Below are 210000 nucleotides of genomic sequence, written 5' to 3' on the forward strand. Positions count from 1 at the left end.
CTCACTGCAAAGCTACTGGTGTTTTTATACCATTATTTTAATCTCCCAGTGTGCATGAGGCCCAAAAGCTGTAACATGGAAGGGAAGCCATCAGAAAATCCAATCACCTATTTCATAACCGGTCTAGATTTTGGCTGAAGCTGCCCTTGAAAAGGCCCACGTCGGCTAGCCCAGCATGAACACTAACAAAAACAATCACCACATATGAATGAACCTCATGTAGTGCTGTAACCAGTTACCTCCCTGACAATACAGCAACTGTCACACCTCAACCCCCCCCCCCCCCCCCCCCCGAGGGCACTGGTGCTTTCCTATGTATGGTGCTTTCCTATGTATTCGTTTGCTACTTCAGACAGGCTGAGCCAAGCAGCCTACATTGTTCAGGAGGTTTACTGAGTTCCACTTGAAAATATTACTTTTCGAAACGTTCAAAAAACTGTTCTCTAAAGGCCGATGGTGTCAAATTGATGATCATTTTCCACCAGTGACAAGAAAATTCGAAGCAGCAGGATGGAAAATTTCTCTCAAACAGTGAATGTGGTTTACATTCCAGAAATTCCATTCATTCCAAAAAACTTAAAAAAGCAAAACAAAATTTTGATGTACTTTAGGATAACACTGGCCAAGTCTGTTTGAATAATTCAATCTACGAAAAACCTATCAGTGTGTGTCCAGCGTTAAGCTCAAAAGCACAAAGGCCTTGATGCATACCTGGACTCTACAATGAACTGGTCCGAGATCAACATTTTTGCTCTTAGATTTAAAAAGTACGCACCACAAAATACCCTAAAATTAAAAAATCCAAAGCGCCAAAAGAATCTAACTATTGGTATGAAGAAGTGATACCATATAAATTAACAGCTGCAGTGAATAAGACCTTGCAAGTGAAAATTCTACTAATAATAAAAATAAATAAAATATACCGCGCTAAGTGCCACAAATGTTTAATATCACATATGAAATCTGATGCGACTTTGAAAAAAAGATTGCTAAAAAGTCCCATGCAGATAATTTATGTTGAGTGCCACAAAGATTAAATGGATATCACATTTGAAACCTGGTGGGGGGAATCGCTAGAAAGTCCCATACAGATGATTTGTTGCAAACATCAGTAAACTTGAAGCAATGAAGTTCCAAATCCCAATTAACGTGCTCATGCTCTACAAAGTGGATGTGTGCTCACAGGACAGTGCCCCTACATAGGTGTGAACTCACCCATCCAAATGGACCAACTATTTCACCATTTCTAGTTTGGTCAAACACGCATGTGGGCAGTCCCTGTGGATTTTCTGTGGACTGATGTGGTTCAGGATCAATACTTCCTCATATGACTGGATATGATAAAGAGGGCCTCATTCCTCTATATACTAGTGTTTGGGGTAGATGTTCCTCATGCAAATCACAGAAAAAGCCTAATTGCGTAGCAACGTTTTTAAAACATTTATTCCATATAAAAAGCATAGTAATTAAACTCACATGTAAAGGTGCCTGTAAACCTGGCACCCGGTGTTAACAACAGGCAAGTTCCCAGGAAATCTGCCCAAATGCAGTGGTATGCTGCCGCGGTATACTGGTCGATTTCCGAGACCGGAAGTGTGTCACGATCACACGATGCTGCGGACCAACCTCTACGCACGTTTCAGCCAAACAGCCCGTCTTCAGGAAGTTGTTCACAGAGTATATAGAGGAATGAGGCCCTCTTTATCATATCCAGTCATATGAGGAAGTATCGATCCCGAACCACATCAGTCCACAGAATATCCACGGGGACTGCCCCACATGCGTGTTTGACCAAACTAGAAATAGTTGGTTCACTTGGAGGGGTGAGTTCACATCCATGTGGGGGCACTGTCCTGTGAGCACATATCAAGCACGGATCCATATCCACTTTGTAGAGCACGAGCACTTTAATTTGGAACTTTTTATTGCTTCAAGTTTACAACAAATCTTCTGTATAGGACTTTCTAGCGAGAAAAAAAAAAAAAAAAAAAACAACCCACGCACCAGGTTTCAAATGTGATATCGAAATTATCTTTGTGGCACTCAGCGTAAATTATCTGCATGGGACTTTAGCGATTTTTCAAAGTCGCATCAGTATTCATATGTGATATTTAACATTTGTGGCACTTAGCGCGGTATATTTATACCACAAAATACCCGACAATGCCAGCCTGGTAGTCCATATTCACCCCTAGGTTCCTGAGAAACTCCAATCCAGATAGATGCTAAACAGGTGTCTCAACTTCTCCATCTTAAAAGCATCTCACCCCTCAATGGGTCAATATTTTCACTCACATGGTGTAGTAGAGAGGGACAAGGTGGAGCTCAAAGTCAGGCATCGAGGTCATTAGGCTGTATATGCCAGGATAAGGGGCACTGCTCAGACTAACGACTCTATACTACCAGGTTCCTCCGAGTGGTTGATCTCCAAAACCTATGCGAGGTGCAACTTAACCACTTCAGGCCCGGACCATTTGGCTGACAATAATAAATATCCCAAAAAAAAAAAAAAAAAAGAAGTATATAAAAACTTTTTTTCCCCCTCAGTTTAGGCCGATACGTATTCAACACATTTTTGGTAAAATAAATAAATAAATAAATAAATATCGCAATAAGCGTTTGATCAAAAGTTATAGCGTCTACAAAATAGGGGATAGTTTTATGGAATTTTTATTAATAATTTTTTACTAGTAATGGCAGCGATCTTTATCGTGACTGCAACATTATGGAGGACAGATCGGACACTTTTGGTGCCGATTTGGGACCATTCACATTTATACAGCGATTAGTGTGATTAAAAATGCATTGATTACTGTGTAAATGTGACTGGCAGCGAAGGGGTTAACCACTAGGGTGAGCTGTAGGGGTTAAGCGTGTCCTAGGGAGTGATTCTAACTGTGGAGGGTGGGGGATGGGCTATGTGTGACACGACACTGATCACTTCTCCTGATTACAGAGAGCTGTGATCAGTGTCCTGTCACTAGTCAGAACAGGGAAATGCTTGTTTACATCGTCATTACCCTGTTCTTCCTCTCCGTGAGACAATCGCGGGTAACCCCGTGGACACAGAGTCCGCGGGACACGCGATCACACTCACGGAGCTAGTGACGGGCGCGCTCAAGCCACTTTTTAAAGGGCAACGTACATGTACGTTAATATGCCTGTATGTGCCCTTCTGCCGACTTATATCGGCGTGAGCTGGTCGGCAAGCAGTTAAACAACATTCAGGGTGTGCAAAATGTAAGGCCAAGGACACACAGAAAAAGTGCTCATGTGTGATCCCATATTCATTATTATACACAACCTCAAAAATATACAAAAAGAACACAACCATTTTTAAGAGAACAAAATGTTAAACACATATACAATTCACACAAGGTTACTGTAGGAGACATATGGCACAAGCAAGTGGAAATGACATATTCTTAGCCAACTAAGGCCCCCACTGCTATGCACGTTAATGTAAACATATGAACGCTGGAAGGGAAACGGCAATAGGTGCAGCTTCTACAGAGTCATCTGCAGTCTGTAGGAAATGCTCATTTGGCAGAAGAACATATCTGAGGGCAGCATGCATACTCCCTACTGATTAACCCCATTATAGGAAGAAGCATGAAAACACACCACTGACAAGCTCTGTAACCAACAGAAGGGACCAACGATAAGCCAGCATTAACTAGTCCAGCAAGGTACTACAGGGAACGTAGAAATCACTTTTTTTTCCTTTTTTTTTTTTTTTTTTAGTAGAAGGAACATCTGCTTGCATATAGCTAAAGTATTTTGATGTCTGCTTCACAGATAAACACGTTTCAGCTGCAATTAAAGTCAAAGTGTCGGCTATAACCGACAACCAAACCAACTGTGTTTATGGCGAGCATACAGTACGTACATCAATCGCCCAGGATCCACCAAGTGCAAGAGTGCCAACCTAAGGGCTGGTCAATGTGACCAAACTAACCCCTGCATTTAAAAAATTGACCAACTAACAACCCCACAAATTCTGAGCACTATCCTTTCAGGACCAATGAGCTTTAGGTCAGATGCAACTGGGCCTTTAGCCAGTCATTCCAGTCCGAGGGTTTTTGTGCACCCAGGAGTCACAGGTGCAGTGTCCAGCCCCCGGTTCCTGCAGCTTGTCAGTCTATAACAGGCTGCGATGTGCCTTATCTGGATGCTGTACCAAGTGGTACTAAAGTTAGGGCTCTATATCTTCAGGGGTGCATGATGAGAACACAGAATACCTGCAATACGGGCATGTGTTCCTAGATCCAATACAGCCCTAAACATGAGTAACACTTGGCACAGTGTCCAGCTGCAGCATATTTCATTCTATATTGCATGGGCATGCTGGGATTGGACACACAGGCGCTAAATGCCCAGGATGTATGCAACCTTGGGGAGGTGCATACCAGGGAAGCCAGGTTTACAGCTCTGCCAGAATATGCTCTGCAATCCATAAGCAGAGTTCATAAAAAATAAAACCACCAAAACAAAAAACAGAAAGAGGTTAAGTGCAGGAGATCCAATAAGAATTCCTCCTGAAACTGAGGCAAAAAAAAAATCTCATGACCCACAAAGTCTGAAATAAAACAAGTGGATCAAAAGGAATCTAGGACAAAAGTGAAGTGGTCTTCAGTAACAACCAGGTTCTGTGTAGCTCAAAAGAGGAGTCACTGGTGGCTATGAAGAGCACACAACCTACAATTTTCCTTGTCCCAGTTCTGATAAAATCAGCAAGAAATACAATGTATTTCTCCCCCTTCCTGCCCAAGCCAATTTTCAGCTTTCAGCGCTGTTTAAATGACTATTGTGTGGTCATGCTACACTGTACCGAAACAGAATTTTTATCATTGTGTTCTCACAAATAGAGCTTTCTTTTGGTGGTATTTGATCACCTCTGCATTTTTTATTTGTTGCTAAACAAATAAAAAAAAAGACCTTTATCAAAATTTTAGTTTCTTTTATAAAATTTTATAAAATAAGTACGTTTTCTCCTTCACTGATGGGCACTAATAAGGCAGCACCGATGAGGTGGCACTGACTATGGGCACTGGTAGGCGGCACTGAAATGTAGCATTGATACGTGGCACTGAAAGGCTGCACTGATGGGTACTTATGAGTGGCACTGATAGACGGCATTGTTAGGGATCACTGATGGCACTGGCAGGCATTGGGGATGGGCACTGATTGGCAGCTGTCTGGTGATCTAGGGTGGCATACCAGGTGGTCCAGTGTGGTGGCCTCCCTGGTGATCTGGCGGCATTCTGGTGGTCCTGGGCGGGCATCCGAGGGGGGGGGGCTGCGCTGATGAACAGCACAACCCCCACCCCCCCATCAGGAGAGCAGCTGATCAGCTCTCCTCTACTCGCGTCACCACCGATCGCCGTGATGCACACACCCACAGGTGCACGAGAGCGGTCGTTCTGGAGGGCCGTCATTTTACGGCCAGGAAGTGGTTAAAAAGGTGAACTTATTCTTTAATGGCACTTCTTGTGCATCTGCTAAAGAGCAGCGTGGTTTTCGTGAGGCTTGGGAATGCTTTCAGTTTTGCAAGAGTTCCCAAACAACGCAACTGTGCACCTCGGCTTAAAAGGAGAAGTCCAGCCTAAGCTTGTTTAGTTGGGCTTCTCCCCACCCATTTTCAGCAGAGATCAGACTGAAATCCGCTCTCTGCTGACATCACAGAAGTCAGTCCAGGCACCTGGCGGATCCAGACTCCCATTGTCGTGATGGCAGTCTCAGCGAGCCACTGAGACGGCCGCTCCCTACCCCTACACAGCTCAGTGCTCCACTGAGCGTGGAGGAGCAGAGCAGAGTGATGCTGATTGACAGTCAGCAGCTCTCTGCTCGGGAAGCTGTGAGAACCGAGCCACTGGCGGTATTCGATCCCTCGGTTCTCAGTGTAGGAGGCGCCAGGGGACCGATGCCGCATCCACCCAAGTATGGAGGAAAAAACCCAAAGCCATACTTTTAATTTTTAAGAGCACCTCCACTTTTGATAGCAAAGCAAAACACCCATGCCGCCCCCCCTTAACAAAATTTTATTGAAGTGGTTTTTACGGTATAAACATTGTCAAGTGTAGAGAAGCTCACATTGTGAGTTACTAATTAGTGAGTACAGCATAGCAAAATAATAAGTTATCATGATGCTCATCCTTGTTGTTATGTGCACAGAATTGCATGGCACTGCAGCACCATGTGGAGTGTTTAAAGGTTCAGGGACTTCCCCTGTGGGTACAGCAGTCTATTTAAATGTGCTGCAGTACCTGAGATGTGCGCACACACAGAACGCACCGGTGGGAACCTAGGCTCAGTCAGGCTGGAACTCCTTAAACTTCAATGAAAAGGAAAGTCAATGAGATTCTCTCGTTGGTTTTACAGGTAAATAAAATCTGAGCGCGGTCTAAGTACAAAAAGCGCTTTAAATCACAACCTCCCCTCTAAAATGTTCCCGAATTAATCAGAGTATCAAAAACTGAAGTAGAAGCCTAATGATCACCCATAGCAACCAATCAGAACTCCAGTACAGATCCTAAATAAATAATAACTCACCACTTCAATGCGCCGAAAATTAAAGTAAAAGCCTAATGGTCACCTACAGCAACCAATCAGAACCCCTGTACAGATCCTGAATAATAATAATAAACTACTAATTATTAATACTAATCTCTGCCCTGCATTCCTCAGTCTGATTAGTGGACCTGCAGACAAGCTGACGCACAGGTGAAGAAGCTGTTGCCAGGGGCAACCAGTCAGCAGTGATGGGTTGCTAGGGGCAACATCAGACCTTGTTTCCACAATGGGTCCCAATGGGAGTCAGCCGTCTCCTGCAGAGGAGGAGGAGAAGCTCCAGCTGTCAGTCCGGCCCGGCTCGCTGGTACTTGTAGTCCATCACGAGGAGAGCCCCCACCTCCCCATGTGGGCCAGCACTGAGCACGGCCGAGCCCCGTCTATACAGCTCCAGTGTCCCCCGCATACCCACCTGGACACGGCCATGACGGGCCTCTTCCCCTCAGGGGCCACACACCGGGCTGGGACGTGGGCGAGGAGGGCCAGGAAGGAGCCGGGGCCTAGATTCCGGGCCGAGATCCGCCTCTCACTTCACCTCACTCCGAACCTCCAGCGCTCGGCCCGCCGCCTAAGGCGCACTCATCGCCCCCCGGCCGCCCTCGCTCCTCTCCTGTTCTCTCAGGCGCCGCGGTTCACTCCTCAGGGCCACAGCGGAAGCAGGAGCGGATTATAGGCGATAATTCACCGTGGCCGCGGAGGAGCCAGATGCCTGGCTTTATATGAGGAGCCATCTTGTATTTATTCCTTCCACCATGCTACCCGCCGTCTGATTGGCTACATGGGCGGACGGCGGCCAATCAGCGGCGCCCTCACACAGAGGCCCTGGCTCCGGATTGACAGGGATTCCACGATCGGGCTGGCATAGGGAGGGGGCGTGTCCGGGCGGAGGGGAGGGGGAGGAGAGAGGAAGGAGACAGAGTGATGATGACATATGTAGAGTGAGGAGAGAATGAGGGGAGTGTGAGGAGGAACAATATATAGGAGGAAGACACACAGAGATACATTATATAATACCATACGAATATATATATATATATATACACACACACATACATTCAATACTTTCTTCACCTTGGAGTAAGACCATACAATAGTTTCTCAGGGTCAGGCCCAGAAAAATAAAACAGTATAAAGTTACATTTGTACAAATAAAACTTTACGTGTACAGACCGGTCACAGTTCACCCTCTTGAGAAATGTGTCGCCATGTCTGTGCCCACCCATGCCTCCCACTAGTCCCTCCTTCAGGAGACTATTCTCTTGTTAGACAAGTGCCTCTTTACCTACATTGCCATAACTGGCGTTTTCTTTCTGCACAGGTCAACACGAGGACACACAGCAAACAATTGTTTTCTATGTGTTCTATTGACACTGGAATGCAGCCCTGAGATGCAATAAAATGCAGCATGTCACCACGCCGCTGTATAAAGATGAGCTCAGGCGTGTTCGCAAACAGCACGTGCCGAGCCCGCCAGGAAGTCGGCACTGGGAAGCTGTGAGACATTTCCCAATCTCTGTATGCGCGCATCGGGACAATGTCTCACTGCGTGTGATTAGCGCTCCAGGCGGGCTCTGCACGTGCTGTTTGCGAACATGCCTGAGCTCATCCTTACCGCTGTATGGTGACATCAAGGAAGTGTCACTTTTGTGCACTTCAAATAAAGTTCCTACAAAAAAAGAGGAAAATAAAAGGGAGCTGTATGAGGTAAAATGCACATCACACCACCCCCTTAGTGCCAGCTCACTGCACCTGCAATTTTGCACTGTAGTTTAGTGTGTGGGCAGCATGAACCAGCCCTTAAAGTGTAACGAAAGGCCAATTGTTTTTGTTTAGGCTACTTACTCATTGAAAGCGCCAGCCGTTTGCGCTAATAAGGGTTAAAAACTCGCCTTTTTGCAGCGCTTTGAAAGCGCTGTCCATTCATTCCAAAGATGCTCCTTGCAGGACTTTTCGGAACGTCCCACAAGCACGGCCGATGCTACCACTAGGCAAACTAGGCAGCTGCCTAAGGCGCACTGCTGCCTAGGGAGCCTGGCCACTGGTGTTTCTACTCTCTTCTCTCTGCAGAAAGCAACTAAGTCTCAGCATCAGCAGCCAGCCACTGCTCCATTCGCACATAGTGTCAGAGGCGTAGCAGTGGAGAACTGTGTCTGTGTCACAAATGAATGGAAGCAAGCAAACATTCACTAATGGGCACTGGTAGGCTGCATTTGATGGGCGCTTCATTAAAAAGGTGGGTATACATGGGCATGGCCAAGGGGCAGCAAAATTAGGTTTTGCCTAGCCCTAGGGTGTCAAAAATCCTTGCACCAGCCATGTCCACAAGCGCACCCCCCACACTGGAATGAATGGGAGGCAGTTTTCAGGCTCTTTGCAAAGTCTATTTTCAGTGCTAAAACGCCTGAAAACCACCCCAGTAGGGGGTCTTCTTTTTTTGGATAGAGTGGAGATGGAGTAGAACACTAGTCAGTTTTTATTGCTGACTATGGGCTCCATTCACAAAGCCATATTGTTCCCGAGGCTAGGTTCACACTTATGCGACTTGGATGTATCTTTACATAGTTAGGTTGAAAAAAAAAAAAACACAAGTCCATCTAGTTCAACCCAAACAAAAAAAAAATACAATCCTTCACCCACAGTTGATCCAGAGGAAGGTGAAAAACCCCAGCAAAGCATGATCCAATTTGCTACAGCAGGGGAAAAAATTCCTTCCTGATGCCCCGAGAGGCAATCAGATTTTTCCTGGATCAACGTTACCTGTAAATGTTATTATCCAGTTATATTATGTACATTTAAGAATGAATCCAGACCTTTTTTAAAGCAATCTACTGAGCTTGCCAGAACCACCTCTGGAAGGAGTCTATTCCACATTTTCACAGCTCTTACTGTGAAGAAACCTTTCTGTATTTGGAGATGAAATCTTTTTTCCTCTAGATGTAGAGGGCTCCCTTGTCCTCTGTAATGACCTTAAAGTGAATAACTCAACAGTAAGTTCACTATATAGATCCATTATGTATGTATACATGGTGATCATATCCCCCCTTAATATCCTCTTATCAAAAGGGAATAAATTCAGTTCCTCTAATCTTTCCTCATAGCTGAGCTCCTTCCATGCCTCTTATCAGTTTGGTTGCCCTTCTCTGCACCAGTTCCCGATATCCTTTTTAAGAACTTGTGCCCAAAACTGACCTGCATATTCCAGATGAGGTCTTACTAATGATTTGTACAGGGGCAAAATGATATCTCTCTCTCTGGAGTCCATACCTCTCTTAACCACTTCAGCACCGGAAGAATTGGCTGCTCAATGACCAGGCCATTTTTTGCAATACGCACTGCGTCCCTTTAACTGACAACTGCACGATCGTGCGAGGCTGTACCCAAACAAAATTGACGTCCTTTTTTTCCCCACAAATAGAGCTTTCTTTTGGTGGTATTTGATCATCTCTGCGGTTTTTTTTTTAGGGTTTTTTTTTCACTATAAACAAAAAAAGTGACAATTTTGGAAAAAAAAAAAAAAAACAATATTTTGTACTTTTTGCTGTAATAAATAGCTTTTTTTTAAATAAAATGGGGCTAATTTTTTCCTCAGCTTAGGCCAATATGTATTCTTCTACATATTTTTGGTAATAAAAAAAAAAAATATCGCAAAAAGCGTATATTGATTGGTTTGCACAAAAGTTATAGCATCTACAAAATAGGGGATAGATTTATGGCATTTTTATTATTATTTTTTTTTTACTAGTAATGGCAGCGATCTGCGATTTTTATCGGGACTGCGACATTATGGCGGACATATCGGACACTTTTGACACATTTTTGTGACCATTGGCATATATACAGCGATCAATGCTATAAAAATGCCCTGATTACTGTGTAAATGTCACTGGCAGGGAAGGGGTTAACACTAGGGGACGATCAGAACACACACGTGTTCCCTATATGTGTATTCTAATTGTGGGGGATGGGACTGACTATAGGAGATGAGAGAGCACTCTCACACACTCTCTCTCTCATACACATGTCCCTGTTCTGCCTCTCGTGCCCACGATCGCTCGTGGCCAGCAGTCATCACGACCCCTGATCACAAGCAGCGGGCGCGTGCCTGCTATCCCACTTAAAAGGGACCAACGTACAGCTACGACGGTTCGCGGGATCATGCCGACCTGCCGCAGTATAATAATGACAGCGGCTGGTCAGCAAGTGGTTAATGTTAATAAATACACCGGCTAGTGCCAGGCATTAAATTGCTGCATGTTTTCACTACTAAAAAAAATAGCAAAATCACATAACTCATGCGGCATTTTGGTACCGTTTTTCTTTCGGGAGTGCAAAAAAACTTTGTGAAAAATGCTGAGCAGTATTTTAACACATTTTTTAGGCTGGGTTCACACTATGTGTGGCACGGCAGGGGCCCTGGTGCGTCCCCGTTCACCATTTTAGGTCAGAATTTTTGCCTGAATTCGGACATGAAACGGAGCCAAAGACGCACAGGACCCTTTTGCTGTACGCTCTGCAGCCACCCCAGAGCTGTGTGAACCGGCTCTATTGAGAGCGGTCACACCCTCCTGTCATGTGAATTGGATATAGAGAAAGCCACCCACGGATCCTAAAAAAATTGAGCTCTGTCATTTCAAGGCCATTGTTTTTAATAGTTAGGGACTCAAGGACCGGAATGGTAACACTGGATTGGGGCAGGGCCAATGTGGTGCCCATAATTAAAAAGGAATCAATGTCTTTACCAAGTAACTATAGACCTGTTAGTTTAACCACTTAAGGAGCAGCCGCAGCAGTTATACTGCGACAGGTTGGCTCTCCTGCGCGAATCGCATTACATGTACGTCGGCTCGCGCAGGCCCAGTTGCCACAGGCGCGTGCCTGTGGGTCGGGGGGACTTTACAGAGGCAGAATGGGGATCTGGCGTTGTAAACAAGGTGGATCTCAATTCTGACAGATGACATGAAAGAGATCTACTGTTCCCAGTGATTGGGAACAGTGATCTCTGTCAGGTCCCAGTAAGCCCATCCCCCCTACAGTTAGAACACACCTAGGGAACACAGTTAATCCCTTCCCTGCCAGTGTTATTTTTACATCGATCAGTGCATTTTTATAGGACTGACCAATGTAATAATGTCATTGGTACCCAAAAAGTGTAATCTGATGTCAGACTTGTCCGCCGCAATGTCGCAGTCCCGCTAAAAATCGCAAATTGCCGCCATTACCAGTAAAAACAATAAAAAAATAAAAACAATAAAAAAATAATGTAAAAGCCCCTAAAGCTATCTCATAGTTTGTACATATATAGTAGGTAAGGCTGAAAAACATACAATAGTTCAACCTATGTCTATAATGCTTTCTCATATCCCTGTATGTTGTGTCCTTTAAGATGTACATCCAAAAGTCTTTTAAAGATATCCATACTCCACGCAGCCACCACCAATTGTAGGAGAGAGTTCCATATCCTTATTGCCCTAACGGTAAAGAACCCCCTACGCAGTTTAAGGTTAAACCGCTTCTTCTCCAGTCTCATTTGTGGCCCCGTGTCCTTTTACACTCCCTATAACTGAATAGTTTCCTATGCTGGGATCCCCATTGAGATATTTGTAGATCCGCTATCATAGCTCCTCTGAAGCGTCTTTTCTCCAGCGAGGATAAATTTAGTGTCTGCAGCCGTTCCTCGTAATTGAGGACCTCCAGTCCCCTTATTAGTTTTGTTGCCCTTCCTTGGACTCTTTCCAGCTCATCCCTTCTGAGGACTGGTGACCAAAACTGGACTGAAAACTCCAGATGAGACCTAACCAGAGTTTTATAAAGAGGCAGAATTATGGTTTTGTCCCTGGAGTATATCCCTTTTTTATGCATGCTAATATTCTGCCAGCTTTGGCAGCTGCAGCTTGGCACTGCATGCTGCTGCACAACCTCTCATCTACTAGTACCCCTAGATCCTCCTCCATCCTTGACTCCCCCAGCTGTACACCACCTACCCCGTTTCCCCGAAAATAAGACCTAGCGTGATTGTCGGTGATGGCTGCAATATAAGCCCTACCCCCCAAATAAGCCCTAGTTAAAGTCTTTGTAGGTCTTATTTTCAGAGTAGGGCTTATTTTAGGGGAAACAGGGTAGAGCTTATTTGGGGGGTAGGGCTTATATTGCAGCCATCACAGACAATCACGCTAGGTCTTATTTTCGGGGAAACAGGGTAGTGAATATTTTACATTTATGTTTTTTGACCCCAAGTGCATTGCTTTACATTTCTCAATTCTTTACATTAAACCTCATTTGCCATTTGTCTGTCCACTCCTCGTTTATTACTCTGCTTAATTTTGTGTCATTCGCAAAAACTGAGACTGAACTATTCATCCCATCCTCTGTCATTTATGAATATGTTGAATAGAATTGGTCCCAAGACAGAACCTTGGGGTACCCCACTCACCACTCCAGACCAGTCTGAGTACATGTTATTTACCACTACCTTTTGGACCTGTCCCTGTAATCAGTTTTCTACCCAAGCACAAACCATATGGTCTAAGCCTGCGGACCTCAGCTTGTAAATTAAGTGTTTATGGGGGACTGTATCAAATGGTTTTGCAAAGTCCAGATATACCACATCCACAGCCCTCCCCATATCTAGATGGCTGCTCAATTCCTCGTAGGATGTTAGCAGATTGGTCTGGCAGGAACGTTCCCTCACAAACCCATGCTGATTACTACTAATGATTATCTTCTCCTCCTTGTAGACGTGATAACTTTTGCGCAAACCAATCAATATACGCCTATTGCGATTTTTTTTTTTTTTTTTTTGCCAAAAAATATGTAGAAGAATATATATTGGCCTAAACTGATAAATCATTTTTTTTTTATTTCTTTTTTTGGGATATGTATTATAGCAAAAAGTTATACATTTTTTTTTTTTTTTTCAAAATTGTCACTCTTTGTTTATAGCGCAAAAAATAAAAACCGCAGAGGTACTCAAATACCACCAAAAGAAAGCTCTATTTGTGGGAAAAAAAGGTGTCAATTTTGTTTGGGTACATCGCCTCACGACTGCGAAACTGTCAGTTAAAGCAACGCAGTGCCGTATCACAAGAAATGGCCTGGTCATTAAGGGGGGACATTTTTCCTGTCCTTAAGTGGTTAATAAACAGGCGTTAGGAGCAGGCGGCTGCCCGTGTCCTTAACAACCACTCAACATGGTTCTTAGGGAGCAGGCGGCCGCCACATCCTTAACCTCTTACGGACCGCCCGCCGTCATTATACAGGCGGCAATTTAAAGAGTAATATCGTTGTTATGGCAGCAGCTAGATGCCTTAACCCCGGTATCCTCTTCTTCAGCAGGCGGTCCGCTTTCAGATAAAAGTGGTCTCCTCAGCGGATTCGCCACAAGATCACTTTTAATGGTGGCGGGAGAGTGGCCCCTCCCACTGCACTCTGGTACTTAAAGCTCCTCCCGCCGCGCCCTACGACGCTTACCGGAGCCGCCGGAGGCAATCGGATCCTGTCCCCTCTGTGGTATGGAGCTGAGTGAGGGGAAGACCATTGCAGGGTGGAAGCAACGTCAAAACCTCACTTCCGCCTATAGCTCTTAAAAAGGGACATTTTTTATTTTTTCAAACATTTTTTTTTTTATTGCATTTTAGTGTAAATATAAGATCTGACCCCAGATCTCAAATTTAAGAGGTCCTGTCATGTTTTTTTTTTTCTATTACAAGGGATGTTTACATAGGAATAAAAGTGTTTTTTTTTTTTTTTTTTTAAAGAACAGTGTAAAAATAGAAAATAAAAGGTAAAAAAATAAAAAAAACATTTTTTAACGCATCCTATCCCGCCGAGCTCGCGCGCAGAAGGGAAAGCATACTTGAGTAGCGTCCGCATATGAAAACAGTGCTCAAACCACACATGTGAGGTATCACCACGATCATTAGAGCAAGAGCAATAATTCTAGCCTTAGACCTCCTCTGTAGCTCAAAACATGCAATCTGTAGAATGTTTTAAAGGTCGCCTATGGAGATTAAGGGTAAAAGTTTGTCGCCATTACACGAGCGGGTGCAATTTTGAAGTGTGACATGTTGGGTATCATCTTTCACAGTATAAAAAAAAATTGGGCTAACTTTACTGATGTCTTATTTTCTAATTCAAAAAAGTGTATTTTTTCTTCCAAAAAAAGTGCGCTTGTAAGACCGCTGCGCAAATACGGTGTGACAAAACGACCGCCATTTTATTCTCTAGGGTGTTAGAAAAAAAAAAAATTATATATATATATATATATATACACATATACATATACACACACACACACACACACACATACACATACACACACAGTATCTCACAAAAGTGAATACACCCCTCACATTTTTGTAAAAATGTTATATCTTTTCATGTGACAACACTGAAGAAATTACACTTTGCTACAATGTAAAGTAGTGAGTATACAGCTTGTATAAAAGTGTACATTTGCTGTCCCCTCAAAATAACTCAACACACAGCCATTAATGTCTAAACCGCTGGCAACATAAGCGAGTACACCCCTTAGCCCCCCCCCCCGCCCAATTAGCCATTTTCCCTCCCCGTTGTCATGTGACTTGTTAGTGTTACAAGGTCTCATGTGTGAATGGGGAGCAGGTGTGTTAAATTTGGCGTTATCGCTCTCACTCTCTCATATTGGTCACTGGAAGTTCAACATGGCAAAGAACTCTCTAAGGATCTAAACAAAAAGAATTGTTGCTCTATATAAAGTTGGCCTAGGCTATAAGAAGATTGCCAAGACCCTGAAACAACTTCAGCGCAGTGGCCAAGACCATACAGCGATTTAACAGGACAGGCACCACTCAAAACAGGGCTCGCCATGGTCAACCGAAGAAGTTAAGTGTACATGCTCAGCCTCATATTCAGAGGTTGTCTTTGGGAAATAGAGGTATGAGTGCTGCCAGCATTGCTGCAGAGGTTGAAGGGACGGGGGGTCAGCCTGTCAGTGCTCAGACCATACGCCGCACACTGCATCAAATTGGTCTGCATGGCTGTCATCCCAGAAGGAAGCCTCTTCTAAAGATGATACACAAGAAAGCCCGCAAACAGTTTGCTGAAGACAAGCAGACTAAGGACATGGATTACTGGAAACATGTCCTGTGGTCTGATGAGACCAAAATAAACTTATTTGGTTCAGATGGTGTCAAGCGTGTGTGGCGGTAAGCAGGTGAGGAGTACAAAGACAAGTGTGCCTTACCTACAGTCAAGCATGGTGGTGGGGAGTGTCTCTGGGGCTGCATGAGTGCTGCCGGAACTGAGGAACTACAGTTCATTGAGGGACTAATGAATGTCAACATGTACTGTGACATACTGAAGCAGAGCATGATCCCCTCCCTTCAGAGACTGGGCCGTAGTGCAGTAGTCCAACATAACGACCCCAAACACAACTCCAAGATGACCACTGCCTTGCTAAAGAAGCTGAGGGTAATGGTGATGGACTGGCCAAGCATGTCTCCAGATCTAAACCCTATTGAGCATCTGTGGGGCATCCTCAAATGGAAGGTGGAGGAGCACAAGGTCTCCAACATCCACCAGCTCTGTGATGTCGTCATGGAGGAGTGTAAGAGGACACCAGTGGCAACCTGTGAAGCTCTGATGAACTCCATGCCCAAGAGGGTTATGGTAGTGCTGGAAAATAATGGTGGCCACACAATATATTGACACTTTGGGCCCAATCTGGACATTTTTGTTGCCAGTGGTTTCAACATTAATGGCTGTGTGTTGAGTTATTTTGAGGGGACAGCAAATTTACACTGTTATAGAAGCTGTACACTCACTACTTTACATTGTAGCAAAGTGTCATTTCTTCAGTGTTGTCACATGAAAGGATATAATAAAATATAAATTAAGGGTGGTTTTAACCCTTTTTCGGCCGCTAGCGGGGGTTATAAGCCCCCCTCTAGCGGCTGAATAGCTCCACTAAAATGACGGTAAAGTGCTGCTAAAAATAGCGGCACTCTCCCCCCAACTCCCCAGTGTGAAAGCAGCCTTAGCTTTTTGTTTTCCCACAAGAGGATGAAGCTAATGAAAAGGGAATCTCCCCAGAAACGTGTCCCTCCTATTCAGCATCTCCGAGGTATGACATCACCCTGGTGGGTGTGTTTGCCTTTGACAGCGGCTGGTCTCTCCTCTGCACGGAGATAGCGTCTTCCTGTGAGCGAAAACATGAACTCTGCACCCATTTCCCAAAAAAAGATGAACACAAAATATGTACACACAGAACAAATGTGATATCAGCTAAAAAATTAAATAAGTGCTAACAAATATAAATAAATGGGAACCAACCAGACCAAAAGTACAAAATAGATTATATGCACTGTCAACTATATTATATAATATATTATTATATCATTGTTAATAATAGTTAAGATTTGATCATAATTTACAATTGTAAGTTATCAAATACATGTCTGTTTCCACTATGTAATCTCTTAATTTGATCGAAATAGAGCAAACTCATGAAAAAGTGTATCCCAGCTTTGCTGATCAATGTAAAATGATTTATAATGTTCTGCCCTGGCTGAATAAGTCAGTTTGATCAAATCTAGTCCAAATCAATCAAAATGGAATTTTTTGAATATTCGATTGTTTGTGGATTTCATTGCTTTGATCAAATCGCACTTTAAAACACATTCAATTTGCTTATCCAATCAATGTGCGATTTAATCAACATTTTTGAATCTGCAAACAATTGCATAATCATAACTTTCCTTTGATCCAGTTAGATCTGATTTGATCAAACTGAGTCAACTAGCCAAAGTAGTATATTACGGATTGCTTTGCATCAGCAGCATCTGAGATGCTTTGTTCATGAATACAATCATATTTCAATCGGTCAGATTATATGGTGAAAACAGATTCAATTGACGATTTACAATCTTAAAACTACAAACACATCTTAACTATTGATTAAAATACACTTATCCATGTGTGGTTTATCGATTGAATGGGTTGGTGACTATAGATCAACAAACCCTATTAGAAGAAATCGTCTGGAAAAGAAAATCGGTAATTTCTCGAAGCATGAATGGCCACTATTATGCTTCATTTACAGAGCACTGCACCTCGAACCCACCCACTTATGACACCAGCGAATTAATATTCGCTATTGTCTTCCGCCTTATCCTCCCTACCAAACAGGACAGGAGGCAGATTGGGGTGGGCTGGGAGGAGAAGCCAAGGCGGGGTGAGTGGGGGGGGGCGACAGTCACCGTGGAGGGGCGAGTGCGGGGGGACCGTTATCATGGAGGGGTTGAGTGCGGGGGGACCGTTACCATGGAGGGGTTGAGTGCGGGGGGGACCGTTACCATGGAGGGGTTGAGTGCGGGGGTACAGTCATCATGGAAGGGCTGAGTGTGGGTGGACCTGGGGGGGGGGTTTGTTTGATGCCCCCCCCCAAAAAAAGTTTAGTACCAGCCACCAGTGATTGAACATAAAACCAAGAATTTATTATATTGCAGCTTACCAATCATTCGAAGTGGTGGCTGCATCAGTTCTCTTTTCTTTGGCTTTTTCCCCTCTGTTTTCACCTGGTGATCTGGTCAGTAACGCACCTCTTGTATTAGTGAGACACAGCTCTGGAGGAAAGATAAGAGGAGGAACGGTAGACAGCAGCATTGTGAGTGTGTGTGTGTGTGTGTGTGTGTGGGGGGGGTGTTAAATGTATTAGTAGATTTAGTTACACTAACAAAGCCAAGCTCCAGATCACCCTTTATAATCAGTTACAGCATACATTTCCTTTTGAGATAAAGGTCTTACAAATAAAAGCTGTACGCACACAAAAATAAAAGCTGGTCACTGTAAGCACCCCTGCCAGTGTTAAGTGATTTGTCTCATCCATGTAAACTGATACATTCTGCTGGAGAGTTTGTTGTGAAAAATAGCAGACTTGCTGGATTACCAGATGAAAATAGAAGAAAGCCAAAAAAAGGAGACTAATGCAGCGACCACATCCAAGAATAAGCCCGGGTTCACACCTATGCGAATTAGAGGTGCGTTTCCGCACCTCTAATTCGCATAGCAGGAGAATGTGACTGGCTCCCTATGGAGCCAGTTCACATATCTCCGGGGCGGCTGCGGTGCGCACTGCACAAAAACGCTGTGCGTCTTTGGCTGCGTTTTAGGGCCGAATTCAGGCATAGAATCGGCCCTGATTCGTCCCTGAAACGGTGAACAGGGACGCACAGCGCTCCTGTGCGATCCGCAGCCCGTTGTGGTGTGAACCCGGGCTGAAGGTTTGCTTTTGGGTTTAAGTCTAGGTTCACATCTGTGCGGCTGCGCTTGATGCATTTTTCAGGCATGTTTTGCAGTGCATTTTGCGTTTTTAAACCCACATTTTTGCATGCAGTTTAAGCATTTTTTTTAAATTTATTTTTAAAACACACTGTATATAGCTGGTTGCTAAGGAGAGGGCCGGGAAGCCATCATCAGGCATCCCCGCTGAAAGACGAATGAAAAAAAAAAAAATAATAATTTGCAAAAAAACAGCATGGGGTGACCCGCCAAGTCCATACCAGGCCCTTTGTGTCTAGTATGGATTCGAAAGGGACCCCCCCCCCATGCCAAAATAACAAAAAAAAAATGGCAAGGGCCCCTCCCCCTCCCAAAATCCAAAGCACCCTCCCCATGTTGAGGGCATACGGCCTGGTATGGTTCAAGAGGGGGTCCCCACTCACTCATCCCTTCCCTTTCCTGACCTACCGGGCGGCATGCTCGGATAAGGGTCTGGTATGGATTTTTGGAGGGGACCCCATTCCATTTAAAAAAAAAATTGGCATGTGTTGGTCCCCTCCGAATCCATACTAGACCCGAAGGGCCTGGTAAGGACCTGGGGGGGAAACCCCACGCCATTTTTCTGGCAAATTTTTTTGCCAGGAATTTTTTCTTCTCTTTCGTTAATTGACGGACACAGCACTTCCATTCTTGACCTTAGGGTTATTATTAGTTTTGATCTGCATCTGCAATTAACTGCTGGGCGACAGGCTGGATATCATAGATCCTGGTAGTCTCCCCAGCCTGGCCACCGAGCACACGCAGACCTGAGCTCCTTGCTTGGTCGGCTGCGATGAGCCCCATCCTGGATTGGGGCGGCCTAGACACCTCACATGGACACATATGATCAGGCACCTGCCATCTGGGTTGCAGTGTCACCATGGCTGACAGTCACTCCATTTAGGCGGGAGGTGGATCTGTGTGGGGAGTGTGACCCACAATCCCTGCTGGATCGGTAAGTACATGCTCCACCGGCCTGGTCCAGGCATGGTTTGGAGCAAACGCTTACTCCTTGGGGTGGTCGGTTCTGGGGAATCTCCTCTCCCTCCCCCCTGCCCCCCTGTTGCACTGCCTGGCAGCTGTCGCAGTCGGTTGCTGGGTTCCGCTTGTCGGACGTTTTGGCCCCTACCTGACTTTAGTGGGGTCCCCTCCGGGTGGTCTCTGTGCTCTCCAGGTGCAGGGTGTGTGGCTGGCGTCTAACTCCGCGTGTAGCAGTTGCCATTTGTTTTTATTTTCCTATAGCCGCGGCGGCCATTTTGGCTTTGGGCTCTGTCTGTGGAAGTGCGTTCGGTGGCCATTTTCTTGTAGCCTCATGGGGAGACTTCTGCTGGTTCTCTAGTGCTGGACATTACACCTGGAGTCTGGCACGAGAGCGGATCTCCTCGTGGCTTATCCCATCTGCTGGAGGTCAGACAGCCCACAGCACCACTCCTCTGAGGTTTGGGTCGGGGTGGCGAGTCCTTCTGGGGTTCCCCCAGTCTGTGGCAGCTGAGGGGGTGGTTCCCCTTCTCTCTGTCCCTTGTGGGTGTTCGGTCCCTGGTGGTGTCCGGTTGAGTGTGGGCCTTCCATGGCATCTGAAGCAGGTGCCCCTCCCCCATACACCCCCGTGATGGCAGCTGGTCCCACTGGGTCTGCTGTTCCCCTGTACGCTTTGTCAGCGGTCCAGGAATCCTTCATCTCCCGGGTTGAAGTGGCGTGTGGGTGCGAGGCGGGTAAAAAACGTCCCCTACCCCCTCCGTCTTCTGGGGAGGACTCTGATCCGGAGTCGGGCTCCGCCGCGGTGGGTGGCCCCTGGCCGGAGGGCTCAGATGATGCGGCCCCTGATCCTTTGGACTGCGAGGAGGATTCCTCCGCGTCTGTCGCTGCGCATGAAAAAGCTCTATTTTGCGCACTCATCACAGCGCTGCGCAATACCTTGAAAATTGAGGATCCGGCAGGGGCGTCTGAAGAGGTGTCGGTCCCCTTTGGGTCTCATAAGCTGGTCCGCATTGCTAAGGCGTTTCCTTACCTGTCTTATTTAGATTTTATTTACAAGGATTGGTAACACCCACAGTGGTCCATTTCAGTCCCAAGGCGTTTTTCGGTGCATTAGCCCTTTGAGAAGAGTCTGCTGAAGACATAGTCTTCCCCTCCTGTTGTTGATCCTCCAGTATCTAGGTTCAACAAGGCGACCATGATTCCGGTGGAGGAGTCCCCTTCTTTCAAAGGCCCTGCCGACAGAAAGGCAGAGGCGGTCGCTCGGTCTATGTTTACAATGGCAGGTTCGGCCCTTTGTCCAGTGTTAGCCCCAGCTCTGGTGTCGCAGACACTTACTGAGTGGGCGAAGCTATTAGACCGCGAGTTGGGTAATGAGCAAGTTTCTCTGATCTGTGTGGAACTGGCAGACCAGTTACTGCAAGAGCTCAGGTATGTTTGTGATGCTGCCTTGGACATGGCCCCATTACTTTCTAAAATCTCCATGTCAGCCGTAGTTCTTCGCCGGTTGCTTTGGCTTAAGTGCTGGTTGGCATACCAAACATCAAAGAAGGCTCTGGCAGTGAGAGTACCTTTCTACCGCAGTCCAAAAAGGGCAAGGAGCCCCGTCGCAGGCAGGGCCCCTCTTTTTCCGCTCACAAGTGTCTTTTTCATCTGCCTGGTTCTGCAGGCAAGGGTTCCCAGCCCTCCAAGGCTCCCGTGGGTGGGCCAAAGCATCCTAGGCATCGCAAACCCAACAAGCCTGCGGACAAGCCCTCTTCTGCATGAAGGTTTACCCCCGCCTGACTTGCGGGTGGGGGGGTCGCCTTCGGTGGTTTGCAGACCGGTGGACTTCCCTTCTTTCTGACCAGTGGGTCCGCAAACAAATTTTGTTTGGCTACAAAATAGTTTCTTTCCTATCCACCAGACGGATTTTTTCCCTTCAATCTTCATCTTCACCCGTCTCGTCAGCAGGCTTTGTTTGGGGCGGTGCAGGATTTGCTTCTTTGGGGGGGTGATAGTTTGTGCACCAGCTTTGGAAAGGTTTTGGGGTTTCTACTCCAATCTGTTCATAGTTCCAAATAGGAAGGGGTTCGTCCAATCCTGTATCTCAAGGCCCTCAATTGTTTTGTGAAGTTACGGAGGTTCAGGATGGAGTCCGTTCATTCTGTGGTGGCCACGCTGCACCAGGGAGTTTTCCTGGCCTCCCTGGACATCAAGGGCACGTACTTGCATGTCCCCATCTGTGTCAGGCGCCGGTGTTTCCTGTGCTTTGTGGTCGGGGACGCACACTATCAGTTTGTGGCACTTCCCTTTGGCCTAGCCTCGGCTCCCCGGGACTTCACCAAGGTTGAACCTCCAGAAGTCCGTGTTGCTCCCGGCCCAACGCCTGGAATACTTGGGGTTGATTCTTGACTCTCCGCGGGCGAGTGTTTTTCTTCCGATGATCAAACTTCAGACCCTTCACTCCACGGTACGGTTGCTGCTGTCCCGCAAGTGGTCATCTCTACGTTTTTGCATGTGGGTTCTGGGCCTCATAGTATCCACCTTCGAGGCGGTCCCGTATGCCCAGTTTCAGACTCGAGTCTTGCAGAGGGAGATCTTATCCAAATGGGATAAGATCTTATCCAAACAGGATACTTACCTAGGTGGATGCAGCATCGGTTCGATGCTGCATCTGCCCCCCGGCGCCTCTCCACTGAAAACCGAGCAATTGAACATTGCCGATCACTCAGTTTTCAGATCTCCGTGAGCAGAGAGCTGTAGACTGTCAGTCACATCTCTCTGGTCATCTCCCTCCTCGCTCATTGGAGCGTTGAGCTGTGGAGGGGGCAGAGCAGACCATCTCAGTGGCTCCCTGCAGCACTGAGAACAGAGGATTTCAACAATGAGAGCTGGCAATGTAAGTTTTGTCCCGTGCCGATTTTTTTTTTTTTTTTTACTTTAGCTTAAGACCCCTTTTACATTGAGGCATTTTTCAGGTGCTTTTGGGCTAAAAATAGCACCTGTAAAGCACCTGAAAAACGCCTCCCCTGTAGTCCCAGTGCTTTCACACTGGGGCGCTGCGCTGGCAGGACGTCAAATAAAATCCTGCAAGTAGCCTCTTTAAAGCGGTGGAGGAGCGGTGTATATATTAACCCTTCATTGGGCCACTAACGGGGGGTTAAAATAGCTGAATAGCGATGGTAAAGCACTGCTAAAACTAGCGGTGTTTTACTGTCAACGCCCGCCCCAGTGTGAAAGCAGCCTTAAAGTGGTTCTAAAGGCAGAAGGTCGTTTATTTGAATGCATTCTATGCAATTAAGATAAAAAATAACAAAATAAAAAAAAACAAAAAAACTTCTGTGTGCAGCAGAAGCGAATACTTACCTGAGCTCCCTCTTATTGCTGTGATTTTTCACGAAAGCCCCGAAGTCTGGGGACTCTCCCTCCTGATTGGCTGAGACACAGCAGTGGGTGCCATTGGCTCCCACTGCTGTCAAAGTCAGTAAGCCAATGGGGGCAGGGCTGAGCCACAACTTTGTGTCTGAATGGACACACAGAGCAGTGACACGGCTTGGGTGCCCCCATAGCAAGCCGCCTGCTGTGGCGGCACTCTATGACTTAAACTTTGCTTGTGTTCCTCAGCTCAATGTGCTCAGATACAACAGGGAAGAGAAGGAGAACTGAAAATGGGAACAACATTTAGAAATTGGCACAGGCAAATAAATTGTTTTCTGCCTTCAAACGTTATTCTTTGCTTTCCTGTTAATGTTTCCATTTATAGAAACTCTGCTGTCCCAAATGCTTGTTTTTTTTTGTTTGTTTTTTTTTTAAGTTTTTGCTAATGTTTTATTATATTACAAAGTAATTTGGAACACCACAGCAACTCTGCTTTTTGATACATTTATCTTTGTCTTTTTTGTTTATTAATCATTGAGAATTCCAAGTAAAAATTGGAATCTAGTTACATACAACACAGTGTGTAATAAAGAAACGAAACAGTTACTTTTCATGTATTTAATAATCAGGGGATAAAGGCGAATAACAGTAAAACATCTACAGGGGAAGATTTGCAAAAGCAGGTAATGGTGGATTGACAAGGTCTTCATTATTTTAAAAGAATGTTGCATCTCTTAAAATCGAATTCCAGCCCAAGGCTAGGTTCACGCCATACAAGTGGGACAGAGCATGCACGTGTTCCCACATGTAGGACAGCCCATAGATTTGAATGGGCTGCTCTACACGCAAGAAACACACAAAAGAACTCCTTGACCCATTTTAAAAATCAGGCTGAACCAAATCTGTTACAACACCATGCAGTTTGGCACGCCTGGGAACAATTAATGGTACTGCCAAGCATCTGCCAAAGGGAACACGTTGCGTGTGTAGGGAAAGCAAACGATTCTGCATGCGGTGCACACACGCACAAGCTATGAACCTAGCAGAATACTAATTGTGCTTAAAAATGTTCCCTCCCACTTCCTGCTACCTATCCTTTTTAACCTGTGTGAAAGATCTGTTTAATTAGCAATTTATAAATCCGCACCAGTCCGGCCACGTGATCCCACAGCTTCAGCTCCCCTGTGTCAGTGAGCACTGACAACAGCTGGGACATGGGAGCCTGAGCGATGTCACAGCGCCCAGAACTGACAGTTATTGTCGAGCAGCCAGTCTTCTCCCCTCACTGATATAGGCTGCTCACTGATATAGGGGATCACGTGAGCAGACCAGAGCCAGCTTAAAAATAGGTACGTATGCAGATCTTTTTATACAAGGTAGGCAGGATAGGTTGCAGAAGAGGAAAGGGGGTGGCATCAACTTGTACACTTGCAAAAAGTTAGGGATTTTGTAGGATTAGGGTCAGGTGTACGATTAACCATTTATACCAAGCAGGTGCTAATGATCATCATTTTCACATGTAGGTTCAGTCTTTAACTGAAACAGAAACAGCTGTGTAGGAGACTTAAAACCTGGGCGAGGAACAGCCTTACTCTGCTACTAAAGTGAGGTTGTAGAAGGCAGTTTCATGTCACAGGTCATACCCCAAGTCTGAGCACAGCAACAAGACACAAGGTAGTTATACTGCATCAGCAAGGTCTCTCCCAGGTAAAGATATCAAAGCAGACTGGAGTTTCAAAATGTGCTGTTCAAACTCTTTTAAAGAAGCACAAAGAAACTGGCTGTAGAAGCAGTGGTCGGCCAAGGAAACAATGCATCAGATGAAAGACATCGTGCTTACTTCCCTTTGACATCAGAAGGTGTCCAGAACTGCTATCAGCACAAAACCAGTGGGAACCAGGTACACTCCTCTACTGTCCAGAACTGGTCTTCATGGAAGAAAAAGCCATACCTCCGTCGTGGAAACAAGGCTAAGCGACTCAACTATGCACAAAAACAGGAACTGGGGAGCAAAAAAAATAGCAGCAAGTGCGCTGGATAAAGTCATCAAAATTTGAAATATTTGGCTGTAGCTGGAGGCAGTTTATTGGCCAAAAGGCTGGAGAGTGGTACAATGAGTGTCTGCAGGCAACAGTGAAGCATGGTGGAGGTTCCTTGCAAGTTTGGGGCTGCACTTCTGCCAATGGTGTGTGGGAAGGGTAAATAGAATGCGCGTGATCACACGCTTACATCAAAGTCATACAGTTTATTCATGTACAATGGAATACATACATAAATAGGCCCATTTTTAAGTACTTGCCTTTGCATGGGCATTTCCCACATTTAACCTTTTAAGTGCATATTTTGTAACCTAATTTTTACGAAACGTAGTATATATATTTCTTACATGTATGTATTCCATTGTACATGAATAAAAACTGTATGACTTTGATGTAACCATTTGATCACGCGCCTTCCATCCATCCTTCCCACACAGTCTTCTCCAGACCACCCCTGGTCAGTTTAGGCAGCAGGACACGCATGACCATCTTCTCCAGTTTTGTCATTTTAAACAGTACTACCAATTTACACCAACAACGCCTTCACGAGCGCAGGAGTAATTCTTTTTTGTCTATATTTCGCACTGCTGCCAATGGAGTTGGAGATTTGGTCAAGATTAATGGTGTCCTCAATGCTGAGAAATACAGGCAGATACTTATCCATCATGCCATAACATCAGGGAGGCGTGTGACTGACCCCATATTTATTCTGCAGCAGAACAACGACCCCAAACATACAGACAATGCCTTTAAGAACTATCTTCAGCGTAAAGAAGAACAAGGAGTCCTGGAAATGATGGCTTGGCCTCCACAGAGCTCTGATCTCAACATCGCGTCTGAGGCAGCCTACATCCACAGAAGATCTGTGGTTGGTTCTCCAAGATGAGTTCCTGCTGAGTTCCTTCAAAAACTGTGTACAAGTATACCTAGAATTGTTGTTTTTAAGGCAAAGGGTGGTCCCACCAAATATTGATTTGATTTGGATTTCTTTGGTTTGCTGGTTTTGCTTTCCATTTTGTTAATTTATAAAAAAATATACTGTTAAACACTTCTATATTTCAAAGCTTTCCTTAAAGTGGTAGTAAAGTCAGTTTTTTAATTTATACATACAGGTAAGCCTATAATAAAGCTTACCTGTATGTACAGTAAATATTTTCTCCATTTAAGAGGCATTTACCTTAGTAGAAAGCGCTAACATCACCGGCCCATGCGCAGAGAGCTGTGCCGTGGTAGTGATGTCATTGCAGCTTGGCCATTCAAACGGCCAAAGCCTGTGAACCTGGAAGGAAGACCAGGGGAAGATGGAAGCCCTGTCAGTGGTGACAGCACACTGCTGGAGGGCTTAATTTTTAATTAAGTCTTTCATAACATGCTAGTACATTGTGCTCTCAACTTGCAGGTGGAAGATTTTTTTTTACTACAGCTTTCCCTTAGAGCATTTTCTCACATCTGTCTAAAACTTTTGCACAGTAGCATATATAATAATAAAGCTAAAAGTGCAGCACTAAACACGATTTACAAACCAAGTGAAAAATCATATGCGTTAAAAAATTATATATATATATATATATAATAAATAATAATCAGTCACACACTAAGTAACAAGTGAGAAAAACATACTCAACAAGAAGTCCATATGCAGTCCCAATATATTTGCAATGTTTGACGAAAATTAGCTTGCTTGTCACAAAGTGGCGATGTTGCTGTTGGATCACTGGCAGAGAGAAGACCAAGGATATATTCCTCTAGCCTTGGAAAATGATACTGTTGCTGCACAGTGTGGCACGTTTGAAATTCATGCAAACTTTTAAAATTACTGAAACATCCACTTTTAGTAATTTTAGGTACAGATTATAGGTCATTGAGACTATTTTTTAATTAATGTACATTATCTAATTTTCAGTGACCAAAAACAACATGCCCCTTAGCTTTAATCTGGTTTGCCATTTCTTTTCTGTGCATAATCACGCGTTACAAGAGTAGGCATCAACACAATCTTGATTAGTTTGAACTCCCTATGCAAAGACAAAGAACTTTTAATAAAACTTTTCTTGATCATATTTTTGTTTGATACAGATGACTAAATAGAAAGCAAATGGATTATCTCCTGGCAATAACACTGCAGCCCTTAGCAACCCCTTAGCCATGGCAGCTGGTGAATATACAGTCCCATTTATTTTCTCATGCGTGCATGGGAAGTTACCTGGAGAATGTGCATGGAGGCAACGGCGGAGACAGCACATGGTTAATCATTTACTGCAGCATGAAATGAATGCATACTTGGTTCAGCTGTCCATAGATAGCTAGAAAAGTAATTGTTAGTAGATAGTAGATAGTCACTGCTGAAAGGAAGCTTGTAATGATAGAATATATAGATAGTCATTGCTGACTAGTTCTGAAAATGCTTGTCTGGCAGTCGTCAATGGCAACTGAAGATTTCCATTAGGAAAAGCAGGATTGCGATTCTGAGAGAGTGGATGAGGAGGCCACACTTTTGCTACACAGCTGTATTATATAAAGCTACATCTGCAAAACGGAGCATACCCTAAGAAACTCCCAGGACTCTAAAGGTTCGTACACACGATTGGACTTTTTGACAACAAACATGCAAATTAGCTATTTTGGAGCAACATCCGACCGTGTGTACGCTCCATTGGACAAACCTTTTCTGTTTCCATCGGACTTTTGTTGGCTGTGCGAACGCACAAACTTTCCGGCAACAAAAGTCTGATGGAGCAAAGTCCGATCATGTGTACACAAAAACATCGGACTTTTGTACAAACTACAGTACGCAGCCGCAAGAATGTTCTCAGCGCGAACCCATCGCGCTGGTTCTTGGCGACAGGGTACTGTACATCTTGCGCTGGCTGCAATAGGAAAAACACATTTTCCTATTGTGGCGAGCGCGAGAGGGAATTCCCCTCTGGGGGCATACCAAGCCCTTAGATCTGGTATGGATTTTAAGGTGAACCCCTACGCTGAAAAAACGGCATGGGGGCCCCCCCAAAATCCATACCAGACCCTTATCCGAGCACGCAGCCCGGCCGGTCAGAAGGGGTGGGGACGAGCGAACGCCCCCCCCCCCCCTCCTGAACCGTACCAGGTCGCATGTCCTCAACATGGGGGTGGGTGCTTTGCGGAGCGCTCCACACAGTATTTGCTTGCAGGCCACCACTAGCAAAAGAGCGGCAAAAGAGCAGCAAAAAAGAGCAGATGTACCCCTACTCATTCACCTAGGGTGGGGGGCCGGGATCTGGGGACCCCCTTATTAAAAGGGGGCTCCCCGATTCCGATAAGCCCCCCGTCCGCAGACCCCGACAACCAACGGCCAGGGTTGTCGGGACGAGGCCCTTGTCCTCATCAACATGGGGACAAGGTGCTTTGGGGGAGAGGGGGGGCGCAGGGCCCGGGCCCCCCCTCCCCCAAAGCACCCACCCCCCGTGTTGAGGGCATGCGGCCTGGTATGGCCCGGGGGAGGGGGGGGGCGCTCGTCCCCACCCCCTTTCCTGACCGGCCGGGCTGCGTGCTCGGGTAAGGGTCTGGTATGGATTTGGGGAGGACCCCACGCCATTTTTTCGGCGTAGGGGTTCCCCTTAAAATCCATACCAGACCTAGGGGCCTGGTATGCCCTTGGAAGGGAACCCATACCTGTTTTTTATTTAAAATTTGGCGTGGAGTTCCCCCTCAAGATTCATACCAAACACAGTGCCTGGCATTGGCGGAGTCGGATCCCTGCACCCATGTGAACCCAGCTCGCAAGGTGTCAATCTTGCCGATAAAAGCTGCGAGACTGACACAATATCAGACAACAATACAGACGTTGACCAAAGGGTGGTGGTAAAGAGCTGAAAAAACATGTGATTTGGTGAAAGTTGGCTGGAAAAGTCCTGCCGTTTATATGCAATACAAACTTATGGCCAACGCCCTTTGTACAAAAATCCACAGGAAGGTTTGTACAAAAGTCCTATCGTGTGTATGGGGCTTAAGAGGGCTAGTGATGTCTTTTTTTTTTTAAATAAGTTATTCGTTTTGCAAAACAGAGCATGCAAAAAAAATATGAAAACAAAACAAATCAATTGGTGTATCACCTTGTCACCAAGAATACTTAGCATTTAGTACTAAATAAAAAATAGAAAAAAAAAGTAGAAAATTACCTCAAAATGTAACATAGAAAACACGCAGAGCTAGTAATGAAAATACACTTCACTAAAAGGATATTGCCACTCAGGGCCCAAACCAAGGCACTACCAAAAGGACGCAAACTGCGCATTATATCAAAAATAGGTAAAATGTGGAAATCCAAAAGTAAAAAAAAACAAAAAAAAAACCTCAACCCAATGCACGCTGCGGCCCCCCCCCCCCCCAACTCCCAAGCTGTACCGATCAGTGGCGAGTGCTGTGAACCAACTATATCAAAGGGAACCTGGATCAGGGCTCTCTAGATCGCAGGAGTAAGGGCAAAACCCAGAATGAAATGATCTAATATATCAGGCGTGAGCGAAATACTCCTCAATAGCATTTTAATAAAATAATCCTATTCCGGGGCTAAGAGAAGGGTCATTTACTGGGCAATAAAGAAGGGCAATGAAACAAGCCACAGACATAAGGATGTGTGAGATGGCAATCCAATAACTTCTAGACATTGGTGAAGGGGCTGTCAAGCCAGGACTGACAGACCTTGTTGAATTTCTTAAGACACCCTCTACTTAAAGCGGAACTTTATCCATAACAACTTGATACAAAATTATGTTCTTTAGCAAGGAACATATATTCCACATTAATAATTAACCACTTAAGGACCAAGCCTCTTTTTGAGATTTGTTGCTTACAAGTTAAAAACAGTTTTTTTTTGCTAGAAAATTACTTAGAACCCCCAAACCTTATACATTTTTTTTCCTAACACCCTAGAGAATAAAATGGCGGTCCTTGCAATACTTTCTGTCAAACCGTATTTGCACAGCAATCTTACAACCTTACTTTTTTTGGAAAGAATACACTTTTTAATTAAAAAATAAGACCGCAGTAAAGTTAGCCCATTTTTTTTAATATTGTGAAAGATAATGTTACTCCGAGTAAATTGATACCCAACATGTCACGCTTCAAAATTGCGCCCGCTCGTGGAATGGCGTCAAACTTTTACCCTTAAAAATCTCCATAGGCGACGTTTAAAAAATTCTACAGGTTGCATGTTTTGAGTTAGAGGAGGTCTGGGGCTAGAATTATTGCTCTCGCTCTACCGATCACAGCGATACCTCACATGTGTGGTTTGAACACCGTTTTCATATGCGGGCGCTACTCACGTATGCGTTCGCTTCTGCGCGCGAGCTTGGTGGGATGGGGTGCGTTTAAAATTTGTTTTTTTTTCTTATTTATTTTCCCTTTTATTTTTACACTGTTCTTTTTTTAAAAAAATTGTGGTACTTTTATTCCTATTACAAGGAATGTAAACATCCCTTGTAATAAAAAAAGCATGGCAGGACCTCTTAAATATGAGATCTGGGGGTCAAAAAGACCTCAGATCTCATATTTACACTAAAATGCAAAAAAAAATTAAATAAAAAAATGTTGTTATAAAAAAAAAAAAAAAAAAAAAAAAGGCCCTTTAAGAGCTATGGGCTGAAGTGACGTTTTGACGTCGCTTCCGCCCTGCAATGGTATGGAGACGGGTGGGGGCCAAGAAGGATCCAATCGCCTCTGCCGCAACCGACGGCTCCGGTAAGCGTCAGAGGGCACTGGAGTGCGGTGGGAGAGGCGGGAGAATCCGCTGCAGAGACCACTATTATCGGTAACTGGACCGCTGGTTGAAGAAGAGGATCATGGGGTTATGGCAGCTAGCTGCTGACATAACAATATTCCTCTTCAAAGTTAGAACGTATATTGGCGTGAGGCGGTCCAGAAGTGGTTAAAGTCTTTTTTTTTTTTCTTTAAAAATAAAACATGTTTTCCTGACAGACTCCATGGCAGCAACATGTGGGTTAGCCTAGCCTCCTTAAAGTGGAGTTCCACCCACTTTTACAACTCTTCAGCATCCCTCACTAAACTGCTCACTGTAAACAAATTGGATATTTTTACATTTTTGTTCTCAGTACCTACTGTATATCTGCTGTATTCATTTTTCACTTCCTCCTCCCTGGCCGTGGCCCATCGCATCATTTCCTGTTTGCAATGCCTTCTGGGAAGGGGCGGCAACTTCCTCTGGACACTGCCGTTGCTATGGAAACCTGACCTGAAACCTATTACACTGCTTGTGCTGCACTGAGCATGTGCGAGATCTGCAAGGATGAGATCCAGGAAGAAATACAGTCTGGCTTCAGATGCCCACACTTAAGATGGCCACGGCCTGCTGTAAATTTATAAAATAACAAACTACTGCTATAAACTAACAAAACAGACCTTAGTTTACAGACTAACTTTACTAGAATACATTAAGCTTGTGTATTATAGGGGTATTTTTATTTAGAAAGTATAATTTCGGCCGGAACACCACTTTAACTACCCTATAGGACACCTCTCCTATAAATCTTTGCTCTGGGCTACTAGCCGTGTTCCTTTTTTATCCTCCTCCTTAGAACCAAGTCCCCTGCAATCAGGATCGGCCGGGTGACAAGGAATCACGTCCCTCCAATAAGACTTGTCTGTTAAGCAGGGTATGGAGTGTTTGAGCAGAGTAGCGCTGAAGATTGGGTGGCCAAGCAGTCCGCAGGCAAGAGCGCATTGACCCGATTGCCTGGCTATAAGCAGGCAGCTGTTATCTGCCACAAATGTCTGGCGTGTGATGATGTCCCTCAGCCTGGATGATCGTGGGGTGGCAAGCGCATATCTTTAGCCATGGCAGCAGTGTTTGTATTTAAATGTGGTTATTTTTGTTGAATGCCTTTTCTTTTCCCCCCTGGTGCCGGTTTCCCCTGTGAGCATATGCGGCTGGCTCCTTCTGCGTTCCAGCTGCAGCTCACTCTCTCTCTCTCTCTTCTGGGTCTGCGCATAAGGCTTGGTTCACGCATGCGCGCGAGCGTCTCCTGCCTGGCACTGGCGGAGATGACTTACGGTGCCACTTTTAAATCCTGTGGAAGCCTGCAGAGCCTCGGGAATGATCGTGGGCTTATGCGGCGACTTCCCCTGGCATCTGTGTTGGCTTCCCCAGGTAAGTGATGGTTCTGTGGGAATGTAGTGCTCCCTGCTTGGCAGCTGCTCTCTCTCTTTCCCTACAGTACTCTGCCTGGATAACAATGATCCTTCACTGCCTCCTGGTGGCCAGCCCTCTCTCAGCAGGTATGCATTGGGTTTTGCCTGCCCTTTTTTCCTTTTCTTTCTTCCCCACAGCCCTTCCAGGTCTGATCCACAGCATAGCTCCCGCAGAGGTAGTGGGTATTCAAAGTCACACCGCCGGCACTCTTCCTCAAAATCCAGGCACTGCGGGTCTCCCTCTAGGTCCAGACACCACAGTAAAGACCCTCCTCACCCCCCTCATCTCACAGCAGGGGGACAGAGAAATCATGGGTGTGTAGGGATCCTGCCGGCAAGTCTCTCTGCGACCACTGTTTCTCCAAAGCAGCAGATGAAAGGGAGGGTGCAGACCAGCACCTTGAATCTCTAGACAAACGAGTGGTGAGAGAATCCTTACAAGAGAGAGGGAGGCTCGTCAGCCTTGTGACCCCCCCTCCGGAGCCATTATGCTCCCCAACAGGAGAGGGGCAGGTTCACGATACATGGGAATCTTCAAAACCAAGCCGCCTTTGAGTACACTCTGGTTCCCTCTTTGGTGAAAGCGATAAGGGAAGCCCTGAATTGGGAAGAGCCTATAACTTCCCCTCCAAAGCAGAGGAAATCCTTCAAGCAGCTCAATAAGGAGCGCCAATATTTCCCCTTTCTCCCGTTTTTCGCGCTAATGAGGCTGGTCAGATATGTGACCCTTCCCCACGAAAGACACAGTCTCCTTTAAAGATCCCTTGGAAAGGCGGATCATATCTGAAGCAGATTTACCTGATGGCAGGCATGGCCTGCAAGCCGGTCCTAGCCTTAGCCACTGTTTCTAAAGCCTTGGAAACCTGGTCGGATAGCACTGACGAGACCCTCAGAGGTATTTCCAGTGAGGTGGCCAAAAGCTTACCTATCCAGGAAATCAGGCTGGCATCCGCTTTCCTAGGGAAGGCTTCTATTGATGTCATCAGCCTGGTGGCTCGGGTTATGCTGGCAGCGGTTATAGCCTGTCGTGCCTTATGGCTCCGTCCCTGGTTGGCGGATCCAGCTTCAAAGTAGGTTTGGTGCCGAATTCCCTTTGGGGGTACTTCCCTTTTCGGCAACAAACTTGATAGCGCCATAACCCGAGCCACAGGTGGCAAGTCAGGTTTCCTCCCTCAGGATCGGCGCTTACAGAGCCAGAGACGCACCTTTCTGAGAAGACAAACTAATGATCGTGCCAGAGAGGCACGCAGCTACAGGCCTGGTTGAGAATTTTCTAGATCCTGGAAGACTAGGCGGTCTTCATTCAAGAAACCTGCTAAAAGGTGGTTCTTCCGGCAACTAGGAATCCACAAAGTCTTTTTGAGATTGGGACCGCTCTGGTATGCCAGGTGGGAGCTCGTCTTCTCCACTTTTGGCATGTCTGGGCGGCCTCAATTCAGGACTTTTGGACCATCAAAACGGTCTCCTCAGGTCACACCTGGGTCTTCAGCAGCACCCCCAGACTCAGATTCATCCCTATGACTCTTCCACAGTCAGAAGAAAAAAAAAAGTAGATCCTTTTAGCTTACGTGAACTCATGATGTATTCATGTGGCTCTTGACCCTGGGAGTGTCACCTCGAGCCTCAAGTCGACTTCTTTGCATCCCCATCCAACAACAAACTGACCACTCAAGGTTCCGAGACCCTCAGGCCTATGGAATAGATGCCCTCAAGGACCAGTGGAGGTTCTGTAGGCTTATGCCTTCCCTCGGGTGCCTGTAATACTCCAGTTTCTCTGGAGACCCAAAACAGAGAAGGTATAAGTGATAGCAATAATCCCTTTCTGGCCCAACAGGCCACGGTTTCCTCTCTTGATACTCCTCAGCTAATCGAGAATCAGTTCACCTGCCACTCAGACCGGATCTATTGTCTCAGGGCACAACCCTGTCCCTCTCATCTGCACCTCAGGGCCTGGTTCTGGAGAGGGAAAGGCTTGAAGCTCTAGGCTGCTCAGAGGAGGTCAACCCTACCCTCCTGAACTCTAGAAGAAAAAGCACTAATAGGGTCTATGAACAAATGTGGGCCGGGTTCACAGACCACATGACCTTCAGGTCAAACGCTTGTAGTGCTCCGGCAGTCCAGGACATTCTGAGCTTCTTGCAATCAGGTCTAGATCTATCCCTTTCAGTTAGCTCACTTTGAGTACAGGTTTCGGCCATCTCCGCATTTACAGGTGTCTAATGGGCCAATCACTCCCTTGTTCGCCAGTTCTTCAAAGGAGCTATCAGGCTTAGGCCTCAGAGGAAGCCAAGGTTCTCCAAGTGGGACCTCCCTTTTGTCCTGGATTTTCTTTCCCAGCTCGGATCAGATCCCGGCAAGCCACTCTCAGTGAAGGATCTTACACTCAAGACCACCTTCCTGGCGGCGGTTACATCAGCAAAAAGTGTCTGAAATCAGAAATTTGGGTTTGAAGGAGCCTTTTCTAACTTTTTTCCCCAGACAGAGTAGTGCTAATGCCCATGCTGGGGTCAAATCCTAAAGTGACCATGATTTTTCATGAAAATCAAGAAATTGTGCTCCCCATGTTTAGGTCAACAGAAAGTCAAGATGTTCATCCCCTCAATGTGGGACACACTCTGAAACAACACCAGGAGATCGCGGCTCCCTTTCAGCAATCAGATTTTCCTTTCATCCTTCCTCATGGGAAAAACAGAGGAATGTGGGCCTCAGTTAGATCCGTTGCAGCATGGATCGTGCAGACCATTCAACGAGCTTATAGAACAAAGGGCTTGGCTCCTCCAGAGGCAGTGACAGCGCACTCAACCCAGAGTATCTAGACTTCTTGGGCAGCTTCGCGCCATGTCGCTCCTGACGTTATCTGAAGGGCGGCTTCCTGGTCTTCCATCAATACATTTGTGTCTCACTACTGTGTTGAACCAGCTGCCTTATCTGTCAATTTTGGTTTGCAAGTACTGTCAGCTGACAGTGGTAAATAAATTTATTTTCTTTGCTCAGCATTTTCCCACCCGGGTGTGTATGGCGAGTTATTTCCCACACATTGCTGCCATGGAGCCAGGAAAACTGAAAATTTCCTATCAAATACTTACCGTAATTTTCCTTTCCTGATAGACTCCATGGCAGCAGGAGTTCCCTCCTGAATGCCTGGAGTAGGCTAGTTACGAAACACGGCTGGTAACCCAGAGCAAAGATTTATGGGAGAGGTGTCCTATAGGGTAGTTATGGAGGCGGGACTAACACACACCTTGCTACCATGGAGTCTATCAGGAAAGGAAAATTACAGTAAGTATTTGATAGAAAATTTTCCATTATACTTGCCTGATCTGTGACATGGTTTTGCACAGAGCAGCCCAGATCCTCCTCTTCTCTGAACCCTCTTCGGTGCTCCTGGCCCCTCCCGCCTGTCAAGTGACCCCAAAGCAAGCAGTTTGCTGTGGGGGCACGAAAGCCGAGCCACAGCTCCATGTCCATTCAGACAGGGAGCCACAGTTCAGCCCCACCCCCTTTCTCTCTTGATTGGAAAACTGACAGCAGAGGGAGCCAATGGCATCGCTGCTGTGTCTCACCCATTTAGGAGGGAGAGTCCCAGACAGCCGAGGCACTTCTGCACATCACTGGATAGAGATGGGGATTAGGTATGCATTGGGGGGCTGAGGGGGGATGCTACACCCAAAAGGTTTTTTTTGTCTTAATGCTTAGAATGCATTAAGATAAAAAAACCTTCTGCCTTTACAACCACTTTAAGCTACCAAAATAAGCATGTGCTGTAAACTGCCTCCAGCATTGCTCCCAATTCTTCTTGCCCAGAGCAAGAAGTCCATTAAATTGATGGGTATTTTTCAGGCGCTATATTTAGCGCTAAGGCGCCTGAAAAACGACTCTAGTATGAAAGGGGTCTTACTGAAAAGCAGTAAGACCCCTTTCACACTGGAGGCATTTTTCAGGCACTTTAGCGTTAAAAATATCGCTCGAAAAATGCCTCATCTGCAGTCCCAGTGTGAAAGCCATAGTGCTTTCACACTGGGACGCTGCGCTGGCAGGACGTTAAAAAAAGTCCTGCAAGCAGCATCTTTGGGGCGGTGGAGGAGCGGTGTGTACACCGCTCATGCCCATTGAAATGAATGGGCACCGCTGCCAAAGCGCCTGCAAAGAGCTTTGGCAGCGGCGCGATTAACTTTTTCTTTGGCTGCTAGCGGGGGGTTAAAAGGGCTGCTAAAACAACGGTAAAGTGACACTAAAACTAGCGGCACTTTACCGCTAACGTGGCTGCAATGTGAAAGGGCTCTAAATCGTGAAGCTGAACTAAACCCATCGATTTAACGGTTTAAGAAAAACAGTTACATTCCTAGTATGCCGGGGTTGCTAACTGTCAAATTTGCCAGTGTTCTCAACCAAACTGTCAAACTATCCAATGGCTGGTGTCATAACTGATCACATGTGCAGCAAGATGGCAGTTGAAGTTCAAACAGAAGCAGCTTCCTTGGCTGTAAAGGTTTAATTCCGCTTTAAGGTTGTCAGCAGATCAGCCTCTACAAATTCACCGCTGCCTAAAAATGGAGAGCAACTGAGCATGAGCAGGGTGAAATATTGCATTACTGGATTTTAAACAGTATAGACACTTACAGTGCCTTGCAAAAGTATTCACCCCCCTTGGCTTTTTACCTATTTTGTTACATTACAGCCTTTAGTTCAATGTTTTTTTAATCTGAATTATATGTGATGGATCAGAACACAATAGTCTAAGTTGGTGAAGTAAAATTAGAAAAATAGACATAAAACTATTTTTCAGAAATAAAAAAACTCATAATTGGCATATACGTATGTATTCACCCCCTTTGTTATGAAGCCCATAAAAAGCTCTGGTGCAACCAATTACCTTCAGAAGTCACATAATTAGTGAAATGATGTCCACCTGTGTACAATCTAAGTGTCACATGATCTGTCATTACATATACAGACCTTTTTGAAACGCCCCAGAGGATGCAACACTTAAGTAAGAGGCACCACTAACCAAACACTGCCATGAAGACCAAGGAACTCTCCAAACAAGCAAGGGGCAATGCTGTTGAGAAGTACAAGTCAGGGTTAGGTTATAAAAAAAATATCCAAATCTTTGATGATCCCTATGAGCACCATCAAATCTATCATAACCAAATGGAAAGAACATGGCACAACAGCAAACCTACCAAGAGACGGCCGCACACCAAAACTCATGGACCAGACAAGGAGGGCATTAATCAGAGAGGCAGCACAGAGACCTAAGGTAACCCTGGAGGAGCTGCAGAGTTCCACAGCAGAGACTGGAGTATCTGCACATAGGACGATAATAAGCCATACGCTCCATAGAGTTGGGTTTTAAAGCAGAGTGGCAAGAAGAAAGCTATTACTTTCAAAATGCTAAAATAGTTAAATTCAATAGTATAGACCTAGTAAATTCATAGAAATGAAACATATATATAAAAGTCTTTTGACAAACAGAGGGAGAGTCCATGCATATATATAACAAATGACAGGAACAATAGATATGCAGAGAAATCCTCAGCTGTTATGTAATGTGTTATGTGAATAGCTTTTCATCCGTGTGCATTCAAGTGAATCAACCTCCAACGACAGTAGTACAAGCCGTTCACCTCACACTATGGACCTTCTGAGCTAACAGACAGGTCTAATTAAGCATTCACCACCACTGGGGTAACACAAATGACCAATGCTTCTCCTTGTTTCCTGCTAATGATAGGCTCCACTGCTCTCTATATTTTCCAAAATTTATTAAATCTTAAAAGGTCTACTCACAAGAGCAGCACTGAGTATCCAGTGCTAAGATTACAGACTTTTTCACAGCATGTCTCGCAGAGAGACTGAGTGACTGAGTGGAAGGTGGCTGGAGCTGACGTGATTGGATCCTCCTTTCTGCACGTGTATCATCCCAGTGGGTGGGGACTTCCTTCAGAGGTCGGGACTGGGAAACTGGTCAGAGTTGAGGGAAAGATGGATGGCACTAAATACAGGGATATTCTTGAGCAAAACCTGTACCACTCTGTGTGTGATTTGAGACTAGGACCGAGGTTTACCTTCCAGCAGGACAATGACCCCAAACACACTGCTAAAGCAACACTTGAGTGGTTTAAGGGGAAACATGTAAATGTGTTGGAATGGCCTAGTCAAAGCCCAGACCTCAATCCAATAGAAAATCTGTGGTCAGACTTAAAGATTGCTGTTCACAAGTGTAAACCATCAAACTTGAAGGAGCTGGAGCAGTTTTGCAAGGAGGAATGGGCAAAAATCCCAGTGGTAAGATGTGGCAAGCTCATAGAGACTTATCCAAAGTGACTTGGAGCTGGGATAGCCACAAAAGGTGGCTCTAAAAAGTATTGACTTTAGGGGGGTGAATAGTTATGCACATTGACTTTCTGTTATTTTGTCCTATTTGTTGTTTGCTTCACAATTAAAAAAACAAACAAACAAAAAAACCTCTTCAAAAATGTGGGCATGTTCTGTAAATTAAATGATGCCAGACCTCAAACCATCCATGATAATACCAGGTTGTGAGGCAACAGAACACGAAAAATGCCAAGGGGGGTGAATACTTTTGCAAGGCACTGTATTTTTGTTTTACATAGCTGTACCTGCAAAAAGGGCTAACCTGAAGTGATTTAGCAGGACTTAAAGCAGAGCTCCACCCAGAAGGGGAAGCTCAGCTTACCTGCCTCCTCTGCCCCTGTGTTGCCACATTTGCCACTTTTTTTGGGGGAAGTACCTGGTTTTGACAGGCACCCATTCCCACTTCCGGCTCAGTTCGCCGTAGTCAACTGAGCTGGAAGTATTTCCGTCCCCCCTGCTTCCTCAAATTGCCTCATTCACAAAGTGCAGCATGCTTCACACATGCGCAGTAGGAAACCGACTGTGAGGCCCCAAGGCTTCATTGCCGGTTTCCCGGCAATGGTGGCACTAGCACCCGATTGAAAAATCGTCTCGGGCAGGGACACCTCTGGATTCCTGGACAGGTACGTGTCCTAATAAAAAATCAACAGCTACAGTATTTGTAGCTGCTGGAGCCTGGAGCTCCACTTTTAACAGGTAGCCTTATAAAATGGGAGCATTTTATTAACCAATACTTTCCAAAAAGCCAGTGAGGGCAGCTCAGTTTTTTCCAGTGAAGGAGAATAGCCTTAAGGTATAAAACAGGAGGATGCCAACCCCTTCACCCGGCCCAAGAGACAGACCAAAACTTGTTAGGGGGAAAGATATGGCTGTAACCATAGCGATACATTTTGACATGTCTGCCCAAAAACTCTGTACCGCTGGGCAATAACCAGTAGCAATGTCATCCTTACCTACATTTTTTTTCCTTGTATTTTTTTCTGGGGGTGGGTAAGCTACCTTTAAAGCAAATCTTATACCCCATATCCAAGTAATAAGCAGACATTTACATTTTCATGCAAGATATAACCTAGCTTAACTCCTTTACCCATCTCTGTACATCAGGCAAGTTTGTAAATCTAATCCTTTGCCTTTGTTGTAGCATCTTCCATCTTCCTCCAGTAATGAAATCTTCAAAGGTTTTTCCAATTTATATATCCAAGTCAATTGCCAATAAAGCCAACTGCAAACATCTTTAAATATAGCAGAACGTATATCAAAGAAAACATCCTCTGCCTCTTCACAGACCTGCTTCCTGCAGGGAGGAACAATAAGCAGGCATATCCAGAAGTTTACTAGGAATGCTTTCGAACGTGCACTCTTGTTTTCATGTTATAAGTGTTAAAGCTGGAGATCCACTTTAACCATTTATATGCAACAATTAAAATTTGCTTCACCAAAGAAAATATTTAATTTATAGGAGGTGCACAAATGGGAATCTTGGTGCCGAAACTGAAAATGCAGGATTCACTTGGTCAAAAACTAAAAAAATTACAGTTTTTTTTTTTTTTCAAATATATATATTATTTTTATATAGAATTGTATTATATTCTACTTTTTAATTAATATGTATTTAAAAGAATATAAAAATTTTGTCGTCGGCCATTATTGGCTCCTTTAGCACAAGAAAAGTTCAAGAATAATCTATCTCTTTAAAGTCTATGCAAGTCTTCATACTGGTCCGCTGCGCTTCTATTGTGGTTTTAAAAATCCTGCTTGCTGCATTTTTGGACAGTTAAAACAACCGCATCAAAAACGCACCGCCCATTAAAATGCATTGAAAACGCAGCAAGGCGCCATCAATAACGCACCGTGGTTACATTTTTGGTGCGTTTTTTAGTCACATGACCTATGAAAAACAAAACCATAAGCACAGCAAAACCGCCTCAAAATCGCTGCAAAATCACATGCGTTTTCTCTTATTGGCAAAAGTATTTTTTCTAACAAATTAACCCCGGAAGGATTTACCCCCTTAATGACCAGGCCATTTTTTGCGATACAGCACTGTGTCGCTTTAACTGACAATTACGTTGTGTGACACTGTACCCAAACAAAATCAAGTTTTTTTTTTCCCCCACAAATGGAGCTTTCTTTTGGTGGTATTTGATCACCTCTGAGGTGATCAAATTCATCGGTTTAGACCAATATGTATTCTTCTACATATTTTTGGTAAAAAAAAAAAAAAATTGTGCAAAAATAGGATTTTTTTCATCATATTTACCTGTAAAATCCTTTTCTTTGAGTACATCATGGGACACAGAGTCAGGCTAATATTCATTACCTGCTGGGTTTTACTCCATCTCCAGGTAAATGGACACTGGTAGACCAAAGGTCTTTAGACAGGAAGTGATCCCCTATATAACCCCTCCCACACAGGAAGCACTTCAGTTTTGTAGCAAGCACTGAATTCTCAAAAAAGAGGGGAGGGATCTCCGTGTCCCACGATGTACTCAAAGAAAAGGCTTGTACAGGTAAGTATGACGAAAAAATCCTATTTTCTTTTTCATACATCATGGGACACAGAGCCAGGTTAATATTCATTACCTGCTGGGACGTCCCCGAGAAATAACCTTGGAGGGGAGGGAGACACCCTGCCAAACAATAGCCATCAGAACTTATACGGCAGCCCACAGTACACTGCGGCCAAAAGCCGAATCCTCGGCTGCTCGAACATCCACTTGATAAAATTTTGTAAACATATGCACTGAAGACCAGGTGGCAGCCTTACAAATATAAGCCACAGATACCTGATGGCAAAAATCCCAGGAGGTTCCTACACCCCTGGTAGAATGAGCTCTCACCCTAAAGGGAGGAGCTTTATGTTTCAGACCGTAGTTCTGAATGATCAATTGACGGATCCAATTGTCAATGGAAGCCTTGGAAGCTGCCTGCCCTTTCTTGGGTTTTTTTGGTATAAAAAAGGAGTCTGATCTAGACAAATAAACCTTGACTGCCCGGACAACGTCCAAGGAAAGCAATCGTCTCTCTTCCGCTGAGCAAGGCCGAGAGAAAAAAGAAGGCAAAATAACGTCCTGATTCAAATGAAAGGCCAATACCACTTTTGGCAAAAAGGATTGAAGGGGTCCTAACACTACCCTGTCATGGTGAAGGATCAAGTATGGTTCCCTGCATGAAAGGGCCGCCAACTCCTACGCTCTTCTAGCCGAGGTGATGGCCATCAGGAAGGCTAGCTTGCGTGACAGCAAGTCTAATGGAATTTCCTTGATAGATTCAAATGGTTGTTTCTGTAACACAGACAGCACCAAGTTCAAGTCCCAAGGACACATAGGTTACCTAATGCAGGGGAAGTAAGCGAGTTACTCCCTGCATAAAGGTTCGGATCAGTGAATGGGAGGCTAAAGGCCTTTGGAAGAATACTGATCGGGCCGAAATTTGACCTCTGTACAGGTGATTGTAGAAAAGAGAGAATTCTCCCAATCACGTATTTCCGAGGATGCCATTTTCTGGCTTCACACCAAGCAATATAAGTCTACCAGACCTTATGATAAATTTTCCTAGTGACAGGTTTTCTGGCATTCACTAGACTAGACACTACTGGTCCCGAGATGCCACAGTCCTTCAGCACCCTGGCTTCAATAGCCATGTCATCAAATTTAGAGACTGTAAATTGGGTTGGAATATAGGACCTTGAGACAGTAGATTGGCGCAATGTGGAAGCGTCCATGGCCTGTCTGTCTATTGTCAGTCTCACAATCTCCGGGAACCATGGCCTTCTGGGCCAGGCTGGTGCCATCAGAATGACTGGAACCCCCTCTTTCCAAATACTGCGCAACAACTGTGGAAGGAGAGGGATCGGAGGAAAGCATAAACCAGGGAGTACTGGCTCCATGGAACTATTAGAGCAGGGGTCTCACACTGGTGGCCCTCCAGCTGTTGCGAAACTACAAGTCCCATCATGCCTCTGCCTGTGGGAGTCATACTTGTAACTGTCAGCCTTGCAATGTCTCTTGGGACTTGTAGTTTCGCAACAACTAGAGGGCCGCCAGTTTGAGACCCCTGTATTAGAGCATCTGCTCCAATTGCCAGAGGATCCCTTGTTCAGGACACAAATTGCTGTAGCTTGTTGTTGAAACTGGATGCCAATAGGTCGACCTCTGGCCATCCCCAAGGCTGGCAAATTTCCTGGAACACCCCTGGGTGAAGGGACTATTCCCCCGGGCAGATCTGCTGGCGGCTGAGATAATCTGCCTTCCAGTTCTCTACTCCCGGGATATGGACTGGCGATATAAAAATCGGCACATGTCCCTCTGCCCAGGCTAGTATGTGGTTCACCTCCTTCAGAGCTGAGCTGAACGACTCCTGGTACCACCTAGGTGGTTTATATAGGCCACTGCCGAGGCATTGTTGGACTGAACCCTGATAGGGCAGTCCTGAAGCTCCACCGTCCAGTACCGTAGGGCCAGACGTACTGCCCGTAATTCCAGGATGTTGATGGGCAGGATCTGTTCTGTCCCTGACCATTTCCTCTGAGCTGTGAGCCCTTCTAGGGTCACTCCACAGCCTGAGAGACTGGCATCTCTAGTCAGTACTCTCAGAGTTACCGGGAGAAAGGATTTTGCCTTTCGCAGGTTCTAATCCTGCAACCACCAGTTTAGGCTTAAGCGTGCCCAAGGAGATAAGCATATTGGATAATCCAGGGCTTGTCCTCTTCTGTTCCAGGCCAACAAGATGTCTTGTTGTAAAGGCCTGGAATGGAACTGGGCATAGGGCATTGCCTCGAAGGAGGATACCATCCTCCCTAAAAGACTCATACAGAGCCAAATGGAGGGTTGTCTGGTGCCCCTTATCTGACATACCTGATCCTTCAGGGCACAGATCCTTACAGGTGGCAAGAACCATATCTAGGATCAGACCTAAATACTTTAGACTTTGAGCTGGTTTCAAGCCTGACTTTTTGGTATTTATCATCCAGCCTAAGCTTTTCAAATACTGCACTGTGCATATAATGCTCTGTTCTAGAGCCTGTAATGAGTGATCTCTGAGCAGGAGATCATCCAGATACCCGAGCACTAGGATCCCTTGGGCCCTTAAAAGACCCAGTACTGATGCTAGGAACTTTTGAACACCCGGGGAGCTGTAGTAAGCCCGAAGGTTAAAGCCACAAACTGAAAATGACATTCCTCTATGGCAAAACGTAGGGACCTCTGATGAGGCTGAAAGATAGACATGTGTAAATATGCATCTTTTATATCGATGGAGGTTAGAAAGTATCCCCTCTGGAATGAGGCTACTACTGAGCGGACATACTCCATCCGAAAGGACTGTATCAGTAGATACTTTTTCAGGGATCTTAGGTCCAAAATGGGCCTTGTGTCCCTGTTTGGTTTCTGAACCATAAACAGGTTTGAGTAAAAACCCTGTGCCCCTGTCGGATACCGGAACCTCTACAATCAATCCTTGATGCACTAGATGATGTAGTGCCTGAAGCAATAAGTTTCTTTTTGGAGGATCCAAGGGAATGCTGGATCTTAAAAACCTCTGAAGGGGAACCCCCCAACTCCAGCTTATAACTGCAAGATATAATTGAGGTGACCCACCCATCCTGAATTCTTCTCCTCCAAATGTCCGCAAAATGCAGCAGCCTTCCCCCCACTTGATTGAGTGGGGGCGTCCCCTCAAAAGGAGGGCTTGGTGCTGGGTTTAGAAGAATTTTGGACCCAGGGCTTCTTCTGGCCCTGCAGCTTGCCCCTAGCGCCCTGTTGGTGGCGGAACTGCCTCGACACTGAGAAATTTGAGGAAGCAGTCCCTGAGGTTTTAAACAGACGTCTGGTGCTTTACTTCACAGGAAGTAGAGAACTCTTCCCTCCGGAAATCTTTTGGACATATTTGTCCAAATGATCACCAAATAAACGTTCCCCGTGAAAAGGGAAACCTGCCAATAACTTTTTACAAAGAAGCTCGGCTGCCCAGTTCTTAAGCCACAAGAGTCTGCGAATACGTACAGACGAGAGAGCCAAACGAGGAACCTGCTGTACTGAATCCTTTAAGGCGTCAATAGCAAAACACAGTGCTCGAGACATATCTTACTTTCAGGCAGATCATCCTCCTGGTTAGGCCTATCAGGCCGTTTGACCTGATCCTTTACGGACTGGCAGCTACCAATTGCTGTAAAAGCTGGCTGAACAGCTGAACTGGCCAAAGAAAAGGAAGACTTTAATAATGACTCCAATTTCTTGTCAACAGGGTCTTTCAAGCCCCGTGCGTTATCTATCGGACAAGTTAAGTTCTTGCTTAAGGAAGAGATTGCTGCATCTAATGCTGGCATGTTCCACTTCTTAAAACTTTTCATCCACGGTATATAAAAAGGGAAAACCTCTTTGGGAACATCCTGACAGGATTTTTGTTCCTCTTATCAGCATAAACCGCCTGTTCCAACAGGGGGTGTAGGAGGAAAGCCTGTGCAGCCTGAAGAGCCTTCAGGGATCCCAAAGGAGGACCAGAGGGAGTCAGTCACCTCTGCAAGAGGCAACTTAAAGTCAGGATCAAAAGCCTCTGTGACAGAGGCAGACATCAAATGGATATCTTGTCCAGATTGCTCGGAAGCAGACATCTGTCGGGCCCTCCACAGAGTCCTGATTGTTAAGCTCTTTCCCATCCTCAACCTATTCCTGCTCCAGACTACGAGGCTCTGGGGAGGGGGATCTGTCACGCTCCCTGCCACCCTGCGGGATCGAGGCAATCAGGCCAGCAATCCTGTGCTCTAACCCGGCTAGGGTCGAGGACAGTTCATCCTTGGTGATAAAGGGTGAAGCAGCAGCGTTGACTATAGGCACAATACCAGATAGGCGCAGTGGCTCAGATTGCCTGGAAGCCTCTGGTCTTTCAGGGGATACAACTAGGTTTATCAGGAACTACTGACGACATCAGTGTGCCCTTCCCTGTAGTGTTAGTCCCGCTCCTCTTTTTTGAAGACATTTACCAGCCACAGAGAGAGAGAGTACTTGAGTGTAGTATTAAAACACCTCAGAAGGGAGACCCTTTAATAGGGCTCGCCAAGCCCCTATGTAACAATCCTGCTAAGCACCTTTAGCCTGCCAAGCAAAACTTGGTGACTTGGGTAAGGAAAAATGAACCGCTGCAAGTGTCTGTTCAGAGCCTGCTCTTTGTCCCACAGCTGCCTTCTGGATGCACCGCATGCTTGGTCTACACAGCTTAAATAAGCTGGGTGTGCGCTGGAACATTGTGTGTGTGGTCCCAGCGAATGGGCGTGGCTGTATTAGTGTATGATGCAAATCCTCGTGTGCCCAGATAAAGGCTACTGCATATGTGGGGCGAAGCCGCATGTACCATGGCTGCCAAACAGTGAAAAGATATTTAATATGCCAAACAAACTGCTAATTCCAGCGGCGCTTTTGCGAATGCACGTGCGCCCTGGTGAACCAAGGCAAAATGGAGCACCGTCGTGCGCCATCATACAGGTAAAAAAACAGCCAGACACAAGCAAAAAAGATACTTTGCAAACACCCACAGCTAGCCCAAAACTCCCCTGCCTGGTCACTGCACACAGGTGTCCAGCCTCTTGTTAGCTTGATTGATTGTTACAATCACTGGGACACCCCACAATAATAAGTAAAGGGTTTCATGTACCCGTCCAGGTGCAGGGCAGCTTAGAAACTAAGAGCCCAAACTTCACCCATCACGGCGTGTTCCAGTCACTTGAGGACCTTCAAGGACTGGGTACCCTTTTCATATTTAGGGTGCACTCCCTTGGACCTGTACAGCACCCTGCAGGAATGCCTTAGCTCTGTGGTGTCCAGGATTCCACTTTGCAGGGTCCAGCGCCCAGAGGCCGCATTACAGGCAAAACCTTGCAGGATCTTAAGTCTTCTTTGCAAGGCTCGGGTACCATTTATAGAAGTATATAAAGCCTGTGTCAAATGGATCCGATCGGTCAAACCCTTGATTCATTTAAGAACCATTTGTGGGACTAGAGACCTGGAGCTCATAGAGCTCAAACAAACCATGCCATCCACCTTATAGACACTGGTAAAAAAAACTGAAGTGCTTCCTGTGTGGGAGGGGTTATACAGGGGATCACTTCCTGTCTAAAGACTTTTGGTCTACCAGTGTCCATTTATCTGGATATGGAGTATAACCCAGCAGGTAATGAATATTAGCCTGACTGTGTCCCATGATGTATGAAAAAAGTTATAGCGTCTACAAAATAGGGGATATATTTATGGCATTTTTAGTATTCTTTTTTTTTACTAGTAATGGTGGTGATCAGCAATTTTTAGTGGGACTGCGACATCGCGGCGAACAGATCGGACACTTTTTTTGGGAACCAGTGAAATCAATACGGTGATCAGAGCTGAAAATAGTCACTGATCACTGCATAAATGACATTGGCAGGGAAGGGGTTAACACTAGGGGGAAACAAGGGGTTAAGTGTGTCCTAGGGAGTGGACTGACTGGGAGTAGAGAGAGACAGCTGTTCCTGATCACTAGGAACAGACGATCTCTCTACTCCCCTGACAGAATGGGGATCTGTTTGTTTACATTGACAGATCCCCATTCTGGCTCTCTGTGGAACGATCGCGGGTGGCTAGCGGACATCACGGCTGCCAGCGCCCGCTATAGCCATTAAAGGACCTGCCGTACCGGTACGACGATTCGGGCAGCCGAGCCAACCTGCCGCAGTATAACTGCGGCAGCTAGTCGGCAAGCGGTTAAAGACCATGTTGCAAAAATAAAAACACCCAATTAAAGTCTTAGGAGCAAAGCTAAATTTTAGACAACAAAATCCCAATTAACTAGAATTCAACTACAGGCGAGTCTAATTATTCATTAAACAGGTGTCCAACAGACAATTATAAAAGGGTGTTACTTAAGAAAACCCCTTCCCATTTCATGCTGTCAGCATTGACACCACATTGAAGAGAAATGTCACAAAGCCTGAGAAAGAAAATTATTTCTTTACACAAGAAAGGTTAAGTCTACAAGAAGATCAACAAAGCTTTACTTATCTTGGAGAAATCTGTAGCAATAGTGATACAAAAATTTAACAAAGATGGAACTGCAATCATCTCACAGAGACGTCCAGGCCTTCCATGGAAGTTAACGTCTTGACAGGAACGTCTTCTGATGAGAAGGGTTGAAGAAAATCGCCATGCAAATTCATTGCAGTCAGCTAAAGCAGAAAGCCAATTTAGGGCGATTGTTTCCCGTGACACAATACAGCATACACTGCAGAGGAATGGACTTGCATGGGTGTCCTCCACAAAAGCAAGCCTCTCCTCAAGCCCATGCACAAAAAAAGCCCGCCTAGAATTTGCCAGTGCTCATTCTGAAAAAGGACACTACTGGGACACTGTACTCTGGAGTGATGAGACCAGGATAAATGTTTTTGGAAATGATGACTTGTGTATGGCTTCACAAAGATGAGGAGTACAAAAAAAAAAAAAAAATGCATGGTGCCTACAGTGAAATATGGTGGTGGCAGTGTCCTTCAGTGGGGCTGCATGAGTGCTGCATTTCAGTGATGGCATCATTAATTCACAGATGTACTGCTCTACTGTATATTGAAAGAGAAGATGCTACCATCACTCCGTGCCCTTGGTCATCATGCACTTTTCCAACAGGACAATGATCCAAAAACACACATCACAGGCCAATGTTGCATTTCTGATGAAGAACAGGGTAAAAGTGATTCAGTGGCCAAGTATGTCTCCTAATCTTAAACCAAATCGAACACCTATGGGGATTTCAGAAGAGACAACTTGAGCATCACTCTCCATCCAGCATCCAGGCTCTAAAAGGAGGTAGTTCTTGAAGAATGGAAAAAGATAGATGTTGCAATATGTAGCCAACTTGTTCATTCCATGCCTAGAAGACTTGGTGCTGTCCTTACAAATCATGGAGGTCATACAGAATACTAGCTGTAGTAGTTTTTGTTGGGGGGTGTATTCAATTTTGCATCAACTAATTTGAGTAAAACTGAAGATTTTGTAATCTAACCACTTCAGCCCCGGAAGATTTTACCCCCTTCCTGACCAGAGCATTTTTTACGATTCGGCACTGCGTCGCTTTAGCTGCGACGTTGTACCCAAACAAAATCGACATCCTTTTTTTCCCACAACTAGAGCTTTCTTTTCGTGGTATTTGATCACCTCTGCTGTTTTTATTTTTTGCACTACAAACAAAAAAATGCATACATTTTGGAAAAAAGCAATATTTTTAACTTTTTGCTATAATAAATATCCCCAAAAAAATATATACATTTTTTTTTTCTCAGTTTAGGCCGATATATATTCTTCTACATATTTTTGGTAAAAAAAAAACAAACAAAAAAAAAACAAAAACCCGCAATAAGCATATATTGATTGGTTTGCGCACAGGTTATAGCGTCTACAAAATAGGGGATAGATTTATGGCATTTTTATTAGAAATGGCGGCGATCTGCGATTTTTATCGTGACTGTGACACTATGGCGGACACATCAGACACTATTTTGGGACCATTGTCATTTATACAGCGATCAGTGCTATAAAAATGCACTGATTATTGTGTAAATTACACTGGCAGGGAAGGGGTTAAACACTAGGGGCCGGGCGAGCAAGGGGTTAAGTGTGTGTCCTAGGGAGGTGTTGTAACTGGGGAGGAGGGGGTGGGCTAACACTGACATGACAGCGATCACTGCTCCCGATGACAGGGGTCAGTAGATCTCTCATGTCACAAGGCAGAACAGGGAAATGCCTTGTTTACAAATGGCATCTCCCCGTTCTGTCTCTCCTAACCGCAACTGCGGGCCGCCGGCGAACATCGAGCTCCCTGGACCCAAAGGGACGTACAGGTATGCCCATTTGCCTGCCTGTGCCATTCTGCCGACGTACATCTGTGTGCGGCAGTCGGAAAGCAGTTAAAGTGGTTGTAAAGGCAATTTTTTTTTAATCTTAATGCATACTTCTGTGCAGCAGCCCCCCCCCCATACTTGCCTGAGCTCCATCTAGATCCAGCTATGTTGCAGGAGTTTCTCGGCTGCCCGGGACTCCCCTCCTCTTTGGCTGAGACCACACACACAAACACACTATACCATTGCTTTACAGGGTTAATGCATTTAGTTTTCTCTAATAGGTGGTCCAAGGTAAATAGATCATTTTAGGTTGCTGGTGCTGCGGAACGCCACCATGTTCCATGTTATACCCAAACGTGAATTTGATGTGAAGTAGAATCAATCTTTAAAAAAAAATTAAAAAATTAATTGATCCTATGAAAAAAAAAAAAAAAAAACTGAAAAAACAAAACCAAAAATAGAAAAAAAAGGTGCAATTAAAAGACCCCTCAAAATCCACTAAAAACATCAGAGAAACTTTGCGGAAACTACACTGCAGCTCTGTGAGTTTTCCCCACTGTATGCAGAGAGCGCAACAGAAAAGTCACACAACAAACACACTTAAGGGTAAAACACCTTTTAATGATTCTGCTGTAAAAGAATTTACCCCAGTTATCTCAGGATATTAAAACACGGTTCATACATAAAATGTCATAAAAGAATACACAGATATTCAAATTTTAAACTGTAAAACATCAAAGTGCAAACTAATCCCATTGTTGTGAGTGGCCTGCAATTGTAATGCTACAATGAGAAAATCAGAAAATAAAACCTTTCAGCATATAAAGCACTGACCTGTGTCTGATGTCTTGTTTACATGAGCTTGTACAAGCGCAGTAAGAACCACAAGCTTTAACAGAGCATTTGCAGAGATTTCTTCAAGCTTTGTAGAAGCTTTCAGAGAACCCTTCAGCTCCAGTATGGGAATGTTAAACAAAGATCTTAATAGGAGTGCCGACTGTCACTTTAAATAAGAGGTTAGAAGATTTTTAAAGCCTATTTGCTTGTTGTTTAACCAGTTCCCACCAGCCCAGTGCATTTACTGTGGGTGGCATGGGCAGGCTGGATCACGTGCATGTACATCATCCAGCCTGTTCCAGGTTAGGGGGCGCAAATGCATGTGCTGGACACAGATCTGTTCGTAAAAGCAGCACATATTAGGCTTGTTGGGCACAGTTAGCCCCTTGATGTTAACCTCTTCCCAGCCAGTGTCATAATACAGTGTTCAGTATTATAACTGATCACTTTATAAAAGTGTCACTATTAAAGCAGAGGTTCGCTGAAAAAAAAAAAAAAAATTAAAAGCCAGCAGCTACAAATACTGCAGCTGCTGACTTTTAATATATGGACACTTACCTGTCCAGGGACCCCGCGATGTCGGCAGCCGAAGCCGATCCATCCTTCGGCTCTCGGCTGCTGCCGCCGCCATCCTCGGTAAGGGAATAAGGAAGTGAAGCCGTGCGGCTTCACTTCCTGGTTCCCTACTGCGCATGCGTGAGTCGCGCTGCGCGTCCTCTCAGGTCCCTGCTGTGTTCTGTGCCTCACAGAATATAGCGGGGGAGGACGGGGTAGGCGCCAGAAGTGGCATAGGTCACCACAAGCGCCACAGTGATCTATGCCAGGAAGTGGGAGCAAATACCTGTATTAGACAGGTATCTGCTCCCTCCTCCCCCCTGAAAGGTGCCAAATGTGACACCGGAGGGGGGAGGAATCTAAAAAGTGGAAGTTCCATTTTTGGATGGAACTCCACTTTAATGTCATTATCAGTGTACCTCCCATGGAGGGTCTGTTAGCACCAGATTTCTCACCACACTATAATGGCACTGATCACTCCCATTATCAGTATAGTATCAGTTGCATAAATTCCAGTATATATAACTTCATTTGCAGACACTATAACGTCCACACAAACTCAATGTATACTTATTGGGATTTTTTTTTTTTTTTTAAAGACATGTAGCAGAATACATTATGAGATAGATATATAGATAGAGAAAAAAAAAAAAAAAAAATATTATATATATATATATACTTTTTAAATTATTATTTATTTTTTGGGGCTAGGTAGAAGAAAAAAAAAAATCTCTCTAGTCTAAAAAAAAAATAAAAAACCCAGTGGTGATCAAATACCACCAAAAGAAAGCTCTTGTGTGAAAAAAAAAAAAGATAAAAATGTCATTTGGGTACAGTGTTGCATGACCGAGCAATTGCCAGTTAAAGTAGCAAAGTGCTGAATAGCAAATAATGCCCCGGTCATGTAGGGGGTAAAATCTTCCAGGGGTCAAGTGGTTAAAGTGACATTCAGCACACTTGTTAAGATTTCTGTTTAGCATCCCAAAACTGGAGATGAAGGGTGGTTTAAAGGCTTAAAAAAAGCTTCTCAAAGCTTGGTGTTCATGCTGCTCTTATACAGGCTGAAGTCCGTGTGAACAAACTGTCAAAGAGCAGAATGAAGAGGAAAATGTGTTTCCTGATGCCCAAGCCTCAATTTTGGGTTGCATTTCCCACCTGCTTTTCTAGTTCTCTTTAGAAACAAACCTCAGCTGTGACTGAGTACAGTAAATACAGCATTGCTTACCCTGTGAAAAATGCACCTAAACAGAACATGCAGCCTTTGGTGCTTGTTAACCACAGTATGGGCATAACCAAGATAATTTGGTTCTAAAGTCACTTACTAGGAACATGCAACAAGAGCAACACAAACCTTGGTAAAAAAAATAGTCCAACTGCCTGTGTACACATTGCTGTCAGGTATCTTAATACCATTACCCAACTAAAAGCGTCACATGATGCGTGCATTTTATTACTGACCACCATACAGTCTATTGCACTCCTGCATAGGCCCTAGTTTCAGGCACAAATTCAATGAGGCCTAAAGTTTAGTTGCGACTTGCCACTCAATTAAAAGGTACGGTACTTTGTAGCAGAAAGCAATGAGCTCACCTCCTCACTGGCCAATACTGGCACTCTCCCTGGACTGTGGGTTCCTGGCAGAGCTCAGTCAGAGTTGACGGCAATGTTCAACGTTCATCTGGGAACATTTTGGGCAACCAGGAGAGATCTCAGTAAGGAGTATAGGTGCATGCAGGTACACAAAGGGGACTCCTGGCTTCAAAACATTGGCATACCTGACAGATTTGCTATAAGGAAATCAAGCACTAAAATTTCAGAATTTATGCAGAGGACACGAGAAACGGTTGGTAATTAATTGACCGGTTTGGTATTCATTAATGTAATAAAACAACGCAATGCCACAGGTAATTACTAATAGTAAAACTGAGGGAAAAAAACAATTATACAGATGTAGGGGATTGTGCTCTCCAGAAAAGACTATGGGGGTTTTCACAGAAGTTCTCCACCTACATGTAGTACAGGAAGTCCCCGAGTTACGAACACAATAGGGACTGTAGCTTTGTTAGTAAGTCGAGGTTGTTCGTAAGTCGCAACACTGCATTTGTAAGTGTAACTTCCGGTCGGAACACTACATTCGTAAGTGTAATGTCCGCCTGTGCATGGATGTGGGATGTTCCGGGCGCTTGTTATGTAATCTGGGGCTCTTCTGGCCACGCAGTACATGTAGTACTGCAGTATGGGATGAGTCCGGAGGAATCCAGGACCAGCGTGGAGCACAAGTTTGAGGCCGTTCGTAAGTAGGAGTCGTTCGTAACTCGGGAGTTCGTAACTCGGGGACTGCCTGTTTTAGGTTCATTTTTTAGGATTTATTAATACATTTTTGCATGTCTGCGTGCCAATTGTCAGCTTCTTAGTTATGTTCATTTTTTTTTTTTTATACTTGATAAAACAAATCTGCATAGGAAAGGGTTAAAACTAAAAGAACATTCCTGTAGACATGGTGACAATACTGGGGGAATATGTGCCTTCATACAGTACTGGAAAGCATAGGGCTGTAAACCCAGAAATGGTAGCATGTCTGCTGAAGTGAACCATCAGGGTAGATGTCTAAGGTAGATTATCGGTGGTCTTATAACTTGGGAAAATAGAGAGATTGTGTGTGAAAAAGCACTGCAAGATACACTATATGGGCAAAAGTTTGTTGACCCCTCACCATGACCATTCCAAAACTATAGGCATTAATATGGAGTTATCCTCCTCCCTTTGTGGTCATAGCAGCCTCCACTCTTCTTTCCACAAGATTTTGAAGTGGGTCTGGATATGTGCGCCCAATTCAGCCAAAAGAACATTTGTGTTGTCAGGTACTAACGTTGGACAGCATTTCAATTCATCCCAAAGGTGTTCAATAGAGCTGAGGTTAGACCTCTATGCTGGCCATTCACATCTCACTACACCAAACTGGTCAAGCCATGGTTTTTTGGACTTAGATTTGTGCAAGTTAACTTAATATTTCAGAGGGTTGTCCACATACATTTGGTCAAATAGTGTGGATATTTAATGGCCATGAACATTAGTGAAACATTATGTCAGCAACAGCGGATTGTCACTGACATGTCATATGAACCTGTCATTGAACAATCTTGTATGAAGCCAATCTAAAAACCATGCAATGATTTGGATTTGTGGAAGGGAAGGTGATGGCAACCATTTTAGGGATGTTTAGGATAGTGGCGGAATCTAAAGGACTAGTTTGATTCTCCGTTATAATGCTCCAAACCACTCAACACTTTCCATGGCTGCCATCCATAAGGAGTGTTGGAACTCAACATTTTACCTACTTATCTGACTTTATTTTCCAATACTTCCCAATGTTTTCTAATCTGAAAAAGAACAGTCTAGTAAGCATTTTGGGACAAGAACTACATTGATGATGTAGGATATAATTTAATACCTTTAACAATGTTTTTTCTTTATTTGGTGGAACCTACACAAGCCTTTAAGGTTAAAAATATAAAAAAAACAGACCAACCATACTTTAAGGATCACATAGGTAGAGAAATAATGGAACTGACCTTGGGCTGGGAGTTGACTGCTCTTAGCTACCAACATTATTTACTTTTAGAACTTTACTTTTAATAAAAAAATCATTGGTCTTACATATTAAAGAAATGCCAGATTTTGGTCCTTATTTTTGTTCTTAAATTGAGATAAAGTAATGCATTTCAAACTTTGTAAGAAGGAAGCTTCAGTCCATTGCCTCTTGAGCAGGGGTCTCCAAACTATGGCCCTCCAGTTGTTCAGGAACTGCAATTCCCATCATGCCTAGCCATATCTGTGAATGTCAGAGTTGAACAATGCCTCACAGGGCGTGTAGTTCCACAACAGCTGGAGGGCTGTAGTTTGGAGACCCCTGCTCTACAGAATGAGAAGTTCCATTTACTGCATGTTTGTACCTGCTTCCAGTAACAGCACATTAAGCCAACAGATATGTAGCCTGTCATGGGACTTGATACCCTGCCCTGCTGTTTTGTACTCCGTAATAGCCTATCCCATTTAGTTATTACAACTTTACTTTTATTTTCTATATTATTGCAGAAAAAAAAAAAATGTTTTGTTCACACAATTTGCTGGACGGTTTCAATTTTCAATATATGGCCAATTTTGAGCAGCACCATTTAAATTAATTGTTAAACAGTTTGTCCATTGACAGACAATAGAAAATGCACTTTTAAAAGCAATTTGCAGGGCAATTAGCTTTCCTGCATCAGAAATGAAATTTGATCGCCAATGAATCAACAATATAGTGAAATTGACCTTTGCTCAGGGCAAAAATCAACCAGTTAATCTTACTGCTGTCCTCCTCAGCAGCACTTTCCTTTGGACTCCCCCAATACTCCACTCAGCTTCAAGGTTCGAGGAAAAGAAGTCCTAACCCCTAGTTACATCTGGAGCAAGTGCTTACACAGGCCAATCACCAGTGTTGTCACATAGGAGGAGGACAAGAAGTGAATATTATGTTAATGTATACCTGAAATTAATGGGTATTTCTTTTTGCTCCCAAAGATAGACTGGAGTAGCAGGGAAGCAGAAGCAAGTTGCCTGGTCGTCTGACCTCAATAATTTGAGTCACTGGCCCAGAAGCATGAAGAAAAGAAAAAAAAAAAAAAAAAAAAAAAAAAAAACAGAACTGGTCTGCATGCCATTGGGTTAGCATGACAGCCAGAAAACTGGCTAAGAATATGTATTTCAGTTTTTCACTAGTTTTAACACTGACGCTAAATGGACTGGATTTAGTTTCCCTGCTGGAGAAGAAGTCATCCTGATTGCTTCCTCATTACCAGGTCAAACTGTTTCGCTGCACAGTTGTAAAATATAGGCTTTCGATGTGTGAGTGAATACTAGGAATTAATTGTTGCTCTTTCTCAATGATGTAACAATCACTGTGAACTGCATTCTAAATTATATTGGTTATTTTTTAATACATGTTCTAAGTTGCTTTATACCAGCTCTCTAGCTGCTAAAAGAAACTAAGTCCCAGCATACATGTGTAAGGGTGTAACAAAGAAAAAAACTTTTAGGTCCACAGTAGTGAGGGAACCACAGACTGTGGAAGCCTCACATACGGTATATATCAAATGGCTTTGATTAGCCAAATTTCAACACACTGAACAACTGAAGGATATCCACCACATAAAATGACTGTCAGACAAAAAGCAGGCTGCTTCTATATTGAATCTACTTGTACTCCAACACCTTTAATAAAACAAAAAGTTCTGTTTGGTAAAAGATAAAGTCATTGCAACAATACACTGCCTTTGACAACTCACTGACAGTGTGTACAACAAATTCTACTATTACAATTTTAAAGGGATTTTTTCTTTAACACAATTGTCTCAGAACTTAATGAAAACAAACACTTGTTACTGAAATCTGCTTCTTTGTGGGAAGTGGCCACCCATCTCGGGCATACCAAGGGGACGAGCAGGAGGCGCCATATTATGTGGTCCTCTTAACTCCGGGGCTTCCAATGGCTTCTTGGGGGGATATGGCGCAAACCTGTTGGGTGGCCTGAGCGATTCTTCTGAAGGATTCATTTTCCTCCCTTCAAATGGTCTGAAATAAATCAAAAATACTAGTTAGTCATTTAATTAATTAAATTGTACATATTCAAAGAAACCTGTATGGAGAGAAATATTTTTCCCATGTTGACCAGATATTTTAATGTGATGAGTAGCTAGAACAAGTATACTGCATGCGCAGTAGGAAACAGGCTATGAAGCCGCAGGGTTTTACTTCCTGTTTCCCTTAGTGAAGATGCCAGTGCCTGGACCTGGAGCCAATTGACAGATCGGCTTAGGGGTGCCAAACGTTGCTGGCTCCCTGGACAGGCAAGTGTCCTTATATTAAAAGTCAACAGCTACAGTATTTGTAGCTGACTTTTATTTATTTTTTTTCCACAGCCTCTTTAAGCAATCATTAAATCTCATATCATTTTTTCCATGTATTACAAAATAATTTTGAATTCCTTGCTGAAATAATATCGGATAATCCTGCCATTAACATCCTAGCTCAGAGACTTCCTGTTTCAGGTGACAACACTGTCTCCCAATTGCTCTCCAACATTGCTACAGTCACATGTGCTACTATAACAGGCTGTGCCAGCACTCATTCTGTAGGCTTGTTTTACCATTGTCAGTCATAAAATCCTCTCCAAAACAAGCTGCTGGAGTACATGCATGTAAATACAAAGTACTGAGATGTAACAAAGGATTTAAAAAATGTATCTTCTATGAGAGAAAAAAAGGGCAATATCTTTGACAAATTTCGTTTTAGCAAATCCAGTGTCATCCAGTGAGGGTTTATATCTGTTTAAATGGTAATAGCAAGCATCTTGTGGCTGATCTTTAGGTTCCTGCGCCGGTGGCCCGTCAGCTGAACAGTAGTAACTGCATCCAATCATGTGCAGTCACTGTTCAGGTATTCGAATGCCAACTGTCAGAATGCAATAGCTAGCAAGAGAGATTTCTTTATCCAAGCTGGGAGATGGGGGAATCGATCTGATTTCTCTTGTTTGGTCCCATAAGCTCTACAAGAGTAATCTATACATGTGTGGCTAGCTTAAAGGCAGAACTTTTTTATCCAACAGCCTAGAGTTATATTCTTGCTAAAATCAAAGTGCCAATAAAAGTGTTGCTTATAAAGAAGCTAATACTGACTTGTCCTGCTGCCTTTTCAGCTATTCAACCTCCCAACTCCTACATCACAACAGGCCACAATAATGACACGGGGGTCAAAAGGAAGTACAGCGAGGAGCCAAAAATCCATCAACACCCAGAAGGGGTTGGTCTCTAAAGAAACTTCAGACTGCGATTACACTGGTGTACAGAGCACCACTAACATTCTCTGGTCATTAAAAGTGGCTCCAGTCTCTCTGTTGGACAATCAACTTACTGTTTATTATGAAAAATGCAGAGGGGTTATTTAAAAGAAAACATCCTCCATCATAAGATACCTCAGATCTGAGATCAATTGGAGGAAGGAGAGCTAAGAACCACAGTACGGTGTTCTCACTGACCGAGTACCTATGAGTCTGAAGCCAACAGCAGGCGATTACGCTCATTAGTGAACACTTAAACCTAAAGCGGACCTTCAGTCATTTTTTCACCTTTCCATCTATTAAATCTTCTGCCCTTGTCGTTTTAACTTTGGATAGTAAAACATTTTTGTTTGCCAGTAAATGCCTTATACAGCCCACTTCCTCTTTCTTGTCTGGCATTAGCCTAGGCTTATCACATCACTGTGAGAGCTTGCCAGCAAAGGGGGGGGGCAAGAGAGGGGAGGAGGGATGAGTCATAGAAGAGCCAAGGAGAGCTGCATGGCTGGATGACGGCAAAGATAACAGGAGACTGTAGAGATCCATGTGTATTCATCGAGAGAGAACTAATGTGCAGGCAAGCAGTGGTGTAGGTGTGTCTGTATATATGTGTATGTGTCTGTGTAAATTCAGGAAGTGAACAGGCAGCAGTTTCAGCTGCCCACAGTTAAAATGGCTGCAGCCAGACTTAGTGGAGTTAGATTTCTGCAGTATATTTGGGAATTACAGAATCAGAGTGCGTGTGTGTGTGTAAAATATGCAAAGTGGCTGGAGGGAAGCTTCAGAATGGCAAAGATGTTTTTATTACAAAACTATGTGAGCAGACTGTAGTTCCTCTTTAACCACTTGAGTCTAAGCACCTATATAAACCACACTGAGTCCCAGGGCTTTTTTCCCCCAAGTTATGGACATGTGATAAGATTGCCCTATAATTGCAACTTTGTTTTGCAATCATCCTAGTCAGTCTTGTTTTTTGGGGATAGAAAGTACTTTTAGATATTAGATTTTAAGCTCTTTTTTAATGTGGTTAAAAAAAAAAAAAAAAAAAAAGACAAAAACGGTTTTTAATGTTAATGCATTCCCTGCATTAAGGTTAAAAAAAAAAAAAAAATTCACCAGCAGTTTTGCCCCCACCGCCCAAACACTTGCCTGTTCACCTCTCTCGATCCAGCGTTCTCCCCTCCAGCAATCCTGCTCTAACTGCATTCACAGGCTTTAATGAGAGCAGCAGCTATTGGCCCTTGCTGCTGTCAGTGAGGAGGGAGCAATAGGTGGGGTTGAGCTGCAATGTGTGTGTTTATGGATGCACAGTCTGGCTCAGGAGTGCGCCCGCACGTGTGCCCCATAGCACACAGCTTGCTATGGAGGCACACTTAGAGGCGGAGGAGCCAAGAGCACTGGCAGAGGACCCCAAAAGAGGAGGAAAGGGACTGCTCTGTGCAATACCATTGCACAGAGCATATATAACATGATTATTATTTTAAAATTTAAAAAATGCCTTTACAAAATGTCTCAATAAATTCGAAATAAATAATAATAAAAAAAAAAAAAAAAAAAAAAAGGGATTTCCTGTTGATTTTGGCCATGTGACAGATGAGGCAGGGTTTTTTTTTTTTCCCCTGAAACTTTTTAATTTGTTTGGAATCATACAATACCAGAATTTGTTTGCTATCTCCAAGTTATTGGGAAAAGATTTGGTGTGGAAGCAATGGTGTATATACTGGATTTTATTAAAGAAGCTCCTTTTCATACTATGACACGGCTTTAAAGGATAAGTTCACCTTTGGGAACATGTTACATGTTCCATCCGTTTTTAGGCAAGCACATGTAACATTTTCCCTGTGGCAGCAATACGGGAACTAGCGGTCACTTTTTTAAAATCAGCCCACACAACCGCGTTATTCATTCACACCTGTGGTGAATGTACTACAAGTCCCAACATCCTTTGTGGCTGTCGGCTTCTCAATTAACTATCATAGTGCTGTGAAGCGCCGTGGTAGTTCACCAATTTCTTCCTATCCGTGCATCTGCCTGCCTGTACGGGTACACAGATATACTGACAAATCTGAAGGAGACCTGCATGGCACCAGCTGATTGCTGGTGCAATGCTTTACAGGCTCCAAAAGAAAAAAATAAATGCACATTTTTTTTACCTGCAAAAAAAAAAAAAAAAAAAATGTCTTTATTATTTTCTTAAAGGTGAACTTATCCTTTAAAAGTTCTACTTTTGAAAAATAATATGTTGAACCCGAAAATTACACCATTTTGAACAGAAACCAATCTAAAGTATTAGATTGTGAATCTTTTGAACATTTGTATTGTTTTCTTTTTTCCAGCTTCTTAATGTAGTGTTGCTATAAAATACTTTATACTGTTACTCCTATACATGGGCCCAGAAACAAGGGAGTTCATTGTGATTCTTGATGGCTGAAAACAGTAAGGTCAGTTTTTGCCACCGTACTGTATTAATAGTGACTCAAGTGGCAGGACCACAGAAAATACCCCAAAATGATAATATTTGGAAATGTAGACCCATTTTTGGCAAGAGGTATAACTTGGACTTTTATCCCCAATTTTTCCTAGTATGAATAGGCAGCAAAATAAGGGGAAAAAATGAAAATACAAAATTTTCAACAGAAGTGTAATTTCAGTGATGGGTTTTGCAAACACGGTGATGGCGTGCTAAAAACTGTATCCTACAATATGTTCAGCTCTCCTGTGCACAAGGATACTATATACAGTAAGTATATGCCTTAGTCAACTAGTGGAAACATGGCAGGGCCAAAAAGGAAGCACATTAGTGCTGTCAAATGCGGAAAACTACCTTGTTCGTTTTTTGGTACTGTATAGGCTTTTACAATGCTTCAGAATTGGCAAGACCCCATTTCAGCGATGTTTCAGTTTCATGCATTATATCTTTTAGATTCTGTAGTTTACCCTAATGTATTATAGTTCTCATGTAGTACAATTTTCATGATCCTCAATGATAGCCCCTGGCATATCCAATACCCCACAGGGTATATACAGCCTAAGAGGGTAAGTGATACAAGCTTTTTGGAGGGTGTAATTGACAGACCTAATCCGTAGTCTCTTTGCGGTAAGCCATTATCTATATCAGATCCATAGTACAAAACCTAGTAATAAGAGGTCCAGGACGGGAAGCTCTTTATTGCCTAAAGCTCTTTTTGACTGCTATAGCCAGGTGGACAAGGCATAGGAGCACTCAGAACCACATAGGGTGCACCTATGCTGTGGATATTATTGGTGCTAACGATATATGGCAATTTTAGTTCCAAAGACAAAGTGTCCAATTCTAATAATTTTTACCTTTGTATGATGCTGGAATGCTTTGAGGGGTTTCACCGTTTGCTGCATATGTCACATGCTTGATCTAAAGTTGTTGGGTCAGTGATCATGCAGCTGACTGTTATATATGGACTTCTGCAGAAGTTCTGACACTACTGTTTTGCTTTTAATGTACAGTCACTTATAAGATGTTGTGCGTCATCCAAATTTTCCTGGTTTACCACTTTGATGCTAAATAAAAATCTTTTTATACTATACTTAACTCACATTTTAGCCACAGGTATCACCTGCAATAACTGTCTTTTTCTAAACTTCGGCACCTATGCTGAGGCTTTCATTATATGCATGATATTTGGGTTACGATGACAACACTAAGCACAGTGAGCTGGCATAAGGGTGAATAAAACGGAGTATTTTTGCAATTTTTACCCTAATGTGTTATAAATCTTTTTTTCAGGACAGCTTGGGCTTTAATTTGACAGCAAATTTGGATACATATATTTTTATGTGGTTAAAATGATATCACATTAGTCACATCACATTAGAGTAACCTATTTAACGTAGTGGAATAGTAAAGTTCAAGGCAAATATGTGTGCTTTACTTTACCCACTTGCCTACCAGGCCAATTCTGACATCTCTCCTGCATGTAAAAATCATCATTTGCTAGAAAATTTACACAGAACCCCCAAACATTATATATGTTTTTTTAACAGAGACCCTAGAGAATAAAATGGCAGTCGTTGCAACTTTTCATCTCGCACGGTATTTGCGCAGCAATTTTTCAAACGTGTTTTTTGGGGGGAAAAAAGTTTCATACATTAAAAAGACACAAAACAGTAAAGTTAGCCCAATTTTTTTGCACAATGTGAAAGATGATATTACACCAAAAGTAAATTGATACCCAACATGTCCCGCTTCAAAATTGCACATGCTCGTGGAATGGCACCAAACTTTGGTGTTAAAAATCCCCACAGGCGACGCTTTAAAATATCTTTTACAGGTTACATGTTTAGAGTTACAGAGGTCTTGGGATAGAATTTTTTGCTCTCGCTCTACCTTACATGTGTGGTATGAAAGCAGTTTACATGTGGGCACGACTTACATATGCGCGAGCACGTGGGGACAAGGGGGTTTTTTGTTTGTATTGTTAATTTTACTTTTATTTTTCTAGTTTGATGCTTTCTTTTTACATTTTTTTTAAATCACTTTTATTCCTATTACAAGGAATGTAAACATCCCTTGTAACCGGAATAGTGAGTGACAGGTCCTCTTTGCAGTGAGATCTGGGGTCATTAAGTCCCCAGATCTCACCTCTAGGCTGGAAAGCCAAAAAAAAAAAAAAAAAAATGCTGGCCTCCCAGCCGAGGGGCAGCAGCATTGTTTCAAATGCAGAGGCCAAGCGTGACGTCATAACATCGCGCCTAGCCTCTGAATGATCATAGAGACTTCATAGCCCACTACCTGGCCCGCCAAAAATGTATACGGTCATCACCTGGCGCCGGTCGGTTCCTTCTCCGGTTCGCCGATCATAGGGGGGCCGGGAGAAGCACCAGAGGGCAACAGGGGGTGTTGGGGGAACTGAGACATCCCCTCCCGCCACCTGTAAGATCGATCAAGTGACTGAACAGCCGCTATGATTGTTTTTATGGTGAAGGGAATCTCTGGCTGAAAAAGATGACATCTGAATGATGCCTGTAACTGCAGGCATCATTCAGATATCACCACTCAAAAGTCGACAAGAGCTTTATTCACCTTTCGACACTACATTGCATGCAAAGGGAAGCTGGCTGATCCCAACTCAAACATTGCTTGCATTTAAAAAAATTAAATTATCCTATTCATGTACACAGTGTTGCATTAATCTGTGTCTATTTGCCTGGAGTTCAGATCTAAATAAAGTTTTGGCCGAATTGTTCCCTAAAAAAAAAAAAAAAAAAAAAAGGGAGCATAATCATACCTTGCAAAATCCTCATGCATTGATCCATCCATTGGTCTTGGCCCTCTTGCTGGCCCTGGATGCATACGTTCATTTACAGGTCTTTCCATGGCTCTTGCATTACCCTGTGGCATCCATTCATTCATGGAGCCATCTGTGGCCCGAGCACCAGTTGGGAATGGCCGATTCATAGGGCTGTCAGTGGGGCGTGCAGGTCTAGGGTACATGCCATCTCCACCATCTCTTGGGTACATGTGATCATTATTAGAGCCATCCATTGCTTTTGTACCTCCTGGATACCCTCGGTCAACCATGGAGTTTAGCCCAGAACGTGCACCCCTCGGGGGCATCCGAGCATTCATGGGACCACCCATTGCTCTTGGGTCTTTTAGCTGCATCTCTTCATATCCAGGATCTTCCATATTTTGTCCTGTTCTTGGGTCCATCCTTTCATTCATGGAAAAGTCCACGAGCCGTGCAGGGTTTGGATGTATTCTTTCAGATAACGGGCCTTTCATGAGCTGCCCCCTTTCTTTCATCGGACCTTGCACGGCCCGGAAACCTCTTTGAGGCATCCTTTCATTCATTGGCCCTTCCATGCTCCGTAATTCTTGTGGGTGTAACTTTTCATTCATGAAGCCTTTACTTGCTCTGGCATTTCTTATGTTCAATTGGTCATTCATAGAATCCTCCATGTATGGAGTATCTTCCATATAGGCTGCTTCTCTTGGATGTCCCCTTTCACCCATCTGTGCATCCATGGGCCTTGTATTTCTTTGTGGAATGCGTTCATTCATAGAACCTTCTCTTGGATACATTCTTTCATTCATAGTTTCATCCATGAATTGATGCAGGTCTTCACTTGCAGGTCCTGCCATAAGCCTTGAATCTCTAGGGTTCATTCTTTGACCCATGGGTCTTCCCATTGCTCTTGCAATTCTTGGCTGCATCCTTTGATTTAGAGGACCTCGGAAGGAACCAGCCATCGCTCCTCTACCACTGGGGTTAAACCTGGGGGTTTCATTACCAATGAAACCCTCTCTATAAGGTAATTCACTATTCATCCTGTGCTCAGCTTCTTCTTCTTCTTCCTCCTCTTCTTCAAAGGCAGGATTATTCATTTTATTGCGTGGAAACAATGGTAAAGGGTGGGGGGAAGGATCATCATATTGCATATCTGATGAAAAGTCTTGTGATTGCATGGCATGCATTGGGCGACCCCTTGATCTCATATCGTAATCCATGCCTTCATTTAACATCCCAGGGTCTTCAAAAGGTCCTTGCATCTCTCTGGGTGCACGAGCTGGAATGCTCATGAGTGGCCTTGGTGTAGGGTCATGGAAGCTTTCCATATCTGGATGGAAATCTCCAGGTCTTCGTAACCTCTCAGGATACAGAGGCTCTTCCATATCCCCCATGTAATGTGTGTCCTGAGGCTCAAGTGAAGGTAAGCGAAGATCGTGATCACCTAGTATATTTCTAGGGGCAACCCTTGCTCCCCTCGCATCAAAATCATCCAGGCAGTCATCCGATCTCATTGGTGGCATAGGCCGCCTATCACGAGCATCAAAATCTCCAAAGTCATTTCCTTGTTCATCTCTGCAAGACACATTATACTTTAGTTTAGTTTTATAAATTGTAAGACTTTAGAAAATAAAACATGCCCCTTTAATATTTTAAAGTGGAGTTCCACTTGCTTTCCAGTTTATTAAAAGTCAGCATCTACAAAAGAGGAAGAGGAAAAGGAAGAGGAAGAAGAGTAGCTGCTGACTTTTAATAAACACACTGGCCTGTCTCAGGGTCCAGCGATGCAGCTGCCCGAAGCCTTGGGTCGCACTCTCTCCTCTCCATGGCACCGACATTGCAAGTTTGGGCACCCGGCTGCAACAGCTTGGTGGAAGTGGGAGCTGGGTACCTGTCAAAACTAGGTACCCCCCCCCCCCCTTCCCCCCAAATGCCATGTCAGGGGGTTATGACTTCTTAAAGTGGAAGTTCCACTTTTGGGTGGCACTCCGCTTTAACCCAAGTATATTTGATGCATGTAACAAATCTGCAGTTTTATTTACTGGTTGTTGATTTTACAACATATTGTCCCTGTACAGTACTAAGACATGTATCTTCAGGAAATTAAGTCAAATTAAGCAAGTACTAAAAACAAAGTAACACACCTGTTGATTAGTTCAAATCGTATCCTGTAGACACTTGGATGAATACTAAATTTTAGTTTAAAGTAGCACATATATTTGACTTTTGTCATTGTCGCATTTCATCTTTCTTCAGCTGTTGCTCTTTAGGAAGTTATTTGATGCTGAAACCCAAACAAGCTTTCAGTTTATCTGAAATACATGTCAGGTGCATGAAAACAGGTGTGCCAAGTGACACCATTTGTTTTATTGCCCACCCCCAATTTCAGATTGTGTGCACTTCAATACAGGTGTACTTTGCACCTATCATCTTTCGTCTCTCTCATCTGCTCTGAAATCGATGTCTTCCTCAGATCTTTGGATCCCTGATCTGCACATCAACTTCCTGGACCTCCCTTCTCTACAGGCCACCTGCGGTAAGTGCCTACCTTAATAGATCTCCACCACTGTTCAGAGCTCTTTTCTCTTCTTCCGTTGGAGGCAGATCTATGCCAACATTGCTAGGGAACAAACAGAAAATTAAGAAAAACTATTTGTGTTCATATATAAAATGTAGCTAATAAAAAAATTAGAAACAATGTCAAAATTGCAATATAAAAAGAAATCTCAGGTCCCATATTTATTCAATGCTGAAATACAGACAACTCAGCTTAAGGTTCCATTCACATTAGCGCATCTCCAAAGTTCCAGTGCCATTTAGATCCAACTTTACATTCTATGGATCAAAGTTGCATCCAAAGTCGCACCAAGTAGTGCAGGCACCTTTTCAAAGTCACTGCGATTTTAAGTGGCACCAAATTGAAGGAGTGCCACTGAAAAGATTGGGGTGTGACTTGTCATGCGACCTTGATGTTCAAACTCACATGATAAATCACACTAATGTGAATGGAGCCTTACGAAATTTACACATAAACCGACGAAGGCTTACACAGGCAGCTAAACACAACGCTTTTAAAGGCTTTTTTTAAGCCTGTCCAAACGCATGTAGTATGCTATCTGACTGGAGCACAGTTCCCTCCCTGAGAGCTGTGATCCTGACCCACAAGCACTTTGGAGCATGAAGAAGTAGCTGTACAGCAAACATTCTAGTAGCCGTTTCATCCCCAAAAAAAGCCCTATGGAGGGCAGCTACACACTTGTGTGGCCTCAGAGCTGCGTTTTGCGTGGGCATGGCAGTCCATTCATTTGAATGAGCTGCTGTGCCTCCTGAAAAACACAGGGAAAAGGTCCTTGCTCCATTTATGAAAACGCTGCCTGCATGGAAACAGCAAATGCAGTGCAGTGCCCAGTGCGTGGGGGTGCCATTAGGATTAATGGCACCCCTATGCACCTCCTGAGCGGCAGCGCGTTTTTCTGTGTGGGTGGCTGTGGCTGCAGGAGCAGGTGAGGTCCCGCAGCAGCAACCACCCGCACAGGTGTGAACCTAGCCGAGATTCAGCAAAGATCTAGATGCACTCAATTTGTATAAAACTCAGATTAAAAGTTAAACTTCATTTTAAAATACCACCCTTTCCTATTCAAAAACCTATTTAAACTTAGGACTTAAAAGTGGTTTTAAATCCAAAAGCAAACATTATACTGCAGCTTACCAGTTCTTAGATGTGATGGCAGCATTCATTTTTTTTACGCTTTCTTTCACTTTCACCTGGTGATCTGGCCAGTAAGTCTGCTGTTCCTCAAAGGAACAAGCCACCATTCAGATGTAGCAGTTAGAGGGATGAGACAAACCATTTACTACTGACAGAGGTGCTTACATTGATCAGCTTTTATTTATGTAAAACCTTCACCTCAAAAAAGGGGGGAAAAAAAACTTTGCTATAACTGCTTAAAAGGGTGTTAGCTGAAGTTTGGCTTCAATTTGTTAGTGCATCTAAACACTCCCCTTCCCTCTAGGTTAACAATGTTGTCCAAAAGGTGTCTGTTGCGCCTTTATCCAGAGTGGGGGGGGCACTCTAATTCAGGAGGTGTGTTACTAACTAGATCATCAGGTGTAAACAGAGGGTAAAAATCCTAAAAAAGAGAAAACCAATTCAGCCACTATATCTAAGGATTAGTAAGCTCTAACATATTATATTATTGATGTTGGATTTATTACCGCTTTAACCACTAGCCGACCAGCCGCCACAGTTATACTGCAGCAGGTTGGCTTGGCAAATCGCTGTAGCTGTACGTCGCTCCTTTAAAACCACGCAGCAGGCGGGCATGATGACCGCCAGACACCCGCTCCCCAGACATTCAGTAGAAGTGAAGGCAAAATTGGCTGCTTATCAAATGTTGTTGGCTTTCAAACCAATGAAAAGCCAAAAACCACTTTTGAGGTGTAAACCAAAAACAAATCCACACTGATTTTAACAGCCTCAGACACTTGCGGCTCCTCAACTCCTTATTATAGGGGGGCCGTTTTAGTGTTCCATCACCTTTTCCATTCCACAGCAGTCTGCTATGAAATGGAAAAGATTCGAATGGCTTTTGGCAAGAAGCCAATTTTACCTTCACTTCCACTGGCCATTTGGGGAGCCTTTACCTGCTTAGCGCTCTTTCTTGAGAGTCAATTTGGGACGCATAATCTGCTTTTTGCACATTTGTGGACTTCTTAGTTTTAGTCACACATTAGTTACTTATATAGGAGTTGCTGTATGGACTGTTTTTTTTCACTATTTGTAATCATCACACACTTATATTTTTTGTTTGATTATAGCAAGTGCTGCACTTTTGTTTAAATATATTGTTTGGTATCTGTTGACCTGTGCTGGCAGCTGTTTTTCTCCAACAATTCAGATTTTTGTTTTCGATCCTTTGATTTACATTACAGTGAACTCATTATCATGTTCAAGAAACCAGTGGTGAGATGATTTGAGCTGTGACATGGTGCATTATCCTGCTGGAAGTGGTCATCCGAAGATGGGTACACTGTAGTCATAAAGGGATGGACATGGTCAGCAACTATACTCAGGTAGGCCGTGGCATTTAAACGATGATCAATTGGCACTAAGGGGCCCAAAGTGTGCCAAGAGAATATGCCTCAGACCATTATACCACCAGCCTGAACCATTGCTACAAGCAGGATGGATCCATGCTTTTAGGTTTACGCCAAATTCAGGCAACTTTTTTGAATCTTCTATTGTCCAATTTTGGTGAACCTGTAGGATTTGCAGCCTCAGTTTCCTGTTCTTAGCTGACAGGAGTGGCACCCAGTGTGGTCTTCTACTGTTGTAGCCCATCTGCTTCAAGGTTCGATGTGTTGAGCGTTCAGAGATAGTATTCTGCATACCGTGGTTGTAACGAGTAGTTATTTGAGTTACCGTTGCCTTTCTAGCATCTCAAACCAGTCTGTCCATTCTCTGACATTACCAAGGCATTTTCATCCACACAACTGCCACTCACTGGATATTTTCTCTTTTTCGGTCCATTCTCTGTAAACCCTAGAGTTAATTGTGTGCAAAAATCCCGGGAGAGCAGGAGTTTTTGAAATACCTCAGACCAGCATCAACAACCATGCCACGTTCAAAGTCACTTAAATCCCCTTTCTTCCCCATTCTGATGCTCAGTTTGAACCTCAGCAAGTTGTCTAGATGCCTAAATGCATTGAGTTGCTGCCATGTGATTGGCTGATTAGCAATTTGTGTTACCAAGCAATTGAAAAGGTGTTACTAATAAAGTGGCTGGTGAGTACACACAGTAGCATACATGAATGAGATAATTTATATAAAAGCATATCTAAGGTCCCTTTCACGTGGGTGCTGTCCAGTCCAATCAAAAAGCACCTAATCTGACATTAACTAAACATTACTAGTGCATGTCTTTTTTAATGTCAATTATTGATTCACCGCTAGTAAATATTTGCTGAAACTTACAAGTCACATTCACTGCCTTATTCATATGTCCCCAAGTGTCTATAAGATGAGGTTGTGTATATTTACTTTTTTTCTCACTTACACACAATGAAGATACAGAGAAAATTGGTCATACCTTCGCATAGGTCCTTTAATTAGATCCTCAATGTAAACTGCTCCTTCAATTGGATGCCCACGGGAATTTGCAAATGCTAAAACACATTTCGGCATTAGCTTTGTGTGAACCATTTTTACATAATTTAAAAAAGAAACATATCTCCTAATCGTAGTTGGTGAGAAGTGATTTACCAATATATCAGCATTTCCAAAGACCTTCTAAAATTACTAGAATACCTAAAAAATCATGTGTACAATTCCTAATGCATATTATTCACAAAAGTAGAAAGTATAGAACCTAAAATATTTACACCCACAACAATATGACGCAACGCCAATGTGGTGCCTATATTTGAAAAGGGATTAAAGTCTTCACTAAGCATCTACAGACCAGTTCGTTTAAAATAACTGCAAAGTTTGATAAAAAGACCACATAGAGTTTTGCTAGAAAACAATATTTTAAGCAATAGTCAGCATGGATTCATGAAAGACCAAAGTTGTCAAACAAATCTGATTTCTCTTTATGAGGAAGAAAGAACTTAGATAAGGGAATTACATTTTACACAGTTCCTCACACGTGGCTAAAGTGTAAGTTAAAGTGGAATTCCAACCAAAAACAAACTATGCGTAAAAGAATAGGTTCACCTTTTAACAAAAAATAATAAATGCACTTTTTTTTGCAAGTAAAAAAAAAAAGTGCATTTAATACTTTTAGTTTTGGGAGCCTGGAAAGCATCGCACCAGCAATCAGCAGATCATGGGTGCCATGCAGGTCTCCCACAGATTGTCAGTGTAAGCTGTCTGCCCCGTGCATTGTATGGCCAGCCAGTTTCACACGGACAGGAAGAATCAATGAACTACCACAGCGCCGTGGTAGTTTATTGAGAACTATAAGACGAAACCTACAAAGAAAGTCGGGACTTAAAGTTCATTCATACACAGAAATGAATGACAGTCGGACATGCCACGTTTCCTTTAGATTGTGGCAGCGAGCGAGCACGGGGTGGCGAGGTTGGCGGGAAGACTATCCCCAGCTCACTGCCAAAACTTTTGTAACATGTGACTGAACTCCTGCCTACCCTGTGTAAAAAAATAAGTGTATACTTACCTGTTTTTAGTCTACTCCAGTCGCGTGATCCCCTGTGTCCATGCGTGACGATTGGATGAACAGGTGGATTCCTCTCTGCTTTCAATCACTGAGAGCTCACCTGCCGGCAGGCTAATGCACAAGCGCTTCTGATCTCTATCATTTGAGATCCAACAGATCTAGTAAGCAGTTTGTATTTGCATTTTATGCTCCATATTCCAGATGATTCGAATGAATATGTGTCCTGCTTTTTGAGATTAAGTGAAGAACTTTTGCATCTCCTAAATTTTGAAGGATCATTTTGGGATATTCTGTTTTTGTTAAATTCACTTCTGGTTTTATTCATTTATATCACATGGACTATTTGTTTTTTGATACACTCAATTTTTCATAATATCATGTTTTACAGAATTTGTTCACAGCAATATTTATTGTTATTTGTAGCGGTTTCTTTGTGCATCTTTTTCTTCTTTTTTAATATTGGTTTTAGGTTTTGGTATTTGACCTATAGAGGTGCAGCATTTAATCACGCTTTATTTAGTTATATCACTTGTGCACATATTTTTTGTATATATTGATTGGTTAGCGCAAATATCCCCTTCTTTCATGAGTGACGATTGCAGGAGAGAGGATGGAGCATCCAACATTGGCTGGGAAATCAGGAGCCATGGATGTCACCCAGGCTCCCAGGTCCCTGTTGGCACTCCCTCCTCAACCCTGTGTGGTCACATGACCAGAATGGACTAAATATAGGTAAGTATACACATCTATTTTACACAGATAGCGGGAGTGGGGAGGGAACACTTGCGGACCGCCTACCACACTTGTACTGTGGCAGGTTGGCTCTATTACGTGAAACAACTTACCTATACAACATTTCGAGCGATAGACACAATCAGCGAGTCCACAATCGTTTCCAGAGAGGCAGAACGACGATCTGCCTATGTAGACAAGGCAGATCACCGTTCTGACAGGGGAGAAGATAGAGATCTTGTGTTCCTGCTAATCAGGAACACTGATCCCTGTCTTCATCCAGTCAGAGCAACCCCCACGCAGTTAGCAAGCACCAGCTAGGCACATAGTTAACCCTTTGACCGCCCCTGTTAACCGCTTCCCTGCCAGTGTCATTAGTACAGTAAACATGCATATTTTTATTAGCACTGATCACTGTAATCGCTGATCCATTACAAGTAAAAAATAAAGCAAAATGATATAAAAATATCCCATAGTTTGTAGACGTGATAACTTTTGCGCAAACCAATCATTATACGCTTATTGAGATTTTTTTTTACCAAAAATATGTAGCAGAATACATATTGGTCTAAATCAGGGATATGCAATTAGCAGACCTCCAGATGTTGCAAAAATACAAGTCTCATCATGCTTGAGGCTGTCAGTCTTGCTATGCATCATGGGACTTGTAGTTCTGCAACAGCTGGATATATTGCATATCCCTGGTCTAAATTGATGAAGGAATTAGATACAAGAAATTTTTAAATTTTTTATTGGATATGTTTTATAGCAGAAAGTAAAAAAAAATTTTTTTTTTTTTTTTTTAAATTGACGCTTTGTTTATAGCACAAAAAATAAAAACCGCAGAAGTGATCAAATACCACCAAAAGAAAGCTCTATTTGTGGGGGGGACAAATTTTATTTGGGTACAGCATCGCATAACCGCGCAATTGCTAAAGTAACGCAGTGCCGTATTGCAAAAAAGGGCCTGGTCATCAAGGGGGTAAAACCTTCTGGGGCTGAAGTGGTTAAGCTTAGTTAGCATTAATCCGAAATTCCATTCTAAAGTTTATAGGTTTAGAAAATTCAGTTTGTAACTGGATAGGAAAACAGGCTAAAAGACCGTATTTAAAGAGTAGTGAATAATGGTTCATACTCTAAACGCTGACAATTCTTTGCATTAAAAGAGGTATAGACAACAGATAGACACATTCTTTTGCCGCTGTACAAACCAGTTCACAAATAGGATATCGGGGGAACTGGAGAACATGCAGAAAAGGGCAACCAAACTGACAAGAGGCATGGAGAAGCTCAGCTGAGGAAAGATTAGCAGAATTGAATCTATTCTTGCCTGAGAAAAGGCAATTAGGAGGTAATGATTGCCATGTATAAATACATAAGTGGTCAATATAGTGCAGTGATGGCGAACCCTCACACCCCAGATGTTTTGGGACTATGTTTCCCATGATGCTCATGCACTCTGCAATGTAGTTATGCATCATGGGTAATGTAGTTCCAAAACATCTGGGGTGCCAAGGTTTGCCATCACTCATATAGTTTATATAGTGTAGTTATTCACTTTAAGGTCATTACAAAGGATCTCTTTGTCTGGAGGAAAAGGAATTTAATCTCATACAGGAAGATTTCTTCACAGTAAGAGCAATGAAAATGTGGCAAAGACTCCCTCTAGCCAGTGCAGCAGATTGTTTTAACCCCTGTTAATGCCTAAGCACAGTTTTGCAACTCTGACACGTGTTAGTATAAAACCGTACATATTAATCACAACTACTTTGTGCATCCAGGTGAATTAGACATTGGTTTTTTTCATGACAAATCGGGCTTTCATTTGCTGGCAAATGGTAATGGATATCTCCTGAATTGTTTTAATAATAAAAAGGAAAACTGGCCCAATATAGTAAAAAAAAAAAAAAAAAAAAAAGGAAGTAGAACAACCCAAAATAAATTCTCCTGCTCCAGATGATTGCAGCGATACCATATATAATGTATATTTGTTGTTTGTACCCGTAGTACAGCAATAGTGCGCATTTTGTTTTATTTTTTTTATCCTACCTAGAACACAGACACAAATTTAAAAAAAAAAACAACATTTTTTTTTTTTACTCTTGCCCAAAATATACTGAACATGACCTTTGACTCTTAGTTGACCCAAACACTAACCCTGACCCTAGATCTAGGTGTTTTTCTTTATTTTTATTTAATTTTTTTCACACACACACAGTTATTTCTCTCTCTGCAAGGAGAGAGAGAGAAACAAGGTTTCTTTCCTCTCTATTCACAGAGACAGAAACGCATGGGTGGGCTTCACATAACTGATCACTGTGATAGCCAATCAGAGGCTATCACATCGATCAGGTGACCACTCTGTGCAAGGAGCGCGCCGTGTGGAGCTCTCCCAGCACAACGACAGATACGCATATATGCGGCCCCACAGAAAAAACCCCATACAGTGAGGCCGCCTATATGTGTACTGTAAGCTGGAAGGTGTTAAAAACATTTTTTTTAAAAAGCTGGATGCATTCCTAAATGCACAAAATATAACCACATTTTAACATTGCCAGAGCAAACTGGACCATGCTTTAAAAAGGGATGTTTTTACCCTCTTCTGGATCAACTAGGGGTATAGGAATCTGTATATAGAGGTTTTCTGTTTATTTTTTTATTTTCTGTTGGTTGAGCTAGACAAACTTGCGTCTTTTTCAACCTATGCAAAATATCACCCACAACTACAGTTGGTAGGTTGTGTACGTGATAATACAATATAGACAAAGCATGTGCATATCACCACCCAATATGCACCACTTGTTCCAGGTCAAAGATCCACCAAGTGGGGAAGTAAAGGATGGCAAATTAACCACTTCAAGCAAAACGACATACCCGTACATCGCTACTTTGAAAATAAATACCAGGGTTATGGCAGCAGCTAGCTGCCATAACCCGGTACTTTTGGGAATGCCGTGCGTTTTTTCTTTACGATAAAAGTGGTCTCCGCAGCAAGCTCACTTACTGGCGGCGGGAGAGGTGCTCACCCCCCTCCCACCACGCTCGGGTCGTCCCTGCCAGTAGCGGCGGAGATGATCACGTCCTCTCCCGCAGTGTTGCCAACCATCAGTATTTTTACTGGCAGCCAGTAGAAAAACAGGCAATGTTCTCCTGCCAGTAAAAAGAAAAGGTTGCCAGTAACAAATATGGCTGTGACGCTTGGCTCGGAGCCAGCCAAGACCATACGAGTGCCTGTTACAGTGTGTTCGGGAGGCTCTGGTGGAGGCGGTGCCTGAGCATGTCCTGGGATGTCATGGTGCAAGGGAGCCAAGCAGAGCGGCCAGAGTCTTGTGTGCGGGTCTGCGCAATGGGAGCAAGGCAGTGCTTTTCACTTCATTTTTTATTCAATAAAGAACTTTACAGTGTACACTTAGATTGTGTCCACTTTTTATCTCCCTTTCATCTGCCTCATCCATCTGGATTATCCATTGTGCATGCCGCTGGATCTACTCGCCATCCTCACCCCAATGAGTGGGTAACAAGCGTGTTTGATCATTTGTTCACTCAAATGGTCCATCCTATTTGGTAAGAGTATTTTTTACCGATGGTGGAGGATTTTACACTATGAACTTTGGCTGCATCTATTGGCTTTATCCAGTCTTTCACGTGGTGGATTCTACTTGATGTTATGGATGTTGATTGCACCGCACCTTCTTATTTTTATACGTGAGTAGCATGCCTGCATATTAAAAGTGTTCAAACCACACATGTGAGGTATCATCGCGATAGAGTGAGAGCAATTATTCTAGCCCTAGACCTCCTCTGTAACTCAAATGGTAATCTGTAGAAATATTTAAACATAGCCTATGTAGATTTTTAAGAGTAAAATTTTGTCGCCATTCCACGAGCGGGGATAATTTTGAAGCGTGAAATGTCGGGTATTAATTTACTCGGTGTAACATTATCTTTCACAATATATAAAAATATATTGCAACAACTGCCATTTTATATATATATATACACACACACACACACACACATATATAAAAATAATTTTAACTTGTAAAAGTTAAAGTGTAAAAAAGCGGCTCGGTCCTTATGTGGTTAAGGAATTGTTCAAATGACTTAACATATTATAGTGATTTTAGAAGGTTTTTGAAAGCACCGATATAGATGGGGTTACTTTAGTGAAATCACTGCACTAATATATAATTTACATTTAAAATTGATAAGATTCCCATGTAGAGCTGGCAGCTAAAGCATTGACAGCTACCTTTGTTTTTCTAGGCATGAAAGAGACCTTCAATGGAGGTGAAAATAGCATGGATCTCAATCACACTTACCGGTAATTGAATGCAGGGGTCGCCATCCATCTACATCTATCAAGTACCTGAAAATGGCAACAAAGTCGCATTAAAAGAAAATTAAAGTGTATCTAAAACTAGGCAGTGAACTTATTTTGTCTGCTCCCTTTTGTTCTATTCAGCTAAAATTTGGTTTATTTTGTTAAAGTGTTTTTTGTTTGATACGTGCAAAAAAAAAAGAGCCTGTTGATCCTGACAGAAAATCAAATTGTGCCTTGTGTGATCTGCAATACTTAAATATCTTAAATTATCTTATCAAGCTTGACCAGGTCCACTTCTGCACTAAAGAAGACTCCTGTCCTAGGTTATGGAGATGAGAAAAGTTCTCTAGCCTTAAAAGGGGTTGTAAAGCCTCAAGGTTTTTTACCTTAATGCATTAAGGTGAAAAACCTTCTGTGCTGCAGTTCCCCCCTGATAACATGAATGTATGGCCAAACATTTTTTTTGTGTCTTGGATAGAATACCAAAAAAAGTGACTCGTTATTTTGTGGTCTGTGTCCTTTTGGAAACATTTCCTTTACATTATGCCTTGAAGACCCAACAGGAACTGAGTGAAAACAACTAGAAAGTGAGGGAAATCCTGCTGCTTAGTCACTAGAACAAGTGTCCCCAAGGGAAGATTCAAACTCACCTGTTCTGGTGACAACTGTAAAAATCATTATTTGCTTTATCACTTCCTGTCCCAGACTCATTACAATGAGTGAGCAATGTCATCCAATGGACAGGAACTGTGTTACTGGCAGGATCACTTGGTGGAAATGTGAAGGGAAAAAAAAAGACCCTGGGAAAAAAAAAAAAAAAACCCAGATGCGACCACCACATCTAAGGACTGTTAAATTGAATATATGAAAACTCAGTTCCTGGGCTTAAACAGACTGTATATCCCAACTCCAGGGAGAGTAAAAATCCTCCCTTGCATTATGTTGCCACCAAACTGCAAGGCTTGGATGCTTGTTTAAGCCTGGGGGACGGAAAAGCAGTTTTACTTGCCCAATGCTCTGTTCCAGCAGCTGCTGGCTCTCTCCTCTTCTCCCTTAGGCGTCAGTGGTGGATTGTTCCATGGCAATCTTGTGTTCAGTGCACATCTATGGACTAAATAAGCATTCAACCCTTGCAGTATGTGGGGGTAGCCCCACTTCAAGGGAGGATTTTTACTTTCCCTGGTCAAGCTTTAACTGTAAATGAAAGGAAAACGGATGCATTTTGAAGGACTATGCATCATTTACCTGCAAATTAGATATCCTGTCCTGTTAATCCCAGTTGTGCAGTGAACACCAATTAGTTTATCTGCCACAAAAAAAAAAAAAAAGTGTAAGATGTTTAGTTGATAAATTCACTAGTTTTTTTACATGGCAACACTGTTCTAACTGCTTGAGAAACTGAAATGTGTGGCACAGCAGTGTCATACCTGCACAGTCTACCTACTAAACTACAGAAGTGCTGAGAGAAGGCAAAGTCACTACAGGAGTCACACATCACTGCAGGCAGCAAGGTACCATGGAACATGTAGTCATTAGAAACAAAGTAAATCAAAAGAATAAGCAGAGGAGAAGGTACAAAGCATGTAGGTTGTGAAAAGGTATGTCCAGCAGACAGCCAGCATGCACAGCATAGGAGATATTTCAGGTTTATATTGGATTGTCAAACACAAAAATTTTTTGTATTGCCATTACAATGCTGAGGCGAGATAATAAATTGTATGCTGCGACTATACAGTATATCTCCATTACAAATCCTACCTAGCTTTCTTATTCTAGGAAAAGGAGGAGTTGGGGAGATAGGTTTACGATCATAAACTCAGTCTGTACTGTGCTGGCAGCTTCATTATCAGTTGTAAACTAGACCAGAACACAGTCGGTCCTAACAAAGGGTAAAAGGCCAAACATCAGGCAGCATTGGCTGGTTCAATAGAAACTGATCAACATTCGGGCAGCCCGCTTCTGTTGAAGGGGCATGACCAGAAAAGGTCTGCCGATCGGCACCTGATCAGCGGTGGCTGGTGTGTTCTGGCGGGGGGGGGGGGGGGTTGCGGAAGAGATTGCCGGGTTGGAAGAAAAAACAAAAAACAAACTTAATGTGTACCAGGCTTTAAAGATCTCCAAGCTTGGGTGGTAAATTGTATGTTAATGCATATAAAAAAAAAAAAAAAGAAGTACCGCAGCCTGTCCACTAAACTGCACATATATATAGTCCTGCTACGATTAAACAACTCGGAATGAAAGATATTTTTTCTATTTTTAGGTATGCTGTGGGAATGGGAGCACAAGCATTTTGAGGGCTTCTCACATTTGACTGTAAAAGCGGAAATACACTTTAAAACTAAACTCCAAGGGTATGATTAGTGCCTTGATGATCAGTGCAGCTGAAAAATTACTTGAACTATACTAACTATGCTTGAGGCCCATTGCCCTACACACCAGTCATTTCACACTAGAAGAGGCTCAGCTTGATTTAGCGGCACTTTACCGCTGTTATAGCAGCGCTTTGGCAATGCTTTTTGGGCAGTAGCGGGGCGCTTTTAACCCCCAAGAAGGGTTTAAAAGCGCCTGTGATGCGGCGCTTTTCAGGTGCTTTGGAAGCAGCATCCATTTCAATGGGCAGGGGCGGTGTGGGAGCAGTTTATACACTGCTCCCACACCACCCCAAAGATGCTGCTTGCAGGACTTTTTATTAACAACCTGCAAGCACACCGTCCCCGCGTGAAAGCACTCGGGTTTTCACACTGGGGTTGCTTGAGGTAGTTTTCAGGCACTATATTAAGCGCTAAAACACCTGAAAACAGCCTCAGTGTAAAAGTGGTCATAGAGTCAACTGTACTTTCCAGAAGTACTTATCAAGTATTTTCAGTTCTCATTATTAACCACTTCCGGACCGGCTCACGACGATATACGTCGCCACTTTGAAGAGGGATATCGTTGTTATGGCAGCCTCTAGCTACCATAACCCCTGGTATCCTCTTCTTCAGTGAGTGGTCCGGTTTCAGATAAAAGTGGTGTCTACGGCGGATTCGCTGTGAGATCACTTTTATAGGCGGCAGGAGAGGAATACCCACCCCCCCCAGCCGTCGGCAGCAGCAGAGGAGGCAATCGGGTCCTCTCCCTGGCTTGGTATGTAGAGTGGTGGGGGGGGGGGGGGGGGGGGAGAGAATGGCCCCCACCCGTCTCCATACCATTGCACGGCGGAAGCGACGTCAAAACGTCGCTTCTGCCCATAGCTCTTAAAGCAACTTTTTTTTCATTGCATTTTAGTGTAAATATGAGATCGGAGGTTTTTTTGACCCCAGATCTCCTATAAAAGAGGTCCTGTCATGCTTTTTTTCTATTACAAGGGATGTTTACATTCCTTGTGATAGGAATAAGTGTGACATTTTTTTTTTGTTTAAAGAACAGTGTAAAAATAAAACGGTAAAATAAAGAAGACTTTTTTTATTTTTAAACGCGCCCTGTCCCGCCGAGCTCCCGTACAGAAGCGAACGCATGCGTGAGCAGCGCCTGCATACGAAAACGGTGTTCAAGTCACACATGTGAGGTATTGCTGCAATCGGCAGAGCGAGAGCAATAATTCTAGCCCCAGACTTCCTCTGTAACTCAAAATATGCAACCTGTAGCATTTTTTAAACGTCGCCTATAAAGATTTTTAAGGGTAAAAGTTTGTCGCCATTCCATGAGCTGGCACAATTTTGAAGCGTGACATGTTGGGTATCAATTTATTTGGCGTAACATTATCTTTCACAATATAGAAAAAAATATATTTTTTAATTCAAAAAAGTGTATTTTTTCCCAAAAAAGTATGCTTGTAAGACCGCTGCGCAAATACGGTGTGACAAAGTATTGTAATGACCGCCATTTTATTCTCTAGGGTGTTAGAAAAAAGATACATGTTTGGGGGTTCTAAGTAATTTTCTAGCAAAAAAACATATTTTTAACTTGTAAACACCAAATCTCAGAAAGAGGCTAGGTCCTTAAGTGGTTAATGGTCTATAAAAAGTAAAATATAATTCTGGTTTAAGTTTTCAGAGCTGATAAATAGCTCCAGTGCAATAACTAGGTCACAATATAAAATATGCGGTTTTAATCACTAAAAAGTCTGTGAACACAAAGAAATAAGTTGCAGAAGGCCAACTTACCATTATCTTCATTGGCAAAAAGAAACTGTCTGACAAGTCTCTTGAACTGGTGGACTGTTGCATCATCTGGGATTTTGAGACCTGCCGTGTGTAGCTTCAAATACTGTACACTTCTAGGCAAATCCTTTAAAACGGCAAAAAAAGAAAAAAAAAGAAAAAAAAAAAAAGAAAGATTTAACTTAACAGTGATAGATAAGGTCTGATATTCCATGACTATCTATTTAGATTATCAACATTGCACTCAGTTTTATATTTTCAACAGACAATAATTGATTAAATATACTGCAAGGGCTCGTTCCCACCATGTCTGTTAGAGTTGAACAGCATAGAACACAGTGGTGTAGTGGGTAGCACTTTCACCTAGCAGCAAAAGGGTCGCTGATTTGAATCTCAACCATGACACTACCTGCATGGAATCTGCATGTTTTCCCTGTGCCTGCGTGGGTTTTCTCCGGGTACACTGGTTTCCTCCCAAACTCCAAAAACATGCTGGTAGGTTAACTGGATCATTTTTAAATTGGCCCCAGTATGTGTATGTATGAATGTGAGCTAGGACCTAGATTATAAGCTCTTTGAGGGCAGGGACTGACGTGAATGAATAATAAATGTGTAAAGCGCTGCGTAAATTGACGGCGTTATACAAGTACCTGAAATTAAAAGAATACAAATAAAAATAGAACAATACAGTCTCAACACCAGGGCACATAGAAAGCAATTGTTTTTGGTGTGCCCTGTTCACACGATATGGTTTGGTGGGTGGGTGTTGCTTACAAAAGCAACAACTCGCTTCACTGCATAACACAGCATCATACTACAACTACAGTACAGAGTTGAATTAAATGTCTATTATGACATTTTACTAAAAAGGTAAAAACTAAAATAAATAAATTTAAAAAAATTGCACACAATGCACACTGACAGGGAAATGTACACAGAGCATAACACGTTCCAGCTGGTGTGAAAGAGCCCTTAAGAAGGCTTGCTCCAGACTACATTTGCCCTTTTTTTTTTTACACCCTCTTATGACTATATTTACATTTACCACTGCTTAGACCTCCCTTGAAAATCCACTGGCAATGATCATGCCCCATGCTGCCACCTGACTTCACAGGGGCCTACTAAATGGCAGAACGATTTGATTGGCCTAGCATTCTTATTTATGCTATCAAGTTTTTTATTTCTGTTGGCTGTGTCTGCAAGACAACCACGGACATGAGACTGTTGCCCAAACTGTCTGTATTGAGACCAGATGTCATCTCAAATCTATAGGTACAAGTAAATCAAGATGCTAAATAAAAACACAAATCAGAAAGAAGATACTGTATGTACAAAACCACCATATAATTTTAAAAGAAAGCCATTTCGTTACTTTTTTTTGCTATATAGCATCAGACACAACTCACCTGTAATGAAGTTTGTCCCATGACCAGCTGGCTGCTGCATCTCAGTAGATATATTTTCCCTACAGCATCGATTTGATAGCATTTCTGGAGGTTTACATCAGCTGCTGCAAGTGTGAAAGAGATGAACCACTCGCCTGCCTGCTCCATTTATAGAATATAGTATATTCTTTAATGAATGGCAGATCCGCCGCCTCCAATCACAGAACACTTTACATTCTGGGAAAGACTTCTACAAGTTCTACGAAGGTGGCTGGAAGGGGAAAGCGAGCTGCGCAACTCTTTCACACTTGCAGTAGCTATTGTTAACCCAGCAGCAGTGCCAGTAGATCGGTGCTGTGAGAAGATTTCTACAATTTGTAGGAGCCAGACAAGAAATGGGAGACACTACAATAAAAGTTAGTTATGTAACAAAACTTCAAGAGAAAGCCAGGGAAAATTCTCATTGTCTGGCAGTTCTTCCTTCAAATCATTTTAATCAGTATACTGGCTGTGGTTTGCAATTTTTCAGATAACTACTCAGGAAGCCTGAGCTATTTATAAAAAGGTAATGTTGGAACAAGGAGCCATCCCTAAACTGTTCTCACAAAGTTTGGAGCATGAAATTGTCCAAAATGTCTTGGCATGCTGATGCCTTAAGAGTTCCCTTCACTGGAACGAAGGGGCCGAGCCCAAGCCTTGAAAAAACAACCCCACACCAAATGATTTTGACCATTCCACAAAGCAAGGTCCATAATTACATGGATGAGCTAATTTGGGGTGGAGGAACTTGACTGGCCTGCACAGAGTCCTGACCTCAACGCTATAGAACACCTTTGGGATGAATTTGAGCAGAGACTGCAAGCCAGGCCTTCTCGTCCATCATCACTACCGGACCTCACAAATGCATTTCTGGAAGAATGGTCAAGCGTTCCCATAGACAAACTCCTAAACTTTGTGGACAGCCTTCCCAGAAGAGTTGAAGCTGTTATAGCTGTAAAAAGGTGGGCCAACGCAATATTGAACTCTGCGGACTAAGACTGGGATGCCATTAAAGTTCATGTGCGTACAAAGGCAGGCATCCCAATACTTTTAGTAATATAGTGTATATGCTGGACTTAGTCAATGGCAATAACACAACAGTGTCAGTTTTAATATCACATGACCAAGCAAGTAGCTTCCTCAATTTTCAACTTCCTTTTACATGGTGACAACACTAGTGTTTTCAACCTGTCAACAGGTTACTTTTAGATGGACAAACAATTGACTTTTTGTTGAACAGAGAAGGCCACAAACTGATCGAAAATCATCCAGTCCCTGGGGCTGAATATCTATTTTGTCTATGGCCAGCTTAACTGTTAGTTTCTTGTACTCTCTCAATTCAACTGGTCAAGCCATCTAATGGCTGGTGTCATAACTGATCCCATGTGCAGCACCATGGCAACTGCAGATCAAACAGAGGCCAAGATGGCAAAGAGGGCTCCGTTCCCCTTTAACAGACCAAAAAAAAAAAGTTGTTACATTAATCTTTACCTTAGTTGTATAGTAGCGTTCGGTGTTTGTCAAATCTACGATCAATCCAAGTTCTTCATTTTGGTTGCGAATTGCTGTCACCAAATCCTTAGGGGTAAATTTCTGGGTCTGTGTCACACGTTGATTTGTGGCCTACAATAAAGACAGTATATAAAATAAACACATTATCTTATAGACCTAATACATCAATTAGTTAGAGACCATGGACAGTCTCACTTGATCTACCAGGATATTGAGGAACTACTACAAAACAGAAGCACTATTCTTCCCCTGTAGCTGCCGCACAATAGAACACACTTCAGCCACTACACTACACTACAGGAGAACAGTACACACACAATATAGAATCATTACTACTTGGCATTACTGTAAATACAATCCCAAACCATGTGCTCCTGCTGCTTGCAAGTCTATGAAGAATTATTCCAAAAAGGTTTTTGCATATTAATAGATTTTCCACATTTTTATGCATAACTATACATTTAAAACAGTACAGGGCCCTACTTTGTCACAATGTTCTTTTGAGCAGTAACAAATAGAACTGCAGAGGTGCATCTTATTCCTTAAAACGTAAATCTAGCTAAAACTTTTTTTTTCCTAGTATATGACAAAGTGGGTTAGAGTCAGAACTAGGGCCGAAACAACTAATCGATTAATAGACAACTAATAGATTATGAAATTAATCGATTACTATTTTCATAATCGATTAATCAACCAGTAACATAATGGGGTTGATAAAAACAAAATTAGCCCTTTATAGTACAAAAAGAGCAAATAATCGCTACTATAAATATGATTTATTACTATTATTTCACTGTTCCACAGTAAATTAAGCCCCTACGGTAGCAATTTGCTTTTTGTACTATAAAGGGTTAATTTTAGTTTTTTTTTAACCCCATTATTTTACTAAACGTCTTTTTTGGTGCTTTTTGCAGAAACATACTACAGCTCATTTACATGGTTTCCTATGGGACACCTTCACATCAAGGCTTTTTTTTTCAGCTGCTGCATACTTGGAAAGGGTCAAGGACTTTTTTCAACGCAAAACGGTGCTTTATTTGGTTCAATATACTTTAATGGAGGAGCTGCAGAAAAGCATGTAATGTGTTTTTGCAGCAATTTGTGTTTTTTTTTTTTTTTATCTGCCCAACAACAAACTGGACACAAAAAAAAAAAAAAAAAAAAAAAAAAAAAAAAAAGCATAAAAATGCAAATCTCAGCAAAATCACGTTTGCAAAAATCAAAACGCACAGCAAAAAGCACTGCAGAAACCGATCAAAAGCAAACTGCATAGGTGTCTAGCGAGCCTTATGCTGGTCACACGGATCAATTTTCAGATATCATTACTAATACGAAAAATCTTTGTACATTTGCTGAAAGAATGTTGTTTGAAAATTTCACTTCTTTTTAACATTCTGTTTTAGGGCCTGTTCACACTGCTGCGATGTCAGAGATCGGATGTGATTCGCAACGCAGTAAAAATCACATGTGTTCTCTGTGCAATGCGATTTCAGCCATAAAGATTGTATTGCTGAATTCGCATTAAACTCGCACAGGACCCTTTTTTTGCCCGCAGCAGAATCAGATCGCATGGGTATTCACACCCATGCGATCCGATTCCTGTCCGAGTTTGCAGATCGCACTGCGATATGCGAACTGATTTAGGGGGTGTCATTAACTTTTACCTGACACTCCCAGCATTTTGCATAGGGCAGTGTGAGAGAGACATGGGAGTGGGAGACATGTGATGTGGGAACCCGCAGTGGATTTGCAGGGTTCCCGCATCGCAGCAGTGTGAACCGGCCCTTAAAATGAATGTAATTTCTGAACGAAAACCACATATACTGTCTAAAAATTCCTTTGACCAAGAAGTTTTCTATTATTTCTAAATTTTCCCGTCACTGTGGTTGAAAAAAACACTAACAACTAACGATTCAAAAATCGAACGAACGTTCTTAAAATTACATTTTTTTTGAAGCAAGACATTGGGGGTTATTTACGAAAGACAAATCCACTTTGCACTAAAAGTGCACTGCAAATGCAGTCGCTGTAGATCTGAGGAGGACGTGCAAGGAAAATAAAAAAAAAAACAGCATTTTAGCTTGCACATGATTGGATGATAAAATCAGCAGAGCTTCCCCTCAGATCTACAGCGACTGCACTTCCAAGTGCACTTGCAGTGCAAAGTGGATTTGCCTTTTCATAAATAACCCCCACTGTTTTTGTATTGCCAGCATATAACATATTACAGCTCTGTTTGAAAATCTGCAAAACAGTCTAACGTTTTTTTTTCCTTTGTATAAAAAAAAAAAAAATTTGATCTCTGAGTCTGATGATATTTTTTTTTTAACACAGGTAATGTTTATTGAAATACAAAGTACAGTACACTTGTGAAATCAGATTAATTATCTTGTAGAAGAATATCCGTAGAACCAGACTCACAGCGATACATATTTGAGGCCAAGTAATCATGCGACATAGGAACTTAACTCATCTATGCAACTTTCTCCCATCCTTATTATCTACCTATCATTCTTCTTTTGAAAATGGTTGTAACAATCATCTCAGTACACTGTAGACTTTTTTGTTTATACTTCCCTTTTGCATTTGAATCCATCCTTTCCCATCAGTGTCTCCCCACAGCAAGGGAAGCAGGAAATGGAGAAAAGGTGTCACGTAGGATGGGTATCCTAGGGTGTGAAAGGGAAGGTTGCTCCAGCACATCTGCAGATTTGGTAACTCATAACCCCCCTAGATCCCCAACCTTTGTCAGAAACATCCTATCCGCCCCCCCTTCCCATGACCCCCAGGAGGGGGGGGCTCCTGAACCCCCTATATGGTGAGGTGTCTCGCTTCAATCCATGCTGCCCAAATCTTGTCGAACTTTAGAGGACAGTTCCTTCCCATATAGGTAAGTTTATATAGTGGCAGTACCGCATTGACCTGGGCTCTCCATGCCCCCACCGTAGGAGGATCTCCTAACTTCCAGCGCAGTAGTATCTCTCTCCTGGCATAGTATGCTGTGTAAAACACAAATAATTTGTTATATTTTGTTGTGGTCAGATTATCGGTAATGCCCAGGAGAAAGATAAGTGGGTCTACCTCCAGGTGTAATCCCGCCACTGCGTTAACCTCCGCCACCACTGCAGTCCAGTAATTCTGCACTATAGGGCATGACCAAACCACATGGAAAAAGGTCCCCACCGACTGTCTGCATTTAGGGCAAGTATCATCCAGTCCCGGATATATAGAGGAAAGTCTTTGGGGAGTATAATATACCCTGTGCAAAAACTTTAGTTGAACAAGTCTATCCCTGGCCGAGATCATAAACGGGAGGCACTGCTGCAGTCCCTCCGACCAATCCTCTTCAGTCAGAGTCGGGATATCTGAATGCCATTTATTAAATAGCGTAAGTGTTCCAGAAGCAGTTTTACAGGTAAGCCTAAGATATATAGAGGACAGTGTTCGATCTATGTCTTTAGCTATCAGTAGGGACTCAACTGAGTGAATCACTAGCTCGACCCCCTCCGGAAACTGCGCCCGGGCCGCATGTCTAAGCTGCAGGAACCGGAAGAACATCCACGGGGGGAGGCCGAACCTCTCCCTCAGCTCAGTAAACGAAAGTAACTGTCCTTCCTTGAAAATATCCCGTAATGTCCGGATACCGAATCTGGCCCAGACCAGAGGATCCGGGACAGATTGGAGATGCGGCATTGTTGGGTTGCCCCACAGTGGAGTATATGGAGAAACAGCCCGCCCGTCATTAAAGTAATAAGAGACCTGCTGCCATACCTTAATCGTCGTTTTCATATTTGATGTGACTTGAGGACTGTACCGCGGACCTCTATAAACCAGATTACTGAGCTCAGAGTATGAGCCAAGAATCGCTGCCTCTAGATTTACCGCCGGGTTGGTATTATCCTGTGTGAACCACCACCTCACCGAGACCAATACCGCCGCCCAGTAATACTTTTTAAAGTTTGGGAGGGAGAGGCCACCCTCTGAAAGTGATAGCTGTAGTGTCTGTTTGGCAACTCTAGGTGTTGTCCCCGCCCAGAGGAAAGCAGTGATAGCTTGGTCTAACTTTACAAAAAACGAGTTAGGGATGGGAATTGGAGTATGGCGAAAAGCATATAAGAATTTGGGGAGGAAGGACATTTTGATAAGGTTCACTCTCCCGACCAGGGTCAGTGGCAACGTTTTCCAGACCAAACAACGCTGGAGAAACTGTTGAAGAATAGGGTATACATTGTCTATGAGGTATTGTTTCGGATCTGTCTGTATGATAATGCCTAAATATTTGAATTTCGTCACTCTTCTTAGGGGGAGGGGTGAGCCAGTCGGCGGGGGAGCATCCGTCAGGGGGAACAGGAGGGATTTCTCCCAGTTCACCCTGACTCCAGAGAACCTTCCAAATCTGTCTATGATGTTCAGAGCGGCTTTTAATGATTGTTGGGCGTCATGCAGGTACAGCAGCATGTCATCTGCGTAGAGTGACACTTTTTCTATCAGGGGAGGGAATGAAATACCCCCCATCTCCGTGGATGCCCGGAGTAATATCGCCAGCGGCTCGATCGCCAGGGCAAAGAGTGCCGGCGAGAGCGGACAGCCCTGCCTGGTGCCTCGGTGGAGGGGAATAGAAGAGGAGAGGATGCCATTTGTGCGAATTCTGGCTGTTGGGCCTGAATAAAGTAGTCGTAGCCATTTCACAAAGTTGGGTCCCATCCCAAACCTCTGTAGTACTAGCCACAGGTATTCCCACTCCACCGAGTCAAAGGCTTTTTCTGCGTCCAGGGAGGCCACAATGTCTGTCCCCCCCTCCGCAGTTGGTCTCGCCAATACAGTAAACAGTCTCCGTAAATTAATGTCTGTACCCTTGCCTGGCATGAAGCCTGTTTGGTCTCCATGTACCAGTGACAGAATGACTGTGTTGAGTCTGGTAGCCAGCCCCTTTGCGAGGATCTTTGCGTCCACATTAAGGAGTGAGATGGGTCTGTACGAAGAGCATAATTCTGGGTCTTTGCCAGGCTTGGGTATGACCACGATTACAGCTCTTGACATGGAAGGGGGCAGAGAATCAGAATCAAAGGAGGCGGAGAGGACCTCCAGTAACCTAGCAGCAAGGGTCTCGGCATGGGCTTTATAGAATTCAACTGGGAATCCATCATCCCCTGGAGTTTTTCCCCCTTGAAGGGAACCTATAGCACTTTGGAGCTCTTTAAGTGTTATTGGAGCATCGAGGCGCCGGCGAGCTGCCTCTGACAGGGAGGGTAGCTCAATGGCTCCAACATATGTTTGAAGATCAGCGACCGAACATCCCACCCTGGACGTATACAGGTCCCTATAGTACGTCGCGAAACAGGTGTTAATATCTCTTGGGTCCGAAAGTAACCTCCCCGAGGCATCTTTAATGTTAGCCACATTAGCCGAGACCACTTGCTCCTTAGATAGCCACGCCAATAGACGCCCAGTCCGCTCCCCCTGCTCAAATATGCGTTGCTCCTGGTGTAGTAGTAGTTTTTTTGTGGCCGATGTTCGGAGCAACACAGCCTCCCTCATGGCACACTGTAGGTCTTTTCTATGGGCCTCATCCCCACTAGCCGTATATTGAGCCTCTAAATCTGTAGCCCTCTGTTCAGCCTGCAGCAGAGCTGCCCCAGTTTGACGCCTGGTAAGGTCTATGGCCTTCTGATAGTGTTCTTTGGCATGGTATTTAAATATCTCCCAGCTAATTGCGGGTGTGGTGGCAGGCGGATTGTTCGTCAAGAACTCCCGTACAGCCACCTCCGCATCCTCAGCCACCCGGTCATCCGAGATCCAGAACCGGGACAAGCGCCACAGACAGTCGGTGGGGGCAGGGGTCATCCTTAAACGGAGCAGGACCGGAGAGTGGTCCGATATGCCCCTGGGCAAGTGAGAGACCTCCTGTACCATTGCCAAAACGGCACTCGTGGCAAATACCAGGTCAATGCGGGACATAGCCCTATAGGAGGCAGACTGGCAGGTATATGATCTTAGTATGGGGTTTTTCCACCGCCAGACATCTGTGAGGCCAAAGGTAGTGGCCCATCTGGACAGCGAGGACTCTGTTGTCGTATCCGGCACTAGCTTGTCTACATGTGGACACGGAGGCATATTGAAATCCCCCGCCAACAGTACCTTGTCTGTGGGATAGCCTGCTATACTTTTCATAATTTTGTGAAGCACCGGTAACGAAGCCGGAGGAGGTATGTACAGTCCCACTATCACCATGGGCACATTTGCGACAACTGCGTGTAAGATTACATATCTGCCCTCGGGGTCCAGGTGCAAGTCCAACAATGTAAATAATAAAGTCTTGCGTATCAAGACGCTCACTCCTCTAGCGTATGTGGAGAAGGTGGCGTTGTAGTAATGTCCTACCCACGGTTTTTTAAGGCCGAGGACCCGACCCCCAGTGAGGTGGGTCTCCTGCAAAATACAGATATCTGGGCGGTGCTGTTTAAGAAAGTTAAAGACCAGGGATCTCTTAATGCGAGAGTTCATCCCTCGGACATTCCAAGAGATCAATGTGATAGGGGCCATGGGATTTTGAGATAATGTGAAACAGACTGAAGGGGGAGTGCACCCGGACCCCGAGGGGAACAGAACCACCTCCCATCCCACGTCACATCTGAGATCAGCAATCTAGATAATATCACTGTTCCTAAACCTCTATATCTGTACAATATACATTCCTGTGTATAACTGTCATAACATTTCTTTCCTAAACTTAATCCCTTCCCCCCACCCCGCACACCCCCCCAACCAAAGTGTGCTTGTTCCCAGTAACTGGTTATGGTCATTGACCAATCGGGGTCATGAACTTAGGAGACACGTGGTAGAAATCCACCACTCAAGAGGTGTATCAGTCTCCATCTGAAGGAGATGCTGCCATCAAGCAGGAGTCACAGAGATTTCACCTGGCCGAAGCCAGGGGCACAAACTTAGAAATTACGTTCCCATCTTCCCCTCCCCCTCTCCCCCCCAAAAAGAGAAAAATAAAACCTGTTATAGAGAAAATGTAAATACATGGAAGCTTCACCTTGTCCCATGTCAAAAGCAGGCCTCAGGTCGAGAAAAAGAAAAACAGTAAGAAACAAAAAACCCCCAAAACAGGACTCTCCAAACTCTGTAAAAAGAAAAATAGGGTTAATCGAGCAAAGCAGGCTCGCTGCAAGCTTTTGCCCGGGCGTCAGGTACGATCGACATCAAACCGGAGCGTTACCAGGATCGGGGCTATTTGGTCAGCAGAGTTCATCCTTTGCATGCGGTGGAGGAAGCATTCCTCACTGTCAGAGTGTCTGTGACCGAAAGGAGAGAAGTAGGGTCCAGCAAGTGACTCTAGATTCCCAAAAGTTTTCTGAGTAGCTGGCGATTAACAGGGTAGGTAATTGTAGGTGTTCTCCCCGCTCTTCCTCAGATAATAAATCTGACACGCTTTGGCTGATGTCAAGGCTGGTGATGTTGCTAACGGTGGGCCAGGGTGTTCAGCCATTGCATGGCCTCGTTGGGGGAAGTGAAGAACCTGACGTTCTCCCCATCCTGTACACGAAGTCGGGCAGGAAATAGCATGCTATAGCGCAAGCCCTTGGTTCTGAGGGCCTGCTTCACCGCATCAAACGACTTGCGCTGCTTCTGAGTATCCACCGAGAAGTCCGGGAAGAACATAAGGCGGGCCGCCTCGTGTCGAACCTCCGCCATCTTGCGGGCCTCCCGCAGTATCAGATCTCGATCTCGAAAGTTCAGCAACCTAAATATAAAGGTGCGCGGTGGGGATCCAGGGGGGCCCCGGGTCGGCGGCATCCTGTGAGCCCTCTCAATTGCAAAGAACGGAGAGAAAGCAGCCTGTGGGAACAGCAATCGAAGCAACCGCTCAGTATATGCAGATGCATCAGAGCCCTCCGACCCCTCAGGGAGTCCTATGATCCGCAAATTGTTTCGGCGGTTCCGATTCTCGGAATCTTCGGCCCGTGCTTCCAGATGTTTCACCCTCACCTGTAGGGTATGCAAGGTGGCCGAATGGTCTCTGACCACATCCTCTGTATCGCCCACTCTGCGTTCCACCTCAGTCACCCGGTGCCTCACCTTCTCAAAGTCTTGCCTAATGAGGCCAATTTCAAGTTGCACAGTGTCAATTTTAGTAGTTAGTGTGGACAAGGAAGATTGGCAGCCCGTGATGGCCTGCATTAGAGCCGCGAAGTTACTCTGGTCCGTGAGAGCAGGCTCCTGTCCGTCCGTCTGTGTCGCCATGCTGCTCGCTCTCCCCACGTGGACAGCCTCACCGCCTGAGTTACTGTGGGTTTTACTCGGCTTGTGGTGATCAAAACGTCGCCGGCTCCGTGTCCGCATCCGCAGGGGGAGGTTGGGAGAGGGTTCAGACGGTTAGAAGGCTTGGCAGGATGGGTTAACAGGATAAATTCCCCGCGATGGCTGCAGAGCTCCCTGATCAAGCGTCCTACACCGTCGCCATCTTGGACACGCCCCCGAGTCTGATGATATTTAACCGCTTCAATCTCTAATAGTATATACAGTATATGTCTTCTGTCTGTTATCCTCAGAGTGGATTAGAGATTTTGCTCCCAAAAAATATATAGTTGGTTATTTATATTTACCACTGCATAGAGATATTTAAGAATAAATTGCCTTTTTTTTTTTAAACTTTACATATTAACTAAATACACCACACCTTAAGGTTATTAACCAAAACAATAATCGGCCAACTAATCGATTATGAAAATAATCGTTAGTAGCAGCCCTAGACAGAACATCTAAAGTTCTTACTGTGGTTTGTGCTCTCATTGGGGAGATTTTCCCTCACTGCCTATTCCTGCGACACCAGTACAAGAAATTTAAGACTGACGAACATCTTATGGCAGACCCCCATGCCCTGTACACACGATCGGACTTTCCGACAACAAAATCATGGAATTTTGTTCGAAGGATGTTGGCTCCAAATTGTGTTGCATACACACAGACACACAAATGTTGGCCAACAATTACGAATGTAGTGACGTACAAGACGTACGACGAGCTGAGAAAAAGGAAGCCAGTATCCAGTGCGGCTCCTTCTGCTTGATTCCGAGCATGCGTGAACTTTTGTGCGGACTTGTGTACACACGATTGGAAATTCCGACAACAAAGTTTTGTTGGCGGAAAATATGAGAACCTGCTAGCCAACATTTGTTGGCGGAAAGTCCGCCAACAAATGTTCGATGGAGCATACACACGGTCGGACTTTCAGCCAACAAGCTCACATCCAACATTTGCTGTCGGAAAATCCGATCGTGTGTACGGGGCATTAGATTGATAAATTGGTAACTACATTTTACAATCCAATCGGCAGGTCCTTATCCCTTCACTTCCTCCTGTGCGAAATGGCAGGCATACCTTCCAGATCTTGCAGAGGAAGATTGGGAGGAGGTCCCCGAAAATTTCATGCAAGATGTTATTAGTATGGCTTATAAACGTATACATTTATTCACCAATTACACTACACCCCTGCTAAACTGAATCCTATGGGGTTGACAGAACAAGCTTACTGCCCTAGGTGTGGGGAAATCTCAGCTAATGCTTTGCACATGTTTTGGCCCTGTCCAAACCTGTCCTGGTTTTGGGCTGAATTGTTTGACAGGTTGACAACCCACTTCGATCTACAAGCTCCCAAAACTCCAGAAGTTTGTTTATTTGGGGTTATTGATAATTATGTTCCACTTACCTGTAAGCGTATATAATGTTTCGTCTGATGTTTTTCTATGCAAAAAAAAAAGCTATACTGCTGCACTGGAGGGATCCAGCTCAGCCCACCCTGCCATATGTCTGCCGTTTAATAAACCAGGCGCTGCCTTTGTACAAGCTTATTTACAAGTGGCGTGCCTGCTCAAAAAATTTACTAAAGTATGGCAACTGTGGCTGGACAACACGGCTTCTCAGGTGGCGAATCTGGTCTCCTCCCAATTGTCTCTAACGGGTCTGCTGTAAATCTTTTATCTGAATTATGAGAGAGCAGTGTGTGTCTGTGTGTGGGGTGGATGGTTGAGTGCGTAGTTGTTGTTGCCTTAGTTTAATTTTTTTTGTTTACTTTTCTGGCTGCTATAGTTGGCCCAAGTTTGTTGTACAACTCACATTATTTTTTTTTTTTTTTTTTACCAATGGACGTGCTATTCCAAAATCAGTCTAGTATGTACAGTATCTCACAAAAGTGAGTACACCCCTCACATTTTTGTAAATATTTTATTATATCTTTTCATGTGACAACACTAAAGAAATGACACTTTTCTACAATGTAAAGTAGTGAGTGTACAGCTTGTATAACAGTGTAAAATTACAGTCCCCTCAAAATAACTCAATACACAGCCATTCATGCTAAAACTGCTGGCAACAAAACTGAGTACACCCCTAAGTGAAAATGTCCAAATTGGGCCCAAAGTGTCAATATTTTGTGTGGCCACCATTATTTTCCAGCACTGCCTTAACCCTCTTGAGCATGGAGTTCACCAAGCTTCACATGTTACCACGGGAGTCCTCTTCCACTCCTCCATGATGACATCTCGGAGCTGGTGTATGTTAGAGACCTTGCGCTCCTCCACAGAAGCTCAATAGGGTTTAGGTCTGGAGACATGCTTGTCCAGTTCTGAACTGAGGGAATCATGCTCTGCTTTACTATGTCACAGTACATGTTGGCATTCCTGGTTCCCTCAATGAACTGTAGCTCCCCAGTGCCGGCAGCACTCATGCAGCCCCAGACCATGACACTCCCACCACTATGCTTGTCTGTAGGCAAGACACACTTGTCTTTGTACTCCTCACTTGGTTGCAGCCACACACGCTTGACACTATCTGAATCAAATAAGTTTATCTTGGTCTCATCAGACCACAGGACATGGTTCCAGTAATCCATGTGGTTAGTCTGCTTGTCTTTAGCAAACTGTTTGCGGGCTTTCTTGTGCATCATCTTTAAAAGAGGCTTCCTTCTGGGATGACAGGCAATCTTCTTATAGGCTAGGCCATCTTTATGTAGATCCTCAGAGTTCTTTGCCATGAGGTGCCATGTTGAACTTCCAGTGACCAGTATGAAAAAGTGAGAGCGATAACACCAAACGCACCTGCTCTCCATTCACACCTGCTACCTTGTAACACTATTGAGTCACATGACACCGGGGAGAGAAAATGGCTAATTGGGCCCAATTTGGATACTTTCACTTAGGGGTGTACTCACTTTTGTTGCCAGCGGTTTAGACATTAATGGCTGTGTGCTGAGTTATTTTGAGAGGACAGCAAATTTACACTGTTATACAAGCTGTACACTCACTGCTTTACATTGTAGCAAAGTGTCATTTCTGCAGTGTTGTTACATGAAAAGATAGCGGCAATTCAAACTGACAAATGACGTCCCATTGACGAAACGCGTAGGAAAGGACTATACAGCGTAATTGCATCACTTCCGGTTTCGAGCCGTGGAGCGCAGATCACTCCGGTTTCCTGTTTTTAAACACTGTTTTCGCTTTTAATGATTCTTATTAAATGTGAGTACCCATCAGTATTATTAATACATTTTTGGATACTTGTACGGTATCACACTATGGAGTCTCTTTCCTCTCTACATGTGGGCAACATCTAAGGTTAACAGTGAGGAGACCACTTACATCGCAGACAAGGAGGAACTTTGAGAACACAGGACAGGAAGTTTCCTCCCACTCCACAGGCTACACAGTGGCTCATACTGTGAAGGTGAAATACCTCCTTGTGGGGTGAATAATAGCGATGAGTGCGTTTCTTATGGGGCACGGTTTTCCAAGAAGCATAGAACAATTTGAAGGAGCACATTGTCACTTTACTGGACTTTTTATACACCAGGGTTTAAGGACGGTATATGCATATTTCTGAACCCAGTTTCACAGCAGCAATATACACCAGTCATATATGTTGGATTTTTTTGCACAAAAATGTCACTTTAAATTGCAGGTTTTGCACAGGATTGTGTTTATTTTATTTCGTTTGAACATAATATGTATTATATATAAGCGGTTAGGATTTTTTGTGGATTTTTGTGAATATACAAATATTTATTTTCTGCACTTTTATTGTCACTTTTTGCACTAAATGCACCCGTGACACACACCCCTCAAGTATTTAGAGGTTGTAGGTCACCTCTTAATAAGAGCAGCGCCATACCTATCCCCTCTTTTTCACATTATTGATAATTTACCTTTTTTGTTATAACTTGTTCTATGTAAACACAATAACTTATGTAATATACATGGTCCTGATAAAGCAGGCGATCCTGCAAAGCGCGTAGACCAACCTACAGTTGAACTACAAGTCTACAATTTTGATAGGCTTTGCAACCTAAGGAGGATCTCTTTGCATGCCTCCAAAGAATTTTAAATTGAGTGTTATTACTGATGTGTATAATAAACTTTGTATATATGTGAGAGAGAGATAGATATCCCTCTCTATCTCATTGTGTAAGAGTGGTTGTCAATGGCATACCTGAAGTCCCACTTCAAAATACTGTGTTCTTTCTAAAAAGTCAGATCTTTCAACACACAAGCATTTACCTACCCCTTTCAGAGGTACTTTGAAGGCAATAAACCGGGATCCTGGAACTCGAGTGCCAATGGCTGTCAGAGAGCGCCACCTGCAGAAAAATAAAGTAGCAGTTATAGTGAATTAGATTAAAAGAAAGAACTAAGGCAACTATTAAGGGTAGGGCTAAAGTCTGAAACCTGTCACTATATTAGCACTTTCCATCCCGATGTAAACTGATCTGAATTGGAGCCAATCTATCCTGCAAACCCAAATCAACTAAACGTATTAATTCAAACATACTATGTAGCAATGTACACAAGTCTAGCAAACAGATGTGAGAACTTCATCATAGTATCAATTCCCACAAAGTTTAACCAGCAAATCATTTAAAAGTCTATTCACAATTTATGTTTGATTTAATGCATCCTAGAGCTTTTGCATTAGGCATGTTTATGTATATTTTATTGTACCCTAGGGCTTCTGTATGAGGCATAATTCTCATCAGAACCGCCATAGATCAACAGTTGCTGGTGCACATAGACAGTCCTATACTGTCTACATAAGCATTTGTTTGCATCTGTATTGTCTTTCCCCATATACAAGTTAAAGGGCAAAGGCAGCTTGCAGCAGTTTTGCAGGTGGTCAGACAAAGATCAAAACAGCTGTGAATAACTCACAAGTGTCTCAAACCAACCTTGCATACAAGCTGAATTTACATGAAAGCATTCTGAATTTACTGATCTACAAATGCCATTAAAAAGCACCTTATAGCTGAACTCTATGCAAACCGATAAATAGACAGATAACATTTATATACGGTAGATGTTTAACCTGCAAAAGTATCTGTATTTCTCTCCACCCAGGCCTTTGATTTCCACAGTTAATGACTAATGAGGTCATCCTCTACTCACTATCAGCATGTCCTGTGTCAGGATATTTATTAAACAGCCCGCCTGATTGGCTCTCAGTCCTGCCAGGCTCTCCAAATCCAAATGCTGCTGTAGAGGATTCCAACTTAAAATTCATGTACCTACACTGGCTGCATTAAATAAAAAAAAATACAATGTCTTCTAGATCTGCCAGGAGTTTAGTTTTAGGGTACTTGAACATTGTATTGATGTATGATCATCAAACACTCCTGGCAGAAAAGAACATGCGGATGGGCTGTATAGCATTTGTGCAAATTTGAACATGAGCATACACATGCACAAAAATTCTTCTAGCTTTATTTTAATGAAGGGATTGTGGCGTATGCATGTATTTGTGTTCGCACATATAAAAATACTGAACGATAACAAAGGTTTTTTTTAATTTAACTGATCCATATGCAGAGCATGTTTATGCATATGTGTATACAGGCACATTGAAAACAATGGTCTGCATTTACATCAGTTAAAAAAAAAAAAACACTGTATGCCTAAAAATGCTGTGTTTTTAGGCAGTAAGGTGCCAGGAGCACTACTGTCCAAAACCAGTTTTAGGCAACCCAAAATTTAGGAATATACTGGTTTGGTTATTCATATACTACTAATTAAAAAATTTACCCTGTAAGGTTTTAATTGTGTATGGTGGAGTTGCACAATTAATCGTTAAAAAATATATATATATATATATACACACACATACACACACGATTAATCGTGCAGCTCCACCGTGCACAATTAAAACCTTACAGGGTAAATTTCGATTCAACCCCCCTCACAATCTCTTTGGAGCATTTACACAATTCATTTACATAACAAGTGCAGAGACATTCTCAACTCACTCAGAGCTGTCAAAAAAAATAAAAATAAACCACACACAGGCAGCCTGCCAAGTTTATCACAACATTGTCAGCGCTGGAAGAGAACTATAAACAAAAGTTTCTTTAAGGCCCCTTTCACACTTATACGACTTGTCCCACGATTTTGTACTGCAAAATCGTATGACAAGTCATTCTCCATGATTTTCAATGACTACCATTCATATTGGCACGACTTTAAGTCGTGCCGACTTGAAAGTAGTCCCTGCACTACTTTGGTCCAACTTCTATGCGAGTTGTACTCCATAGACCTCAATGTTAAACCCTGAAGTAGCATGCAAATCGTGCCTGAATAATATAGACACGACTTCAGTACGACTTTGTAAGCACAAGCCTGGTCTCGCTATTCGGGAAAGGAAAACTTTTTTTTCCTTTCCCGATGAGCGACAGGCAGTGCTGACAGCTGTCTGGTATGAATCATAAGGAGGAACTCCACGCCAAGTTTTAAATAAAAAAACTGGCGTGGGTTCCCCCCCAGGGGCATACCAGGCCCTTAGGTCTGGTATGGATCTAAGGGGAACCCCCTACGCCGAAAAATCGGCGTGGGGGTCCCCCCCAAAATCCATACCAGACCCTTATCCGAGCACGCAGCCCGGCCGGTCAGGAATGGGGGTGGGGACGAGCTAGCGCCCCCCCCCCCCCCTCCTGGACCGTACCAGGCCGCATGCCCTCAACATGGGGGGTGGGTGCTTTGGGGCATGCGGCGCCCCCCCCCCCCACCCCAAAGCACCTTGTCCCCATGTTGATGAGGACAAGGGCCTCTTCCCGACAACCCTGGCCGTTGGTTGTCGGGGTCTGCGGGCGGGGGGCTTATCGGAATCTGGGAGCCCCCTTTAATAAGGGGGCCCCCAGATCCCGGCCCCCCACCCTATGTGAATGAGTATGGGGTACATGGTACCCCTACCCATTCACCTAGGGAAAAAAGCGTCAATAAAAAACACAGTACACAGGTTTTTAAAATAATTTATTAGGCAGCTCCGGGATCTTCTTCCGACTTCGGGGGTCCTCTTCCAACTTCAGGGGTCTCTCCGCCGTCTCCTCCCGGTGTCCGCATCTTCTGCCGGCTCCTCCGCTATCTTCTGCAGCTCAATTGCTAGCGGTGGTCCGGACTTCTGCCTTCTTCTTTTCTTCCAGAGATGTTGACACGACGCTCTCTCCAGCCAGAATGGTCTCTGTGCGCTCCGCAAGGGACTTATATAGGCGGTGGCCCCGCCCCCTTATGAGGTCACTGTCCCGGGGCATGCTGGGACTGTGCCGTCATAAGGGGGCGTGGTCATCACCCGGTGACCACGCCTCCTAAAATGTCACAGACCCAGCATGCCCCGGGACTGTGACGGCATAAGGGGGCGGGGTCACCGCCTATATAAGTCCCTTGCGGAGCGCACAGAGACCATTCTGGCTGGAGAGAGCGTCGTGTCAACATCTCTGGAAGAAAAGAAGAAGGCAGAAGTCTGGACCACCGCTAGCAATTGAGCTGCAGAAGATAGCGGAGGAGCCGGCAGAAGATGCGGACACCGGGAGGAGACGGCGGAGAGACCCCCGAAGTTGGAAGAGGACCCCTGAAGTCGGAAGAAGATCCCGGAGCTGCCTAATAAATTATTTTAAAAACCTGTGTACTGTGTTTTTTATTGACGCTTTTTTCCCTAGGTGAATGGGTAGGGGTACCATGTACCCCATACTCATTCACATAGGGTGGGGGGCCGGGATCTGGGGGCCCCCTTATTAAAGGGGGCTCCCAGATTCCGATAAGCCCCCCGCCCGCAGACCCCGACAACCAACGGCCAGGGTTGTCGGGAAGAGGCCCTTGTCCTCATCAACATGGGGACAAGGTGCTTTGGGGTGGGGGGGCCGCAGGGCGCCCCCCCATGCCCCAAAGCACCCACCCCCCATGTTGAGGGCATGCGGCCTGGTACGGTCCAGGAGGGGGGGGCTGCTAGCTCGTCCCCACCCCCATTCCTGACCGGCCGGGCTGCGTGCTCGGATAAGGGTCTGGTATGGATTTTGGGGGGACCCCCACGCCGATTTTTCGGCGTAGGGGGTTCCCCTTACAATCCATACCAGACCTAAGGGCCTGGTATGCCCCTGGGGGGGAACCCACGCCAGTTTTTTTATTTAAAACTTGGCGTGGAGTTCCTCCTTATGATTCATACCAACTAATGTTTGTTAATGCCAAAAACGTGGCAAAGTAGTACTGCTCCCAAATCGCGGCAAAATCGCGGTAAAATCGTGCGACTTTGAAGTCGTATAAGTGTGAAAGGAGCCTTAGACCACTTTCACACTGAGGCGTTTGTCAGGTGCTTTTGGGCTAAAAATAGTGCCTGAAAAACACCTCCCCTGCAGCCCCAGTGTGAGAGCCCGAGTGCTGTCACACAGGAGCGGTGCACTTGCAGGACGGGAAAAAAAAAAAAAAGTCCTGCAAGCAGCATCTTTGGGGCATTGCGGGAGTGGTGAATACACTGCTCCTAAAACGCTCCTGCCATTGAAATCAATGGCTAGCGCTGCCAAAGTGCCTGCAAAGCATTTCAGAAACGGCGCTTTTAACCCTTTGACGGCCGCTAGCGCAGGTTAAAAACTAGCGGCACTTTACCGCTAACGACACCGCAGTGTTGAAAGTAGCCTAAGAATCAAAGAAATTAAGTTCGGTCTGTAAATGCAGTCAGTTTAATCACTTAAAAGACAACCTTTTTCTGACACTTGTTGCTTACAAGTTAAAAATCAGTATTTTCATCTTGAAAACTACTTAGAACTTCCAAACATATATGTATTTTTTAGTAGAGACCCTAGAGAATAAAATGGCGGTTGTTGCAATATTTTATGTCACTATTTGCGCAGCGGTACTTCAAACGCAATTTTTTTTGGGAAAAAATACACTTCAATGAGAAAAAAAAAAAAAAACACCCCACACACACCCCAGTAAAAAAAAAAAAAAAAAAAAAGTTAGCCCAATTTTTTGGTATAATGTGAAAGATGTTACGCAGCGAGATTCGTGATCTTTATTCTAAGCAAAAAAAAATTATAATTTTAGCCAGAATCGTGCATCTCTAGTGTATGCTGCTGGATCCTGCCAGTTCCCCTGGGTTCCAAATACGCCAATCACGGGAGCAAATCCATGCTAGCATGGTCAGTTTGTGTCCCGGGGATAGATAGAACTTACAGGACACCATGCTAGCACATAGTGTATATGCACTGTAGTCAGCTGTGTGGCCATGGTCCCCACTCAGCCCTGCTGTGATGACTGACAGTGAAGGGTCTGGTTTCAAGAATGACACATTCAATACTGACTCTCAGTGAAATGTGCTGCACTGCCAAATCACCCTGCACCTGTCACATCATTACCGACACTGGCTTTTGCCAGCAACTGCCCTCATGAAGCATGGCAATGTTAATTTGCAGCCATGCCTCCTGCTGACAAACTATCCTACAGTGTACACAGATATATGCTTCAACATATGGGCAACATATCAGAAAGTGCATATGAACTAAAACAAAATCATCAGTACTTTTTGGGACACACCCAACTACTTTCTACATCGATGGTGTTGGTCCACTGTGTTTTATCAAGTCCAAAGTCAGCGCAGCCCTCTACCAGGAAATTCTAGAGCACTCCATGCTTCCCTCTGCTGACCAGCTTTATGGAGATGCGGATTTGATTTTCCAGCAGGACTTGGCTCCTGCCCACACTGCCAAAAGTACTAATACCTGGTTTAATGTTCATGTTATCACTGTGCTCGATTGGTCAGCAAACTCGCCTGACATAAACCCCCAGAGAATCAGGGGGGGTATTGTCAAGAGGAAGATAAGACACCAAGACCCAACAATGCAGACAAGCTGAAAGCCGCTATCAAAGCAACCTGAGCTTCCATAACACCTCAGCAGTGACACATGCTGATCACCTCCATGCCGCATTGATGCAGTAGTTCATGCAAAAGGAGCACCGACCAAGTATTGAGTGCATACTATACTGTACATGGACATACTTATCAGTAAGCCACCATTTCCGATGGACATTTTTTTTTTTAATTGGTCTTATGTAATATTCTAATTTTCTGAGATACATAATTTTTTTGTTTTCACTAGCTGTAAGCCATAATCATCAAAATCAAAAGAAAGAAATGCTTGAAATATATTACTCTGTATGCAACGCATCTATATTGAATTGAATTTAATTATTGAAATTAACCCCATCACGCTGACATCACAAATATATGGCCCACTGCACTGGGCTTTTTGCCACAGAGCAGTTGTGATGATTAAGGATGAGCTCCGGCGTGTTCGCACACCCCACGTGCAGAGCCCGCCAGGAAGTCGGCACTGCGCTGCCCTAATCACAGGCAGGGAGACGTTGTCCTGATGCACGAGATCGGGAAATGTCTCACTACCTGTGATTAGCGCATCGCAGTCCCGACTTACTGGCGCACAGCGAACAGCTGTAGTTAGAGCAGTGATCGGAGTGGGTGCGTCAGTGGAGCTCCCAGCCCCGGACCTCTGTATTCCCCAGCCAGTATAGAGGGGGCGGGGCTGGGAGCTCCACTGACGCACCCACTCCGATCACTGCTTACTACAGTAAAGCCGATCTGTTCCGAGTGGAGCTCCCGGCCCCACCCTCTCTCTGCTAGCTAGCGCGCGAATACAGCCTCATGTGTCCTCTGTGCAGTGCACTCTGCAAAGCTGTCATCGGGGCACCAACTCACAGGTAATCTCATGCAGTACATCCACAGTCTCTGATAACCGTCATGCAGTACATCCACAGTCTCTGATAACCTCACACTGACTTTTCGGTTAGAGAAAGGGTTTGCCTTTGCAATTTTGTTTGTTGATGCACTTTAATATTAAAAAAAAAAAAAAAAAAATTTGCAGATTTTTTGGGGGGAAAATCTCCCAGCCCTACATCGAACCAGATATTGATGTGTCAATGCATGTCAAATATGTTGTAAAGCGCTTCGTAAACTGTCGGCGCTATATAAATCCTGTATTATAATAATATGGTACTAGTTTTTTGTTGCCCTCTTACTTTAACCACTTCAGCCCCAGAAGAATTTACCCCCTTCCTGACCAGAGCGTTTTTTGCGATTCAGCACTGCGTCGCTTTAACTGGCAATTCCACGGTTGTGCGACATTGTACCCAAACAAAATTGACGTCCTTTTTTCCCTCACAAATAGAGCTTTCTTTTGGTGATATTTGATCACCTCTGTGGTTTTAATTTTTTGCACTATAAACAAAAAAAAAGCAACAATTTTGAAAAAAAAAAACAAAAAAAAAAAAAAAAAAAACAAAAAAAAACAAAAAAAAAAAAAAAAAACACACAACACACATTTTGTACTTTTTGCCATAATAAATATCCCCATTTTTATATATATTAAAAAAAAAAAAAAAAAAAAAAAAAAAAAAAACACATTTTTTCTCAGTTTAGGCAGATATGTATTCTTCTACATATTTTTGGCAAAAAATAAATAAAAATATCGCAATAAGCGCATATTGATTGGTTTGCGCAAAAGTTATAGCGTCTACAAAATAGGGGATAGATTTATAGCATTTTTTTATTTATTTATTTTTTTACTAGTAATGGCGGCGATCTGCGATTTGTATCGTGACTGAGACATTATGGCGGACACATTTTTGGAACCATTGGCATTAATACAGCGATCAGTGCGATTAAAAATGCATTGATTACTGTAAAAACGTCACTGGCAGTGAAGGGGTTAACACTAGGGGGCGGTGAAGGGGTTAACTGTTCCCTGCGAGGTGATTCTAATTGAAGGGGGAGGGGACCAACTAGAGCAGGCATGTTCAAAGCCCAGCCCGCAGGCCAATCACGGCCCACGTTCCGGTTTTGAACGGCCCGCCTGGTTATCTGGATATATATCTTTTGTGGCCCCCAACGATCTCCCAGCACCGGGGGCCACAAAAGATTTATATGCTGGCTGCCTTGGAGGGGACAGGGAGGAGGCGTGACGAGAGCCGTACACACAGGAGTATTTCCTGTTTACACGGCAGCCTCTGTAATAGGAAGTACCATCTCCGGTGCTGCCATTGGATGACTGTTCTGTCCATCAAAGGAGGCGGGACTTTCTATTAAAGAGGCCACAGAGAAAACAGGAGTTTCTCCTGTATGTAATCTTTTGGCGCTTGTCCCGCCCCCTCCCAGGCTGCACTGATGGCCATGGTGGGGCTGCAGTCATGGCCCATGTGAGGCTGCAGTCATGGCCCATGTGAGGCTGCAGTCATGGCCCATGTGAGGCTGCAGTCATGGCCCATGTGAGGCTGCAGATGGGCATTGACCCTTATTTTGCTTCACAGTTCTTTATTTAAAAATTATAAATAATGTCTGAAAACTGACCCCTAACATAAAACACCTCCATCCCTAATATCAAAGAAAAAGCAAATGAACGTCGCCCACGGGACTTTAAATGAGGTGTAAATGGTGATCAGAGGGTAAGCAAGTATAAGAGTACAAATATTTATTGAAAACAACAACATAATCGGACATGAGCATGGGTGAACAGGTTCATAAACAGTAACATTGCAATGTAGTCCTAAAACATAGCCATCATATAATAGTAATACATATAGTACAGGTATGCATAGTACATCTCTAACCCGACGCGTTTCGCGAGCTTTCCTCGCTTCATCAGGGGCTGATGTGCATAAATGCTGTCTGTAAATACAGATTAAAGTAATTAGAGTATCGGTTATGATAGGGTAAAAGCAAGAAGCCAAACCTGGTCATCCCATACTTACTTGTAGGACCAAAGCTACAGACACATAGCCCAGGCACGGGTCGGCGGAGGGCATCTCCCCCGGGAGCTGAAGGGGCCGAGGACCCAACCAGAGGACCGAGGCCAGGCGTGGGGGGCAGCATGGCAGAATAAGAGAGAGAAAGAAGAGCGTGAACCCAAATTGATCCCAAATGCAATGCAGGGCGACTCACTGTATGGGGATATAAATATAAGATTAAAGGGTTTGGAAGTATGAGATGTATGTAGTGACATAAATGCAAGGTATATTGGTAAACAAGGTCTAAAGTAATGTCATTGGTATTGTCATAGAAATACAAAATATGTGCTACTTGCATAGTATGCGCAAAGTGTCCCGCAGAGCAGAGAGAAAAAGGAGGGTACAGGATAAAAGAGAAATTTCTTTTCTCTTTCTTTGTCCTTTTTTCTGTTATTTTTCACTTCACTTCCCCCTGTTTTCCTCTCCTTCCCTTCCCCTTTTCTTTCTCATTCACTCTTTTATCCTGTACCCTCCTTTTTCTCTCTGCTCTGCGGGACACTTTGCGCATACTATGCAAGTAGCACATATTTTGTATTTCTATGACAATACCAATGACAATGACACTTTAGACCTTGTTTACCAATATACCTTGCATTTATGTCACTACATACATCTCATACTTCCAAACCCTTTAATCTTATATTTATATCCCCATACAGTGAGTCGCCCTGCATTGCATTTGGGATCAATTTGGGTTCACGCTCTTCTTTCTCTCTCTTATTCTGCCATGCTGCCCCCCACGCCTGGCCTCGGTCCTCTGGTTGGGTCCTCGGCCCCTTCAGCTCCCGGGGGAGATGCCCTCCGCCGACCCGTGCCTGGGCTATGTGTCTGTAGCTTTGGTCCTACAAGTAAGTATGGGATGACCAGGTTTGGCTTCTTGCTTTTACCCTATCATAACCGATACTCTAATTACTTTAATCTGTATTTACAGACAGCATTTATGCACATCAGCCCCTGATGAAGCGAGGAAAGCTCGCGAAACGCGTCGGGTTAGAGATGTACTATGCATACCTGTACTATATGTATTACTATTATATGATGGCTATGTTTTAGGACTACATTGCAATGTTACTGTTTATGAACCTGTTCACCCATGCTCATGTCCTATTATGGATTATGTTGTTTTCAATAAATATTTGTACTCTTATACTTGCTTACCCTCTGATCACCATTTACACCTCATTTAAAGTCCCGTGGGCGACGTTCATTTGCTTTTATTTAAAAATTAAGTTTTTTTCCTGAAACTTCCCTCTTAACCACTTCCCTACCCAGCCATAGTCATATGACGTCCTGCGATGGGAACCCCCATCCTGGGTGGACGTCATATGACGTCCTGGGATTCCCGGCCCTCTAGGGGGGGCGCGCGCGCGCCGCGTTGCTCGGGACCCGGTGCGTGTGCCCGCGATTGCTCGTTAACCGGGCCGGACCATGGATCTGTGTGTGTAAACACACAGATCCACAGCCTGTCAGGTGAGAGGAGACCGATCTGTGTTCCCACAACGGAGGAACACTGATCGGTCACCTCCCCTTGTACGTCCCCTCCCCCTACAGTTAGAAGCATTCCCTAGGAAACATATTAACCCTTCCCCGCCCCCTAGTGGTTAACCCCTTCACTGCCTGTCACATTTACACAGTAATCAATGCAATTTTATAGCATTGATCGCTGTATAAATGTGAATGGTCCCAAAAATGTGTCAAAAGTGTCCGATGTGTCCGCCATAATGTCGCAGTCACGAAAAAAAAAATCGCGATCGCCGCTAAAAAAATGAATAAATATTTTTTTTTTTTTTTAAATGCCATAAATCTATCCCGTATTTTGTAGATGCTATAACTTTTGCGCAAACCAATCAATATATGCTTATTGCGATTTTTTTTTACCAAAAATATGTAGAAGAATACGTATCAGCCGAAACTGAGGAAAAATTTAAAAAAAAAAAAAAAAAAAAAATTGGGATATTTATTATAGCAAAAAGTAAAAAATATTGTGTTTTTTTCAAAATTGTCGCTCTTCTTTTGTTTATAGCACAAAAAATAAAAACCGCAGAGGCGATCAAATACCACCAAAAGAATGCTCTATTTGTGGGGAAAAAAGGACATCAATTTTTTTTGGGTACAACGTTGCACGACCGCGCAATTGTCGTTTAAAGTACGACAGCGCTGAAAACTAAAAATTGGCCAGGGAAGGAAGGGGGTGAAAATGCCCTGTATTGAACCGGTTAAAGCAAAGGTGTGTGTTATACACCAATAAATACGGTATACCCAAACAACATGCCTGAGCTCATCTCTTTACTCACACACATCCACAAAGGCAAGAGAATTCTTGTTGGGTAGTGTATTAGTGCTCAAACGAACACACTTAGACCGAATTTTAATGGTTCAAAGAAAGTCAGGCAAAATAGACGGCCCTCACGCACGTTCACTTCATCAAATCTGGCCCTCTTTGAAAAAAGTTTGGACACACCTGAACTAGAGGAAGTAATGGATCATGGTTCCTAGCTAATAGGAACACACAATCTGTCACTCCTGTTAGAACAGAACAGGGAAGTGTGTTTACACACACTCGTCCCTGTTCTATGTCTCTTAGTCATGATCCCTCGTGGCCGGCGGTCATAGCAACCATCCGCCTCGGGCATTGGCACCCCTGATGTGCAGCGGCATGCGCCTGCTATCCGTACCCTGCGAACCAACGTACAGCTACGTGGTTTCGTGCAGGGGAGCCAACCTGCCGCAGTATAACTGTGGCGGCTGGTCCGGAAGCGGTTAAAAAAACAAAAATTACAAAAAACAACAAGTTTTATTACTCAGATAGGTACATTATATATCAGTGATCGTTACCATTAACTTGTGACCCGCCAAACTTTTTCTGCTCAACAGCTATCCTTATTGTTCGTGTATATAATGTGTGGCCCAAAACAATTCATTTTCTTCCAATGTGGCCCAGGAAGGTCAAAAGGTTGGACATCCCTGGTATAGAGCTATGCTGTCATTTCAGGTTGTCCTTCAAATTTGACCACAGTATATGAAAGACCCTCGCCTGTAAGTGTTACTAAACTACAGCAGACAAATTGGGCCCCCTCCCTGCCAGACAGAACTGTGCGGCAGAGCTGTGTAAATCTCAGAAGTGGATGGAAAGAAATACAGATTTTTTGGGAGTATTTAGCCGTCTGTCTGAAGTTCAGCTTTAATCTATCAATTACATGCACATTAAAGTGAAAGTCCAAAGTGTTTTTTTTCCCCCCTATTAATAGTACGTTAAATACATTATCTTTGACATTATTCATTTTCTGGCTAGCTGATTGTTTAGCTTAGAAAGTCTTATCTAAACCAGACAATCAGTTTCTTCCTGTTCTTCGCCATCAAGCTATCTCCCTTTATCTGAATTAGTCATTCTAATGCCCCGTACACACGGTCGGATTTTCCGATGGAAAATGTCTGATCGGAGCGTGTTGTCGGAAATTCCGACCGTTTGTAGGCTCCATCGGACATTTTCCATCGGATTTTCCGACACACAAAGTTGGAGAGCAGGAGATAAAATTTTCCAACAAAATCCGTTGTCGGAAATTCCGATCGTGTGTACACAAATCCGACGGACAAAGTGCCACGCATGCTCAGAATAAATAAAGAGATGAAAGCTATTGGCCACTGCCCCGTTTATAGTCCCGACGTACATGTTTTACGTCACCGTGTTTAAAACTATCAGATTTTCCGACAACTTTGTGTGACCGTGTGTATGCAAGACAAGTTTGAGCCAACATCCGTCGGATAAAATCCATGGATTTTGTTGTCGGAATGTCCGAACAAAGTCCGACCGTGTGTACGGGGCATTAGACAGGCATGCCTAGACCTGCTCAGCCCCACGCCCACCCCTCCTCTCCTTCACAGATCTCCTCCTGTCTTCATAACCTTGTTTTGGCCAGCAGCTTCTCCTGAGAGGGGGGTGAGAAGGGCAGGCTTTGGAAGTATGTTAGAAACTATAAGGCCCCTTTCACACGATCGGACCGTTCAGGTCCGCCTGTCAGTTTTGATGGCGGACTTGAACGGGCGCTCCATGTTAGCCTATGGAGCGACGGATGTCAGCGGAGGCATGTCCGCTGACATCCGACCCGTTCCGATCCGCTGAAAGCAGACGAATGGCCCTACGTCCAGATCCGTCGCTGGCGGATCGGATGAGATCTGATGAAAACGGACACGCTGTCCGTTTTCATCCGATCCCTCCATAGGCAGCAGCGGTGCCTGACATGCCCCTCCCCGCTCAGTGAGCAGAGAGGGTCCTGTCATCCGCCGGCTCAGCGGAGAGATCTCCCGTTGAACCGGCGGACCGAGGCGGGCTCTGCCCTTGTGTGAATGAGGCCTAAGACAGATTACAATGCAACATGCTACAGATTTTCTACAGTGTAGAACCACATGGTTGTTTCTGCATGGCACTGATGAGCACTGTGTGCATGGTGTATTGCTCCCCCCAGAGTGGCTGCTATCTTCTTCCTGGGTAATATAACCACTTCAGCCCCGGAAGATTTGGCTCCCTCAAAGACCAGGCCATTTTTTGCAATGCGGCACTGTCGCTTTAACTGACAATTGCGCAGTCCTGAGACTCTGTACCCACAAACAAAATTGACGGGGTTTTTTTTTTTTTTTTTACCACAAATAGAGCTTTCCTTTGGTGGTATTTTATCATCTCTGCCGTTTTTATTTGAGCTATAAGCAAAAACAAATAAAAAAATTTTGAAAAAAAAAAAAAACCCACAAAATATTTTGTACTTTTTGCTATAATAAAATGCCCAATTTTGTTTTTTTAAAAAGCTAATTTTTTCCTCAGTTTAGGCAGATATATATTCTTCTACATATTTTTAGTAATAAAAATCGCAAAAACGTATATTGATTGGCTTGCGCAAAAGTTATAGCGTCTACAAAATAGGGGAAAGATTTATGCCATTTTTTTTTTTTTACTAGTAATGGCGATGATCAGCGATTTTAAATCAGGACTACGACATTATGGCAGACAGATCAGACACTTTTGACACATTTTTGGGACCATTGACAATTATACAGAGATCAGTGCTATAAAAATGCACTGATACTGTGTAAATGTCACTGGCAGGGAAGGGGTTAACACTAGGGGGCGATCAAGGTGTTAACTGTGTTCCCTCAGTGTGTTCTAACTGTGGGGGGATGGGACTGACTAGAGGAGATGACAAATAGTTGTTCCTAGCTAGTAGGAACACACGATCTGTCTCTCCTCTCAGAATTGGGACACACACCTGTTCTGGCCCGCGACCGCCGGCTACACGCATCAGCACCCCTGCAGTGCAGCGGGCGTGCGCCTGCTATCCCTGCTTAAAGGGCCGACGTGCAGCTACGACGGTTCGCAGGAACGTGCGATCCTGCCGCAGTTTAATGATGGTGGCTGGTCAGCAAGTGGTTAAACTCTGCAAAGCTTTCAGCTTGATGCCTGTGCAATGCTTTTGCAAGCTTGCTGCCGATTCCCTAGTATGCTTTTCCTGCTATTTAAGCCTGTATCCTTTGTTCCAGATTTCTGGCTGGTTTCTGTTGGTCGTGTCTGCTGCCAATCCTGACCTCTGGCTTCCTCCTGTGTCCTCAGCCAGCTCTGGCCTCTGGACTGTTCCTAGCGACTTATGGGATTTATAGTGTGGAGGGATAACGGTCAAGGGCAGTGATGGCGAACCTCTGCACCTCAGATGGTTTGGAACTGTATTTCCCATGATGCTCGCATGAGTGTAGTTGAGCATCATGGGAAATGTAGTTCCAAACCATCTTGGGTGCCAAGGTTTGCCATCACTGCTCTAGGGTCTGCATACAGTGAGGTGCAAACCTACGCAAGAGGGACCCAGGTGGATACCAGTTTGCTCTTAGATTCTGTGCCCTGGTGGATCCTGCATTGTCTGCTCCCACATGGTAAAATTTTACTTTAGCCAGGTATTAGCCATTCCGGAAGTGACCCTGGTCCTGTTCCCAGGAACCCCTCCTCTTGGTGTGCTGCAGCGTTGTTCCTACTTCACAGATCCAGCCCATAAATCTACTCTGTCCAGCGCTGCCCTGTCAGTCTACACCTCAGGTTAGCCTACCACTTCTCATTGAGTATTCCTTATTGTGTAGCTAGAGCATCCACATTGGTATTGATGGCATCCTGGCAATATATAGATTTGGAGCTTTGACTTTCCTATTGTATGTTTGCTCCTGTTCAGTCTCTCATAGTATCAACACCAGGCAACTGGCATTTTCAGGGCTGCAGTCACCAATGGTACTCTCAAAACTTTTCACAGTACAGGTTTCATTTTAGGAGTGTAATGATAGTGACAGCATTGTTATCTTTCTGTGGCCCTAATGCAATTGCTACAGCAAAGAAAAAGAAATTGTCCAGCAAGTAGTTGGCAACTTTGCCTAGGAGTACAACTGGTGTAACTTCTCTCAACAGAATTAGAAAGTACACGGATTATATATCTTGTCATGTAAACCAATTCATTTCAGTAGCGCATTCGATTTTGGTGAAGGAAACACACCATACTGAGGACTTGGGCAAAAGAAGCCGATTAGATCATGAGAAGGCAAGACTAAAGTTGCGATTTAGATACTTTCATAGCTACCATTCTGATATCCATTGTAAAATTGAGAACTCAACAGCTTAGTTATAGTCACAGATTTCTGCTCCCTAAGCCCCACTCTGCAGCATTCATATTGCAGTAATCTTGTTTTGTATAGAGTGAGGAAGTATTAGAACCCCTGTAGCGTTCTGCTGCTACCCAGGACTTCACTAGAGAGATTAATCTTGTTTCCTGTCCAACTGACATTTTTCCAGACAGAAAGTGAAGGAAACGTCCAACACAAAGAAGAATGCTTTTCTTTAACCACTTTCCACCCAAGCTATAACTGAAAGACGGCAACAGCACGGGCTTACTTCGCCAAGAGGGCGTACATGGACGTCCTCCCGTGATCATGCGGCACACTCTGTAATCGACGTAAAGGGCCAATCACAGCTGCTCTTTACCACGTGATCAGCTGTGTCCAATGACAGCTGATTACAATGTAAACACAAGCCAGTTATCGGATTTCCGATAAAAAGAGGAGAGCCGATAACGGGCTTGTGTTAAAGAGACATCTATCTACACCAGTGGTTCTCAACCCTGTCCAGAAGGACAGCCAACAGGCCATGTTTGCAGGTTTTCCTTTATCTTTCGCAGGTGCTTTAAATCAGAGTCAATGGCTTGGTATTTTGGACAGCTATTTTATCTAAAAAAAAAAAAAAAAAATTCACAAAACATGGCCTGTTGGGGGTACTTGAGGCCAGGGTTGAGAATCAATGATAATCAGGGCACTGATTATCAGTGCAGTACCACCAGTGCTGCCAATCAACGGTACCTCTTCAGCGCACATAGCTGAAGGAGAAAAATTACCAGTTTGCAAAATTTAAGAACAATGAAAATATTTTAATTTATTTTTTTCAGAAATTTTGGTCTTTTTTTTTCGTTTAGCAAAAAAAAAAAAAAAAAAAAAAAAAAAAACAACCCAGTGATGATTAACCACTTCCCTACCCGCCCATAGTCATATGACGTCCACAGATGGGATCTCCCATCCTGGGTGGACGTCATATGACGTCCTGGGATTCCCGGCCGTCTAGGGGGCGCGCGCGCGCCCCCGCCGCGTTCCTCGGGACCCGGTGCGTGTGCCCGGCAGCCGCGATGTCCGCCGGGCACCCGCGATTGCCTGTTAACCGGGCCGGCATGTGGATCTGTGTGTGTAAACACACAGATCCACAGCCTGTCAGCTCTGAGGAGAGCGATCTGTGTTCCCAGAAAGGAGGAACACTGATCGGTCTCCTCCCCTAGTGCGTCCCCTCCCCCTTCAGTTAGAATCATTCCCTAGGAAACATTAACCCCTCCCCGCCCCCTAGTGGTTAACCCCTTCACTGCCTGTCACATTTAAACAGTAATCAATGCAATTTGATAGCATTGATCGCTGTATAAATGTGATTGGTCCCAAAAATGTGTCAAAAGTGTCCGGTGTGTCCGCCATAATGTCGCAGTCACCAAAAACAAAAAATCGCGATCGCCGCTAAAAAAAATAAAAAAATATTTTTTTTTTTTAAAATGCCATAAATCTATCCTGTATTTTGTAGATGCTATAACTTTTGCGCAAACCAATCAATATACGGTTATTGCGATTTTTTTTACCAAAAATATGTAGAAGAATACGTATCGGCCAAAACTGAGGAAAAAATGTGTTTTTTAAAAAAAAATTGGGATATTTATTATAGCAAAAAGTAAAAAATATTGTGTTTTTTTCCAAAATTGTCGCTCTTTTGTTTATAGCGCAAAAAATAAAAACCGCAGAGGCGATCAAATACCACCAAAAAAAAGCTCTATTTGTGGTGAAAAAAAGGACGTCAATGTCTTTTGGGTACAACGACGCACGATCGCGCAATTGACGTTTAAAGTGCGACAGTGCTGAAAACTAAAAATTGGCCTGGGAAGGAAGGGGGTGAAATTGCCCGGTATTGAACTGATTAAATACCACCAAAAGAAAACTATTTGTGTAAACGAGTGATACAAAATTTCATATGGGTACAGTGTTTCATGACCACGCAATTGTCATTCAAAGTGTGACAGCGTTGAAAGCTGAAATTCAGCCTGGGCAGAAAGGGGGTGAAAGTGCCTAGTAGGCAAGTGGTTAATAGTGTATGGAAAGGGTAGAACCCCAGGCATTTTTTGTATGTGCCCCTGTTGCAGGTATTTGTTCACTTCCTGTCTGGTAAAACAGCTGTTGACAGGACAAAGAGTGACCAATAGAACCCCCAGATAGCAGTAAAACCCAAAAGTTCTATTGCCTCCTAACTATCCAAAACTGAAAAAAAATAAATAAAAATGGGTTTCAGGCGTGCCATACAGTTGTGCTGTAAAGTTTGCATGCCCTGGCAGAAATCATAAAATTTCTGCATCAATATTGGAAATGACTGATCACACCAAAAAAAATAACCCCGGGAAAAATCTTTATTTGCTGTGCCTGTGCTGCATGGGTTAACTGCTCGTTTTTGTCTAGGGGTGAGGAGAGTCAAGAAATATTCACCTAATCCGACAATTGTCAGAGCGCAAAATAAGTCCCCTGGTGCTCCTGCACCCCCAGCACACTAGCAGTCTTGTGATTGGACTGTTCCTGACATCACGCCCATAGACCGGCTCAAGAACAGTCCACCAATGGATGTGGGGGAGAGCTGTTTTCCGGAGGATCTAGAAAGTATAGATTTTCTTTGCGCCCCTGGACAAAACAAGCAGTTAACCCATGCAGTGTGGGCACAGCCCCACTGCATGGGAAAATAAAGATTTTGCCCAAAGTTGTTCTTGAAGGATAGTAATCACATGAAGCCTATTTTTATTAATCACAGGTTTTTGTCTCCCTTTTAAAAATAACAGAAAGCACCCAGATGGGCCTGATCAAAAGTTTACATACCCTGGAATGTTTGACCTGGGTACAGACACACACAGGTTAAATTGGCAATTGAAAAGGGTAATTTCCCACGTGTGTATAAATAGTCATTGAGTTTTTGTTAGCTCTCATATGAATGCACTGAGCAGGCAGGATACTGAGCCATGGCGAGCAGAAAAGAGCTATCAAAAGACCTGTGTGATAAGGTAATAGAACTTTATAAAAAGGTGAAGGATATAAAAAGATATCCAAACGCCTTAAATATGCCAGTCAGTACTGTTTAATCACCTAAGTGAAAAATTCTGGGATCTTTTGATACCAAGCCAAGGTCAGGTAGACCAAGAATGTTTGCAGCCACAGCTAACAGAACAATTGTTTGGGATACCAAAAAAAAAAAAAACCCACAGGTAGCCTCAAGAGAAATACAAGCTGCGCTGGAAAAAGGCAGTGTGGCTGTTTTAAGGAGTACAATACAACGATCATTGAACAAAAATGAGCTGTATGGTCAAGTTGCCAGAAAGAAGCCTTTACTGTCCCAATACCACAGAAAAGCTTGGTTACAATATGCCCAACACCACCTTGACACACCTCACAGCTTCTGGTACACTAATCTGGGGTGACGAGAAGAAAATAGAGCTTTATCATGACATCCATAAGCACTATGTTTGAAGAGGGGTCAACAAGGCAGACAAGAATACTGTCTCCACCGTGAAGCATGGTGGTAGCTCACTGATGTTTTGGAGGTGCGTGAGCTCTAAAAAGGCACAGGGAAGGGGAATTAAGAAAACTGATGGAAAGATGAATGCAGCATGTTATCTGAAAAGACAGACAATTTGCATTCTTCTGCACAAAAGTTGCACATGGACTTTCCAGCACAATGGCCCTAAGGACAAGGCCAAGTGACCCTCCAGTGGTTACAGCAGAAAAAGGTGAAGGTTCTATAGTGGCCATCACAGTCTCCTGACCTGAATATCATTGAGCCACTCTGGGGAGATCTCAAAAGGTGCAGTTCATGCAAGACGACCAAAGACTTTGCATGACCTGGAGGCATTTTGCCAAGACGAATGGACAGCTATACCTCCTACAAGAATTCAGGGCCTCAGACAATGATTACAAAAGTCTTTATGCTGTCATTGACGCTAAAGGGGGCAAAACACAATATTACAAGTTAAGGGTATGCAGACTTTTGAACGGGGGTCATTTCATGTGTTTACTTGTTGCCATGTTTTATGATCGTGTCATTCTGTTATGCCCTACAGTTGAATATGAAACCCATAAGGAGTAAAAGAAACCTGTCTGCTCACTCATGTTTTCTTTAAATGGTACATAGAGTATATTACCAATTCTCCAAGGGTATGCAAACTTTTGAGCACAACTGCACGCTTCAAATAACTCTATGGTGTGTTATGACTGGTATGCTTCAGCCCCCTGGGTTCAACAAATCTTTATCCAATGTAATATGCCAATTATGATGCTTCCTGAGAGAATCACATGCAGGCCCACTTCCTCTCAATAGCCCATCAGTATGATTACTGTCCAAAAAAGCAACTTGCGGAAGGTGGCAAGTCAGCTTAACATTACCAGGAAACGGCAATGCTGGTAAAAAAAAAAAAAAAAAAAAAAAAAACATAGGTACATATATAGGCGTGTGTAGGCAACACTATCTGTCTGCATTGTAGTAAAGGATCCTGCTACATACAATTATGATAGATAGTTTTTGCAACAGGTTAGCATTGCAATCTATCCAAGTAGATTCACGGTCAGGCAAATTCTTTTATGAGAATTAAAACGGTGCCAGGCATCACAATCCCGGATGTAACAGAAACCACATCAAGTAGACTGTGTGCAGGATGATGAAGCTGAGCCTTGAAATTTGCTCCCTTAAGCCTATGTACACGTGATGAGATTGAAAGAATTTGTTCTTGCATCTAGGACTTGAGAGCTACAAAATTCACACTACCAACTAGGTAAGGGCTGCCCCCACTATTGAGCACACCTGTCTTGGATGGCAGAATGGGAAACTACGTGGCAAGTCTACAACATGGGTGCCAAACTCAATTTCATCACAGGTCGCATCACCATTATGGTTGCTCTCAAAGGGCCGGTTGGATCTGTAAGACTATATCAACTTATTCAGAGAATTTTTCCTCAGAGAATAGGTGCAGGAACTCAACCACGCCACCCTGCTGAACCACATCGAATGGTGGGAGTAGAAGAATCTTAAAAAGGACAACACTAGGAGTGCGTTATGTGCAGGGTTGGGGGCGCGCTACGTACAGAGTGCAGGGTTGGGGCGCGTTACGTACAGAGTGCAGGGTTGGGGGGCGTACAGGGTGCAGGGTTGGGGGGGCGTTACGTACAGAGTGCAGGGTTGGGGGGAGGGCGCGTTACGTACAGGGTGCAGGGTTGGGGGGAGGGCGCGTTACGTTCAGAGTGCAGGATTGGGGGAGGGTGCATGACGTACAGAGTGCAGGGTTGGGGGCGGGCGCGTGACGTACAGAGTTGGGCGCGTTATGTACAGAGTGCAGGGTTGGGGGAGGGCGCGCTACGTACAGAGTGCAGGGCTCCGGGGAGCGTCCCTTAAAAAAAAAAAAAAAAAAAAAAAACACACACACACACACCTCGATTCACGATTCGAATCGAGTTTTTTTTTTTCTTTGGAAACCGCGCCGGTCCTGAGGCGCTGCGGGCATGAGCTTTTAGGCGAGGCCGCGGCTTCGGCCTAATCCGCAGCGTCCGGCCGAAGCCACGGCCTCGCCTAAAAACTCATGCCTGCAGCGCTTAAGGACTGGCGCAGTGGAAAAAAAAAATCGATTGGCTTAAATTTTTAATCGATTTGACCTCTCAACTCGATTCAAGATTTAAATCGATTTTTTTTCCCCAGCCCTAGGCTACGTACAGAGTGCAGGGCTCAGGGGCGCACTTCGCACAGAGTAAACCAAACCTACTAAAACTAAAAACTACAGCTAAAAGCCGAGTAACTCAATTTACCATTATCTTTGTTCTCTGAACTCCCCTACATCCACAGCACTGCAGGATAGACAAAAACGTACAACTTAAAAACCCTGTGTTGTTTAACCACCTCTTACAGCATCACTAATCACGTTCTAAAGCAGATCTGAATTTAATTGGTGGTCACAAGAAACAAATGAAAGCTTTAACATTAAAAAGAAAATCACGTTTTGAAATTAATGAGGTAGTGGTTCCAGAAGCAGACATGTTTCAGGATCAAACAGAAAAGACTGGAAAAATGTGCACTACAGCAATATCTGGATGAAAATGAAGTCTGAGAGGAGCAGCGCCCACATACAGGTGCCTGTCCGTACACACCAAAACAAAGCAAATGGATGGATTGAGCTGGCAACACTGTAGTCTGTATAACAAATTGGTCACAACAAAACAAAAACTGCCACGTTTCGGCGAGAGCCTTAGGGGGTTATTTACTAAAGGCAAATACACTTTGCACTACAAGTGCAGTTGAAAGTGCAGTTGCTGTAGATCCGAGGGGGGCATGCAAGAATACAAAAAACAAAAATTTTAGCTTGCACGACTGGATAATAAAATCAGCAGAGCTTCCCCTCATTTTAGATCTACCCCTCAGATCTGCAGCGACTGCACTTCCAAGTACACTTTGCACTTGTAGTTTGCACTTGTAATGCAAAGTGGATTTGCCTATGAAACAAGTCCGATTTTTTGTTTTATTGTCATTCCTTTGTAGCCAGTCACCAAGAAATTGTTATACAGACTACAGTGTTGGCGGCTCAATCCATCCATTTATCTGGATAAAAAAAACAAGAAGGGTGCTGAAAGTACCAGGCGTTTTGCCCTAAAATGATACTAAACATATAATGTTTAATTGTCATCAATTCAACTATTTGTATACAAAGCTCATGCCACTATATTGAATATATAAAAAAAAAATCTTTATCATTGCTGTTCAGAGGTCACATGACTTTTCCCAGTCCTTTCCTGACCTCAGGGAAAGTTCTGAGGGAATTTATAGTACTGTGTACATGTAGGAAACTGTCTCCACAGCGTTGTCTGGTGCTGTGCCGGTCACATGACCCCCCCCCCAAAAAAAATTTACAACAAAAGGTTGTAAAGCTTTATACAAATTTATATTTCAAAGAATGTTCTCTGTTGCAATAACAATCACTTTTATCAAATCGTTATGAGTTTTCGGTTTTGCAGAAAAGCACTACAGTACATTTAACATGGTTTCCTATGGGTCACACTCACATCTGTGCATTTTCCACTGGTGAGTTTTTTGGAAAGGGTCGGGGCTTTTTTCCCCTGCAGCAGATTGCATTTCTGATTCCATAGACATCAATGAAAACTTAAATTCTCTCCCAAAACAGACAAATCCCAAAAATGCAAAAAGCATCAAAAACGTGTGAAACCCCCCCCCCCCCCCCCCCAAAAAAAAAAACGCATCTAGAGAATTCATCAACGCAACTTGCATAAGTGTGAACCAGACCTAAAGAGACCCTGAAAAGACATGGGAGAAGGAGGAGGAAGGAGAGGAGGTGGGGGGGCGGCAAGTGTCATGTACCACTGTGTATATGCCCACACATGACTATAGTTGCACAGATAAGTAAAAATTAAAAAACAAAAAAAAAAAAAGGAGGAAATGAACAGTTTAGAAGGGAACAGAGACTGGAGCATGTTCAGTAGATGTCAACATCTGGTCTACACAGCCACAGGCTGCAGCGGGGGCACAGCCAGACAAAGAAAGAGGGACAGTGACAAGAATCAACCAGGATTTTTGCAGTCTACAGAAAAATGAAATTCTCTAGTGGATGAGCGAGTATTAACACAAGGTAATATAGCATGTATTGACACTTTTAATGCATTCTATACAACCACTTGAAGTAACTGAGTAGACTATGAGCTACATATGCATCTCATGGTTTAATATTGCTCGAGCTCAGTTCAGTCTAAATTCACATTGAGTGCAGTGAATTTAGCAAGCCTTGCTGCATGCTAATTGTATTTGAGTTGCCATGTTTTTTTGAATGCGTTGCATTGATACACTATTTTGTTTGGTTCACTGGAACTAAAACCATTACATTGGCATTTTCCTTAAGGAGTTTATTACCCCCAATTATATATATATATATATATATATATATATATATATATATATATATATATATATATATATATATATATATTATAATATATATCTATATCGAGAGAGTTATATATGTGTATGAGAAAGTCTTCTGTTCTCTTTGTATCGCTTCCTTTATGTGAAATCCCTGGTGCTCCTGTCCTTCCCTCTGCTCTCCTATTACAAACTGGTTACACCAAGAACACACTGTGATCAGTTCTCTAGCTATGTTGGAACTCAGTGCCCTCCCCCCAATGATCAGACTTGTCCTGACACACAATAAAAGGTTTATATATTGTATTTTTCTATCTATACAAAAAAAAAATGATTCTTTTCATTTCTATTTTGAACTGAATGGGTTGTTTTATGAGGTGATTGTTTACAATCACTTCAAAGTAGAACTTCACTCTGTCAATCAACATTGGCCATTTTTAATCCTTAGGTCACTAGCATTTTTTTTTTTTTTTGAACATTTCTTCAGTTACTTCCTGGTTTTCATGCCCAGGTAAATTATGTTATACATTCCAGGAGTCTTCAGGAGAGGGAAAGAGGTTTTCTCAGCCAAGCACACTCTCCTGCCCATGTCCTGTCAGAAGGCCACTACCCATTAGAAAATGCAACGGAAGTGATGTTCCGTCACAGCCATCTTGGTACCCCTGCACTCAGCCTACAGTCAGAAGGCGGCAAGTGGACACCTTTTTACACCCACTGAAGTCTTGCATTTCACACATATTTTTACCAATAAACAGCTTATATAGTGAAATACAGTATTTAGAAATCCGTGACATTGTTTTGATGTTGAATTTTAAAAGCAGCAGCAAGCCTGCTGCTCTCACAAGTTTGCCAATCTGACAGAACATCACTACTTTTAGGATTCAACATCAAAACAGCTTGACAGATTTCAAAATCCTGTATTTCACAATATAAGCTCAGTTTACTGGTAAAAAATGGAATGTGAAATGCAAGACTCCGGTGGGTGTAAAAAGATGTCTGCTTTGCGACTTCAGACTGTAGGCTTAGTGTGGCCGAGTGTGGGTGTACCAAGATGGCTGCGACAGAACGTCACTTTGGTTGCCTTTTATGATTGGTAGCGGCTTTCTGACAGAACACCTGCATGCCTGAGCTATGGGCAGCTGGATTCCAGGAAGTAAATGCTACATAAATCAACTGCCCTTATTCAAGATGGCCAGAAATGCTAGGGGTGTGTTTTTTCAAAGTGATTTCTCAGCTAAATAAAGCATGGAGACATTGATGGATAGGCAAGTTTGCTTTGAATATTAAAAATGAATGAAATAGCATTTGTGGTGCTCAGATGTCATGCATCTCCGCTTTACTGCGTGTTCTAACAAGCTGTATTGTGCTCAGTTTGGTACAGGGTGGATTTGATTTAAATTACTAGTAAAAAGGCTTGATTTACATCAAAAATTTTTAAAGAGCAACTGTCCTCTGTCTCACAGCAGCTCCTCTGACCCGCTGTTGACTCACCAACAGCCCCATTCACTTTAATGGGACGGCTGGTGATGCGGCAGTGACACAAGGTGAGGGACGTGGAAACAGCAGGTGAGTGGATGCCCACTAACAGGCACTGCCATGATGAATCTGAAACGACAGGTGCCCTTTAAATGTAAGGACTCCTATCTTTGACAGGTATCCTGTCCCCACTTCCAGGAGTCCGGGCTGGGGCAAATTACATCACAGCTCAGCTACCGCCCCCCAACAGGAGAGCGCAGCGGTGCCACACGCATGGCGGTAGTGACCCAGCGTGAAGCCGTAATGCTGCACTGCTGGGTTCAATTACCTGCCATGGCAGCGGCGGCACCTGACAGCCGATGGAATCATCAGCTGCGGTACAGACATCGCTGGACTCCAGGACAGGCACGTATCCCATTGTTAAAAAAATCAGTATGTGTAGCTGCTGGCTTTTACATCTTTTGCTGGGGTAGGTCAGACGTTATTAAATACAAGAAAATTAGTTAAAAAAAAAAAAAGTCATTTATTTTTATCCACCCTGGTTTGGTATAAACTGGGCCTATTGGAAACAATTTCATCTAAGTCTGACGGAGATTAAGTATTTAATAGACTAGTCTTGAGGGATGGGGGCAGCAGTAAAAGGAATATATTCTCTGGTTTTTAAACACACAGAAAAGGGGTGTTTTTAAAATAAATATGGGGGGGGAGATTAATCTTATATTAAGTGAAAATAAGGATTGTATTTTTTAATCTAAAAAGGTGTTTGATGCTTGGAAAAGTCAGCAGAAAACATTTACATAATAGTCAACTGGTCCCCCATAACAGCTGCCCTGTGAAAATAAGGTATACAAAATAAAAGCTCCAGACGCCAATTCAAATATTTTTATTAAAACATACATGCAAATTTTCAGACATTTTCATGAAAGATAATACATTTTTCAAAAGTATGTCATAGAATAAAGTGCAAATTCTTCTCCAGGCAAATGGGGTAACATGTTACAGGATTCAATTATCTAAACCAGTGTTGACCTGGCAGCGGTTATACGATCAAAGCAGACACTAAGCTAAATAGTCGATTGCCTGGGAAGGTGAACCCCAATTTCTTGTGTGTGCAAATGCCTCACAGAGGTCTCAACAACCACCAAATAGAAGAGAAACCTCTGGTAAATTTATGCAAACTGAAGCTGATCAAGCAATCCAAAAAGGGGTCAAAGTGTAATAAAAGCAATGAAGCTTCAGCTAAATTAACTTTCTGGCTCCTGAAACCTATAGACCATAGTCATGTGAAATAGGGTATTGTTCATGCAGCTTAGTGCCAACACCAATGTACGATGGTTTACATTTTATTATATTGAACAAATGTATCCAATTTCATCCAGCTTGGAACATCTGCTCTGTGGGGGGCACCAGTAAAGTGAGGGGCTTGCATGATGAAATGTTGCTGCAGTCTACACATGTTCAGAATGAATGCTTCACCAAGAGCACTTGTGTGTTTAAGATCTTCTGCTGGAGACACTTATCAGATACATCCACTGAATGGAGCCCACGTTTACAAGACCTAGGACCCTGTATTCACAAGAATCAACCAGTTTTCCTTACATACAATTCTAATTCAGCCCCCAAACTATTCATTCGGGTGCCATAAAAAGCATGAACCCACCAACATTCTAGGCACACTTTAGAGCTACTACATATTTCAGATTAAACAGATTTAAAGCAGAGCATTGAAAGGCTTTTGAAAACTCCCACACCAATTCACATTACAGGAGAGTGTGCCCGGCTCACAACAGAGTCCGTTCACACATCTCCATGGCAGCTGCGGAGCAAATTGCACAGGGGGTCCTTAGGCTTGATACACATATATGCATTTTTAGTGCTTTTTGCAGATTTGCACTACAGAACGTGTTCCATAGGAAACCATGTTGAATACACTGTAGTGCAAACCTGCAAAAATGCTTTACAAATGCATAGGTGTGAATCAGGCCTTAGGCATCTACCTGAGGAGTTAGAGGAAGCTAAGCAAACCCTTCCACACTATGCTTAAAGCAGTTCTAAAGGCTGAAGGATTGTTTTACCTTAAAAGATAAGTTCACCTTTACAAAAAATAAATGCACTTTTTTGCAAATAAAAAAAAAAAAATGTGCATTTATTTAATTTCTTTGGTCTGGTCAGGAGCATGAGTGTTCATTAGTGACCTGGTAGCTCACTGAGAACTACAAGCTGTCAGCTGCAAAGGGACCTGTGAACTGCTCTTTGAATTGTGACGACGAGTGCGGAGAGTAGATACCCGGCTAGTGGCATGAGGAGGGGGCAGGGCCATTTTAATGAGTGGGCACCCCTCGGCACTGCCCAGGGGCCCCAGCTGCATGGGGGAGGGGGGTTCCCTTTTCAGTTTAACGTTCATGTATTGAAGATTCACAGTAGAATTGTGTTTTCCTTTCCACACTGGACCCTTGGCATCAGCATTCTACACAGTCAGGATTTTGGTGCACCCATTTGGAAAAATTCAAGAAAATAAGGGCTGCAGCTTCAATTTCAGAGGCATCTGCCCATATTCCTTTTAACATAAGTTGCCACAAAGGAAATGCATCCCCAAGCACTGAGATGACTTGTCAGAACCAGGAATTTGTACTGAGCAGCATTGAAAGGTTCCTGCATTTCTCTTCTGTTCAGATACAGCATTGAGACAGCTCATACCCAAGTTCTCATATGACCAGTTCAAATATGAATTTAAAAAAAAAAAAAAAAAACTTTTTAAAAAATCACTGGCTTGGGGGTTTTCAGGCTTCAAGTTTACAAAATCTTGAAGAAAACAAAACCATGCAAAAAACCTAGACATAAAACACCTTTAGGCTGGGTTCACACTTATGCCAATTGGATGTGGGTTTACCCGCACTCAATAGGCATGACAGGAGAATGTGCCCAGCTCACAATGGAGCAGGTTCACACACCTCTGGGACGGCGGTCCACATTTGGAAAGGGTCCTGTGCGTCTTTAGTTCCGATTCAGGTGCAAATTCAAGCAAAAATTCGGACCAGATTTGCACCTGAATCTGTGAACAGGGACGCACTGGCCGCAGCATATGTGAACTCAGGGTACATTCACACATGTAGCTGCTTTAGATCACAGCTGTGTCAATGCACCAATTGTAGCACATACCACCGTACAAACTTATTTTTCTCAAACGTTTTTGAAATGTCACGTCTCATTAGGTTCTACATAGTGCATGCAGTATTTTTCAGCACAAACCACTAAAACATGGTGGCGTAAATCCGCCAGTTAGAAGTCGTCATTTTGCTTCGCCTTGCAGTAGGACTGCGTTGGAATAGCCATCCAAACTAGTGCTACCACACTTGGTGTGAATCTACCCTTAAATATGCACAGTGCACGTCTGTGGGGTGAGACTGGCATTTATGTCAAACTGACAAACTCCAGTTCCCCATCATTCAAATGGGCACCATAATTACAGAGATCAGAGAGTGGGATTATGCAGAATGGGCCAGAGGCCTGGTTTTGCCCAGTTAATGGCAGGAAAATTGTAGTACATATACTGTACTTAGAGCCCAACTCTGGGCACCAAAAAAAATAAATAAATAAAAAAAAAGGACCGCATTCAATTCGTTATAAATTCCATCATTTAAAAAGCAGCAGCAGGTATATATATGTTTTTCTTGCAGACCCCTTTTAACATTAGGTAAATCTTTGTTTACAGCAGGGGAAGTACAAGTCCCCTATACTTCTTGCCTGCTCAGACATAAGCTTTGTAGGACCCCAGGGCTATGGTCAAATCTCTGCCTCTCTCTTCCCCTGGCTATTGACAAAATGAAGCATGAGGCAGTGTTTTGTGAACTGCCAGGAGAGGAAGTTGAAAACACAACCATAGCACTGGCTACCAGACATGAAGTGCTTTCATTCAAGCAGGCTGGGAATAAAGTTAGAGCTGCACTTCCCCTACATTCATGTAAAGCAAGGTTTACATACCATAGAAAGTGGTCAGCATGATAAAGGTTATTAAACCCTGGTCATTTTTTGTGTGTGTTCCCATAGTTTAGCATTAAGTAGTGTTGTCAGAAAAGTAAATTTAAGGCTGGGTTCACACTAGTGCAAATTGGATTCCCCACATCCAATTCGCAATAGCAGGAGATTGTGACTGGCGCTCTATGGAACCGGTTCACATATCTCTGCTGCGGCACTGGTACAAATTTGCACCGGGTCCTGTGTGTCTTTTGGTCCGTTTCAGCCAAAAATTCTGGCTGAAATCGGACCTGAAATGGTGACGCACTGTACCCCCGCTGTGAGCCGCATGCAGCTTAGATGTGAACCCAGCCTTAAAGAGAGAGGTTCACTTTTAAGTGGAACATTTGGCCACACTTGCTACAAAAAGTTAGGTTTGAAACAAACAGACTTTTCCAAATGGTGACCTTAAACACGTCCCTCGTAGCATCTAGACGTATTTCCAGTTTTCTGCACAAGTTGAACCACCACTGTTTTCTTTCTAGAAGACTATTTCCTGTAGATGGGATACATCACTTTACATCCTATTCTGGTTCCCAATTGGACCACTGCAAATAAATCTGTAACTTCCATGCAAGCGTTGTCTGGAATAGATCACGTGTGACCCATTTCTAATGTTTCAGTGCAGATATTTGCAGCTGGGACGTTGTCTGCAGCTGTTGCCTTGGAAAGATGCAAGATATGATGACGGCTTGGGAAGGCTGCACATATTCTTGTTTTTAGTCTTCACATGACCTATGCCATGCCGACTTGACTACATATGAAACCACAAAACATGGGCGACAGTTACACCCGCATGTGGGTCACCTTGTTTTTACTGTGACCTGTGGAATGCAGAGCCATGGGCCATCTTAATGACAAAGATTCAGCTGATCATTGTCAGGCTTGGTCTGCTAGTGCCCTTATGTAAGCAATTAAAAATCCACAACTGGGCTTTAAGGACGCAACAAATATAGGAGGAATTACGACGCATGATATCCTGCAAAGGATTTTAGAATATAATAAAACAGCACGCATTTTAAATATTTGTATCAGCATAGAAAAATTCAAGGATGCGTTTAACAACAAGGAAACATATCATCCGATTTCCAGACCCTATACTGCCACATAAGGATATCAATAAATTTTTCAGCAAGGGAAACAGTTTCAACACCATCACAATCCCAACAAGAATACTAGCCATCACACCCAGACTTAATTTACAGCCAAAAAAGCAAGCCAATTTAAACCAAAACTACTAATCGAGTACTAGTACACAATACTGATGTTTGCACATCAGTATTACTGCCTGAAATGTCTTGAGTTTATTGTGCGCATGCACAAGTAAAAAATTCCAACTCCCAGAATGCAATTCTAAGCTCTTCAAAATAACATTCTGTGGATGTACAATACCAACCAGCAAAGTAGATTTATTTTTGTTACCCATCTATATGCAGCACATATATACACACCTGTGTGTACTGGCATAATGAAAAAAAAATGGGCTGCATTTAGATCAGTACAAAAAAAAAAAAAAAAAAAGTGCCTGCATGCCAAAAAACACTAGTTTTTTTTTTTTTTTTTTTTTTTCGAGCAACCCAGCAGTCGGAGCCGCTGTACTAGCCATCTGACATTGGTACAGCGATCTCCCCTGCTGAGCCGTTTTCTGACAGGGATACATCCCCCCACCAGAACACTCCGCTAAGCACTCTCTGCCATTGGCAGGCGCTGATCGGGAGTCGCTCGGCTGCTGGTTTTCCAGCACGTTCATCCAAACGGTCAGCTTCTGTCAGACATATAACACAGGCCTAAGATCGGCCTTTTTTTTTGAACCGGCAAATGTCTCTCGACATTTGGTCCGTGTGTACCTGGCTTAAATTTGTTGGAAGTAGTGTGCAAAAAGCCTTAGTCCCTGTTCACACTAATGCAGTGCAGCATTTGCAGCGATTCCTGTGTGTTTCCCGCACCACAATCGCACTCCATTCATTTGGACCACTGCAGGTGTCAATGTCAAGTTAACACAGCAAAAATGGTTTTACAAAACGCAGTGTGATTGGCTGAATCGGATCGCATGAATGCTAACACCCAAGCAATCCGATTCCAAAGCAGCAATAAAAGGAGAGAAAGAAAAAAGGTGCATGCACCTTTTTTGTGTGGGCACAGTGCGATTTGCGTCAGACAAAAATCAATGGGTTCAAGTCGCACAGCAAAGAATCGCATGTGATTTGAACAGGAATGGGGTGCGATTCCTGTCTGAATCATGTGGTTCCCCGCACCGCATCAGTGTAAATTGGGACTTTATCAACCAGCATTTCTTTTTTTTTTTTAAATGGGCTGGCCATACACATACAGATTTGGCATCTTAATAGGATGTGGTTATCCATGGCGTTCTTAAACCAACCTACAAGTTAACAACAATATCTGACCTCAGATAAGGTAGAAAAAAAACACTATGAAGTATATACACACAGACACAGTCACTTTATGGGTGTATCATCCATTGTAAACACACGACACCCAAGCAGATTCCCATTAGTTTCTAAATTCAGTAGTACGCCATACACTCCCAGAGGAATAACAGACTTGACCTAAACCAATCTGCCCTTGTGGAAACACATAAGCATTCAGCAAACCATTACCACATCCATCCAAGTAAAAGGATGCAACTTAAAAAACACTAACAGATCGATCAACCAATGTTCAGAAATACCTATGTCATTTAAAAGCTAAGCCAACAAAAATAGATAAAGCTCAGTGGATAAAAATAGACCGCTGATCTCAGATAAACACAAAAACAGATGGAACTGGGGAGGAAAAAAAAAAAATCTACCATGCCAAAAAAATAAATATGCTGAAAACGTCAGCATAATCTAAAAACCTGCATGTTTTCATTTTAAAGGTTTATAGTACAAACGAGCTTATGCAAACGATGGGCTGCACGGACGTCCAAGACGGTGTTTACGAACTGAAACTTACCTTGAAGGCCATTTCTACAACTTACCTTGTAGACCGTTTCCAAAACTTACCTTGTAGGCCATTCCATATATTCTTTACATACCTTTATAAACATCAGTCAACATCTAAGCAACCATCTATGCATAAAACGTTTTCTGAAAGGCATCACTAAACTGTAAGTGTCAGCAATCAATGTGCACTTACAGATAGCTCACCTGACATGGGATCAGTTTCAAATCCTTAAATTGGACACAGCCCACATGGTTACACGTATATCTGCAGGAAGCCACACTTGGCAGGATAATGATTAATGATCATTGCCCTGTGTCTAGGATGCAAATGCATGCCAGGAATGAAATAATATACACTAGTAGAGCTCACTGTGCACAAATGACCATACTTACCTTTGGAGAAAAATACCTACCTTGGCAGAAGACCCTTACAAAGGGCTCTAAAAACAAAATTTGGTCAGGGCTCTCAGAATAGAATACCAACAGCACTGTTGCTATACCTTGTGGTCTAGCATACCCATGATCTGAGTAAAGCCTGCACTGTACATATCCTGCTGGTGTCCAATTAGGACTGGTAAACTTGTCCTAGAATAATCCCAGGGGTCATATATACCATGCTAACCATTTTTTAGCCAGGTCCACAAACTTGTCTACGACAGCCAGTCCTGGCTACACACACCAGATGCTCAACACCACAACGCTGGTGTGATGGGTGGAGAAGTGCGGCATTCTTCTGCAGTGCTATGGATGGCACTGCAGGTCACCGCAATGTGCTGCAGAGCAAGCATTTCAAGTGTTAGAATGTGTTGAGATGACAGTGCACTGCAGTGCCTGGCAAAACAGATACCAGCCCGCATGATAAAAGTGAAGCGTTTTGGGATGCAGTCAGCGGGACTGGGTCCTCCCACTATATCGTTCTTGTGGATTGTGTTAGCACATTCATTTTCAATAGGCTGCCAATGCAGAAGGATGTGCAATCATTTTCCAGACAACCATGCACTGTAGAGTGTCACCATGTCTTGTGGTGCCCTGCAACGCATGTGCATTGCCTTAGTGCATTAAAGCCCAACTCCACTTTTAATGTTTCTTTAAATAGCTTTGCTTTGGCCAAACTGGCCCAAACTATTTACTGCACTAACCGGTGAGCTTGCTGGGTGTGCTGTATAAACTATATGTAGCCTCAGCTACATACAGTATACAGGACTGCATTCCTGCAGTGGGACAGACTACCCTTCCTGCTCCTGGAAGGAAACAGTCGCGGACTGACCTTTGCTCACCCATTCACAGGAAGCTTTGAATTCTATGAAGAAATACAAAGCTTCCTCTGACTAGCTGAGGCAGAAATTGTGACATCTGCCCGCCTCTGCCCTAGCCAATCAGAGGAAGCTATGTAATCAAAGAATACAATGCTTCCTGTGAATGACTGAACAGCGCTTAGCCTTACTAAAGTGGGCCAGAAAGTTCCTGTCCTACTGCTTAACACAGTGCCGTATACAGAGCTGAGGTTACAGACAGTTAATACAGCTGGTAAACGGACAGAGGTTCGTTTAATGTCGTTTTTAGACAGTTGAGAGGCCTTTTTTGGAAAGCAAAAAAAAAAAAAAAAAAAAAAAAAGAGTTCAGACGCTGAGTTTAGGAGGCATTTCAAGCGCCAAACGCTTCTAAACGCAGTAACTCGTGTTTCATTTACAGGAGTTTAATTTTTGGCTATTTTGGAATAAAAAGGTTTTTTTCAAACTGTTTTAAACGCGGCAAAACGGACGTTTTAAACGTGGGTTACTATCTGTCAAGTTAAATCGTTCAGGAGAGGTTTGTTTGGGCCAGCCTGGCCCAAAAACTATTTACAGTGACATTAAAAAAAGGAGAAGTCCAATCAAAGCTAGTTTGGCTGTACTTCTATAGATCACAGGAGTGCAAATCGTTTTGCACTCAGTGACCCATTTTCAGCAGAAAACAGACCGAAGTCCGCTCTCTGCTGACGTCACGGATCTCAGTCCGGGCATCGCATCATCACAATTTTATAGTCTGGATCCGCCAGGTGCCTGGGTTGTCACCCTGCTCAGTGAGACAGCCCCTCCACAGCTCAGCACTCCAATGAGCGAGGAGGGAGAAGAGCAGAGAGCTGTGACTGACAGTCTACAGCTCTCTGAAAATCAAGTGATCGGCGGTGTTCGATCGCTCGGTTCTCAGTGTAGAGGCGCTGGGGGACCGATGCTGCATCCACCTAAGTAAGTATAAAACTGCAAAAAAAAAAAAAAAATCCTTTACTTCTTTTAAATGCAGTCTTAGGATTTAAGGTGGCATTCAAAATGAATGGCAATGTACTATCACACATACCTTACAGTAACATGTGTGTCACTGCAAGTGTCCCTAAAGCTATTTTATCATCTTGCTGAGACAGATAAATACACAGAGCAACTAAAATACTACTACTACTGAAGAAAACTCTGGGCTGTCTCTTAAAAGGAAGAGTTCACCTGTGGGAACATGTTCCCGCACCTGTAGCTCTTCCCCCAGATCCCCCCTGTGACAGCGGCCAGGGATCTTCTCCTCGCACCTGCTGTCACAATTTAAAGAGTGAGGTTGTGCGGGGCTCCACCCACATGGTCACATTCAGAGTTCTGTGAATGAATGCCTACAAATACCATCATCATTTGGGGATGATGGGTTGTAGTTCTCAATGGACGGCAAGGGTGCTGACGAGTACTCTTGTAGTCCATTGAGCTTCTAGGACTGAAGTAACTGTCCTCCTGTATCGGAGGCAGACAGGCACGCTGACAAGTCTGCAGGAGCCTGACATTGCACCCACGATCTGCTGATCACAAGTGCTATGCTTTACAGGCTCCTAAGAAAAGAGGAAAAAAAATTAAAAATAATAAATACACATTTGTTTACCTGCTAAAAAAAATAAATGTGCCTTTATTTTAAAAGGTGAACTTATCCTTTAAGCAGGTCACATGGCAAAATGCCTAGGAACCTGGTCACTTAGACAAGCTAGCAGGAGTCTGCAGAAGCATATTCTCCCAGTAAGGGCAACTTTCAGTCCGGTTGCTTTGCCCACTATTCTGACCAGGTTTCATATGAAACCCATATTTAGTCCCCATTCACATTACAGGCCACATGGAGCAGCCCATTCATTTCAATGGCACTGTAAGCATGACACACATTTTTGCTTTGTGAACATGTGAAAAAATGCACGCTTCCTCACCCTGTGCATTTTTCAGTTTGCCCACACACAGCCACAGGAACCAGAAAATGAAAAGACAAGTCCCAGCTGCCACCACAGCAGAGACTCGTAGATCTTAATGGAGTAGAAGTGTGGTTATGTCCACTGATGTCTCAGTCCACTGATCCTCCCTCCAGCCCTGTAACTCGGGTCCATACCTCTGTACAGACCTGTGGCTGGAGAAATATGTGAGGAGACTCAGCATCGCACCCGTGATGAGCCGATTATGGCTGCAATGCTTTGAAGACTCCTAAGTAACAAATGCACTTTATTCAGCATGGGTGCATTTTTTTGTTTCATTTGAAAAAAAAAAAAAAAAAAAAAAAGGGGGGGGGGGGGGGGTGGGGGGGAGATTCATTTTTAACATTTTCTGTATAATTCCCTTACATGGGCCAGAAGCATGTAATCGCTCTATTTGGGCAAGTCATCCGACAACACAGGCAGCACATGGGTGACCCAGCTATCCCTACACACTATGTATAATGCAGCAGTACTCAGATGATGGTAAGACTTAAAGTAGAATAATAGCCAAGGCCTAGTCTTACAAAGGTTTCCTCCCCCTCCTAACACCTACCTATTGTCAACCTGCTCTGGTCACATGATCCAGCTCCCGTGTCAGCCGCAGGGGCGAGAGCCTAATAGCTGCACCATGGGAGCCTATGGGCAACATTCCCAGCCAATGTCAGAGCTCTCGCCACTGCCCTGCAGCCGGCACCAACACAAGTGATCATGTGACTGGACAATAAGTACATACATCTTTCTTACACAGGTTAGTATAGGTGTCAGGAGGGGACAGTTGTAAGAATAGATAGGCTTAAGCAGGAATATTACTTAAAGTTGGGTATCACTCACCAGCACGTTCCGGGTTCTATTCTGAGGACCCACATGAACAGCACAGTTTTAGTTTACAACAGAGATCTCACACATCCAGTAATGGAGTACTAGACCTAGGAATAACCTCTGGTGATAGAGCACTAGTCCTTTTCCACCAGCAAGGAATGCTGGGAAATGTAGTTCTCAAGCAACCCTCGAATCGCTGAGTGCCCTGTGTACGGTATTTCTTAATAAAGTAGCCAACCAGAACACACCAGCGACCAGCAAATCTGATTGGATGCTGGGGGTTAGGGTACCTTCTACTGAGGAAGGGGGTGGATCTCAGACAGTCCACATTTCCTTTGGTATTCCCATCCATTGGAGTACTCCCCATCACAGACAGGGATCATTTTTTAGGAGGCGGACAGCTCTGCTCACCATATTTAAAGGCATAGTTCACATTTATAAAGTATACATACGTGTGTAAGAGGATCCTGTAGATGAAAACAAAACTGTGCAGCTTTGACCAAAGCTGAATAATGACCTTGCTATAGGTGTTGGTTATTTGCGCACCTCATGAAGCCTGACTGAAAAACTCCCAGGACATTGCTACCACACTCCCAGCTCTTAGGCTTCAATCACACCAGATTGCGGGCGGAATTGCCGCAAAGCCAAATCGCTGCAAAATGTGATGTCATGACTACTTAATGGCACCCAAATCGCGCTGCAATTGCAACGCCTGTCGCTCAAAAAATGAACCTGAGCTCCTTTTTGGCGACAATCACGTCATGATTGGGGTGCAATTAGAAGTAATGGCATCGCAAAACCATCCCGTGCTTTGCAGCGATTTGGAATCACAGCGACTCCATCTGTGATCTGGTGTGAATGGAGCCCTACAATTCACCTCCATCACAGGAGGGAGCGCTCCAACCATGAGCTCAGAGCTCCTGTATCAGGGAAGAGAAGAGAGCATGTGAGGGGATTGAATCACAAGAGCTCATTGCTGTGATGGGGAGGTGAACAGCTGAGAGTCAGGACAGGATGAAGCCATCTCTGGGAGTTTTTCAGTCAGGCTTCATGAGGTATGTACATGGCGTACACCTATAACAAGGACTTTATTCCAGTTGTCAGAGCTGCACAGTTTGTCTTTACATACAGAGATCCCTTATCTACATGGGCAGTGTGTTTTTTAAATAAAGGTGAACTATCCCTTCAAGCCTCAGCCAGTACAGGGAGATCTGTGGTGTCTCCCTCTCACCTGGGTGATTGGGTAAGAGGTGTCTGAGAGCCCCTAATACCGGGCTGTGTGTCCCCATCCAGCAGATGTACGTGTAAGAGCACGGCGGACCGGCCATACTCACCTCTCCGGGATGCTGTTCTTCTTCACCATGCTGCCTGGGCACAACGAGGCGACCAATGGGAGCGCGCTTAGATCGGAGGGCGACGAAAGTACCACGCAACGCGGCGCCCCTATCACCAGGGCCGGAGAGCTCAACTACAACCCAACGTAGGTCCCCCTCTCCTCCGTACACCTAACTACACCCTGACTGTGTCTGCAAGTGACCGACAGCACACACCGGACTGCCACCTCTCCGCCACTCAGCACTGCCAAAGGAATGCTAGGCCTTCCGGTGACGTCGCTGCAGCGTACTAGGCATGCGCGACCCGCCCACCACGATGGAAATTCACGCAATTGGCGTAGCGTGCGCCGCTTTTCTTCTTCAACTGGGGCGGTGTGTCCTGCTCGTTACGTAATTAGCGTAGCGTACGCAGCTTCTTCTTTGCAATGGAGGGTGTGCGTCCTGCGCATTACGTAATCAGCATAGCGTGGTCAGCTGGTTGGCGCCATTGGAAGAGATGATTGTGTGATGCATTTCCAATGTTTGTAATATGGCGGTTATGAACCACAACACTGAGCTAGCCTAGAACTGTGATACTGGAATATGTATTATACAAAAAAAAGCAAAACAAATGTCTTACAATTTATTTTTCTCAAACCACAGTGTCAGCCCACCTCAGCTAGGGCTGCTACCTCATCCCTTTAACCACTTCAGCCCCGGAAGGATTTACCCCCTTTTTTTTTTTTTTTTACAATTTGGCACTGCGTCGCTTTAACTGCTAATTGCGCAGTCATGCAATGCTGTACCCAAACAAAATTTGCGTCCTTTTCTTCCCACAAACAGAGCTTTCTTTTGATGGTATTTGATCACCTCTGCCTTTTTTATTTTTTGCGCTCTACACGGAAAAAGACCGAAAATTTTGAAAAAAATGATATTTTCTACTTTTTGTTCTAAAAAAAATCCAATAAACTCAATTTTAGTCATACATTTAGGCCAAAATTTATTCGGCCACATGTCTTTGGTAAAAAAAAATGTCAATAAGTGTATATTTATTGGTTTGCGCAAAAGTTATAGCGCCTACAAACTAGGGTACATTTTCTGTAATTTACACAGCTTTTAGTTTATGACTGCCTATGTCGTTTCTTGAGGTGCTAAAATGGCAGGGCAGTACAAACCCCCCCACAAATGACCCCATTTTGGAAAGTAGACACCCCAAGGAAATTGCTGAGAGGCATGTTGAGCCCATTGAATATTCATTTTTTTGTCCCAAGTGATTGAATAATGACAAAAAAAAAAAAAAATTACAAAAAGTTGTCACTAAATGATATATTGCTCACACAGGCCATGGGCATATGTGGAATTGCACCCCAAAATACATTCAGCTGCTTCTCCTGAGTATGGGGATACCACATGTGTGGGACTTTTTGGGAGCCTAGCCGCGTACGGGGCCCCGAAAACCAATCACCGCCTTCAGGATTTCTAAGGGCGTAAATTTTTGATTTTACTCCTCACTACCTATCACAGTTTTGAAGGCCATAAAATGCCCAGATGGCACAAACCCCCCCAAATGACCCCATTTTGGAAAGTAGACACCCCAAGCTATTTGCTTTGAGGCATGTTGAGTCCATGGAATATTTAATATTTTGACACAAGTTGCGAGAAAGTGACAAATTTTTTTTTTTTGCACAAAGTTGTCACTAAATAATATATTGCTCACACAGGCCATGGGCATATGTGGAATTGCACCCCAAAATACATTTAGCTGCTTCTCCTGAGTATGGGGATACCACATGTGTGGGACTTTTTGGGAGCCTAGCCGCATACAGGGCCCCGAAAACCAATCACCGTCTTCAGGATTTCTAAGGGTGTAAATTTTTGATTTCACTCTTCACTGCCTATCACAGTTTCGGAGGGCATGGAATGCCCAGGTGGCACAAACCCCCCCCAAATGACCCCATTTTGGAAAGTAGACACCCCAAGCTATTTGCTGAGAAGCATGGTGAGTATTTTGCAGCTCTCATTTGTTTTTGAAAATGAAGAAAGACAAGAAAACATTTTTTTTTCTTTTTTCAATTTTCAAAACTTTGTGACAAAAAGTGAGGTCTGCAAAATACTCACTATACCGCTCAGCAAATAGCTTGGGGTGTCTACTTTCCAAAATGGGGTCATTTGGGGGGGTTTGCCACCTGGACATTCCATGGCCTCCGAAACTGTGATAGGCAGTGAAGAGTGAAATCAAAAATTTACGCCCTTTGTGTCACAATATAAAATATTCCTTGGACTCGACATGCCTCTCAGCAAATAGCTTGGGGTGTCTACTTTCCAAAATGGGGTAATTTGGGGCGGTTTTGAACTGTCCTGGCATTTTATGCACAACATTTAGAAGCTTATGTCACACATCACCCACTCTTCTAACCACTTGAAGACAAAGCCCTTTCTGACACTTTTTGATTACATGAAAAAATTATTTTTTTTTGCAAGAAAATTACTTTGAACCCCCAAACATTATATATTTTTTTTAAAGCAAATGCCCTACAGATTAAAATGGTGGGTGTTTCATTTTTTTTTTCACACAGTATTTGCGCAGCGATTTTTCAAACACATTTTTTGGGGAAAAAAATACACTTTTTTAAATTTTAATGCACTAAAACACACTATATTACCCAAATGTTTGATGAAATAAAAAAGATGATCTTAGGCCGAATACATGGATGCCAAACATGACATGCTTTAAAATTGCGCACAAACGTGCAGTGGCAACAAAATTAATACATTTTTAAAAGCCTTTAAAAGCCTTTACAGGTTACCACTTTAGATGTACAGAGGAGGTCTACTGCTAAAATTACTGCCCTCGATCCGACCTTCGCGGTGATACCTCACATGCATGGTGCAATTGCTGTTTACATTTTACGCCAGACCGACGCTTGCGTTCGCCTTATCGCGAGAGCAGGGGAGACAGGGGTGCTTTTTTTTTTTTTTTTTCTTTATTATTTTTTTGCTTTTTTATCTTATTTTTAAACTGTTCCTTTCATTTTTTTTTAAATCATTTTTATTGTTATCTCAGGGAATGTAAATATCCCCTATGATAGCAATAGGTAGTGACAGGTACTCTTTTCTGAAAAAATTGGGGTCTATTAGACCCTAGATTTCTCCTCTGCCCTCAAAGCATCTGACCACACCAAGATCGGTGTGATAAAATGCTTCCCCAATTTCCCAATGGCGCTGTTTACATCCGGCGAAATCTAAGTCATAAAATGCTCATAGCTTCCGGTTTCTTAGGCCATAGAGATGTTTGGAGCCACTCTGGTCTCTGATCAGCTCTATGGTCAGCTGGCTGAATCACCGGCTGCATTCTCAGGTTCCCTGTTGAGACAGGAGAGCCAGAGAAAAACACGGAAGACGGTGGGGGGGCATTCCCTCCCACTGCTTGTAAAAACAGTCTAGAGGCTAATTAGCCGCTAGGATTGCTTTTACATGAAAGCCGACCGCTGGCTGAAAAGAATGATACCAAGATGATACCTAAACCTGCAGGCATCATTCTGGTATAACCACTCAAAGTCGTGAATGGCGTACCTGAAGACAAAAAAATGATTAACAATAAAGCACAGTAAACGGTAAAGTATAAAAAATTGCATACCTGAAAAGCAAACATGATAAAACATAATAACAATAAAACATTGCAGAATAGAATACAGTAAAAAAGAGCAGAACAATAGAGAGAGAATAGAGAGAGAGAGAACAATAAAACAACAACTATTTTTTTTATTTTATATTTTTGTTTGTGGTTTTTTTTTTTTTTTTACACTTTTTTTTGAAAATGCCTCTCATGCAGCCGACTGCATTTGGTTGGGGATGTGAATGGGGGATGTACGGGCGCTGCAGAAGTGGTGGGTTCCCAATTAGGATTGGCGAATGCAGCAGGAAGGGCATTATGGGCACGACGGGCCTGTGTTTGTCTTTTTGGTGGCAGCGGGACACTACTTGTGCTTGCCACCTCACCAGCTTGAACTGCACTTATGGGACTCGCCACGTCACCAAGTGTTACTGCAGTGCTGGTTTGACTACGACCGGGGTGTACTAGGCCACTGGTGCTTGCCAGTTCACCAAAACGCTACAAAAAAAACTGTTAGCGATCGCAAGGATCAGGCCTGACTCTGCGAACGCTGCAGTTATGCGTTTAGTGTTTTGTAAGTGTCAGTGATCATTGATACTGCACTTGGGTGGCCTGGGCTGGGCCAGGCGGAGGGGCAAAACGCAGGTGCTAGCAGGTATCTGGGCTGATCCCGATAACACTGCGTTTTTGGGAACCCTAAACTGCTGGGGACACCAGTATAGATCTGATCGGATCAGATATTGATCCGTTCAGATACTATACCACTAAGGGAGATGTACGCTGCGTGCGTGGGTGTTAGCGGTACTGGCACTAACCTGACGCTGCCTGGGGCTGGTGCTTGCCAGTTCACCAAAACGCTACCAAAAAAAACTGTTAGCGATCGCAGGGATCAGGCCTGACTCTGCGAACGCTGCAGTTATGCGTTTAGTGTTTTGTAAGTGACAGTGATTGATCGATACTGCACTTGGGTGGGCTGGGCCGGGCGGAGGGGCAAAACGCAGGTGCTAGCAGGTATCTGGGCTGATCCCGCTAACACTGCGTTTTTGGGAACCCTAAACTGCTGGGGACGCCAGTATAGATCTGATCGGATCAGATATTGATCCGTTCAGATACTATACCACTAAGGGAGGTGTATTCTGCGTGCGTGGGTGTTAGTGGTACTGGCGCTAACCTGATGCTGCTTGGGGCTGGTGCTTGCCAGTTCACCAAAACGCTAACAAGAAAACTGTTAGCGATCGCAGGGATCAGGCCTGACTCTGCAAACGCTGCAGTTATGCGTTTAGGGTTTTGTAAGTGACAGTGATCGATCGATACTGCACTTGGGTGGGCTGGGCTGGGCTGGGCCGGGCTGAGGGGAAAAACGCAGGTGCTAGCAGGTATCTGGGCTGATCCTGCTAACACTGCGTTTTTGGGAACCCTAAACTGCTGGGGACGCTAGTATAGATCTGATCAGATCAGATATTGATCCGTACAGATACTATACCACTAAGGGAGGCGTATGCTGCGTGCGTGGGTGTTAGCGGTACTGGCGCTAATCTGACGCTGCCTGGGGCGACGCATATCACCGCCGGGCAATCAGGGGGCTAAACCTTTATTAGGTAATAAACGGCGGGTGCCCTGACACTATAAAAAATAAACGAACTAACCAGCGTCAACCGTAACGGTTATACGGTGATCAGTGGTGAAAGGGTTAACTAGGGGGCAATCAAGGGGTTAAAATATTTATTAGGTAGTATATGGGGGTCCCTGTCGCTATAAAACGCTGACGGCGAACCAAAATATTTACCTCCCTACCTCAGAAAAATGATCGCTTAGTGACACTGGTGACGGGGGGGTGATCAAGGGGTTAAAACTTTATTAGGGGGGGTACCCTAGACCTACAGGAGGCTAATACTAACTGCCCTAACACTTCTAACTGTCACAAACTGACACCATGCAGTAATCAGAAAAAAAAAAACTGCTTGGTGTCAGTGTGACGGGGGGGGGGGAGGCAGTGATTGGGGGGTGATCGGGGGGCGATCGGGGGGGATCGGGGGTGTAAAGTGTGCCTGGCATGTTCTACTGTGATGTGTGTGTGTTGTGCACTCACTCACATGTCTTCTCTCCTCGGCGCCAGAACGGAAACTGCCGAGCCGAGGAGAGATGACATCACATCCTCTGCCTGTGTGTACTACACACAGGCAGGGGATGATTCTCATTGGCTGGGAGCGATCGCGAGGGGGGGGCACGATCGGATGGCCTCCCCCTCATCTCTGAACGCTCCCAGACCAAAGACGACTGCCGCTTGGACCTGGGGGGGGGTCCAATTGGACCCCCTGCCCGCAGGAAGGCAATCACGTACCAGGTACGTGATTTTGCCTGCCCGTGCCATTCTGTTGACGTATATCGTCATTAGGCGGTCGGCAAGTGGTTAAAGAGGAAGTAAACCCTGATGGGTTTTACTTCCTCTTTATTTCCCTGCAAAGGTAAAGCATAATGGGCTACTATACATCGCATAGTAGCCCATTATGTGTCACTTACCTGAAAATAAAGCCTGCGATGTCACCACTGTCCCCACTAGCAGCGAGCGTCCATCTTAACCCCTCTTCCTTCCGGGGCCGCAGACTCCGGCTCTGTGACTGGCTGGAATCGCGTGATGTTTCTCCTGCCCATGCGCGGAAAATTTTATAGCCTGCTCTCAAACTTTGTGTGTTGGAAATTCTGACGGAAAAAGTCAGATGGAGCACACACACGATCAGAATTTCTGACAACACAATCCGATCGCACTTTTTCCGTCGGAAAATCCGACCGTGTGTACAGAAGGATGTTCCACATGATAACAAGAGCAACAGCTACAAATGACAATCCCTCCACCTCAAATTGCAATTGTTTCGCTCACCTCAATATATGTCCCAGTGGTGATTAAACACCACCCAAAGAAAGCTCTATTTGTGGGGAAAAGATGATAAAAATTTCATTTGGGTACAGTGTTGCATGACTGAGTAATTATCAATCAAAGCGCGATAGCACTAAAAGCTGAAAACTGGCCTGAAAAAAAAACAATATTTTTTACATTCTGCTATCCAATAAAAACATTTAAAAAATATAATTTGATCATAACCTTTGACCAAGATGTATTATGCTACATGTTTTTGATAAAAAAAAATCTCAATAAGGGTATGTTAATTGGTTTGCGTGAAAGTTATAGCGCCTGCAAACTGGTATATATACTGGAATTTAAATGTTTAATTATCTTTTATACTACAAATGGTGGCGATCAATGACTTATAATGGGACTGCGATAGTACGACGGGCAATCTGACACTGAGGGCCCGTTGGCACTTGCTTCAAAACATGGCTTCAGACAAGCTCTTTGAAAGCTCTCTAAACGCCAATCAAAGCCCCTGTCACTAAATAAAATGGTAAGCTTACAGTCCTGTTCACATGTTATGTTTTCTTTATTTCAAAAATTATATCCCATGTCTCTTTAGTAGTTCTTCAAAGCCTCCATGAAAGTCTAGGACAAAGCTGGCTTGAAGCACCTAGAGCTTTTGAGAGGCTTTAATTCAGCTTTAGCTTCTCTTTGTTTTGGAGGTTTTGCAAGTATGAGATATCAACACACACACAGGGCATCTGCCAAGATTTATTGAAGTTTCAAAAAAGCATTACCAAATCCTGTTTCCGGAGTGGCGTTGACGTCATCCCACGCACCCGGCTCCAGTGGCTATGCTCGACTTCCCCGGCTCCATCCTCCAGCAGCGACTGACACATTACACCCCATACAGCTTGGCAGAGCATTGTTCGATCCTTGCATTCACCGCAGCCAGCCAGTGACTCCCTGCTCATGCTGTATCCCTCTGGATTCTCGCAGTACCTGACTACCCATCAGAGGCAAGAGGCTGTCCATCACCCCATTTTCTTCCACCGGGATATTATTGTTCCCCACAGGGTTTGGGATGACCTCTCTCCATGTGTGACTGGCGAGCCTTCTGGAAACGTTAACCCCTTCTCATCCAGACATCATTGTGGTACCGTTCGTTTTTAATAAAATGTATTTACATAGCCACATGCTTTTTACCATTTGCTGCAATCTGTACCCGCACTAACAGCCTCTTGTATTTGCTGGTCAATTGTCTACAGTGCAATAAACTAACTTTGAATTTAGTTCATGGTTCATATATATTTATTTTTTGGCTCCTACCCATAGAGTGCTGCTTTTTTGTTTTTTAATATTAGGACACATACCTGTCCTGGAATCGAGCAGTGTCTTCACCCTCGGGTGCTGCCACTGCCATTTCGTATAAAGGAAACTGACAGTGAAGCCTTGTGGCTTCACAGCCGGTTTCCTACTCCGCATGCCCGTAGTGCGCTGTGCTTTGTGAATGGCCCAGCGGCGGGGGAAGGAGGAGGGGGCCGAACTTCCGGGTGACTTCTGGGTGACTTCTGGGTGACTTTGCCACACCAAAGTTACCCAGAAGTGGGAGCGGGTACCTGTCAAAACCAGGTACTCGCCCCCCCCCCCAAATGGTGCCAAATGTGGCAGCCGAGAGGGGGGATGAAGCAAACAAACAGAGCTTCCCCTTTTTTTTATTATACCAATAGGGACTGCAGATCTTTGAGTGACATTTGAGATCAGAATATGCAGTCGCTGGTCCTCTAGATTGTAAGCTCTACCGAGCAGGGCCCTCTGATCCCTCCTGTATTGTATTGAAACTGTACTGTCTGCCTCCATGTTGTAAAGCTCTGAGCAAACTGTTGGCACTATATAAATCCTGTATAATAATAATAATAATAATAACAAGGTGCCTATGTTGGTTTTAGTGGTTCCTATGTGTATGTGCATTTGGCTGATGAGGCATAAAGCATTTATGGCTATTGGAATGAGAAATGTGAATACCTTATGCTCTAAGAATGACACGCACTAATTTTATTGAAATGCTTTTTGCTTTAGTCCCATCTCACTATATCTTGTACAGTAATAGCGACAGACCTAATTTTTGTATTATTGGTAATTTGTGTAAGCTCTCCACCTTGTGGGGAAACAAGGCATTGCAATCTAGATATAGGAAAGGGCTCTGGTGTACCTGTATGATACTTTGCCCAAATAGTGGATCATTATGGGGTGCCCAAAACATTTCAGCAACCATTTTAAAATCGACCGTATGATTAGTAATGTTGTCAGTCTAAAAAAAAAAATCTGCTTACTTTGTAGTCTGTAGTGTAGATACAACTGTATGTATGGTATTCAAAATTATTAGCAAAATGCAGGTGCTACTTATCTTAATATTCACCCTAAAAGTGCCGAATACCCAAGCCGCTAGGATGCATAAGGCTGGCCTAAGATGGAACAATGTTCTTTTGCTTGATTCCCTTATCAACACCGTCTGTGTTGATGGGGGGAATCCCTCCCACGGAGCTATTGCGTTCTCGGGGGGGTTGTTGGGGGTTGGCATTTCCACCTTGAGAGCACAGTGATTATTGCTAGCGGCTTTAACAGCCGCTAGCAATAATCACATGTGAAATCTGACAGGCTGGTTGTACCCAAGTTGATTGATCAATCAACTTGGTACATTCATCCAGGCCATACATGGTTTGAATCGAGGCCGGTCCCTGTTGACCTGGCCAAGATTTGAACCATCTGTGACCGGCTTAACAGTCGTATGGTTTGTAACTAAGTCACATTGTTTACATTATCTTCAGAAGTCTGCAGTTCAACAAGCGCATAGCTCTCCCAACTGTCCCTGATTTGGAGGGATTGTACCTTTTTGGGACCAAATTCCTCTGTGCTTCTTTCGCCTTCAGTTGTCCCCCTTGTTTGATCCGATGTATAGACCAGAGTTTCAACTTCAGTCTTCAAGGCGCCCCAACATGTCATGTTTTCAGGATTTCCGTCAGATGAAACAGCTGTGGTAATTACTAAGGCAGTGAAACTGATCAAATCACCTGTGCAAAATAATGGAAAGACTGAAAACATGACCTGTTGGGGCACCTTGAGGACTTGAGTTGAGAAACACTGGTATAGACCTTTGTAACAAAATGTAATAATTAACCACCAAAAGTGTTATACTAAATGATATCTCTTATTTATTGCATATCTTAAATTTAAACATCACTTTTTAAAATATAAGTGGGGAAGAAAACATTTGTGAGTTTAACCAATCATTTTTTTGCACCAGCTCATCAAAGTCGCATAACTGGGAGTGTGGCAAAAGCTTTTTCTACATACACATTCCTCTCGACTTTCAGAAATGATACAGAGGGACAACTGACTACTTGCAAGTACCCCTATATCTTTTAAAGTTGGGAGGGTTTTTTTTCTAATAACAAGTTTGAAATTAGAAATTCGAAAACTACCTGGAAGAACGGAACTTATAGTATTAGGGGGTAATTTATTATGCTACAGAGGATTTGAGGGCCTACGTAAAATTCTACTGTTTTATATATTTAGCCACATATAGTCACCTATAACCAGGATGTTTTTAAAAATTGGAAATAAAACAGTTAAGATCTATATTTATATTCATGCTTTCTGGTTGGAGGATATTTAACATAAAAATCCATTTGGTTTCATTCTGTGAAATGTTGATCTTTTTATTGTCCCCTCTTCAATATCCTGTAATTTTATCTATTCCATAGAAGGTCATGATTGATGGGTCAAGTTCTGCCAACATCATTGCACCTTTCCATGTCTCTACATGAGTTTTTATTTACATCTGAAATGTGAGTGTTCCATTTTACCCTCCTTTTATTAAAATGAATTTCTAAACGACATTACACTATGTGGAACCTTTCTTTAATTTTTGGTTTCATCGTGTGAGCACGAGGATATCCTCTGGCCCTCCTTTCCTTCATTTGAACCTCATCCGCATGTAAATTGTAAACTTGCCGTTGACCAGTACCGTTCAGAGTCTGACTTTTGATCGAGGCGATCTGGATCCTTGATGGTTCTCCACTGTACACGTTGTCTATCACCACAAGCCTGTTTGACTTAGGAGGTAAATGCCCCTTTAAGTCTGGTGCTTCTGGTAAGCCTTCATACAATTGGTGGCGGTTCTTCTTACAAGATTCTCTTTCCACTATGTTTTCATTGATGTCATCCATTGATGCTTCTGAGATGTTAACTTACTGACATTTTCACTGACAGCAGGACTTTTTTGATTCAACTTTTCTCTTCTTGTATACAATTTTTTTCCTGTTTAATTTCCCTATGGCTTCCCCGTGATGTCAGAGGGGGCGGGGTCACCCGGTTACGTAACGGGTGACCCCGCCCCCCTCTATAACCACGGGGAAAGCCATAGGGAAGTCCTCGTGCGTCAGAGGGGGCGGGGTCACCGGGTGGAAGCCGGAGGAAGATGCGGACGAGAAGATCGAAGGAAGAAGCAGAGGATCTGAGGAAGAAGCAGAGGAAGAAGCGGGGGAAAAACAAGATGGAGGAAGAAAACTGAATGAAGACCAGAAGAAGATGGAAGAAGAAGCGGGGAAAGAAGAAGACATTAATAAAGGAATTGTCAAAAAACGGCTATTGTCTTTTTTAAAATTTTTGACACTTTTTTTGTGAAATGGTCAGGGTACATTTGTACCCCATTACCATTTCACACAGGGGGGGAGGGATCTGGGGGTCACCTTGTTAAAGGGGGCTTCCATATTCCTATAAGCCCCCCCGCCCACATACCCCCACAACCACTGGGCAAGGGTTGTGGGGATGAGGCCCTTGTCCCCATCAACATAGGGACATCCTCCCCATGTTGAGGGCATGTGGCCTGGTACAGTTCAGGAGGGGGGGGTGCTCTCTCCCCCCCCCTCTTTTCCTGCGGCCTGCCAGGTTGCGTGGTCAGATAAGGGTCTGGTATGGATTTTTAGGGGGACCGCCATGCCATTTTTTTAAAAATTTTGGCGCGGCCAATACCTGACAATCATCTACCTCCTGCCAGCAAATAACCTGTTGATTGACTACCTGCTTCCAGCCTTCTGACCCACTGCCTGCTGCCCAGCCAGCTCCTGTGGAGCACCAACCTGCTGTCAGCTGTTTCAGCTGTTCTCCTATGTGTTGTCTGGTCTGATCTTGTGGATGTACAGGCGACCTACCAACATCAGTTAATAGAAGAATGATAAGGCATTCATGCCACTCTGTGCTCTCGTGCCTCCTGTCACTTTACCAGGAGTCATGAGCCAGAGGTGTAAGAAAGGCCTACCTCATCATGTCAGGCTCCTCCAACAGGTGCATGACATAGGGTCTTCTTCCACTGAACACCAGTGATTGGGGGTGGAAGGAGAAGGGGGTCAGGGTTCCTTCGCTGGTCTCTCTAGATTTGTCTGCCACTAGGAATCAGGGTTTCTAGGCAACCCTCCCTCTCTAGATTTGTACATCAATGAGGGGGACAGGGTTCCTTATTTACTCTCTCTAGCTATGTCCACCACTGGGGGTCAGAGCTCCTTGGTAACCTTCTCTAGAAGTGCATCGCTGATCCTTATAATTTATGAGGAAAGCACTAAAATTGAAAGTCTACAGTAAGGCTCAGTGGAAGTTGAGAGAGACAGGTAAGTGGAATACAGCAAAGAAAATGAGCTGCTAATGGATCTGCTAATTAGTTGCTCTTCTGACCCCAACCATGGTTACACAACCCTCTTTGGAAGAAATATGTCAGAATATGATCAACCATCATCTGGCACCTGGTTTTCTGAAACGTTTGGGGGGGGGGTCATGTGACTTTCCGTTACATACCATAGAGAGCTGTGACTTTTGTGTTGTTGTTTAGGATTGTGTAGGGGACGATTGGAACCTGTCATGCTTTAATTACTGTGTCACCACTTTGTAGTTCACAAATTGTGTTTCTGGGACAAGACGTGAAGGGAAACCTCCTTAAAGAGCCACAGAAAGCAAACATAACCTCTCAGGGGTTCTAACCCTTCCCTAGTCTGTCCAAATTAATAAGGAAATAAAAAAAGATTTAACTAGAGGCACACTTTAATCCAGTAGGTGGTGGACCTCATTAACAAAGATGCCTGAACAAGAAGATATTCTTGTTGTCCATACCTACCAATCAGATTTTCCTTTTCTTCTGCTATAGTGAACTAGGAAAAGCTTTTGTCAAATAAGGGTAACAAGAATAGTTTATTCCTTCAGATACTTTTACATTTTGAGGCTGTGGTTGTCACTTACCCATAGGTTCAACTACCTTATCCATTGTAAGTGTCAGTTTAAGCGCTGGCATATAAAGCAGAAAATGCATTAAGGTAAAAATAGATAGTGCCCCATCACTGGTGTCAGTGGGAGGAATAGTGTCCCATCAATGGTGTCAGTGGGAGACATAGTGCCCCACCACTGGTGGAGGAATAATGTCCCATCAATGGTGTCAGTGGGAGGAATAATGTCCTATCAGTGGTACTAATTGGAGGATTAGTGCCCCAACATTGGTATCAGTGGGAGGATTAGTGCTCCATCAATGGCGTCAGTGGGAAGAATAGTACCCCATCATTGGTGTCTGTGGAAGGAATAGTGCCACATCAATGGTGTCAGTGGAAGAAATAGTGCCCCATTAGTGGTATCAGTGGGAGGTATAGTGACCCATCATTGGTATCATTGAAAGAAATAGTGCCCCAAGAGCCAGATAAAGGCAAGCAAAAGGTTACATCTTGGCTGTAGGCTGCAGTTTAGGAACCACTACTCTAGGCAGACAAAAAATATATATCCAACCTTGACTATTTTAATTGGATTGGAAGACCATATTCTAGGTGTACAAGTAATCAAAATGATCTCTATAAAAAAAAAATATCTCTATGGATGTGTTTTAAAATAACAGCTGATAACAAATCACCTGTGATCAATTGTTGTATGTAAAACAATGTCCATATTTTGCCAAAGGAAGACTATGTGGCCAACAAAGTGAACACAGGAAAGATCTGACGGATGCTATGTGTGAATAAGAGGAAGTAAAGTATAAGTCATCCTTGCAAATAATGATGAAATCTCTATAACATGAATTTAATATTTAAGAATGGAATTTTCTTCTGAAGTTTATCTACATAAGGGATAAAAATAATGCTTATAAATGTTATTATATTTAGAGATATACAGATATATATATGTAAAATGTTTGGGTATCACAAACATATATAAATGTTTGTGATACCCTTTATTGGCCACATAATGATTTAGAACCATTTTCAGAATTGCATAAAGTCCAAACAAGGGACCTAATGAGTCCCAAAAGCTTACATCTTTAATATCTTAACTTAGTCAATAAAGAGTCTTACACTCCAACCTTTCTGGATAACACTGTACAATACACTATTACTGTAAGCTCTCATCAGCAGGGCCCCCTGAACCCTCCTGGATTGGATAGTTTTGTAACCGTACTGTCTCCCCCAATTTTGTAAAGAGCTATGCAAACTGCTACCTCTATATAAAAATAATAATATTATTGTTAGAAATATACAAATAAATGTGATTAAAGCTAAAATCCAAGCAGATATAAAATGCATTATTTGATTAGCTATCTATTATTTAAAAATAATTACATGTATTATTACATGCAACTAGCATGTGTGTCTTGATTGAAGCCCCCTGATGTTCAATGTACAGCAGCCAGTCCGAATGGGAGACAGAGGCAGCACTAGAAGCCAATCGAGAATTGCTGCATACACATGTGCTGACAGTGATCGTTATTATTATTATAATACAGGATTTATATAGCGCCAACTGTTTGCGCAGCGCTTTACAACATGAGGGCAGACAGTACACTTACAACACAAATCAATACAGGAGGGATCAGAGGGCCCTGCTCGTTAGAGCTTACAATCTAGAAGGGAGGGTCAAGTAGAAACAAAAGATAATAACTGTGGGGGATGAGCTGATGGAATACCGGAAGATAGACTGGAGTGATAATTTGTCATTATGCTGCAGCAATTTTATTGTCCAAATAGCAGGGTGACAACACTGTATTCCTTAAAAGATATCTAAGCTCAAGAACAAACATTCAATACATTGTAGCTTAGATCTGGTTTCTGCATAAAGCCGGCCATACATGGATCAACGTTCGTCTGGTTTGGCAGGGAGCGGACGAATTTCGATCCATGTATGGGCAGGCTGATTGTACCCAAGTCGATCTGTCGATTGATTTCGTACAACTAGCCTGTTGGGTTTTTCTATATACGGTTACTGTCAGTGGCTATAGCCGCTAGCAGTAACTATTATATTCTGCTGGCCGTGAATGCTTCCTGCGCCCCCCCGGCAGAATACAATAGCACAGCGAGAGGCATTCCCCCGTCAATACTGACTGTGTTGCTGGAGGAATCAAGTGATTTTCTTTCCTTGCACCTGTGGACCATGCCTATAAAGTCCGACTTTTGGTTACGTTTTAATACCCTCCCCTTCCTGTATCTACGGATGTGGTAATATAAGTGCTTCCCCTTTCCATTTTTCATAATCCGATTATTATTACACAGCTTTCGCCCAAAATTTCCCGAAGGGACAAACACAAATTTTTTTCTTGTACCATACCAGATTATACAGTCTTTGTTTAAGCAATACAGTTTCCATCCAAAAATACAATACAAATACATTATATTACTTCCCAAATTTTTATTTTGTTGTACAAGAATTTTCATACTTTTGTAACCTATTCGTTTTTGATATGGAAACTACCATGCAAAAAAAAAAAAAACAGACCATAATTTGTCCCATAATCTCATCATGTGTACCAGGCTTAAGTATGGATGTTCTGTGAGCAGAGTAATCTAATGCCCTGTACACACGACCGGTTTTCCGACCGGTTTTCCCGACGGAATTCCACTCAAGCTGTCTTGCATACACACGGCCACACCAAATTCTGACTGTCCAGAACGCGGTGACGTACAACACGTACGACGGGACTAGAAAAAGGAAGTTTAATAGCCAGTGTGCCACCCTTTGGGCTCCTTCTGCTAATCTCGTATTTATCTTGTGTTAGTAGAAGTTAGGGGGGAGACGATTCGCGATTTTCAGCTTTCATGCTTTTCAGTCCGTTACTGCTCTTCAGTTTGTGCTTGTGGGGTTTGTATCTGTTCTTCAATGCGTGTAGTCAGTTTGTATCTGTTTTCCAGTGCACTCTTGTCCGCTCGTTTCTTATTTTCAGCTCGCTCTTCACAGGCCTTGCTGTTCTTCAGTGCGTTCTGTTTATTCGTTCTGAGCAGCCGACCGTTTTGAAGCCATGTTGCGGGGACGTACTCGTAGAGTTCGTGCTATGTGGGGGCTTGGTGTTGGGGTTCATACTTGGACCCAAGCCCAGTCCATGAACAGAGTGGGGAGGAGTTCATGGACCAAGAATTGGTTACTCCAGCATGACTAATTCTCTTATATGCCTTTGCTGCGTGAGATCCAGGAGAATTATCCTGATGATTTCAGGAACTTTCTCCGGATGACGGACCCCGTTTTTCACCATCTGTTGGCTTTGCTGTCCCCTTATATTATGAAGCAGGACACCTGCATGCGGCAAGCCATCACTCCGGAGCAGAGGCTAGTCGCCATGTTGCGGTACTTGGTGACGGGAAGAAGTCTGTAGGACCTCAAGTTCTCGACAGGCATCTCCCCCCAGGCTCTGGGGATCATTATTCCAGAGACTTGTTCTGCCATCATTCAGGTCCTGCAGAAGGACTATATTAGGGTAAGTTTTCTCCTTTAACATCACATTCTATGTATTTATTGTATGCTAATGTTTTGTATTTTATTCATCATTCCCTAATTAACATGATTGTAATATGCTGTGAATGTCCCCTTTATCCTCATGCATGCTGTAAGCTTTTAATTTTTTTTTAATGCTCCTTTTTTGTCCTTCATCCATATTTGCCTTCACTAACCTCCCCAGCATGCTATCCTGGGCCCATATGCACCTAGCCTAGTCACTTAACAATGTATTTTGTCAGCTCCATTGTAGTGTTTTACCCTAAACACCCCCTAAAATGTGTCCAAATGTTATTGTTGTCCTTAAATTCAGGCAGAAAGAGGCTTTTTTTTTGGGTCCCAAATTCAGCTCGAACCCTCCCTCCCCACCACCCTAAAATTTTTACAACGGGCCATCAGAAGGGGTGAGGAATCTGATAAGTGGACCTTATATTTTTGTCTTTAACCACTTGCCGACCGCCGCACGCCAATGTACATTGGCAGAATGGCACGGGTCAGGCATATGGGCGTACCTGTACGTCCCTGCCTTCCAGCGGGCAGGGGGCCTGATTGGGCCCCCCCGGTGCCTGCGGTGGTCAGATTTGTTACAGGAGCGATCGGTGCTGAGGGGGATGCCACCGATTCATGGCCACCCCCTCACGATCGCTCCTGATGAATGGAATGCTTCCTCTGCTTCTGTAATGGAAACAAAAGCAGAGGAAGTGATGTCATCTCTCTTCTTTTCGCTCCGGCGCTGAGGAGAGAAGACATCAAGTAAGTGTGCACCAACACTACACATACAGTAGAACACGCAGGTACACAAATCACCCCCGCTCACCCCCCCTGCACCCCCTGTCACAGTGACACCAATAGCAGTTTTTATTTTTTTACTGATTACTGCATTGGTGTCATTTATGACTGTTATAAGTGTTAGGGCAGTTAGTGGTAGGCCCCTTTAGGTCTAGGGTACCCCCCCTAATAAAGGTTTAACCCCTTGATTGCCCCCTGTTGCCAGTGTCACTAAGCGACCCTTTTTCTGATCGCCGTATTAGTGTCACAGGTGACGCTAGTTAGCCAGGTAAGTATTTAGGTTCACCTTCAGGTTCACCGTCAGGTACCCCCATATACTACCTAATAAAGGTTTTAACCCCCTGATTGCCCCCTAGTTAACCCCCTAGTTAACACCGGTTAACTGTTACAGGTAATGCTGGTTAGTTAGTTTGTTTTTTATAGTGTCAGGGCACCCGCCGTTTATTACCTAATAAAGGTTTAACGCCCTGATCGTCCGGCGGGTGATATCAGTTAGGTTTTAGGGACAGATAGGGTTTGCATCGCCCCAGGGAGCGTCAAGTTAGTGCCAGTACCGCTAACACCCACGCATGCAGCATACACCTCCCTTAGTGGTATAGTATCTGAATGGATTGATATCTGATCTGATCAGATCTATACTAGCGTCCCCAGCAGTTTAGGGTTCCCAAAAACGCAGTGTTAGCGGGATCAGCCCAGATACCTGCTAGCACCTGCGTTTTGCCCCTCTGCCCAGCCCAGCCCAGCCCAGCCCACCCAAGTGCAGTATCGATCGATCACTGTCACTTACAAAACACTAAGCACACAAAACTGCAGCGTTCGCAGAGTCAGGCCTGATCCCTGCGATCGCTAACAGTTTTTCTGGTGGCGTTTGTTACATTTGCTGACAGTCCAGGAGCTTTTTTACCTGTGATCGGGCAGCACAGTGGTGTAGTGGATAGCACTCTCACCTAGCAGCAATAGGGTCGCTGGTTCAAATCCCGACCAGGGCACTACCTGCCTGGAGTTTGCATGTTCTCCCTGTGCCTGCGTGGGTTTCCTCCGGGTACTCCGGTTTCCTCCCACACTCCAAAGACATGCTGGTAGGTTAAAAAGCGCCCTGAGGCGATTCAGTTTGCATAGGTAGTGCTATACAAGTCACTCATTCATTCATTCATTCATGTGAGTCTCACTACTGTACCAGTAAATTTAGAGCCCAAAATGGCAAATCGAAGGTACAGTAGTGAAGAGGCCTACATGTTTCTGAGCATGACAGATAGTGAAGAGGAAGTCACTCATCTGTCAGATTCAGGGTCAGAATACGAACCTGTAGACAGCAGCGGCTCCTTGACAGATAGCTCTGACGACGGAATTGTGGTCCCTGCCAAGGTCAGGCGTACCAGACCCCGATCTTCTTCTGCTGTTGAGGTGCAAGAGCCGCAGGGCTCTCGTATGGAGCAGAGCAGTACTAGCGCTGCTATTCCTTCTGGTGAGCTGGCAAGCACCAGCAGCCTAGTACACCCTGGTCGTACATCCAGCACTGCAGTAACACTTGGTGACGTGGCGAGTCCCATAACTGGCAGCTGGCGAGGTGGAAAGCACAAGTAGTGTCCTGCTGCCACCAAGAAGAAGACAAAGACAGGCCCGTCGTGCCCATAGTGTCCTTCCTGCAGAATTCGCCAATCCTAATTGGGAGCCCACCACTTCTGCAGCACCCGTACTTCCCCCATTCACTGGCCAACCTGGCATTCAGGTGGAAACAGTTGATTTTACGTCACTTGATTTTTATTCGCTGTTTTTCACCAAAGATCTCTATAGATCTATTGTGGACCAAAGTAATTTGTATGCTGGTCAATTCATCGCCACTAATCCCCAGTCCTCCCTTGCCAGAGATTGGAAACCAATTACAGTTTCGAATTTAAGACCTTTCTGGGCCTATCCCTTGACATGGGCATAGTTAAAATGTGTACGTTGCGGTCATATTGGTCCACTGACCAAATTTACCATATGTCCGTGTTCTCTGCTTCCATGGCCAAGGCATGATACGAGCAGATCTTGCAGTTCATGCACTTCAACAACAATGGACTCTGTCGTCCTCGTGGAGACCCTGGATACGATCGGCTCTACAAAATTCTGCCCCTCGTAAACCACTTCAACCAACGTTTTGCAGACTTGTTTACTCCCCATCAAGTTGTCTGCGTTGATGAGTCCCTGATTAAGTTTTCTGGCCGCTTGTCATTCAAACAGTATCTTCCCAGCAAGCATGCCAGATACGGGTCAAGATGTATAAGCTCTGTGACAGGACCACAGGCTATACATGTATTTTTATGGTTTACGAGGGAAGAGATAGTCACGTAGAGCCGACAAACTGCCCTGACTACATAGGAAGTACTGGCAAGATTGTGTGGGACTTGGTGTCAACCTTATTCGGAAAGGGGTACCATTTGTATGTGGACAATTATTACACGAGCGTGCCACTTTTTAGTCACTTGTTTGATCATCAGATTGGAGCATGTGGCACTGTGCGATCTAATCGCTGGGGCTTTCCCCAACGGCTTGTAGATTCCCATCTTAGGCTGGGGGAGAGAGCCTGCTTGAAGTGTAATAACTTGCTCGCTATGAAGTGGAGGGATAATAAGAATGTTTTCATTCTTACCTCCTTTCATGCAGACACGACAGTCCGAATTACTACGGCGACTGGTGTTGTGGAGAAACCCCTCTGTGTCCACGAATATAACTAAAATATGGGAGGGGTGGACCTCAACAACCAATTGTTGGCGCCGTACCTAGCTGCCCGTAAGGCCAGAGGCTGGTACAAAAAAGTGTCTGTTTATTTATTTCAATTGGCTTTGCTGAACGCTCATGTGCTATACAGAGCTTCAGGATGGACTGGATCCTTCTTTAAATTCCAGGAAGAGATCGTCAGAGCCCTTCTGTTTCCAGACGGTGCTCCACCTCACCTTCCCAATCCAAATGCAGTAAGCCGGCTGCATGAAAGGCATTTTCCTTATGTCCTCCCGAGTACCCCTACCCAACGAGCCCCCCCAAAGAAAATGTTGTGTCTGTAGAAAGCACGGATATAAGCATGACACCCGCTATTTTTGTCCCTCCTGTCCTGACAATCCTGGTCTTTGCATTGGTGAATGCTTTGAAGGCTACCATACACTAGTGGAGTTTTAGCGTAGGGTACAGCATTGCACAGACTAGGCACGCTTTCACAGGGTCTCCCAAGATGCCATCGCATTTTGAGAGACCCGAACCATTACAGTTACAGTAATGCACTGTACACACGGTCAGACTTTCCGATGGAATATGTGCGCTCGGAGCTTGTTGTCGGAAATTCGGACCGTGTGGGCTCCATCGGACTTTTTCCATCGGAATTTCCGACACACAAAGTTTGAGAGCAGGCTATAAAATTTTCCAACAACAAAATCCGTTTGCGTAAATTCCAACCGCGTGTGGACAATTCCGACGCACAAAGTGCCACACATGCTCTGAATAAATTCCGAGATGGAACTGCTCGGTCTGGTAAAATTAGCATTCGTTATGGATATAGCACTTTCGTTACGCTACAATGTTTTGAATTGTTTAATGCAGCGCACTCTCTTCTTCTTTATAATGCTAATTGGTTGGTGTTGGTGTCCCTTGTTAATTTCACATTGTATTTTGGAAATGTACCTGCCTACTCACAAACAAACTGTCCTTTTTGAAGTAAAACACATAGGCAAGTATATGTGAAAAATAAATAGCCATTTATTCTTTGTCATAACAAAATAAAGAGGAAGGCAACGCTGGATAAACTGGTGAAATTTGCGAAGCCTTTGTACCCCAGGGTACACATCAACTATTTTACAGTCAAAATTGGTGGCCTGAGAAGTCCATATAATAGTGAGCACAATCCGGTCCAGGACTACAAGAGATCAGGAACAGCAACAGGTGACATTTATGTCGCCAGGCTGTGGTCATACAAGAGCCTGCGTCTTTTGCCAGACCAGACTGAACCCAGGGCCATCACTCTCTGGTCTTCCTTAGATGCTTCCTTCCAGGCTGTGGCTCTGGTGTTGGAGGTGTGGCAGGAGGTGGAGGAGGAGGACCATGGTTGAACTCACAAATGTGGCTTTGGCTTGTGAGTTGGCCCCTCAACCCCTTATTTAGGGTTTGTAAGATGAGATACTTACATATTAGGCTTTGGCCCTCCTCCATTTCCAGCATTTTGCAGGCTGTAATATAGGCAAAGTTCTCTTGAACACTGTGGGGGGTTCTGAGGGCCGCAGTAGCCTTCATAAATAGGCCAATTGCTGCCTCCTTCACTCTACTCCTCTTCCTGTCACTTTTTTGTGGAAGGCGGAGGGGAGGGACCTGGGTATCGGGCAGGCTACTGGGCCCAGCCACCTCCTGGCTGCCACTTACCCCCGCCACCTCCTGGCTGAGACTTTCCTGTGTATGAAAAAGGGACATCGTTTTAGTTTTTTGTTCATCAATCACACACAATTTTCAACTCATGACTGTTGCAAATTGAATGTTAATAAATAGAAAAGACTATCATTCTGAGCCCAGCATTTTTCATTATTGTCACAATCATTTGTGGCCATTACTGTCCATTGATATGTAAAACACTTTGTGAAATCAGAAATTAGTTATCAAAACTAACATATATTTAACATCATTAATTTGACAAACAGAAATATTTAGAAGAATGCTATACCTGGCTCAAGCTGGGCTCCTCCACATGTTGCTGCCTGGAAGGCCCAGGTTGGGCGTCTGAAGCCTCAGCTGGGGGGAAGGAAGTGTGGGAGGAAGACTGGAGAGTGCTGGCCTGGGTTCAGTCTGGCCTGCCAGAAAATGCAGTCTGTCATAGTACCACAGCCTGGGTACATAAATGTCATCTGCTGCAGCTGCTGATCACAGGAAATCCTGGACCTTCTTGCGCTCCCTTAGATAAGTGCTCCTCATGCCACCAATTAGGGCCTTCAAATAGGGGATGTCTGCCCTGGGGATCACCGGCTTCACAAATTCCAGCAATTGATCCAACGCTGCCTTCCTCTTTGTTTTATTGTCATAATGTGGGTGGTTTACCTGCCACAGACAGGGCAGCTCCCTGAACATATCAATGAATATTGGCATAAAGTCATGATCATTGACTAGATCCATTTTCTCTGCAAGACACAACACAAGACAAACCCTAATGTCAGGCTAAACTCTCCTAATCTTGTCCCAATATAGGCCTCAATCTATAAGCAGTATAGGCCCAAGTTAAAATGGTACCTTCGTTATCACGATCGGCGCTTCCGATACTCCTTCCTCCACTCACAGATCGTACGTACAACGCATGCGTGTTACGCTTTATATACACTGCGCATGCGTGAAACTCCGCCTGCCCCTGACGTTCATTCTAGTCTATTCCCCGCCCCTTCTCTTTCGGCGCAGTAGGGGAGAGCACATGGCGGAAAGACAACAGGTGCGTGATAATTCCAGCAATGAGGAGGAGGAAAGCCCATAGCCAGAAACGTCACAATCCCGGAGGAGAAGATTTAAGGCATCAAATATGGCCTTTGTAGAGATGGTGGAGATGGTGGATATATTAAAGAGGGCCGACTATGACGGGAAGCATGGACCTTACCCAAACCCAAATGTCAGAAAGGCCAAGATCATGGCTAAAGTTGTGAAGAGTCTGCACAGGAATTTTAGAGTACGGCGATCCAAGGATCAACTGAGGAAACGGTGGACCTCAAATTAAGGGAGCACGATCAGTATAGAAGGATCAGGAGAGTGCTGCAAAAAAAGTATGTAGTTGTTCTGTGTTCCTATTCTTTCTTTTTATTATGTTCGTGCTACTCCATGTGCTTTTCTTTACTGTTGTACAGTTTAAAAAGGCAACTTTCATGTTCATGGGCACATTAATCGTTCGTAGGAAACATTGTGTGTTCAGCCACTAAAATATGATGTTTTGTCCAGATGCAGTTCAATACCATTTTTCTGGCCTACTTCTATTAAAAAAAGTTTGTTGTCTAGATGGGTTTGTAACTAGAATGAAATGCAAACTAGATTCTGTGTAAGGAGAGGACACTCAGCAGCTGTTTACACATCTGGGCGTTGGAGCACTAGTGTGGGACACCAGACACCAGGGGACCCACACAGGTGCTCCCGTGGATAATATAGGGGTGTCTCCATCTGTGAAGCTTGCAGAAAACAGGTAAGTATTCAAGCTTTACAAAGGACAAAAAATAATCTTCAGCTTGGAACTCTGCCAAACAGACAATTGTACAACACTTCCAAGCAATGTTTCATATTCCTATTTCTGCCATCAAATATCTGTGTGCTAAGTATACCTATTTTTGTTCACATGGGGAGAAGAGACTCGGAGGACACCACTCATCAGAGGAGGCCAGGGACCCCCCACCTCAGGAAGAAGGGGAAATCCCCCAAACCCAACCAGAGGAGGAGGAGGGAGACGTTGTAGAAATTGTCACCACAACAGGTGAGTGTCTGTGACCACAGCTTCAGGTAAGAGATGGATGCCTGCATATTTATAATACATGGTGTGTTTTCTTTGTTTTTTTGTAGGTGATCGGGATTTTGTGGAAGAGGAATGTCATTTCACCAGTGAAAGTGCCCAGATCCTCATCGGGGAAATAATGAAGAACATCATTGATATTTTAGGGAGAATCTAAAACACCCAGAAATCCTTAAATTTCTTCTTTTTTTTTTTTTAATAATGTTTTACGTATGTTAAAAGCCAAATTTAGAAGATGCACACAGTGTGTCAACATGTGCTATCTGCCATCACGGGAGATCAATGTACGCATTTTGTGGGTGCAACCCCTTCCTCGATGATAAAGTAGCTGAGAGGAAGGGGTTGCACCCACAAAACACGTCCATTGATCCCCCATGATGGCAGCTAGCACATGTTGACATTAGGCAATTTGTGTGCATCTTCTAAATTTGGCTTTTATAGGGGTGACATCACCCCACCTGCTGAACGCAATATCAAACACGGTTTGTACATACTCATGTCTGATATTGCCTTCACTTTATAAAAGTTGAACTTTGTAAGTTCCAGAGTTGTGTATTTTTTTATGGTTTTAAACATGCCTGTTTTACCTATAAAAGGCCATTAATCATTGTGACCTAAAAAAATGTTATACAACAAACATGTTGGTTTGTTCAAAAACCCTTTTATAAACGCACATGTGACTGTGCTTTGATTAAAAAGATTGATAATCAACAATGTGTGGCTTCTTCTTTCAATGCTCAAAAGCATTTTTGGAGTAAAGTTGGTGTTTTCAGAGACAATGAGGGTTATTTAAAAAAGGAGAGGGACTACCTCTGTGCTTAGGATAGATAGGTAGGTATGCAGCCTCCCCTATTAGCACCCCCCAATCTGGAAGGGGGTGTTAACAAGTATTTAAGTAAAAGGGGTGAGGGGAGAGTGGCAGAATGTGTTGAATTTGTGTATCAGTGTATGTGTGTGCCAATATCAAAGCATCTCCTGCATCAGTGGTGAAAAAATATAATAACGGGTGCACCACCTGCCATAAACGGGGGTCTCACATAAAGGAATACCCCGCTATCAGTAAAGTGACATTGATAAAATAAAAAAACAAAACATATGGTAAATATCCAGATCAAACATATAAAAAAAAAAAAATATATATATATATATATATATATATATATATATATATATATATATATATATATAACAATATATACATAAGAATATAAATATGTAAACAGTCCCTATGTTGTAAATGTGAAGCTCCAGAGTGGCGAATTATTCATATCAAAAAATAATTACAAAATGATATAAAAAGGTGAAAAAAGGTGTGACTCCAAAAATGTCAATAATGTTTATACCAAAAAAAAAAAATGTTCATGCAAAAAATAAATGTTCATACAAAAAAACATCAAAGTGACTCTTGTGCTCCAAGAAACATCCAGTGACTCCACTGATCCCCCTCAAGGGTCCCCACTCACCGGCTCCTGGCACCCCTACAGGGGTAGAATGCGTATATCTTTAGCGGTGGATGAGCTCCTATCCCGGGTGGGATAGCCTCACCGATCCTGTGTTCAACGCGAGCTCCAACACTGTAACCAGGAAGTGTCTCACCGGCTTTCTGTATTCACATACTGCTAAGGAAAAGACAGGGCTCCCATAGTGCAGCAGTATAAAAACTTTTATTGTAAAACCAATAAAAGCAATGCTTCCCACCAAGGGAAGAAGCACACACTACAGCTATGGTCCGAAATTAGCAGTGTCCAGGGAGCGAACGGCTCTCAGCGTGCGCCTCAGCTGCGCTCCAAGCTCCCTGTCACTAAGCTGGGTATGATGTAAGTGTGTAGCTCTGCCTTACACATTTTGTCATCGACGTTATCAAAGGCGCCTGATAGCGGGGTATTCCTGTATGTGAGACCCCCGTTTATGGCAGGTGGTGCACCCGTTATTATATTTTTTCACCACTGATGCAGGAGATGCTTTGATATTGGCACACACATACACTGATACACGGATTCAACACATTCTGTTTATCAATTTGCTTGCACTCATCTTGGTTTAGGTGGGTGTTAGTACATTCACATTTGGGATTAGTACACATATATTGTGTTTATGTAGGGACCTTGTCCCCATCACCATAGGGAGCGCCACTCTCCCCTCACCCCTTTTACTTAAATGGGGGTTATTTACTAAAGGCAAATCCTTTTTGCACTACAAGTGCAGTTTCAGTGCAGTCTCAAGTGCACTTGTAGTGCAAAGTGTAGTTTCCTTTAGTAAATAAGACCCAACAGTGCTTTCTAATTTTACACAATCACGCCATTTTCATGACTCCCCAAATTTCGGTCATGGTGTTGAAAATTATTAATATTTTTGTCAGTAATGCATTACATACATTAACAAAAAAAACAAGGAGTGTGTAGCAGACCAACAGCATAATAATAATAGTTAGCCGAAGAAGAGATTGTCACCTCATGTGTCAACGAAATTTCGTTTGCACTGTTGAAGAAAAAGGCCAAAAAAATATAACATTAATAAAAGATAACCGAGGAGACAGCTAAAAGAAAGCCAAGCAGTAAATCAAAGCAAATATTTTTTCAGTTTCAAATATATTTTTATTTAAAAAATGTCTCAGACATTGTCTGGCATATCGATGGCCCCCCTACCCGTAAAGTATTCCATGTATCTTATACGGACCTCGTGGGCACTCTGGGGAGGCAAGCCAGGACGGCCAGTTTCAAGCACCGTCATGGTTGGTTCATTAATATGAATTACGGCCTCAGGCCCAACTGAGGCAGCATAGTTGAAAGAATTTTTTTCTTAAAAAGTTGTGGAGAACACAGCAAGACAGGATGATGTGATGTGAGTTTATATTCCGCCATGTGTATCGGTGTAAGAAATAGGCGGAACCGGATGGCCATTATTCCAAACGTATTCTCCACCACTCTTCTGGCTCTGGCCAGCCGGTAATTAAAAACCCTCTGGTCCGGGGTGAGGGTCCTCATAGGGAATGGCCACATAAGATGGTCCCCCAGCGCAATTGCTTCTTCCGCAACAAAGACGAATGGGAGTCCTTCCGCATTGTCTTCTGGTGGTGGCAAGCCGAAGCTGCCATTCTGGAGACGCCTGTAGAACTCGTAAGTAGCCGACACCACCGCCAACATCACAGTACTATTGAACCCCTTGTAGTTGTAATAGTATGACACCGAGTTGGGGGGTGGGACTATGTGGACATGTTTCCCATCAATTGCTACCTCCACAGTTGGGAAAGTCCCACTGCTGGGCAAAGTGGGAGGCCACAGTCTGCCATTCCTGTGGCGTGGAAGGAAACTGTGGAGTCAATCCAGAAAATAAAAATTAGTCATTTTGCACATAAACATTGAAAGCAGATTAGACACAAACATTCTTGGCCAACATCAGTATAACATTTATTTTAGGGAGTATTTAAAGACAAAAATATAAGGTTCACTTATCAGATTCATCACCCCCTCTGATGGCCCATTGTAAAGAAAAAATGTTTGGGGGGAGATGTTTTGGACAGGTAACCTTCTCCACTTCATTGAGAGATGAATGCCTAAATAATGTGTATTACTTTGGCCAGCCCCTCCTTACTTACACTACTGGCAGCCCACTGGACAGGTAAGAAGTGTCATAATACAAAATATAAATACAAATACTGTACACACTGTCCAAACTGGAGCACAATTTTAACATTCTGCAATTACCTATAAAGATAATAATAGGATCCAAAAACTTTAAACAGTACCATTTGAAAGTATTCAGGCAGGCCCTTGCACTACATAAATAAAAAACAAAAATAGAAATGCTGCGCTTAAAAATTCAGTATAAAACATAAATATAATAAACTCTGTGAGAAATTGTTAGTGACTGTGAAACTAGTTAAAGTCCAAAAAGAAAAATAGTCTAACTGTCCAATTAATAGCACTCAGTGATTGGATGAAGCAAAATGCATTCCCAACTGATGAATGGCATGCTTACCAGATTGTAAGCCAAATCGAGCAGGTGGCTTAAACCCAGCCTGGGCCTTATTATAAACCGGTCACAGTGGGGTATAGCAATTTTCACTCACGTTGAATATGCATAGAATCCACGAAAATTTAACCCAAAAAAATATAAAGTGACAACATAGCGTAATACTGACATATGAATTGATATATTAAATAGAAAAGAGTGACACTCACATTGTGAGAGAAATATACATTTCGTATATTAAACACCCGGTGTTTGAGAATAAAATTTTTTTGATAGCCACAGATGCCACACGAAAGGCCTCCTTACCAGATAACAAATATTAAGTGAAAATCATATAGGTATGTGAATCCTCAGCCAGTAATGAAAACAGTAAGTGCACCAACACCACATGGGGAGCCTGCTTACCAGATGGTAAATAACAAGTAGTGAATCCTGTAGTCATGTGAAATATCAACTGAATTTCTACCAGTGAAGGGGTTAATAAGTGCACCCACACCGCATGAAAAGCCTGCTTACCAGATGCCAGACTTCAGAAGGCAAGTATCTTATCAACCGGATGAATGACCAACTCAATATGAAGTATATACAGCTTTGGCAATCAGCTTAGCTGGGGGACATCTATGGATCTCCTGACCTTTAGAGACAGAGATAGCCAGTAATGTTTCTTCAAATAGTGTATTCCAAATGATGGGTTCCGGATTCACAGCCATTCATGGAAAATGGGCATTTTTTTTTTCCTTGCACTACATGCTTTGGGGAATTCATACAGAAATCTGACCACAAAAGAGGTAGGTATAGTGTGTATGGGTTTGGCAAAGTCACTAGATAGAGTAATGTTATGGGTTGACTTAGCGGTTGGGGGAGGGAGGGTTCCAAATGAGTTTGGGACCCAAAAGAAAAAGCCTCTGGCACTCTGCAAGAATTTAACCACTAAGCTACCGCCCACCGTCATATGACGGTGGGACAAGGGGCGGACGTCATATGACGTGATCGCGCTCCGAGCTGCGTCGCTCGGTACCCAGTGCACGTGCCTGGCAGCCGCGATGTCCGCCGGGCACCCGCAATTGCCGGGTAACAGAGCAGGACCGTGTATCTGTGTATGTAAACACACAGATCCACGTCCTGTCAGAGGAGAGGAGATCGATGGTGTGTTCCTTGTACATAGGGACACCGATCGGTCTCCTCCCCTAGTGAGTCTCCTCCAACCACAGTTAGAATCACCTCCCTAGGACACACATTAACCCCTCGATCGCCCCCTAGTGTTAACCCCTTCCCTGCCAGTCACATTTACACAGTAATCAATGCATTTTTATAGCACAGATCGCTGTATAAATGTGAATGGTCCCAAAAATGTGTCAAAAGTGTCCGATATGTCCACTGCAATATCGCAGTCACAATAAAAATCGCAGATCGCCGCCATTACTACTAGTAAAAAATAAATAAATAAATAAAAATGCTATAAATCTATCCTCTATTTTGTAGACGCTATAACTTTTGCGCAAACCAATCAATATACGCTTATTGCGATTTTTTTTTTTACCAAAAATATGTAGAAGAATACATATCAGCCTAAACTGAGGAAAAAATTTGTTTGAAAAAAAAAATGGATATTTATTATAGCAAAAAGTAAAAAATATTCTGTTTTTTCAAAATTGTCACTCTTCTTTTGTTTATAGCGCAATAAATAAAAACCACAGAGGTGATCAAATACCACCAAAAGAAAGCTCCAATTGTGGGGAAAAAAATGATAAAAAATTTCAGTAGGGTGCAGTGTAACATGACCGCGCAATTGTCATTCAAAATGCGACAGCGCTGAAAACTGAAAAATGGCTTGGGCAGGAAGGGGGAGAAAGTGCCCTGTATTGAGGTGGTTAAGGACACAAATAACATTTGTACACATTTTAGGGGGTGTTTAGGGTAAATCACTACAATGGAGCTGACAAAATACATTGTTAAGTGACTAGGCGAGGTGGATATAGGCCCAGGAGAGCATGCTGGGAAGGTAAGTGAAGACAAATATGCACGAAGGACAAAAAAAAAAAAAAACGTTAAAAAATTCCAGCATGTATGAGGATAAAGGGGACATTCACAGCATATTACAATCATGGTAATTAGGGAATGATGAAAGAAATACAATATATTAGCAAACATTAAATACATATAATGAGATGTTAAAGGATAAACCTTACCTTAATATAGTCCCTCTGCAGGACCTGGATGATGGCAGAACAGGTCTCTGGGATATTGATCCCCAGAGCCTGGGGGGAGATGCCTGTCGAGAACTTGAGGTCCCGCAGGCTTCTCCCCGTTGCCAAGTACCGCAACGTGGTGACTAGCCTCTGCTCTGGAGTGATGGCTTGCCTCATGCAGGTATCCTGCCTGCTGATATAAGGGGTCAGTAAAGCCAACAAACGGTGAAATACGGGTCCGTCATCCTGAGAAAGTTCCTGAAATCATCAGGATTATTCTCACGGATCTCATGGAGCAAAGGCATGTGACAGAATTGGTCACGCTGGAGTAACCAATTCTTGGTCCATGAACTCCTCCCCACCCTGTTCATGGACTGGACTTGTGTCAAAGTAAGAACCTCAACACCAAGCCCCCTGCACAGCACAAACTCTACGATGAGTACGTACACACAACATGGCTTCAAAACGGTCGGCTGGTCAGAACGAAGTAACAAAACGCACTGAAGAACAGCAAGGCCTGTGAAGAGCGACCTGAAAATCAGTAACGAGCGGACAAGAACACACTGAATAAACCAATGGGAACTCACTGCACGCACTGAAGACCAGATACAAACCCACAAGCACAAACTGAACAGCAGAAAAACGATCTGAAAACCACGAGTCTGAAAAAGCGCGAATTGTCTCTCACCAAACTTTTACTAACACAAGATTAGCAAAAGGAGCCCAAAGGGTGGCGCGCTTGGTATTGAACTGCCCTTTTATAGTCCCGTCGTACGTGGTGTACGTCACCACGTTCTTGACGTTCAGAAATTCCGACAACTTTGTGCGACTGTGTGTATGCAAGACAAGTTTGAGCCAACATCCGTCGGAAAAAATCCGATGGATTTTGTTGTCGGAATGTCCGATCAATGTCCGATCGTGTGTACAGGGCATCACAGTTACAAATAAAAGTGTAAAAAAAAAAAAAGTAAAAAATAAAAAAAAACACAAAAAAAATATAAAATAAAAAAAACAAAAGTAGTTGTCATTTTATTGTTCTCTCTCTCTCTATTCTCTCTCTAGTGTTCTGCTCTTTTTTTACTGTATTCTATTCTGCAATGTTTTATTGTTATTATGATTTATCATGTTTGCTTTTCAGGTATGTAATTTTTTTATACTTTACTGTTTACTGTGTTTTCTTGTTAACCATTTTTTTGTTTTCCTTACGCCATTCACCTGCAGCGTGGATTTATTTATCTTGACAGCAATAGCGTTTGTTCCCACGATACATAAAGCCGTGACTCCAGCGCTGTCGGAGGTGATTTCACCACCACAGTTAAAAAAAAGAGCATATATGCCGAAGCATGGGGGAAGCAGGGGTGGAGGAGCGATTTGCTCCTAACTTTTGGGGCGGAAGCCCCCATGCTTCGGCATATATATATTTTAGGCACAGGTTGCGTTAAAAAATGTTTTATTTTTTACTATGTTTTTTTTTTGTATTTGCTTTGCAGGTACGGTAAGTCTTATGCCCTGTACACACGATCGGACATTGATCAGACATTCCGACAACAAAATCCATCGGATTTTTTCCGACGGATGTTGGCTCAAACTTGTCTTGCTCTTTTTTACTGTATTCTATTCTGCAATGTTTTATTGTTATTATGATTTATCATGTTTGCTTTTCAGGTATGTAATTTTTTTATACTTTACTGTTTACTGTGTTTTCTTGTTAACCATTTTTTTGTTTTCAGGTACGCTATTCACCTGCAGCGCGGATTTATTTATCTTGACAGCAATAGCGTTTGCTCCCACGATACATAAAGCCGTGACTCCAGCGATGTCAGAGGTGATTTCACCACCACAGTTAAAAAAAAGAGCATATATGCCGAAGCATGGGGGAAGCAGGGGTGGAGGAGCGATTTGCTCCTAACTTTTGGGGCGGAAGCCCCCATGCTTCGGCATATATATATATTTTAGGCACAGGTTGCGTTAAAAAATGTTTTATTTTTTACTATGTTTTTTTTTGTATTTGCTTTGCAGGTATGGTAAGTCTTATGCCCTGTACACACGATCGGACATTGATCAGACATTCCGACAACAAAATCCATCAGATTTTTTCCGACGGATGTTGGCTCAAACTTGTCTTGCTCTTTTTTACTGTATTTTATTCTGCAATGTTTTATTGTTATTATGATTTATCATGTTTGCTTTTCAGGTATGTAATTTTTTTATACTTTACTGTTTACTGTGTTTTCTTGTTAACCATTTTTTTGTTTTCAGGTACGCCATTCACCTGCAACGCGGATTTATTTATCTTGACAGCAATAGCGTTTGCTCCCACAATACATAAAGCCGTGACTCCAGCGCTGTCGGAGGTGATTTCACCACCACAGTTAAAAAAAAGAGCATATATGCCGAAGCATGGGGGAAGCAGGGGTGGAGGAGAGATTTGCTCCTAACTTTTGGGGCGGAAGCCCCCATGCTTCGGCATATATATATTTTAGGCACAGGTTGCGTTAAAAAATGTTTTATTTTTTACTATGTTTTTTTTTGTATTTGCTTTGCAGGTATGGTAAGTCTTATGCCCTGTACACACGATCGGACATTGATCAGACATTCCGACAACAAAATCGGCTTTTTTCCGACGGATGTTGGCTCAAACTTGTCTTGCATACACACGGTGGCACAAAGTTGTTGGAAAATCCGATCATTCTGAACGCGGTGACATAAAACACGTACGTCGGGACTATAAACGGGGCAGTAGGCAATAGCGTTAGTCTCTTCATTTATTCTGAGCATGCGTGGCACTTTGTGCGTCGGATTTGTATACACACGATCGGAATTTAAACGATCAGATTTTGTTGTCGGAAAATTTTATATCCTGCTCTCAAACTTTGTGTGTCAGAAAATCTGACGGAAAAAGCCCGATGGAGCCAACACACGATTGGAATTTCCGACAACACAATCCGATCGCACTTTTTCTGTGTGTACAGGGCATTACTGTTATACTGTAATGTTACTTTGTTTTATTGTTAACTATCATTTGCTTAGCAGGTAAGCCATTCGGCTACAGCGCGGATTTATTTATATTGACAGCAACAGCGTTTGCTCCCACGATACATAAAGCCGTGACTCCAGTGCTGTAGGAAGTGATTTCACCACCACAGTTAAAAACAAAATGGTGCATGTATGCCCATCATTAGAAGTGGGTGGATGAAGGGAGGTATTCTAATGGTGGGCATACCCACCGATCAATCTCTTTTTTTCGTTCAGCCCACAGGCTGCATGAAAAAAAAGATTACAATATATGCCCAACAAGGACCAGCAACGTACTGGTATGTTGCTGGACTTTGAGTGGTTATACCAGAATGATGCCTGCAGGTTTAGGTATCATCTTGGTATCATTCTTTTCAGCCAGCGGTCGGCTTTCATGTAAAAGCAATCCCAATGGCTAATTAGCTTCTAGACTGCTTTTACAAGCAGTGGGAGGGAATGTCCCCTGACTCCCTCCGTCTTCCATGGTTTTCTCTGGCTCTCCTGTCCCAACAGGGAACCTGAGAATGCAGCCGGTGGTTCTGCCAGCTGACCATATAGCTGATCAGAGACCAGAACAGCTCCAATCATCTCTATGGCCTAAGAAACCGGAAGCTACGAGCATTTCATGACTTAGATTTCGCCGGATATAAACATAAACAGCACCATTGGAAAATTGGGAAAGCATTTTATCACACCGATCTTGGTGTGGTCAGATGCTTTGAGGGCAGAGGAGAGATCTAGGGTCTAATAGACCCCAATTTTTTCAAAAAAGAGTACCTGTCACTACCTATTGCTATCATAGGGGATATTTACATTCCCTAAGATAACAATAAAAATGATAACAAAAAATAAATGAAAGAACGGCTTAAAAATAAAATAAAAAAGCAAAATAAATAATTAAAAAAAAAAAGCACCCCTGTCCCCCCCTGCTCTCGCGCAAAGGGAACGCAAGCGCCGTTCTGACGTCATATGTAAACAGCAATTGCACCATGCATGTGAGGTATCACTGCGAAGGTCAGATCGAGGGCAGTAATTTTAGCAGTAGACCTCCTCTGTAAATCTAAAGTGGTAACCTGTAAAGGCGTTTAAAGGCTTTAAAAAATGTATGTAGTTTGTCGCCACTGCACGTTTTGGCGCAATTTTAAAGCATGTCGTGTTTGGTATTCATGTACTCGGCCTAAGATCATCTTTTTTATTTCATCAAACATTTGGGCAATATAGTGTGTTTTAGTGCATTAAAATTAAAAAAAAGTGTGTTTATTCCCAAAAAAATGCGTTTGAAAAATCACTGCGCAAATACTGTGTGAAAAAAAAAAAATGAAACACCCACCATTTTAATCTGTAGTGCCTTTGCTTTAAAAAATATATAATGTTTGGGGGTTCAAAGTAATTTTCTTGCAAAAAAAAAAAAATAATTTTTTTTCATGTAAACAAAAAGTGTCAGAAAGGTCTTTGTCTTCAAGTGGTTAGAAGAGTGGGTGATGTGTGAGATAAGCTTCTAAATGTTGTGCATAAAATGCCAGGACAGTTCAAACCCCCTCCCCCAAGTGACCCCATTTTGGAAAGTAGACACCCCAAGCTATTTGCTGAGAGGCATGTCGAGTCCATGGAATATTTTATATTTTGACACAAGTTGTGGGAAAAAGAGTTTTTTTTTTTTTTTTTTGCACAAAGTTGTCCCTAAATGATATATTGCTCAAACATGCCATAGGCATATGTTAAATTACACCCCAAAATACATTCTGTTGCTTCTCCTGAGTACGCGAATACCACATGTGTGAGACTTTTTGGGAGCCTAGCCGCGTACGGGACCCCGAAAACCAAGCACCGCTTTCAGGCTTTCTAAGGGTGTCAATTTTTGATTTCACTCCTCACTGCCTATCACAGTTTCAGAGGCCATGGAATGCCCAGATGGCACAACCCCCCCCCAAATGACCGAATTTTGGAAAGTAGACACCCCAAGCTATTTGCTGAGAGGTATGGTGAGTATTTTGCTGTCATTTTCCTGCAACTTGTGGCAAAATATAAAATATTCCATGGACTCAACATGCCTCTCAGCAAATAGCTTGGGGTGTCTACTTTCCAAAATTGGGTCATTTGGCTGGGTTTTGTGCCATCTTGGCATTTTATGGCCTTCAAAACTGTGCTAGGTAGTGAGGAGTGAAAACAAATTTACACCCTTAGAAATCCTGAAGGCGGTGCTTGGTTTTCAGGGCCCCGTATGCGGATAGGCTCCCAAAAAGTCGCACACACGTGGTATCCCTGTACTCAGGAGAAGCAGCAAAAAGTATTTTGGGATTCACTTCCACAATATATCATTTAGTGACAACTTTTTAGTGACAACTTTTTTTATTTGTCATTATTCAATCACTTGGGACAAAAAATAAAATATTCAATGGGCTCAACATGCCTCTTAGCAATTTCCTTAGGGTGTCTACTTTCCAAAAGCACCTCAGGAAATGAGATAGGCAGTCATAAACTAAAAGCTGCGTAAATTCCAGAAAATGTACCCTAGTTTGTAAACGCTATAACTTTTGCGCAAACCAATAAATATAGACTTATTGACATTTTTTTAACCAAAAACATGTGGCTGAATACATTTTGGCCTAAATGTATGATTAAAATTGAGTTTATTGGATTTTTCTTATAACAAAAAGTAGAAAATATCATTTTTTTTCAACATTTTCGGTCTTTTTCCGTTTATATCGCAAAAAATAAAAATCACCGAGGCAATCAAATGCCATCAAAAGAAAGCTCTATTTGTGTGAACAAAAGGACGCAAATTTCGCTTGGGTACAACATTGCATGACTGCCCAATTACCAGGTAAAGCAGCGCAGTGCCAAATTGTAAAAAGTCCTTTGGTCTTTGACCAGCCAAATGGTCCGGGGCTGAAGTGGTTAAATACTCCTTAAAATAAATGTTATACTGATGTTGGCCAAGAATGTTTTTGTCTAATCTGCTTGCAATGTTATGTGCAAAAGCACTAATTTTTTTGTCTGGTTTGACTCCACAGTTTCCTTCAACGCCACAGGAATGGCAGACTGTGGCCTCCCATTTTGCCAACCGTTGGGACTTTCCCAATTGTGGAGGGGCTATAGATGGGAAGCACGTCCACATCGTGCCACCACCCCATTCGGGGTCTTACTATTACAATTATAAGGGTTTTAATAGTATAGTGTTGATGGCGGTGGTATTGGCACAATATGAGTTCCTCTATGTGAACGTGGGGAAGAATGGCCAGATGTCGGATGGATGGTCTTTGCCCAGACCGAGTTCTACCAACGTCTTCAGACTGGTGGCCTGGCATTGCCACCTGCTGCGGACAACGTTGAAGGACTCCCGTTCGTTTTTATTGCTGATGAAGCATTCGTTCTGGGCGAGCACCTGATGAGGCCATTCCCCCAGAGGACCCTCACCCCGGAGACCACCCCGGAGAGGAGGGTTTTTAACTACTGGCTGGCCAGAGCCCAAAGAGTCGTTGAGAATGCCTTCGAGATAATAGCCAGCCGGTTCAACCTGTGTCTGACAGCAGTACATATGGCGGAGTACAAAATTAACCACATCATATTATCCTGCTACATATTGCACAGGATAATATGATAAAAATGCCCAAAATTATCTTGCCTCAGTTGGGCCTGAGGCCGGACTGCTAATCCCCTGACGGGCCTGGATACTGGCCATCCTGGCTTGGCACCCCAAAGCGCCCGTGAAGTTCGGCAGAAATATGTCAATTATTTTACGGGTAGGGGGGCCATTGCTATGCCAGACAATGTCTAAATAATTTAAAAAAAAAATTGATGAAATCTTGAATTTTCTTTATTGCTTGTGTTTCTTTTTAGCTATCTCCTATAGGTTCTTCTAGTGCACTTGTAGTGCCAAGTGGATTTTCCTTTAGTAAATAAGCCCCATTGTCACTGTAAACACAAAATTACTTCAAAAACTGGTATTGAGCATTGAAAGAAGAAGCCACACAAAAATGTTTACTCTGTGCACATTCACATGTGCGTTATAAAATTTTGGTGTAAAATATTTTTTTTTTTTTTCTCAAGTTTTTTTAGAATTTTTTTTTTTTGGTATAAACAGGCATGTTTCAAAACATAACTCTGGAACTTACAAAGTTCAACGTAGAACAACTGAAGGCAATATCAGACATTAGTATGTCCAAAATGTGTTGATATTGCCTTCATCAGATGGGGTGATGTCACCCCTGTAAAAGCCAAATTTTGAAGATGCACACAAATTGGGAGTCAAAATGGGTATTTCCCTCCTGATCCCATGCCTAATATCAAAATGTGCTATCTCCCATCATGGGGGATCAATGGATGTGTTTTGGGGGTGCAACTCCTTCCTCTCACCTACTAGAGTTATGAGGAAGGGGTTGCACCCACAAAACTTGTACATTGATATCCCCTGATGGCAGATAGCACATGTTGACGCACCAAATGCATCTTCAAAATTTAGCTTTTAAAATGTACAAAAAATATTTTAGTTTATTTCCAAAAAATTTTAATTGGTGGCATTTGGAAGATATTTGGATTCTCCCCAACACATCAATCATGTTCTTCATTTGTTGTTCAAGAACATTGAGTTTATCCCTTATGATGTCAGTGTCACGATTCCACACCATGATGTCCTGGATTAGGATTTGTGTACTTGCACTTGTGAAATGTTGAGCTTGCTCTTCCACAACCAGCACATCACCTAAAAATTTGAGTAAAAACATGTATTATAAATATGCAGGCATACATATATTACCTGAAGCTGGGGTGTCAGACACTGACCTGTTGTGGTGACAAGTTCGCCCACTTCCTCCACCCCTCCTTCCTCCAGATCCTTGGGGTGTGGTGTTGTTGCTGAGTTCCCCTACTTTCTGAGGTGGGGGTTTCCTGGTGTCCTCTGAGTGGTGTCTGAGTCTTTTCTCCCCTATGAGAATTAAACAAAAGGTATACTTAGCACACAGATATTTGAGTCCAGAAATAAGAATAAACATTGCTGGGAAGTGGGGTACAATTGTCTGTTTGGACAGAGTTCCAAGCTGAAGACATGATTTTTTACCTTACCAAAGTTGGAATACTTACCTTTTTGTGACAATTTTCACACATGAAGACACCCCAACTATCCACTGGAGCACCTGTGTGGGACATCTTAAAAAGCTTGTTCTTGTGTCCCACACTAGTACTCCTAGATGTAGTCCAGATGTGTAAACAGATGCTGAGTGTCCACTCCTTACATTACACTGAATCAAGTTTGCATTTCATTCTAGTTACAAACACATCTAGACAGCAATGTACAAAACGTATTTTTATACAAATAGGCATGACCAAATGTATTTAACCTGTATCTGCCCAAAACATCGTATTTAATGAGCGAACAATGTTTTGGGCAGATACTACGACCGATTACTGTGCCCACGAACATGAAAGTCGCCATTTTAAACTGTACAGCAGTAAAGAAAAGCACATGGAGCAGCATGCAAGTATAATAATAATGATAGGAACACATGACAAGTACTTACTTTTTAGTTAGAAGCACTCTCTTGATTCTTCTATACTGATCCTGCTCCCTCAGTTTCAGATCTGACCAGCGTTTCCTCAATTGCTCCTTGGATCGTCTTACCCCAAAATTCCTGTGCAAACTCTTCACAACTTTAGTCATGATCTTGGCCTTTCTCACATTTGGGTTTAGGTACGGTCTATGCTTCCCATCATAGTTGTTCCTACTCAGGATGTCTACCATCTCCACCATCTCTACAAAGGCCATATTTGAGGCCTTAAATCTTCTCCTCCGGGATTGGGACGTTTCTGTCTCCGGGCTTTCCTCCTCCTCGTTACTGGAATTAACACACACCTGCTCTGTCTCCGCCATGTCGCTCCTACTGCGCGCCGAAAGAGAAGGGGCGGGGAATAGACTAGAAAGAACGTCAGGGGTGGGTGATGCTGGCGGAGTTTCATGCATGTGCAGCATATATTAGGCTAACACACATGTGTCGTACCTACGTTCTGTGTGCGGAGGAAGGAGGAACAGAAGTGGCGAGCGTCCTAAACGATGGTAAAATTTTAACTTGGGCCATCAGTGGCCTACTGCTTCAAGATTAAGGCCTATATTGGGATAAGATTATGAGAGTTTAGGCTGACATTAGTGTTTTTGTCTGGTGTATTGTCTTAAAGCAAATATGAATCACTTTAAGGACCCAGAATTCATGGCCAGTTTCATAGACAATGTTTGGGTCAAGAATGAAAATGCTGGGCTCAGAATGATAGTCTTTTCTATTTATTAACATTCAATTTGCAAGTCATGAGCTGAAAATTGTGTGTGATTGATGAACCAAAAACTAAAACTATGTCCCTTTTTATACACAGGATGAGCTCAGCCAGGAGGAGGGTCAGGAAAGTGGCAGGCAGGAGGAGGCCGTGCCCAATGTCAGCCAGGAGGTGGCCGTGCCCAGTGTCAGCCAGAAGGTGGCCGTGCCCAGTGTCAGCCAGGAGGTGGGCGGGCCCAGTGTCAGCCAGGAGGTGGGCGGGCACAGTGGCCTCACCCAATCACAGGTGCCTCCCCTCCCCCTTACAACAAAAAGGCTCAGGAAGGGGACGATCACGGAGGAGGCAGCACTGGGCCTCATTAGGGAAGTAAGTAATGTCCTCAGAAGCCCCCCCGATGCTGAAGAGGCCTATGGCTGTTATCAAGCTACTAGATTGCAGAAATTGGAGGAGGGCCAATGCTTCCTCTGTGAGGACATTTTTGCTCAGGCCCTTCAGAAGGGGTTGAGGGGCAGCTGAATGAGAACAGCCATGTATGTGAGCTCGCCCATCCTCCTCCTCCTCCTCCTGCCACAAGTCCACCACCAGAGCCACAGCCTCCAAGGAAGGCTGCAGGGAAGGCTGCAGGGAAGCGTGGAGGGAAGGCTGCAGTGAAGAGAAGAAAGTGATGGCCTGGGTTCAGTCTGGTCTGACAGAAGACGCAGGCTGTTGTAGTACCAGAGCCTAGGGACATAGATATCATCTGCTGCTGGTCCTGATCTCGGAGAGTCCTGGACCAGATTGGGTTCCAAATTATATGGACTCCTCAAGCTAACAATTTTATTTTCCACAGACTTGATATCTGCCCTGGGGGCCAAAAGGCTTTCCAAATTCCAAAAGTTTCTCCAGCATTGTCTTCCTCTTTATTTTGTTACCCAGAATAAATGGAGATTTTATTATTCACAAATACTTGCCTATGTGTTTTTCTACAAAAAGGACAGTTTGTTTGTAAGTAGGCAGGTACATTTCAAAAATACAATGTCTAATTAACAAGGGACACCAACACCAACCTCCTTGAGGTTAAAAAATACAAGATAATAATGTTATTGTGGAAACTTGACACAAAAAAACCCCAAAAAAACTGGAGATCACTAAAAAATAATTTTTCAATAATACAAAAAACAGGAGATCTTGATGAAATAAAAAAAAAAAAGATGACTATAAAAAATAATTCTAAACATTATTATGGAGATCTGGCTTTAAAAAAATAAAAGATTATTCATGAGATCACGAGAAATAATAAAGAAATAAGTATGTCAGAACTCTGTGTGAATAACAGCAGCAAAACAACTTCATTATTCTAGCATTATAAAGAACAAAAGAATGCGCTGCATTAAAAGATAGAAGAATTTGCAGCATGAGAAATGTGCTATCTCCATTATGAACGCTAGTTTTACCAGACCGAGCGCTTCCGTCTCATACTTGCTTCAGAGCATGCATCGTTTTTGGTGCATCGGAACAGCATACAGACAAGCGTTTTTTCCGATAGTAATTTTTTCCGTCTGAAAAATATAGAACATGTTCTCTAAGTCCGTTTGGATTTTCGACTGAAAAAGTCCGATGGGGCATACACACGGTCGAAATATACGATGAAAAGCTCACATTGGACTCTTTCTCTCAGAAATTCCGACCGTGTGTACGCGGCATTATAATACTTTACAATCATTTTTAAAAGGATTGAAAATTTTAAAACAACAAAAAATGTCTTTATGTATAAGATCTAAAACATGATTTAAACATTTGCATCTATTTAAAATTAAGCACACTTTGTCAGAAAGTTAAACATTTTACACTTATATAAATTTGCAGTGCAATCTATTTCTCAAAATAGGGATAAAATTAAATTCAAACGTTAGGAGGACCCTGCTTCTGGGAACTTACAATCTACTACTAGACCTTTCTGCAGCCATTTTTACTGTTGACTATCCACTCCTCTTTAAAAAACTTGACTCTCTTGGTCTTCAAGCCTCTCCTGTGTCCTGGTTCTCCTCCTACCTCTCACAGAACTCCTTCAGTGTTACCTATAAAATTCTATCTCCTCCTCTCAACTTCCTCTTTCTGTAGGAGTCCCCTAAGGTTCTGCTCTCGGACCCCTCCCTTTCCCATCTAAACCTACTCCCTTGGTCACTTTATAAACTCCCAATACCATCTCTATGCTGATGACACCCAAATCTCTCTACTCCCCACCTCACCCCTTCAGTCTCCTCTTGCATTGCTAACTTGTTAACTGACATAACAGCATGGATGTCACACCACTTCCTTAAACTCAATCTTTCTAAAACTGAGTTCATAATATTCCCTCCTGCCTGTGCCCCCCTCCCCTGACATTTCCATCAAGATCAATAATACAACTGTCAGTCCCACCCCTCATGCGAGGGTGCTAGGTGTAATCCTGGACTCCGACATGTCCTTTCTGCCCAAATCCAATCGTTGTCAAAAGCTTGTAGACTTCACCCCCGTAACATCTCCAAAATATGCCCCTTTTTTACAGTTGAAACCACTAAGCAACTTATTTACTCATTGTTATCTCTCACCTTGAGTATTGTAACTTCCTCCTCATAGAACTATCTATTTGCAGGCTATCCCCTCTTCAGTCTATCATGAATGCTACTGCCAGACTCATCCACCTTATTAACCACTCAGTGTCCACCACCCCTCTCTGCCAGTCCCTTCACTGACTTTCCATCGCCCAACAAATAAAATTAAAAATACTAACAATAACATACAAAGCCATTCACAACTCTGTCCCGAGCTACATCACCAATATTGTTTACAAATATCTCACAAACCGTCCTCTCCGCTCCTCTCAAGACCTCCTGCTCTCTGGCTCCCTTGTGTCCTCCTCCCATGATCGTCAATTCTCCAGACTCTTCTCCACTTTTAGGCGATCCCTGAAAACTCATCTCCTCAGGGAATCCTACCTGCCTTCAGCTAACAAATGAATGTTTTATTGCTCCCATCAGTTCAACTCTCACAGTTTTTACCTTCTGTTCCACTTGCTCCTCCCTATTAGATATTTTGCATCTATTGTCGAAGATTTTGTATTTTTATGTTATGGAAAAAACTTTTATTTTTTTTTTCTTCTTTTAATGAATAAAAAGCAAATAAATCCAAAGCATTAAATTGACCAGTTTTTTAATGCCATGTGTTTTGACATAAGAAAATAGGTCTGTAAGTAAAAATATAATGCATTTAAGTTTAGTTAAGGTGAACATATACTGCAAGAAATATGATAACAGCATTATTACAAAACACTGTAGGACATGATTTTGCAAAATTCCTAGACTGTTGATATAGTAACAGCCTCCCAGAATCTGCATAAAAACTCCAAGACTCTTAAGATCAGCTGGGGCTGAATGTACTATTTGGCAACAGATGGTCTACTTTGACTAGGCTGTCTGCAAACCTCTAGCCTAGGATTCAGCAGACACCTTCTGGATATCAGTGCCCTCTCTGACATGGGACTGGCTATGTTCACTAAAGAATGAATAATTAAGTAGACTGATCTAGCTAATTTAACCTATTAAAATAATATTGGACAATTTTCAAATTTGAGCTAAGAATGTGTTCCTTGGATGCTGTTTTGTCAAAGTTAGAGGAGTTTTGTCAAGGAGTTTTTATGCCCCTGAGGCACAGAGGTCAAAGTTTATATAAGAGAGCACATTATTAATCTATGAACAGTTTTAATGTCCAGTATGTCCAATGTAAACTAAAGGCTTTGTTGGATTCACACCAATTGTGTTGCATTTACGTATGCAAAACCCACTTGGGTTGATGTGCATTTTCATGCTTTTTTTATGTGTGTTGATCAGCACGTGGCTGTGGGGCACGCTTGTCTTTTTTTCGGCAGCTGGCCGTGTTGAGCCACAACATGCAGAAGAGTTGGTAGACCAAGCCATCCTCATCCTCCTCATCCTCTGTCACCCAGGCTCAGGGTACTTTGTCTGCCAATGCAGCTGCCAAAGCGGCCTCTTCCATCAGCTCAATGTCATCAGTCACTCCTTCCCTAGCCCCACCATCATGCCCTGAGGAGTCCCCCGAACTATTCGACCACAGTGTAGGGTACATGCTGAAGGAGGATGCGCAGCGTTTTGAAGGCTCTGATGATGATACCCAGGTTGAGGATGAAGGCAATAACATGAGCCCAGAGAGAGGGGGTGCCCAAGAAGGACAAAAAACTGGCAGTCATGTTCCCTCAGCTGCAGCATACTTCCAGGTTTGCTCCAGTGGCGAGGAGGGAGGGGATGATGAGGTCACTGAGTCTACGTGGGTGCCAGATAGAAGAGAAGAGGAGGAGGCACATCTCCAACGAGGCAGGATGCCCTCCAGGGACCAGCTTAAGGGCAGGCAACCGACTGCATCACACCGCAGAGCTCCACATGTGCAGGGCGCTGCTGACTCCGCGCGTTTTCCCAAAAGTTCTTTGGTGTGGGCCTTTTTTAAAACGCGTGCAGCAGATCGCACCGTTGCTGTTTGCAACATATGTCTGAAGCGTATCAAGCATGGCCAAATCAGCAGCCGCTTGGGCACCACATACTTGACCAGACATATGTCGAGCTCCCATGCAGTCAGTTGGCAACAGTACTTAAAAGGCCCACACCAAAGTACAAGGCAGACCTCTCCTTGCTCCTCATCAGCTTTGATCTCCAACCCCACTATAAATTCAGTCCTCTCAGAGACCTGCACTGAGAGGAATGAAGGTGTAGAATTAGGTGTCCCAAGCACTTGCAGGCAATCTGCTAGTGATACACCAACATCCGATTGTAGCAGGCAAATTTCCCTACCCCAGTTGCTAAACCTGCGAAAGAAATTCGGTCCCCGCCATCCACATGCTCAGCGGCTGAATGCTAGTTTGGCTAAATTGCTAGCACTCCAACTGCTGCCTTTTCAGCTGGTAGACTCTGCCCCCTTTTAAAAATTTGTGGAATGTGCGGTACCTCAGTGACAGGTTCCCAAACGCCAATTTTTTTCTCGGAAGGCCATTCTGGCTCTATACCCACATGTGGAAGGCAATGTCTTGGCCTCGTTGGACAGGGCAGTCAGCGGTAAGGTGCATATTACCACTGACTCATGGTCCAGCAGGCATGGACAGGGACGTTACCTTTCTTTCACATCGCACTGGGTAGCCCTGCTGGCAGCTGGGAAGGATGCAAGACAAGGTGCAGTATTGTTGGAGCTTGTTCCGCCACCACACCTCCAAAATGCTGGTAGTGGTGATTCTGCCACACCTGTCTCCTCCACCCCCTCCTCTTCTTCTTCCTCTATGGCCTCTTCCTGTGCAGATTTGTCCTTGGAACCAGCGGTGCTCCATAGGCGTTCTAGGGGCTACGCAAGCACTCAGGCAAAAAGATGCCATGCGGTGCTTGAGTTGGTCTGCTTAGGGGACAGGAGCCACACTGGGGCAGAGATTCTGGCAGCTCTGCAGGGGCAGGCCCAGAGGTGGTTGACACCATGCCAGCTTCAGCCAGGAATGGTGGTTTGCGACAATGGCACCAACCTCCTCTCCGCCCTCCGACAGGAACACTTCACCCATGTTCCCTGTTTGGCTCACATCCTTAATTTGGTGGTGAAGTGGTTCTTGTGCAGGTACCCGGGCTTACAGGATCTCCTGAGGCAGGCCAGGAAAGTCTGTGGGCATTTCCGCCGGTCATATAATGCCAGTGCTCGGCTGGCTGACCTCCAAAAGGAATGCAACCTGCCCAAGAACCGCCTCATCTGTGACATGCCCACCATGTGGAACTCAATGTTGGCAATGCTGCAGTGGCTGCACATGAAGCAGAGGGCCATCGATGACTACCTGTGCGAGTATGGCACCAGGACAGGGTCAGGCGAGCTTGGCTTTTTTTCGCCACGCCAGTGGTTCATGATCAAGGATGCATGCACTGTCCTGTCACCATTTGAAGAGGCCACGAGGATGGTGAGCAGTGACAGTGCATGCATCAGTGACACTGTCCCTCTTGTCTACCTGTTGGAGCACACGCTGCGTAGAATAATGGACAGGGCACTTGAGGCAGAACAGAGGGAGGAAGAGGAGGACTTCCTTACCTCTCAAGGCCCCCTTTATCTAGACAGTATTCCTGCAGGCCCGCCGATCACACAGGAAGAGGAGGAGGAGAAGGAGGAGGAGGATTGTGTCAGCATGGAGATGGAGCCTGGCATTCAGCATCAGCAACAGTCTTCAAGGGATCATTTTCAGGCCCAAGAAACCCATGGACTTGTACGTGGCTGGCAGGAGGTGGCTGCGGGTCAGGTCGTTCTTAGTGACCCAGAGGACTCCAGACCGAATGCCTCAGCAAACCTACGCTGCATGGTCTCCCTGATCCTGCAAAGCCTGAGAAAAGACCCTCGGATTTGTGGTATCAAGGAGAGGGATCAGTACTGGCTGGCAACCCTTCTTGATCCACGTTACAAGGGTAAGGTGGCGGAACTTATCCAGCCGTCGCAGAGGGAGCAGAGGATGAAACATCTTTGGGAGGCCTTGCAGAAAGGTTTGTGCAATGCGTTTCCAGAGCCTGGGGGGTTACAATTTCCTGGTCCTCCTGGACAACGTGTTGCTGAGGCTTCAGTCAGTCACAGAAGGAGCGGTGGAGAAGGTGACCATCTGACCGATGAGTCTGACCAAGGTCTGATCAGTTCCAGCAACCATCACCAGCGTCTGTTGTACATGGTGCAAGAATACCTAGGGGCAAGATCAGACTTGGAGACCTTTCCAACCGAAAATCCACTGGGTTACTGGGTCCTGAGGATGGATTACTGGCCAGAGCTTGCACAGTATGCAATTGAGCTGCTGGCCTGTCCTGCATCCAGCGTTCTCTCGGAATGCACATTCAGTGCTGCTGGAGGCTTTGTAACTGATCACATAGTGCGCCTGTCCACCGACTCGGTTGATCGGCTCACTTTCATAAAAATGAATCAGTCTTGGATCACCAGCTACCAAGCACCTGATGCTGATGTAATTGAATCATTTTTATATGAATGTGAGATTCCTTGAAGACTGTCTATGCTGATGCTGAGTGACTATCCTGTCATGCTGAGTAACTATCCTATTCCTCCTCAATGTTCATGTTGACAGCTTCTAAGAACATTTTTGGTTCTGGGCACCACCACCAGTGACTAAGGCCCAATTTTTCTGCCCATGTTTAACAGGGGCATGTAATTACAATTTTTGCTGTAATATTTTGCAGCAGGGCTCGTTCCTGCACTCAGCAAGAGTATCTGTGAGGGGTTGCAGTGTTGTGGCACCACCACCACTGCCTAAGGCCCAGTTTTTCTGCCCCTGTTTAACAGGTGCGTGTAATTACAATTTTTGATCAAATATTTAACAGCAGGGCTCATTCCTGCACTCAGCAAGAGTATCTGTGAGGGGTTGCAGTGTTGTGGCATCACCACCACTGCCTAAGGCCCAATTTTTCTGCCCCTGTTTAACAGGGGCGTGTAATTACAATTCTTGATATAATATTTCACAGCAGGGCCCGTTCCTGCACTCAACAAGAGTATCTGTGAGGGGTTGCAGTGTTGTGGCACCACCACCACTGCCTAAGGCCCAATTTTTCTGCCCCTGTTTAACAGGGGCGTGTAATTACAATTTTTGATCTAATATTTCACAGCAGGGCCTGTTTCAGTGCCCAGCAAGAGTAACTGTGAGGGCTTACAGTGTTCTGGTACCACCAACACCTAAGGCCCAATTTTCCGCAGAGTGTAGTAGTAGATACAGGCGGTCCCCTATTTTCAAAAATCCGACTTACAAACAGAGGGAGACAACAGGAAGTGAGAGAAATCTACCCCTAGGAAGGCAAATTATCTCCTGTAAGAGTTAAAGTGGAGTTCCACCCAAAAAGAAAAAGTAATTAATGTGCATAAAGAAAATAAAAAAAAAAACATTTGGAGAAAATTTTTTTTTACTCACCTCTAAATGCATGTTGCTAGGGGGTCCCTCGTAGTCTGCCTCCTTCAGCGCCTGGGCTCTTGACGTCACTTCCCTCTGCGCAGGAAGGGAGATCAGCTCTGCCCCCTCCCTCTTGTCAATCATCTTGGACACGTCACAGGTCCCAGACGATTGCGCAGCCAATCACGGCGCGCGGCGCCGCTCGCGCATGCGCAGTGGGTGCCCGGCTGTGAAGCCACAGCTGGGCGCCCACAGTTACAATGAAGGCGCTGCCGAGTGGAGGGGGAGACGAGCGGGGCTTCGTTCCCCCACATCACTGGACCCTGGGACAGGTTAGTGTCCGATTATTAAAAGTCAGCAGCTGCAGTATTTGTAGCTGCTGACTTTTAATTATTTTTTTTAAGCGGAACTCCGCTTTAATATGGGAAAAAGGTGTCTCCTCCACTGAATTATCACCAATCCTTGTTTCCCTTAAAAACCCCAAATTTTCAAAATCCAATTGTCATTGGGACAGAAAGTGAAGTGAAATCTTCTGAACAGGGGCACAGACAGCAAAACAAATGTTACAGGGGTGATAACCCTTCCCTATGTTTTCCAAAAAGCTTTAAAATAGATTTTTTGGCTGGAGTTACACTTACAAAATGTACCTGTTCCAAATTACAAAAATATTCTACATAAGAACAAACCTACAGTCCCTGTCTTGTTTGGACCTCCTGTATACTGCTGTTCAGAGTATATAGGGCCTGGGGGCCCCACGCCTTTTCTTTTTTTAATTTGGGTGCGGGGTTCCCCTTAATATCCATACAAGACCCAAAGGGCCTGGTAATGGGCTGGGGGGTTTCCCATGCTGTTTTTCCCCAATAATTTTCATCCATATTGCTGGGACCCGACATTACATTACAGCCGCAAGCAGTTTCAAATGACTTTTATTCCTTTAGAAATGTCATTTTGTCATTAAAAACGTCCATTTTTAAAACTTTCTTTTCCATTGATACATGTCCCCTGGGGCAGGACCCGGGTCCCCAAATCCTTTTTAGGACAATAACTTGCATATTAGCCTTTAAAATTCGCACTTTTGATTTCTCACTTTCGAGTCCCATAGACTTTAACGGTGTCCGAATGTTTGCGCAAACTTTCGGTCTGTTCGCATGTTCTGGATGTGAACCGAACTGGGGGTGTTCGGCCCATCCCTATTGGTATGGCAATCCCATCCCAGGCTTCACAAGTTTGTTGCACAATTGCAGCAAGTCAGCATTGCATGACTCCAGATTAACTTTCTTTGCAAAGATTCTGCAAGTCTGCTGCAAGTTCTGGTTCAGTTATGTTGTGCAATAGTCATCCCACCACAGGGGTTACTGTGACTTGCAGAGCTCTTGCTGTAGACTCACCACTGCAACTTTGCTCTTGCTAGAGACTTGCCACCTACATTTGCTACAAATTGGAAAATTGTCAACTAGAACTCGTGCTTCAAGTGCTCTGCAAGTTTACAACTTGCAATGGAAATGTGCAGTAATTTAATAAGACTTACAATTCAACACTGTCACAAATTTGTGGCAAGTTATTCTTGCCATCTGGAATTTTCCTTAAAGCATAAGTTTGGGATATAGAAAAAAACAAACACATACTTACCGCCATGCTACAACATTGCTTTGATGCTGCAGCTGTCCCACAGCTAAGACTGAGAGCTGAGAAATCACATGACCACTAATCACTCAGTTCTCAGTCTGCTCTGAGCAGAGAGCAGCGACTGTCATTCACCACTCTCCGCTCTGTTTCTCCAGTGCTCACTGTAGTGTTGGGCTGGGGAACGGATCAGCACAACTGGCTCTGGGTCTTAGCCATGCGCTGTCAATTAGGCAACTGGGTGCATCCCAACAATATTGTTGGGATCTTTCAGAGCCTGAAGCAGCTCTACCCCATCAGCTGATTATTAGCAATAGCCTGCTGTCAGCTGACTCTGGCCCAGATAGCAAGGATACTTTGCCGCAAATTTGTGGCAGTGTTGAATTGTACATCTGTTAACTTGCTGTACATTTTCACTGGCAAGTTGTACACTTGCAGAGCACTTGAAGCACAAGTTCTAATTGACACTTTTCCAATTTGTAGCAAATTTGCATGGCAAGTCTCTAGCAAAAGCAAAGTTGCAGTGGTGAGTCTACAGCAAGAGCTCTGCAAGTCTACAGCATGAAAATTCAGCCACAGTGCCCCCTGTGATGGGATGACTATTGCCCAACATAACTGAACAAGAGTGTGCAGCAGACTTCCAGAATGTTTGCAAAGAAAGTTGATCTGGAGTCATGCAATGCGGACTTCCTGCAATTGTGCAACAAATGTGTGAAGTCTGGCAAGTCTAGCAATAGCTTAGCAAGTCATTTTCAAACCTGCAGCACAATTGCTTGCTCTCTGGGCTGGTACAGTGTATATAGATATAAATATCCAATCATAGTGTCCACACTCCACATTCAAGCCATGATTATCTTCTATCCTGTGTATTGCTCCACCTAAAATGGAATAAAACATATAATATCCAATGTTCCGATATATTTATCTTCAATACTGTGTGCGACTCCACCCAATACTGGAAATTCACTAGTGCGCTCCACCATGATTTGACTCCCAGTTCTGCTTTCACCTTATGACATGGAACCTTGTAGTTTAGAAGACCAGCTGGTGCTTTTTCTTGCCAGGGGTTAATGAGTTTAGACTAAAATTGACCAGCATTGGTCTACATCCTCCACACCTCCACCTCTCTGGCAGTAGCAGTTCCTTGTGTCTCTGGACATCACTGAGCCCTATGTGTAATCTGCTGTAGACCCTTTAAGATTATGTCCCAATCATCCCTTACATACCAGCTGAAAGATAAAATCAGGAAGACTGGAAATGTCCACACCTAACTGCCAGCAAGACAGAGGGAAAGTACATAGAAAGATTATTTAACCAGTTATACTGGGGCAGGTTGGCTCCCCTGGGCAAATCATTTTAGCTGTACGTTGACCGCTTTAGGAGCAATAGGGGGCATTTGCCGCAACAATGGAGCCGATGCATGTGCCCGGCGGCCGCAATGTCTGCCGGGCACCCGCGATCGCTCCTGAGAGAGACATAACGGAGATTTGTCAATGTAAACAGACAGCTCTCTGTTCTGTCAGGAGAGAGAAGACAGATCTGCTGTTCATACTGCTTATGAACACCGATTGGTCTCCTCCTCCAGGAAGTCCCATCCCCCCCACAGTTGGAAACACTCCATAGGACACACATTTAACCCCTTGCTCGCCCCCTAGTGTTAACCCCTTCTCTGCCAATGACATTTATACAGTAATCAGTGGCTATTTTTAGCTCTGATCGCTGTATAAATGTCAATGGTCCCAAAAAAGTTGCAGAAGTGTCCGATCTGTCTGCCATAATGTCACAGTCCCACTAAAAGTCACTGATCACCGCCATTACTAAAAAAAAAAAATAATAATAATAAAATACCATAAATCTATCCCCTATTTTGTAGACGCTTTAACTTCTCCCTGGGTGTCGACCACTCAGCGTTAGGAAGGATCCTTTGATGGATCTGGGGAGCTATAAATAGGAAGGCTCAAACACCAGTCTATGCAATGCCTCCCAGGTGGTTGGACACACACAATTTTTGGTTAGCATTTTTTTGAATTTGGTAAGTACAAATCTTTATTTTTCACACTTTTACTTTTTAAACCTGTTTTTGACCTTGCATATTGGGATATTCCCAGGCACTGGTGTCACTGCTTTACCAAGTTGCACTATATACTATATAACACTTATACTTAATCTTACATGTGGATTCTCATTCAACTCAGTTATGCAGATCATTTTTACTATTCCCAATTGTACCATGTGGCTGCTTCTGGCCATTCTATCATACGTTAATATTTTTTCACCAATTTTTACCTCCCCATTATTTTTACAATTTTTCAAATTAGTAGTGCACATCATTATTTCCATACACTTTTTTTCTAGCCACCATCCTGGCAGGCCATGCTGGACGGTTTTGTTTGCCTGTTTTACATCTGCCTGTTTTTGCTCTGCTGGCCCATCATTGGATCCTTTACCCACAGCTCCTGGGTGAGACGTCTCCAGCGCCCGCTGGTGTGACTTTGGCACACAGCACCCTGCATCTATGCGAGTATGGATCCTTCAGTTTGATTCCCACAACTCAATTTATTTGACATATTTCCATGTTCTTTACTATGTTATTTCTTGTTACTATTTTCCTTTATAGATCATGGCTATGCATCAACCCCTGAAGAGTGAGACTAAACTCATGAAACATGTTGGGTCACCAAAGATGCTATGACACACCTACTATGGATTATTTTATGACTGCATGTAACAATGTAATGGATATGTACATTTGGGCCAACTGTTTGGCATTTTGAAATTTTTCCCAGTTCTATTGGTGGCATATTCAATAAATCTATGCTATGTTTTTCTGACTGTGTGGCGCTTCATCTAAAGTCCCAATGTGCAAAACTCTGTATTAGGACACACATTTAACCCCATAATCGCCCCTCGTGTTAACCCCTTCCCTGCCAATGACATTTATACAGTAATTGTAAGGGTTAATTCTGCTTAGACCTGGACAATCAGTAGAATTCTTTCGGAGCTCCGGAAGCATTCAATGCACAAGACAAGATAGTCATTGAATGAATGCTTGGCTTTAATGGTAAGACTTGCATCTTTATACAAATTATGGACAAAGAATATTGCACAACTCAAAGAGAAAAGGAGGGAGGGAGGGAGGACAGAGTTCATCACATGACACATAATTCCTATACAAACATCTAGCCTCTCAGACATAGCCTTAAACTAGTATTTTAGCTGACGGTTGATAATACCTGAAAGCATAATTTAAACTATTTAATGCTGATGTTCTGACTTTGTCTGAAGACATTATTTCAAAACCAGTTTTTACCAGACCTTATCTATACTGTGGTCATAGTGAAAAACAAGACCCTAAAATAAGAGATTATTCCTCTGTCAGCTATATTCAAGTTTCAGTCATATTAACTCTTTCTCCTCCTTCAGTAATCAGTGGCTATTTTTAGCTCTGATCGCTGTATAAATGTCAATGGTCCCAAAAAAGTGACAAAAGTGTCCGATCTGTCTGCCGTAATGTCGCAATACCACTAAAAATCGCTGATCACTGCCATTACTAGAAAAATTTTTTTATAATAAAATACCATAAATCTATCCCCAATTTTGTAGACGCTATAACTTTGGCGCAAACCAATCAATATACGCTTATTGCGTTTTTTTTTTAACCAAAAATATGTAGAAGAATACACATTGGCCTGAACTGAGGAAGAAAGTAGTTTTTTTTTATTTTTTGGGGGATTTTTATAATAGCAAAAAATGTTTTGTCTGTCTTTTTTTTGTTTATAGCGCAAAAAATAAAAACCGCAGAGGTGATCAAATACCACCAAAAGAAATCTCTATTTGTGGGAAAAAAAGACATACATTTTGTTTGGGTACAGCGTCGCACGACCGCGTAATTGTCAGTTAAAGCGACTCAGTGCTGTACCGCAAAAAAGTGGCCTGGTCATTAAGGGGCAAATCCTTCAGGTCCTTAACCACTTGAGCCCTGAGCTTCTTTCTGAGATTTGGTGTTTACAAGTTAAAAACAGTTTTTTTTTGCTAGAAATTACTTAGAACCCCCAAACATTATATATATATATTTTCTAACACCCTAGAGACTAAAATGGCGGTCGTTGCAATAATTTCTCTCACACCATATTTGCGCAGCGGTCTTACAAGCGCACTTTTTTTGGAAAAAAATACACCTTTTTGAATTAAATAAGACAACAGTAAAGTTAGCCTATATTTTTTTATATTATGAAAGATAATGTTATGCTGAGTAAATTGATACCCAACATGTCATGCTTCAAAATTGCGCCTGCCCACGAAATGGCGACAAACTTTTACCCTTAAAAATCTCCATATGCGACGTTTAAAAAATTCTACAGGTTGCATGTTTTGAGTTACAGAGGAGGTCTAGGGCTAGAATTATTGCTCTCACTCTAATGCCTCGCACACACGATCGGACATTCCGACAACAAAATCCATGTTTTTTTTCCGACGGATGTTGGCTCAAACTTGTCTTGCATACACACGGTCACACAAAGTTGGTTGGAAATTCCGAACGTCAAGAACGCGGTGAAGTACAACACATATGGCGGCACTAGAAAGAGGAGGTTCAATACCAAGTCCGCCACCCTTTGGGCTCCTTCCGCTAATCTCGTGTTAGTAGAAGTTTGGTGACAGACGATTCGTGCTTTTCAGCCTCCTGCTTTTCCGATCATTACTGCTCTTCTATTTTGTGCTTGTGGGTTCAAATTTCTATTATGTATTTGATTTTCAGTGCGTTCTTGTCCGCTCATTACTGATTTTCAGCTCCGGCCTTTCTGTTTCCGAACTTCAAGAAGAAACCCTGATGGCGCTTCCTGGCTTGCCCCCCCAAAGTGCCCTTGAAGTAAGACAGTAGTATGTTGAGTACTTTGCGGGTAGGGGGGCCATTGATATGCCCGAAACGGTTTAAAAAACATTTTATCAACAATTTTTGAACTTAAACTGAAAAAAGATTTCCTTTGATTTACTGCCTACTACTGCGGGTTTCTTTTAGCTGTCTCCTAGGTTCTCCAATGGGCTTTTCTTTTTGGACATTTTCTTCAATAGTGCAAATGTAATTTATTTTATACATGAGGTGACAATCTCTTCTTCAGCAGACTATTATTATGCTGTGGGTCTGCTACACATACCTTGTTTTTGTTGTTAATGTATGTAATGCATTGCTGACAAAAATATTCATCATTTTCAGCACCATGAATGAATTTTGTGGAGTCATGAAAATGGCGTGATTGTGGCAAATTAGAAAGCACTGTGGGAGTTATTTACTAAAGGCAAATCCACTTTGCACTCCAACACTTAACAGTGCACATGAAACTGCACTTGTAGTGCAAAGTGGATTTGCCTTTAGTAAATAACCCCAATTGCCACTGTATACACCAACTTACTACAAAAATTGCTATTGAGCATTGAAAGAAGAAGCCACACATTGCTGAGAATAAAACATTTTTACTCAAAAAGGGTTTTTGAACAAACCAACATCTTTGGTGTATATTTTTTGTAAAGATCCTTTTTTTGGTTAAACAGGCATGTTTCAAAGCATAACATACACAACTCAGGAACTTACAAAGTTCAACTTTGATAAAGTGAAGGCAATATCAGACAGAAGTATGTCCAAAATGTGTTGATATTGCCTTCATCAGATGGGGTGATGTCACCCCTGTAAAAGCCAAATGTTGAAGATGCACACAAATTGGGATTCAAACAGGTGATCTCCCTCCAGATCTCATGCCTAATGTCAACATGTGCTAGCTCCCATCAAGGGGGATCAATGAACGTGTTTTGGGGGTGCAACCCCATCCTCTCACCTAATTGAGTTGGGAGGAAGGGGTTGCACCCACAAAACGCGTACAATAATATCCCCTGATGGCAGATAGCACATGTTGACACACTGTGTGCATCTTCAAAATTTGGCTTTTCAAATACTTTACAACTTTTTTTTTTATTCAAAAATACATATTATATTCTGCCTAAAATATCAATGATGTTCTTCATTTTTTTTGAACATCATTGATGTTTTCCTTTATATTTAGGTGAGAATATGTGTGGAAGATTGGTGGCAATACCCCTAGTGTCTCTACAGATCTAATCAGGTAATAGACATATCTTGGGGTCTCTCCCACCTTGCACACTTCACCTGCGTTATTCCAGGGTAATGTGGATGGATTTATATGGAAGAGTGCTCAACAATGATCAAAGAAGGGTAAAATGTGTAGAAATTACAGATGATCATTACTGACCACCACATCACCCGCCATATTGTAACAGCATCAGCCATTCCAAATCTGATGTCCATTTTGTGTAAGAAAAGGGTTGCTCTAATGTAGATCTTGGTAAACAAGTCTGTAAAGCAAGAAGACAGATTATATGATAGGGCCTAATTCAAACAGGTATCCAACACTAAAGAAACGATGACTAGCATCGAGTAGGTTAGCATAGTGTAGTTTAGTGTAGGTCCTGCCTTAAAAGAGTCTACCTTGTCGTGGTGGGCAGGCTTGTAATCTTTTGGTTAAAATTGACAAAACAGAAGAAATAATCATTTCTCTAGACAGTTTCACTCTTGACCAATTGATTCAACTAAAAGACACTTAGATTTATTACGGACAGAAAAAAAAAAATATATATGTATATATAAAGATGGATATATCTCTCTCTCTCGCTATATATATATATAAACCAAAAGATACAGACAGTTACAGGAATATGCATATACAGGGCTTTTTTTCTCAGAGAATAGGTGCAGGAACTTCTCCCTTCCAAGTCACCCTTGACTCCACCCCCTCCCCACCTCCGAGCACTGGTTCCTTGGTTTCACCCCTTACCCACCTCCCAGTACCACCCCTTTTAGAGAATACAGAAACAAGTATCATTTTGTGGTGCTAAGTATTTTCTATGGAATTTGTTAATGATAACAAAGGCAGTAAAATAGACCTAGCAACAATGGACACCCCAGCGACAATAGATCCACCCCAGCAACGATGTACTCCCAACAGCCAGCATCAATAGACCCTCCAGCAGATCCCTCCCAGCAACGATTGACCCCCTGCACCCATCCCCAGCAACAATAGATCCCCACCAGCAACAATAGACCCCCCCCCTTGCAGAAATAGATCCCCTCAAGCAACAATAGATTCCCCAGTAGCCAGCATCAATAGACCCTCTAGCAGCCAGCAACAAAGACCCCTCCCTCAACAGTACATCCCTCCTAGCAATGACTGACCCCCAGCAACAATAGATCCCCCACAAGCAACAGAAGAACTCCCCAGCAACAATAGACTCCCTTCCTTTGCAAAATAGAGCCCCTCCAGCAACAGTAGATCCCCCAGCAGCCAGCATCAATAGACTCTACAGCACACCCCAGCATCTCTTTCCATTACATACATTCAGTTCAGGAGGTGCCGAAACTGCGTTCCCCCGCGTTCCTGCTGAAAAAATGCCCTGTGTATATATTTAAGATGATTTGCGTGTTGGTAGTATTTTAGTTTTTGTATCTTTCAGGTTGAGACGATTTCTGTGATTTAAGTTAGCTTGCCTATATATACATATTGGTTAATGAACCTTCGTTCATTAACGAAGGTACACTGCTTTTTAAAAGGTAGGCTCGTAAGGGACCAATGTATGTGCATCCATTTGCACTGGGGGATAAGTAAATTGTATTGAGTCATCTTGAATTATATTGTAAATGTACTGTCTCCTTTTAAAGTGCTGCACAAGCTGTTGTTGCTTTAGAAATCCATAATAATAGTACTGTACAGCTTGGTAAAGAAATCTGGAAAGTAAGAAGTCTGACTGATCTTTAGGGTGATGTTGGAAAGATGTTATTCGGTGTGTGAAGGGGGCAACTTGCTTGGACACGCCACAAGTCTGGAGATTTCTCTGCTGACCCATAGCTGTTGATGAGGTCTCTGGGTAGGGTACCACCTTCATCTTTGGGTCCTTATGCTGTACCGACTGGAGGGGGGTTGGAGATCGGCCTCCTGCTACTTGAAGAAGGGACCTTCAGGAGGAATGTGAACTTTATTCCATATAGGACTGAATCTCATAAACCCCGTAACCTGCTGCAGCTTGCAGTTGCATGTTGCCTTGCACCTGGAACCTACCTGGAACTGAATGCCACAAGTTGGGCCAGAATAAGAAGCACTGAATTCATCTTATTTCATATATAGTTAGAGTGTGAGCTTTTGTAAAGCTGGATGATTGTTTAAAAGCCTTGTACTATTCCTTTCCATTCCTGGTGGGGACATGTTCTCCGACCTCTATGTAAACTTACCTGTCTAGGTTTGTATGAAGAAAGGAAAGAATTATGCCTTTTAATTGGTAGGCTAGTAAGGGGAAAATGTATGTGCATCCATCTGCCTTATAGGATCAGTAGGTAAGAATATGTGTAGAAGATCGGTGGCTATACCCCTACTGTCTCTACAGATCTAATCAGGTAATAGACATATCTTGGGGACTCTCCCATCTTGTACACTTCACCTGTGTTATTACAGGGTAATGTGGATGGATTCATATGGAAGAGTGCTCAACAATGATCAAAGAAGGGGAAAATGTGTAGGGAAATTACAGATGATCATTACTGACCACCACATCACCTGCCATATTGTAACAGTATCAGCCATTCCAAATCCGATGTCCATTTTGTGTAAGAAAAGGGTTGCTCTTATGTAGATCTTGGTAAACAAGTCTGTAAAGCAAGAAGGCAGATTATATGATAGGGCCTAATTCAAACAGGTATCCAACACTAAAGAAATGATGACTAGCATCGAGTAGGTTAGCATAGTGTAGTTTAGTGTAGGTCCTGCCCTAAAAGAGTCTACCTTGTCGTGGTGGGCAGGCTTGTAATCTTTTGTTTAAAATTGACAAAACAGAAGAAAGAATCAATTCTTTAGACAGTTTCACTTTTGACCATTTTATTCAACTAAAAGACTCTTATAGGGCGTACACACGGTCGGACTTTGTTCGGACATTCCGACAACAAAATCCTAGGATTTTTTCCGACGGATGTTGGCTCAAACTTGTCTTGCATACACACGGTCACACAAAGTTGTCGGAAAATCCGATCGTTCTAAATGCGGTGACGTAAAACACGTACGTCGGGACTATAAACGGGGCAGTGGCCAATAGCTTTCATCTCTTTATTTATTCTGAGCATGCGTGGCACTTTGTCCGTCGGATTTGTGTACACACGATCGGAATTTCCGACAACGGATTTTGTTGTCGGAAAATTTTATATCCTGCTCTCAAACTTTGTGTGTCGGAAAATCTGATGAAAAATGTCCGATGGAGCCCACACACGCTCGGAATTTCCGACAACACGCTCCGATCGGACATTTTCCATCGGAAAATCCGACCGTTTGTACGGGGCATTAGACTTATTATGGACATAAAAAAAAATGTGCAGGGGGCTGCACATACAGGGGTTCTTCCAAAGAAGTGGGGTTCTTTAAATAAGTGGCACTTCTGCTCTTGCACCATCCATCTGAACATCTTCTTCTCTCTTCACAGGTAAACCTGCGTTTATACTTCCACATACCTTAAAACTGAATATTGCCTGACTGCACAAATGCTTATTTGGTAAACCTGCGTTTATACCTCCACATACCTTAAAACTGAATATTGCCTGACTGCACAAATGCTTATTTGGTAAACCTGCGTTTACACCTCCACATACCTTAAAACTGAATATTGCCTGACTGCACAAATGCTTATTTGGTAAACCTGCGTTTATACCTCCACATACCTTAAAACTGAATATTGCCTGACTGCACAAATGCTTATTTGGTAAACCTGCGTTTATACCTCCACATACCTTAAAACTGAATATTGCCTGACTGCACAAATGCTTATTTGCAGTGGCGGCTGGTGAACCCCTTCCACTTGGTGAAAATGGGTGTGGTTTCAGGGAAATAGTGGGCGTGGCTCTAAGGTGGTGAGGTTAGCGTCTGAGATGAACGAGGGATGGAGGGAGAGGGAGAGAGGGACAGCAGGCCTAGATCCTACACAACAATAGAAATGTGTATTCTAGAAAGTTTAACAATCAGCAGATAAAGATACTCCAAACACCTGGTGTTAGCGCTTCAATCATCCCGGCACCATGGTTGTTATGGTGTCAGGATGATTGAAGCACATTATTACTATCAGAGCCCCCACAGCAGGTGTCCTCCATCAGAGTCCCCCCACAGCAAGTGTCCCCCATCAGAGTCCCTCCACAGCAGGTGTCCCCCATCAGAGCCCCCCCACAGCAGGTGTCCCACATCAGAGCCCCCTACAGCAGGTGTCCCCCATCAGAGCCCCCCACAGCAGGTGTCCCCCACAGTAGGTGTCTCAATCAGAGTCCCCCCACAGCAGGTGTCCCCATCAAAGTCCCCCCAAAACAGGAGTCGCCCATCAGAGCCCCTCACAGCAGGTGTCCCCTACAGCAGTTGTCTCCATCAGAGTCCCCCCACAGCAGGTGTCCCCCATCAGAGCCCCCCACAGCAGGTGTTCCCCATCAGAGCCCCCCCACAGCAGGTGTTCCCCAACAGAGCCCCCCCCACAGCAGGTGTTCCCCATCAGAGCCCCCCCACAGCAGGTGTTCCCCATCAGAGCTCCCCCACAGCAGGTGTCCCCATCAGAGCCCCCCACAGCAGGTGTTCCCCATCAGAGCCCCCCCACAGCAGGTGTTCCCCATCAGAGCCCCCTACAGCAGGTGTTCCCCATCAGACCCCCCCCCCACAGCAGGTGTCCCCATCAGAGTCCCCCCACAGCAGGTTTCCCCATCAGAGTCCCCCCACAGCAGGTGTCCCCATCAGAGTCCTCCATACAGCAGGTGTCCCCCATCAGAGTCCCCCCACAGCAGGTGTCCCCATCAGAGTCCCCCCACAGCAGGTGCCCCCTTTAGAGTCCCCCCACAGCAGGTGTCCCCATCAGAGTCCCCCCACAGCAGGTGTCCCCCATCAGAACCCCCCACAGCATGTGTCCCCCATCAGAGCCCCCCACAGCATGTGTCCCCCATCAGAGCCCCCCCACAGCAGGTGTCCCCATCAGAGCTCCCCCACAGCAGGTGTCCCCATCAGAGACCCCCACAGCAGGTGTCCCCCATCAGAGCCCCCCACAGCAGGTGTTCCCCATCAGAGCCCCCCACAGCAGGTGTTCCCCATCAGAGCCCCCACAGCAGGTGTTCCCCATCAGAACTCCCGCACAGCAGGTGTCCCCATCAGAGCCCCCTCACAGCAGGTGTCCCCATCAGAACCCCCCACAGCATGTGTCCCCCATCAGAGCCCCCACAGCATGTGTCCCCCATCAGAGCCCCCCCACAGCAGGTGTCCCCATCAGAGCTCCCCCACAGCAGGTGTCCCCATCAGAGCCCCCTCACAGCAGGTGTCCCCATCAGAGACCCCCACAGCAGGTGTCCCCCATCAGAGCCCCCCACAGCAGGTGTTCCCCATCAGAGCCCCCCACAGCAGGTGTCCCCCATCAGAGCCCCCCCACAGCAGGTGTCCCCATCAGAGCTCCCCCACAGCAGGTGTCCCCATCAGAGCTCCCCCACAGCAGGTGTCCCCATCAGAGCTCCCCCACAGCAGGTGTCCCCATCAGAGACCCCACAGCAGGTGTCCCCCATCAGAGCCCCCCACAGCAGGTGTTCCCCATCAGAGCCCCCCACAGCAGGTGTCCCCCATCAGAGCTCCCCCACAGCAGGTGTCCCCATCAGAGCTCCCCCACAGCAGGTGTCCCCATCAGAGCTCCCCCACAGCAGGTGTTCCCCATCAGAGCTCCCCCACAGCAGGTGTCCCCATCAGAGCCCCCCACAGCAGGTGTTCCCCATCAGAGCCCCCCCACAGCAGGTGTTCCCCATCAGAGCCCCCTACAGCAGGTGTTCCCCATCAGACCCCCCCCCACAGCAGGTGTCCCCGTCAGAGTCCCCCCACAGCAGGTTTCCCCATCAGAGTCCCCCCACAGCAGGTGTCCCCATCAGAGTCCCCCATACAGCAGGTGTCCCCCATCAGAGTCCCCCATACAGCAGGTGTCCCCATCAGAGTCCCCCCACAGCAGGTGTCCCCATCAGAGTCCCCCCACAGCAGGTGTCCCCATCAGAGTCCCCCCACAGCAGGTGTCCCCCATCAGAACCCCCCACAGCATGTGTCCCCCATCAGAGCCCCCCACAGCATGTGTCCCCCATCAGAGCCTCCCCACAGCAGGTGTCCCCATCAGAGCTCCCCCACAGCAGGTGTCCCCATCAGAGACCCCCACAGCAGGTGCCCCCCATCAGAGCCCCCCACAGCAGGTGTTCCCCATCAGAGCCCCCCACAGCAGGTGTTCCCCATCAGAGCCCCCACAGCAGGTGTTCCCCATCAGAACTCCCGCACAGCAGGTGTCCCCATCAGAGCCCCCTCACAGCAGGTGTCCCCATCAGAACCCCCCACAGCATGTGTCCCCCATCAGAGCCCCCCACAGCATGTGTCCCCCATCAGAGCCCCCCACAGCAGGTGTCCCCATCAGAGCTCCCCCACAGCAGGTGTCCCCATCAGAGCCCCCTCACAGCAGGTGTCCCCATCAGAGACCCCCACAGCAGGAGTCCCCCATCAGAGCCCCCCACAGCAGGTGTTCCCCATCAGAGCCCCCCACAGCAGGTGTCCCCCATCAGAGCCCCCCCACAGCAGGTGTCCCCATCAGAGCTCCCCCACAGCAGGTGTCCCCATCAGAGCTCCCCCACAGCAGGTGTCCCCATCAGAGCCCCCCCACAGCAGGTGTCCCCATCAGAGACCCCACAGCAGGTGTCCCCCATCAGAGCCCCCCACAGCAGGTGTTCCCCATCAGAGCCCCCCACAGCAGGTGTCCCCCATCAGAGCCCCCCCACAGCAGGTGTCCCCATCAGAGCTCCCCCACAGCAGGTGTCCCCATCAGAGCCCCCTCACAGCAGGTGTCCCCATCAGAGTCCCCCCAAAACAGGAGTCGCCCATCAGAGCCCCTCACAGCAGGTGTCCCCTACAGCAGTTGTCTCCATCAGAGTCCCCCCAAAGCAGGTGTCCCCATCAGAGTCCCCCCACAGCAGGTGTCCCCATCAGAGCCCCCCCACAGCAGGTGTTCCCCATCAGAGCCCCCCCACAGCAGGTGCTCCCCATCAGAGCCCCCACAGCAGGTGTTCCCCATCAGAGCTCCCCACAGCAGGTGTTCCCCATCAGAGCCCCCCCACAGAGGGGGTTCCCCATCAGAGCCCCCCCACAGCAGGTGTTCCCCATCAGAGCCCCCCCACAGCAGGTGTCCCCCATCAGAGCCCCCCACAGCAGGTGTCCCCATCAGAGTCCCCCCACAGCAGGTGTCCCCATCAGAGCTCCCCCACAGCAGGTGTCCCCATCAGAGCTCCCCCACAGCAGGTGTCCCCATCAGAGCTCCCCCACAGCAGGTGTCCCCATCAGAGCCCCCCACAGCAGGTTTCCCCATCAGAGCTCCCCCACAGCAGGTGTCCCCATCAGAGCCCCCTCACAGCAGGTATCCCCTACAGCAGTTGTCCCCATCAAAGTCCCCCCACAGCAGGTGTCCCCCATCAGAGTCCCCTATCAGAGCCCCCCACCAGAGCCCCCCACAGCAGGTGTCCCCATCAGAGCCCCCTCACAGCAGGTGTCCCCATCAGAGCCCCCCCACAGCAGGTGTCCCCATCAGAGCCTCCCCACAGCAGGTGTCCCCCATCAGAGTCCCCCCACAGCAGGTGTCCCCCATCAGAGCTCCCCCACAGCAGGTGTCCCCATCAGAGTCCCCCCACAGCAGGTGTCCCCCATCAGAGCTCCCCCACAGCAGGTGTCCCCCATCAGAGCTCCCCCACAGCAGGTGTCCCCCATCAGAGTCCCCCCACAGCAGGTGTCCCCCATCAGAGCCCCCCACAGCAGGTGTCCCCCAAAGCAGGTGTCTCAGAGTCCCCCCACAGCAGGTGTCCACACAGCACCAGTGGTACTTACCTTGGGTCTCCTGCGGTGTCCTCCTCCTCACACTGGCACCAGCATTCTTCCTGTTTCCTCTCTCGGGCGCAATGAGAGAGAGAAGCAGGAAGTGACATCTGACTCAGGGCAGATGTCAATCAAATCTGAAGTGCCGAGTAGCTTCCGCCCGGAGCCTGTAGTATGTATTACTATGGCCGGGCGGAAGCTACTCGGCGCTCCAGAAAACGCCACAAGGCGGGCTAAACGCCCGCAAATGCAGCGCCACGTCTGCAATCTCGTGATTGCATAGACATGGCGCTTCCTATAAGTGCACTGTGTCCGGCGTCCGAACACAGTGCACTTAAGGACCTTTTTTTTCCTTTTTTTTTTTTTTAAGGGCCGGTAATAAAAAAAAAAATTTTTTTTTTACTTTTTTTTTTTTTGCCCCCTATGGACGGGCCGCCACTGCTTATTTGGTAAACCTGCGTTTATACCTCCACATACGTTAAAACTGAATATTGCCTGACTGCACAAATGCTTATTTGGTAAACCTGCGTTTATACCTCCACATACGTTAAAACTGAATATTGCCTGACTGCACAAATGCTTATTTGGTAAACCTGCGTTTATACCTCCACATACCTACGTAGAGGGTTCTTTACTGTAAGAGCGGCAAGGATGTGGAATTCCCTTCCACAGGCGGTGGTCTCAGCGGGGAGCATTGATAGCTTCAAGAAACTATTAGATAATCACCTGAATGACCGCAATATACAGGGATATGTAATGTAATACTGACACATAATCACACACATAGGTTGGACTTGATGGACTTGTGTCTTTTTTCAACCTCACCTACTATGTAACTATGTAACTATGTACCTTAAAACTGAATATTGCCTGACTGCACAAATGCTTATTTGGTAAATCTGTTTGTCACCACTGTTTCAACTCCATCTGTAGCCATGCTCACATTATTTCAATGTTTATTTAGCCATTAAGTTTTACATTTTAAATTATGGGTTGCCTTATCTTTACAATTTTGGCCTTTTAGTCCCCTTGCAGTTTGATTGTGGTGTGAAAGTTATGCCCTGCTAGCTATGTTGCTAATATGCCCTCCTAATTGATTAATTGCCAGATTCAACCCACACCCAACACACAGTATAAAAACAAGGCCTTCCTTACGGGGGAACACATACAGGGGGCTGCACATACAGGGGTTCTTTAAATAAGTGGCACTTCTGCTCTTGCACTTCAGCGATTTGCACAAAGCTAACTATAAAAGACTGCAGGTGACCCCATTTCCTAATTTTAACATCTTCCTCTCTGAAACATGCACTCTTTACCTCTCCTCCTTTTCACAATTGCTGCCTCTCTCCTCAAACTCTCTTTTCTACATCCCTCTGCTCCACCCCACAATCTGTACATATCACCCTCACTTCTCCCCTCCCCCTATTACTGCACTCATCACCTCTTTCTAACTCTAAGCCCACTTGCTAACATACCCCCCAGGATACTGAAGCATGTCCCCTCATACAAATCATATTGTCATATTACCTCCCTCACTCTTCTGCTTCTCCTAATCGCTGGAGATATTTCCCCAAACCCTGGGCCCCCTTTATTTAACTGTGCCTAACACACCCATCACCCTACACCCTCTGGCAGTAGTCACAATTTACACAATTTAGTCTCCATTCCTCTTCTTGCAACACCAGCCTCCCTCTCTCCTTCGCCCTCTGGAACGCCCGCTCTGTCTGCAACAAACTCACTGCTGTTCATAACCTCTTTGTCACTAATTCCTTTAATCTACTTGCTCTCACAGAAACCTGGCTCCACGAATATGACACCCCTTCTCCTGCTTCCCTCTCCCAGGGTGGCCTTCACTGGACTCACTCCCCTAGGCCTAATGGACGCAAGGGAGGTGGAGTGGGATTCCTCCTATCCCCCCAGAGCACCTTCCAGGTTATTCACCCTCCTCCCTCTTTTTCACTCTCATCATTCGAAGCCCACTGTATACGTCTATTCTCTCCTACTTCCCTAAGAATTGCTGTGATCTACCGGCCCCCTGGACCATTATCGACTTTCCTTGATGAGTTTTCTGCCTGGCTACCCTACTTTCTCTCTTCGGATATTCCCACAATCCTTCTCGGTGATTTCAACATCCCTGCTAGTACAAACACTCCTGCTACTTCTAAACGTCTTAGTCTAACCTCTTCATTTGACCTGAAGCAATGGGTACAGGCTTCTACTCACTCTGATGGCAACACCCTTGATCTTGTATTCTCTTACCTATGCACTCCATGCAACTTCTCAAACAATCCTTTTCCTCTCTCCGACCACCACCTTATTAGTTTCTCTCTCCCCCTGTCTTCCACCACCTTTCCCTCCAATCGCCTAACCATCACCCGTAGAAACTTTCGCAACTTCAACTCCTCTCTCCTCTATTCAGCTACCGACCACCTCTATGACAAAATCTCTCCCCTGTCCTGCCCCAACCAAGCCATGTCCATCTACAATAAATCTCTGTCCTCCACCCTGGACAAGCTTGCTCCCCTCACTACATGCAGAATCAGGCCTCGACCCCTACAACCCTGGCAAACAGATGACACTAAAATTCTCAAAAAACGTAGTCGCGCTCTTGAGCGTCTGTGGCACAAGACTAAGTCTCTCAAAGACTTCAACCAATACAAATCTGCCCTCCAAAAATACTATTCTTTCCTCCACACTGCCAAGCAAACCTATTTTACAACTCTTATTAACACCTTCTCATCCAATCCCCGTAAACTCTTCTCTACCTTCAACTCTCTACTTTGTCCTCCACCGCCTCCCCCCACTGACTTACTCACTGCTAGGGATGAGCTTCGTGTTTGAGTTGAACCCATGTTCGACTCGACCATCGTCTGTTCGCCCGTTAGCCGAATTGCGAACGATATGGGCCATTCGCGCCAAATTCGTGTGGCGCGTCACGGCCCATAATTCACTGCGGCATCGCAGTGCATTGCTGGCTGATGATTGGCCAAGCATGCACTATGACCCGCATGCTTGGCCAATCACAGCGCCGTCTGAACAGAGAGCCGTAATTGGCCAAAACCAAGGAGGCTTTGGCCAATTATGGCTCAGGGGATTTAGCACACGCCCCACACTATATAAGGCCGCCTGCACGGCGGCCCTGTGTAGTGTGTGTTCCGGCGTTCATATATAGAGAGAGAGAGAGACAGACAGTGTCATTTGATTTGAGTTAGATAGATTAGGCAGAACAGTCAGTCAGTTAGCTGCACTTACAGTGTATTGTGTATATATATGCATCCCAGGTGTTGCATATATATGTATATATATATACACTGTATTCAGTTTAGCTAGATCCGTTCCTGTTATCTTCCTACTGACAGGCAGGCTTGTCTTGTTACAGTATTTACAGCTACTTGAAGAAAATTGCTGGTGTTTTTTTGATCCTATTAGTACCACAGTCAGGCAGCTAGACTATTTACAGTTAGTGTTCACAGTGTTCAGCTAAAACTACAAGTTAGTGGGGTGCGTCCTGCTCACAGTATTCAGCTAAACCTACAAGTTAGTGTGGTGCGTCCACCTCACAGTGTTCAGCTAAAACTACAAGTTAGTGCGGTGCGTCCTGCTCACAGTGTTCAGCTAAAACTACAAGTTAGTGCGGTGCGTCCACCTCACAGTGTTCAGCTAAACCTAGAAGTTAGTGCGGTGCGTCCTGCTCACAGTGTTCAGCTAAAACTACAAGTTAGTGCTGTGCGTCCTCCTCACAGTGTTCAGCTAAACCTACAAGTTAGCGTAGTGAGACCTCTGCACAGTGTTCATCTAAAGCTACAAGTTAGTGCAGTGCGTCCTGCTCACAGTGTTCAGCTAGATCAGTTCCTGTTATCTTCTTACTGACAGGCAGGCTTGTCTTGTTACAGTATTTACAGCTACCTGAAGAAAATTGCTGGTGTTCTTTAGATCCTATTAGTACCACAGTCAGGCAGCTAGACTATTTACAGTTAGTGCAGTGCGTCCTGCTCACAGTGTTCAGCTAAAACTACAAGTTAGTGTGGTGTGTCCACCTCACAGTGTTCAGCTAAACCTACAAGTTAGTGCGGTGCGTCCTGCTCACAGTGTTCAGCTAGATCCGTTCCTGTTATCTTCTTACTGACAGGCAGGCTTGTCTTGTTACAGTATTTACAGCTACCTGAAGAAAATTGCTGGTGTTCTTTTGATCCTATTAGTACCACAGTCAGGCAGCTAGACTATTAACAGTTAGTGTAGTGTGTCCTGCTCACAGTGTTCAGCTAAAACTACAAGTTAGTGGGGTACGTCCACCTCACAGTGTTCAGCTAAACCTAGAAGTTAGTGCGGTGCGTCCTGCTCACAGTGATCAGCTAAAACTACAAGTTAGTTCTGTGCGTCCTGCTCACAGTGTTCAGCTAAACCTACAAGTTAGTGTAGTGAGACCTCTGCACAGTGTTCATCTAAAGCTACAAGTTAGTGCAATGCGTCCTGCTCACAGTGTTCAGCTAGATCCTTTCCTGTTATCTTCTTACTGACAGGCAGGCTTGTCTTGTTACAGTATTTACAGCTACCTGAAGAAAATTGCTGGTGTTTTTTTGATCCTATTAGTACCACAGTCAGGCAGCTAGACTATTTACAGTTAGTGCAGTGCGTCCTGCTCACAGTGTTCAGCTAAAACTACAAGTTAGTGGGGTACGTCCACCTCACAGTGTTCAGCTAAACCTACAAGTTAGTGGAGTGCGTCCTGCTCACAGTGTTCAGCTAAACCTACAAGTTAGTGTGGTGCGTCCACCTCACAGTGTTCAGCTAAACCTACAAGTTAGTGCGGTGTGTCCTGCTCACAGTGTTCAGCTAAAACTACAAGTTAGTGCGGTGCGTCCACCTCACAGTGTTCAGCTAAACCTAGAAGTTAGTGCGGTGCGTCCTGCTTACAGTGTTCAGCTAAAACTACAAGTTAGTGTGGTGCGTCCACCCCACAGTGTTCAGCTAAACCTAGAAGTTAGTGCGGTGCGTCCTGCTCACAGTGTTCAGCTAAAACTACAAGTTAGTGTAGTGAGACCTCTGCACAGTGTTCATCTAAAGCTACAAGTTAGTGCAGTGCGTCCTGCTCACAGTGTTCAGCTAGATCCGTTCCTGTTATCTTCTTACTGACAGGCAGGCTTGTCTTGTTACAGTATTTACAGCTACCTGAAGAAAATTGCTGGTGTTCTTTTGATCCTATTAGTACCACAGTCAGGCAGCTAGACTATTTACAGTTAGTGCAGTGCGTCCTGCTCACAGTGTTCAGCTAAAACTACAAATTAGTGTGGTGCGTCCACCTCACAGTGTTCAGCTAAACCTACAAGTTAGTGCGGTGCTTCCTGCTCACAGTGTTCAGCTAGATCCGTTCCTGTTATCTTCTTACTGACAGGCAGGCTTGTCTTGTTACAGTATTTACAGCTACCTGAAGAAAATTGCTGGTGTTTTTTTGATCCTATTAGTACCACAGTCAGGCAGCTAGACTATTTACAGTTAGTGCAGTGCGTCCTGCTCACAGTGTTCAGCTAAAACTACAAGTTAGTGGGGTACGTCCACCTCACAGTGTTCAGCTAAACCTAAAAGTTAGTGGGGTGCGTCCTGCTCACAGTGTTCAGCTAAACCTACAAGTTAGTGTGGTGCGTCCACCTCACAGTGTTCAGCTAAACCTACAAGTTAGTGCGGTGTGTCCTGCTCACAGTGTTCAGCTAAAACTACAAGTTAGTGCGGTGCATCTACCTCACAGTGTTCAGCTAAACCTAGAAGTTAGTGCGGTGCGTCCTGCTCACAGTGTTCAGCTAAAACTACAAGTTAGTGCTGTGCGTCCTCCTCACAGTGTTCAGCTAAACCTACAAGTTAGCGTAGTGAGACCTCTGCACAGTGTTCATCTAAAGCTACAAGTTAGTGCAGTGCGTCCTGCTCACAGTGTTCAGCTAGATCCGTTCCTGTTATCTTCTTACTGACAGGCAGGCTTGTCTTGTTACAGTATTTAAAGCTACCTGAAGAAAATTGCTGGTGTTCTTTTGATCCTATTAGTACCACAGTCAGGCAGCTAGACTATTTACAGTTAGTGCAGTGCGTCCTGCTCACAGTGTTCAGCTAAAACTACAAGTTAGTGTGGTGCGTCCACCTCACAGTGTTCAGCTAAACCTACAAGTTAGTGCGGTGCGTCCTGCTCCCAGTGTTCAGCTAGATCCGTTCCTGTTATCTTCTTACTGACAGGAAGGCTTGTCTTGTTACAGTATTTACAGCTACCTGAAGAAAATAGCTGGTGTTCTTTTGATCCTATTAGTACCACAGTCAGGCAGCTATAACTATTTACAGTTAGTGCAGTGCATCCTGCTCACAGTGTTCAGCTAAAACTACAAGTTAGTGGGGTACGTCCACCTCACACTGTTCAGCTAAACCTAGAAGTTAGTGCAGTGCGTCCTGCTCACAGTGTTCAGCTAAAACTACAAGTTAGTGCTGTGCGTCCTGCTCACAGTGTTCAGCTAAACCTACAAGTTAGTGTAGTGAGACCTCTGCACAGTGTTCATCTAAAGCTACAAGTTAGTGCAGTGCGTCCTGCTCACAGTGTTCAGCTAGATCCGTTCCTGTTATCTTCTTACTGACAGGCAGGCTTGTCTTGTTACAGTATTTACAGCTACCTGAAGATAATTGCTGGTGTTCTTTTGATCCTATTAGTACCACAGTCAGGCAGCTAGACTATTTACAGTTAGTGCAGTGCGTCCTGCTCACAGCGTTCAGCTAAAACTACAAGTTAGTGGGGTGCGTCCACCTCACAGTGTTCAGCTAAACCTACAAGTTAGTGCGGTGCGTCCTGCTCACAGTGTTCAGCTAAATCCGTTCCTGTTATCTTCTTACTGACAGGCAGGCTTGTCTTGTTACAGTATTTACAGCTACCTGAAGAAAATTGCTGGTGTTCTTTTGATCCTATTAGTACCACAGTCAGGCAGCTAGACTATTTACAGTTAGTGCAGTGCGTCCTGCTCACAGTGTTCAGCTAAAACTACAAGTTAGTGGGGTACGTCCACCTCACAGTGTTCAGCTAAACCTAGAAGTTAGTGCGGTGCGTCCTGCTCACAGTGTTCAGCTAAACCTACAAGTTAGCGTAGTGAGACCTCTGCACAGTGTTCAGCTAAACCTACAAGTTAGTGCGGTTTGTCCTGCTCACAGTGTTCAGCTAAAACTACAAGTTAGTGCGGTGCGTCCACCTCACAGTGTTCAGCTAAACCTAGAAGTTAGTGGAGTGCGTCCTGCTCACAGTGTTCAGCTAAAACTACAAGTTAGTGCTGTGCGTCCTGCTCACAGTGTTCAGCTAAACCTACAAGTTAGTGTAGTGAGACCTCTGCACAGTGTTTAGCTAGATCCGTTCCTGTTATCTTCTTACTGACAGGCAGGCTTGTTTTGTTACAGTATTTACAGCTACCTGAAGAAAATTTCTGGTGTTCTTTTGATCCTATTAGTACCACAGTCAGGCAGCTAGACTATTTACAGTTAGTGCAGTGCGTCCTGCTCACAGTGTTCAGCTAAAACTACAAGTTATTGGGGTACGTCCACCTCACAGTGTTCAGCTAAACCTAGAAGGTAGTGCGGTGCATCCTGCTCACAGTGTTCAGCTAAAACTACAAGTTAGTGTGGTGCGTCCACCTCACAGTGTTCAGCTAAACCTAGAAGTTAGTGCAGTGCGTCCTGCTCACAGTGTTCAGCTAAAACTACAAGTTAGTGCTGTGCGTCCTGCTCACAGTGTTCAGCTAAACCTACAAGTTAGTGTAGTGAGACCTCTGCACAGTGTTCATCTAAAGCTACAAGTTAGTGCAGTGCGTCCTGCTCACAGTGTTCAGCTAGATCCGTTCCTGTTATCTTCTTACTGAAAGGCAGGCTTGTCTTGTTACAGTATTTACAGCTACCTGAAGAAAATTGCTGGTGTTCTTTTGATCCTATTAGTACCACAGTCAGGCAGCTAGACTATTTACAGTTAGTGCAGTGCGTCCTGCTCACAGTGTTCAGCTAAAACTACAAGTCAGTGGGGTGCGTCCTGCTCACAGTGTTCAGCTAAACCTACAAGTTAGTGGGGTGCGTCCACCTCACAGTGTTCAGCTAAACCTACAAGTTAGTGCGGTGCGTCCTGCTCACAGTGTACAGCTAAAACTACAAGTTAGTGCTGTGCATCCTGCTCACAGTGTTCAGCTAAAACTACAAGTTAGTATGGTGCGTCCACCTCACAATGTTCAGCTAAAACTACAAGTTAGTGTGGTGCGTCTACCTCACAGTGTTCAGCTAAACCTACAAGTTAGTGTGGTGTGTCCTGCTCACAGTGTACAGCTAAAACTACAAGTTAGTGCTGTGCGTCCTGCTCAAAGTGTTCAGCTAAAACTACAAGTTAGTGTGGTGCGTCCACCTCACAGTGTTCAGCTAAAACTACAAGTTAGTGCGGTGCGTCCACCTCACAGTGTTCAGCTAAACCTACAAGTTAGTGCGGTGCGTCCTGCTCACAGTGTTCAGCTAAAACTACAAGTTAGTGTGGTGCGTCCTCCTCACAGTGTCCAGCTAAACCTACAAGTTATTTTTTTGCGAGCTCTGCACAGTGTTCAGCTAAAGCTACCTGTAGAAGGTTGGTGGTGTTTACCTGATCCTATCACTACCGCAGACAGCTAAAAAAGCTACAAGTTAGTTTTTTGCGAGCTCTGCACAGTGTTCAGCTAAAGCTACCTGTAGAAGGTTGGTGGTGTTCTCATACTACAGGCAGGCAGTTGATTTTGCTAGCTGCAGTATCAGTACATATATATATATATATATATATATATATATATATATATATATATCCCAGCTTAGTGCAGCTACAGGCCATTAGTATGTCTGGAAGGCCAAGAAGGAGAGGCAGACAGTCATAAGCCAATAAGAGAGGGCAAGCAGGCTCTGTGTCTAGTGCTGGTCATGGAGACGGTGCATCCTCATCAGCACGTGGCCGTGGGACACGCTTGGCCTTTTTTTTCTACAGCTGGCTGTGTTGAGCCGCAACATGCGGAAGACTTGGTCGAGTGGATGACCAAGCCGTCCTCATCCTCTCTCACCCATGCCCAGGGTACTTTGTCTGGCAAAGCAGCGGCCTCTTCCCTTGGCTCAATGTCATCAGTGACTACTTCACTAGCCCCACCATGTCCTCCTGAGGAGTCCCTCGAACTGTTTGACCACAGTGTTGGGTACATGCTCCAGGAGGATGCCCAGCGTTTGGAAGGCTCTGATGATGATACTGAGCTCGATGAAGGCAGTAACGTGAGCACGGACAGAGGGGGTGCCCAAGAAGGACAGCAATCTGGCAGTCATGCTCCCCCTGCTGCAGCATACTGCCAGGTTTGCTATAGTGATGAGGAGGGAGGGGATGATGAGGTCACTGACTCAACGTGGGTGCCTGATAGGAGAGAGGAGGAGGAGGAGGCGGCACATCACCAACGAGGCAGGATGCCCTCCAGGGGCCAGCCTAAGGGCAGCACCTTGACTGCATCACACCCCAAAGCTCCACATGTGCAGGGCGCTGCAGTCTCTGCGCGTTATTCAAAAAGTTCTTTGGTGTGGGCCTTTTTTGAGACGAGTGCATCAGATCGCACCGCTGCTATTTGCAACATATGTCTCAAGCGTATCTCGCGTGGCCAAAACATCTCCCGCTTGGGTACCACATGCTTGACCAGACATATGTTGACCTGCCATGCAGTTCGTTGGCAAGCGTATCTAAAAGACCCACACCAAAGAACAAAGAGGACCTCTCCTTGCTCCTCATCAGCTGAGATCTCCAACCCCACTATACTTTCAGTCCTCTCTGAGACCTGCACTGAGAGGAATGAAGGTGTAGAATTAGGTGTGTCACAGCCAAGTACTTGTGGGCAATCTGCTTTTGGTACACCGACGTCAGATTGTACCAGGCAAATTTCCCTGCCCCAGCTGCTGCACCGCCGAAAGAAGTTTGCTCACAGCCATCCACATGCCCAGCGGTTAAATGCTAGCTTGGCAAAATTGCTAGCACTTCAACTGCTGCCTTTTCAGTTGGTAGACTCTGCCCCCTTCCGTGAGTTTGTGGAATGTGCGGTTCCTCAGTGGCAGGTACCCAAACGCCACTTTTTCTCATGGAAGGCGATTCCGGCTCTCTACTGGCATGTGGAAGGCAATGTCCATGCCTCGCTGGACAGGGCGGTCAGCGGTAAGGTGCATATTACAGCTGACTCATGGTCCAGCAGGCATGGACAGGGACATTACCTAAGTTTCACGGCGCATTGGGTGACTCTGCTGGCAGCTGGGAAGGATGCAGAACAAGGTGCAGTAGTGTTGGAGGTTGTTTCCGCCACCAGGCCTCCAAAATGCTAATGATTGTGACACACCTCTCTCCTCCACCCCCTCCTCTTCTTCTTCCTCCATGGCCTCTTCCTGTGCTTTGTCCTCGGAACCAGCGGTGCTCCGTAGCCATTCAAGGGGCTACGCAAGTACGCAGGCCAAAAGATGCCATGAGGTGCTTGAGCTGGTGTGCTTGGGGGACAGGAGCCACACTGGGGCAGAGGTTCTGTCAGCTCTGCAGGGGCAGGTTCAGAGGTGGTTGACGCCACGCCAACTTAAGGCAGAAATGGTGGTTTGTGACAATGGCACCAATCTCCTCTCTGCCCTCCGACAGGGACAAATGACCCATGTGCCCTGTTTGGCTCACGTCCTTAACTTGGTGGTGCAGCGGTTCTTGGGCAGGTACCCGGGCTTACAGGATGTCCTGAGGCAGGCCAGGAAAGTCTGTGTGCATTTCCACCGGTCATATAATGCCAGTGCTCGGCTGACGAACCTCCAAAAGGAGTTTAACCTGCCCAAGAACTGCCTAATCTGTGACATGCCCACCAGGTGGAACTCAACGTTGGCCATGCTGCAGCGGCTGCACGTGCAGCAGAGGGCCATCAATGAGTGCCTGTGCGACTGGCACCAGGACAGGGTCAGGGGAGCTTTTTTTTTTTCCCCACGCCAGTGGGCCATGATCAGGGATGCATGCACTGTCCTGTCATCATTTGAGGAGGCCACGAGGATGGTGAGCAGTGACAGTGCATGCATCAGTGACACTGTCCCCCTTGTCCACCTGTTGGAGCACACGCTGCGTGGAATAATGGACAGGGCACTTGAGGCAGAACAGAGGCAGGAAGAGGAGGACTTCCTTAGCTCTCAGGGCCCCCTTTATCTAGACAGTGTTCCTGCGTGCCCGCCGATCACACAGGAAGAGGAGGAGGAGGAGGAGGAAGATTGTGTCAGTATGGAGGTGGAGCCTGGCACTCAGCATCAGCAAAAGTCTTTAAGGGATCAGTCCCAAGAAACACATGGACTTGTACGTGGCTGGGAGGAGGTGGCTGCGGACCATGTCGTCCTTAGTGACCCAGAGGACTCCGGACCGAATGCCTCAGCAAACCTACGCTGCATGGCCTCCCTGATCCTGCAAAGCCTGCATAAGGATCCTTGTATTCGTGGTATCAAGGAGAAGGACCAATACTGGCTGGCAACCCTCCTTGATCCACGTTACAAGGGTAAGGTTGTGTACCTTATCTTGCCATCGCAGAGGGAGCAGAGGATGAAACATCTTCGGGAGGCCTTACAGAAAGGTCTGTGCAACGCGTTCCCAGAGACTGGGAGGTTACAAACTCCTGTTTCTGGACAACGTGTTGCTGAGGCTTCGGTCAGTCAAAGAAGGAGCGGTGGAGAAGGTGGCCGTCTGACCGATGCGTTCAGACAATTTTTTGGTCCGCAGCCCCAAGGTATGATCGGTTCCAGCAACCATCGCCAGCGTCTGTTTTACATGGTGCAGGAATACCTAGGGGCAAGATCTGACTTGGACACCTTTCCCACAGAAAATCCTCTGGGTTACTGGGTCTTGAGGATGGATCCCTGGCCAGAGCTTGCACAGTATGCAACTGAGCTACTGGCCTGTCCTGCATCCAGCGTTCTTTCAGAACGCACATTCAGTGCTGCTGGAGGCTTTGTAACCGATCACAGGGTGCGTCTGTCCACCGACTCGGTCGATCGACTGACCTTCATAAAAATGAATCAGTCTTGGATCACCACCAGCTACCAAGCACCTGATGCTGATGTAACCGAATAATTTTTTTTGAAATCTCAGATCCCTTCAAAGACTGCCTATGCTGATGCTGAGTGACTATCCCTGAGTAATTATCCTCTTCCTCCTCAATCATCACGCTGATAGCTTGTAAGAACATTTTTGGTTCTGGGCGCCACCACCAGTGCCTAAGGCCCAATTTTTCAGCCCCTGTTTAACAGGGGAGTGTAATTACAATTTTTGATGCAATACTTTGCAGCAGGGCTCGTTTCTGCGTTACAACTAGAGTATCTGTGAGGGGTTTCAGTGTTGTGGCACCAGCACCAGTGCCTAAGGCCCAATTTTTCAGCCCCTGTTTAACAGGGGCATGTAATTACAATTTTTGATGCAATACTTTGCAGCAGGGCTCATTTCTGCATTCCAACTAGAGTATCTGTGAGAGGTTGCAGTGTTGTGGCACCAGCACCAGTGCCTAAGGCCCAATTTTCAGCCCCTGTTTAACAGGGACCTGTAATTACAATTTTTGATGCAATACTTTGCAGCAGGGCTCATTTCTGCATTCCAACTAGAGTATCTGTGAGGGGTTGCAGTGTTGTGGCACCAGCACCAGTGCCTAAGGCCCAGTTTTTCAGCCCCTGTTTAACAGGGGTGTGTTATTACAATTTTTGATGCAATACTTTGCAGCAGGGCTCATTTCTGCATTCCAACTAGAGTATCTGTGAGGGGTTGCAGTGTTGTGGCACCAGCACCAGTGCCTAAGGCCTAATTTTTCAGCCCCTGTCCAACAGGGGCATGTAATTACAATTCTTGATCTAATATTTCACAGCAGGGCCCATTTCTGCACCCACCAAGAGCAAGTGAGGACTTACAGTGTTGTGGCACCACCACCACCAAAGGCCCAATTTTTCTGCCCTTGTTCAACAGGGGCATGTAATTACAATTCTTGATCTAATATTTCACAGCAGGGCCCATTTCTGCACCCACCAAGAGCGAGTTTGGACTTACAGTGTTGTGGCACCAGCACCACCACCACCACCACCACCAAAGGCCCAATTTTTCTGCCCTTGTTCAACAGGGGCATGTAATTACAATTCTTGATCTAATATTTCACAGCAGGGCCCTGTGAGGGCTTACAGTGTTGTGGCCACAACAACACCTAAGGCCCAAATTTCTGCTGAGTATATAGGGCAGGCCCCTACTTTCAAACATCTAACTTACAAATGACTCCTACTTGCAAACGGAAGGAGACAACAGGAAGTGAGATAAAATCTACCCCTAGGAAGGGAAATTCTCTCCTGTAAGAGTTAATATGGGAAAAACATTTCTCCTTTCCACTGATGCTTTCCAATCCTTGTTCCACAAAAACCCCAAATTTTCAAAAAACATTTGTCATTGGGACAAAAAGTGAGGTGAAATCTTCTGAAGAGGAGCAAAGACAGCAAAACAAATGTCACAGGGGTGATAACCCTTCCCTATGTTTTCCAAAAAGCTTAAAAAAGATTTTTTGGCTGGAGCTAAACACGTTAAAAATGTACCCGTTAAAAATTACAAACAGATTCTACTTAACAACAAACCTACAGTCCCTGTCTTGTTTGCACCGCCTGTATACTGCTGTTCAGAGTATATAGGGCCTGGTGGCCCCACACCTTTCCTTATTTTAATTTGGGTGCGGGGTTCCCCTTAATATCCATACAAGACCAAAAGGGCCTGGTAATGGTCTGGGGGGTACCCATGCCGTTTGTCTCACTGATTTTCATCCATAATGCCAGGACCCGACATTACATTAAACCCGCAAGCAGTTTTAAATTAGATTTTTTCCTTTAAAAATGACATTTTGTGCAGGGATTGTTCTAAACACGGGAAACACGTGCCACTTTACAGGCATACTATAGACACACCCCAGGTACGATATTTAAAGGAATATTTCACTTTTTTTTTTTTTACTTTAAGCATCACTGCTCCCGAAAAAACGGCCGTTTTTAAAAGTTTTTTTGCATCGATACAAGTCCCCTGGGGTAGGACCCAGGTCCCCAAACCCTTTTTAGGACAATACCATGCAAATTAGCCTTTAAAATGAGCACTTTTGATTTTGAACGTTCGAGTCCCATAGACATCAATGGGGTTCTAACGTTCGTGCGAATTTTCGGTCCGTTTGCAGGTTCTGGTGCGAACCGAACCGGGGGGAGTTCGGCTCATCCCTACTCACTGCCCAGGAAATCGCGAATCACTTCAAAAACAAGATTGATACAATCCGTGATGAAATCTCCACTCTATAGGTATCTCCCCCAGCTAAGACCCCATGTCAACAGATACAACTGACACTCCCCCTATTCAAATCTGCTACTCCAGACAAAGTTGCTAAACTCCTTTCTATCGCCCACCTAACCACCTGTCCCCTGGACCCTATTCCAAATGCTACGGTCACCCTCTGACCCCATCCTACACTCTCTAACCCACATCTTCAATCTCTCCCTCACCTCTGGCGTCTTCCCCGATGCTCTAAAACATGCACTGGTCACTCCCATACTCAAAAAGCCGTCCTTGGACCCTATCAATCTTAACAACCTACGCCCTATCTCCTTGCTCCCATTTTCCTCTAAACTCCTTGAACGCCTGGTTTACAACCAACTGAGTGACCACCTCATTAAAAACAACCTTCTTGATCCCCTTCAATCTGGATTTTGCCCTCAACACTCCACAGAAACTGCTCTTTTAAAACTCACAAATGACCTACTAACTGCAAAAACCAACGGACACTATTCTGTACTCCTACTTCTGGATCTTTCAGCTGCCTTTGACACGGTTGACCACCCCCTCCTCCTCGAAAAACTTTACTCCCTCGGTCTCCGTGACTGTGCTCTTCAGTGGCTCTCATCCTACCTATCCCAACGCACCTTCAGTGTCACTTACAATTCTACTTCCTCCACTCCTCTTCCCTTCTCTGTCAGGGTCCCCCAAGGTTCTGTTCTTGGACCTCTTTTATTTTCAATCTACACCTCTTCCCTGGGTCAGCTGATAGCCTCTCACGGCTTTCAATATCATTTCTATGCTGATGACACACAAATCTATCTTTCCACCCCTCAACTCACTCCATCAGTCTCCTCACGCATCACTAACATGTCAGGGTGCTAGGTGTTATCCTAGATTCTGAACTCTCCTTTCAGCCCCACATCCAATCACTTTCCAAAGCTTGCCGCCTCAACCTCCGCAACATCTCTAAACTACGTGCCTTTCTAACCAGTGAAACCACAAAGCTCCTGATTCACTCCCTGGTTATCTCTTGCCTTGACTACTGCAACTCACTCCTCATTGGCGTACCTTTAAATAGACTATCCCCCCTTCAATCCATCATGAATGCTGCTGCCAGACTCATCCACCTTACAAACCGCTCAGTGTCTGCTACCCCTGTCTGCCAATCCCTCCATTGGCTACCACTCGCCCAATGAATTAAATTCAAAATAATAACAATAAGTTACAAAGCCATCCACAACTGTGCCCCCAGCTACATCACTAACCTAGTCTCAAAAT

General features: G+C 44.2%; 2 protein-coding genes across 5 annotated transcripts in view; both read right to left on the reverse strand.

Annotated features, from left to right (window-relative positions):
- The window catches only part of BTAF1 (B-TFIID TATA-box binding protein associated factor 1), a 234766-nt gene extending 227414 nt beyond the window's left edge, over nt 1-7352 (reverse strand). Inside the window, exon 1 of one of the 3 annotated variants that reach the window (XR_012235669.1) lies at nt 6983-7352. Coding sequence is in view for 2 of the 3 variants with exons in the window: in XM_073596058.1 (XP_073452159.1) it covers nt 6983-6996 (14 nt within the window). In the remaining variant the exon portion in view is untranslated. The remainder of the gene's footprint in view (nt 1-6982) is intronic. The other 2 variants (XM_073596058.1, XM_073596057.1) reach the window with 2 other exon arrangements.
- Nucleotides 7353-50250: 42898 nt separating this feature from the next.
- LOC141105887 (uncharacterized) lies at nt 50251-132318 on the reverse strand. Of its 2 annotated transcripts, none has more exons than XM_073596060.1 (10): nt 132193-132318; nt 95057-95132; nt 82475-82606; nt 79563-79686; nt 76663-76723; nt 75416-75462; nt 69273-69348; nt 65732-65803; nt 63181-64758; nt 50251-56655 (listed from the first exon to the last, which is right to left on the reverse strand). In XM_073596060.1, the coding sequence occupies exons 7-10, from the start codon at nt 69278-69280 to the stop codon at nt 56463-56465; spliced, it is 1851 nt and encodes a 616-aa protein (XP_073452161.1). In that variant the 5' UTR covers nt 69281-69348; nt 75416-75462; nt 76663-76723; nt 79563-79686; nt 82475-82606; nt 95057-95132; nt 132193-132318; the 3' UTR covers nt 50251-56462. The 2 variants fall into 2 exon arrangements, with proteins under 2 accessions (XP_073452161.1, XP_073452160.1); XM_073596059.1 differs by having other exon boundaries at nt 131977-132276.
- Between the last annotated feature and the right edge of the window lie 77682 nt (nt 132319-210000).

Source organism: Aquarana catesbeiana, linkage group LG08 (assembly GCF_042186555.1).
Source record: "Aquarana catesbeiana isolate 2022-GZ linkage group LG08, ASM4218655v1, whole genome shotgun sequence".
NCBI lineage: Eukaryota > Metazoa > Chordata > Amphibia > Anura > Ranidae > Aquarana > Aquarana catesbeiana.

Bases quoted from the DNA above. Each gene is read 5' to 3' on its own strand.
- LOC141105887 (XM_073596059.1), bottom strand. From the start codon at position 132,005: ATGGTGAAGAAGAACAGCATCCCGGAGAG. The intron at 79,687-82,474 runs GTAAAGATTAAT...GCCGTTTTAAAG, and splicing joins AACGCTACTATACAACTAAG to GATTTGCCTAGAAGTGTACA. The intron at 76,724-79,562 runs GTAAGTTGGCCT...TTTTTGTGGCAG, and splicing joins TTTTGCCAATGAAGATAATG to ATAAACTAATTGGTGTTCAC.